This window comes from Podarcis melisellensis (assembly GCF_964234715.1).
Source record: "Podarcis melisellensis genome assembly, chromosome: 6".
NCBI lineage: Eukaryota > Metazoa > Chordata > Lepidosauria > Squamata > Lacertidae > Podarcis > Podarcis melisellensis.
In genome coordinates, this window is record NC_138538.1 from 87,868,650 (window position 1) to 88,157,007 (window position 288,358).

At 43.9% G+C, this 288,358-nt stretch overlaps 1 protein-coding gene across 3 annotated transcripts; it reads left to right on the forward strand.

Annotated features, from left to right (window-relative positions):
- The first annotated feature begins 9,141 nt into the window (after positions 1 to 9,141).
- Positions 9,142 to 233,207, forward strand: PBX1 (PBX homeobox 1). Of its 3 annotated transcripts, none has more exons than XM_081914923.1 (9): positions 9,142 to 9,781; positions 13,678 to 13,751; positions 187,287 to 187,531; positions 197,909 to 198,099; positions 199,307 to 199,442; positions 205,748 to 205,796; positions 213,839 to 213,951; positions 215,143 to 215,232; positions 229,014 to 233,207. In XM_081914923.1, the coding sequence occupies exons 1-9, from the start codon at positions 9,591 to 9,593 to the stop codon at positions 229,104 to 229,106; spliced, it is 1,182 nt and encodes a 393-aa protein (XP_081771049.1). In that variant the 5' UTR covers positions 9,142 to 9,590; the 3' UTR covers positions 229,107 to 233,207. The 3 variants fall into 3 exon arrangements, with proteins under 3 accessions (XP_081771049.1, XP_081771048.1, XP_081771050.1); XM_081914922.1 differs by having other exon boundaries at positions 9,145 to 9,781; positions 205,748 to 205,907; XM_081914924.1 differs by lacking the exon at positions 213,839 to 213,951 and having other exon boundaries at positions 9,146 to 9,781; positions 205,748 to 205,907.
- The last annotated feature ends 55,151 nt before the right edge of the window (positions 233,208 to 288,358 follow it).

Below are 288,358 nucleotides of genomic sequence, written 5' to 3' on the forward strand. Positions count from 1 at the left end.
AGGGAGAGAACATGCCAGTTGGACATATGTCTCTGCCAAGGTCCCACTTAAGTGTAGGACGAGCTCCTGACAGGGACAAGCAGAAGTGTGGGCGAGACCCTAGTTTGCCTTTCAGGATCCAATTTAGTTGCTGACAGTTGATATTTTATACTGTTTAGGGTTAGTTCCACACACACACACCCAGCTTGCTTTCTTCTTTGGCAAAGCAATCTGTTTTGTGAAAATAACAAGGATGTCATCTCCAGGAACCAGAAGAAACATCTAAGCCATCCCTTCTTTTATGAAGGGCGCTGAGCATCCATGGTGTGCATAAGAAGGAAGACCAGGCTTGCTCACAGAAAGGCCATGTTCCAGCCACTCTGGTGTTGCACATCTGCTGCTTTTACAACACAGAACGTTGACCGCATGCCCAATGGCATGTTGTGTGCCTCCCCTCAGAGAGCAAGTGGCAAGATGGTCGCCACTGATGGTGGCAAAAGGGCAAGCAGGAACAGACAGAGGATTTGTCTTGATAAAGGCCCTGAAAGAAGGGAGAGGAAGGGAAGCAGTAATGAGGAAAATGGTGGCAGGAGAGGAAGGACCTCCCTCCAGAAAAAAGACCCACAAGGCAACCAATCAGCCTCATTATTTCAAAATGTCCATATAATCAGATGAATTACACCAACCGCATTCTCAGTGCATTCCAAGTATAAGGTAACAAAGTCACAATACGCGCATCACTTTGTATAAAAACAAGGAATGTCCTGGTTGAGAGACTCACACATAAAAAATCAAGGATGTTATGTATGGAAGTTGATTTAACAAGTGGAAAGAAGCAATTCATGAAATGAAATGGTCCACATTGTTCAATAAATCGCGAATAGTTCCTGACATGCTGTTATGTCACTCAGCCTCTGCCAATGGAAGAACGGAGAGATTAATTATTTGGTTCCCCATTAATTGCTTGGGTCAATGGGATGTTGGTATATTTACCTATTTGAACTACACTGCCCTATTCATGAGTCTCTTCAGGAAAGTGCCACACCTTTTTAAAGGGTATAGCTTCACCATACTAGCATATTTACAGGATTAATTGTCTCCATTTGCTGCAGTCTCCTGCATATATAAGACCGAAATAGAAAGCAGTACTTTCTCCTTTGCAGAACCTGCAGGAGATATTTTCTACCCCTTCCAATGAGAATGTCATATGCGATTTAAATACTGTAGTAGTGCAGTGAGGGAGGAGGTGCTCTTTTGAATTTCAATGCTATGTGTGGCAGAGTGCTACAGATTTCTCCAAACGTAAGAAACAAGCTACCCTTTGTTGCAGGATTATCTCCCTGCCTTCATGAGGTTGGGATACTGCACTGCTATGCTGGGCTGGAGTTTGTGAGGAGGCACAATATATTGGAAAGGGAAAGAAAGGACCTTTGGATTCTCTCCCCTTGCCCCAATGAAAGGTGGGAGGTGAATCAAGGCTCGTTGGTTGGATGGTTGGTTTGTATTTTTTATTCACCGTTCACCCCAAGGTTACAATAAAATCTACAATGACAAAATAAATACAAGTTACAAGCGTAAAACAAGTGTAAAACATATATAAACAGCTAAAAAGTAGCACAAATACAGCTGCAGACTGGATTAAGTAATAATAATAATAATAATAATAATAATAATAATAATAATAATTTATACCCCGCACATCTTGCTGGGTTTGTCCAGACACTCTGGGCGGCTCCCTACAAAATATTAGTTTGCCTGTCTTCCCAGGTGATGTGTACAATTTTTTGGAGACACCGTTGAAGGAATCTTTTGAGGAGTTGGAGATGGCGTTTATAAGTGGTCCATGTTTCACAAGCATACAGTACTGTATTTCATGCCTACTCTGATCTTGACCCTTACTTTTGCAGCCTGCAGATGGGTCTGCAAAGGAGAGGGGAGATCAAAGCAACCCAACTTATTGTTCCTTTCATCATTATTTTTATTTTCCTTTCATTGTATAGAACATGAAAACAAAGGTGTTTGAATAAATCAGGGATGGGAACCTGTAGCGCTCTCAACCTTGCTGGGCTCCAGCTCCCATCAGCCTCAGCCAGCTTAACCAATGGTCATATGAGTTGGAGGCAAGAAGGCCACAGATTCTCCATCTCTGAAGTAAAGATACAGGAGACTTTTAGTCTCAATAGCATTTTGCCTATTGGTACTGCTGCAAGTAGGGACATAATAAAACATTAATATTTTAATGTTTCAATATTTTAATGTTGTATTTTAATTTTGTTTTTAAGTTGTAGTCATTCAACTTGTTTTTATTATTGCTTGTAAGCCGCTCTCAGCCCGGCCTTGGATGGCGAGGGGAGGGTATAAATAAAAATTATTATTATTATTATTACTTCTGGGTGGCGCTGTAGGTTAAACCACAGAGCCTAGGGCTTGCCAATCAGAAGGTCGGCGGTTTGAATCCCCGCAACGGGGTGAGCTCCTGTTGCTCGGTCCCTGCTCCTGCCAACCTAGCAGTTCGAAAGCACGTCAAGGTGCAAGTAGATAAATAGGTACCGCTCCGGCAGGAAGGTAAACGGCGTTTCCGTGCACTGTTCTGGTTCAACAGAAGTGGCTTAGTCATGCTGGCCACATGACCCAGAAGCTGTATGCCCGCTCCCTCGGCCAATAAAGCGAGATGAGTGCCGTAACCCCAGAGCCGGCCATGACTGGACCTAATGGTCAGGGGTCCCTTTACCTTTACTGCTGCAAGTGTGCTTTGCAACAAATACCACCACAGATCAGGTATGGAGAAACATGTGAAGGCAGCATCGAAAACACTGGAATGCAATAGGATAGCAAAGACCTCATCTGGATTCTCCGTGACAATTGAGTGAATAATGGAGGGCAATTGTAGAGAAGAGAGAGACACACATTCCTTATTGCGTGGAAAAAAAGTCAAAAATATGTTGAATGTTGTGAAAGCTGCAGCATTGAGAAGGAGGCATGAGAACTTTGACAGGGTCCTAGAGTCCTCCTAGGACTCTGCCAGAGCCCTCAAACTTCCTTTCCTAAGCCAGGGGAACCTGCCCTGTCACTTTGATTCCAGTTCTGTGTGCTTGGATCTTTCCCAGCAGGATTTCGGGGGATGGATTCACATACCTACTCACCCACTGCTGAACCCAGATTCTTCCATTCCCACCACCCTTCTGAGTAATACCCCTCCCCACCTTCTCACTATATAGAAGGGTCTGGTGACTTCTGTTTCAGTGTATCTGAAGAAGTGTGCATGCACACGAAAGCTCATACCAAGAACTAACTTAGTTGGTCTTTAAGGTGCTACTGGAAGGAATTTTGTTTTGTTTTGACTATGGCGGACCAACACGGCTACCTATCTGTAAATAGATTCTTCCACATTTCTGTGCTGTGCATCTATCTATCTGTAAGGGACTCACCCTGGGGTTGTGTATTAAATTTGTTTAATAAATAAATAACCTATTAAATCCATTAATTGTGTATTTAAAGTGTGTGTGTGTGTGTAGTGCATATTAAACGATAACAATATTAACTATGTTGTGAATACTTTGATTAATGATATGGAAATTTAAGTCCGTGTGTAGCCCGAAGGTTCTGTGTTGAAATACTTTTGCGGCCAACTTGGCCTTAAATTAGACCACCCTGATTTCTATCTACAGAGCAATGGAATCCAGAACAAGAAGGTTTGGTTTGAGCTCAATACATCTTTTGTGACTTTACACTTAAACATGGGTCTGCAAAAGATCACAGGAATTCTCTGTACCTAGCATTCTCTGGCATTATACTATAGCTAAGAAGTTCTGGTTGCTGGTAATTTGCATAAAGTAATATGTACTTGGCGGGGGACCACAGACCCTGCACATTTGTAACTTTTTTTAAAGCATTGTTTTTTAAAATAAACAGAATACTTCATTTTTAAAAAATAAGCCTTGGCTGGGAAAACCCAGCCAGATGAGCGGGGTATAAATAATAATAATAAATAATAATAATAATAATAGTAGTAGTAGTAGTAGTAGTAGTAGTAGTATTTACTTCTCCCTAGGATAGCAGTAAATCCCCCAAAGAGGTACAGTTGACAAGTTTATTTTAGCCTTCTGTTATCTAAAATGGAAAGAATACTTACTGACACATTTCCTAAGGCTGTGGTGACAAAGAGCTTAGTGATACTGGATTTGTAAAGCACCTTGCACAACTACTGAATAATCAATACAGTCGTGCCTTGGAAGTCAAACAGAAACGTTTGGAAACCAAAGCACGGCTTCTGATTGGATGCAGGAAGCTCCTGCAGCCAATTGGAAGCCGTGGAAGCCCTGTCGGACGTTCGGCTTCCAAAAATAGTTCGCAAAGCAGAACAGTCACTTGTGGGTTTGCGGCGTTCGGGAGCCAAAACGTCTGAGAACTAAGCTGTTCAAAAACCAAGGTACGGCTGTAATGTGAGAAGTTAATGGAATAAAAAGTACTGATGGAGACCCCCTTAGTAGTTGGTGGTAGTAGTTAGTAGTATTTGTTAGGATGATTTCTGGCTTGTTGCTATGCATAATCTGAATCTTTCATTATGTCTTCAGGGGGTGGGAGGTATCTTTGAAATGAAGTCAAGGGACAGACTGCAGTTTTCAAGTGGGATACAGGAGGAGAGAGAAAGAGCTGAGTTTGGGCAATGTCAGTATTTGGGGCTTCTGGCTGTGTCTCTCTTGAGATCTGATGCAAGGCAGTAAGATTAGGCTCTGCGAAGGGAATGTTTAAGCTGTGCCTGCATCTATGCTCAACCTTTACATTTTTGAATAAATGCAAATATTACAAAATGCAAATGAGCCTCCAGTGACGCCATTCAAAAATAAATCAAACCTGGAATTTTGCCATTCGCCGCAATAAATGTGCACAGCACTAAGAGGAGTAACCAATGGGAAGTCCTTCAGATGCTGTACCACCTGGGGCTGAAGGGCATTTTAATTCAGCAATAACTGGAGGATACCACGTTGGCTATCCCAGAAGTAAAGGTAAAGGGACCCCTGACCGTTAGGTCCAGTAGCAGACGACTCTGGGGTTGCGGTGCTCATCTCACTTTATTGGCCGAGGGAGCTGGCGTACAGCTTCCGGATCATGTGGCCAGCATGACTAAGCTGGTTCTGGCGAACCACAGCAGTGCAAGGAAACACATTTACCTTCCCGCCGGAGCGGTCCCTATTTATCTACTTGCACTTTGATGTGCTTTCGAACTGCTAGGTTGGCAGGAGCAGGGACTGAGCAACAGGAGCTCACCCCGTCGTGGGGATTTGAACCACCAACCTTCTGATCAGCAACTCCTAGGCTCTGTGGTTTAACCCACAGCGCCACCCAGAAGTAGAAGATGGCAAAGCATCACTCAACTGGTTCTTATATTTGTTTATTGCAAAGCAAGTTCCACTGTGCTGAGCGATACTTCCTGTTCAGTGAACATGCATTGGCATTGGACGGCAGCTATAAACGTTCCTCTATAAAGTATCAAACTCTTATTATAATGGCTAATATTAAGAGAAAATAAAACAATGCTAGTATTGAATCAATCATGCTTAAAATGCTGGAAGCAAATTTTCAAAAAAAATTCTGGGAGCAGTGGGGAAAGTTGCAGGTGTGCTAAGCTCGCATTCTTATTTATCCATATTTATCCATTTATTCATATTAGGTAAACAATGCATCCTAGAACCAGTGGCAGCGCTTCATGCTCTGGAACTAGGGGGCAGAGAACAGGCGGGGGCGGGGCTGGCATGTGTCCCGGGGGCGTGGTGCGCCACCCACAGGGGTGTGGCGGGCATCCTGGGTGCGTGGTGCACCACCTGGGGGCATAGTGCCCAGCATGGGTGGGGAACCAGCAGAGAAGGCACCCCACTGGGATCGCACTGCTGGGGGTGGTGTGCTCCCCCCGTACTCCTCTTCCTCTGCCACTGCCTAGAACTGGAGCACCTATTTTCTACCGCCACCCAGAAACTCTGGCCTGAGGAAAAGTACTGCATGCCATCTCTTTTCCAGCTTTTAAAATACTTCACAGTATTGTTGTATACCCCTATACAACAATAAAACCTCTCGCTGAATTCAGAGAGAGCCAGTGTGGTGTAGTGGTTAAGAGTGCTAGACTTGTAATCTGGTGAACTGGGTTCGCTTCCCTGCTCCTCCACATGCAGCTGCTGGGTCACCTTGGGCTAGTCACACTTCTCTGAAGTCTCTCAGCCCCACTCTCCTAGAATCATAGAATCATAGAGTTGGAAGAGACCACAAGGGCCATCGAGTCCAACCCCCTGCCCAGCAGGAAACACCGTCAGAGCACTCCTGACATATGGTTGTCAAGCCTCTGCTTAAAGACCTCCAAAGAAGGAGACTCCACCACACTCCTCACAGAGTGTTTGTTGTGGGGGAGGAAGGGAAAGGAGATTGTTAGCCGCTTTGAGACTCCTTCGGGTAGTGATAAAGTGAGATATCAAATCCAAACTCTTCTCTTTTTCAGTGAAATTTACTGTCATGTAAATGGACGCAGGATTGTAGTCACAGATGACATGGCAGGACCAGGTCCTAATCTTGCACAATCACTTGAGAATAAACCCTGTTACTATGTGCAGCACAATCCCCTGACTTTTTGCACAGAAGTAAGTTCCAGTGAGTTTAGCAGGCCTTATTTCCAACTAAGCATGCACAATATCACCGTCTAATTATTATTTTGAATAATTAACAATAGTTGTTATAGCTTTTTTAAGATAAACAACAACACCAGCAGGCGGTAATGGTTACAGATAGGTAGCCGTGTTGGTCTGCCATAGTCAAAACAAAACAAAAAAATCCTTCCAGTAGCACCTTAAAGACCAACTAAGTTAGTTCTTGGTATGAGCTTTCGTGTGCATGCACACTTCTTCAGATACACTGCGGTAATGGTGTTCTGCTCATTCCCCTCTCTTGCCAGATGCATATATTTTAGTACTTTAGTCCTTTAATTACTTAAGTCCTTTAACAAAACTTACCGTATTTTTCGCTCTATAAGACGCACCAGACCACAAGACGCACCTAGTTTTTGGAGGAGGAAAACAAGAAGAAAAAAATTTCTGAATCTCAGAAGCCAGAACAGCAAGAGAGATCACTGCACAGTGAAAGCAGCAATCCCTCTTGCTGTTCTGGCTTCTGGGATAGCTGCGCAGCCTGCATTCGCTCCATAAGATGCACACACATTTCCCCTTACTCTTTAGGAGGAAAAAGGTGAGTCTTATAGAGCAAAAAATACGGTATATACCGCTGGACCGAAACAACCCCCCCCCCTGGCAGTTTCACAAGCAGTAGTCGAATGATAATTCAGAATACTTCGAAACAAGCAGTTTTAAACACTAAAAAAGGAGCAAAATTCAGGAGTGAAGAAGTAACAAGGGATCGGTTTGCCCAAAGATGCTCATAGCAGATGGCCTGGCACCTGCCCGGAGTCCGTGGGCAGGGATGGAGATGGAGAAGAACCTGGCAGATTTCTCCCACCCTCTCTGTGCCACGTCCAGCTACCCGAAGGTGAGTAGGTGAACAGGAAGGTGTGGGTAAGGCAGCCCTATGATGGGCTGCACTGATGACGGCCAAGAGACCACCAGCAGCAGCTTTTCCCTTTGGTGATCACTCGCAGCCGAGTAAGATTGTCTTCCATGAACACGATTTAACAGTGAGTCTGTAAGTGACTGTGGAGGCCAATTCTGGATCCCCACGTCCTTCCACAGTGGGGACATTGGTTTCCTGGCGGGAGTTGATCATGGTGGGGGTTTGCCAGGCATGCCTTCCTCCTAGCAGCTTTCTCCCTTTCGTCCTGAGTTTGAGCATCTTCAAAGCCCATGACACCTTTGGTAAAGGCTGTTCTCCAACTGGAGCGCTTGCAGGCCAGTGTTTCCCAGCTGTCGGTGTTTATATTACTTTTCTTTAGATTTGCCTCAAGAGAGTCTTTCCATTTTTAAGTTGGGAATAGAGTGGTTGCTTTGGAAGATGATAATCAGGCATTCGAACAACATGACCAATCGAATGAAGTTGATGTTGAAGAATCATTGCTTTGACACTGGTGATCTTTGCTACACTGGCAGTAGTTCACCTGTCTTCCCTGGTGATGTTTCAAATTTTCCGGAGACACCATTGATGGAATCTTTTGAAGAGTTGGAGATGGCGTTTATAAGTGGTCCATGTTTCACAGGCATACAGTACAGTGGTACCTCGGGTTAAGTACTTAATTTGTTCCAGAGGTCTGTACTTAACCTGAAACTGTTCTTAACCCGTAGCACAATTTTAGTTAATGGGGTCTCCCACTACCACTGCACGGTTTCTGTTCTAATCCTGAAGCAAAGTTCTTAACCCGAGGTAATATTTCTGGGTTAGCGGAGTCTGTAACCTGAAGCGTATGTAAACTGAAGCATCTGTAACCTGAGGTACCACTGTACTGTATTTCACGCCTACTCTGATATTGACCCTTACTTTTGCAGCCTTTCATCCAGTGGCGTAGCGTGGGGGGTGCAGGGGGGGCCGGCCGCACCGGGCGCAATACCTGGGGGTTAGGGTTAGGGGGCGCAAATCCACGGGGTAGTGGGTGCAAATTACTTGCCTTGCCCCGGGTGCTGACAATCCACGCTACGCCACTGCTTACATCATCTTTCGAGGAGTTGGAGGTGGCGTTTATGATTGGTCCGTATTTCACAAGCATACAGTAAAGTTGGTAGTACAACAGCTTTGCAAACAATAATTTTGGTTTCTCTGCGAATGTCCCGGTCCTCAAACACTCTGCACTTCAATAGCAGCAGCAGCATCCCCTGGAAAGGGCTGCCCCTGCATCGCCCTCTGCGCTCTGCCCCTGTCCAGGGAAGCCCCGCGCGGCAGCAGTCCTCCTTGGCCCCGCCCACGCTCCCTCCCTCTCGCGGCGCCTTCCCCCGCTTACCTCTTTAAGGGCCGGCGTCTCTGAGCTCGCTGAGTGACAGGCAAGCGGGTGGTGGGCGGGGCCTGCGACGCCGAAGCGAGCGGTGGGAGGCGCCGCCGCTTTCGTCCGCCGGCCAATGAGGGCTCAGCGGGCGGGCCTTCCCCCCTGTGGCTCCTCCCGTGGCTCCTCCCCCTCCCGGCTCCCCCCCTCCCTCCTTCCCTCGCTCGCCTGGCGGCGCCTTCCCCGTGTCAGTTGGCGGAGTCCGGAGCCGGAGCCTGAAACAAAAGCGGGAGGCGGCGGCGGGGCTCCTGCGAGTTCGCCCGGCTGAGGCGCGGAGAAGGCGGGGAGGCGCGCGAGCGGCGTCGTCGTCGTCCGGGAGCGAGGAGCGTCCGTGAGGGAAACTTTCTCCGCGCTTCCTTTCTCCTCACGCGGAGGCTCCGTCGGCGGCAGGCGAGGCAGCCGGACCGGCCTCCGGCTCCAGGGCGCCCGGGAGGAGGGCTCGCCTCAGCCGCCTCAGCCGCTGCTTCCGGAAGGCGGCTCCGCGGGCGCCGCCGCCGGAGAACCGCGCTCTTTCTTTCCCCCGCCCGCAAAAGAAGCGGAGAAGCCGAGCGGTTGCTCGGGGGTCCCCTTCGCCGAGAAGGGCGCGAAGGCAAGCGGGCGGGCGGGCGGGCGGGCAGGGGCCGCCGGCCGCGCCTCTCGGGAGCGGGGCGCGATGGATGACCAGCCCCGTCTGATGCACTCGCACGCCGGCGTGGGCATGGCCGGCCACCCGGGCCTGTCCCAGCACATGCAGGACGGGGCCGGGGGCGCCGAAGGCGAGGGGGGCCGCAAGCAAGACATCGGGGACATTTTGCAGCAGATCATGACCATCACCGACCAGAGTTTGGACGAGGCGCAGGCCAGGTGAGCCCTCCCTCCCCCTCTCGTCGCCACCATTATCTTTATAATTGTCATTATTATTATTATTATTGCACTACATTTCTTTCCGCGGCAGGATCCTGGTCCTCTAAAAGCCTGACTCGCAGCCGACCTCTCTCTCTCATTGCAGCAAACAAAAAGTATAGCTCTCCAGGAAAAACAACATCCCATTATCATTATGATCATCATCATCATCATTATTAATATTATTATTATCGCACCACATTTCTTTTCGCGGCAGGATCCTGGTCCTCTAAAAGCCTGACTCGCAGCCGAGCTCTCTCAGTGCAGCAAACAAAAAGTATAGCTCTCCAGGAAAAACAACATCCCATTATCATTATGATCGTCATTATTATTCTTATTATTGCACTACATTTCTTTCCACGGCAGGATCCTGGTCCTCTAAAAGCCTGACTTGCAGCCGAGCTCTCGCTCTCAGTGCAGCAAACAAAAAGTATAGCTCTCCAGGAAAAACAACATCCCATTATCATTATGATCGTCATTATTATTATTATTATCATCGCACCACATTTCTTTCCGCGGCAGGATCCTGGTCCTCTAAAAGCCTGACTCGCAGCCGAGCTCTCTCTCTCTCAGTGCAGCAGACAAAAAGTATAGCTCTCCAGGAAAAACAACATCCCGACTGGGTGTCTTCTGTGGCGCAACATGCCAGAATGGACTATTTAAGTGTACGGTATATAGGTGTGATTTCTAGTGGCGTGCGGGTTCGTGCAAATGTTTAGAGAGAGAAGGCTGCTGCTCTTCTGACCTTTTTCTCTCTTTTTTTGCTAAGTTAGGTAGGGCTGAATTGGCTGCTTTGGTCGCCTTGTGCAGCTGCACCTTCCCATCTGTGTTTTGTGACACCTCAAGAGCTGAAAGGCTGTAGCAGCCACTTTCTTTGGCCAAAAGACTGAAATCTTGTCTTCCTTTTAACTGAGCTTTGGGATATTTAGGGTCTTACAAGCTGGGCTCCTCCATTCCTGTCTGCTGAGTGGGGCACTGAATGGAACATATCGGGTGAACGTCACACCAAAAATTATCTGGAAGACCTTTTAAACTTTTTAAACCTTAGTTTTATAGATCCGTTTTGAAGGGATCTGGTGACCTGAACTCTGTTTTTGAATTAGAGAAAAGGAGCAGCCATAAAAGGCCTTGTTTGCTGTACTGCAAACTTGGTTACTCCGAGTTCATTGCCACTACCGTTCTTTAACCGCAATCCAAGGAAGTTAAACTCACTTAATTCCATTTAAATGGGAAGGCTTATTCATAGACGATGCTTCTAGGATTGTGGCCCTTGTGTACGAAAAGGGCACATTTTCCTGCCCTCTTGTATTGGTGAATGTTGTGCTGTAACTGGAGCCTTGTGGCTGTTTGTTTGTGTGTAAAGGCACAAACAGGTTTTTTGTTGCTAAAATAATGAGTTGAACATATTAGCTGAGTACAGAGGCTTGTAGACTCTAGCCACTAAATGCCGCTTCACATACAAACATACAGATTTCATTCACAGATCGTGCTTTCCATGTTGGAAATGGCTTGAAATCCATGTATGTGTGTGACAATTGCACATGAATATTTATCATTAATCACACATATTGGAACATTTGGCACTTATATTTCATGTTACCCATAACAAGTATGTTTCAATTGTTGATTTTATCATAGAAGCCAACACGCCGTTTTGTGCCTCACACAGCTGAATTTTGGGGCAGGGTGTAGTATTTTAAAATAATAATTATTATTGTTACACAAATTTTGAAATATATAATATTTTTTATTTGGATGATTAAATGGTCTCATTGGTCAATATCGTGTGCACATTTTAAATTTTAAATACAATGCTTCTTAAAAAGAAACATGCCGGATAAATAGCCTGGAATGCTGCACAACACTCTAAATCTACAAAATCATTATTGAAGTTGGAAATGAATACATGGATTTACAGAAGAGAAGAATGGACAAGAAGGAAAAATAGCAAAACAAAAGAAGAAAAAGTTGCCCAGTGACCACTAGAATTTTATAACCTGAAGAAAAGCTTCTAGCACTTCACCTGCATTTTGTATCTTGCACTTACCACAGATATTTTCATTCTCAACTGGAGTAGACAGTGTCTGTGTGTCCCTCAAAAGCTACACACATTACTAAATAGCTTTGCAGCTGCTATCTTGGTACTTAATCCAAAAGGCCTTAAAAAACAAAAAAACACCTAGAATGAAAAATGCCAGTTGTATAAAACGCTTTTCGTAAAACACTTGGCCTTGATGAGGAATAGCTTCTGTTGAACGATGCTTCCCAGTATTGCTGTTAGACAAAGGGGAAAGAAGCTGCTTCTGAAAGTTTAAGTTTATGTTTGGTGAAATGTTTTTTGTGTGTAAAGATCTATATACTTCACTAATTAAATTGGAAATCAATACAAATGTAAGGATTCTTTTTATAGCCAGTTACTCTTTACACACTCCTTTAGCCGCTCTGCTAGCGGGTCCCTTTAGTAATGCAGCCGTAGAAAGCAGTTTGTGCATTTCAGTTTTTCCTATGATTTTTAATTATATATCTCTTTATAAGGAACTGTAGAGATGTTGCGGTGATGGCAAGGCTGTGAAAATGTGGCTGTGATCTTTTCAATGTCCTTTTACCCATGTTTGTGCTTGGCCAAAAAATATTTTGGAGGCAGAAAGAAGGTTTTGTGTACCAGATGCTCATACAGAGAGAGCCCAACTGTGAGAAGAAGAGAGGCAGGAACCTTAGGCAGTGATATGGGGTGCCATTTAAGGGGCAGGCCCCTTAAAATGACAGGAGCTGTCCAAAGTCTTCACAAGCCTTGTGAAGGAGACTTTCCTAGTGAGTTGTGTCCCATATTAATCAGTGGAAGGAGGGGGCTTCCTTAGATTTTTCTGCCTGAGGCACCAAAACACTCACAGACTTATGTAAGCTTCATTCAAAAACCCATTTTGCAACAGATGCTGGATGAAATTAGTCCTTTTGTACATGACAACAAATCTTTACAAAGTGATTGTTTCTAATATTTAAGAAATTCTATTTCTTAGACATAAACAATCTGAGCACCTGCTAGGACATGAAACTGATCAGCCTTATAAACAACAACTTGCTGAACCTCCATAAAAGAGGAGACTCAGAAAGATCCATTCGCATTCTGACCACTTGTGTAAATGCTAAATTAGCAAGGTTTTTTTGTCATTCTGATTCATGTATCAGAGTGTTTATGAGATTTCTTTTGGGAAGCTGACTGATTCTAACACCTTCAAATAAGCAAGTAGAGCATAAAGGTAATAAGAGCATGGAAGTGATTATTTTCCCTCCCTCCCCATTGCATGTGTGCTTTCTCCTGGCAGTGCATTACTGCATTTCTGTGCTCTTTTCAACTCCGTGGCTAAAATTTCTGTACATCGGCTTTCCGTGTTGAAGGACCTTGTTTATACTGTGGCATCTGCACAATGAATTGAACCACATGGGTGAATAAAATAACAACGTTCCCTACACTGCCACGAGATGGTGGTTCAGAAGGTGATTAATAAATTGAGTGTAATAATAATAACAGTACTATCTGAAAAAGATCTTCATTGGACTTATGAATGGCTTATACATACTCCTATCATTGACCTACTCATAGCTTGGCCAGTAAACATGGTTTATGAAAGCTGCTGAAATACTGCTATCAGACAGTTCCCTAAGCGGGTGGTATTTGTATTGCCATATGCGTTGGACAATCACCAAACTGGTGTCCCGTCAATATAAAACTGTAAGCTGTTTTTCACCCTTGCATAATTTTCAGTGATGACTTAACCTTCAATATTTCTGCCTAAAACATCTTTTTTTGAGGCCTCTGTGGCACACTCTAAATATAAACTATTTTGATCTTGTTGCAGAAAACATGCTTTAAACTGCCACAGAATGAAGCCAGCACTTTTTAATGTTTTGTGTGAAATCAAAGAAAAAACAGGTAAGGAGAAACGTATCGTCTTGCACCTTTTTCCTCTTTTGCTGCCTTTCACATTTCATGTATTTCTAAAAAAGCAAACAAAAGAAAACTTGTTTTGGTTTAAATATTATATTTAAAGTGGAAAGCAGCTATTGTTTTATTCTTTGGAGAATCCATTCTCCTATCATATAAATGTCTAAATAGCACAATGAAGTCATTTGTGTGCCTACAATTCAGGGAATATTTTTTTCCGGGCACTATATGCCGGGCACTTTTTTAAATATTACATTAGTTGAAAACAACCCATAACTGGATTAATTCAGCTGCAATACTTAAATCTTTTTTAAAAAGGGAATAGTTGTCTTAAGATTTTAAGTGCTACTGTCAAATACATGGCTCCTAATGTGGAAAACACACGGAAAAGCCTTCATTTGGCATACATTGAGTCCAGGTAATGCATACATAGACACTCAAAGAGGGCAGTGTGGGTGTGTACACACACACACACACACACACACACACCTATAGATATGAGATTGTTGGTTGTTTAAGGATCTTGTTACTTTTATATCAAACAGTGGTTTTTTTGGTTACAAAGGTGCTAATGGCATGAGGTTGTTGATTCGGTCTCTGTTTCCCACTTCGCAGGCCTCCTGCCGTGCACTAATACACTTATAAAATGTCTCAGGGGGGCATTTAAATTTTAAAAGCAACAATTAAAAATAGCTGTCATCAATCAAGGGTGATCTTAAACAGCAGATGCTCAGAGAAGAGTGTTCAGTGACATGCAACACTTATTTATTTCAATTTTCAAATGGTCTTCGGAAGGGGAAATCCTGACTTACACCTTAGCCCACAGGAAAAGGTAGCTGGGAAGGCCACTGCTGAGTTTCAGCTCTTGAGTCGGGCTGATGTGCTTTGCAAACTATCTACTACTCTGCACGCCCCCCCCCCCCAGCTTTTTTCCTAACAAGGATGTAACAGTCAGTAATTCAGATCTCAATCATATAAGTAAGGGGTATGACATGAATGAAAGTGACAACAAATATGATTGCAAACTCACTTGATATACATTGAAAAGTGATGCATAAAAGAGAAAGCAGCTTTCAGAAAATGTCTATGTGCCTTTAAACTATGGGTGACTATGTTTCATCGTGTGAACAGCTGAGTGAAATGGGATTATTTGACTCCAGCAATCTTTATAAGATGACTAAGGAGGCCCTTTGTTAAATCTTGTTTGTGCAGCTTGTAACCTAGACAAAGCACCTAGCATTGGCATTCAAGCCTCTAAAGCCCTTAAGGCTGCGAAGCCGAATGCTGACCTTCTTTAGAAGCCATTCATTATGTGGCTCTTATAATATAATGTAAAGGGGTCTCTGAGGTCTTTCTATAATGTGATGTAATGCTGCTTGAATATATAAGTTTAATAACAAGAACATCTGAATCTTCTAATCTTTTTCTGTTACTCTATGTGTGTTTTCTCTCTCTCTTAAAAAAATACTTTACATTGTCCCCTGTTTTCATATTCTCTTATTTGGGATTTTTTGTCTCTTGTGTGGCAATCTTCTTAATTGATTTCTGCCCTGATCTGAAATTGAAGTGCTTATGAAGTGGTGGCAGATGGTTAGTGAAAACTGAACCTCTTTAGAACCCCTCTTCCCAGTCTAATATTTGGAGAGGCTGGGATTTGGAGGAAGGTGAGAAAATCCGACTTTCACTACCAGTGGGCTAATTCTGGTTGTATTACTGGCACAACCAGTGAGCAGCAGCTTGTTCAGCACAGAGGGCCACATTAGAAATATTGTCAGCTGGAGGGGTGCAACTAATTTGCATACTATTTGCATGTCATTGTTATAATCTCTTACCATTTGAACCTTGCATAATCAGCACCTGCAGTTGAAATATCTCTTAGACTTATTCTTGCTAAGACATTTTTGCACGTATGGGGAACATTTGAATGGATCATTGCCAAATAGGGAGATGCCTGGAGTCTTTGGAATCGTAAATTTTGTGTTGAATTTCTCTCTCCGTTCGTACCTGATACTTTTGCATTTTTGCCAATTCGTTTTCAAAAATCATCTCTGCATACACGGGAACAGGAAGCGGGTGGGGTGGGGGGGGGCGAGACCCTATAATTCTCGGTTTTATAATAATGCTGGCTGTTCAGTAGTGTTTGGGGAGATAGGGACGGACTGCATGTTGATTGTAGATTGTAAATTGTCCACCTGACCTGCCACTCCGATGCACAGTGTGCGAGGTTGCATACAAAAAACAAGTCATATGTACGGTTGTTTTTTTCTTAATGCTTATTGTTGTGCTGTTAGAAGTGTTTGTGTGTTTTAACCAGGCTTACTTCTGCTGGGTATACCCAGACAACCATGCATTCACACACCTATATCCATAGCATTGAGAATCGAGGTGTGAGTGGTTGCGCTCTTTAGCACTTTCATCATAAAGCAATGCAGCCCAGGGGGTTGGGGTTGTGGGTTCTGGCCTCAGGAATATTCCAGGCTGACATTTGCATTCTGGATACATTCTATGCCGTTGCTTAATTCAAAGTAAACCTTCTCCTGGATTGTTTGACAGGCATCTGGGCACTTTTTAATATTTTAACAATATTTAGCTTATTGAGATTATTTTCTGTGTGAAAAGATAGTTCCCGCCTTGTGCATTCATAATGCTAGTGCCCCATGGCAAAATCTCTGGTTACGGGTTTACTTTACGTTTTGTAATTTAAAACCAAACTGTCATGCTAAATAAGTAGATGCAATTATTTTGGGGGAAGAAATTCCATAAGCTGCCGGTCAGAAAGGAAAGCAGCAGGGCAACAGAGGAGAGTAATACAACTGATTCTGTCAGAATCTTCTTCCAACAAAGATTGAAAGGGGAAATGTACTGATAGATCAAAATCTCACTCTGCTCAAATCATTTGCAGCTTCTACTTGGTGTCTCTGTGTTTTTTGTTCATCTCTTTTCACTCCTGGTGTTCCAGTGTTCTGAAATGGGCATTCACTTTTCTACTACTTGATTTAAGTGACTCCAGAGTCTGCTGGAGACTTTACCACCATCCCTCGCTACAGTGCGGCTAATATTTCACAGTGTTAACATTGCCGGAACAAACCTAAAGTGTCTATAAACTTGTTGTAAAAAGAGGTCATCTTTACTGGCCAAAGAGATCCCCCTTGTCTGCTGATGTTTCAATTTATTTTAAAGGAAAGGATTTATGGATGCTTTTTATGTAAGCTTGAAGTATAATACGTTGAGATGTATGAAATCTGAGCATGTTTATTTAAAAAGAAGATAGAAGGCAAGATTTAATTTTGAAGTAATGGGAGGGAAACAAATTTTGTTTACATGTTTCTCTGGATTGAATATGTACTTTTTTGGCAGGAAGAGAGTACTGTTGCGTAATGAAGAATTGAATTGTGAGGCCAGCTTATAGTGATTAATTGACTATTTAATATTTTATTTGCAAACTGTGACAGATTTCAGAGTTATTGTAATTTTAACTTGGGGATTGTTTTGTAGAGCATGGTGAGTGTGTAGTTTAAAAGTCAACTATCTGCATAATCAGAATTTCTGAGAAGGAATGAGAGCTGGTGTCCTTTAATTGCATAGTAGGTGTTAAAAATTAGACTTCAGTCTGTCATTTAGCATAGGTTTCTTTCTCTGATGTAGAAGGGCAACACAGGATCATTACCCAGTTTTGATGCCTCATTCATTCCTTCTTGTGAACTGTCTTTATTATTTAATTTTGCTTTCCAAGATCAGTTTTGGGATATAATGATCTTCCCTAGTGTTTTTTAAAGGAAAAATCTGTTAAACTTTCCAAAAGGAAAATGGAATTGTTGCACTACAAGACTATATTAATAAAATGGAAACAAATGTACAGTTTTTAGACATGAGGATCTGAGTTCAGAGTTTAGAATTTGAGGAAACCTGAAGATAATCTTGAGTTTTGAAATCCTGATTATGTGTATTTAATTTCATTTAATTGCTTACCCCATCCATGTTTAAGTGGTTAAAATGTGTACACTTTATTCATGTTTTCAGCATTAAGATACTATTTTTTCCTATACAGTAAAACATACTTAAAAATATTTATAGGCAGCCTTGACCAGTTCTTTAACTGTTAAGATATAGTTTATTGCTCTCTCACGCTCATCACCAATATACTGGTTCACACTACAAATATCTTCTGCTCTCATCCTGTACAATTATATCTGCTGCAAAGTTAACAGATATTTTGAGGAGGAACAGGTTTTTCCTTTCTTTTTCTTTATTTCTGTATCCCACCACAATACTACATTCTTTATTTTCTTTATAAATTCTTAGGTTGGATTTCACTTCTGACACCTTTGTTGTTGTTTCTGCCTGTCACTTAAAATACATAGTTATTTTTATTTATTTATTTATTTATTTTGTTACAGATTTAGCTATATACAGAAACCAAATGCTTCCTGGCTCTGCGCTCCTTTTTCCTCTAGTGTCCAACCTTTGTCTTATGTCCAGCCTTCTTGAGCTTTGCTGTTGAGCTTTCTGTTGATGTTCTCTTTAAAATGATATGATGATCTTGCTAAAATTAAGCATCTAAGTCTCATTATACTTTCATGGGAGCCATGGAACTAATTCTGTTAACAGCAGAGGCTTACACTGTGGTAGCCCAAGAAAGAAATGAAGACTTATTTGTGTCGGGAGCTGTACAAATGCATAGAAGGGAGAACCTTGCCTTTTATGCACCTGGTGTTTTGAACTGTACCTCTTACCTTTTTTTGCCTGGTGCCAAAAGATATGTAATGAAGGTGCCAGGGGAGCCTCCCTGGGGAGAGCATTCCACAAGTGGGGAGCCACTGCAGAAAAGGCCTATTTTCATGTTGCCGCCCTTTGGACCTCTCATGGAGGAGGCATACAAAGATGTGCCTCAGATGATGATTGCAGGCTTCAGATTGGTTCAAATGGGGAGAGTTGGTGCTTGAGGTCCTGAGTTGTTTAAGGCTTTACAGGTAAAAAACAGCACTTTGAATGGGGCCTGGAAACAAACTGGCAGCCAGGATCCATGTAATATGCTCAAACCATCTTTCCCCAGTGAGCAACCTAGCTGTCGAATTTTGCACAGGCAATGGCAGTGCCTTCCACAGCACATGAAGGCAACTTGTTAGCTTAGTGGGTGCAGGACAGGCTTTGTAGCATAGGTTGCTCTGACGGTTCCCTTCCCCTCAGTGTCTGCTGCCTGAGGCAACCTCCTTACTCAGCCTAATGGTAGAGCCAGTCATGTTGCCAGGTGGAACATGATTAAATTAGTTGGGACTTGGCATTTTTAATGAATTGAAAGAGCCATCTCAGGCAGCAAATACCAGATTTCCTGTCTCCATATCTGTGTGCAGCCGTTAGGTGCAGAAAATGTCCGGTACTGAAATTAACACAAAAACAGGGCTAAGGGGAGGGGAGAAGTCAAATAGAGCTCATATACTTTGTTTTTGATGTGCATTCATTGATGTGTATGGTGATATGACTGACACACACCACCAAATTTGTAGTGTGCAGGCGTAGCTTCAAAATATTCAGTTTGAATTTGGCAGGGGCTTACAACTTTTACCCACACCCACATTGCCACACCACAAAGTAGAACTGAAAGTATGTTAGTAAGTGGGGACCAGGGCTGTGCAATGTCTGATTTTCAACACTGTAATATATCAGCAGTTAAAACATCCCAATATTATGATATATTGCCATTGGAAATTGGGTGTTCGGATGAGGGAAGGAGCAGCCACAGAGATCACACAGGTGGGGGGCATGGAGGTTGGGCATGTGGGTGGGCGAAGGAGTGTGGAAATCAGGTTAGGGGGGCCACACAGGGGCCCACTCCTCTCCTCCTCTGTGCCTCTTCCCATATTGGGAAGGCGAAGTCCTTCCACTCCTCCCTAGACAGAAAAAGGGAGAAGGAAGAAGCAGCCCAACCGCAATTCCTCTTGGGGTGGAGAGTTGGAAAGTGGAGGAGTGAGCCGCTGAAGCAGCCCCCTCTGCTTTCCTTCCCACAGGATGAGAAGGGCGGCAGGCTGAGGGTGAGCTACAGTGAATTGGCCGGAGAGGAAAGTCAGGGAGCAGGACATTACAGTTATGGGGAGCCTGGGAGCTGGGATGGCTCTGCTATTGGAGGTGCAGTTGCGCGGTTGTGGGGAAAGGGGTGTACAGTTGCTTCACAAACCCAGGCCAAGATGTCCCACATCCCCAGTCCCATCCCTCCTGGTGGGTTGTGTTCAAAAGTGCTAATTTTGGACTGGGTGTCCATGTGCTCTCCCTCCCTCCCTTGTGGAGGGTGCTTAGGGTAAGTAAACCTAATTGTTTCATTTGGAACCAAACTCTTGCGAGGACTAAGCAAGGCAGGCTTCCTGCCTCTAGGGCAGTGTTTCCCAACCTTTTTTGGGCAAAGGCACACCTGTTTCATGAAAAAAATCTCGAGGCACACCACCATTAGCAAATGTTTAAAAAATTAACTCTTTGCCTATATTGACTATATATAAAGTAACTCTCTTTAATAGGATTCAAATAAATACAGGATTAAATAAATACAGGATTAAAATACAACATTTAAACATCAAAATGCGGTTGAGTTGCAGAATTCTGCAAGCAGAATAAATTCCACAGCCCCGATGCATTGGCACCTCGTGCCGTTTGAGTTGCAGAATTTATTCAGCACACAGAAAATGGCCTTTTGGGGGGTGAATGTGGATGAAGCAGGAAGAGAACTTAAAAAAAAAGGCATGCATGAAATCTAGCCCCAAACACACACACGCACACTTTCCCCAAAGTGGTTGATGACGCAGGATATTTCCACATGCTTCAAAAATGCACATTAAATAAAATGAGAGAGAGGAGTGCACGCACTCACCTGCCAGCCTCGGAGCTGTGGAATGCAGCGACATGAAGCAGTCTGTGTCCTTCCAGGCGCCAACTCAGACCTGCCGTGCTGTTTCGTTCCCCCGGCGTCGCTGCCTTCATCCAGCCGGATGCCTCTCCTGCCCAAGGGACGTGTCAGCAGCCACCCGGCGCAGGACGGCCCCACTTCCTGCTGCCCACAAGGCTTTGGGGTGAGAAACACGGAGGGGCAGGAGAGTGGAGGTTCCCTTAATTGGAAAAAGCAGGGAGGCAGGCTGCTTGATGCCTGCTGAAGGGAATCCCGAAGGCGCGATCGCGCAGGCCCAGTAGCGAGCGGCGATGGGATGTGGTAGCAGCGGCGGCACACGAAGTCCCCCAGGCAGCGGAGCAGCTCGCCCGTCGAAGCCTGCACGAAGCCTGCCGCGGGGAGCCGGGGGCGGCGGCGCGGTTGCCGGGCAGCGGCGGGGGTGGTGGTGGCGGTGGCTGCTTGCCGCCCTCCTGGGCGGAGGCGGGCACGGTGGGCACCAGCACGGCCAAGGGCCCCTGCTTGGTGCTGTCGGATGTGGGAGCTCGCTCGCTCGCCGCCCCGCGTGTGCTCGCCGGGCATGCGCAGGCCCAGTAGCGAGCGGCGATAGGATGTAGCGAGCGGCGATGGGGCTAGCCGGAGAGGGCGAGCCCCCTCCGCTCCGGCCCTAAAAAGGGCAAGCCACGCCCCCTCCAGCCAGCCGATTGCCTGGCCAGGAGGCGTGGCCGGATGGGATTCCCCTGCTCTCGCGGGGGCTGAGATGGGATTCCCCACTCACGTGGGGGCGGATGGGATTCCCCGCTCACGTGGGGAAGGGCGTGATGCCCGCAACCCCACCTCCTGGGGCAGGCCCAGTAGCGAGCGGATGCGCAGGCCCAGTAGCGAGCGGCAATGGGATGTGGGAGCTCGCTCGCTCGCCGCACCGCATGTGCTCGCCGCCGCCGCCCCGCCTCTCACTGCCCGACTCGCCCGCCTCCACGGAACACAAGGCAAAGTTCCACGGCACACTAGTGTGCCGCGGAACACCGGTTGGGAAACACTGCTCTAGGGTGTCCCAGGGAAGATACTGAACACGCTCTTCACTCTTCTTCCTTGTTCGAATGCGTTTGTTCTTCTTGTGCCATTGATTCTGCAATGACGACAAGAGCAGTTTGGGAAGGAAAGAGAGACTCTTTTAAAAAAAAAAAAAAAAAAAGAAACTGGGACTTTATCTAGTCCTGACGTTAAGTAAACTTGAAAGGAACAACGCTGGTTAAGGAATCCTTACCTTGGCTAACCCTCACGGCCTCCCACTTCTTTGTATCTCAAAGGAATTGAATCAATGAGATCCGACTGCTTGTCTGAATAGCAGCCACCTCAGTGTGATAAGAGCTTTCCATTTGAACAGTAACCCCCCACCCCTCACCGCTTTAGGCTTCGCTGGTTTAATACTTCAGGGGGTATTGGTGAATGAGGGAGAGCTTGGCATGTGTGACAATGTTTCTCAAGAGTGGAGCTGGACCACCAGTGGTCACTTTCAGGTGGGCCTCAGGGCTATACCCCACCCACCCCGGCTCTGCCTCCTGGCTTGCCAGCCCAACCCATCTACCAAGCTAGAGCCTTTTGGTTAGACCAGCTCCAGAAGGAAAGGAGGGCACCCTCTTCTAAGGGAAAAGGGCCTGGAAAGAGATAAAATGTTAGCATTTCCTGTCTTTATTACAGGGAATAGAAAGGAGAGGGATAAGAAAGGAAAGCTGTTAGAGGAAGAAGTAGTCAATGTAAAAGGACCAGGGAGGAAGGATGCATTTTTCTTAGGGTTGTGTCTGTGTTCAATCGGAGTGTGAAAAAACTGGTGAAGAAATCCATAGTTCTTACACCATTTGGTTAAAAACACTTTGAGATGGTTAAAACATTTTGAGAGGCATGCAGGAAGAATTTTTTTTTTTTAAAGAGCCTTCACGTAGGGCTTCTGGGCTAAACAATTTCTGAATAAAATGAGGGTGATTCAAAATACAGGGAACTCTCCATTTGTGCAGGGGTTGCGTTTTGACACAGCATATGTCTCGACGGGGTGAGCATTAGCCCGTCCCCTTCCAGGGCCGAAAACTGTGTTCGCGTTGATGGTCATGCGCATGCTGAACACACACAAAAGTTAGTATCCCCATAGCAAATGCCATCTTAAGGAAAGCTCAGCTATGGAACTCCTTGCCACAAGGAAAATGCTGTGGTTCATAATTTAGCAGTTTCAAAAAGTATATTATTTATCAGTAGAAATTGCTGTCAATAATAAAAATTGCCAGCAGATTGTGTCCAAAATTTGCCTGCATCCCTAGCATTTTATGACTTGATTTGGCCTCCTTAATTTTCAGCTGTCTCAAATGAGCTCTTTTAGTAAAAGGTTTGGTAGGCCCTGCTCTGTGATATTTTCTTTTTTCTTCCAATAAAATGGTAGAGTTGGAAGGGATCCCAAGGGTCATCTAGCCCAGTCCCCTACAACGCAGGAATCTCAACTAAAGCATCCATGACTGATGGCCATCCAACCTCTGCTTAAAACTGTCCAAGGACAGAGAGTCCCCCACCTCTCTTGGGAGTCAGTTCCACCAGAGGCATAGTGTGGTGTGTGCTGTAGGGGCTGTGTCTCCGGACACAGATTTTTGAGGGTGCATGAAATAGGTGCGCCAATGCAGGCGGCCCGGCCCTCCCTGGCATTGGAGGAACCATCACCCATGGAAAGGAGTGCTGGGCCACTCGAGCGGTGTGAGTGATGAGGACTGGAGTGCCATGACCAGTTCCTTCGGCCATGCACTGCCATCCCAGTGTGCATGACCCCCCCCCCCGTTGTGTGCATACACCCCCCCGTGCCTTCCCTCCCACACTGGGCACTGGAAATCCCATTCTGCTGCGGCATACCACTGTCAAACAGCTCTTGCCATCCTAAAGTTCTTCCTGATGTTTAGTCGGAATCTCCTTTCTTGTAACTTGAAGCTAGGAGAAAACAAATTTGCTTCCTCTTCTATGTGACAGCCATTTAGATAACTTGCAGGGAGGGTGCTTTTCATTGGTGAGGTTGGAGGCAGATTCATGGAGCTTTTTAAAAATCTTTTCAGGATTGCACTAAGAGTTGACTTTTCTTGCCTGCCCAATGAACATGTGTGGATTTTGTGCAAGGGAGAGGGGTTTCCTGCTAGCCAGTTTGGAAAATAAAAATCTGTATCTCACCCTTTTTAGTCCTGCATGTCAGGGTTTTGTTACGTGCATTTCCATGTGTAACATGTAGTTCCACTCCTGATCTAGCTTCTTTTGGACTAGTGTCTAGATAGCCTGACACTTCTTTCCACAAACTGGCATAGCTTTAGTTATAGACATCCTGGCTGGTAGTTGGCAGCCTTTGTGTCTGGCTTGCCAGAGCTCCTGCTTTCTGCCATTAGATCTATGTTGCCCTGCAACCTTTGCCTACGGATTGCACCCATCTCTGCTTGGGGTCCAGACAGCCCCCCCCCCAACTTCAATAGATGATTATTTTTAGGAAGGGAGGAGGATTTAGAGAGTCAACCAGAGCCAGGGCCAAATTGCACCAGCACCTTGAATTAATTATGATTTTAACTGACTTCACAAATTAATAAATTATCAACAAATAAACTCCAAAAATGCCCATCAGGGAAAAATGCCTCCATTGTCTCACTGCTTCCATGGCTCCTAATTCCTCTCCCCACCCATTACTGGTCTCACAACTGAAAGCTTTAATTTATTCAGCATACAATCTCTTTACTCCACTGCTTTCTGTAATTTATACCTTATACTGCCTGCTGTCTCGAATTATTTAACTCCGTAAGGCATTTAGTGAGAGACTGGGTACAAAATCGCTATGCAGAATAAGGCTTGGTTAGACAGTCTGCCTTTCACATTATTAGCTGGATTTTAAAATATGGCCCTAATCAGATACTCCCAAAGGAACAGACGACAAGAAGAATTACACACCAAGGGCCAGTTCGCACAGTTATTTGCTTCTCCACGCGAATAGCCTGTTCCCAGTCACGTGTGTGCAGAGGACCTCATGGAGAAACAGAAGCATAAACTTTGCTTTACATGGTTATAAGGCAGACCAGTTTCTGTGACCATGGCAGTTGCAAAGAATGCTGCTGTGATCATGGAAATTGTTGCAGGACACAAATAGTTTAGTTCACACTTATGTTTCTTCATATAATCATGGGCATGTTTATGTCCAAGCATGTTCCATGTTGTGATGCATCTGCTCACATTGACTAAGAATTGCTAATATAGACTGAATGTGCTGGCCTGGGCATACTGGTCTGTAATCCTTAGCAGTTGCCAGTCACCAATCTGCAACCATTACAAGAAGTTGGAGACATTCAAATGTAGCTCTGCTGTGAAGCAAGATTACATTGCCATCTCTAGTTGGTGGTGAGTGTTGGATGCTACGAATAGCGGCAGACATGTAGACCAGGGGTCAGCAAACTTTTTCAGCAGGGAGCCAGTCCACTGTCCCTCAGACCTTGGGGGGGGGGCGGGCGGACTATATTTTGAAAAATAGTAATAAATGAACGAATTCGTATGCCCCACAAAAAACCCAGAGATGCATTTTAAATAAAAGCACACATTCTACTCGTGTAAAAACACGCTGCTTCCCAGACCATCCGCGGGCTGGGTTCAAAAGGTGATTGGGCCGGATCTGGCCCCTGGGCCTTAGTTTGCCTACCCATGGTGTAGACTGAAGCTTTGACTCACAGAGCGCAATCCACTTGCACATTCTTGCACATTTTCCTGCACATTCCTCATTGAAATGAGTAGTAGCTGCAAGATAATAGGTTGTTGCAGGAAAGTTTTGGAAACAGAGTTTATTTCAGTATGATGGTTTGACCAATTAGAGATAGGTTTGCGGGGAAATCTTAATTATTGGGATGGAGTGGTGCAAATTTGCAGGACTGCAGCATGTTATGTGAAATTGATTTCATATTGACATCATTTGCACTGGTTTCATTGTGGCCACTATGTTGGCTTGATACATCTAAATGATTAAAAAAAGAGGATGAAGGTGGGGTGGGTGGGACACGGGGAAGGAGAGACAGAAGGGTGCTTGTGTATTTGTCTTATGCTTTTCATTCTTGCAGGATGGTTTGGGGATCCAGCCCTGGAGCTGACATTTGGCTTCTGCTAATTTCTTGCCCATACTCTTATTCTATGAATTCTTGATCAAATACCCCGCTTGAGGCATCCGGGGAGGATTAAGAATGGGTGTATCTACCAAAGCTTTCTCCTCTCCCTTCCCCAGCTGCTTCTTGCTATTTGCAGAGCCTGTTTTTCAATGTTGCTCAACATTTCCCGAGGTGTCTGGAATTTGCTTTCTGCCTATTTGGGCCTTCCTCTAACATTTGCACACCTTAAGCTTTGCACACAGGACAACATTGTGAAGCCCCACAGCTTTCCCCTACCTCCTCAGCTTAGTGTCATGATGCAAGGAGCAAGCTCAGTTCCTTGTTCAAGTAGAGGACCCTCTTCGTGACCTGAAAGATTTCACAGAATAGAATGGTAGAGTTGGAAGGGACCACAAGGTTCATCTAGTCCAGCCCCTTGCAATGCAGGAATCTTTCACCCAATGTGGGCTTGAACCCACAACCCTGAGATTAAGAGTCTCATTCTCTACCAACTGAGCTATCCCAGAAGGTTTCAAAAATGGCATGAACAGGCATCCACTGGGGATGGAATTGTATGAAGAATATTCTATTTGCAGGCAGGAGGTTGACTTGATAGATTCATGGCATCTTAAGTTTAGTCTCTTATTTTCCCTTTTTGGTTCTGTGGTACCTATCATAAGGTGTGTGTTATGTGGGGTGCACGTTAGAGTGGAGAGCAAAAAGATTTCGTTCTGAACTTAACATGAGATGACTTTGAACATTCAGTTGTTAACACGGTTTATTGGATTTTAATGCCTGATCTTAGAATATCACCTTACCTATTTTGTGTCTTAGGATCCATGGCCATGTAACAGTTTTCTGTGGTCTCTGTTTGGTACTATAGGGTACTGTATAGAGCTGGGAGCATGAATTAGTCCCTGGACTAAGCAGGTATCATTTTCCTGGAATCTTTCTAGTCAGACTGTCCAAACCACAAAGGGACTGGTCGGTCAAGCCGAAGCACATTTCCATGTTTGCAGCACAGATTTCATCTGTTGAAGCCACCCATGAATGTGATTTCTGCAAAACAGAGACACATATTTCCTGGGACCAACTAGGCAACCAGAGTTTTTCTTAAGCTGTCCTTGTAGGCAGATCTAAATGTGCTGCTGACTGCCTACTGAGGCTAATTTTTAAAACAGAAAATTTAAGCAAGTGTTAGCTGTAGCTCCCCATTGAGAGTACACATGGAAACACTGAGCCAAACAGCTTTTGAATCTGCCAAGATCTATTTGCAACTTTGTACACCCTTTGCTGTAGCCAAAAGCATTGCTCTATATACAGAATAGCGACTTCCTTCCAGCCCCTGGCCTATTCTAGGTTTCAGTAAGAAGATACATAAACATAAGACCTGTGGGTCCCAAATTCATAGTATGCCACAATAATGTAGGTAGTTCTAAGGTGCTCAGCTCAATATTTTATTTCTGAATTTGCATAATTAGTTACTTTTACATATCACTAGCATCTGAGTTTGAGAGTGCAGATATTTAGAGGTTCTAGCTCTGTACCTCCTTGATCAAGGTTTGTGGTGGTGGTGAGGCATTCCTGTGAAATGTTAGCAGAATGTACTGTCAATTCTAAGAGTATGCATTTTCCTTCTGGAAAGGAACCTGCTAGCATATTCAGAGCAAAGTTTGCTCTGGTGTATTCTGGGAAGGATATGTCATTTGCCATGTCTTGAACCCAGTGATCCAGACTTGCCAGACCATTCTGGAAGAAAGAACAAAAAAGACCCATATTACACAAAGAAAATTTTGACTGTAAGGGACAAATCTGGACTACTTTGTTTTAAAAAGCTAAACAATCTCATTGGAAGAAGATAATTTAGTGCATGCTTCTAGCTAATGACCTTAATTGGCCATTATCACAAATTTTGGCCTTCTCTCTTCCCTTCTCCCTTGTATTCCTGCTTCCTTTTCCTTTACTGTTTTCAAAACATCTCTGCATCCAACAGCAACAATCTACCCTCCCAGAAATGCCTGTCCTACACTTGTTCACTTTCTAAACCTCTTTTTCTGTTTCCTGCTTTCTTGCCATTCCTCTTCTTTCTCCTCACTCACCAAAGCTCTCTCCTTGTTCCTCGGTGTTGGTAGGAAAACAACAACAACATACTAGCTTTCCTCTCGTGTGTGTGTGTGTGTGTGTGTGTGTAGTTGAAGCAGGAGTTGTAGGGCAAGGTTAAGGCATGAGTCTGAACTGGCTAAGAGTTTTTTTTTTTAAAAAATGGGGATCAGGCATTGCTTCTTGGTCCCAGAATCCTAGGACTAGGCGAGTCTACAGTCCAAGGCTTCAACATCCAGCCTATGTTTTTTGCTATCCACGCTTATTGCATATCTCTTCTCACTGAAAGCTCATGTGCCGTTTTGCTGGTTTCTATTGTTTTCATGATTTATCCTGAAACAAGCAAAAAACAAAAACAAAACTTAACCTGCTTGTGTTATGTGGCTGGGGCTAAACAGTGTGTGAAATCTGTGAAACTGAGGAAAAGGCCAATCATTTTAGTTAGTCCTAGTCTGGCCAGTCCAACTGTGGATTTTGTCATTTTAAAAATAAAAAAGAATTCCTCTTTGGGTTTTGCAAAATGCAGTCCCTTCTGGCAGGCCCCTAGTTCTGCTGCTGATGGATTTGTTTGAGAAAAGAGCTGTGCTGGCATCCGCCTTTACTGACCGTGCCCCCCTGGGAAGGCAGCTCTTATTGGAGCATGGTACTTCGAGGGGCTGCTGTTGTGCTGAAGGGGATGGAGAAGGACCCCTCCCCTCCTGATCTCTCTCTCTCTCTCTCTCTCTCTCTCTCTCTCTCTCTCTCTCTGTTTCTGGAAAGCTGCGCCTGGTGTGTTCACCCTGTTCTCTTTCCTTCCCAACAGAGTTCATTGAAAGTTCGTCTCTAACCAGCGAACAAAGTGGCTCAGAACTTTTCCTGACTTCTTACCCTTTGTCCCCATCACTCCATTTAAGACAACACTACCAGGGGGTGGCAGACAGGGCATGGTTTTTGCATGAAATTATACCCCCTAAAAAGAATATAGCAGCATACTTTAAAAAAATTAAAATGCTGATCGGCACACATTACCCAACACCCTCATTCTGAAACCGTGGTGTGAGGGGTAGTATGGTTTTGCGAGTTTTCAAAATGTTAAGATGGAAGAGATTTTAAGGTTGGAGCAGGAACTGAATCCTACCTGGGAACTTCAGTTGGCAATGAAGTTTGTTTATATAATGATTTATCTTGAAGCAACCAAAGAAGCTTAACTTGTTTATGTGGATGGGGTTAAATAGAGGGTGAAGTCTGTTGAAACTGAGTAAGATTCCCTGGATAATTGAGAGGCTCGTGATTTTCATCTTTCGGCAAGTAGTTTGAAATTGTGTAAAGAAAATCAATCAAACACCAAATGTAACTACGATGTTGGCAGTTCATAGTAAATGCACACTTGTTAGGGGAATCTGTTGGGGTGGGTTCAGGGTTAATGGGGCAGGGGAGCAGATATTTGTTTTTATCTGTAAGCTCCCTTAATTCAAGTCGGGGGAAAGGTGGGACAGAAATAAAAATATAATAATATAAAACAAACAAATAGCTATCTAGCAGTCAAACTTCTTTTACCACAGTCTGTTCTAAGCACCTGACTGCTGGAAAAAGCAGAGAGTAATCATATGAAAGTCAAGCACTACTTTGAATTATTTGTCTTCTACTAGAGCCCAGGTGCAGTTTAACTAGCATGGCTGCCACATTCTCCAAATTTCCAAAGTACATCCAAAATACAGATGTAGCAATTAATGTCTGCTTATACTGTATAGCCAAGTAAAATCCTGCTCATATACAGCATCTGGTGCAAGGTTTCTATTGTTCACTTTTTGAAGGAAAATGGTGGTGATACCCTTATTGATACAGAGATCTCTTTCAAGACATCCAAGCAATGACATAAGCCTCCATTTGTTCATAAGTATGGATATGGACAACGCTAGTCTTCTGACTCCTAAATATGCCCTTGTATTGTATTGCTGTAACTATATCTGCAAGCCATTATTCACTTACCTAAATGTCCCTTCTCAGCCACCACTTTGCTCTTCACCAAAAGTTTAAAAACTTCCATAAATTAGTGTCTGCAATATTGCTTCAATGTGCTTTTAATAATGTGAAAAGACACACACTGATACCTTGATCCATAAGGGCTAGGGGCCACTCCTTACTGAAAAAGAGTCCCCATTTCCTTAAGTATCTTCTTACAGTTGCAGTCACCATGGCCTGGTTTACATGTGGTGGAAACCACTGAAGAGTACTTGCCTACATGGTCAGCACACTTTGAAAATATTACTTTCAATTTGAAATATTAGGATAAAGTGGGATGGGAAGAACCACAAGCAGTTGAGGTGTAGTGAATAAGTGGGGAGATACTTATACCAACCCCCTGGCCTTCGTGTTTTTCATCCTTGCTACAGTTGCCTGTTCATCTATGCTCTCCAACTAAGCAAACAGTGAAAGGAGCAAAGAGTCTTAGTCCACACACCCTCATTCATAGAATTGTAGAGGTGGAAGGGATCCCTAGGATCATCAACTCAGCCCCTTGCAATGCAGAAATCTCAACTAAAGCATCCATGACAGATGGGCTCTTCCTCAACCCCCCCAAATGCTGTGATAGGTTGCCTCTTCCTTAGGTGTTATATTTTGCCTTGCTTGTCTGACAGACTTGTCCATTTACATAACCCTTCTCCCTCATTTTAAATGAGGATCAAATAAGTGGTAATGTTTCTTGTTTTCCATCTGTAAATCTGCCCCTGCTTTCTTACTTTCTGCAGATTCCACACCCACCCACCCAGCACACACATGCTGCTTTCAAACGTGAGATGTACTTTCTGCCAACATTTCAGCTCTAGCGGATAACTTGCTGACTGGAATACTGAGTGCCTTGGAGCTAAATATCAAACATTTCCCACCTGCCACAATTGTGGGCAAGGGGATCGAGAGGTTTGGGACAGACTGATTTGATGGTTTTAAAATAACTCTCTGGGCATTTATATTCAGTGTGGCTCAAGACTTAAGCATTGCTTCCTGTCTCTTAATCTGTCTCTTGTAGTTCTCTTTGATATTTGAGGGAGTTTTGATGTCCCCACTGTGGAAGGACGTGTGGATCCAGAATTGGCCTCCACAGTCACTTACAGACTTACTGTTAAAACCGTGTTTATGGAAGACAATCTTAATCGGCTACGAATGATCGCCAAAGAAGAAGAAGAAGAAGAAGAAGAAGGGGATCTAAAACAATGTCCTTTCCAATGTCCTTTATAATGGCTGCATTTTTAAAAGCTGATTTTATTCTTGTTACTTTGTTGTTGGCTTTTATTTGTGAATGGCCTTGGTTTTTCTTCTCAAAATGGTGTATATAAATTCTGATGGTGATGAGATGATTTAGCAGAAGTGCTGTGATACTGCTGCTGCTTCCTTCTCCAGTAACTAATAGCTGGACGCTATTGTAACATATTTAACTTCATGTGGCTTGAAACCCATGTCAGGAATATATGGTTTCCACAAATAGGTTACGGTCCAGTTGGAGCACTGGCCAATCTTATTGAGCCACATTGTTGCTCTGAAGCAGAGGTTCTCAACCTGTGGGTCCCCAGATGTTGTTGGACTACAACTCCCATCATCCCTGAGCTCTGGCCTTGCTAGCTAGGGATGATGGGAGTTGTGGTCCAACAACCTCTGGGGACCCACAGGTTGAGAACTGCTGCAAGGAACTGAGAACATGCTCTCTTGCAGCTGCACATAGTGAAAGTCTCATAGTAGCGAGGAAGCTTCCTTTCAAGAAAGCATGTCTGCCTTTATTGATCTTCTCATTTAGAAACTCCTGACAAGCTTCCAAGGACGTTTGCTGACAAGTAATGGAACTGAAATTTGTATTTAATATGGATTGTTGTTGAACTTGTAATGCTTAACTGTATTATGAATTGAGCAGAATTTCCCCCCAAAGTTCTTCTCTAGCTCATAATGTTAGCTGAGAGTCTGCACATGTGCAGTGAAATTTCACCCTCATTTAAACCCCTCACATACTTCTGGATATAGCGTTTGGGAGGCCATTGGATTTAGCCAAGCTATAATTCTAAGGGAACAATATGATAACATGTGCACGGTGTCAAATTGCAAGCAGAAGAGAACTCTGAGAGAACAGATGTGCCCCCCACCCCAATTAATCTACCAAGAAAGCTAGTAAAAATTAAACCAATTGTGCATCAGGCCAATGGGAAGTTGGCCCATTACTATTGCAAACCTTGTGCCAAACACCCCAAATGAGAAAATGCCATATTGCAACTAGAAATATTAACTACTGCTGTTACTACTGCTGCTGCTGCTATGACAGCAGCTAACAAATTCCTGGTACGGATGTAAGGAAATTGGAATAGTGATGGTAGAATAGCTACAGTGTGAACAGGGCTGATCAAGTATTGTTCCATCGTTCCTTTAGGGAGGTTGTCAGGTGAGTCTTCTCCATTATCTATTTTTGTTGCTTCAGAGCTCCTGAATTATTTCTTTGTGCATTGCTCCCCGTTCAAGCCAGTTCATCTCCATTTTTCACTGCAACACTAGGTAAACCTTTGCCTGCTGTTTTTACAGCGTTCCCATCTACAGGCTTATGCACAAACTTTTAATTCTGACTCCTTCTTGGGGTGGGGTTAATAGTTCAAACTCATCATTTTTCTTTGGGGTTGAAGTTGTACAAAAGCAGCCCGCTGTGAGATTGTTCTGGCGTCTTGGCCCTTGGCAGTTTGGGGGAGTAGGGCAAACAGAAGAAACAGAATCTGAAACTCTCTAGGGAAACTTGGGAAGGGTCTTATAGGCAGTAGGCTGACCTGAGAAGTCAGAGGAAGCCTGGTTTTTCATCCAAATTGCATTCCAGCACAACCCAAATAGCTTACCTTTTTGGGACTTTGTGAGTGGGAATTGTCTGTTTCTTTAGAAAGGACAGCTAGAGCCTTTGTAAATTTTTTAGTCATATCTTAAAATATTATAAATAACATCAAATGGAAAGAATGGCCAGCTTAAACCACACAATGCTTTTTTATTGTAGAAATTACATAGCAAGGAACATCTTGGATGATTCCTGTAATTAGCCCACTCTCTGCATAAAAACTATCTGTAGTGAAGAGACACTCTAATGAGAAACATCCTTATACTTCTATATTAGTATTAATGGGACATATACTTGAGCACTGATGGAACCAATACAGAACTAGGAGGATTTTATTTTTCAGTTTTGGACACTTGCTGAATTGCACTTTAAATTTTTAATGTGAATTGTCAGGTTAATTAGAACTTTCTTAACAAGACTGATAAGAGTTGGTTTGAACAAGGAAGAAACACTGTATTACTAGATTACGGCAACTTACGCTGCAGTCCAATGTGAGTTTCTTCAGGGGAAGACAGACACTTTTTAAAAAAGCACAGTGGGGACTCTTGGAAACACCCTCATGGCTTTAAGCCAAACTATGCCTTTCAGCTCCAGCTCTGGGGGAAATGGTTTTGTAAATGTGAAGCACTAGCTGGATCAGTGCTGATATGCTGGGCCTATATGTTGTCATCCAAAATCAACTCCATCCCCCAATTTCTGTAGCATTTTTTATAAAGCTCCCCCCAAATTATTATTAAAATGAATAAATTATTATTTATTATTAAAATGAGAAACGGATAAACAAATGCATTAACATTATTTTGGAACTTAGCTTAATAAAAGCACAGCCTGAAGCATGGGGGGAGGCTATTGGCTGGGCCAAAATTTGATTTTTTGGTATGCATGTAATTTCATTTGTGAAACTGGGAAGAAGTTGGGCCAATCTTGCAGCCAAGGGGCTCGCTGTTAGCTTTCTTTTTATGTTACGCCTATCTTCACTCTTCAGTACTGAGCTGACATAGAGACTAAGGTTATGCTCATGGGTAAGTTGGTGCATCTTTATTTTTAAGTTTTGCATAGTGTATTTTTAGAAGGGCATCTCCTTTTAGAAAATCAATTCCTTAAGAATACTAGATGACTGCAGTCTTCCCAGTTTGTTTCACCATCTTGCTTGTTTGAACTTTAAACAGTGGATTGGAAAACATACTGCCTGCACATCCTTTGCCCTTCATTGTCAGCTGTTCCTCAGCCTCCACATCTGTTTGCTTCTCCTTCTGCTTTTAGGAGTGCTACCCAAAGGAGAGTGCACTCACTTGGGTCCTCAGGCCAGGACCCGGGCCTCCCACCAGCCTTGATCCTCCTTTGTACTCTCCTCCTTGCTCAGTGCTTGGGTAATTGTCGCCTCTTGTCGGCTAATGATTATAAATTAGTAGCTGAGTGTATAAAAAGTTAATGAAGTTCTTGTGAGTGGAACCATTATGAGTTCCCAGGACGGCACGTAAAGGTTGGCTGCTCCAGTAAAAGAAGCCAGTTGAAGTTTGGCCTTTCAAGGTATAGAGTTTCAGCTTCGCTTGTTCTGGATTTCCTGCAGGAAGCCAAGCCTGCAGAACTCCAGCGAGTTTGGAGCAATGTGATGCCTGCTAGTTTTGCTGCTGAAAGAGATGCCTGAAACGAGACCTGTGCCTTGCCCCTCCTCAGTGAAATTAAATTAAGTTAACAAAGCAATGAATAATAAGAAAATGGGCTTTGTTTCTAAAGTATTGAAATAACAAAATGAATGACAGTGGAAAACTATACACTTTGTTAAGTCAGTTACTACAGAGAAGGCATGGATATTGCAGCATTTTTCTTTTGCTTTCGTGAATTGCTTGTATGTTTTTACAGGGCTGACTCTGTCTCCTCCTCCCTCTCCCCCCTCCCCTACCCATGCATTTATGCACACCGATGGCTCATCAGGGTAAGGCCTGGAATGTTTCAGTACCAGGGTGCCATGTGAAGGTGCCGATCTGTGTAGAGTTTGCATTATCCCATGGACTTGGTACATGTTTCTGTAAAAAATAATAATACATACACAATATACTTGTACATGGTTTTTGGTCTCTGAATTCATAAAGGTATTAGAAAGAACACAGATTAAAACTATGAAATGGAAAAATGAAACCTCAGTTTCTTTAATTCCAATTTCCTTCTCCTTGCTGTACCCCAGCAAGGAGCCATTTCCTTTCCCTCAAGAAATTTTTGATGCATTACTTTCATGACTTCTTACCTCCCTGCTTTTGGTGCAGTGTTCTTCGTACCTCTTTCTCCTCCTGCAGCACCAGTGAGCATGTGTGAAGTATCTTTCTCTCGCCATTTTGTGGTGGTGACACCCATCCTCATGTGTGGATTTCTGCATGTTGAAATGGCTCTTCCAGGTGGCATCAAAAAGCTAAGCACTGCTCTCAACTGTTTCAGCCTCAAGGCTCCACTTTACTCTCTTTGTGATTCTGTAAAATGTGCACAGACACACTGTGGCCTGGTTCACACATCACAATAAAGTAAGCTATGGTTTTGATTTGAGCAAGCAAGCATGCTAGTGCAGTTTTGGGAACTTCTCCTCCCCTGCTTCTGCTGGGAAACCAGCTATGGTTTGGTTTAGACCTGAGATTCAGACCTGAGATTCATGATTTGCTTCTCCCCAAACAAACAGCGAGGGATAACTGAGGTTTGTTCTTGTCTTACTGTTCATGGTTTGTTTGGGGCAAACAAACCATGAGTCTGGCATCGGACGCAACACTAAGCCAAACCATGGTGTCTTTGCTGGCAGCATGGCAGTAACTGGAGCAGGATTGGGAGCAAAGTGCCAACTGTTTCAGCAGCATGCACTGACATGTTCACATCAAACTATTCTTTATTTTAACTATGTTTTAATATGATGGGCAAACTATCATAGTTGAGCTTCTTAAACCATTATGGATTGAAATAAAAGTCTTTTCTTTTACCAATATACCGTATTTTTTGCACCATAACACTCACTTTTTTCCTCCTGGAAAGTAAGGGGAAATGTCTGTGCGTGTTATGGAGGGAATGCCTACGGGTGGCATGCCTACGGATTTTCCTCCTCTAAAAACTATGTGCGTGTTATGGTCGGGTGTGTGTTATAGAGCGAAAAATACGGTAGTTTTTCCAGACCCTTACTTGAGAGATGATGCTTGCACCTTTAAATTACACGAACTGTTGAGCAAAACTGCAGCAGGTCACAGAGCCTTCCTTCACTTCTGCTCATCCTTCTACCTCACTTGCTGTGCTTAACAATATTCTAATTTTGCCCCACAGCAGCCGAGATGATGGGGGAAGCCATAGCAGTCTCCATCCTGCCTCAGTGTTTTGGAGTATTTTAAAGCATAGTGGGAACCGACTGCTAAGTGAAGTGACTGTAGAGGTTGCTTCCTTTCAATCTGTGTGTATTGTATAAACTTATATTTCTTATTTTTAAGCAAGGTACCAGTCCCTATGGATTCTTGTTAACATATGGAAAATACCATGGAGACTTGGGAAGGGCTTCTCTCGTTCAGGGGCCACAGTTTTTTACTTGGTCACTTCCTTGTTTACCTTGATATAGAAAAATAGCTAAAGAAGCTGAAAACCAAGACCAAATAAACCAAATGAAGACAGCCTAAGATATATATATATAAACCTTTTCCTCAATTTGCCTTTAGTCTGCTCTCTTTTTAATTCGCTTCTCCCATTATTCCCCTTCTTCAAATCCTTTCTTTCCTTTCTGTCAAATAAAGCATTTTTCACTGTCATTACCCTATTTCCTCAATTTATTTTTGTAATTGTAACCAAGTGTGGTTTCTTTATAATCATATCTAGGTAATTTTAAATTGTATCTAGTTTTGTTTTTGTTTTTTCTCTTGTAATTGTGTCTTTACTCCTTGTAAATGTGAATTCTTACTGTGACCCTGATGCAATTGCTACATTTGGCGCTTTTGCAAATGGCATTGACCCCTTTGTATCCTTGTGCCTTATCAGTGTTTGTTCAACTTCTCAATGATTGCAACTACTTTTAGGAAAATAAGAAATGGAACCCATGTATTCAGATTGCATCACTTTATTGTAACGATGAAAGTATAAATGTTATTTTTAGCCTCAGCCTAATCACTTTCACTCAGCTCCGCTTCCTCCTTTCGTAAAGTGCCAGACAACGAGATCCATCTCATTTGCCATCCCTTCCTGGATTTCTAGCCATGACCTTACTCATGTAGATAGGATTTGCACCCCACTTTGTATCTTGCACCTGAACCTCCCTTTTGCACCCTGCACCCATGTACCTCCCCCTTGTAAATTGACGAGCCTGTGACGAATAAGACCACCCACAATTGTGACTGTATAAAATGCTGGACTTATCTTTGGGCGGGGTTCCTCATACCTTTTGTCACCTTTGCGTTGGGAACCTGGTTGCAACCGAATAAAGGGTCTTTGCTCTTAAAAAGCCGCTTGCTTCTTTCTCTCCTTGGTTGGACATCGCCCGTCTTCTTCAACCGTAGAGGACCCTTTTGGGGCTCCGAACCCAAATTCTAAGGGTTTTGAATCAACCTCATGTTTATTCTTTTGTGCATGTGAGTGATTCTGCTAATATAGAATCCAGTCTATAAGAACCCTTCTGTTATTAGTCTATTTGGGAGAATCTGAAACTCAAAAACAAAATATTGCCTTTATTAATTTACACAGTTCTAGTATATATGTACTGTATATTCTCGACTATAAGCTGACCGAAATATAAGCCGAGGCACCTAATTTTACCACAAAAAACGGGGGAAACTTATTGACTCTAGTATAAGCCGGTTCACCACACCACAGACCTGGTGGTGGTGGCAGCAGCGGTGGAGGAAGAACAAGCAGCCCGAAAGGACCCTCACTCGAGGGGGGCTTTTTCAGCATAAAAAATGTGCTGAAAAAGTCGACTTATACTCAAGTATATACGGTAAGTTGCTAACCTGCTAAATCCCCAGTAGCAGATGGGGGTGTGGCATGGTGGGACTTACCTGACCTCCTGGCTGCTTACTGGGAGGGTGGTTGGTGCTGTGCTGGGTACACCTTATTGGCTCACCTTATTGGTGAGTATCATTGTCTACCGCACTGTCCACTGCTGCCTATCATAAGAGTTCAGTCTGGGCAGCTGCTTCTTCTTTTTAAATGAAATACCATATCACATTTTAAAAAAACTGCAGAATTTGGAAACCTTTTAATACTGATCACACATTGCTCTGGTCACCATCCACCTTTGACTTTTCTGAGACCCCCAAATATGCAAAGAAGAGAGAAAGGGGTTCTTTCACAGCCAAATCAAAAGAGGGGAGTTCGTGTGTGTGTGTGTGTGTGTGTGTGTGTGTGTGTGTGTGTAGTTAGATGAGAGAATGGAAGTGTCTTGGTCAGGCCACATTACGCTAGCCTGGTTGCTTCCTGTGTAGTTTAGGGAGCTTTTGTTGAAAGTGGGCTTGGCTATTTTTATTAAAACTCATATACCATGGGTAGGGAACTGCTGGCCTTTAGACTGGAATTGGCCTGCCCAGCCACCTACCAAATTTACCTGTGGTAGTGTTAATTGTGACACTATTAATGGCAGAGATGGCTTTTTGCTAAAGGAAAACACAAGACTGGGGCGCAGGGTTAGTACTGGGGTGGTTTTTTCTATATCGATGCTGGAGAAAAATAAACTAAGTCTAGTTGCACAGAGTCCAGCAGAGTACCGGTTTGGTTTTTTTTGCAGAGATATGTCCAACAACCCTTACAATTACCAATACTAAATACCATGCAAAATACTATACACACACACACACACACACACACTATACTAAATATTGGTGAGCAATTTCATTTGTGTTGGGGCAGGAATGATGAGAGTGTCTGAGGGCATAGTTATGAATTCATTTGATTTTACATTATTTTCTTGTCCAGTTAACATAAGTATATTTTGTTCATCAAAAAAGCAAGCTAAAGCTCATATTTAAGTTAATGGGTGTGATGTAAGTTTGTGTGTGGAGTGGATATTGGATCTCCTAATAATGAATATAATATTGAACTTGATTATGGATGTGATTTTTCAAAATTGCAAGCTGATGAGTTTTTAATGCAACTGCACTGGTTTCCGATAGGCATAGCTTGAAAAATGCAGCTGTTGGCTTTGGCCCCACCTACTTTTGGCATGTAACCACCAGAGGGTCTGCCAGAAAAGGCTTCCCTACCTCTGACATGAATTCCTCCATCAGTTAGCAGTGCCAACATTTTAATCTGGCCATTCCACACTGGGATGGTGTGAGTGTACAGCCTTGCCTCTGAGATATTAACCAGAGCAGTGGCACTTCTGCAAAACCAATACCTTGGCCAAATGCCAAACTTCATTCTCCCCAATTTACTCTGTCAGATTCCCACTGCTGCTTTCAGTGGTTCTCCTACAGTTGTTCTAGCAGCATTGCACATAGTTACACACAGCTGTCTTGCTTCTTCCCAGAGGTGGCTACAGTTGGACTCACTTTAGGTGGTTGTGTGGCTGAAGAGATGGTGATGTTTCTCCAGCCCATGGACTTAAGAATATGAGTTCAATTCCACAGTTACAAAGGACGTTCTCACAATGTTTGTTCTGTGCTCTAGTAAATACAATGCAAGGATGATGGATAGAGAATCTGCCTTATATGCAGATGGTTCTAGGTTCAGTTCCTGGCATCTCCAGGTAGCTTTGAGGAAAACTCCTGCCTGAAACCCTGGAGAGTCACTGCCAGCCAGTGTAGACAGTGCTGAGCTAGGTGGGCCAATAGTCTTACTTCCTTTGTTCCTATGGGGAGGACTTGCTCCCTGTTTCTCCATAGTTTCTGACAACAGTGGTATGTTTAGTTTGCAGGACTCATTTACTAGGGGAAGTGAAAGGGCAAATTAGAAGCAATATGACATGAACTTACCTGAGTTGTTCTGAACTCTGAAGACACACTCTCAGGACTACCCCAAGACATTTTGTCACCTGAGGCAAACCACAAAATGGTACCCCGCCCCCCACCGGGGAAGAAGGGATGAGTGAAGATCTACATCAGGAACAAGGGAGTGGAGTGAAGATCTACATGAAGAACAAGGGAGGGGGAAATCAAATCAGCTTTATCCAAAGGCTGTTGTGGAAATCAGAGGCCATCACAGTGGGGGTGGGGAGAGAAGGGGCCTCGTCTGAATCATAATTGGTGGATGCAGAGCCCAGGAGGCCACCATTTCCTTCCTAGGGGTGGGAGGAGACCAGGAGTGCCTCCTGTTCACCGAGAAGCCACTGTGGATGCAGCCTGGGAGGGCTTCTGAGGAGTCAACAGATCCGGCCTCCAAAGAGTGCACCACGGCTGTGGCTGCAGCAGGGGAAGCAGCAGCAGGTGCTGCATTCCTTGGAGGCTGGATCTGCTGCCCCTGTGGATCCTGCTGCTGAAGGAGGTTGCTTACCTTGCCTCATGGATGGGCTGGTCCTGAGCACTATTTTACAGTTCAGAAAGAGAGTGCAGGTGAACGCTTCCCCTGCACGTTGTTTCCTCTTCAACCCACTCGTTAAAGCTGTTTTTCTCCTAGCAGGAGTTGCTTTTGGTTGCAGAGCCCCATCAAGGGGGCGGGGGGAGAGATTAAAAAAGCATTTTCAGGGAGAAACGAATGTGTAAGCTTGGCAAGGGATGGCTTCAGTTCCTTGCAACCAACTCTGCTTTAAATTTCCACTCTGCCATGTTGGTGGCACCCTGCTCCTCATTCCAGGGTCTTTTATTTTGCATAGGACTTCATTGGAAAGGAGGTGTTTCCTGACCTCAGGTCTGCACCTTTGTAATAGGGGCTGTTCGTTTTATTGCACTGCAAGCCTACCAGTGTGTCTCTCATGTCTGTGGATAATCTTGTTTCATGCTATATGAAAGGATATCTCCAGTTACCCGTGGTAGGAAGTGAGGGAGTGCAGTTTAGGTACCATAGGCCCACTTAGCACAGTCCTGTAGCCACATGGTGTTACTTCCCTGTGATGCACAGCTGTGGTTTACTTGGAAATAATGCAACCAGGTGGGCAGAGCTGCTTGCAAAGACCTTCCCCACTCTTTTGTACTTGTCTCTTGCTAGGTAGCAAAAGCTCTTGCAATTGGTTCCACCCAAGAGTTTGCACAATGTCACTCTAGTTGGCTCTAAAAGTGCTAAATAGTCTTATCAAACTGCTGTAGAAGTAGCAAAAAATGAGAAATTGAAGGGTTACAGGTAGATCCTTGAAACCCACATTCTCTCCACTATCAATTCATTCCTTTTTCCCTGCGCCTAATTTTCTGTTAAGTGCAAGTATTTCAGGAATTTGTAAGGAATTATGATGGGGGTGGGGTGGAGGGAGTGATGTTGATGGAGAATGGGAGGTAGGGAAGACTCATCCAATACAAACCATCTGTTCTCCAGCTTCCAGAGCTGCAGCGTCTGGGATGAAGGCACTGATCTAAACCAGACGTTGTTTCAGACAATAAAACCATATTACATGTTAATGAGAGTGTACATCTCAGAAGAAAAGGTGTGAGTCTCACTGGGTGTTCTCACCCTCTTGGGCCAGGTGTGGCTCCAAAGCCAATGCATTGTCACTTGTTGTCATCAGAGGGCTTTTACGGCCAGTTAATGGGACCAACTGCTTTCTCTCTGGCCCTTATGTAGATAAGATGTCCACAAGTTTTGTTTTAGTCTTAAAAAATAAACCACAAATGACCACCGCTCAGCGGCTTTTAGCCTGATGCTTCCTTTCAACTTTATGTAAGAATCTCTTACTCCCCAATAATTCATGGATTTGAAGACTAGGTGAGGTCGCCTTGACTTTTAGCATGAGAAATATTTTACTCCTGCTCTCCCAACATGTCTTAGGTTTGATCCATGATTTCTAAATGAGCACGTTAAAAAATACAAAAGCTTGTTTGTTAGACCCATCGTTAGGAACAACCTGAGCTGAAAACAGACCACTTGCTAAGCAGTTTTGTGAACTCTCTTCTGCCATGAATTTTCTGCGTAACTTTAGTCAATGCTACATGTGGCCTGGTTCACGTCATGCTAAGCCAAATCATAGCTAAACATGAACAGCCAGCATGTGGAGACATGGAGCAAAAATCATGATTGCTCCGCTCCTCCCCCAGTCCTGCTGCTGTTTTGTTACCCAGAGCTAAGCCAGGATTTGGCTTAGCGTTATTTGACCATGACTTTTGCTCTGTGCTTGCTCATTCATGCTTAGCACTACATGTGAACTGAGTCATTATCGCTCAGTCACCATGCCATCTGCAATATGAAATGATACTACTAACTTATATGACAGGGTTCTTGTAAGGATTTCATCAGGACAATGTATGTGAAACACTTTGGACACTGTACAGTGCAATATGAATAATAAGTAGCAGCATTAGATATTAGGTTGGGATTTGCAAGGGCCATGTGTGCTTCCATGTGGGATACAAGAAACAGGTTTAATAGGGACCACATTGGGCCACTTAGCTATTCTCCCTCTCCTGTACTTTTCCATTTAGCATTTTGAACATAACTCTGCCCATTTTAGTACAAAGAAACAAATTGCTTGCCTTTATAGAAGTTTAAACCCCTCTGCTACTCCCAATTCTTGTCTTCTCTTTTAATGGCACTCTGGTAATTGCTGCTAAGCAGAGCTATCTATCTCCAAAGCCTTTGGCATGACCTTCCTCCTACTTCTTCCTCTGTGTTCTTCCTGAAGAAGAGGGGCTTATGCCCCAGACTTGCCACAACTGGCATGAATAAGATACTTTCCTTGGAGGGGAGGCTGCAAGAGATTGAGCTTGCTGATAAATTTGAAGTAGTGAGGCTTTGAGAGATGTGGGCTGAAGGCACAGTTCAGTGAAGGACCCATCTCTGGAGGCAAATGGCCTGCCCCCAGAACCACCTTTCTTTGCAAGAAGGTTTAAAAGGCTGCAACAGCAGACACAGGAATAACTCGCCAAATGCTCACTTTACTCTTGTGTGGATGTTTGCGGACTTGAGGTTTTGGCCAGTTCACATAATACGACTGTGTGATGTCTGGGCCGTACATTACTGGTAGAGCACATGCTTTGTATGCAGTAACCCCCAAGTTCATGTTTTGCATCTCCAGTTAGAAAAGATCTGGGATGCGGATCCTGCTTCTGAGACCTTAGAGAGCTGCTCCCAGTTGGAATGCTGAATACTAGGTAGACCCAGTAGTCTGACTTTGCATCATTTTCTCCATGGAAGAGGGCTATGTGCACAATTTAGAACTATACAGACGGCTGTTAAGAATTAGGGAGGTTTAAATGAAGAAGAGTCTAAAATTGTGGTTTGTGCTTAAATTAAATGATTCAGATACCCCCCTTTCAAGTATGGTGCAATTCATTGCGCTTCATTTGAATGAGGTGTGTGTGTGTGTGTGTGTGTGTGTGTGTGAGAACTTGTGGATTGTGCCCCATGACTCAGATCTCTCTCCCATTCTGTCTATAATTGCACCCATAATCTGCCTCACCTTGATTCATGGTAGGGCCACTTCTGGCTTTTCCTGGGATTCCTGGGTTCATGGTGGGTACCATCCAAGTAATTGGCACATGCCTGAATTGTTCTAGTGCCAGCAGTGCCCTGGCTTTCTTTGTTGTACTGTATTTAACTGGAGTTGCAGCCTGCCTGTCGCTGCTCAGTTGGGCTCTCATTTGTGTTTCATTTCTTCCCTGAATCTTCTCTGGCAATAAATTTGGAACCCTTTCCTCCTCCTCCTCCTTCTTGTCCTGCCAGCATTCTACTTCTTTGGTGATTTTGTGCTTTGTGTATTTCTGGAGCACTGCCTCCAAAATACAGGATTGCCTTTCTCCTATTGCCTTTCGAAACTCAAAAGTCTTATTTTAGTTTGTTTGGTTTCTTTTTGTTTGCCTTTCCATTGATTGTTGCCTTTGTTTAGGCTTTTTACCAGTTGCTGCCTTATATTCTCATTTTAATTTTCTTTCCGTCTAAGCCAGTCTCCACCATTCCTGAAGTCTATTTCTGATGCCGATTTTAAAACTGTTGTCCCATTGTGCCACAGAGAGCATCAGAATGTTTTATTCACAAAACATTTTTTCCTCTCAGGATCCTGAACTGATTAATATATAAATAATTGCAAGACTGATATATCTATAAGATTATTCTGTGGGGCATCAGAACATAAGTGGCTCTAACATATACTCCAGGAGGGTCTGCCTCTTAAAGTACATAAGACGCTTCCCCAAAACATCACCAGATCCCTATCAATTGCTTTGACGGTGTCATGTTTTTCTTAGACTGTTTTGGGTTTGCTGGAATTTTGCAGCTGAATAGCAGCAAAGGAGTGGAATTATTTTTCATTTCTTCTGTTTATTATGCATCGAGGGCCCTGCACTGGGTCTGGAAAGGAAAGAGGTGTGAATTAGTTTGGGGAAGCTTGAAAAGCCACACTGGGGGATCAGGCAGCATAGATCCAAGGCAAGTTTCTGTCTCCAGTCTTGCCTTCCCCTCTCTGCCCCGAAATCTCTCTACTTAAAACAAGCAAAGAGAGCTGACAACCCACAACAATGGCTCCCTTTCTTCTCTGTTGCTGGTGTTTTGATAGTTTTATGTTACACCCCCCCCACCCACCCACCCTCCGTTGTGGGTTGGAGCTATGGAGGGGGGCATGTAGAGAATCTGACATGAGCGACATGATGTAATGTTTTTTTTCCAGCCTAGAAACGAGGCAATTTTTCACCCAAGGTCAGCAAAATTTATGTCAAGCCCCCGAGACTCCTAGCTGGCTGGGCCTTGAGGTGGAGTGGGGGGAGAAGGAAAGAGCATTTGGAAAGGCAGGCACCTAGCCTGCCCTGGCTGCACTTTTGCAGTTGGAGGGGCCAGCCTCACTCCATAGCTTCAACTAAAAGCATTGCATCTGCAGCCTATGAGGGGGGAAGACCATTTTATACCCCGCGTTTTGTTGATCAGCCATCACATCTGTTTCCTATTGAAAGCCTATTTGGAGGAGACAGACAGAGAGAGCGCCTTTTTATAGTTTAATAATCTTGGAGGCAATACGCCAGTCCCTTGCGGATTGTCCACTAATCGCTCCCCTCCCCCATCCCTTGTGGTTTTCATTTTAACTTCCACTAAAACAAAATAATCATAATAAACCAACTTGAATGTTAGAGTTCCACCGAAATTATCCTTTTCAGCGCCACCTCTGCTCTTTCTTGGGGTTCTAGAATATACAACGCACTTCTAATCAATCCCTTCCCTTTACTCTTTCCATTTTGGAGGTTTGTTTTGTGTTGGCAATTAAAAGTTATATATGATAAGCTATGAGTTGTCAGCTCTTTTTGCTTGCTTGGGGTAGAGGAAAAATGAGGAAAAACACTAGAGGGAGAAAGGATCCACCCGCCTGATCTGCCCCTATACAGTGGTACCTCAGGTTAAGTACTTAATTCGTTCCGGAGGTCCATTCTTAACCTGAAACTGTTCTTAACCTGAAGCACCACTTTAGCTAATGGGGCCTCCTGCTGCCAAAGCGCCACCGGAGCACAATTTCTGTTCTCATCCTGAAGCAAAGTTCTTAACCTGAGGTACTATTTCTGGGTTAGCAGAGTCTGTAACCTGAGGCGTATGTAACCTGAAGCGTATGTAACCCAAGGTACCACTCTACCAGCTTTTCAAGCCTCTCTCAAACTAACTTACACCTCTCCTTCCTTCCTAGTCTAAGCACCACAACTGGATAAGATCCCCACCACCACTGAGGACAGACTAGTGTTTCTGAAAGATGACCTGGCTTTGCTGACTCTCCACAAAGGCGATGCTCAGGGGTGGGCATGTGCTTGGGGAGTGTTAATGCGGCTTGCAAAGGAGAAACCTGGGTGGATCTGAGGGGTGAAAATGGGGTGGAGGAAGTACGTTCACCCCAAACCACTTACGTCTTCCTGGATTAAACCTTGAATTGTGCTGGGGAGATTATCTAATTATGTGGGGACCAGAAGAGGCTTGGCCCGCTCTTTTGTGATGGCTTCCTTAGCTTCTGGTTTTAGAAGGCTCCAGAGGAGCTAATGTCAGAGGGGGGCTTCTGGCTGAGTTTCATTACACATGCTGAATTTCCTCCTATCAGCACTGCACTGGAACACGTTTCAGGTGTGTAACCTCCCAAAGTGGGATGCGGGTGGCGCTGTGGGTTAAACCACAGAGCCTAGGACTTGCAGATCAGAAGGTTGGCGGTTCGAATCTCCGTGACGGGGTGAGCTCCCGTTGCTCGGTCCCTGCTCCTGCCAAGCTAGCAGTTCGAAAGCACGATAAAGTCCAAGTAGATAAATAGGTACTTCTCCGGCGGGAAGGTAAATGGCGTTTCCGTGAGCTGCTCTGGTTCGCCAGAAGAGGCTTAGTCATGCTGGCCACATGACCCGGAAGCTGTACGCCAGCTCCCTCGGCCAATAAAGCGAGATGAGCGCTGCAACCCCAGAGTCAGCCACGACTGGACCTAATGGTCAGCGGTCCCTTTACCTTTACCTAATCTCCCAAAGTATTTTTTTAAGTGGGTTTCTGGAATGAGGTTGGCTGGGGGAGTGATACAGTTTTTAATAAACATGCATCCAATATGACAGAGTAGCACTAACACAAATGAAACCTCTTGAAAAGCCTCACCTCACTACAGATGGTGCAGGAATTCACAAAAGAGCATCCGGTGATCTTAATAGTCCAGGTCTGGGGGGTAGGCAAACTGACAAGGGAGAAGGTAAGTCTCTTCAGATTCCCCTTTCTGTTCTTGTCAGGGTTTCTTGCTTGGGCACAAGACAGATATATCCAAATCTCTGGTTTGGGGAGCCCTTTGCCTCTTGGGTCCCAATCAAACTCCCCTGTATTTTTTGCAAGCTGTTTTATTTTACTGATTCAAAGATGTCAGCTGCTCCTATAATGAGGATGCTAATACCTTGACTCTGCTGCAGACAAATAATTGAAATTCCTAACTATGCAAATTTATTGCAACCTTTTTATAGCCCCATGTAAACTTTGATTCTGTAAACGGCTGCATCAACAACTTCGTTTGTCAGAATATTCTTTCTTTACTGTTCCTGCTCTGCTCAAATCCATGAATGTTGGCATGAAGTGCAGGTCTTGCAATTAAAACTGCAGCCCTAATTTCCCAATTTCCCTGGAAGCATGCATGAGCAAGCCCCATGGAAGAGAATGGGAGCTGCAGAAGAGCTTTTAATGTTCAACTTTTGCTCATTTCAGTAGGACTTGTTCATGAGAAGTTCCTCCTGGTTTGTGCCTTAGACTTACAGGGCTGGAAGGTGTAATTGGTGGGATTTTTCTGGGGCAAATGGCCAGTAAAGGACAATATGATTCTTTTGTCACATATGTCTTTCCCCTCTGACTTCTGCTTCCCCAAACTGGATGCACCCCAATCCTTAAGCTGTTCACTGCTGCTTCACTTCTTTTTCCAAGTGTATTCTTTTATCTCTACCCCCCTTTCCATTTTTGTTTAGCTTCATTGCTTTTGATGTTCCGAACCTCCTATCAGCACAGCTCCCATAATGCCAGCCCTGTGCCTTTCATTATCACGTTAACAAACTTGAGTCGTGCCTAACGAGGACGCCTCATACGTTATGCTAATGATCAAGAGACATGTTAATGATATTTTAGAAGCCTAATTAGTGGAATATATAACTATATGCAATTTGGTAATGGACTGTGACAACAAGTTGTTAAGAGGGGGCTTGACAAATCCGGTTGGATGTGGCCTCAGATAAACATTTGCTGAAAATGGATGAACAGGAACTGGTTGTGGGTGAGGGAAGAGAGATTTGTTGTGCATGTGTACATGCATGCATGCATGCATGTTAACTGCATATGAATGCTATTCCAGCAAACCAGTTAGCTTTCCTTTTTCCCTTTTGACACTCAGATGCTGTTTTATGAGGAAGTAAGTCCCCAGTGATTTCAGTGGAATTTGCTTTGCCGCAACTGCATTATGATGCAATCTCTGATTGGGTTTTTGCACACATTCAACTAATTTTCAGCCTTTATTCCACAAGCTAGTGTAAATCTACATAGAGTTTGGACTTGATACCCCGCCCTTCACTCCCCTTAAGGCAGGCATGTCCAAAGTCCATTTCCGGGGCCTAATCTGGCCCGCCAGTTGATTTAATCCAGCCCCCGTGGCGTATATGTCCTGGGGTAAAATCCTAAAAAGCTCAACAACTTCAATCCTAAAAAAAGCTCAAAAACTTTGGTAGGCCCTCGCGCATTTTCACTTCATCAAATCTGGCCCTCTTTGAAAAAAGTTTGGGCAGCCCTGCCTTAAGAAGTCTCAAAGTGGCTAACAATCTCCTGTGGCCTTTCTTGGAGAAGGTATATCTGGCATAAGTTTTCCAGGCCTTGGCTGTTAGACTAGACTACTAGACTAGATTACTGCAGTGCTTGTTATCTAGACTTGCTTTTATAAAAGCAATCTGGAAACTTTGGTGAAAAATGCTTGTTTTCTGGCACTGGAGGGTCAGATCACATTCTGATCTTATACAAATATACAGTTGTTGTCCATTTGTATCTGGATTTAAAGTGCTGGTGATTCTCAGAAATTGTCTGTTCCCATATGAACTTGTCCAGCCTCTGCAATTGGCCTCAGAGACCAGCAATGCTACCCCCAACTGCTCCTGAGTGTTTTAATGCTTTAACTTACCCTAGGACCTTAGGGTAAAGGGTGGGTGATAAAGAAATAAACAAGTAAATAAATCATGTCATGTTAACTGGTCTTCTCCAATTATGGCTCTGTTTAGATTTAACACACAGGGCTGGTTTAGACATCTGTGTGCATCATTTGACTGGTAGATCAGTTGCTGACATGTAGACAGAACTTGCCTCACACCTCAAACACAGTGCTTTTCCTTGGAGTTGAGTTCATACGTTCAGCAGCTGCTAATCACCAAGTGTAAAATGAACAAGTTTAGAGAAATAAAGTGATGGGCATGCGTGTATGGGCCAATTCACGCTCTTCCAGAGGCCCTAATGGGATGGATACTCTCATCATGGGGCTTAGCCTTGCCTTGCTTACCAGGCTTTCACACCCCACTCCCCGGAGAGAGTTCACACTTTGTCTTGTATCACTGCCCTGGGAAGTACTATCACTGCTGTAGAGTGGCCTTGATAATGAATTATTAACTACATTTGGTTCTATTTGGTTAAAAAAACCCCAAATTTTTTTGCATTTCTCCGGTGGTGTCATTGACCCCAGCTTCTTGGCAAACTACAAAACTGGATGACTTCTCCTCATCTCATAGAGTGATTGGTGTTTTGACAGGAGCACACTAGCTATGCCAACTGGAAACTCAGTAAGGATTCTCACGAAGGACTGATTGACCCTACAGAGGGGTAGAGGTTACTGTGATCCTACATATTTTATTAGGGAAACTGAGGGTGAGGGACAAACTTGCTTAGGGACACCTAGTGGATTCATGGTTGAGATGGGATTTGGAACGCAGTTCAAAAATGAAGTGGCACTGAACTTTAGATGTGATGTTGATGTCAAGTGTAGAATTTGGTGGATGTTGGGTTGTGAGCAAGTGGGAGATGATCACTGTAAGAAAGTACATAGAGAATAAGGTACCTGCATTGGCAGGGGATTAGATTGGGTGATGTAGGAGGGATCTCAAACTTCAAGATTCCATGTGTGAACACCTCTTTTGTGATCCAAGATGGTATTGTGGCTTATATGTTCTGCAGTTTTGTGGCTATCTTAAAAACGGCTATGTTTGCTTTTGTTCAAGTATGAATTCTTTGGCTTCTGCAAAACATGTACATTGCAAGCTGTTAGTTGCTATAAATTGCAAATGTGTACAAAATGAAAACGGAAATTGGTCCTGTTGCTTTGTGTTGCTTGAAGTTACACCATACCCACTTGTCCCCTTTCCCTACGTTTGGCATGAGTGAGATGCACAAAATGAGTGGGGCTTGCACTATCATATTTGACATAAACCATGTCACGATGCGGCATGAGTGAAGTTTGAAGGAAAATGGGTCGGAGTTATAACCCGCTTGGTAAAGCAACAAATTAAAGAAATCTTTGGGACCTGACCATCTGTGTGCTTCTGATGCCTGTTGTGAAGGGGCCTCAGAAAAAAACATCTGGAAGCATTGCCCAGATGCTGTGCTCTCATTACCTGTAGCTGCTTGCAGCTTTTCAGCAGCAGCAGGTCCTAGGAGAACGTTGACCATGTCCCCCCTTCAACCTCAACATCTCTCCCCCCACTCCACCCCAGCATGTCTGTCCTCCCCATCATTAAACAAGAACAGTAAAGCAGAAGAATCTTTACACACTGTGATTTTATACCATGGATCAAAGATCAAAGCAGAGCACAGTGACCATAAAAATAACTGCTTTTTCAATTTTACAATGCTTTCAGTGGTAAAGAATCAAATAAATTTAATATTAATTAAACACTTAGCTTTTAACCTCCTTCTGCATCCACATTTGGCTGCCTGTTGGAGAAAAATTAATTGGGCATCTTAAATCTTGCGTTACTAAATGCTTTGACAGAGGTTTCAGAAGCACTTATAACTTAAAGCTAAAGGCAATGGGACCATTTGTCCTTGCACTCACTTAATTGAAAAGTCTGAGATTGGAAGGTGGGGGGAGGGAGGAAAGTGCCATTTTATGGTTGAGTTTCATTCTTTCTTTTTTCCTTAAAAAAAAGCATAACTTACAGTTCCAGTATTACAACCTCCGTTTTAATTCCATCTCTGTAAGTGACACCTTGCAGAATGGAAACGATTGATCTTCTGTTACATGCGCCCTATTGATCCTGCACCATGCTGGAATTTGGAAGAAATTTGATATTTGTAGTTTTATGAGATGATAACATTTAATACCTTTTTCTAGTATTCTTCTCTCTGCTTCACAGACTTGGATATGGAAAATAAAATCAGAACAAAAACATAAACAATTAAGTATTAAGAATTTGCATTACTTTGTGAAATATTGAGCATTCATTTGAAAATGTAGCTGTTTGGGGAGCAAGATGCACCATGCCTCTAGTTGCATCAGCACACACTGGATTAAGAATGCCAGTTGCTGGGGAGGCCAAGTGCTGAGAGCATTGTTGCGCTCATGTCCAGCTTTCGGACTTCCTGTTGGCATATGTTTAGCCACTGTGAGCACAGGATGCTAGACTAGATGGTTCATTGGCCTGATCTAGCATGACTCTCCTTATGTTTAAGGCAGAATGTTAAGAGGAATGGAGTGTTACACAACAGAATACGAGATAGTAACTTTTTAAAGTAGGAGAAAGCATGGGAAAGCAGAAGGAGCTACAAACCTATTTGTAGAAGTGACAGGAGCTGGAAATCAGTTGGAGTGCTGGCTTGGATTGGCTCCTTCAGTGACCTGCACCAACCTTCCTGTCACCATGCCTCTTCCCGTCTTCTTCTCAGTAAGTGACAGCAACACACCTACCAGGAACTGAATTTAACATGGGAAAATAGGAGAAACTGAGAGAAATGAAACTTGACACTTTTGTCCATCCTTACCATATGTTCACCAGCCTTTGTGAAGGAAATTGTTGGGAGAATCCTCATACCAGTTGCATCCTATATTCAGGTCGTCCAGCATGCTGTGGTTTTGTTTCCGTTTACCTGTATATTGATAGGTAGAAAAGTCACAGCGACAATTTTCTATGATTAACTTTTTTTAAAAAAATAATTAAATGTTTGTCCATGGTTTTTCTTGCAGCAAAAGCAGAAACGTGTGTGTGTGTGTGTGCGTGTGTGTGTGTGAGAGAGAGAGAGAGAGAGAGAGAGAGAGAGAGAGAAAGAGAAATCCTTACCGGACATCATAGAACATTGTAGGCACAGCTGACAGTTCAGGGGAGTCAGGGGAAGGGGAGACATCTCCAGAACCAGATATTCCCCTATCTTCACAGACACGACAGGCTCTGAGGTGTCATGAACAGCGGAAAGTGCACTTGGGGCATGCAAGAGAACACAATCCAGCTTAGTAGTTGATCAGGTGAAGACTGAGTGGAATAAAAAGAGAAGCAAGGAGTGTCTGTGTCTGTTCAACTTCCACCATTGATGGACCATGGCTTGACTGTTTCAGGAGCTCCACTGGACTGCAGTTTTGGAACTGACTCTAGGATTCCAAATGGATCTTCTTCAGAGATGGGAAAGTGGCCTTGTGGTTTGACTTGAAGCTATATTTGATCATTGGACTCTAGCATTGCCCTTGGGACTGTTGTCCCAATAGCACTTTCTTCTTAGACTACGCTGCTCGCTGTGTGCACTATTGGGACTTAACTCAGAGTATGCTGTGGTTCAGAACAGGTATGAGGAGCACCCTAAGCTGCAGAGGCCCTGCCTTTTCTCCCATAGCCTGGCCTTAATGGTTCCATTGCATGGACCACCATCTCCTCATCCCTAATCTACCTTCTCCAAGATGCTTATCATAAGTGGTTAAGGGCTTGAGTAGGTGAATAAACTTAGTCTTACTCCTCCTGTCTCTCTCTGCCCTTTTCCATGTCTTGATACTTTATATATCCTGGAAGCTCACAGGTACTCACATTAAGGTGGTGGTGGAATGTTAAAATATTTTTCTTTTAATTTACAAATGTATGTACTTCTGAGTGGAATCTCCCAAGTATGTAGAAATTACAACTTTATTAATATTATTTGCATGGACACTTTGCTTGAAACTAACAAGCACTCAAGCACCTGAGTTTGCGGTTGGAAAGAATGAGGATGATAACGCCTGCGATATCTTTTGTTCTGGCATTGTCAAACCGATCTTCCTCCTCTACCTCTACCCGCCCTCCCCTCCTATGTCTTGTCTTTTCAACTGTAAGCATGAGGGACGGTGTCTCATTTCCATTCATTCACTACACTCCCCAGCAGCACTTTTGTGCTGAATGTTAATTGCTGTAAGCCACTTTTTTTTTTCCTCACATGCTCTGGAACGTATTTCCACCAAATGTTTGTTCAGACCACTTTCTTTTTTTTTTTTTTTTTATAAAAATTTTTATTAAGATTTTTTACAGATACATATTTAACAAACAAAATAGGTTTCATAACATCTTTTCATTCTATTGCGGACTCCCTCACGTCTCCCGCTTCCACTCTCATCATTAAAAACGAATTTTTCCAAGCAAATTATCATCTTGTTTATACTCTTAAGTGCAATGTTTAGGTTAAACTCAAATAAAAAATTATAATTTAATGGTAGACAGTTATTTCTGCTCTGGCTTCCTTGTTAGGATTCAACCAAATTACAATGCTTTTGTAAATAAATCTTAAATTTCTTCCAGTCTTCTTCAACCCTCTCCTCTCCCAGGTCGCGGATTCTGCCAGTCATCTCAGCCAGTTGCATATAGTCCATCAGCTGCATCTGCCATTCTTCCAGTGTTGGTAGATCTTGTGTTTTCCAGCTCTTAGCAATAAGTATCCTTGCCGCCGTTGTAGCGTACATAAAAAATGTTCTATCCTTCTTTAACACGTTCTGGCCGACCATGCCCAGAAGGAAGGCCTCTGGTTTCTTGGTGAAGGTATACTTAAATACCTTTTTTAACTCATTATATATCATTTCCCAAAAGGCCTTCACTTTAGGGCAGGTCCACCAGAGGTGAAAGAATGTTCCTTCATTTTCCTTACATTTCCAACATTTGTTATCAGACGAATGGTATATTTTAGCCAATTTCACTGGGGTCATGTACCATCTATATATCATTTTCATTACATTTCCCTTCAGAGCATTACATGCTGTGAAGTTCAGCCCGGTAGTCCATAACCTTTCCCAGTCCTCAAACATAATGTTGTGCCCAATATCCTGGGCCCACTTTATCATAGCCGATTTAACCAATTCGTCTTGTGTGTTCCATTTCAGCAGCAAGTTATACATTTTTGAAAGTACCTTAGTCTTAGGTTCTAGCAGTTCTGTCTCCAGTTTCGATTTCTCCACCTGGAATCCTAACTTTTTATCAATCTTAAACACTTCCTTAATCTGAGCATAGTGTAACCAGTCTCGCACTTTATCTTTCATTTTCTCTAAACTCTGCAGTTTCCAATTGTCTCCATCCCTTTCTAGTATTTCCCAATATTTTGGCCAATTGGCCTCCATATTGGGTCTTTTTCGGGCCTTGGCCTCCAAAGGTGACAGCCACCTCGGTGTTTTGTTTTCTAATAAGTCTTTGTATCTTGTCCAGACATTAAATATTGCTTTTCTGACAATATGGTAAACAGACTCAAATTCTTTGCTGTTATGTTTACCCCTAGGTATTTAACTTTCTTAGCCACAGTTAACTCTGTCTCTCTCTGAAACCGTTCCGACTCAATATCTGTCAAGTTTTTTCCCAACACCTTGGTTTTTTGCTTATTTAGTTTAAATCCCGCCACCCGACCAAAATCCTGGATTAGTTGTAGTACTCTTTTCGTACTAGATTCTGGCTCCTGTAATGTCAGAACTAAGTCATCTGCAAACGCTTTAAGTTTGTATTGTTTCGCTCCGACCTGTATCCCTTCCACCAACCTGTCCCCTCTAATCGTGTTCAAGAGCACCTCCAGGACCGAGATAAATAGTAACGGGGAAATCGGACAGCCTTGTCGTGTTCCTTTTTCAATTTTAAACTCTTCTGTAACCACATTGTTAACTATCAGTTTAGCCTTTTGTTCTGAATATATTGCATCAATCCCATTCTCAAACCCCCGGCCCACTCCCATTTCTTTTAGATTCCCTTTCATAAACTTCCAGGATATGTTATCAAAGGCCTTCTCCGCGTCTATAAAAATTAAAACAGCTTTAGTATTTATGTCTGTTTGTAAAAGCTCCAATATATCTATAATGTTCCTTGTATTGGCAGACATATGTCTACCTGGGAGAAAGCCTGCCTGGTCTTTATGGATTACTTTGTTTAAAACCCTCTTGAATCTACTTGCCAAAACGTCTGCGAATATTTTATAATCCACATTTAAAAGGGAGATGGGACGGTAGTTCTTAAGCTGTGTCTTTTCAGTTTCCGATTTTGGTATCAATGTGATGAAGGCTTCTTTCCACGATTCTGGCGCCTTCTTCCCCTCTAAAATTTCATTGCTGACCTCCATCAGTGGTTGTATCAAATAGTCTTTCAATGTCTTATAATACTTGGAGGTCAGCCCATCTGGTCCTGGTGATTTGCCCTGTTTCATATTTTGGATGGCCTGCTCAATCTCTTGTCGTGTTATTTTGCCATTCAGAATTGATCTATTTTCTTCTGACAACTTTGCCAGTCCATTTGTCTTTAGAAATTGTTTAATCGCTGCTTCATCTTGTGGCCCTTGAGTGTATAATTTTTTGAAATATCTCTGGAAACACTTTCTAATCTCTCCGGGGTTCTGGATACATCTTCCTTCAATCTCTAAGTTTGTCACTGTGTTTAACTTTTGTCTCCTCTTCAACTGCCAAGCTAGCAGTTTTCCACATTTATTAGCCGACTCAAAAGTTTTTTGTTTCATTAGTTTGATTTTCCATTCTATTTCCTGATTTATCAGTTTACAATACTGTGCTTGGTAAAGTTTGATTTCTCTCAGAATCGGCTGGGACTTCGGATTAAGTCTTAACTTCTTCTCCAACTCCTTGATTTTTTCCAAAATTTTATCTTTCCTTTCGTTTTGTTTCCTTTTCTTTACTGTGTTCTGTTGTATCAGGAACCCCCTCATCACGGCCTTACTTGCGTCCCAGATAGTTCTTTTTTCCACTGTGGTGTTCATATTGATCTCAAAATAATCCTTTAGGGCTTTTTGGGCCTTCTTAGTGATCTCCTGATCTCTAAACAGGCCATCATTCATCTTCCATCTGAAGGAACCGGTTGGAATCAATGTCATGTCCATTCTCAGTGCGTTATGGTCGGAGCATGTCTTTGGGCAGATTTCCACCTTTCTGATCTTAGGTGCCAGACCTCTAGTTATCCATATCTGGTCGATTCTTGTCCAAGTCAGTTGGGCTTCAGAGAAAAATGTTCCTTCCCTTCCCAAGGGGTTTCTCACTCTCCAAATGTCAATCCAGTCCATATTGTCTGTCATTTCAAAGAAGGTCTTTGGTAGTCTCCCATCTTTAGAAATTTTTTGGCTCTGTGACTTATCCATATTGGTTGATACAACTCCATTCATATCTCCCATCATAATGATGTTGTTGTAGTCCAGATAGTCCAGCATGGTCTCATGCAACTTCTTATAGAATTCCGATTTTCCTTCATTTGGAGCATAAATTCCTAATATCAGTATTTTTTCCCCTTGATGTTGTATTTCTATCGCCAAAATTCTTCCATGCTCATCTTTAAACAGAAATTTAGGTGAAAGGCTCTCTTTTGCATAAATTACCACACCTCTCTTTTTAACTGTATCCGAAGATATAAATTCCTGACCAAGTCTTTTATTTATTAACACTTTTCTGTGGAGCCTGGTCACATGTGTTTCCTGTAAGCAAATAATGTCCAAATGTTCCTTTTTTAAAATGTGAAAGATTTTTCTCCTTTTTCCTGGAATGTTACAGCCATTTATGTTCCAGCTCAAAAGTTGCAGAGACATCCTGAATATATCTGGTTATTCTTGCTGTGGGGGTACCTTATTGTCAGATTTTTGGGGGTCCGAGGGTGCAGGAACCCCCGGAGGTTCAGGCCCTGGGGGTAATCCAAGTCCCTTATGAAGATCTTCTCCGTGTGCCACCAAAAACTTGTCTCTATCCTCCGGCGTTCTAATTTTAATCTTCCTCCCTCTGAAAGTAAACGACAAACCTTGGGGAAACTCCCACCTGAAGATGATTGAGTTGCTCCTTAGCAATTTTACTAATTCCGAGTAGTCTGCTCGAAGATCCAACAGCTGTTTAGGAATATCCTTATAAATTTCAATTCTTTTGTCCAAAATATCCAGTGACTTTCCGTAGTGCAGGCCTAGAATCTTGTCCCTTTCCTCCTTTGATCTCAATATTATCAAACAGTCTCTGGGCTTCTCCTTCTTTATAAGTCTTCCAAGCCTAAAAGCAGATAGTATTTTAAAGTCTTTTTCTTCTAAGTTCCAAAACTTGGAAAATTCCTTGGTAAGGAACTCAGTTAAGTTACCTTCTTCCACTTCTGGAATTGAGCGTATCCTTAAATTGGCCTCCCTGTTCCGAAGTTCTGTCATGGAAAAGTAGATCTGGTGTTTGTTCAGACCACTTTCCGCCATGCTTGTTACCTCTGCCTTCACCCCAAACTGGCAATTGTTTTAATTCAGCAGAGCTGCTTTCTTATAGAACTGTAAAGTGAGACCTTAGAGAGAGACCTGCTCTGATTGTAAGCTTGCAGCTTGCCACCTTTTTCCTGACAGAGGCTCTTTTAGCCGGTTTCCTTTTAACAGGCGCCTGCTTACAAGACATTAAACATATATGTCCTTTCTGATCATGGGCATGTGCTGTGGTGAGAAGATGGCACCCGTGGAATGTTTTGTTTGCAGGCAGCTGTTGTAGAGGGAAGAAGGGCTACTGTAGTTCAGATGGGTGAATCGAAGTGAAGTGAGATAAAATAACCTCTGGCAGGACTCTTTTGACCTGAAGGTTTTGCAGTCTGGATGGTGGTTCTTCAAACAATAGCAGGGCTGTTAGCTCAGGAGAGGAAGTGCTAGAGTTGTTAACCAGCATTGTTTGCTCAGATTATACATTGCCTAGACTTAAAAGAAATTCCTCATTGGTTAACCTATTTACTTCTGTGTCCAGTTTAAAATGCTGGTGCTTCCCTTTAAAGCCTTAGACAGCTTGAGAGACAAGTACCTTCTGTCATACCAAGTGGATGCTCTTCTCCAAACAGGAGTAGTGGAGGTATGCCTCCTGGTATCAGTATCCTTGCTGTTGTTTTTTTTGGCATCGTGCAAAAACTTTTCTTTATTCACCCAGGCAATTTTAAACATTTTTACTTTCTTTATTTGTGCTTTTTTCTGCTGGTTGTTTTGAGTGAATTTATTATTTTCTGTTTTTGTATATCTTCTTGAAATCTTTGATAAAAAGCAGAATACACATGGTTTAAATTATTAAATGGAGCTGCCAGCTTCTTAGACAACTGTCATGACTTGTGACTCTTGAATATAATCTTTCTTATCCGGCATAACACAATTGGATTAATTGTTCATGTATACAAAGGCTGTTATTTTCAACATTAACCCAAACTTTGCCTTAACCAGCAGCGAAAGTGAATTTTGATGTTGCGTATGGAGTACTACATCCTTTAGCAGTGACATAATATACTTCTTAACATAACCCTTTCTGACAATTTTTATGGACTGTGTTCAAAGAGTGGCTGGGTTTGCACATAATGAGAAGCCAGAGTTAAACCAAACTATGACTTAACAGGGAACAAACAAATGGGTCTGGTGCATGCTGCTCAAATCCTGCTTCTCCCCATCCCTGTCTTCACCATGCTGGGTGGAAACAAGCAAGAATAACCCAAAGATGAACCATGGTTTTTCTCCTGGAGTGGTACTAGGGGTGTAGAGGCATGATTACACCACGCAGCTTATACCAGCATATTTGTAAATTCCTGGTTAAGCCATTATTTAAGTCTGACATACATTTATGTGCGAGCCAGGACAACATGTCAAGGAAGAAAGTTCACTGCTGCATTGCTTATAGGACATGGGCCCGGTCCATCATTGTGTTAGGATATGCTGCAGTTGTTCAGTTTGGGGAGGAGGAGGGGAGAGTCAGAGACTCTCTGTACATGGGCAAAGATGCTTCTCTTTATTATGTGCTATTACTTGGGGGGGGGGGGATATAGCCTGGGGCAGACCTTGGTAATTTGCTACCCTGTGGAAAAGTGGCAGGAGGACTTCATGGCCACACCAGGGCCCTCAGACCCTCATTTCCCAAAGCAGGGCAAGTGCTTACGGGACTTTGAGAAGACTCCCTTCTTGGCTGCACACCCGGTATGACTGCACTGCTCACCCTGCCCCCAATAGAGCCAAAGATCAGCATGGTAAGGCTGTTTGCACCACAAGGGCTAAGACCCTGAGATATTCATGAAGGAGACCATTATGTTCAGAAGCAATTGCTTGTTCACCCTCTTGGTTTATCTGCTCATATTTTCAGATTTGTGGTAAAGGTAAAGGTACCCCTGCCCGTACGGGCCAGTCTTGACAGACTCTGGGGTTGTGCGCCCATCTCACTTAAGAGGCCAGGGGCCAGCGCTGTCCGGAGACACTTCCGGGTCACGTGGCCAGCGTGACATCGCTGCTCTGGCGAGCCAGAGCCGCACACGGAAACACCGTTTACCTTCCCGCTGGTAAGCGGTCCCTATTTATCTACTTGCACCCGGAGGTGCTTTCGAACTGCTAGGTTGGCAGGCGCTGGGACTGAGCAGCAGGAGCGCACCCCGCCGCAGGGATTCGAACTGCCAACCTTTCGATCGGCAAACCCACAGCGCCACCTGCGTCCCTGTGGTAGTTTCAGTTAAATGTACAGCTCAGATATGTTGTAATGTCTGGATGGAATCCTTTAGGAGGGAAATGCTCCTCCCCGCCCCTATCTCAGGTGGGGTTTTTTGGGGTTTTTTGGTAACATGTGAACTTGCAGGGGAATATAGTTTGATACATCCCAGCACATATGCCTCTTGGTACCCAGTCATGGACTACACCCATCAGCAAATCATTTGCTCAATGTGATTTTAAGCAGCTCCACCTCCTGCAAGGCCTCTCCATCACCCTGGCAGATAAGGCTAACTGCAGTCTTTCTGTGTACCCCTTTTCGCCCCAGTCCATTTTTTCCCAACCTTTGCAAGCATGCTTTCTTTTCCTGTTATCCAAGGGAGGGGAAGCAAAAAAGAGAGAAGAACAACTGTATAAAAATGTTAATTTATTAATCATTGCCTATATAGCAGTTCATCTGAAATGCTGTTGCTATGCCAACACCCTGGGAGTTTATTTTCTTAATCCAAGTGAGGAGCTCCCGGTCTCTTGGCCCCCTGCTGTGTCATTTGAATATGGTGCTTCTGCTGCTGCCGCCACCACTGCTGTAAGGGGGGGCGGGAAGAGAGGGAGAGGGAGGGAAAGAGATGGGGGGGGGGGAGAAGGAGGAAAAGGAGGCTAAACCACCAAAGCAGTCAAATGCAAAGCAGTAAGAGGCCTTTCTCAGTACGACTTAGTAAAAATGACACAAATTAATATACTCTACTTAAACCAGACCAAGATTAATGGTTCTCTATCAGAGCTGCTTAGTCCAACTGTCACTCGGCAAGCACGCGTCGGACAAAATCAACACTAATCAACATTTATTCCTCTCTTGCCCTTGGGTCCGAGGAGGGAGAGAGGGCTGCGGCGTTCTCCCGCTTGTCTCGCCACGCTTTTCACCCTCTATCCAGCTTTGCCATATATCACCCTTCCTCGCTGTGCCTCTCCTTGTACAGATCCACACACTCAGCTATCAGACAACATTAGAGGCATGATAGATTTTCTGTTTTAATTTACATCTATTATATTACAACATAACAGTTCTTGATTCAGGGGAGGCTAGTGTCTCCTATAGATGGCCTCAACGGGAGGATTTCTGCATTAACTTATTAGGGCTGGTTAGAATGGGCTTTCAGATAGACTCCCCACCCCCCACCCCCTGCCTCTCTCATGCTCTTCCTTGCATGGTGAGTGAAGACACTTTGCTGCTGCCGCCCGTCGAGGAGTACTTGGACTGGTGTGCAGTGCTTTTCTTCACAAAGCTGGATGTTGTGCTTCGGCTGCCTTCTTAAAAGAGCACAGTGCCGAAGTGGAATTTGACACACGCAAAAGCGCATATTAATATCAGGGGAAATGATTTCAGAGGGTTGTGTGCAGGTCCTGGGGAAGTTCCTGGTGCCGTGTGCCCAATGGCGCTTCCTGAGGCTTACTTTTTACTTCATCGCTGTGTTTATCTAGATTGATAGCCCACCCATTTTAGCGTTTTTAACCCCTCCCCCCGGATTATTCCAGCACTCCCCAGGGGGCGGTTATCACCCACTTCAGAAAACACTGATCTAAATCATATCTGTGGTTGTATTGATACTTTCATCCTTTTTACAGTGAATTTTTTGTTTTGTGTTGACTGTAAGTTACCTGAAATATATATATTGTAGAAACACAGTGTATAAATTTAAAAACTAAATACAATAACTAATAAACCAGCAACTAATAAATCAAGCACGGAACGCTCCCCAGCTGAGTAAGCAAGGCCCTGCTAGGAACAGACTATTTTTCTAAATGCCAAATGGGGTTTTTCTAGCTTTCTGAGATTTCATTGACGGCCTACTGGTATTTGCCTAAGGGGGAATACAAACCTAAAAGTACCTTAAGATAACCAGAATTTCGCACAACCGTAATAAGAATTCATGCTGTCAGCAAAGCATAATCACAAGCAGCAATGAAAAAAACAATTTAGAAGATTTGAGAAAAGATGTATTTTTATTTTGTTTATTTTTACTAGCTTGGCATACAGGGATTTGCCTTTCCCATTTTGCCCCCTCCCCTCTGGTTTGGGTAGGAGATTTTGGCTATTTTGCAGGTTCTGGGTGGAGGGGTGCTGGCCAATCACACTTGACTTTTTTTAAAAAAGAAGAGTTTGCCAATACCCATTTTTGCCAAGGGGTATTACATATACAAAAGACACAGGCTGGGTGCTTCTGTGTGTAGGGGTCTACAAAATGGGTAACACAACAGAGAAGACCATGCCTTACCTATTAGATGCTCTCAGCTCATGTGTGTTGGCGGCACACACAGCGGACTTTTCATGTGAAGGTTAAGTATGTTGAATTTAGGAAACAAACCTGTTCAAGACGTCTCCAGCACACATCACACTGAAATGAGTTATACCTGTGGAAGATTCCCAACAGTGATCTTGTGCAGCTCCCATTTGTTTCAACAAGACTCCCATTGAATCCTGCCTTTTATCTCTCTCCCCGCCACCCTCCCCTGACAGAGTGCAATGATAGAGCCACACTGTATGCCCAAGTGAACATGTTAGGTAATTTATAGCATGTTTGGAGGGAAGCTGGTAACTTGCATGTAAATTTTGTATTCAGCATTAAAGTAAGTGATGCCTACTCAAACTTTGAGCTTAATATAATCACACTTTAAAAAAAGAAGAAGGAAGGAAGGTACTTCCAGTAATAGGAGGTGCTTGTGTTAACCATGTCTCGAAAGCTGGCCTCACTAATTTTAATGATGGGGAAGAGACTCTCGACTATGGAGGTTGGAGGGAGAGAGACATGGAAAACACGGACATCCCTGCCCCTCTGATGAGCTGGCTGTGTTTATCCCTTTGTTGAAGCCATCACATCCCACTGGGTGCAGGAGAGATGTTCAGCATTGCTGCATTTGCAAACCACTCTTGTAACACTAATAAAATGGGAAACACTGCTTTATAAGGTGGTTACTTAGGAGAACTTCACTTCCATAAAATCTGGTAATCAGATCCAAAATATTCCTGATGGACTTTAAGATGGCTTCCATTTTTAAAAGAACACTTTTCTAGTGTCTTGAGACACCCAAAATGTTGGAACAATTGGATAATTCATTTGAAACTAAAAAGCCAGTGGTTACTTTTTATAGATATTTATTATCAACCAATAAGTTTGATATGCAGAGTTTAATAAATGATTGGAATGTTCACTCTTACCTATACAGTGGGGAAATGTCTTGGCGTTGGTATCAGACGTATTGATGGATCCTAAACTAAGGCTTCTACAACAGAAAATACTATTGAGAATCTATTGGACTCCCTTACGTTTGTATAGGAAAGGACTATGTAATGTAGCTCTTTGTTGGAGATGTAATATGGACAATGCTTCTTTGAAACACATGCTTCTACTGTGTCCCACGCTTTCTAAGTTTTGGGAGAAAGTGCTGGACTATATAAACAAGAAACTACAGAAAAATTTAAGATTTTCAGAGGTGAATATGCTCTTGAACTATATACCCATTGTATGGAAATTGACAGCAGGACAGCGGAAATGGATTCATTGCACCCTAATGATACAGATGAATTGGAAGAATTAGAGACAATATTCCCCTTAATCAATAACTTGACAACATTGGCAACATATGAATGGACAACTTATAGACACAGACTTTTTTGGATAAATACAATGATATTTGGAATGAGTTTAAACAGAATATATTTGATTTTTGATGATTATGTGTGTACTGTATTAGGATGATAAGAATATACATATATGCATGGTAATGTAGCAGTATTTTTTCTTTTTATTCTCTCACTTTTTTCTTGCTTCTTTCTCACTCTATCTTTTTATAAATGAAATTCTTCTAATAAAATAAAAAACCCACTCTTCTAGATCTCATGACTGGCTTTGCTGAATTTCAGTAGATCGGGAGTTTGTGCTAGAAAGGGTTAGATAACAGAACCATTGGCTTCACCTGAACAAGGTAGACTTGCAACTGCAAAAGTATTGGGTAGGATTCCACTAATCAGCCTCATCAGCAGAAGCCCTGCAGAAAGACTTTCTTTTTGCACAATGGAGCTTTCTGCACTCTCCTCCCCCCCATGTGCCCCCATGCCCACCCCAAAAAAAAACCTTCACAGCAGTGGTGTAGAAAAAGAAAGGGGTAATAATTTCACCTGGTAATGTTTGCACAGACAGAATGTTTGGAAGTTAGCAATGATGGGTTCTACTCTTTGGGATTAGTTAACAGGGTGTCTGCCCAGCCGCCTCTGCTCAGGTATCAAAAGAAACAACTGGAATAATCATAAAGATTTAGAGCTCTATGAGTTTATCAACTAAACATACCTTCTGGTTTATTAATGTGAGGCATTGGCTGCATTTAGACATAGCAGTAAACTATGGTTCTATCTATCTTGTCTGTTTATCCCCCTGACAGGACTCAAGACAGCTTCCTCATCTTTACTTGAATGGCTTATCTTTACTGGAAGGAGCCTAGGCAAATCTTAAGTTTGTGTGCTCCCACTTTCCACTGGCACAGCCATGAGGAGACTGGAAGCATTCATTTCAATTAACTACAGTTTACTGTTAAAGGTAAAGGGACCCCTGACCATTAGGTCCAGTCGTGGCCGACTCTGGGGTTGCGGCGCTTATCTCGCTTTATTGGCCGAGGGAGCCGGTGTACAGCTTCCGGCTCATGTGGCCAGCATGACTAAGCCGCTTTTGGCAAACCAGAGCAGCACACGGAAACGCCATTTACCTTCCCACAGGAGCGGTACCTATTTATCTACTTGCACTTTGACGTGCTTTCGAACTGCTAGGTTGGCAGGAGCAGGAGCTCACCCCGTCGCGGGGATTCGAACCGCTGATCTTCTGATCGGCAAGTCCTAGGCTCTGTGGTTTAACCTACAGCGCCACCCGCATCCCAGATACAGTTTACTGTTATGCAAGGCCAAACCCTTAACTGAATGTATGAATGAATAAATAAATGGAGTTACTTTTAACGATGGCTTACAATAGTTAACTACAGAGAAGGGAGTGTGCAAGCCCAAGGCTTGCTGTGGATCATTTGGTAACAATCAACCATAACTTATTGTTGTCTCCAATTTCAAGCACTGTTTGCAGTTCTCCATATGGAAATACTAAAGGAAATGAGTTTTGATTTAGAAGGGATGCCTCTATTGGTAGTACCCCTTGCATGCAGTACATGTCATAGTAGGCCACAAGCTGAACCTGAGTTGACAGTGATGCAGCAACAAAAATGGGATAATACTATTCTGGGCTGCATCAACAGAGTTCTAGTGACCAAATCAAGGGACGTAATAGCACCACTCTTGGTCAGACCACACATAGAGTACTGTGCACCGGTTCTGGGCACCACAGTTTAAGAAGGATATTGACAAGCTGGAACATGTGCAGAGGAGGGTGAGCAAGATGATCAAGCATCTGAAAACCAAGCCTTTTGAGGAACGGTTGAGGGAGTTGGGTATGTTTAGCCTGGGAAAGAAGAAACTGAGGAGATAGGATGTTCAAATATCTAAAGGGCTGTCACATGGCAAATGGACAGAAGCATATTAATGGCTCTTCTTAGTTGTGACCCCTGAATTCACCAGCAGAGGTGGGGGTCCGAGAGGCATAATTGGTGGGTTATGTGTGACAAACAGCAATTATTGGAAAGAAGAGAGGTTGTTCTGAGAGCACCTTTAGGTGTGCAGAAGTGCCTCTCTCTGGAAATCTGCCACTGGGTAGTGAATCTATTGCCTTGTAGGAACACATGCTGTTTACTTATGATCTGCCTGTATTTGTAAAGAAGGCAAATATTACAAAGATGTCCTAAGTATCATTTTCTCTATTCTCCAAAGAAACATAAACCTGGGAAGTGCTTTGCTGGTTTGCCCTTGGGCATGATCTAGAGAAAGGTGGAAGGCACTGCTAGGTTCAGCCCAGTTAAGAGAAGATTCAGGGGAGGGTTGAAAAATGTTTTTCAGATATTTAGAAGAGTCTTGTGAGGATGTTTACCACTAAAGATGGAATAAAAAGAGATGGATTTAAACTACAGGAAATCTGATTCAGGCAAAATGTCTGAACTTCCCAACTACATGGACAGTCTGGCAATGGGATAAGTTGCCCTGGGAAGCAGAGAAATGTGTTTTCTTGGAGGTTCTCAAGAGAGGCTGGGCCAGGAGGAGGGGGAGAGAGAATAGCTCTTGGCTGTGGGCCACCTGGAATTTGGCACCATGGCACCAGATTTAAAAACAGTTCCCCCTTCTCTTGGGTTATATGTGACACAGTCTAGAGTAAGTGTTAAGTGTAACACTTTTAAGTGTTTGTCTCATTTTAGTAAGGTAAAGGTAAAGGTACCCCTGCCCGTACGGGCCAGTCTTGACAGACTCTAGGGTTGTGCGCTCATCTCACTCTATAGGCCGGGAGCCAGCGCTGTCCGTAGACACCTCCGGGTCACGTGGCCAGCGTGACAAGCTGCATCTGGCGAGCCAGCGCAGCACACGGAACGCCGTTTACCTTCCCGCTGGTAAGCGGTCCCTATTTATCTACTTGCACCCGGGGGGGCTTTCGAACTGCTAGGTTGGCAGGCGCTGGGACCGAACGATGGGAGCACACCCCGTCACGGGGATTCGCACCGCCGACCATGCGATCGGCAAGTCCTAGGCGCTGAGGTTTTACCCACAGCGCCACCCGCGTCCCATTTTAGTACGCCTGCACAAAAAGCATTTTGGAGCATGCAGTGGCTTCAGTTTGGGAAGAGAAACACTCTCTGGGACATAGGAGCCAACTTCTAGGGGCTGAGGAGTCTTCGCCCCCCTGCCAATAAAATATTTGAGCGCTCCCCCCCCGCCCCAAGTTGATGGGCATTGCCATTCAAATGGTGTGCATGCACTGCATCATGTGATTGATTATGTGGGGTGGGGCTTACCTGGACCTCTCAATATTTTATTCAAGTTGGCATCCCTGCTCTGGCACAAGCTCCCATATTCACCTGAACTGCAGGGTTTTCCATCCCTCATCTGGAGACAGCTGATGGTGGCTGTTATCAGAGCTAGGCTATTGAACAGGATGTTCCCTTTGCCCCTAGGCTGATGTGGTCTGACAGTTTCTAAATGCTGCTATTAGAAATACAAACCAGAAATGATCAAAGAGGCCCAACAAATAAGGATAATTCTAACGCACTAGTCCCTTCCAACGCTCTTCGTGCCTTACGCTTGCCAGACTCGAAAAAAGTACCCCTCTCTCTTTTGATTTGGCTTTCTTCCCAGCTGAGGACTGGATGACATCATGAGCAGCACATATCACAACAGGATTCAATAAGCGACCTTCTCCCTGGGTCAATAGTTGCCAGGGTCAGTTGGCTGCTAAGCTGCATATCAGCGATGCTTTTCTGTGCTGGTAAAGAAGAAAAAAAAAAGAGCAAAAGGAAGAGACTGCAGGAAGAGTCCAAGAAGGGAGGAGGGGCAAAATTATGTGCAAGTGTTTCTCTGTGCAAGGGCTGCTTTGAATGTCAGGGATGTGGTGCTCCAGAGCGGTGTTTTAACCCTTTTTTCTCCATACTCTGCCTGCTGCAAATCTCCATTGCTCATCACAAAGCTATGCAGTAGTAGTGGGTAGGGGGTAATGAGTGTAGGCAGTGTTAGAAACTCAAATATATAAGCTAGGCTCCAAATGGCTACTTAAACCAGGGTTACAGTTGCCAAAACGGAATGCCTACTTGCCATTTTGTGGCCAGACGGCTCAAAGCTCGGATTTTTCAATAGGACTTTTGGGTTCCTGAAATTCATTCTGCTTGGGCAGATAAAATATAATGGATAGAATTCTACAGGTTGTGTTGCTAGTGTTAAACGGTCAAGATCCAAGGGTCTCCAGACGTGCACCTCCGGGTGGCGGAGACATCACTGGCGCTGGGCATCTTCACTTGGTCACAGGTGCCCAACAGTCAGATGCAAAATGTGCCTGGTGCCTAGTGAATTTCAGGCGCTGAATGTAGGGGAGAAAACAGAAACCCTCACTTTCCCTGTTGTTTCCTCTTGAGGGACTGAGAGCAACTTTTTGGAAGGAGGAGATTTACACTGGGAGGAGGGCATGGAAGGAAAAGATTAAGCACCACCTCCCAGAGCTTTACATTCCTGGTGTTCAGACCAACCCTATGGACAAAATCATGGGTGTTTGTTGTTATGTTTGTTGGCTTTCAGTCTAGGAACATATTTTTAAAAGCCACAAAGGACTCTTGTGCATGTACAGAATGCTTTCTATCACCACTTGTGTACATGCACTTTTGCTGCAATTAGACAGTTTACATTGGCTTCAAAGTCTAAGATCAGATGTGCTCTAACCAAAGTTTAGTGTACTTAAAAAGGCAAAGGACCCCTGACAGTTAAGTCCAGTTGTGAACAACTCTCGGGTTGCGGTGCTCACCTCGCTTTACTGGCCGAGGGAGCCAACGTTTGTCTGCAGACAGTTTTTCCGGGTCATATGGCCAGCATGACTAAGCCGCTTCTGGCAAAACCAGAGCAGTGCCGTTTACCTTACCGCCGGAGTGTTACCTATTTATCTACTTGCACTTTGACGTGCTTTCGAACTGCTAGGTTGGCAGGAGCTGGGACCGAGCAACGGGAGCTCACCCTGTCGTGGGGATTCAAACCACCGACCTTCCGATTGGCAAGCCCTAGGCCCTAGTGTACTTAAGACCTGTTAAATGAACAAATGCTTTAAGCTGTCCTTTTATGATTAACATTGGATGGTCATGCTCCTGATTTCTAAGAAAAGAATACCAAGACATTGCTGATATTGCTTCTCCTGTATTTTTCATGTCCACATTTTCTTTTCTGAGCTCATTATGTATTAATTAATGAACCTTAGGGAAGTTGCTTGGCTGGGATTTGGATTTTTTTCTTGCAGAGACTGTATGCTGAAGAGCCAAATATGGCAAGAAATCTTACATAGTACATAATCATAATAATAAATTAGAATTTATAAAATATGTAATAAAAAGCTAGTGTGTAATTACAGCATTTATATCTCACTAATCCTTGATGCAGCCTTGTGTGGTTTGCCAGTGTGCTTACTGCAAGCAATAAGAGGAATCTAAACAAATCTTACAAATGTACAGCAAAATGTGCCCCCAAAATATCTGCATAGGAAAAAAACTATTCTTCCACTAAATGACAATGTATTTACTTATAATTTAAAATAAGACGGTTGAATTAACTCGCTTCCATCCTGATGTACAAGAAATATTCCCCATAGATTTCTTTCTGAACTCATTACACTAGAGCTGTTCAAAACCACATCAAACATGATGACTAAAAGATGCCATTTTTTTTGTCTGAGGCAGAGCTGAGGACCCTCTGATCTTCTACACCTTGATGGACTCACAACTCCCACCAGACCCAGCCAGCATGGCCAATGGTTAGGGGTGATGGGAATTATAAATCCAGCAATAGCTGAAGGGCTGCAGGTTTCCCACCCTGGTCGAAGGAGAAATATTAGACACCCCCACAGTTCTGAAATGGTTCTCCAAGTGCACCCCACCCCTAGCAAACCACCTGTTTCTTCACACACACCCTTCAGCCTGGTTTAAGGTCTGGTGTGATGCGGTAGAGTGACTAAAAACAGACCAAATCTTGAATTGAGAAGTGAGTGATTGGAATCCAGCCTCTCCTTTGACAGCCTTATGGGGTTGTTTTTATGGTGCCCATTCTCCCCTGGACACGTGTGCACACCCCGAGCTTCCCTCCATCCCAGGCACCTCCCATGCATGCTGGCACCACTGCTCACTCTTGAAAGTAGTTGCTTGTGCATCCTTTTCTCACAGTGATGAAGTGAATCCAGGCAGAATCTGAAAGCATAATAGAACAATGAAGTTGGAAGAGACCTCAGAGATCATCACCCCTTGCTGATGCACTGGCTTCAGCCTCCTTGAGAAGGGACCATTTGACCTCGGCTAAAAAACCTCTAATGATTTGCATGTGTACATTCTGGCTCCAGCACTGCTATTTCCTAATGCCTAAATGGGTACCTCCTTCCTGCCTGCACCTTGCCCTACAGCTGATCAGTACAACAGGGCAATATAATCAATGGTCAGAGGTGCTACTTGCCACATATGACTCCTCACTTATCCAGCAAATAACTCTCTTTAAGCTGGACAAGCAGCAAATGCGCGCTAAGTCTATGGCCAGAAATGAACACATACAGGGAGATTGCATCCACGATGATGATTTAACCTTGATAAAACAGTGTTTTCACCAAGGATGATGTTCCCCCATCTATCTTCATCCATCATGTTGCGGTTGAAATATGCTAATAAGGCCCATGGCCAGGAGCGCAATGCAGTTAAATGGGCCGTTGCAGCCATTCTCTGTACCCCATGACAAGGTGATGCTAATTACTATCCCAGTTTGGTGTGGGAATCAGTGTATGCGTATGTGGAGGGGGGGCAGTTTCAGAATAGGTAGTGGGTCAGGGGAGTGGATCATCAGCGAAACAGTTTGTGTTGTAGTTGCTCAGAAAGAGTCTGAAATGTGGATTCAGTGATAATTTTCTGTGGTACTTAGTAGTCCTGACTCTTTGGAGTTTGTGCATGAGAAATTGCAGCATCTATAGAAAGCCATGCATGAATCTTGGACCCTCCCCCTTCCGGAGTCATTTGCTAGAAGTGATATACTAGCGTGATTCCAGTTCATTTCAGTGAACACTCTCCAGTGTCCAGGAGAATTTCTCTGTGGATTGTGTCTATTGGCTACCATAACAGATGTTTGTACATTATTCAATCCGTCACCCTTTCAAGTAAGGACAGAATAATCAACTAGGTAAGGGTTTCCATCAATATTTCACCAGATGTGAAACTAACAGTGAGTTCCTCAGGTGAAACTGTGGTGGAATCTGAAAGGAACAAGCAAGTTTCCATATACTTAGTGAAATTTAAGGGGTCAGGTTTCAACCTATTTTCTAGTCTACACATAGTTATCTGACTCTTGACAGCAAAGTATTAATGGAAGATTGGGAAGAGGTAGCAGGAGAGTTAGGTACTAAATTTTCTACTCCGCTCTGAACTTGCTGGGCACATTGGTAATCAACGAAGACCCACATTTTAATTCTCAGCCCATATTTTCGAGTCACTGGTGACAAAGTAAGGCTAGAACTTGATTGGGTCCGCAATATTTTAGTTTCTGCCAGAACTGAACTGTGTGTGTGTGTGTGTTGAAATTTGCCTCTTTGTTGCGAAAGAACTGTTAATTAAGCAACTGCTCCAATCACACTGCCCCTCCAACATCAGAAGTGTTTCTCTGCTTTATTGTGGAAGTCTTAAAAACTAATTATAGCTCAATAAAAGTGGTAAAAAGCTTCCATAGCTGGTTTTAAGGCTTCCGGGATCTGTACAGTCTCCTGAGTGCCGGGCTAAGCTGAAATAGTCCTCTTAACTTCACAGATTTGCTTGCAGACTGTAAGGAAACCTTTGCCCATTGTATATAGCAGGAGCTGCTGAGGTCAGCAAAGCTCAAACTATCCCCATCCCACTTGAAAATTGCTGGTAGACGACTAAATAATTTTTTATTGCTGTCAGATACTTTAATGACATCTGTCTTGCCAAGTACAGATATACTAAATACTATTTAAATAGTAATAATTCTTAAAAACCTATGACCCAATTGCTAGTAACATGTAGTTTCAGCTTCAGATCCAGCAGCACTGCATAATATCCTTCTTAACCCATAATGGATGCAGGGCAGCCTCATAGCAGACAGGCAGGATCTCTGTGCTGGGGAGGGGCACTCTGCATCAGCTATGTCACCTGCTGTGCTCAACTAGCTTTTTTATGTGGGGCCGGGAAGCATTGCTTTCCCAAGAACAATATAGTACAGTATAGTCTGAGCATTAGTAAAATGGGAAGCTGGGGAACTATGTTCAGATCCTGCACAGCAAATGAGCAGCAGCTCTGTGTTGGTTGCTTGATAAGCTTATTGTCTATGCTTGGTCTCTGCTGAAATAATATCACACATATTTTGATTATTAAACTTTGAGCATGATCTTGACAGTCTGGAAGGATTTCAGAGGAAAACCTCAAAGATGAAGTGCTTAGAACATCAGGCCAAAGAGAAAAGTTTTGAGAAAGGAGCTGGGGGTGTGTTCAGTTCTACAGAAGAGAAGAAGGCTGGAACAGAGGAAAGCAGATAGTGATCAGACTGTTTGAACATGTAAAATGCTGCCAGAATAGATGAAAGACGATTGTTCGGTGTGCAAGAGAAACTGGATTTGAACTGCAGAAAGGGAAGGATTTGGTTCATATCATAAATGGTTTTCTAGCCCCAAGAATGGAGACTGTAGATATCTTAGGAGGGAAGTTTTCAAACAGGTGAGATAAGCCTTTGTCACTTCAAGCAGAAGAACCTGATGGCTAGCTCCCCACTTTAATCTTTATCGCTCTGGCAAGCTCACTTGGTTGTCTTCCTGACTGGTCTCTTCTTGGGAAGAGAGCATGCTGATACCTCCCCCTAGTTTCTCAGTAATTCAATTTCAGCTACATAGCCATCCATCAGCACTTGAGTTTCGGGTTCTCCCCCCTCCCCCTAGACATACGTACATGGAATCTCCCAACAAAATGTTGCCGCGTGGAGTGATCCTGTTTCCAACCAGTCATTATACACGTACACACAGTTTTCGTTTTTCTCTATCAACACACCATATGTTTGCTGTGGCCTCTGATTAGTTCTCATTGGACTGTTTTTGTTCCTCCATTTGGATTCCCCCCCCCCCTTAAGGTTTTATTTATTCTTCTTTTGCAGACTTTTCTCAGACCTGCAGGTGCCTCTTTCTGGTGTATGAATTGTGCTGGTTTGGCTGCATAAGGATCAACTATCATACAATGAGTTTGATCCTCCTATATATAATATCTCCTGTAACAATTTTGCAAAGTTTGTTTGTTTTTTTGCTGATAAAATTGCTCACATTCAGAAAGAGGTAGACTCCACCTGGTAGCCGGGCCAGGGCGGGAGAGTGCCAGAGCTCTGTCTAGTCAAGTTGTATGGGATCAGTTTCAACCTGTTACAGTGGTACCTCTGTGTGTTCATTTGTGTGTGTGCAAGAGAGAGAGAGAAAGAGAGAGAGAGAGAGAGAGAGAGAGAGAGAGAGAGAGAGAGAGAGAGAGAGACTGTGGATAAAGGAGTCATAAAAACAAAACTTTGTTTCACTGACAGAAGCTGCTATGCTGACTTTGGTTTTACTACATGTGCAACCTCCCCTCCCCGCCATTTTATTTTGTGAACCTTTAAAATTGCACCCAGTCTGCATGCAAGTCAATGGAGCATGAGACTTATGCTAGCAATTGATGGATGGATTTGGCCTGAGAGGAGGTCCAAGGAGGTGATATAAGTAGATTGACCTTTGCAGCAACCTGAGAAGTGTGAGGAATTTTTCACTGAGAATCCAAACCAGCTTCCAAACCCACTTCTAACCTGCCATGTTAGCAGCGGACTGCAGTTTCAGGGCTGCCATGAACTGCTTTTGTAGCGCAGCCCTTCCAGTCTGTAATAGGGGCACAACAAGAAGGTTGTTGTATACTACTCTATCAACTCAACACGTAACATGAGGATTAAAGCAATGGTGAACTGTTCAGGGTTGTTGTATACTTCTTTCTCAGCTTCTGCTCAACCCCAACAAGCAGTTGAGGTTTCATACCTCCAGACAATACCTGCAGGGGTATTGTAAGCCATCTAGAGCCTATCCTATGGGACACAGGTGGTGCTGTGGTCTAAACCACTGAGCCTCTTGGGCTTGCCGATCAGAAAGTCAGAGGTTCGAATTCCTGCAACGGGGTGAGCTCCCATTGCTCTGTCCCAGCTCCTGCCAACCTAGCAGTTCAAAAGCACATCAAAGTGCAAGTAGATTAATAGGTACCGCTCTGGTGGGAAGGTAAACGGCGTTTCCATGTGCTGTTCTGGTTTCACTTAGTCAAGCTGGCCACATGACCTGGAAAAACTGTCTGTGGACAAATGTCGGCTCCCTTGGGAGTAAAGCAAGATGACCGCCGCAACCCCAGAGTCGTTTGGAACTGGACTTAACTGTCAGGGGTCCTTTACCTTTACCTTTTTTAGAGCCTATCCTGCAGTATGCAGAGTGAATGACACTGTAAGGCTAGATCTCAGCAAGAGCCTTTCCCAGCTGGCAGCAATAGGGGCTGTATTTGCTTTGGAATCTGAATTAGCGGGGCTAATTTTCAGTAAATAAGGTATCAGTTAAGAACAGCAAGATCACTCTGCTGCTATCTCTTGGGAGTTTGTTTGTTTTTGTTTTAGTAGTAGGATGGACAACACTGGGGATTCCCAATCCTGGCTACATCAACATTTGTTTCATTGATTTCTATGGTCATTTCTCCCTTTCATCTCTGGGGATATTTAAAAATAGTTTCTCAATGCAGTCCAGGAAATGATCTGTCCAGGCATTGATAAAGTTCGGTCTCTGCTCTGCTGCTAGTTTCTCTCAGTGAAGGAAAGAGAAAGAGAACAATGGCTTCTCAAAATTCTCCATGGGTTGCAAGAGGGGAGCATTTTGCAAAACATTTTTTGGAGGGTTGGGGAATGTAATTATTTGAAGAAAATTATTTCTTGAGAAATCTTGGCTCACTTAATGTTGAATAACACTCTGTTGCTAGTTGTAGTTGCTATTATAATTATTTATAGCCTGCCTTTTCCCCAGATCAGGACTCTAGGTGGTTCATATTGGTGGATGAAAAAAGTACAGTGGTACCTCGGGTTACATATACTTCAGGTTACATACGCTTCAGGTTACAGACTCTGCTAACCCAGAAATAGTGCTTCAGGTTAAGAACTTTGCTTCAGGATGAGAACAGAAATTGCGCGGCGGCGGAGCAGCAGCAGCGGGAGGCCCCATTAGCTAAAGTAGTGCTTCAGGTTAAGAACAGTGTCAGGTTAAGAATGGACCTCCGGAACGAATTAAGTACGTAACCAGAGGTACCACTGTAGTGGGTTAAGGGAGGAGAAATAGAATAGGTTGGGACCAAGCCCATGACTTCCTTAAAATATCATTAAACAATATTAAAACTGGAGCTACAGTTGCACCAAAAAATCATGGATGGTGAAACTAGAGAGGTTATATCACCAAATATTTTCGGGGGAGGGGGATTTTCCAACCAGCTCAAAAAAGAAAATGGTACCAAGTTCCCTATCCCTTCTTAAGGTCTCAAGGATCCTCAGGCCCCAGGGGATGTCTGCACTCCGTAGCATTTCCTCCTTCCATTCTCCTCTGTCCTCCACCCACCTCAGACTTTCCTTCCTTCTGTCTTTCCTCAATGCCACAATCCAGTTCCCCACTTGCCTTGCATGGGACCAGCCTCCAATGCATCAATGCATCAGCAACTGCCCTTGACTCTTTCTGGAGGCTCCTTCCCCACATGTTCCCCACAGCTCCGTTTCTAGCTGACCTGGCTCACCTACCAGTCAAGCTGGTAAATGATCATGCAGTCTCCCAACATGCCCCCCCCCCCAAAATGGCTAGAAAATTATTCTCTGAGAAATTTTTGTTTGGCCCAAGATTCTTGGCCTCATTTTTCCTAGAAAAGTCCTCGGACACTTGTGCAGGGGCATAGATCAGAGGGCTTTCTTGGTGGCTGCTCCCAATCTCTGGAACTCTTAAATAAAATAAAAGCACACATTCTACTCATGTAAAAACACCAGGCAGGCCCCACAAATAACACAGAGATGCATTTTAAATGAAACGACACATTCTACTCATGTAAAAACACACTGATCCCTGGACCATCCGCAGGCCGGATTTAGAAGGCGATTGGGCCGGATCTGGCCCCCGGGCCTTAGTTTGCCTACCCATGGTCTATGCAATGCCTTCCTCAGCAAGGCCCATCCTGGCACCAGGGCAGCCCAAGACATTTGGGCATCTGAGTCAAACTACAAAATGCCATCATCGGGGAAGAAGGGGTGAGTGAAGATCTACATCAGGAGCAAATGGGGAATAAAAATCTGCATTGGGAGCAAGGGTGGGAGGAGACAAGCAGCACTTCCTATTTGCCCAGAGGGGGCATTGTGGGGTGCCGGGGTGGGGGGCTGCTGAGGAAATCCAGCCTCCAATAAGTACATGGCGGCTGTTGCCACCGCTGTGGCAGCGGTGGCGGGGGATACATTCCTTGGAGGCTGGATCTGCTGTCTCTGCGGATCCTGCCACCCGAGGTGGTTAGCTCCCCTTGCCTCATGGGTGGGCAGCTGTGCCAGGCACAGACATTAACTTCCGACCAGGTTAAGGCATCCGTCTTCTCCCAGCCAGGGAAAATGATTATCATGCATATCTGTGCAAAGGGCCACTCCTTCCTCACTAACGCTTGCTCTGCTGTGAAGGAGAATGGAACAGGGCTTATGGAGTATCCCTTCACCTTTCCTGTCATAACCCTTCTCTCTCTCTCTCTCTCTCTCTCTCTCTCTCTCTCTCTCTCTCTGTGTGTGTGTGTGTGTGTGTGTCTGTCTTCTGCAGCAAATTCCTTGCTGTTGGCCTGGGTGAGGAAGGAGATGTTTTGTTTGTTTGCTGGCTCCTTCCTGAGATGCCTTTGCCATTCTGTTGGATTTTTAAAGCTAATCCCAAGAGAAGCTACACTGTTATTTGCAAAAGAACTCCTGTTTTCCTCTCAAATAATGTTTCCCTAAGGGAGGAGAATGGGCCTGGTTCCCGCTGACATTTAAACTGATAAATGTAATTTGTATGGTAAGATGCTGCTAATTTAATTGCATTTCCTTTCCTTCATCTCCTCTGCCCCGCACCCCCACCCCTTTCTCCCCAAGAAGAGAGGATCGCAGTGAAAGGCCTTGGCAAGGTGTCGCTTTGCATTGTGCAGAATGGGAAAGGTCTCTACCTGACTTATTTTGTCCCCTTTGCTTCAGCTGTCACTGCTGACAGCCCTCATGTTTATTTCATCTCGCGCGGTGGCTGTCTCGTTTCCCTATCCTCCGATGTCATTAACGCACAGAGAGTGGGGCCTGCAGTGCCGAGCCTAATGAAATCCACTGTGGCTCTTCATGCTCCCCACCTCGTTACCAAGGCTCAAGGTGTCAAATTAAATGCAGCCTGGAAAAGGAGAGAGAAAGTGAGGGGGAGCCTGGGGGTGGGGTGAGGGGGGAGAGAGAGAGAGAGAGAGAGAGAGAGAGAGAGTCATTAGAAGAGAAGAACTCATGAAATGCCTGCCCCTCATCTGGGATAGTGGGGTCTAACCCAATACCTGACCGTCTTTGCTTTGTGCTTCCCTTTCTGACGTTCACATTGGGAACATCTCTGCACTTACACTGAACAAGTGGAGCCTGCCTGCTCCCACACATTTACAGAACGATGGCACGGCTCCCCAGTAGATGCAACCCTCGTGTCATCTCGGTTTAGAAATTAATAGTGAGCTCCATTGCCAGCAGAGCACATTAGTAACTTTACTGCGACTATTTTCTGTTTCCCCCTGACGAGACTCAAGGCAGCTTAAATATAAAATTAAGAAACGCTAAAAGCATAGGGGGGGAAACACGATTAAAAATTGTTAAACTATACATACATACATACAATTTATTAAAATACATTCTGCTCCATGCAAATTTACAATTCATTTCTCATCTTTCTTTTCCCCTTTCTAACCACTCTTCTCAAAAAGGGCTTCTTTTTCACACACACACGCCCTTTCTTCCTGCAGACAATTTCATTTGTGTTCAGAACCCACTGAGAATATTCCTTTGCATTCAGTTCCTAGGTGGAATCCTGGAATATGGGAATAAAAATGCCTCTGAGCACACGCAAAGTGTATTTTAGCCGTCATTTAACAGCTGCCTTCTCATGCTAGAATTCAGGAGCATCATATGCTTACACAGGATTTTTGGTATAAGTGCTGAGTTGACAATCTCCCCCCCCCCCCCTCAAAAAAATCACATCTATTTTTCATCCCCCACTCCTGTCTTCCAGTGGTAAGTTCTTAAAAAAAACGCCCCCAAACACCCCCCCCCAACACTGGAAGAAGGCACTTTACATTTTTAGTAATATTCATGTTGATGTCCGACCAATAAGTTAAACAAGGAGGTAGAAGCCAAAAGTGTTTCCAAAGCTCAAATTCCCGTCCTCGGTCCTTGGTCCCCAGCATTGGAAACTTCCATTGGAGCTCCAGCAAATTCAGGGGGCTGATGAAAGCAGGAAGACAGCTCACCAGTAGCAATGGAAGCATCTAATGTTCATTTAACTCTGAAGGCTTGGAGGAGGAAAGTTCAGGGGCAGGAAAGCCAGGAAATGCAATGCAGCAGAGCCAATTTCATGTCCATTTCTTGGCTTGCCTCAGATAATAATAATAATAATAATAATAATAATAATAATAATAATAATAATAAAAAATTTTATTTATATCCCGCCCTCCCCAGCCGAAGCCGGGCTCAGAGTGGCTAACATCAAACGCATAACACATTAATGTAAAATAAGATATTGCAAGTTTAAATCTGGCATCATACATAAAGAGGTATCTATGCAGTTTGTTTGTGATACATATAGTGGGCTTCAGTTCCTATTGTCAGAACCATACAAATTGCCCAAAAGTTGTGGGTGGGGAATGGGAATGTACTTGATTCCTGAAATAGTAGATGATTTGAGAGGTCTTCAGGATAGAGCCCTGAAAAAACATGGCAGCCTCAGCTGATAAAGGATAATTGGAGAATATAATGTAATGGGGGGATGTAATGAAGGGGAGACAAATAAGAGAAGGAGTTTATTAAATAGTTTTTTAAAATCATAATGCAGATTTTGTTCTGTCATACTGTTTTTTTTTAACTCTTGTGATAAGTTATCAAATTCTGAGATTTCTATTTTTTTTATTGCAACAATTCCCTAAGCCATGGAATGGGTACTAATACCTAAGTGGTGGCACAAACCTGTTGCAAGATGTGTTGTTGAAATGTCTGGGAGCAATAGATATGTAAGTAGGTAGTTGCTAAGAAAGCGCAACACAGTCATATATAACTTTTGGAGTGTGTAAACCATTTAAGGTTTTACAATCAAGTGTATATAAATTTTATGAAATACCGTAATAAAAAAGAAAACTAACGAATGAGGGAACTGGAAAAAAGGAAGTTTAAAGGAAAGTAGAGAGGGTCAAATCTCTCCAGATAGGTTTGGCTTTTGTTTGTTTTAATCTCATTAATAGAAGCTCCATGATATACTGCAGAACAGGAAAGGAACCATCAGATCCAATAAGATGCCAGCAGGGTTAATGAATCAAGGAAGCTAATTAGAGGTTAGAAGACATCTAAAAGGGATGCAGGTGACATTGTGGTCTAAACCACTGAGCCTCTTGGGCTTGCCGATCACAAGGTGGGTAGTTCAAATCTGCATAACGGGGTGAGCTCCTGTTGCTCTGTCCTAGCTCCTGCCAACCTAGCAGTTAAAAAGCACACCAGTGCAAGTAGATATAAAGGTACCACTGCAGTGGGAAAGTGAACGGTGTTTCCGTGCACTCTGGCACTCGTCACGGTGTCCCATTGTGCCAGAAGCGGTTTAGTCCTGCTGGCCACATGACTTGGAAAGCTGTCTGTGTACAAACACCAGCTCCCTTGGCTTGAAAAACGAGATGAGCGCCACAACCCCATAGTCCCCTTTGACTGGACTTAACTATCCAGGGGTACTTTACCTTTTACATTAGAAGATGTATTTCAGGAAATGAAAGTCTTGTCCAAATGAGGAGTACAAAAAAGTACAAATTTTGGCAAAGAAGTACAAGTAGACAATAAGGAATGCGAAAGGGAAAAAATAATAATTTGCCATTAACATCATTAACAAAAATTCCACACCATGAGATGCAATAATGGGCTCTAACTTGGAGGCTGTCAAAAGCGGTTAGAGAAAACTAACAATGGCTATGTGCTTCCTCCACTGTCAGGGGCAGTATTCCAGATGGTTGTTATATTTAGTCTTCTAGTCAAACTCAGTGCTGAATTGCTGGCTAATAATGATCAGAAGCAATGCAAGGAGCAGGATTAGGGATAAAAACCTAAAGTAGGTTCTTAAAACTCCCCCCCCCCAATTGACAAATGCAGTCAGAAATATTGCCACACAATTTGTTATATTCATTTTATTTTTATATATTAGTAGATCAGCAGATTAAATTTGGATTGTGATTAACTATTATCACAATCCAATTATTAATGATTACCAATGCAGTGTCCGTAGTGCGCATTAGATTTTACAACAACAAAAATTGGTTCTCCCTCTGAGGAACTTGAAGAATAATACCCGTATGCAAGAGAAGAATGAGTGGAAGAATGATTGGCAGCAGGGCAGTGGGATGGAATGGTGAGTGAGTTGAGTGACTGACAGGTGGGGGGAGATGGTTGAGATGGCGAGTAAGAGGAGTTAGTGAGATTAGAGAGAGATGGGAGGCCAAGGAAATAGAATAGATGGAAAAGTCAGGTATGCTGTTTAGAACAGGGAAACTCCTTCTTTTATTACCGTATTGGCTTGAATATAAGCCTCACTTTCCCCCCAAATTCCAAATGTGAAAAGTTAAAAGTGCGGCTTATATTTTCGACCTTATGGCATGCAGCCAGGAGCGCGGAGAAGCGGTGCCTGCCTCGTGCGGCTTATATTTAGGCCAATACGGTATTATTAAACAACTATGAGTGCTATTTTCCATAAATATATATAGATACTGATTCTTAGGCTGAAGAATTCACAGTCTGGGTGAATTCTAGGAATAATATGCCTCACTCTACATGCCACCTTTGCTATTCTACATGATTAAAAGGAGAATCCTGTTGTTCTTCATAATACAGTGGATGATGGAAGCAGGTTCTTTGTGGGGAAGGCTGGACTTGGCTGGGTGACTGAACCTTGTGTCTTCCAGGGGCCACGGCCTTTTGGGGACCCCTGAAACAGCACACCATACATTAGCAATGACCTTGAATTGAATATGTAGCTGTAGGGACAGCTCAAAAGTTCACCTCCTCCTTTGCCGCTGTGTTTTTGAGATTGGTCAGTGAGTCAGTTTTTGATCTTGTGGTTTTAAGAAGTTTATTACACCTGAATTCCATGCAGTGCATGCTGCGAATCAAAAGTGGGAGATGATAAATCCAAGCCAAGGGAACCAGTGTCTTATTTCATTTCGTTTCACTTTTAATTTGTATACCACCTTTCCATATTGCTATCCACACGCTGGCTTACAAGCTGGAGAAACAGCAACAAGCACAAGAAAACTATAACCATCTTATAACAATCCAATCCACTTTACCACCTGCCATTTTATCTAACTTGATAGATTCCTTGAACAGGGTTTGTTTGTGTGGGTTGTTGTTTTATTAATATTGGCTGCAATAAATGATATTCTGGGCTCCTAAATCGTAGTTGCTAACGTATCTTTTTCCACCATTCTTTTATATTACTGATACATTTCTCTTTGCAGTTGCCTGAGATGCCACCTGTTCTGTGTCAAGTCACTCAGGAGTTTCTAGAGTTGCTAAAGATTTACATTTCTGAGAGTTCCTTAGCTGAGTTGTCTGGTTGTGAAATGTGGGTGCAATGGGTTGAGTCTTTGTTTTTGCTTTTTTCTGCGGGCTCTGCTGTACCATGCCTTAGCTGGGAGAGATGGGAGTGCTCTCTTTTTTCCATAAGGGGCATTCCTGTTGCTGCAATCTCTCCATTAATGTTGTAAAACAGATGTGTTGGAAGGTGCTTAAAAAATGACTTAACACTAAAGGTGACTTCCCTTCCTTTTCATTCCCTGACAGTTCCCAAGCCCCCCCCCCAAAAAAAAGTGTACTGGAGGGCTGGGGGACCCTCTGAAGCAGATTTTGAGGATGCATGCGGATACTATAGGGAAGAGGCGAGGAAGATGAAGTGCCATCAGAAATGTGGAAATGGGTTGTGCAGTCAGGTGGATGGAATTGGATATTGTCCTTAAGGTGAAGCCTTTGTTAGCAGATATTTTGAAATCCAACAGATTTTCCTGTTGCACCATTCCACTTTTGAATACGAATTTGCCCTTTGAATATATTTTAACCTCTCCATTTTATTGGCATTTCTTGGTATTGGTATTGATTTGGCAGATTCCATATATGAAACACCGTAATAAACTCTCAGCTGTCAAATACCAACCACCATTGCATGTTATCTCTCAGATGTTGTAAGTTTTTAAAATACCTTTACATTTCAACTGTCAAATATTGTTATTAAAAGCTATCATGCCAATCACCCAATACTATCAAATGTGATATGCCAGCAGTCTCGAAACTGTTCTCCAGGGAACTCTTGAGTTCTTTGGAAGCTTGTTGTAATTTACTCAATGGGAAGATCAGTGATCGTGGTCAGGTTTCTTTAAAAAAAAAAAAGTCCTCTGCAATGTGCAACCTCAGAAAGCTGGTTAGCTGTGGAGAAGGAACATGGGAGTGCAGGTCTCAAAGAAGGGGTGAAAATATCAACCACCAGGGAGCAGAGTGCCAGGAGGCATAATTAACAGACCCTCCTTGCCCTGGGGAGTGAATGAGATGATAACAAAGTCTTCAAGTTTTACTGTTGTTTGTGCTGACTTAGCATAGAGGAAGTCAGAGTCGGAAGAAAATAATCAAGCAAAGGATAGATTATACTTCTTTCCTTTATTCATGGTAGCAATTGCAGTTGTATTATTAATTAAAAGCTAAAGGTTGGATTTCAGCTGGCTGAAGATCTTTTCTTAAAGATCTTTTCCATGTGTTTTTATAAGTTAAACTTATGCGGCCCAAAGCAAGCACTGCTGTGTGTTCAATGGAACTTCATTCCAGGGAAGTATACATACAGGATTATTTCCCATGTACCGCTCTTCTGCGGGTGCTTTGTGTGTTTAATAATGCAGCAACACTGTCACCTGTATTTTTGGATTTTTCCATGGCCGTAGGAGCTCTCCTGAAAATATCGTCTGAACTTCAAATTTTAACCACACCACCACGGATGGTGAAGTCTAAAGTTGCTCACATTAGCCTAGAGAAGTGGTTCTCAGCTAAGAACTGTGCACCCCCAGTTTTTCAAAAGTCAAGCCATGAACCCCCAACTTTTGAAAATTTTAATATCTCTATGGCAGTTTTTGTTATGTGAATGGTGTCACGGACTCCCTGGATGGGTTTTGCAGACCCCTTATAGTCCATGAACCACCGATTGGGAACCATTGCCCTAGAGCATTGTGGGGTTTGCTTGTTTGCAAAAATAATGTGGACTGGAAACAGGCAGAGTCACTCATCCCCTTTGAACAGCTGTCTTTCTTACACACTCCTTTCATTACCTGGAGAAACCTTGGAATGTCTCCAGCATTGCCTGCCTAGTAACAGAAGCAGGAGGATAGTGGGAATAATAGTACTACCAGTCTCCTGTTTCAGACAATATGTTTAAAGAAGAGTAAATGTTAGAGCAGCAAACATTGTTTGATTAATCAGTGTCATTAATGGGGTAGAAAGAGAAAAGGTTTATTCATAGTTTATAATTTTGTTTCTCGTTTAAATAGGTAAGCAAAAAATCCTGAATTAAGGAGCTATAATAGGTTGCACAGGCGTGCCAGTTGCCTGCTCAAGGATCAAATTGGATGACCACTTCTCCAAACCCCACAGTTAAAATATATTTTTTCCTTCCTGTTTGTGTCCAAAGCTAGCCGACAGTTTGCCTTTCAGGGTAGAACTGCTGTGCCTTTTCCTTCAGCTATATAAGACCCACAGGCAACTGAAGCTGACAGTTCTCAAATGAAATCAGTGTCAATACATCTTTTAGAACTGGATCTTACACAACACTGATGGGCCTTTTACTGGAATGTTTTTTGAAGCCATTTAGGCTCTCCTGTGTTAACTGCTAATAGGAAAAGAAGAGAAGCTGACTACTTTTTCCCAAGACACCTCAAAACGTACATTCATTGTGGTATTGTGATATGTTCATTTTAATAAAAAGTGTAAATTTAAATTAATTCATCAAATTCAAATATTTTAATGTGTGTGTGTGTCTCAGCAGTGGCGTAGCGTGGGGGATGCAGGGGGGGGCCCCCGGCCGCACTGGGCACAACATCTGGGGGTTAGGGTTAGGGGGTGCAAATCCACGGGTTAGGGGGTGCAAATTACTTGCCTTGCCCCGGGTGCTGACAACCCACGCTACGCCACTGTGTCTCAGTGTGTGTGTATGTGTGTGTGTGTGGTTGACCAGTAAAGATTGGATAAGGGTTTAGGTCCCCTCACTCTAACAGGCAGGAATATGGGAGAGAAGGACAAGAGAGATGTTTTCAAATTATAAATGGTTGCAATAAGGGAAGACCCACAAGTAAGATAAGATAAGATAAGATAAATTTATTGTCATTGTCCGTATATACACAGTATACACAACAACGAAAATCAAACACCCAAAGACCGGGTTCACATACACATTTGCACGTAAGGACAAGAAACAACAGGGTTAAGTTTGCAGCAAAGAAAAGTAAGAGATTGGAAATGTTTCCTAAATGGGCAGTGGAACAACTTGCCTAGGGAAGATGTAAAATCTTCCTCTCTGGTGGTTGTAAAGAAGAAATTGTTTCAGCACTGAGCATTGATGGGAAATGCTTTGAGCTGCCTAGGAAATCCGGTTGTTTCAGGACTATGTGACACTAACTGGGACTATTCTGATTCTCTCTATTATTGGTAAGTTGTACGTCATTGATGACACTTCATATCTTTTATTTATTCATCTTTACTTGGTTTATTTTCAGTACAATTAGTGTTTCCTGATTAAATAACGAGTGGCCAGTGAGGAACAATTATGCATGTGGCCTTGCCTTGCTTTTGCATGCTTTGGACTTCCTGTATCCTGTACTGCCTCTACTCCTTTTTGCTCCTAGACTTGCTTTACGTTAGCATTTTGCTCGATGCTTTTCTTCTATAAAAAAAGGTGAAGTTGTTGCACTGGCAGTGCCTTGAAAGTATCAGCATGACTGAGAGACCATGAGTTGAACAATCCTCCAGTTGGGTTTTCAGTTGACACTTGTTTCTGCATAGAATCCTCAGACTTGTACACTTCCGGTGTTCCTTCTGCCCAGTTTCATGGCTGTTTTTCTCCTTGCTGGACTTCCCTCCATCACCTACTGCCCTTTCATGAGAAGGCGAGGAAAAGAGGTGATGGATGGCTTTGTCCTGTAGGTCATGCTCAGCCCTCGGGCGCCTGCCATTCCATGGCACCACTACCCTGTGATGAGTCCCTGTCTCTGTCCGGTGGCAGAAGGACACAGCTGTGAGGCTCTGTATGAGACGCTTCCCTGTACATTTTCTGCAGCACCGGTGTCTGGGCTGCCAAGGCATAATCCGTCAAAGCGCCCTCCATGAGGAGAAAGCAGAGCAGGGGGCCTCGTGTTAAAGTCAAAGGAAGAGCTGCCTGACTTTCGCCTCCAGCTGCGTATGGGGCTCTGCTCTGGGCTTGGCAGTAAATAAATAAAAGATGGGAATTGGGAGGGGTGAGGAGAGCTGCCATGTGTAACCCACCTTTCTTGCTTGTCAGACCTCTTTGCCCATTGTTTCTGACTGAGAAAACGGTCTTAGGATCAGGCAGAGAGGCAGTGATTTGTCCAAGGCCACCCAGGAAGGCTATGGTGATGGAGCTGGGCTTTGAATTAAGGTTCTCTCAAAGTCTAGATCTCAAGCCAATGCCACTGATTAGTGTTTATAGTTGTTTTTCATTACTCCATAATAGCTAAAATCTGCTTTTATGTCAGCATCACTGATTTTTTGGTCTGCCATCATAAACCTTTTTTTGAGATGCGTATCTGTATTCAAAAATTCTAATTGATGAAGACTATGCTAATAAAAATAAATAAATTTATATTTACAATTAGCTGAATCTGCAGTCCTAAACACTTGCCAGGGAGTAAGTCTCATTGAACTCAGTGAGGCTTACTTCTAAGTAAAGATTTAAAGATTAACACTATAGGGTGATAAATCCCAAAACAGACAGATGATTTTTTTTTTAAGACAGCTTTGAGCTGAGTTTATGCATAAGAAAGCTTAGCTTCTACCATAGAATCTTCCTTTCAAGTCTCGTTTTAAAGACCCTTACCAAAACACTAGTATTGCAATGAAAGTGTGCATGGCATCAGTAAATTTGTTTCATCTCTGCTACCAGTTATTTGTTTTAATGCAATTTCCAGCAGAGTTGGTTCCATGTTTCACCATTTTGAGGTGAGAAGTTTTGGTAGCTGGATGTTGGACCATTTCACACATTCTCTCCCCACACCAAGAGTTCCTCGCAATTGCTTGTAGCTACATTAGCAAAAATCAAACATGTTAACCAGATGGTCATAGATATCACTGGTAGCAATTCTCATGATTACAGCTGCTAGAAAAATGGTGCTGTGATCCTGGGAATTGTTACTGGCCATATTTGTTTGGATACACGCCCCTTATCAGAAGATATAAGATGGGTGTAACTAACTACTGAACAAATTCCCCTGATGAACATCAGCGAAATGAATCAGGAATTTTTGATTTTTCTATTTATATTTAAGGAAGCAAGAACATATAACTCAATAACATACAAGAATAAAGAATGACTATATGGCTCAATTAAAATTAAATGAACACACACAAACAGAAAATACAAATGAATGAATGAAAAATAAAAATCTCAGCCATTTACTTCATGTTCCAGGGTGCAGGGTGTGTGTGTGTGTGTGTGTTGTTATTGGTGTTGGGGAGGGGAAAACATTTTTAAAGAATAATTTTATATATAAACATCAGGATATTGTCTCCAGATTTACTTAATTACTTACTAGTGCACCTTACTGTATTGTATTTGCATGTTTCATACTTTCATATTTTGCAATTAGCAATCATTTTGCATTCGTAACCAGGATTGCTAGAAAATGTAGTGTGTGAGCTAGCTCAAGATATCTCACACAGCTGGCACCAGAAAGCGTTTTTTCTGCAGGTCAGATTGGTTCTCAAATATGCGTGTTCTCCTTCTCTTCTAGTATGTAGTTTGATTCACTTGCTTGAGCCATCTATTTTGCCTTTCTGTTCCATCACTCATACATTTATCCCCAGCAATGGAGCATATTGAGAAGGAGTGATCTCTATCATGACTGATATGTGATGCACTGTAGTGGGGTTTTCCCCACTAATGGGAAAGGCGTCACAGTTCCCATTAGTGGAGTAATTCGCTCGATGCTGTTAGATTGTTTAAACTGGTCAGGTTTCTGCACGGTTGGTTCCTGGATAGTCAACTGGCCGGAAGCCCCACAGGAGCTATTCTGCGATTTCCAAACAGGTGGGGGAGGGTATGATAGATTTATTGTGTGAGAATATTTTTGACAATCCATTGAATGATAAAATAGCACTTAGTAAAACTTCATATTTTGATAGCATAAGAGTTGCTAACCCTTTTTGGTCTTGATCAGCCTTGGAGGGTCACATGTCCCCAGACCTGTGCAGAGCTTGTCTGAGGCCTAGGGCGGGAGTCTTGTTAGAATAAAGTTATAAACGAAAAAACAGCTGGTCCCTGGCAGGGCCCCCAGCCAACTTAGCCCTCCAAGGCCCAGGGTAAGTATACCCTGCGGCAGCGTTCAAAACTCCCATTGTTCTAGGCGCATTTTGCGACAGGGAATTTCATTAGCGCAAGCAGTGTCTGAGCTCTGGGCGCAGTACTGCCCCATAGTTTTCAGATTAAAGCTACCACTGCTGGCACTGAGGGCATGGGAGGAGAAATTCCTACCCACTCGACTTTCAAGAGATTGCTGCAGCGCCAAGCAAGCTAATAGGTTTAGCTGCAGTTCACTCATTTTCAGCTTTGTATTATTGTTATTAAAAAAAGTGCGCCTTGACATTCCGTTGTCAAGGACCGCCCAAAGGTTTGGATGAGTCCAAAACCTGGGATGAAATTTGGCTTTGAATTTTTTGTTCTAAGCCCCCCCCCCCAATCGAATGATCATCAACCAACGACCTTACCTAAAACAGGGGAGTGCATCATCCAGAAATTGCATTGCAATCAGAGACATTTAGATATGCCCAGTTAGATATGTAATACTACATGTGCGTGGAAATATGCCCACATAGTGCATATGCCTGGCCTCACTTGCAAAAAGGACATTCATTCAGTTATTCTGGATGTGGGATTAGAAATGCACACTTGTTTCATGAATCTCTGGCATCCTGAACACTGTACATGAAGCAAGGTGTTGTTTAAGGCTGCACATGAATTGCTGCATAGATAAAGGGTGTGAGATGTTGTTGTTTTTGGTCCCATTTAAAATCAGGCCTGGGAATGGACAAAGCTCAAGACTCCAGAGAGGAGTGTCTGTGGTATTACTTGTTGATAGCAATAAGCTAATTACCTGATTAATTAGATAGTGAAAAATTCAGAAACCCCCATGGAAATCAATATCCCTTTCTTTTTCTTTAACCTTTTTACTCAATGTAGGTCACAAAACATGGAAACCCGCCAAGTCCCAAAGAGTAAAGCTGCAAAGGGTTATTTGGATTTATAGGCTGTCCTATAACCTTTTATTTTCCTCACATCCCTTTTTAAAATAACTTCCTCCCTACTCATTCTGTTTTAGAACTGAGACTGAACTAGGGTTGATTCTAGCTGTTTTTATTTCCTGTATAGCACAGTTCTGGTTGGCACTGATACTTTAAGAGTAGTGGGGCTCTGGTTTTAGAATTCAGCACCCTGTAATTTCTTTAGCAGGCTGCGGGTGGCGCTGTTGTCTAAACCACCGAACCTCTTCGGCTTGCCAATTGGAAGGTTGGTGGTTCAAATCCCCGCAATGGTGGTGAGCTCCTGTTGTTCTGTCCCAGCTTCTGCCAACCTAGCAGTTCAAAAGCAGGCCAGTGCAAGTAGATAAATAGGTACCACTGCAGTGGGAAGGTAAGCAGCATTTCCGTGTGCTCTGGTTTCCGTCACAGTGTTCTGTTGCACCAGAAGCGTTTTCCACATGACCCAGAAAGCTGTTTCTGGACAAACGCCGGCTCCCTCATCCTGAAGTGAAATGAGCGCTGCACCCCAAGGTTGCCTTGCCTGGACTTAACTATCCAGGCGTCCTTTACCTTTACCTATCTTTGGCATTGCTGCTTTTGAATCCTCTGTGGAAGATTGCTGCTCAGCTTTTCTGTTTTGGAAACTGAGGCAGAGAATGAGTGATATGCATAAGACCACACAACGAGGCAATGAGAGAAGTAGGCCTTGAACCCTTTGCTTCCAGTTTCCAAGCCAGATACCATTAGCCCTGTGTATGTGGTCTCTGCTTATGTTTCCAATTCTGGATGTAGACATGCAGCTAGCATCTGCATTTGCCCCTCCTGGTGTGCATGGCATGGATAAGAGCTATCCAGGGGAATTCAGTGCAGTGGCTTGTCAGTAATACTTTGCTGCGGGCAGCAGGAGCACATATGGTCCGAAAGAGACGATTAAAGGAAGCTCCAAGCCCTGTGTTGCTGACAAGTGATAACTGCCTTCTTTAGCTCAGATCTGGAGGGTGCTCATGATTAGACTGGACACTATCTAAGGGTCCTAGCTTCCCAAGTCATCCCCTTTGCATACAGTTGCCCTGCAGGGCTTCACTCTTGGGAATCACATTGGGTTCTTTTGTGTTTCCTTGTTCCCTGCTAGTTTGTATTGGCCTGACCCACTTCTCTGGAAGTGCATCTTTTATTTCCAGTTGGAGGCTGGGCCCCTGGGGCTAAAACTGTAATTGCTTGGATTTCAAGCTCCAGATTTTCCATATCCACCTTGATGAATGCCAGGAAAAGTTCTAGCAGTGCACGTCTGACAGATCTTGAACTCCAGAACCCACTAGAAAAATTTTGATCATGGAACCCATTTTTCAAGAGGTGAGAATTTTCTTTCAAAGTTGCATTTTCATAGTTTTTCAAAAACCAAGTATTAGAAAATTGCATTTGTCCTTCTAGCATCCAGGTGAGTGACATTACCCCTGCTATACTGGGGAAGGATTTTGGTATATAACAAGCCGCAGTATAGGCCTAGAAAAATCTTGGACATTTTGAGCAAGCATGCTGGGATCTAAAATACTTTTCCATTTATATCCAGAGCTGGCCTTAAAAAGGTCTGTTGCTGCATTTTAGGATCATGAAATATTTTTTTCGATTCCTATTACAGCAAGCCTGCCTGCCAGGAAGGGTCTTTCAACTAAGACTACTTTATCAGCTTGCAGGTTGTAAATGTCAAGCCATATTGCAGGGTACTTTCTGTTTTGCCTAGCTGACTAAGTTCAGTGGAGAAGGGTTGCCTCTGAAAACCAGTTCCTGGGAATTGCAGCCAGGCAGAGTGCTGCTGCGTTTATGTCCTGTTTTAGCTTCCAGGCTTCCCACAGACATCTGGTTGGCCATTGATAACAGCATGCTGGACTAGATCGGCCATGGGCCTGATCCTGCAAGCTCATCTTACATTCTTAAGGGTTGTAGCTTCCTGGAAAAGTACATTCTATGTTTGCAGATGGTTCCAGACTGAATCACCAACATCACCAGTAACTGAGAACGAGACAGACCTCAGATCTGATGTTTTAGCAAATTTCTCCTGCCAGTCACAATTAACAATATTGGGCTAGATGAACCTATGATCTGATCCAAGATGAGTGTCAGGAGCTGGAGTCTGGGGAAGATCAGCAATAAAACATCTGGTGTCAGTGAAGTTAAACCAAAACATTGCAGGCCTAGCAATCACAGCAGCTCTTCCCAGTAGTTCTTGCCCCAATGAGGAAGTTGCGAGAGCTGAAGGTCTCCACCTTCCACTGCTCTTTAAGTCTCCTTCCCCGGTCCCTGGTCATCTTGTCTCTCTTTGCTCTGACCTCTTCCTTTCTCTGCATGGAGAGAGAGCAGGGGGGAGGAGAGCTGGTCACAGCAGGAGGGGGAGGTTCCCTAGCTTCTTCAGCAGCCTGCATCATATCTGTCCCTTGACCCCCTTCTGCTTCTGCCTATGATTCTTGACTGCTCTCTGCCACAGCCTCTTGCTGCTCACTAAACCCTGTTGCCACTTTAGCTTTTGACACCTCCTACTCCCTCTTCTCCCTCTGGCCACTCATCGTTGTCCCACCACCAATCCCCTGGCTCTGAGCCTTCTTCCTTTGGGGGTTTCCTGGGGATTTCCCAGCTGGTGCCTCCCACCACTCTGCTGCATCCGGCCAGTCCGTGATAATAAGGCAATTTAGACTGTTCAGTGGGGCAAAATGTTCCCCATCAGGATTTTACCTGGACCTAAGTGTGCAATGCTTTTCCAAGTCTTGATGGTGATGGTACGGCGTAAGCTGAACCAAGACTCAGCTCCAGAATCCTTGAGCATGTCTCTGAGCATGAGCAGTTAATTTTTCTCACTAGTGACCAGACTAATGACAGGGAGCAGCCACCAGTACGTTTCTGAGCACAATTCAAAGTGTTGGTGCTGACTTTTAATGCCCTAAGCTGAGAAAAGTGAGGCTACAAGGAACCAGGCAGAGGGCCTTCTTGGTAGTTGTGCCTGCCCCATGGAACGCCCTCCCATCAGATGTCAGGAGATAAACAACTATTTGGTCAGGAAAGTTTTTTTAATGTTTGATGTCTTGTTGTGTTTTAATTTGTTAGAAACCACCCAGATTGGCTGGGGGAATCCAATCATATGGGTGGCATATAGTTGTTGTTGTTACACAGCGCTTTTTGACAACAGGCCAATGGCGGCCATGCATTTGACATACATGTGGCATTAGTGCAAGGGCGGGGAGCTTGTGGCCCTCCAGATGCTGCTGGACTCCATTCTTGTGTCTTAGCTCCCATCTACCACTCAGTGGTTAGGGCCTCTCCCCCACCCATGGAAAGTGGCCGAGTGTAATTATGCAGAAAGCTCCATTGGAGCTATATCAATAAGACAGACGTCTGTTGTATCATTCTCTCTCAGTAAGGCATTTCTTCTCCCCAATTGCTCATATAGAATCATAGCCTAATAGCATCCCATTAACATAATTGCCAACACAACTAGTGTTCCGTGTCTCAGAGCCATTTACTTACTTTACGATAAAAAAAAAAAAACCCACGTACCAAAACCAGCCTGGAAATCACACCAAGGAGGTGCACAGGGAGGATACTTTGGCTGCTTGCCCCCCTTTTGGTGCCATTTTGTTGTTTGAGACCCGGGTGTTGAAGGATAAACACGGGAGAGGTGGGCTCAGCTGCAGGACGTGGGATGCCGAGTAGTCGGACCAGACTCGTGAGCAGACGTGTGCTAAGATCTAAACGGATTCTGCCAGGCGAAATGAAATTCCCATTATTTTTAATTAATCCTTAATTAAAATATATTACTCCGCAGATTCCGCAAATCTCTCTTAATATGCAAATGCAGCCCATTCAAGGATATTTACATATCATTAATTAAAACGGCACATTCTTTCAGTCTAACAAGCTGAGGGCCTTGGCTGCTGCCATGCTGGCACACGGCAACTGGCCCTGGCAGTGCCAAGGCCAAACAGCAGAAAGATGTTCAGTGTCAGCCACTCCACAAGGGGTTACAGCACTGCCCGTTCACCTCTAGAACCCTGGTTGCATGCCCTGCCTTGGTTCAAGTGCTGTGTTCCCCCGTCATGAGGCCAAGTGTGCCCTCCACAACTTGCAGCAACTGCAGGGTGCCCAATTCATTATCTGTGGCAGCCTTCCTGTGACCTTGTACAAACAGCAGTTGCTATGTTTGTCCATGGTCTTTTTGGGGAGGAGATCTCCGTGAGCATAAATTATAGGCTGTTTTATGAAGTTACAGCTAACCCTGAACTGAGCACCCGAAAGTGACCCTACACATTATAGAAGTGACCCTGATTAAGGAAGTGGCTGACTTGGATTTCAAAAGATTAGAGTTCTTCACCTTTCCCTCAAGCAGTTTACCTGGGCCATTTTTTTCTTGAGCCAGAGACTCAGGAGGAACATCATTTTTTAGAGCTATCCTACAGGTGGAAAGTTGTGGCTGGTGGTTTCATTTCCTAGTTTCACCCACCTGCTGCAGCTTGTCTCTGTGTGATGATGTCCAAGCAGACTCCAGATAGATTGGGGAGCAGAAGAGCCTGAGGGAGAGAGACATGAAGGGGATGGAGGGGCACAGCCTGATGTACATCATTAACTTTGGCGAAGCGGAAAATGAGTGGATTTCCTCCCGTCCCCAAGCACCATATTTGAAAGTGTACAGAGGGGAAGGGAAGAGGCACTTGGTGTCTTCTTAGAAGTGACAAAATATAATCTGCACTTCCGACTTTCATAGTTTTGGGCAGCATGAAAAATGTGAATTTGAAAAATTCCTTGCTAGCTTTTCAGCGAGCAGGTTAATTTCAGAGAGCGTTTATTTGAAGTTGATGGAAATTTAAATCTGGATATTAATTCTTGACTCTCATTCTTGCCTTCGGTGATGTGGGTATGAAAAGACTTGCTTTTTTATACTTGCTTGCAGCTTACTATTATTCAGTTTTGCTTTTTGTGAATTGCTCAAAAGTGTTGCTATGGAACAGTATAAAACCTAATAACAGAACTGATAAATAACAACATTCCATAATGCATGACAAGCTGGATGAAGACTAGAGTGGCAGAAGCATTGCACCAAAACTGACCAAATGCTGGCCAGCGCTTATCATAGAGCCTTCTAGGTGGCAGTGTGGGCTGCAAAGAAAGCTCATTTTGCACTGCATCCTTGAGGAGCCGGTGGGCAGAACTATTTTGGATGGCCTGGAGGTTACTAACTCCCATTGTGGGGGAAGGATCTCTAGAACAAACTATATTGATTGTCCCATTGATTGGGTAAGTGGAAACAGGACCCCCTTTTAATGAAACAGGGGGGAAATGCTGGCAACACACACACACAAACACAGCAGTCTTTGGGTGAGCATGGCAGAAATGTATGGGTGAGCATGGCAGTAACTTAATGGGGGAAGTTCGCTCAGGGAGAACCTCAGTCTTCTCAGTTTTTGTTTAGCACAGATGCACATACTTTCCTGGAACGGACTGAGAATATATATATATATATATATATATGCTTTCGTAGATTTTCACGGGTACAGGAATGCAGGTTTTGGTGTCCTCGGGTGTCTTCCCGTGTAAAAGTTGGGGTGTCTAGGCGACGTTTCGACGAGGTCTCACTCGTCATCTTCAGGCTGGTGCTTTCGGCTTCTTGTTACTGGAACAGAGCAGGATCTCAGTGTTTGAGTTCCTATAAATACTGTTGAGGGGGTGTGGTGTATAGCCTCCAATGTTCTGGGCAGAGAGGAAGTTCCCAGGCTAGTGTGCCTTTTCTTCTTTTGTTCCTTAATTACTCTCTTTTCCAACACATGAAAGAAACAGGACACGAAATTAATTTTGCAGATTCCAAATTGCTCTTTAACATGGAACATCACCACAAGAGAATAATCATGGAAGCCATCGAGATAGAGAAACACCCTCACAACATGAACAAGCGTGACGACACATCCCGCTTGCCAGACATCTGGAAATTAGCCCTCCCCACAAAAACTGACACCAGATCCAGAGGCACACAGAACGCCATCACCAATCAACCACACCAGACCCAAACCCAGACCCTCTCCACAGATAAATTACAGACACCATCCAGTAGCCAAACCATGGAGGCACCTCCGGATGCTGCACCCCCCTGCAATCCCTACACAGATCTGGCTGACACAAGCCACAAAACCACAGCTCGCCCCTATACACGAAGCCAAGCCAGAGCACAACTAAGTGCAGTACAGCCATCTTCTCAGAAAAACTCTTCACAAAGTTCAAGAGGTCAAGACACAAAGACTTTAGCAACTAATCCACACCTAATGACCCACCTAAGTGGTACTCAGGATATCACTCAAGAAATCACTCAGGATATCCCTCAAGTAATTAAGGAACAAAAGAAGAAAAGGCACACTAGCCTGGGAACTTCCTCTCTGCCCAGAACATTGGAGGCTATACACCACACCCCCTCAACAGTATTTATAGGAACTCAAACACTGAGATCCTGCTCTGTTCCAGTAACAAGAAGCCGAAAGCACCAGCCTGAAGATGACGAGTGAGACCTCGTCGAAACGTCGCCTAGACACCCCAACTTTTACACGGGAAGACACCCGAGGACACCAAAACCTGCATATATATATATATATATATATATATATATATATATATATATATATGAATGAGAATGTGAGAGAAACAAAGAGAGGGGAATCATAGAATTGTAGAGTTGGAAGAGACCCAAAGGGTCATTTAGTTCAAACCCCTTGCAATGCAGGAATCTCAACTAAAGCACCCAGCACAGATGGCTACCCAACCTCTGCTTAAAAACCTCAAGGAAGGAGAGTCCAGCACCTTCCAAGGCAGTATGTTCCACTGTCAAACAGCTCCTATAATCAGAAAGCTATTCCTGATCTTTAATCAGAATCTCCTTTCTTGTAACTTGAAGCCATTAATTTGAGTCCTCCCCTCCAGAGCAGGAGAGAACAATCTTGTTCCATCTTCCATGTGACAGCCCTTTAGCTATTTGAAGATGGCTATCCTATCTCCCCTTGGTCTCCTCTTTTCCAGGCTAAACATCCCCAGCTCCCTCAACCATTCCTCATCAGGCTTGGCTACCAGATCCTTGATCATCTTGGTTGCCCTCCTGTACACACATTCAAGCTTGTCAATATCCTTTTTAAATGGTGGTGCCCAGAACTGGCCACAGTACTCCAAGTGTGGTTACGACCAAGGCAGAATAGAGTGGTACTATTTGAATCAAACAAAACACAATTTATTGTGTACCAGCAGCTTTGCTCCTGGCGTTGCTTGGGAATTCTAGCAAACCAAAAAATCTGTGGTTAAAATGAGTGCAGTTCGGTCTGCTATCTTTATTCTCAGTGGCATCCGAAGTTGAAAAACTGCTTCTCCATCTCAGGAACCATAATGCAAAATTTGGTTACGATATTTTAAGAGGTTTCCAAATCCAAAACAAACATACAAACAACTTTCCAAAATACATAGTAAGTTGAATGGATGCAGAGATACATTCATGTTAAAAAGTGTCTTTGAGCCAAGGAGTCCCTGGTTGAAATGTTGCCTCAGCCATGAACTCATTTAGATAAGGTTCAAGAGTTTAGTGACATAAGCAAATTGCAAAGGGGAACCTTCGCTCATCACTGGAATGTTTCACTCGCCTGTCTCAGTTATACACTGCAGTTGCCAGACACTCCCGCAACTCACATTGCCAGGCTCTCTCCCACCCCATCTGATCCCCTCCTGATCAATGAGGCACCACTCTTTAGCTCCCGGGCTCTGATGCTGTGTCTCAAGGTCTGAGCCTTAGGGGATCTAGCAAGCTCCCCTCCAATTCCTCCCTAGAAGTAGCATGGAGAGAGAGAGAGGTTGAAGTAAGCAAGCCTCCTGGTAAAATATGGTGATGGGACAGTATGAGAGAAGAGAGGATCATGCAAAAGTATGCAGGAAAGGATTTGAATTATTGCACAGGTATGAAGAACTCTATACATCTGATAAGCAAAGGATTCCCAACTTGCATCTGCCAAAATTCATTTGCTACTATTTAACATTTAATGTTAAATTGTACTATTCAATGGCCCCTTATCCTGGAAAGAAGTGAGGTGTCACAGGTTTCTGTCCTGGGCCCGTTGTTGTTCAACATGCTTATGATGACTTGAATGAAGGAATTGAGGGGATCCTCGTCAAATTTGCAGATGACACCAAACCAGGAGGTGTACCTAATGCCACAGAAGGCAGAATTGGGATTCAAGATGACCTTAGCAGATTGGAGAACTGAAGAAAATGAAGAAAATGAATTTTAATAGTGACAAATGTAAGGCTCTACACTTGGGCAGGAAGAACCAGCTACATAAATGTAAGGTGGGGGACACATGGCTTGGGTCACAGTAGACCACAAGCTTCAAACGAGTCAACAGTGTGATGCAGCATAAATAAATAAATAAATGAATGAATGAATGAATGAATGAAATAATGCTATTCTAGGCTGCATCAACAGAAGTATAGTATCCAGGTCAAGGGAAGTAATAGTGCTGTACTCTTCTGTTGTGGTCAGACCACACCTGGAATACTGTGTCCAGTTGTGGGCACCACATTTCTATTTTAAGAAACAATTCTATTTTATTTTTCATATTAATAAAGTTATAAAATGAAGAAAACACCCCTAGAGCAGTGTTGCACTTTAAGGAAGCATACCCAATCTCACTTTTGGTCTTACCATCTTTCTTTTTAATGCCATGTCAGTGCTACGATTTAATCCTAGATCAGTGTGCTAATCTGGTTGGCATTCCTGAGATCTGGAAGGATAAAGAGCAGTGGGGAGTAGGCATCTGTTTTCAACAGAATGAAGTAGGTAGGTACCTCTAGTCATGATGGAGGAAAACCTGTAATGGGCAGGACAAAACACAGCTAAGAGATGGTAGTTGTTCCTGGTCTGTGAAGGTGAAGGTGGTCACCATTGTCTCTACCTGAGTGAAGTTGTTCTAGGTTATGAAGGACCTGTTTCAAGTGCAATTTAAGAAAGAAATTGAGGAATGCTTAGAAGCCCTCTGTGACCAATTTCCTCAGCATTTTTCAGATAAAAGTATCTGGAATCCCTATGGACTTTCTCAGCAGTGATTTTGGAGGACTCTGAGGCTTCCAGTTGCCACGTTTTATGGGATAACTTCCAACTTGTTTGCCCTGAGTTTGTGGGCAGAATCCTTGGAGATGTTTGGCCAACTGCTTGTGTTGATGAACTCTTGATAGAGGCATCTTTGGACCCCTCAGTTTTGAACAATGAACTGACAAATGCCAGATGAGAGTGAAGAGAGTGTGGATCAGTGCAAAAGCTGAAAATAACTGGAGTTGCAAATGTGGTTGGCTAGAGCCATCTTTTAAAAAATAAACAAATCTTAATGATATGTAATCCAGAATGGGATGTTGAAAAATCACAAGAAGATAAAAACAATGCTGATGGATCAGATCAGAGACCCATCTAGTCTAGCATTCAGCTCTCACAGTGGCCTAACAGATGGCAATAATTCTGGTCATTTGGAAATTTTGGAAATTCTGGTTTTGTATTAGTGTGTTAAATGTTGCAAGTATGGTCGAGTGGATATGTGGAATGCAAAGTCTCCCAAAATGCCAAACTTGGCAGGAAGGGTCAGAGGAGCTACTGAATGAAAGGGTAATAGTGCCAAGGAAGGGTTTGTATTGTGGGGGTGGGGTTCAGGGCTGCAGTTTTACAAGCCGGACAGAGCTGAATTGCTGGAGTATTTCTGCCATTATGGTTTCACTAGGGCTAAGCAGGCAAGCAGAATAGCTAATGCAAACAGCAAAAATGCTATTTCTGGATGAAGTATCCTCTAATAAATAACCTCAGAGTATTCTCCCCTATCAGTTGGTGACATCCTGCATTCTTCTTCCCCGCTGCACCAGCCCAAGACATTTAATGATGTGGTGCATCTTATGAGATGTGATGTTCATGCTAAGTATTTCCAGCTTCACAAAATAAGAGAGGGGGATGGAAAGGCCTGTTTCATCTGTCCCCTCTCCCCCCCCTTTATTTTTTTCCTCTTCCAAAAAAAGGTAGTGCACTTAGCTATATTGCTAACATAATTATTGTCCACTACTGGTTTTCTTCACACCCTTACACAAATGCACCCACCGCTAATTTTCTGCTGCCTTAACTGACAAAATAATCCTATTTTTACTCTATGCCAGGGATGCTGTTGTTGTGCCGAGGAAATGGCTGACACATGCAAGGCATGCTCAGCCTGGGGAAAACACACAGGTAGAAAATGCAAGAATGGCACAAAAGTCACAAATACACCCATGGTTTGGGGAAGCAAAGGAACAGATTTTTAAATACCACCCAGGGGAAATAGGATACAGAGGGAGCTCCCAGAATGTAAAGCCTGTGGTCAGAGACCTCATGGGGCATTTTGCTCCCCCCACTCATACACCCAGCCTCAAGTGACTCAGTCATGGACACCATGAGCACAGCGGCTACAGAGGACCCCTATTGTATGTTTTCAGTGCTGGGGGCCCCCAGTTTGAATCCAGAGTACACCCCTAATCTGGGAAAGGGAAAAGGTCCTTCCATCCAAGGAAACCTGAGTCAATCAGGATAACTACTGCATGGATCAATGTTCTGTTTGTTCTGCTCCATAAACCTGGGCTGTGACCCCGCAAGGCTAAGTTGCTTAGCACTGGTTGGAATGAGGGCCCCACCTTTGCCAGCAGAGATCTTGCCTGCATGTGGGGCTGAGTGACCCCCTCGGCATGTGGGGAAAGCACCACAGAGTTCAGACTCAGGCCAATTGAGGATTTTTCCCCTCCTCACTTTCGCACAGGATCAGTCGTTCTTTACAAAAATGTGTGTGTGTGAATAAGAGAATATTAAGTGAATTTTAAGATGAGATCAGGGTTTCGTCCCCCTCTCCACCCCCCTTTTATTTACCTCTTCACTCCCCAAAAGCCTTGCTGTTCCCATTCAAGTAATGGCCTGGCCTATTATTATTATTATTATTATTATTATTATTATTATTATTATTATTATTATTATTATTATTCCTGGGGTCCCCTGGGAGCATGGCTATTGCGCCAGGAGTGTTCTGTCCCTGAAAAAGTGCCTGTGGCTGCTGAGAGCAGATCCAGCCCTTTTGCAGGTGGACCAGCTCTGCTGGTGGCGTGTCTCACTGGTGCACCCGAGGCCTTCTGCCGTGGGGATCTGTCATGGCAGCTGTGCGCCTGGCGATCCTACAGCATTTCAGGCCTTCTGCCAAATCCTATGTAGCCCCTCAGCCGGCAGCTCTTGCAATCTCGTAAGAAAAAAGAACAATCAATTTCTGATATTCCCAGAGTTTGTGTTAATGGTCTCTCTAACCACTCTGATTAGCTGAGTGAGATTGAATTTTTCTTTTAAATTGCAGTGTGTGTTGACATTCAATATATGGGGAAACTTTGATGGAAGGGAGGTAGAGGGGGTGGGTGGGTGGGCCCAAGTTTCGCATTTATCCAAATGTCTTATTCATGTCCTCTTCATCATTTGCTTCATCTTTCCTGCCCTCCCTCTCCTGCCCCATCTGGTGGGGGGGGGGCAGGCTGTATGTGTGTGTCTGTGTGACACTGGTTTCTGTGTTGGTACTGAGAAGTCTTTGCATTCCAAGCCTGCGTGTTTCTTCGAGGAGGACAGTTCTGTGAATTCACTAGGGAGAATCTGATCCTACCAATTGGCAAGTGGCGTGTGTGTATCTGTGTGTGTGTGCCTGCCTTTCTACGTTGTGCTAAGGTTTGTGAGGTCTGAATTCACAGTCGTGTGGGCAATTCAGTCCTTTTGCTTTTTCTCCCATCCCCCCCATCCGCGAGTTCCCTTGCATTTCTAAAGGATGAATAAATTAGACTCAAAGGAGTACATGATGGATTTTCCATTATTAATTTCCTTTTTATTTATTTTTAGTCCCTTTCCCTCGCATTCCCTCTCTCTCTTTGTCTCTTTCCCACTCTGTGCGACTATATTTAGGTGTGAATTCAGCAATAGCTTTCTGTCCGTTTGTACTTTTCGTTTTGATAAACTGACATCTCCACCCCACCCCCCCCGCCCCAGAGCCCTGTGCGGGGATTTGATCTGAGCAATCCCTCGACCCTGTTGGAACACATTAAACACTCGCCCAGACCCCTTACTCTGTCTCCATCTCTGAACCTTTCACTCTCCTTTAATGAGAATTTCTCCTAATTATTTCAGTGGCTGCAGCACAGGGACCGCAGTGTACTTAGATCTCGATTCCGGGGACGTGACTGTTATGCTGATCAAGGCAAGGGATCAATAATTTAGGCTCCAGCTTTAATGGCAGAGCCGAGAGCTTAAGTGTCTGCAGTCAGGCTCGCTTCTGGAGATTCCTGGAGTATTAATGCTTTCCACCAGATTTTTGCTTGCCTGCTGCAACTGCACCCTATATATTTAAACATGTAAGCTCTATGTGTATCATACTTTTCAATTCCTCTTTCTGTTGCACTGGCTAATTTCAAATTTTCGCGATTCACCCTTAAAACCTATATCTAGTTATTTTCAGGCACATCAAAAAGTGAGAAAAAAATCTCTCTCTCTTTCTCTCTCTTTTTCTGACACACACACACACACACACACACACACAGAGGGAGGGAGGGAGGGAAGGAGGCAGAGTCTGCATCTGCCTCAGCTGACCTGCTTTACTTGATAGGTACATATGAAAATGCATCTCTTCTTTACATTTATATGTCATGTAGAATGTGAAATATAAACAGGTGCTCTGCATTAAGGAAACCTGTCTTTGGCACTCAAGATAAATCATGCAGATATAAACCCACATCTATTTACTTTGCATAATTTCATCAGCTTTCAAGACTCCGGGGTTTTTTTTTAAAAGAAAAGAAAAGAAACTGATTTATTAATTTATTTGCATTGTCTAGGGACTGAAGATAGGAATAAAAGGAAAGGAATTTGCGGGAGGGAACGCCAGATGGAACTTGGGGGCATAAAAATAATAATGGGCACACATGAACACATATGCTTTGAATGTAATCCAAAGTAATTAGATTATTTTCCTGGCAGGGCAGCTATATGTCCAGGGTCCTAATCTGAAGGAGGTGAGGACTGTGCAGCAGCCTTCAGGGTGCAAATTAGGCTCCCCACTCCCCGACCTTGATGCTATTTCTGGAGGCATTAGGGGCTGGTAGGTTCATTGGCTGAAGGGCATTACAGGTTTTCAGGCCCCAGTGGCTCCCTTATATTCATATGCCCAGTTGGGAAAATTGGAATTGTAGTTCCCATGGTTCACAACTGCCCTGGACAGAGCATACTTGTGTGCAGGGCAGGGGTCTACGGTGCTGGTGAAGCCTGCAATCTCTAAATTATGCCATAATTTGAAATGAAGGAGTTTTGCATATATATGCAAGCAGAGTTCATTTCTACCACCACCCCCTTAATAGCCAATCTTAATAGCAATCTTTTTTATGATCTGGGCCTGAAGCTTGGTAGGATCTTGACACAATGCATAAAAAGGCCAGGATAGTTCACTTCTAAGTTCATGGTTACAACCTCCTTCCAGTTCCAGAGTTCAGTGCTATCAATCCCCAAGGATTCCACATTTTAAAATAAAATTGTGTGCTGGATAAAGGACTGCTTCTATTTCCTGTCATTCTTTCGTGGAAGCACTTAAACATGCTTTGGATGTTCTGTGAATGCATAATTTGCACATTGTGATCCACTTCTAGATTCTTCTTACCACTACTAAAACTTAGCTGGGGTATCATCACATCAAAATCTATGGATACCATTATGTCCCCAATCCCAGAGAGTCTATTAAATAGGGTGGTGGAGGTCTAGTTGTGATTCAAGAACTACCTCTCAAATAATTAGTGATGATCTTAATGTGGAATTTATGTTCCAGTGGGCTTTTTGTAGGTATACAGCAAGGCACTTTCAATATTTGCAGGCAAATCCTGTTGATTTCATGGGCCTTAGCTTGCCAGGCTTGCCTGCCTACTTATTTGTCCTGGCCTTTGGCTTAGAATTACAGATCCCCTCAGTATATTTTAATATTCCTTTCATATTGGAATATGGAAAACAACTGGTTCTTTTTTGTCTTCTTCGATTCTTCTTTCTCTTCGACCTAGGGACGACTTATCTCTTGTCCTCTGCTCACTCTGAATGGCAAAAGCCTTCCCAGGTTGGAATAATGTGATGTTGGCAGGGGGAGGGGGCAGCCCTGGAGTCTCCTGGGGGCTTTGGAGGGCTAAGCCAGGAATGAGTGATTGGCCTCGCCAAAGTGTTTAAACACCAGAATTGAAATTAATGTCCCCTCATTGCTGGCTGGGCTGATGATATGTTATAGCAAAGCACCTCACTAAAGTGAAATGAATGTTTGTTTATCCTCATGAAATATATATCAAAACATGTTGGTGGTGGAAGCCTTAATGAGTGGAAGCACTGGGTTGCGTTTGTTTCAGACCTGGGGGTGCTGTCCCACAACTTCATTTTGGAACTTTCCCCCACGCTAACCTGTCCGCAGCTGTGTTTCCTGCGCATTAATAGGACTTTAATGGAAATGCCGGCTCATCTGTCCAAAGAAATTGATGAGCATTTCACAATCATATTAATCATCTCATTGCAGAAAGAAATGAAGGGGAGGAGCCACTGGCTTAATGTCAGCTGCCACTCTTAAGTGCAGCACTGCCAAGTGGAACTGGCTGGATTGTATAAGGAAAAGGGTGAAACCTCCACTTCAGGATGACCCTATGGACTGACCGGATGAGGAAAATTCTGGGCTTCTATTTAACATGAAAATCATTAAGATCCTGCCAATAAATCCATTACTGTTAATTATATTGAGAGGGCTAACGATTTGTCAACAATATTCTCCCATTGATTTTCATTCATGCCAGATCAGGTCCTTGGCTTTAATCTCTGCTGGGTGTTTTTAGCTCTTTTCAGTGATGCGATTCTCCCTTTTCTGGTGATACAGTTTCCCCCTAAGTGCTGAATGTTTCTTGATAGGGAACAAGCTACATTTCTTTATGGCTTATGGCAAACTGCCTTGATTACTTCTACTGTTGTACCCATTATGTGAATTAAATATGTATTCAGTTGCACACTGCTTGCGATGTTATTGCAGGGTGACATATGGTACCAACTCAATTAGAATGAAGCTAGCATTAGATAACCCTTCTGACTGCTTGCCTCCCGACCCATTCTTTGGGCTGGCTGCTATGGTGTCAGCTGATTTCGCATTAATGGCAGGTCACAGTTCTTCTTCGGTGCTAGCATCCTGGCTGTGTTTGCAAGGGGCTGTGAGTGAGTGTGACAAGGGATAACCCCCCTGCTTGTGCAGCCTTCTTGTTCTGTCACTTGCTCCCTATTTTACACATGACATAACTATGACTCCAAGCTTTGCTATTTCCCCGCAAGATGCTCTTTACTAGTAGCAGGGGTGCCAGCATGCGAGGGCAATTTGGGGGCCAATGTTGTGATGTCACGAGGAGCCAGGGGTGGAGCCACATGCGGCGGCCATGCAGCTTCAATGGCCAGCAGCTCCTTCTCTGCCTCCTCCTGGCGCTGCCACCAGCAAGAAGCTGCTTTGACCACCCTTCCCCTCAGCGGCTGGAGGAAGAGGAGAAGGAGCTGGCCGCTGGAGCCATGTTGTTCTTGGCTCTGCGCTTCACGGACAGAGGAGAGGCCAGGCCCCAACCCCCCAAATATTGAAGGGGCCCTAAAGGGCTCAGACCCCAGGTGCTGGCGGCCCTGACTGGGAATAGCATTTCCAGAGGAAAATAGCAGCTGAGATATTTTGGGTGGGAAAATGGCATGGGACTGAAAGAGTTAAACCAAATATGCCGTGGTCCCAATCTGGTTTGGTACCAGATTGGGAGATGGTATTCATGATACCAAAAGGAAATATTTGGTATCATGAATATCAACCCATGGCAAGACCAGCTTTTATTTCCCAGCACACACACACACACACACACACACACACACACCTTTGTGTGTGTGTAAACTATAGAACAAGAGAATGAAAGTGTATTTTAACAATTTTTTGCACTGCATCTCCTCTTCCAAACATGAATTATGAAATGAATTACTTGGGGTGCAAATGTTTGAAAATGCACATTAATTCATACTGCGTGCACACACAAATACTCATAGCCATGGAAAATGAAAGCTGATTTTGTTAAATATTCATAATTCTTTTTCATCCTATTTCATCCTTTGAACATGTTGAAAATCAGAGGTTGAGGTGAGTTTAGAAGTTGTTTCTTTCAGATAGCAGACCCTGCAGGACGACTTGCTGCTGCTGCTGCTGCTGAATTAATATTGCCACCTATTGGCATGTGCTCTTCTGGTGGTTCACAGAAGGAAAAAAGAAAATATCATATTAAAAAAGATACAGTTATTAAAATACAAAAGAGGCAATAACCATACCAATGCATGGCTTTAAAAAAACAGCTTTGCGCTAAATCTTGTCTTTGGGCCTATGCAAAGCAGGCACTGCACAGGCAGTATGTAAGGAAGGAAGGCCTGCCTCCTACTGCCTGGGGCCAACTATGGAGCAGAAAGTTGCCTCCTTGACAACTCAGTGTCCTCTCACAGTCATTTCAACCCTTGGCAGATGGATGATTTAACAGTAGTACTGGTGATGGTCATGATGATGACAATACACTATTAGAAGAATCCACACAACCCAAAACAACAACAACCCCTAAGTGCTTTATTAAAAGTGTATCTGAAGGAAGTGTGCATGCACACAAAAGCTCATACCAATAAAAAACTTAGTTGGTCTCTAAGGTGCTACTGGAAGGATTTTTTTTTATTTTGATTTAGTAAAAGTAAAATGAAGCCCAGGCCCTGCCAGTAGGCACACCTTCTTCCAAAAGATACACGGTACTTAAGGGAGTGTGACACATCAAAGGGTAAGGAAATAAACCCAGAATAGCAGAAGCTGCCATTGTTGTTTGACTTGGTTCCTAGGAGGAAACGGCACCCTGAGTTGCCTGCAAGTCCACCATACTGGCTGCAAAAGCAAAGAGAGCAGGGCAGGGTGGGAAAGGGAGTATGTTGTGCAGGGAAAATGCTGTTCTTTTATCTCCCCTTGAAGTGCTTTCCAAATTCCTTTGCGTCTGTCAGGTGGTTAGGATCCTGCTCCTGCCATGCATGTAGCTTTCTCCCTTTCCTCCTTTGTGAAAAAATAAAATAAAAATATATTGAAAGCCCCAGCAGAAAGCAGGCTGTGATGCTGTCGTCCACAGCGTTGATGTTATTTATTTTCCTCAGTTGCTGCTCTGGAAGCCCGGAGTTGACAGAGCGGTTTTGTAGAATAGAAACATTATAGACTGTTACTGTCAGAGTGTTAAATGTGATGGATAGAGAAATAGAGAAGAGGGAGGGGACTTTATACTAGCCATGTCTGAGCGCCAGGGTGCTCATGGGAAAATAAACCATCCGCATATAAGAAATGAATGAGGTAATGTGGCGGGAGCTAATGGGCTCTTGCAACGCGCCAGAACAGAAATGCTTATTACAGGATGGGCTTAACCCTTGCCGTGCTCCTCGTTCCCTCGACACATTTTTATATTGCCACTAGCAAAATGCCCGTTGTCATGGGCAGTCCGTGTGTGCGTGTGTCCCTGGATATTTAAGGCAGTGGGGTGGGGGACAGGGACAGCGTGCATTTCTCACCCCTTGAATGTATGTTGTCAGCCACCTAATGTGCAACACACAGTTGTCCCAAAGTGCGGCATTGCATCTCAAGGGAGCAAATGGCAGCTGTCTACTTATAAGGAAGAAAACGAAGGGAATCAGTCAGGATCGCCAGTGGGTTCTAAGCATTCCCTTTGCTCCTGGTGACACGTCTTTGGAGCAAATAATAAATTGATCCTCCTCCCATTTATGGCCTGGTCAGATCCAGGTCAGCTACTATGGTATAGCCCAGGGGGTGCCCTCCATATATTTTGACCTGCAGTTTCCATAATCCCTGACCATGCACCATGCTGGCTGGGTCTGATAGGAGTTGTAACCCATAGGATCTGGACAACATTGGCTATCCCGGTGTGACTTATGCCTATGATCACATGAAGTTGTGTGCTCCCTCCCAATGGCATGGTTCCAGTCTAGATTCCCGCAAGGCTTCTATTCACACGTGTACTTGTTTACATTATTTGAACAAATTCACATTTTGGCCCTCAGATGGATTTTTCTGAGTTTCTTAATAATTGATCCAAAGTTTGAGGGTGCTTCCAGGTGTCAATGTGTCCGGAGGTTTTTAATGTTTGATGTTTTATTATGTTGTTATATGTGTTGGGAGCCGCCCAAAGTGGCTGGGGTATAAATAAGAAAAATATTATTCTTATTCTTATTAAGGTGCACATTCCAAAGCTGTGCATATTTTAAAGCACCTTCCTCTACCTGGTGCCATTTCAATGATTTGGAGCGTGACTCCCTTCTGCTCTAACCAGTAAGATCATAGGACTGTAGGGTTGGAAGAGACCCAAAAGGTAATCAGTCCAGCTCCCCTCAAGCAGGAATCTCCGCTAAAGCATCCATGACACATGACCATCTCAAAAAAGGTGAGTTCACTGCTGAACAGCGCTTATTACCAGAAAGTTCTTTCTTATGTTCAGCTGGAATTTATTTCTTCTTCTTTTTTTGTTACTTGAAGCCATTGGCTTGAGTCCTAGCCTCCAGAGCAGGAGAAAACAATCTTGCTCCATTTTCCATGTGACAGCTGAGAAACATTGAACTCTCAAATCAGCTATGATCTTACTAGGTAGACTTAGACAAGCAGCCGTATCTTGGTTTTTTGTGTTCTCTGCATGATTTACTTGATTCTCAACTATATGCATGGCCTAATGTCCTTGAGTGATCTACTTAAGCATTTTGAATCCTCTCCATGGCTTTACTGATCATCCTGCAAGTGTGTTCACTCACCTTTATTTTAGTTATGGACTTTCAATTCTTGCTTTCTATGCTTCTGTCACAATTGTGTTTGTCGATTTGTATTGTCCTGTTGCTGGAATGTATGTAAAGCTTTTTGATAGGAGATGGGTATTTTTTAAAATAATATCTTATTCAATAATATATATATATTAAAAAAACCAAAAACCCAAACACCCAGCAATGTGCAATGGTGTGTTTTGGTTTGGGGTAGATAGGAAGGAGAGCTGGACAGTGAAGTGAACCTTGGTTTTGGAACTGGGGAGTTATATATATGTCTCTAAGCATGTCTCTATGAAATGTTAGGAGAATACAGTTTAGTAATCCGGACAAGCGCAATAACAATGCTTACTTATTTATTGCATTTCTATCCCACTTTTTCCTCCAAGGAACTCAATGTGCCATATATGGTTCTCCCCCTCCTCATTTAACCCCCCCAACAATCCTGTGATGTAGGTTAGGCTGAGTGGCAGTGACTGGCCCAAGGTCACCCAGTGAGCTTCATGGCAGATTGGGGATTCGAACCCTTGTCTCCCAGGTCCTAGGCCAACACTCTACTCACCAAACCACACTCATTCAATGTTATCATCACCATCATTTTTCAACACTATTATTATTGCCTTTGAAGTTTTCTGGAGTTTAACAGCATTACAATCCGCTCTAACAATGTTACATTAACACACTACAGTAAAATTATTTTATTTATCATTCTGAAAAAGGGAGAAGAAAAGTGTGGCTTTTTTAGTCTCGCCTGCAAATTTGCAGTTGCTCTTCAGTCCCCCTGGTCTCTGCCCTTTTCCTGCAGGGCTCAACTCTGGAACCAGATTTTATTTTTATTTTTTAAAAAATTGTCTTGAAAGACAAGTTGGTAACCATGTGACACTGCCAGGCCCCACCAAATTTGGGATGTTGCTGATATTGCAAATTTGCCATCATACCAGTGTCAGTTCTCTGGGCAAGTTTAAAAGTGAACATATAATCTGAAATCTTTCATAGGCCCAGTGATTAGATGTTCTGAACTCCAGATCAACATTCTCCTGTGCAAACATTTTGTGCCTTTTCTCTATAGTCATAACGGCTAAAAGAAAGCTGCGATTTTTAGGCCAACAACAGGTACTTTGGATAGCACACAAGAAGCCCAACTTTATGAGCTACAGCCATGCTGTAAAGGAATGTATCCAATATAACAAGGTATCCTTGCATAATCCAGACTGGGACTTGCATTAAGAAGACTTGGGTTCAAGTGCCAGCCTAATCAAGAATTTAATAAGTGGGCCTGTTCATGTCACTGCCAATTATCCTCAGTTGCTGTCTGAAAAATGCGAATAACTATGATAAACCTCATAAAGCTGCTATGGGGACGTTTGCGCTAAAATCAGTTTCTTAGTCCTCCTGGCCCTTTGACACAGTCTTAGAAACCTGGGACCAAGGTAGAAAGCTGTTCAGTTTGCACAGCAGGAATCCAAAACCATGGCTTGTTAGCATCTATTTATTTTATTTTGTTGCTTTGAAAGGGTTCTTACACATCTCCAAAGATTCCAGTGTCAGCTCAACTCTGTTGTCTAATCAGATGCAACTTTAACGTTTCCTGTGGCATCTCGCAGTTATGCTTTTGTGTGCTCGAGAGAGGGCTAAGTTTCAGGGGGGTATGAAAGGAAGACCTGCCCCCACATTTGTGGCTGCTGCCCGAAAGAATTAACTTGTCTCCCCACCAACCCACTTGCAGCCTTGGGAAACATTCTTGCAAATTCGTTTTTATGACTGTCCCTGAATCACTTTTGGATCAAATGACGAGTAAATGTAATCATTTATTAATTTTTTCCCCCAAGAAAAGGCAGCTCAGACTTAGCGTTATTTGGTAAAACGTGCAATTGAAGCTTGTCACAAGTAATTTATTCTTGCTTGCTGTAATCTGAAGGAATACAGACACAAGACCTATAGGATAAAAAACAAAACAAAAAAGAGAGTAAAGTATTCTAGCTTTCGCTGACAGTACAAAGGTGTCATATACAAGAAGGATTGACACAGACCAAGGGGTCTTGTGGGAAATATGATAATAACTATAAAGAAGACAGATTATTCCCCAGTTGCCAACATTCAAACCTTTTTACAGTCAGTTCAAACATATAAAACTTTATTGCTCTAGCAGAAAGGGGAACAATTTCTAGTTGCACAGCTTTCCCTGGGCTGGCTTTATACCGTCTGTGTTATTGCTCTATAGTGGCATTTTAAAGTTTATTGAACAAGACTTTTACAATTGAAGGAAGTATATAAAACTGTAAATTTATTAGATTTTTCAGGATAAGTGCCCTTTCTAGTTGTGCTCAAGAATTCGGAGCTACGAGAAACCACTAGTTACAAGACTTATTAATATTAAAGACTGAAGGTGCGCACATTTTATACCTTAACTGATCTCAAAAATAATATTATTACATTACTGAAAGCCAGAGCTGTCACAGCACAGAGGTGTGAGGATAGTGAGTACAAGAATGCTGTGGATTTCTATGTGGCACTTGGCTTGAGCCACAAATCAGTTAAGCTAGATGACTTAAACCAGGTGGGCTTGAACGCCAGTGTAACCCAGTCTGCAGTCCAGTCAAAGTGGCATTCCTGCATTTAAGCTGATAGCAGTCAATGGGTTTAAATTTAGCTCTGATCCATGTTTTAGCTGATTTGTATATGGGAACTAAACATCCCATAAAACTCTTTAAGATGCTAATGTGCGGCAGACTCATCCATAATCTATGCATATGAATGGGGCTAGATAGACATAAATCCAAGCAATTTTGCTAAAGTGGATTGTGGATTGCAACCACAGTGTCTCTTATTGTATTAAAGTTGTTTTCTGAGCAGAGCACAACACAGTCAAAGTCAAAGGAACTTATCTGGCACTGATTTCAATGGCAGGGTTTGGCTGCATCATAAATACTCTTTTTGTAATGGTTTGTAAATTTCAATGGGAGGTGGCTGTTAATAATAATAATAATAATAATAATAATAATAATAATAATAATAATTTATTATTTATACCCCGCCCATCTGGCTGAGTTTCCCCAGCCACTCTGGGCGGCTCCCAATCAGTGTTAAAAACAATACAGCATTACATATTAAAAACTTCCCTGAACAGGGCTGCCTTAAGATGTTTTCTGAATGTCAGGTAATTCTTTATCTCTTTGACATCTGATGGGAGGGCGTTCCACAGGGCGGGCGCCACTACCGAGAAGGCCCTCTGTCTGGTTCCCTGTAGCCTCACTTCTCGCAATGACGGAACTGCCAGAAGGCCCTCGGCGCTGGATCTCAGTGTCCGGGTTGAATGATGGGGGTGGAGACGCTCCTTCAGGTATACAGGACCGAGGCCGTTTAGGGCTTTAAAGGTCAGCACCAACACTTTGAATCGTGCTCGGAAACGTACTGGGAGCCAGTGCAGATCTCTCAGAACCGGTGTTATGTGGTCCCGGCGGCCACTCCCAGTCACCAGTCTAGCTGCCGCATTCTGGATTAATTGCAGTTTCCGGGTCACCTTCAAAGGTAGCCCCACGTAGAGCGCGTTGCAGTAGTCCAAGCGTGAGATAACTAGAGCATGCACCACTCTGGCGAGACAGTCCGCGGGGAGGTAGGGTCTTAGCCTGCGTTAGGGATCTGTATCTGGGAGTAAATCTCATTAAACTAATCGGGGCTGATTTCCAAGTAGATATGCAGAGGATTGGGCTATTTGATCCCTGTGCCATTGCAGGAACTGTGAGATGATATCCTGGTTAGTTTGGGTTTGGGGGGCAGGGTTGGAAGCCCAGCACAACTGTGGAGGCACTCCAAAGCAGCTTTCTCATCAGATGCCAAAGGCAAACCCTGGTCTTGGTTGGAAACTTGGGTTGCATAATTGTCACATGACCGAGACAGACAAACTACAAAATGTGTGTCGGGGGGTTTGGGGGGTAAGCAGAAGGCAGCTATGAGGTGTTTGTCTCACTAGGGGTGAAAACCGGGCCAAGTGACAGCCAGTTTCCTACTACTGATGTGACAATCTCATAGAATCGTAGAATAGAATCATAGAATCATAGAGTTGGAAGAGACCACAAGGGCCATCGAGTCCAACCCCCTGCCAAGCAGGAAACACCATCAGAGCACTCCTGACATATGGTTGTCAAGCCTCTGCTTAAAGACCTCCAAAGAAGGAGACTCCACCACACTCCTTGGCAGCAAATTCCACTGTCGAACAGCTCTCATAAGGCATCGTTTCCAGGCCTTTGACCATTTTGGTTGCCCTCCTCTGGACACGTTCCAGTTTGTCAGTGTCCTTCTTGAACTGTGGTGCCCAGAACTGGACACAGTACTCCAGGTGAGGTCTAACCAGAGCAGAATACAGTGGCACTATTACTTCCCTTGATCTAGATGCTATACTCCTATTGATGCAGCCCAGAATTGCATTGGCTTTTTTAGCTGCCGTGTCACACTGTTGGCTCATGTCAAGTTTGTGAAATCTGCTCATTTCCTTTGAGGTGTGTGCGTATTTTTTGTTATAATCCAGAGTCTCTGTGAATTCTGTGCTGTTAAATGGTCTTTTCTCACTGTTGTATAAAATATTTTGGGGTCCCAGGGTATGGTCTGAAAGCACAAGGGGTCACTGTCTTGCTGCAGCTAAACAGGCCTATGGCTACTCAGTGCCTGGGAACCATGTACCTGCATTGGGTTCCCACAACAGAGGAAGAATTGAATATAAATGTAATGAATATTCATATGAGCTGCGTATAGAATATCAGAGATACATGCGGATGGCGCTGTGATCTAAACCACTGAGCCTCTTGGGCTTGCCGATCAGAAGGTCAGCAGTTTGAATCCTTCCGACGGGGTGAGCTCCCGTTGCTCTGTCCCAGCTTCTGCTAACCTAGCAGTTTGAAAGCACACCTGTCCAAGTAGATAAATAGGTACCGCTGCCGCAGGAAGGTAAATGGTGTTTCCATGCACTCTGGCACTCATCACAATGTCCTGTTGTGCCAGAAGCGGTTTAGTCATGCTGGCCACATGACCCGGAAAGCTGTCTGTGAACAAACACCGGCTCCCTTGGCCTGAAAAGTGAGATGAGAGCCGCACCCCATAGTCACCTTTGACTGAACTTAACCATCCAGGGGTCCTTTACCTTTAAATTTATCTTTTATCAGATAAAGAAGTGTCATATACTTCGTGAATATCTTCTGGATTTTCTGAGTAGGGTGTTTTTCAATGGGATTTATGGAGGAGAACTTCCAGGTGTGCTGTGACCTGGCTCATTCCTCTGTGTCATGGGCTTTTCTGGACACTGGTTCATCATTTGCCCAGGTTAAACCACCCCTCCCACTGCTTCAATTTCCAGCCAAGTGCTTTTTGCTTTGCCAAGCACAAACTGCCATACAGACATCTATCTACCCATATGACAAGAATGGTGATTGTGCTAGGAATTATTTATTTATTTATTCAATTTGGGTGTTTATTGGATAGCACCCATAGCACAATTGCAATTCAAGTTTCAAATTCAGAATGGCCAGAGGAGAAGAGTTATTGACCTTACACTCCCTATAATCGCTCAGATTTTGCTTGATGCATCCAGCAGCTCATCCATAAGAATAAAGCCAGCTAGCTATCCTACCTAAATGAAATCCACTCCAGCTGAGAAGAGGGTTAGCTGACCTTGCGTCCCTTCAGTCCCAATATGGCAGATGCAGAATGGGAAGGCAGGAATTCCTTCTGGGTAGCTACATTTCCTCAATGTGAAGCAAGCGTGGGTTCTTTTCTTTGAGGCTTTTGAGCAACATGAAACAGCAGCAAATGCAAGGGAGTCAATAAGGACTGAATTTTTGATGAGACCTTGGTTATTCTGATCACAGCTCTGGCGATGCTGAGATCAGAATACAGATTATGGAAAGAGAGCATTGGTGAATCAAAAACCCAGGCCTAAATCTACCCAAGGATTTTAACTCTGCTCACTGTATGAATATCGGTTGCTGTTTTATCTAGCACTTTCCCTGCAGGGTGGTGAGCCACTCGGGCTGGGTGCTCTCCAGGAGCTGGGTGCATTTGCAGACAGAAGTGGCAGGACCATTACTGCAGCTAATGGAGCTAAGAACATTATCTTGCTGTATTTTTAATAGCAAAACAAGGCAGAGCTGCTGAACACTGTGAGCGAAAGAAAAGGAAAGCTTCCCAATCCCTTGTAATCCTACGTGGCGCAGCGCTGCAGCATTGAAAGAGCAAACTGTTCTTGCTGAATTCATTTTGGGTCTCTTGAAGAAGGGAAAATAGACGAAAGGAGACCCTTGTGCTGAGATGAATTAATGCCAAAGTGCTTGTCTCAGGAATGCAAATGTGGTTAAGAATCTCTCAACTAAGCTCCCCTTTTGGGAAGGGGGGCGGGGAGAGGAGGAAGCTTGACATAAAAAGGGACACTGAGGGAATGTGAATGAAGGTTTACACCTCAATGAACCATCCTTCATTACAGCTGAACTGGTGCTCCTACAGAGATAACTAGCAGATCTGGGTAGTGCAGAGGGAGGGGGAGCTTCATGGATTGGGAGACAGACGGCAAATACCTTGCCATCAATAGACTTGAAAAGGAGACCCAGAGCCCTAGCCCTAGATTGTTGTGTGTGATATAGCTATTTGTTCAATTTGGGTGTTATTCTTGAGATAACAAGCAGCAGCCTCTCATCAGTTCATACAATTACTGGATTAATCAGGGTGAGCTGAAAGCTAGAGAAAGAGCCCCTTGATAGGTAGGTTCTCTCGCAGTGGTTTGATCAGTGGAATGCTGTCGGCACGAGCATGGCCATGCCATACTCAGTTTCACTTTTAAATAGGTTATTAAAATACACAGAGCTTGGTGATCACAACAACGACAACCACAAAAATCCAGATGCATGTTTGCAGAGATGAATCTACATTTGAGAAGGGAGAAGTGGTGATTTGTAGCTGTAAAACTATGAATGGAGAATAGCTACCGGTAAGTACCTTCTCCTACAGTTACTTGTGTCAGTTCAGAGCCATAGCTTCACAATCTTTTCTTCATAAGGCACCTGTTCCGTGCATTTGCATGGAACGTGTAGTTTCTTGCCCATGCCCCAAGAGGCAGAACAAAGGCTTGGGGGTTAAAAAATTTTGGGTTCCCACCACTACCTTTTCGTATCTCTATCTGCATGAAAAAAATAGTTCACAGAACAATGATCTTCTGCTAGTTCATTTGAGAATGTATATCGACATTAAATAAACAATATAGCACTTCACACACACGCAGTGCATTTCAGGAGTTCAAAATGCTTCACGTATATTATATCAGGGAGTCTTATAATATCTCTTTAAGGCTCTGATTAAATCAACAGTAGTTGCCATAATAGATTTGTTAATGCTTAAGGTACCACAAGACTCTTTTGTCCTTTTATTCCCCTGTAAGAAATTAGCACTGCTACCCCTCTGGAAACAATTTTTCTCATCTTGCAGATGGAAGGCTGAGGAGGATGTCTAAGCCCACCTAGTAGTGAATGATTTTGACTGGGGACTTCCTGACTCATCCTATTAGCCACTACATAATGCGAGCTCTCATACCCCTTCCTACATAAATCCATATTTTTAGAGGCTTACATGTGAAAATCATTCCCAGTAGGGATTTGAAAAAGAGGAGGCAGCTTGGATAACAGTAGTGGGGGTGGGGAGGTGCTATAAACCTCAATGACTGCAGTTGATGGGTTTTGGTGGGCAGACATGACCCTGATCCATTGAGTCTGGTGGAACTGTATTTTTATTAAAAATATATATTGTATTCTGTCCTTCACCTGAAAGCCATAGTGTGGAAATATGCACAGTTCAAACCAAATATTTAACAATGAGATAGGGTTGTCATGCACCTGGGATTTCCCAAATACGTGTGGTTTTGGGGGCCCAGCACCCCCATTCAGGCAGATTTTTTTACATTTTGGATTAAATATCTGGGTTTGGGGTTTTATTTTATGTTTTTGGGTTTTTTTTTAAAAAAGTGTGGGGCACGTGTATGCTCAGAAGGCGCTGTGTCCTGGAACAGGAAGCAGGTGGCCTGCAGCGGCCTGCTGGGGGTCATGCTAGGCCTGATGTTCCCAGCTGCCACCAGGTCTTCTGCAGCTTTCCTGGGGCCCCGCCAGGCTCCGCTGTGGTCCTGATGGCTGCCAGGCCTTGCGTGGCTTTCCCGGGGCTGCCCCACCTCTCATCGTGAGCAGGAGGCTGAAGACAGCAAAGATAAAAGAGTGGAGGGAAGAAGGGGGGAGCAGGCAGGCAAGGAAGGGGAGGAGGGAGGGGGTGAGCGAGGGAGATGCGGGATGGCAGTGCCCCAATGATGGGGGCATGTCTGGGTTTTTGAGCCCTGAAATATTGTAATCCTACTGCGGGAGGCAGTGGAGGACAGAGGTGCCTGGCGTTCTCTGGTCCATGGGGTCACGAAGAGTCGGACACGACTAAACGACTAAACAACAACAACAACAATAAGATCAAAACATCATAAAGCAAACAAATAAAAAAGAATTCAATTACTAAAATCCCCCAGCAGCAGCAACAACAACAAAAAACCAAATGTCCTAAGCGAATGGCTGTCCATTTATTTCTATGGGAGAAACAGAATGTAGCACTTAGGAATGTGAGCCCCTCCAGATACCTGAAATGTTTGAGCCCCTGTCTGCTCTAATGATAAACATTTCACTAATAGAACTTAAGCAGTTTTTGTTATTTTTGCGCATTATTTCGATATGATGGAACAGATGGTCGTTTTTAAAAGCTCATAATCAAAATGTTCTCTTATTCTGAAATGCTAATCTTCCCATTTTGCTTTTAACTTTAGATACTATAAACAGTTCTGCAGTGACCTCTGACTCTGCCTGGAAAGGCACAAATGTAGCGGAACACATCTTGCGTCTCCTACAGCTACCTTGACTTGGTTCTGAGTTGTTCCTGTGGCGCATTCTAGAACGCACCCAGAACGTACAGAACCAGGAGCAAAATGGGTCCCCTTCAGAACTGTGCCCCCTAACCTTAGGAGCCCACTGTGAAACTGATGAGACATATACTCACCCTGGAATGCAGAAAAGGGCTGCTTCTGATCATACTTGCCATCTTTGAAATGGTGTTGGCCAGTACAATTGCCCTGCTGTACATCAAGAGTAGATTGCTATGTATTTCTCACATATGTAAAATGCCACAAGAGAGAAATTTCCCAACCTTCCTTCCAGAAAGACACACGAGTTTCAAGGTATTATTAGTACCTGTGAATGGATTGTTACGGTTTTCTGGACATTGGCACAGTGACACTTGTTTGTAAAAATAACTGCTGGCTCTAAATACATTTTAATTATGATTACTACAATGTTGAATAATACAGTGGTGCCTCGCAAGACGAAAAGAATCCGTTCCGCAATTCTCTTCGTCTAGCGGTTTTTTCGTCTTGTGAAGCAAGCCCATTGACAGCTTAGCGGATTAGCGCTACAGCGGTCTAGCGGCTTCTAGCGATCAGCTGTTAAGCGGCTTAGCGGCTTAGCAAAAGGGCGAAAAAACCGGAAAAAACCGCGGGAACTCGCAAGATTTTTTTCGTCTTGCGAAGCAACCCCATAGGGAAATTCGTTTTGCGAAGCACCTCCAAAACGGAAAACCCTTTCGTTTAGCAGGTTTTCCGTCTTGCGAGGCGTTCGTCTTGCAGAGCACCACTGTAAAACAAATACAAGTTTAAAAATCATAAGCATTTCACAAATGCTTTTATTAGGTGTCTGTTAGTAAAAATAACTGTTATTATTATTATTTCCGAAAGGTCAGCAATCAGGTATATAAACACAATCTGTTTCCATAACATCAAAGCCCCTGTGCAAACCTTACTAAAATGTAGGATGGTGTCTCAGAATAACTTCCTGTAGGATTAGGCCCCTCCAAACAGGTCTGCCTACATCCCCCCCCCCCCGTCCTCATTCTGTCCACTCCCTTTAATAGTGGCTCAGATCCACCACCTACTTTTTGGGGGGGGGCGCGTCCCTCAGCTCACCTCATAGCAGGAGACTAGGTGACAAAGAGACTTTGCTTCACTGATGTTTCGTTGAGCCCCTTTGGCTTATGGCCTTATTATCTGGGTGTACATATGTGCCTCTTCCCTTGTAGAACGTGGTTTGGCTCATTTGCTTGTGTCATCAGAGGTCATTATATTTCATTCCACATATTTTGGGTCCACCTGCTTTCTCTAAAAGGGTATGAGAATGATGAATGGAGAATGCACTGGATTGTGTTAATTAATAGGGAGTGTACAGGTGTGGAGGGGTCGGTGCATGAAAGTATTCTGCCTTTTGGGGTGGAAGAGTCCATGTGACCATCGTGATTCCTTTGAAATTTGGGATTGGACTATTCATTGAGTAGGTGAATAAGGAAGAGGAAGAAGGATTAAGAGTACCTGTCTTTTGTCTGTGAATGTTTGGGAGTTGTGATAGATTTCTCAGTCTGCAATGTGGGAATGGGAACTTGCATTTTCCTGTTGGGAGAGAGGTATGTCTTGCTATTAGAGTTGTATTCGGTAGAGCCAATATGTGTATTTTAGCATCCAAACACAGAAAGAGAGAGAGAGAGAGAGAGAGAGAGAGAGAGAGAAGGAGAATAGCTGCCAACTGGGCAGTTGTGTCTGTTGTCTGCCGGCTGCTGCTACCCACTCGTTACAATTAAAATGAAGTGTCCGTCAGCGGCTATCTTCGCTGTGTGGCCCATATGTTTCTGAGCTGATACTGTCCGGATTATTCTGTTCGGGAAAACGATAACGGCTGTTTATAACCTTGGCAAAGACTGAGGCCTAATCAGGCTGGAGCACATTTTCGCAGACTGCCTGATAACAGGCTGTTAGCAGCCTTATCACTGGGGAGAGATAGGCCAAAATAAGCAGATCTGTGAGCACAGGAGCCCAACCTAGCCATGCATACTCTGGCCTGGCCTTTCTTTTGAGATGCCTTTTCCCTGGCTGATTTCAGAGAGAATTGAAGGCACACAGGGGAGGATTAATCAACAAAGGGGATGATGTATGTCTGGGTGTTTCATTCACATGTAGCTTAAATAGAAAAGAAGGGAGATGGAACGGTAGAACAGAATCAAAGGAAAGGAAGCCTTAGAGATTTCTGAAGCTGCCATCTTTCCAACATCGCTGCCAGACTAATTCCAGTACTATGCAGCCTGATGTTCCCTCTAGAAAGTCAGTTCTTGCCCTTCTCTGCTGCTGTCTCTCAGAGACCTACCCCCTTTATGGTCCTGCTTATACAAGTGGGTGCTAAAAGTATAACAGTCCATTTTTTAAAAAATGTGCCAGCTACCAAGCTGAAAATTATGTACTGTGTGCTAAATAAACAAGTTTCTGATTCACTCCTTTTGCAGATATTTGATTGTATGGACTTTCCCCCCTTAGCTCACCCAAAAAATGTAATTTATTTTAAACATTAACAAATCTTCCTCTTCTCTTGTTGTCCCTATTGACACCAGACATGCAGGTACCTGGAGAACATAGTCTGTGTGACCCACGCTGTCCACAGTTACACCTGTAGCTGCCTGGAAATAATTATTAGGACAATGGTGGCTAAACAAGGACAAAAATAGGGGAAATTATACTGGATAAGCACATATTCTGTTCAGTGGGTGCATCACATGGATAACAGCCTGTAGCCAAACACCATCTCAGTGAATTCCCAACTATCAGCCCTCTTGAAAGACAGCAGGACTACATGCCTTGGGCAATTTTTTCTGGATTTAAGCTTCACCAGGAGAACAGTGCTGGCAGTCTAGGAAAATAAACTACTTCTGGGTGGAGGAAGGCAAGCTGGAATCATCTCTTGCCTTCATGGCTGTCTCTTTGCTTCCTTTGCTACGTTGGGCAAATTGCAGGAACAAAAGGGCAGGTGCCTCATGTACCGTGCCTGGATTTGCACAATTGAATCCATGGAAAAGGTCCAGATTTCCCTACACAGGCCCTCCATGCTCTGTCTCTGAGTAGCAGGCAGGTGTTCAAATAAATAATGCAGCTAAAAATACCTTCTGGCAGCAACTGGGAGTTGTTCTCAGCAGCACTGGAGTGGCGAAAATGCCTCATCCGGTTTCTATGGGCAGGTGTGTGTGTGTATGTGTGAGAGAGAGTGTGTTTAGAAAGGTAGAACAAACACACTGCAGGCACAAGACCGGCACTGCCTTGCAGGCTTCTCTCTGAACAAGGAACAAATCAGTGTTTATTCCATCCGCTCGAGCTGGGAAAAGATGTGTCGCTTCTTTATATGCTCTTTGCTTTACAATCAACCCTGCGCATGCTCTCTCTCTCTCTCTCTTTCTCTCTCTCTCTTTCTCTGTGTGTGTGTTTAAAGGAAGTAACGTGGTGAAGCCTCTCTGCTTACTGGTCATCTGCAGACATCTTTTGATGAGACCTCCCTGTTTGCATCCAGAGTTACTCCAGTGGATGCATTCTTGACAGTGGGACTGTCCCTTGGGCATTTCCATACAGTCTGCACAACAAATGTATGTTTGCAGCCAATTTGGGCTCTAGCACATTGGGGAGTTCTCTTCTGCAAGCTCCATTGAAATTAATGGAATTAGCACAGAAAACTCCCAAATACTTCTACAGTTTCCAATCATTTCGATGAGGCTTGTACTACTTGAGCTGCTTGCCAACTTGTAAACAACCTTGTTACAAGTGTTAGAGACCTTTGCCATCAGGGAACTGTTACGGCTGCAGGATTGTTGAAGTTTGCCACCACCCAAGCCGGAATCTATCGCTGCTATGAAATTTGGATCGTTTTTCTCCCCTTCCCACCTCACCTCTGCCTCAGAATTAGCAAATTCATGTTGATCTCAGGTCAGTGTGGAATGTGACTGCAAGTGATGAGCAACGATTTGATCCTGGGATTTGTCACCGCTTCTCCCTATTCATGCTCCAGGGTGGTTATGAGACCCAACCACCAACAGGAAAGGTGCCAGGTTCCCTGAGAGAACCCGCCACTGCCACAGCCCCCTATACCTATTCCACTGTAATTTCTGGGCCCTGGCTGAGTGGAAGAAAATGGAGACACCAGATTCTTTGTGAATGCCCTTGGGCCTTGTGGGTCTATGCATCTAACACACACACAAATTTCTTGAGCTTTTGCAAGCATTCAGTTTGAAGGTCCACAGAGGCTTAGCCCCCTTTTGGACACCTGGCTTGAGAGCAGTACATGTGAAAAGGATCTGGGAGTCTTGGTTGACCACAAACTTGACATGGGCCAACAGTGTGACGCGGCAGCTAAAAAAGCCAATGCAATTCTGGGCTGCATCAATAGGAGTATAGCATCTAGATCAAGGGAAGTAATAGTGCCACTGTATTCTGCTCTGGTCAGACCTCACCTGGAGTACTGTGTCCAGTTCTGGGCACCACAGTTCAAGAAGGACACTGACAAACTGGAACGTGTCCAGAGGAGGGCAACCAAAATGGTCAAAGGCCTGGAAACGATGCCTTATGAGGAACGGCTAAGGGAGCTGGGCATGTTTAGCCTGGAGAAGAGGAGGTTAAGGGGTGATATGATAGCCATGTTCAAATATATAAAAGGATGTCACATAGAGGAGGGAGAAAGGTTGTTTTCTGCTGCTCCAGAGAAGCGGACACGGAGCAATGGATCCAAACTACAAGAAAGAAGATTCCACCTAAACATTAGGAAGAACTTCCTGAGAGTAAAAGCTGTTCGACAGTGGAATTTGCTGCCAAGGAGTGTGGTGGAGTCTCCTTCTTTGGAGGTCTTTAAGCAGAGGCTTGACACCCATATGTCAGGAGTGCTCTGATGGTGTTTCCTGCTTGGCAGGGGGTTGGACTCAATGGCCCTTGTGGTCTCTTCCAACTCTATGATTCTATGATTCTATGGAGTGAGCAGTGTGGTGTTCATGTATCCATAAGACTAGTGACACACCTACCTACCTACCTACCTACCTACCTACCTGTGTCCCTGCCTTTCTTGTGAGTGCAGCCCCGACAATTAGCTGGGAATTGGCTGCCCAAGTGGGCTGGATGAAGTGAGTTGGATTCAAAGTGCTTCCACCAGCACTTTGAATCCACATTCTTTCTCTGGAGAGAGGTGGGAGACGGGACAACAACCTCAATTTTAAAAAACAGAGAGAAATTCACATACCTTACTCAGTTTCCCCCAAGCTAGACTTTTGTGAACTTTTCTTTCTTTCTTTCTTTCTTTCTTTCTTTCTTTCTTTCTTTCTTTCTTTCTTTCTTTCTTTCTTTCTTTCTTTCTTTCTTATTAAATTTGTGTAACCCGCTTCATCCGATCTATCAGATGAAAACGTTTTCATCTTTTCAATCCAGATGTCCATTCCTGGACATCTTGACTGGCCTTAAAACATTTTTAGTGTATCTGCATTGTTTTAGTGGGTCTTTTATATATAATCTAGAATATGTATTTATATTCTGTTTTTGTGTGTGTTTTGTTTCCTTTGTAAATCACTCCAGAGCTCCTTTTGCTGTGTGGTGTGATGTATAAATTGTCTGAACTAAAGTGTATTGAACCAGAAATGGAATGCAGATTTATATTAAATGCACATACTGCATCTAAAATGGGTAAAATTATGGGTGGTTCTGCAGCTCACATGTTTGCTGGCTGGAAACCTACTCTGGGATACATGCATATAGGCATGCTTGGATATATACAGTCTGCTTGAGATTCTTCCACTGCAGAGGGTTGGACTAGATAACCGAGAGAGTCCCTTCGCAGTCTACAATTTTATGGTTATATGATATGATTCTATGATTCTGTTCTCTGTGTTACTTTAATGAACCTTGTGGCCCACTGTTGGCCCCAGAAGTGTGAGAGTAATTTGGGTGCTGCAAGCAGGGGGTAAACTGACTTTTTCTGTCTCGCCCAGCAAGAAGAATGAACATCCCCAAGGTAAGCTTGCAGTCTCTCAATGACCTTTTCGTAAAGCATTATAATCAAATCGAACATTTCCAGTTGCACCATTAATGTATGCCCCCTGGAGATATGCGCCCTGTTATTTATTATCATTACTACTATTATTATTACATATTTCTGAGACACCCTTTGAGCTGAATACAAAGTGACCACTCCAAGAACTAGCTCCAGGGTCTCTGTTGGCAAGGAGAAGAGAGGGTGGATGCCGTTCAGCTCTGTGCGATCTGTGCTGACCTCTCCCAGGACATGCTAAGTGGGGCATTTGGGTTTATCTTTTCTCCTCAGCTGCTATTCCTGTGGAAGCTTCTAGGCTAACAATGTCTTTTTTTTTAATCTTCCCACTATAATGACTCCCCCTGTAATTGCTTCCAGATTTGTACCAGATTTGTCCTTCTAGCAGTTTCTCTAGTGAAGTAACTATGGTCTAATTCTCCCTAAGATGGTAAACCTGTATCTTGGCTGTACCACTTTCACATTTGCAAGGTGGAATGGGGGCTCACATGGTTGAATAATCCTATCATCCTCCTCCTCCTCCTCCTCCTCATCATCATCTACACATTGAAAACTAGTAGGGCTGCAACATGTAATTGGTTAGACAATAAATTATAAACTTTAAATTGACTAAAAGAACATAGGAAGTGCTCTAGTAAAGGGTAAAGGGACCCCTGACCATTAGGTCCAGTTGTGGCCGACACTGGGGTTGCGGCGCTCATCTCGCTTTATTGGCCGAGGGAGCCGGTGCACAGCTTTCAGGTCATGTGGCCAGCATGACTAAGCCGCTTCTGGCGAACCAGAGCAGCACACGGAAACGCCGTTTACCTTCCCGCTGGAGCGGTACCTATTTATCTACTTGCACTTTGACGTGCTTTCGAACTGCTAGGTTGGCAGGAGCAGGGACCGAGCAACGGGAGCTCACCCCGTCGCAGGGATTCGAACCTCTGACCTTCTGATCAGCAAGTCCTAGGCTCTGTGGTTTAACCCACAGCGCCACCGCGTCCCAGGAAGTGCTCTTGTGCTGATCTAAATGATTCTCTGGAACCTTTGATACTGAAGTGGGGGTGCTGTGTGTGTGTGTGTGAGAGAGAGAGAGAGAAAGGAGAAAGCAGGTGTTGAACATAACTAGAGCCTGCTTCATCAGGCCAATGGGCCACTTAGTCCAGTATCCTGTTCTCACAGTGGTCACCCAAATGCCTGAAGGAAACCCACAAGCAGGATTTGAGCACAACATTCTCCAGCGACTGGTCTTTGGCAGCATTTCTGCCTCGGCTATTGATGGGTGGTAGCAAGGAGAAAATCATTAACTTTGGGGTGGGGTGGCTTATCCATGCACACAATTTCTCCGCCCCCCCCCCGGAAAGCCCATAATTTAAAGCTCTACGTCCGAGCATCCCCCCCCTTTTTTGGCTCTGGAGCTTTTGTCGCAAAACCCCTCTCTTTAAAGCTCAAGCCGAGCAAATGGCAATCTGCGGGAAACCCAAATTGACATTTGCTGTGATTCAGCTTTAAAGAGCAAGTTCTCGCAGGGAAAGCTCGGGGCCAAGAAATAAAAACAGGCTTGGACACGGAGCGTTAAAACACGGACCTCGGCCTAGAAAGAGTGAGGCGAAAGTTAAGTGCTGATAAGCCATTACTAGTAAAAGCAACAGTGGCTACCTCTCCCCTCCCTCAACTTAAAAATAAAGCTTTTTTTCACTGGTTCGTAGGGAAAATCCTCCAAGCTGTGGGCAGGGGGCCATCATGCCCCAATCGGAATGACACTGTGGCATGACATACTGTTCCAGAAACATTGTGGGGAGATATGGTTGCCTGTCTGGTTCCACTTGAAGTGGCCGGGGGAAGAAAAAGAAGGTGCTGCTACTTTCATTTTGCCAGCAAGTCTTTTTTTACCAGGCCTTAGCTGGATCTGGCTAAAGGTCCATGTGGTCGGCATCCTGTTTCCCACTGCGGTCAACCAGAAGCCTCTGGGGAGTCCAGAACAAGGCATGAGGGATGTTGTTACCCAGCAACTGGTGTTTGTGGCGTACCAACCCTAGCTCTAGATGTTTCATCTCCTGTCTTGTGAAGCTGCTAACCATGGTTTCCCAGTTCAGATGAAATGGCAAGGGGCTTATCCTGGTTTCTCAAGGCATCCTTCAAAAGGAGGAGTGTTGGTGCCACAGGCATTGGCAGAAGACTTGTTCATTATCCAACTGAAACAGTAATGAAATATGAAATGGAAACTAAAGACTATTACAGCTCAAATTATGGTGCACACAGAGTAGATCCCTGTACAGAAATATTATAATGTGTGAAGTAGCCCTCAGGCAGATGTGTTAACAACACACATGCCTGTCATTGGTTATGTGAAACTATGTGTCAGAAGAGGACACTTAAAAGGTGGATATTTAGTATTGGCTACATGTAATTGCTGTTGTTGTTTTTTGATAAGCATTTATACATGACTTTTAAAGGGTTTTATCTATAGCTTGTGTTTCTCAAGCTAAAGTTGTGATGTGAGTTTACAATCCTATTTTACAAATGAAAAGTGAATTGCACTATGTCAGCGACCCTTCGACTGTATTGTGTTGCAGATAACTTCTTTGCTTTTTGTTGCATTATGGCTGAAGGTTGTGCAGGCTAAGCACTTGAAACGCTCAACGTTTTGATTGAGTTGATTACTCAGTTTTCGTAGAATGCTGCCATTATTAAAATGAGTCCCTCATAACATTACTTATGGATTTATTAATCATATATGTATCCTATCCTTCCTCCCAAGAACTTGAGATGACATGAATGGGGTCAACCTGACTTATTCGCAACTGCAGCTCTGTTGAGTAAAAGAGATTTGCCCACAGCTGCCCTTTAAGCTTTATGTGTGAGCAGGTTTTGTCCCTACATCTCTGCACTGCCAAGTCTCAAATAAGATAGGCAAATTAAGGCATAGGGAGTTCATAAATCCCACAGACAATTCATTTTGGGGCCCAGTACTGGCTTCAACCTATAAACACTTAAATGGATCAGGACTGCAATACCTCAAGGACTGCCTCTCCTCACATAAACCATCCTGGACCTTGCCACTATCCGAGGCCATTCTTTGTGTGCCTTCTCTACAAGACGTCCAGAGGGCGGCAGCACGAGAGAGGGCCTCTTCTGCAGTGGCTCCCCATTTGTGAGATGCTCTCCCCAGGGAAGCTTCCCTGGCACTATCATTGTATATCTTTAGGCACCAAGCAAAAACATTCCTCGTTACCCAGACCTTTGGCTGATTAAACAATTGATGGCCTTTTAAATGTGTCCGAGGGGTATTGTTTTCCTCCTCCTCCTCCTCCTCCTCCTCCTCCTCCTCCTCCTCCTCCTCCTCCTCTGTTGTGTATTTTGTGTTTTTATACTGTAAACCACCTTGTGATCGTCAGATGAAGGACATTATAAAAAGACGCCTGCTTCTTGGGAGAAGGGCAATGGCAGGCCTAGACAGCATCTTGAGAAGTAGAGACATCACCTTGCCAACAAAGGTTCGTATAGTTAAAGCCATGGTTTTCCCAGTAGTGATGTATGGAAGTGAGAGCTGGACCATAAAGAAGGCTGATCGCCGAAGAATTGATGCTTTGGAATTATGGTGCTGGAGGAGACTCTTGAGAGTCCCATGGACTGCAAGAAGATCAAACCTCTCCATTCTGAAGGAAATCAGCCCTGAGTGCTCACTGGAAGGACAGATCGTGAAGCTGAGGCTCCAGTACTTTGGCCACCTCATGAGAAGAGAAGACTCCCTGGAAAAGACCCTGATGTTGGGAAAGATGGAGGGCACAAGGAGAAGGGGACGACAGAGGATGAGATGGTTGGACAGTGTTCTCGAAGCTACAAACATGAGTTTGACCAAACTGCGGGAGGCAGTGGAGGACAGGAGTGCCTGGCGTTCTCTGGTCCATGGGGTCACGAAGAGTCGGACACGACTAAACGACTAAACAACAACAAATATAAATTTAAGAAATAAATATGTAGAAAAATGGGCAGGTGAGTGGTTCTTGACTGACCTCAGGAGCCCAGGCTATCCATCCCTTGGTTATAGGCTGGTGGCTCTTCTTTCAAGATCTAGGAGTGCTATGTCATAATGAGTCACAAATCATGCAGCACCTTACAGGTTGGTCCCTGAGAATCCGGGCATCTGACTGAGTGGGACATAATCAGCAAAGGTTTTATAACTCTAGCTTCTTGAACTGCCCGACATGGTATCCCTCAGGGGAAAGGAAACTGTTTTTCCTTACAGCATTTCTGGGTGGTGGGGAAAGAGAGGATCTGCTTGTGAACAATGGTTGGTGTGGATACAGAAAGTATGGTTTGGAAAAGCCCTAAGGTGCATGTTTATGTAATTGCTTGCAGTATGGATTGCTAATGGGAAAATAAGGAAAGGGATGGGGTGGGTGAATGGGCAACATGTAGAATTCGCTATCTGCTAGCGCTAAAGTGCCTTTGTCATTTGAAGTGAAGTGAATGTCCACTCAAATCTACGTGGAGACATTATCTCTGGAGTGTGTGTCTGCTTAAAAGCCCTTCTGGCACAGCTGACATTTTGCTTGCAATGACTTGGAACGTTGCATATTTATGAAGAATTGGAGGCTCGCTGGGGATTCACTGGACTCGGACCTGTGACCTCCTGAGACACAGAACAGGGGATGCGGCTGGCTTATGAGGAACAGAGACTTCCTGCTGAAACACTCTAGCCATTGCAGTTTCATCCTGTCAGCAAGGAGAGGTGAAACAGCATGTTCCCAAGGCATTATGGGAAGGGCTTTTAAAAAAAAATTCAGCTAATATAGCTGACTCTGACTTGCAAAAAGCTGGGAGTACACCCACAGAATTGCCTGTGCAATTGATCCCCCGCTTCCCTCAGTTTAGGGGGAGGCTACATGATCACCCATCCCTCCCCAGTCTTCTTTTATTGCTGCAACGTGTTAAGACTGCTACATTTGACTGCAATTCTTGCAAATCTAGGTGTCAGTTTTAAATTGCCAGTATATTCGGTAAGCTTTTCTTTCTTCCTTTTTTTGCAAACAACTTGACAAACTACTCATTGTTTACAGAGAGAATAGCAGGAGGCTTTGACCACCTAGCTGGTTCTTACCTGGTATGACCAGGCCTTTTTTTGAATTGGCCTTTTCCTTCGAATATCTTATATTATTTGTTGTTTTTGGTTTTAAAAATGAAACCAAGGTGGTGGTACCCCTAAGCAGCAGGTCATCTGGTGATAGTGCAAAGCTCTGAGGGTTGAGAACAGTGGCCACATGTTTCCAGGTGCAGAAAACTTCACACTTGTTGATTGGTTTGTGCACATGCATTTTTGCTCTGAAGTGGTTAAAACAAGCTGAACAAACCCGAAGGGGACACTTTTGTGTGGTCCTGTTTATGTTGGAAATCGCCAGAGGCTTCTTATTTTGGAACTTTGTCCATTGTCTTGCAATGTAGTTAATATTTTTAATATACACAATTTACATATTTAATTCAATATATATAGAATTAAATAACAATAAATAGATTTAATATACTTATTTATTAAACAAATTCAATACAGTGGTACCTCGGGTTACATATGCTTCAGGTTACCTATGCTTCAGTTACAGACTCCGCTAACCCAGAAATATTACCTCGGGTTAAGAACTTTGCTTCAGGATGAGAACAGAAATCGTGCAGCAGCGGCACAGCGGGAGCAGGAGGCCCCATTAGCTAAAGTGGTGCTTCAGGTTAAGAACAGTTTCAGGTTAAGAACGGATCTCCGGAGTGAATTAACTTCTTAACCCGAGGTACCACTGTACACAAACAGATGAATGTACTTTCATTAACATTGCAGACATCAGTGGGGTGTCTGAGCCAGAAAATTCTTCACAGGTTGCTCTCAGCCTAACCTGCCTCACAGGATTGTTGAGGGGATTAAGTGAAGAAGAGAGAGAATCAGATATGCTACCTTGTGCTCCTTGTTTCAATGTGAAACCCTTTGGGTATGAGAAAGAAAGCCAAGAAAAAGGTAAAAGCCCTGGAAAGCACACATAAAAAGCATTGGGCTTTTGTGACCCAAAAGTTGCTTCAATCCACGTCCATCTTTAACTCTCAGTGGCTATGAAACAGCTGTTTCCTTCTGAAAATGGCGGAGAAGCCTATGCTTTTAAAGCTGTCCCTCCGATCGGCTGAAAAGCAATGACCTCTGTCCAATACACATCTGGGGTTAGGCTTAATGTTGGAGATATTTGGTTTTCTTGTTGTCCAGAGAGCTAGCAAGTCAATGTGCCATTTTGCAAAGAGGCGTTACCTCGCAGAGGCTGTTGAGGTGGTGATAATCCGATAGGCTTTCTGGCACATCATTCAGCGCTACCGTTGGTCTTGGGCGTTGGAACTCCTACCCACCCTGTGCTCAAGCATCCTTTGATTGGCTCATATCCATTTCGGTCATGCAAAGGGGTGGGCACATTGTATTGGGCCCAGCTCTTTGATAGGTGGTGAGAGGAGTCACAGCATGGAGCACCCTTTTGGGATGGGTGGTGGGTGATGGCAGGCAGGATGAAGAGGACCGTAGGGCCATTAAACAATGTGTGGCTCAGGTAAATGGGCAGGGATGAAGGAGGGGGTAAGCGGAGGGCCACCAAAAAGGGTCTCATGGTCCACATGGTGGATCACACTGTTTAAGTGGGCAAGGGAATACAGTGGTACCTTGGTTTATAAATTTAATCCGTTCCAGAAGTCTGTTCTTAAACCAAAGCATTCTTAAACCAAGGCGTGTTTTCCCATAGCAGCGGGAGACTCAATTTATAAATGGAACACACTCAAGAAGCAGAACATGATCTGCTCCCAAGGCAAAGTTCACAAACCAAAACACCTACCTCCTGGTTTGCAGCGTTCCTAATCCAAGTTGTTCATAAACTAAGCTGTTCTTAAACCAAGGTACCACTGTATAGGGAGAAGTACTCTGTCAGGTACTTGAGACCCAAGCCATTGAAGTTTTTATTGGTAAGCACCAGCATCTTGAATTTGTTTTATTAAATTTTATTTAGTTTTTTCAGATTTTGAAACTTATAAACAATTATCTAACAAGCAAAATAGAAATAGAATTCCAAAGAATCTTCTGGACTTCCTTCCTCCCCTTTGCGGGTCCATATATTAACCTTTTCCTCCTTCATCGTGTCTATTAATCCAAATCTATCAAATCTCAATTGTAACCAAATTTTAACATTAAACTACAAGTGTTGTTCAAACATACTAATAATTTTAATTATTTACAATGGTTTTTAATGTAAATTATATATTTTTCCCATTCCTTATAAAAATATTGGTCTTTCTGATTTCTGATTCTTCTGGTCATTTTTGCCATTTTGGCATAGTCCATCTCCGTGCTAGTAACATCCAAGCAGCAGTGGTCACGTACATAAATAGTCTTTTCTGATCTGATGGAATTTCGGCACCTAGACTTCCTAAAATAAAAGCTTCAGAGGTTTTTTTGTTTGTTTTTTAAAGAAAAAGTTATTTTAAACATTTTTTTCCAGTTCATTATATTTCATTATATTCATGATATGTAATGAAATAATGACCAGCATCTTGAATTTGACCTGGAAGCAAATATGAAGTCAATGTGACTCCTCCAGCATTAGCATCTATCTGGCCGTACTGGTCACATTCTGAAATAATTGACATTTCTGGATTGTCTTCAAGGGCAGCCCCATATGCAACACATTACAACAGTCCAAATGGGCAGTTACCAGAGCAGGGTCACCATGGCAAATCAGGTGTCTGTTGATGGCCTTCTCTCTCTACTGGAATTTACTTTATAATCACTTCTCTTGCACACAAAAAGGAAATTGTTTTTGAGTCATTCTGATTACATATTAGGCCGTGGATATTTTTATGCCAGCAGCAGGAGCCACTCGTGCGCTGGTTTGAGTAAGCAGGGGAAAGAACTGTGAGCATTTAAGTCTCAGGTTAAATGGGATCAGAAGAAGAAGAAGAAGAAGAAGAAGAAGAGGAGGAGGAGGAGGAGTTTGGATTTGATATCCCGCTTTATCACTACCCGAAGGAGTCTCAAAGCGGCTAACATTCTCCTTTCCCTTCCTCCCCCACAACAAACACTCTGTGAGGTGAGTGGGGCTGAGAGACTTCAAAGAAGTGTGACTGGCCCAAGGTCACCCAGCAGCTGCATGTGGGGGAGCGGGGAAGCGAACCCGGTTCCCCAGATTACAAGTCTATCGCTCTTAACCACTACACCACACAGTGTTAATTGCTTGCTTGCTTGCTTGAAGTATTTTTGCAACAGGCAGGGTGGTGGTGGTGTGCAAAAGGAAGAGAACAATTGAAATGTAAAACTGATTAAAAACTGGCCAGACAATCTTGACTGCTAGTTATAGGGGCTGATATCAATCATTCAAGCCAAGTATGGTTAGAGATAACTAGGATTTCCAAAACCCACCATTTGCAAATCCACTTCAACTCATAATTTCAGGGTAACCCTGGTTGGAATGAATGAATCAACCACAGTGGGGCTGTAGCAATAAACTAAATAAATTTTACTGTATTTTTGGTTTTTATGGAAGCCGCCCAGAGTGGCTGGGGAGGCCCAGCCAGATGGGTGGGGTATAAATAATAAATTATTATTATTATTATTATTATTATTATTATTATTATTATTATTATTATAAACAATGGTTACAGCAAACGATGACTACCTCACAAGAGAGAAACTTCATGGTGAGTACCGGCACCTATTTTTCTAGAGAGAGAAAAAGCACTGGCACAACATATTAAGAAGCGGGAGAGCATTTGGTTGGGCTGCTGGTGGGTCTGATGCAATGTCTTGCCTTCACAGGGAGGCTCCATGGAATTCTTCACAAGAGCACAGGCATGGGGAGTTGTTTTGTCAGGATGTCCATGTAGCTTTCTCAAAAGAAGATCTGGTGGGTGACACAGTCCGACAAAACATTTCTAGGTGCTTCTAACTGATGGGTGGGAATATTTCTTGTAGCCATTCCATGGAGGTAGAACTTTGTTTGGAGTTGGCTCTTGGCAGTATGGAATACATGCAGATCCCACCCAATAAAAATTCGTTATCCAAATACGAGGAATTAGTACCCAAACCTCGCTATACACCTTGCAGGTTCAGATATCGAAACAGCTAGACCTGTGTATAGTACTATAAACAAATAAGCAGGCATAAACAAACCTGACTTTTTGTGTTCCGGTGGTCCGCGGCAGCTGTTTATTCAGAAAACACAGTGGGAAGAAGGGGGAGAGATTGGACAATTAGGAGAGCATTTTTCCCCCTTTGTTTGCATTTTGGAAGATTTCAGAGGGTTTTCCCGGGTTTTCCTATTTTTTTTGTTTTTGTTTTGGTCATTTTGGGTTCAAAATTCTGTGTTTGGGAACTCATTAGGATTTCCCCCATAGAAATCAATGGGAATCATCAACTTGTTATTTGAATGCTCACCTAACAAATGATTTCCTGAGAATGTATTGTGTTCGGATAGCAGGACCTGTGCGTATATATAAGAGAATTTAGCTATACAATCTAGCCAGACCATAATGGCCTGTGTGTGTGCATGTGTGTGTGCGCGCGCACACACACTTTTCTCCAAGGTTCACTAGAGAGCTGTCCTCTGTCTCAGTCGTGCTTGGCTGTCAGAGGTTATATATCTCTGCTGTGCTCATGCTCATCCTCTGTAACCATTTTCTGCTACAGAATCTTCTGACTGCTCGGTGAAGCCTTAATCCCTAATGCAGCGATCAATGGATGTGCGCCTTTACCACTCGGATGCTCATTTTTTAATCCCCACTGCCTCCCTCAATGTCATCTCTTTCCATTTTTCTTTATAGAATTTCAGGTCTGCTGTACCTGCTGATTACTTAGTGGACATCTCCCTTAGTTAATTCCATCGATTTTCAAATCCCGCCAGGTTTGAGGTCCTTAGATTTTTGAAGCAGCTTAAATAGAATGTCTAAATTCCAGCATTTTCATTCTATAAATTATATGGCCAGCGAGATGCTTGGGCGGCAACACTTTACTGTTTTCTTTTTTTTCTTTTTTGGAGAGTGCATTATGGTGAAAAGGGCTGATTTTGTGTGATTACACAAATACATGCAGCATAAGTCTATCAGCGGTTATAATAATGGCTGTAATGTCTCCAGTGTGCTATGCTTCTGGATACCTGTTCCGTTCCTAGAGATCACAGCTCGGAGAGTGCTATTGCACCCATCTCATGATTCCTGGCTTCCCATATCCATCTGGTCAGCCACCGTTAGAACAGGAAGCAGGACTAGATGAGGCTTGGGCCTGATCCAGCACTGTCCTAACCAGGCAGAAGACTGGCTTATCTCTGGGGCAGGGCAAGCAGAAATAGTCTTTTGAATCTGTGTTAACAGCAAAGAGGTAAAATAAGGTCAGTGTTTATGTGGCCCTTCCCGATTTCCCCTTCGCCTCCTTCTTTGCTAACTTCTTTAGCAAACCCCCATCACTCCCCCTTTGTTGTGCCCACGTGACGTATTCTGTGCTCCTTGGTCTCTGAGGTGGATCTGATCCACATATCTTCTTCATCATCTGCACTGGGCGCAACTACAGTAAGCCTAGCCCCAGAGCTGCCACACTTAACAATGGTTAGTGTGGTTAGCAGCTGAAGGAGTGTTTAAATTGCACAGCCTCCCTTAACAGCATATAGGCAAATGCCTTCACACAGAGGTCCCTCCCTCGGGGATCAGCTGTTGTGGTTAAGGAGGCAGAAATCCAAATATTGTAAGTAATGCAAGCAAAAGCACACAAAACATAGGCAGGAGACTCCGCTATCTTCATGCTTAAGAATAAAACCTTACTAAGAGTGGTGGGGTTTTCTTTCAATAATACATGCAGATGATTGCATTTTTTGATTGCAAGGCTACTGAACAGGCACCCCATCACCAGCCCACAGCTTGCAGCAAACGATTAGCATTCAATATACCAGTCATCTCCAATCTTTCCACAATGTGTGGAGCACAATGTCTGGGCTTACCCTTCTGCGTGCTGGATTCTTTAGCGCTCCTGAGGCTGTGTATTTTGAGAATATCCCATGCAGGCTTTGAATGGGAGGATCAAGATCTTTGACAACGTGTGCTGGAATGTTTTATCTGATTGAACAGAGGCCAGGACTCTGAAAAAAGGGCAAAGCATCCCTTCCCAAGCAAGGCAACTGCCCTGAGAAAAACAAGGTGTTGGAAATGCGCTAATCTCCATCACCATCATCTGAATGGGCCTGATGAGAGACTGGAGTGCAACTGAGGAAGACTCTGTTGCTATGCACAGAGAGCTTAATTTTTTTATTACCCTCCCCTATTTAATGTCTGTCTCCCAGGCAGCTGGTGATGTTTTAATGAAGCTGGAATTGTATAGTCTGTAGCCCTGGATAATGCTAAGCTGCCGAGTCAGAATCAAATTAATAATTCATGAAATTAAAGTGTATAATTAATTCGAGCTGTGCAGATGAGGAGAGGGCTCGAGCCTTCAGCTCGAAAGAAGCTTATGTTATGGAGAGAGAGAGAGAGAGAGAATGTGAGTGTGGTTTAATATCAGGTGCCGCCGCAGAGTGGCTAGAAGTTTAAGCTGCCGTAAGCATTTCTTATCTCGCCCCCTAATTTTCAGTGGTGTATCTTTGAGCCTCAAAGGGTCCACATTTATGAGAAATGTTTGCAGGCAGCTGTTTTTAGAAGGCTTCAGGGAAGCCATGATTTCACTCAACGGGGGCGGTGGGGGGCGGTTCAGGAGATGGCGCTTCTGGATTTCATCAGCGTGCACACACACACAGCATTAATCAGACCGTTGGTCCATCTAGCCCTGCACTATGTGCTCGGACTGGCAGCAGCCTTCTAAGCTCTCAGGCTGCCAGCCCAGCTACCTGAGGTCTTTTTTCAGTTACGATGCCAGTGGTTGAAGCTTTAGAATGCAAAGAATCTATCAGTGGCGTAGCGTGGGGGGTGCAGGGGGGGCCGGCCGCACCGGGTGCAACATCTGGGGGTTAGGGTTAGGGGCGCAAATCCACAGGTTAGGGGGCACAAATTACTTGCCTTGCCCCGGGTGCTGACAACCCTCGCTACGCCACTGGAATCTATGCTGCCACCAGGCCTGCTGCTTTTTCTGTCTGATTCTTTGGCTGACACTTCCCATTCTGATACAGCTTTTAAAATATTAACTACAGCCTGTGTTTTCCTTTGCTGTGTTAAAAAAAATTGCTTGTTCTTACATTTAGATTTCACAAATCTGTTTTTCGAGTTTTTTTAATTTATTAGAGCACAGAAGTTGGCATTTTAAAGGGCAAACTGGCTGATTTGGAGGTTATCCTTTACTAGTAAAACAACAACAATTCAGTACATGCCAGGAAGTGGGACACTTAGGGAGAAATTGTGAACTTCCCACACATAGCCAGTATTTGGCTCTCGTAAGCATCGCCCGGGCTGAAATTGTTGAAATGTCCTGGAAAATCTGGATATATAGCAGCCCATGTAGGAAGTGTAGATTTTGGCAAATTTCATTTAAAATAGCTGAAAAACTCTTCTCTCTCTTTGAGATTTTGCCCCACCCCCCACCCCCCAACCACTTTTGTGTCGGGATTTTCACTTTTTGAAATATTTTTAAAATGTAAAGGTAAAGGTACCCCTGCCTGTACGGGCTAGTCTTGACAGACTCTGGGGTTGTGCGCCCATCTCACTTAAGAGGCCAGGGGCCAGTGCTGTCCGGAGACACTTCCGGGTCACGTGGCCAGCGTGACATTGCTGCTCTGGCGAGCCAGAGCCACACACGGAAAAGCCGTTTACCTTCCCGCTGGTAAGCGATCCCTATTTATCTACTTGCACCCGGAGGTGCTTTCGAACTGCTAGGTTGGCAGGCGCTGGGACCGAGCAGCGGGAGCGCACCCCGCCGCAGGGATTCGAACCGCCGACCTTTCGATCGGCAAGTCCTAGGCGCTGAGGCTTTAACCCACAGCGCCACCTGCGTCCCATATATTTTTTAAATATAGCAACCCTTTATTAAATATAGGCAATGTTGTGGGGAGGTGCAAGCTGGCTTCTTTCACCTGGCTCCCAATGATGGCTTTTCCTCCATTTCTGTACAAAGCTAGCAGATAGTTTGCCTTTTAGGATGACAACACCAAAGGCAATTCAAAGTGATGTTGCTCAGTGGAAAATCAGTGTAAACTGCACTTATTAAACCTGGATTGCATTCAGCACTTTGGGCTGTATCGTGTTACTATAATACTCTCTATTTCTGGATTTGGTGAGAGGGTAGAGCTATCCATTCCTTCTAGGACCTTCTTTAATAAACTAAAAAATTATTAAAATGAGTTTCAAAATCCTGGGTGGGGAGAGCATCTTCACAAGTTTGCAATATGTAGATTTATTTAATTGTCATTTACATACTTTTATTTAATCTGCTAATCTGTTGAAGATATGTTTGATCCAAAAAGAGTTGACTTTGGCTTTGCTTGCATGATACGTTTTTTGATTATATGAGATGCTTGTAATGAGCATCAACTCTGTGTTGTCTGCACTAAACTGATGATCTAAGCATCTGTGCAAGTGTATATGAGCAGGATGCCCCTCTGCTTGAATGGTAACATTTTTAACTTCAACTTTTATTTTTATTTCATGTTCCTTTTGACAATTTATATACTGCTTAATTACATTTGTCTCTAAGCAGTGTCCAAGTGACTCAGTACAAGAAAGATAAAACAGTTAAACTGTAATATAAGAATTCAGTTTAAATGCCTGCTGAAATAAAAAAAAGAAAAGTCTTCAGTAGGCACAGCAAGTTCAACAGTCAAGGGACCAGTTTGGCCTCAACTGGAAAACAATTCCATAAAATAGTAGACAGCATATCCTGCCTTTCTTCCATCAAGGAACTCATGGCAGCATGCATAAGGTTCTCAAGGTAAAGGTAAAGGGACCCCTGACCATTAGGTCCAGTTGTGGCCGACTCTGGGGTTGCGGTGCTCATCTCGCTTTTTATTGGCCGAGGAGCCGGTGTACAGCTTCCAGGTCATGTGGCTAGCATGAGTAAGCCACTTCTGGCGAGCCAGAGCAGTGCATGGAAACACTGTTTACCTTCCCGCTGGAGCGGTACCTATTTATCTACTTTCACTTTGACATGCTTTCTAACTGCTAGGTTGGCAGGAGCAGGGACTGAGCAACTTACTTGCCGACCTTCTGATCAGCAAGTCCTAGGCTCTGTGGTTTAACCCACAGTGCCACCCACGTCCCTGCAACAGGGGCTACTGTTTTGCAATTTACATACCACTTTTCACCTGAGGATCACAGGCCAGCTTACAGTATAAATACACAAAAATACATAATGTAGTAACAAACACAAGTAAGAAACCCTCCACACAAAGTTTAAAAGGCGGATTAATTGTTTAATTAGCCAAAGGCCTGAAAGAAGAAGAATATGTTTGCCTGACATCTAAAGATGTGTAACAGAGGCACTAGGCAAGTCTCCTTGCGGAGCACACCCCACAGAACAGGTCCATTCTTTCATTGCCACCCTCTGGACCTCTCATGGAGGAGGCACTCAAAGAAAGGCCTCAGATGATGATCACAGAGTCTGGGTCAGTTCACATGGGGAGAAGTGGTCCTTGAGGTTCTACGGCTCTGTCTAAGGCTTTATAGGTCAAAACCAGCACTTTGAATGGGGCCCAGAACCTAATTGGCAGCCAGTGCAGTCAGGCCAGGATCGGTGTAATATGTTCAAACCACTTTGCCCCAGTGAGCAACCTGGCTGCCAAATTCTGCACCAGCTGAAGTTTCTGGCCTTCTTTGAAGGCAGCCCCACATTTAACACATTGCAGAGGTTACCAGAGCGTAGACAACGGAAGTTAGGCTATCCTTGTCCAGATAGGGGTGCAGCTGGGTCACCAAGCTGATGGAAGGCACTAGTGGATTAGGGTGGGGTTGGGCTGAAATGAGCCCCACAGAATACATGCCCTTAGATCATCATTTTCTGCGTTCAGCTCTGTTCCCCTACAACAGGGATGTTCAGCAGGTCGATGGTAGATTCTACTGGTAGATTCCCGCAAGGTTTTGGTAGATCACGGTTTATCGCTGGCTCCCTCTCCTTAGTGTCGCTAAAACTGGCTCCTGTCTCGCCCACTCGCCCTGCCCTCCATTGTTGTTTTATCTCGGGAAGGGAAGATGGAGCTTTCTCTGTGGTGCTGTTTTCATCCATAGCGACCTTTTTGTGAGTGACTTTACCCCTTTGTCCTTTGCCTTTAATCCCCCCAAAATGGAAGTCCCCCCAAAAGTTTTTTTAAAACCCCTAAAAAGGGGGCTTTTCTCCTCCCTAAAAAAAGAAAAACCCAACAACTCTGAGCTGAATCCCCCCCCCCCAAAAAAAAACCGGGGGTAGATCACTGCCAGTTTTTAATTCTGAAAGTAGATTGCAGTCTCTTGAGAGTTGGCCACCCCTGCTCTGCAGCATTTAATCCAGTGTAAATGGCATGTGCCTCCAAATGCATGTCGAAGTACAAATGGTCTGTCTGCACTCAGCATTGAGTGCTGAGACAATCTGTACTGAAATTATTATGTGGCTGCCTCTTCAGATATGCAATGCGAAACCTGTCTGCATGCACTACATTCCTTTCAAGATCACAATTAATGGCTTAGCTACTCTTCCTCTTGTCCTGCTGCTTTGAACCGCGGAAAACCACTCTTTAGTGCTCAACTGGAGCAAATGGTAATTTGGGTTTCCCTTGGACTGCCATTTGTTCCAATCTATCGTTAAAAAGTGTGTTTCCCCTAGGAAAGCAGTGGGACAAGGGGGGAACTGCTTGGACCTGGGCCTAGATAGGTTCCATGCTTGGTTCCATGATTCTTAGGCTTGGCACAAGCAGAATTGTGGACAAGCTCTAAGGTGAGCTTTCATGGGATGCCAGTTGAGATTTGCATCCCCACATAAACTGTGAACCACGGCCTCAATACAGGTGCTTTTTTTGACACAATATAGAAAGAAGTGCAATATAATGTAAAAACTGAATAAACAAGCACTGCCGCTTATTGTTAGAAGAAACGGCAATCACTATTTTTTTCTCTTTTGGTTCCTATTAGAATAACCCAACAAGGACAAAAATGCTTTCAAAAATGAAAAAGGGTGCCCCTCACTCACCATTTAAAATTTGCTCCATCAATTGATAATCAATATATTGATTACATTTGCACGCTTACTTGGGAATAAGCTGCATTGAAGCCAGAGGGATTTGCAGAGTTTAGGATTGGGTGTGTTGTATAGATTATATTGTAAGCACACATTTTTGGAAGCAAGTCTCATGGAAACCAATGTGACTTTCTGTGTGTGGATGAATATACTTTGGACTGGATGTGAAGCTTGCAGTCCTAAATAAAAATGTAAGTTACCTATACCTTGAAACATCTATTAAAACTGCAAGCAATGGGCAATAATTTTTTGCAAGAGTTCCTGGTAATTGAAGTCCATTTCCATTCATTTTGATAGTTCTCAGTACGTGTGGTGAAGATTCTGATGCGGAGGCGCTTTGACATCTTCCCCATATGTAGTTGGAGAACTCTTACAAGAAAGGAGATTCCAACTAAACATCAATAAGAACTTTCTGACAGTAAGAGCTGTTTGACAATGGAATGTTCTCCCCTGGGAGGTTGTGGACTCACCTTCCTTGGAGATTTTTAAGCAGAGGTTGGATGGACATCTGTCATGGATGCTTTAGCTGAGATTCCTGCATTTCAGGGGGTTGGACTAGATGTTCCTTCCAACTCTACAATTCTATGATTCTAGGAATCTATGGTGCTGCAAAACCCCTTTTCTTGCCCAAATCTCCGCTCCCTTACCTTATCTAGTGACACTTGTGGCTCCTTTTGCTGGCATCCCAGGGCAATTTCGTTTTCTCTTTAAAGGCAAGGGAGAGGAGTCTGCAGTACAAATGCAGTTAAAAGGGTTACCAAGAAAAGCAAACAAAAACAACATGCAAATGAGGCTTCAGGCAACAGGTAGTCTTAATCAGACGCTGTCAGATGAATTCAGCATCTCCCCGATTGTCGCCTGCGTTAGGCTCCCTTTCGGAAGCCCTCATCTGCTCCAGATGTGGTTTAATTTACTGCGACTTGGCTAATTACTGTAATTAAGGATTAATTACTGTTAATTACTTTCACATAAACTCAACGCCAGTCAAAGAGCGGAGCCTTATGAAGCCTGCCACATAAGTGAACACAAGCACACCAGGCTGGGTGGGCCTGGCAGGTCGCTCTTTATTTGCCTGGATGGCTGCGGCGACGCAGCATACCACTGCCAGCCTGCCATCACCTGGCTTTTCAGGGAGAAGGAGCCCCTCAGTCCTGCGACCTCAGCATTTAAGCACAGCCCCCTCCCCTTCCCCAGCCCCACAAGCCGTGTGGCCGCAGGAGAAGAGCCATGGAAACAGTCCAAACAGCAGAAGAAGTGGCAGGCATTTAGAACCCAGTCCCAGATATACTCTCCCCCAAAAAACACACACGATGCAAGGCAAATAGAAACATGTCTTGGCCAACACGGCAGACTCTTAAACATGCTGCCAAGGAGCTGAGTAAGGGACACTTGGGCCTCGGGCTTTCTTCTTTTGCGTAGCAATGAACTTGGGGCTGTGCCTTTAACAGGGATCCAAAGCCAGCTCTTTGTAATAAGGGTAGCTGTAGGATACATTTGTTTTCAAGCATGTTTTTGTTATGTTTGCATATACACAAATGTATACCCAAAATGGCGTATAGAGACTTTAAGCAAAATTTTTTCCGTAGGAGGGCAGTAATTCAGGCATTATGGGGAAACAACACATGGGGGGGGGGCTAAAGGAATGGGCACACTGGTGCCACCCCCATCACCTCTCCGCAAGTTGGAGAATGACTTCCATAAGTGGGGAGCCTACTTCTACTCATGAAGGCTCCTAACTAAGTGACTAGACAGCTGCCCTTCATTTTGCAGAGGGTGATAGGGATGCAAGGTGGAGAGCTGGTGTGGTCAGATCTTCAGTGCCCCCGCCCCCAGCAATATACAGTGGTACCTCTGGTTACGAACTTAATTAGTTCTGGAGCTCCGTTCTTAACTCAAAACCATTCACGCTTTTGCTAATGGGGTCTCCCGCTGTGTGAGCATCTCCTGCCTGCGATTTCCATTCACATCCCGGAGCAAAGTTCGCTACCAGGAGACCTACTTCCGGGTTAGCGGAGTTCATTACCCGAAGTGCTTGTAACCAGAAGCGTTTGTAACCAGAGGTACCACTGCATGTCTTTTGTCTGATTTCCAGACTGCCTGCAAAAGGCAAACGTCTCTATCATCACAAGGATACATTTTAACATTCTAGCAAATGAACCAGTTCCGGCCTCTTGTTTATTTCTCCAGGCCTCTCTCTCTCTCTTGCTTCCACATTTGTTCTTCATTGCTGTGGATTTTTCTTCTTCTTGCAAATGATGCTCTGTAGCAAAGAGGAAGCAAGCTGCTGAGGAGTGAAATGTGTGAGATCGCCTGCAAATGCATTCTTTCCTTCCAAAGTGACACATCCACAGCCTGCTTTCCTCAGTAAGCAACAACACCAGAAAAAAACACACACACAAAAACAAGAAGGGCATATAAAGGGACAGTTAAATTGTGCATGCCAGAAAAAGCATGGAACAGACTCTTGTAGTAATTAATATATCTCATAATGTGCATCATCCCTATAGTTACATTCAGTAAAGGGAGTTCCAAATATGTCACTTGGGATATACCCTTTCAATGGGGCTAGGCCTATTTTCTACTTCCCTTAGCCCAGGGATGGGAAATCTTTTTCCAACTGAGACCAGCATTCTCGGGGCAGATATGCGTGTGTGATCTGTTGGAGGCTGCACGCTGACTGTGGGTAAGACCAGTGTGAGCAGGGACACACCTTTTGCCTCTTTCTTTCTGCCATCCCCTTCTCACGCTCTCACTCCTCCTTTGGCCAGAGGTCAAAACAAAGGGCTTTCTTTCAAAATTAGGCCAACGGCCACACATTCCCACCCCTGCTTTATTTTTTTGGGTGGTGTGTGTTTCCTATTTCAAATTGGCATGTTAGGTTTACACCCTGTATTCTTCCGTTCAGAATCAGCTAGACTTAACTCAGCCTAGGGTCATTTACTCCCCCTGAGGAAAACATGCAAATGCAGATTCCTTTTCTGGTACCTCAGGGTAATTGCCGCTTAGAAATAGACTGGAGAGCACCTGTAATAAATATGCATTAGTCAGAACATGAGCTGTGCTGTTTGAACTGTAGAGGCTACCCTAGGAGTCGGCTTGAGTAAGATCCAGTTGTTTCTGTCTGCGAAAGAGCGAGTCAGGACATGTGGTGTGTGCATCCTCTGTTTCCACTCCTTTCTTCCTTGTAGAATGATGACAATGGGAGGATGACAGCAGAGCAACCCAGGTGCTTTTTAATAACGAGAGAGAGAGAGAGAGAGAGAGAGAGAGAGAGAGAGAGAGAGAGAGAGAGAGAGAGAAGGATCTCTCTAGTTTCTGATGAGGCTCTTGCTCTTGGCAACAGCTTTCTGTTCTGCTGACACAACAACACCGGCATGAGGTTGCCTGTTGTCTGGGCATAATGCGTGAGATGGAATTGCTTCTTCTATAAATGCGTTAAAACAATTTGTATATGCAGTGTTTTCTGTGTAGACATGCATAGCTGTACAAGAGGCACAGATTCAATGTTGTCTCTTTCTGGTGGATGAGGGATATCTGTCTGCCTTAGCTGGGGGAGAATCAGGGTGTACAAAGAGGGTGGGGGAGGAAAAGACGTGATTAAATTAGGATTGTTCTATCTGGCCTCTGTTTTCCTTGCAAGTGTTCTCCAGCATTTGAAAATGAAACATATTCATTTAGCTTTCAGAATGAATGGCTTTAATAAGGGCAGTGAGCTGGGGAAGGGAAAGCAGGACGAAGGGGGGAGGGCAAGAAAGATGCTGATGGCTTGAGAGACCCATCAAGTCTTCCCCTAAGGCCATTTCCGCAGTGACATGGACCACACAACCATTAACACACTGAGAGCAGTGCATGTTTGCTACACTGCCTGTCTATCCCTCAGCCAGGTTTGGAACTGGAGAGATGTCTATCAGTAGTAATGAGATTGTTCCAAGGGACCCATGATGTAAGCAAGAAGACAAAGAGTGCTGTGCACTTTTGTGCCTGATTTATTGCACCATAAATTTCCACAAGGAAGCCTTCACAATATACATATGTGCCTTAGATATCAATACTTGGGTACGCGACTGGACTTAACGGTCAGGGGTCCCTTTACCTTTACCTTTAGGACTGTGAGAGCTCTGCATCAGCCTGGGGTTGGGGAGGGGCCAGTGGCAGTCAGGAAAACAAGTCAGAAAATGTGGTGATCTGCATGAAGAGAGACTGCCGCTCAGAAGAATATGTTTTGAAATTATTTTATTATTTTTGCTTGAGAGCTTGGAATGCTACTTGCCAGTCAGACAATACTGAAGCTAGATGGATTGACTCATTTTGGGGAAGATTCATATGTGCAGGACTATTTTGAATGCCCAAACCATTTAGGTTCTTTCCTCCCCTTTTTGAATGACAAAGACCATCCTGTTTGGTTCCACATATGCTCAGCGACTACATTTGAACTACATCAGAACTATATAAATCAGAGAGATAGATAGATATAGATAGATCTATGTTGTTGTTTTTTAGTATTTGTGCTTATTCTAAATAGCTCTGGACATTTGAAAATAAAAGGGAGATTAAAATTCGAAGGCAGATAAGTAGTTAGGGAGATACTGATTGAGAGAGAGGAGTGGTGGTCTAGTCATTCATGACGCTTGTCATATTCAACAGAACAGCAGCAGCACCCTGCCATTTCACACAAGCTGCTTCATGTACCTCTGGACTGATGTCCTGTTGGTTGTACCATAGTGCCCACTGGTGATCCACTTCCTTCAAAACGTAGCCCACTTTCTCATCTTCGTGGTCTCTTTGCTGGTCCCTTGGTGAGAGGCAGAGCAGGCTCCAGCTTCACGAGACACTCCCCACCCCCCACCCCGTATCCTGACTGCTTCATTACAATCTGCCTCCAGGCTCAATTTGGACTTCTTAAGCCTCAAATCATTATAATTACCATTATTAGACATAGCTGCAGGGGAACCACTGCAACACCAAATGAAACGTGCGAGGGTCCGCTCAAGCCATGGTCGCAGGTTTCCAGCTCAGGGGACCATGAGAGACGAAGGAGCCACCAAAGCTGACTGATGCAATGGCTGTCAGCTCAGCTCACCCCAACTGTCAGGCACCGAATGCAGTGGGCTTCATTTTTTTAATTGACACTTTCCTCTTGCGCTCTTGTGCTTATATACGCCTCAGCCCCCTTTGCTTTCAGCTGCTTTCTTTTCTTTGGTAGAAAATCCTTCTTCTCGCCCCTCAAATAAAGAAGCATTGAAGGGTGGGAGACTTAAAAGGAGAATCTGTGCCCCTGAAGGATCAGGAAGGGCACACACATTGTTTGCTGCAAAAATAAAGCACAGCACCAAAGGCGAGAACCAGGAAACGCACTCATTCCTTTATAAAAGGGCAGAGGAACCCAAGAAAGACTTTGGCCTCTGTATGCTTATGTCAGATTTGGGTCTGCAGTTCTTTCTGGGTTTCCCCTGAGGAGTGAATTGACTCAGATTCTTCAATTGGTCCAAAATGCGGCAGCCAGATTGCTGACTGGGGTTCTGTTTTGAACCCGCATAGCCCCTATTTTAAAACAGCTGCACTGGTTGGCAGTTCTTTTCTGGGTTCAATTCAAGTGTTAGTGTTTAAAGCCTTAAATGACATATGCCCCAAATACCCGAAGGACAGACTCTATCCCTACAGGCCTCTTTAAGTGTTAATATCAGCAGAGGGTCCCCTCTCGGTGGTTTTGCCACCCTCGGAAGCTCACACAGTGGGGACGGGGGCTAGGAGAAAGCCTTCTTTGCTGTAGTCCATGGGTAGGCAAACTGAGGCCCGGGGGCCGGATTCGGCCCAATCGCCTTCTAAATCTGGCCCGCAGATGGTCCAGGAATCAGCGTGTTTTTACATGAGTAGAATGTGTGCTTTTATTTAAAATGCATCTCTGGGTTATTTGTGGGGCATAGGAATTTGTTCATTTTTCTTTTAAAAATATAGTTCGCCCCCCCCCCCAAGGTGTGAGGGACAGTGGACCAGCCCCCTGCTGAATAAGTTTGCTGACCCCTACATGTAGCCCCTGAGTTATGGAATTCCCACAGAGATATCTGGAACCTTCATTGCACAACTTTTGACAGATGAAGAAGAAGAAGAGTTTGGATTTGATATCCTGCTTTATCACTACCCGAAGGAGTCTCAAAGTGGCTAACAATCTCCTTTCCCTTCTTCCCCCACAACAAACACTCTGTGAGGTGAGTGGGGCTGAGAGACTTCAAACAAGTGTGACTGGCCCAAGGTCACCCAGCAGCTGCATGTGGAGGAGTGGAGACTCAAACCCGGTTCCCCAGATTGTGAGTCTATCGCTCTTAACCACTACACCACACTGGCTCCCCAGATGCTAAAGATGCACCACTTTATCCCGATCCTTGACACCTGAGATACACACTCCAAGAGGCTAGAGGCCATCTTGGTTGTGAGTCCTGGAAAACCATCTCCCTGCTTTGCGGACCTTTTCCCAGCTGGCCTAGGAGGGCAGGACCCTGACTGACTCCAGCCACAGAAGCTGAGGCTGCTGTACAGACTCTTCGCCTGGGATATTGTAGGGTTTTGTTTTGTTTTCGCTGTTGCTGACCTTCTTTTTTTGTATAATTATTTTAGATCTCATTATGTTTTATGTGGAAATTGTTCAGTTTGATTGTGTGTGTTTTGATGATCCGAACCAATGGCTACAAATTACAACAAAGGAAATTCCGAGTAAGCTTCAGGAAAAGCTTTCTGACGGGGAAAAAGAGTGGAACAGTCTCCTTTGGAAGGTTGTGGACTCTCCTTCCTTGGAGGTTTTTAAGTAGAGGTTGGTTGGTCATCTGTCATGGATGCTTTAGCTGAGATTCCTATTGCATGTGGTTGGACTAGATGATCCTTGAAATATCTTCCAACTCTGTGTTTTTTATTTATTGTTGATGACAATTTTATAATTATGCCCATCCTTTCATGCTGTATTGAGCATGGTTTTAACTATGGAAAGACAGTTATACAAATAAAATGATGATTATTATATTTATAGGCCCCACCACCCTCCTTTGGAATTGAAATTTGTTTTAAACCATTTGTAATGTTTTATTTTAAATGTGTATCCCATCCAACTTTTCAGTTCCACAGCTTGCCAGTTCAGGCAGGCCTCTTGTTTGTTAAAAAACAAAATACTATATGTTAGTCACTATGGAATACCCAGGCACAATAAATAAATAACACACCAAAGTTGGAGTGCTTTTTAAATTGATAGACAATTGTTGATACGTTAGATCCAGAGAACAAAAGATACAGATAAATGAATGATTTATTTCTTGGATCAATTTCTGCCATTCTTGAAGAACGCAGTATATCAGGTTTCACAGAACACTAAATTTGGCAGAATGGAAATATGGCTTACCCTCATATTTCTTACCAGTATTAATATCTATTTTTACAATATGTTGACCAGGTGACCAGTGCATTGGATAATAAATGTCCGAACATAATGAAGCTCTTAACTGCTTTGTGAATGAGTTGATCATTATCTACCTGGAGTGTCTAACCTTTTACTCAGGCTATCTGGAACCCCATACTTGAAAATTGATCCCTGATTTTCAACCAAAATATCCAAATTCTCTGCAGTAAAAACATCTAAAAGATTACTAATAAATTATTTAATTTGTTTATTTTACACATTACAGAATTCACTTGTCTTTTTATCTAAATTTATATTACGTGGTGTGATTGTTTTATCCTGACCATGTATAATATCCATAAGGGCTAGAATCTTGCGGATTAAAAATGCTGAAATTCTTGCTCGGGTGGCAGGGTTCCATTTAAAAGGCCATAATACTTCATCATGCAAATATAATTGTGCTGCTTTCTGGAGTCCTTGATCATATGTCTAGAAGCAGTTATTGGTAGTATGAGGCCTTAGGTTTTTAAAACCGGAGAGTAAAACAGACAACTCAGTTTGGAGATTTTAAGCTAAGCAAGTGAACATTGCAAATCAAATCAAGCACATTTGTAATCATCTTGTGGTTGGTTTTTATTTCTGCTGATTTGGTAGCAAACAGGTAAATGCATGCCTTTTTGTAAATAAGCGTGTGGAATTGCTTGGTTTTTGTCTGTTTTCTTTTCTACCGAAGCTGAGATGTGTTACCTGGCAGGCCACATAGCTTGGTTCTCTCAGCACAGCTTGGGGTAAGTGCAATTACTCTGAGATTCAATGAATAGCCACTATTCCCTAACCACCAAAACTGGTCTTTTGTTAGTGGTTATTGAGAGAATAGTCACAGCCATTGACCTACTCAATTCTCCCTCAAAAGAAAGTAGTGTTCTCCCTTCCCCTCTCATTTCTATAAGCAGATACAGCAATTTGTTTCAATTGCTGCTGTTAATAGTTTCAATGAGCATTTAAAAAATAGAATGTTCTCTTCTCCCCAAGGTTAGTATGGTATTTGCAAATTGTAGGGAACTGTGGACTCTTAAAGATTTGGATTATAGAGCTGGCAAGGAGCATTAAATATTATGTATGGTCTCTCCAGGTGTCCTGAGCCCAGTAGCTGAAACCCAAGTCAAGCTGATCTGTGCTATGGCCCAACAGCAGGTGTCTGAAGAAGAAGGAAGGGCTGTCGTATAGATCAGCCCTAACATTTTTCTGTCCTGTTCTTTGCCTGCTGAACTTTGCCTCTTTAACAGAAGGCAACACAATTATAGTACACGAGCCAAGCCTAAGATTGACACCAAGTGTTCTGAATAAGGTTGAATGCAATTATTATTATTTTACAAGATCTGTATCTCAGTAGTTGGAAATTGAGTTATCCCTCATGTGTGTGTTTTTATGAGGCTGAAGTTGCTTCCCAGTTCCTTATTCAACAAAGAAACTGGGTGAATAGCCTGTACCACAAAATATGAATTATAATTCCTGATATCACACATCTCCATCACAAAGAAACACTCTCATTCAAGTCTTCTGCAAAATGCCCCACTTCCTTGAGCAGTTTATGAATATAAAATTATCTCATGGAATGGAGAGATGGCCTTTTAAGGGTCTGTGTCATAGGCATTCAATGCCAATTATGTTTATTTATTATATTTAATAGTTACTTTTATTCCAAAACTACTCTGTGTGATCTTCCAGAATAAGGGAATGTGGCACATTGTTGTGACCCTGGCTTGGCCATTTTGCTGCCAACTGCCAGATTTGCCTCTCTAAGAGATAAGGCCATGCTTCCTTCTGACCACATGGCTGGTGCCCTTTGCCTCACAGCATTGTGCAATTTTTAGTCCTTGGTAAATGGAGGCCATCAGTGCTGCTGCTAGCAAGTTTAGGCACCATTTGATGGACGTGAAAGTTATAAGGGATGTTGGACGCAGGAGAGCAGGAATCACTCCTGGTTCAGCACTAACTTCACATGGATCCTAGTGAATTGGCAAAGGTATGTCTTGTCTACATTCGTAAGTTTAGGAAACTGGAGGGGGGTAGTGGGTGGTGACTGAGATTAATGCTTTGTCAACATGCTACACATTTCTCCACTGACACCTACCTCTGCGTTCCTGGTGCTGTATTGAAAACCCATACCCTGCATTGTCAGCCCAAATTGTTTGTGCTTTCTTTGACCCATTGTCTTTTTCCTTGTATGGATTAGTTGTTGCCATATATTTTTAATAAAACTGACTCAGTTGTTCTCCAGATTAATTTTTTTTTAATCTCAGCAGTAGTAATTCAGAAACGGGCAGACTTGTCTTCTGAAAAGATCTTTGGCGTTCACCTTTTCCTGGCAGTTTGCAGTGGTTTTGCAGTCACTGTGTTGCTCTGCCTGCTTCTGCAGCAGCAGCAGCTCCTCCCCCTCCACCCTTTCAGTCCCTTCTAAATCATCCCGACCAATCACAATGTCATGCTGCTGGACAGGATGACGTAAACCACATCAAATAGCCAATCTGATCTAGCTGTGTGCAAATACCAAATTAACTGCAATTGAAACCCAATAGAATGAGGGCAGCACTTCCTGTACTGGTCCTAAAGACCAGGTGATTTGAGTCTTTTTGCCCAAGAATCTATTATCTCATTTTCTAAATGTCAAAAATCTTACAATGAATTTTAAAAGAGCAAATATTCTAAGAAACGTGTTGCTTAAAAAAACCTAAAAACTTTAGAGATGACGTTTGCTAAAGGATCAAAGGGCAATTTTGCCTAGGACTTGTCCACACTTCCACTTGTGCTGCACCTAGACAGCATGGGTCCAAGCAGTTTTCTGCTTGACCCACATTTTCTATGCAGTAGTCGAAGCAGATTTCCCCTGGGCCTGCTTCTTTCCAAGGGAAACCCCGCCGTTTAGCAATAGATCAGAACAAATGGCAATATGGGGAAACCCAAATTGCTGTTTGCTCTGACTGAGCGCTAAAAAACAGTTGCCCCCAGAGAAAAGCAGCAGGACAAGAAGGAAGATTGTGGATAAGCCCTGAGTTGGGAGATAGGGTTTCTTAAACTCTGTACACTTCTCTGCTCCACTTGATAGACTAATCCCGCTTCCTGATCCCTTACTAACAGCCCTTCAATTCCATGTCTTCTTCCTTTCCACTGTTCCAACTTATTCAACAGCATGACATGATTAGATGTCATAATATTCCATAGTAATCGTGTGGGGGCCACTCATGCCACCAAATAAGACCAATTGCAAGGCGATGCTGTTCAATCCTTTCCTAGCGATTGGCTCAGGGCCAGGTTGGGCAAAGCCAAGTCTCACCTTGAAGGGCTGTTTTCCAGCTCAGTATCCCTGCAGGTACTGTTTGAACTTGAAGCCGCTACCTGAATATCAGACAGGAGGCACTGCTCTGTTGGCCAGGCAAAGACAGAAGCTCGGGCTGTAAGCATTTATAGCAGACCTGGGCAGTCTAGAGGTTTTTCTCATATTCCTTGTCAGTGCCAGGGGCTGGGATGGATCTGTAGCCTTTTCAGTGCCTGAAGAAAACTCCTTAGGACTGGTCAGGCCCCTGCCTCAGATCCGGAAGTGCCTGGTTTAACTCCTCAATTTATACTGTAACTCAGAGCTTTCCAAACTTATGTGTCACGACACGTTAGTGTGTCGGCTGCATTGTGTAGGTGTGTCTTGTGAGCACTCCCTGCACTCTTCCTGGGGCTGGAAAGGGGTTAGTTTAACCCAGGGGTCAGCAAAACCTTTTCAGCAGGGGGGCGGTCCACTGTCCCTCAGACCTTGATGGGGACCGGACTATATTTTTTGGGGGGGGGATGAATGAATCCCTATGTCCCACAAATAACCCAGAGATGCATTTTAATTAAAAGAACACATTCTACTCATGTAAAAACACACTGATTCCCAGAACATCTGCAGGCCGGATTTAGAAGGCGATTGGTCCAAATCCGGCCCCCGGGCCTTAGTTTGCCTACCCATGGTTTAACCTCCGGTTTGCGAATAAAACTGAATTGCCATGTCACAAAATGATGCATGTCTCAAAAGTGTGTCACCAACATGAAAAGTTTGGAGAGCTCTGCTGTAACTTAAAACAGGAGGCTGTTCAAGGACGCATGGTGATGGAAAACAGGAGGAGAAATGGTACAGGAAAGGGGGGGGTGTCACCAGAGAACTTGCCAATAAAAACAACTGTTTCAGGTAGAAGCCTCTGTGGGTTTCCTGGGCCCCTGGAAGTACCACAGATCACCTCAGGGCAGTGCTGCTATCTGGGCTCTTGCTTCTTGCTTTGGTTGCTGGTTCCAGACTTCCTGCTTGACAGCACAATAGCATTTGAATAGCTTTTCAAATAGCATTATTCACAGTGATTTTTTTTTCCAGCTCCATTGTGTGAAAGGGCCTGCTTGCCATGCCAGGTTGGTTACAAGAGAATGTTGTTTGCATTTTCTGGATGGTGAGGAAATAAACAGAGGCCTGGATGTGCCAGAGACAGGTCATGGCTCATGGAGGGAAAGGAACCGGCACTCTTTGTATTAGTGTTCCTAAAGCAGGCATGGCTTTTCCACGCCGTTGCTCCAGAAGCTCGGTGCTTTGGAGAAGTGGAGGGGCCTGTCTCTGCTCACAGGGCACTTCCCAAGACTCCCGAGGTTTTCTGAATAAGTAGGTTCTACTCACACAGATCACATGCCTGTTTGCTTCCTTGGCTGCTTTGTGTGCATTTTGCTGTCATTGTTGCCATCTATACTGGAGCAAAACAGAAGTTCAGCCATCCTCGTCATAGTACTCCTCTAAGACATGTAAGCAAGTTGAGAGACATGAACTTTTGGGAGTAAGGAGATGGACTGTGTGCACCTTGTATAAACCTCTAGGATATGCAAACTGGATGAGACAGGGGGAAATCTCCTGTGTTTATTTTTTACAAGTCTGTCTTGCAGAACTGGGTCAGAGCTGTGACACTAATGAATAGTTTTTTTAACGCTTTGTGGCATTTTCCATGTTAAAATGCCCCACTGAAGCTGCTAATTACTGCATGAAGGGAAAATATAGAGGTACCACTTATGTACATAGCAGCCAGCTCCTAGGGGCCAATGGGTCTTCAGACCCCCCCCATAATATATTTGAGGCAGCCAGCCAGCCAGCCAGCGCCCCCCCCCCCGTTTATGGGCATTGCCATTCAAATGGTGTACATGCACCATGTCCTGTGATAGATTAGGCAGGGCGGGGCTTACCCCCAATATTTTATTCAAGATAGCACCCTTGCCTGTGTACCTGCATCACATGGCAAATAGCAGCAGTGGGAGAACTATTTGGGTCAGAAAAAGGCATGGGTGAAGGAGTTCATCACCACGACCTATGCACATCCAAGTGCCACAGCACCTTTCCAGCTGAGGCCCCACTGAGGCTTTCAACTTCTTTGGAAAATGTAGGCAGTTCAGGATCAGATCTCTCACCCACACCTCTAGCTCTGCTCTGAGATCCACAGCAGAAACAGAACACAAGCAGGAAGTTGTGGTTCCTTTGCATACTTGTGTTGAACTATTAAGCTTAATTTTGCATATCCTCACAGTTGACGGACTCCACTTATTTATACAAGTCTGATTTAAACTGCTCTGTTTGCATTCAGTGTTGAAATCAATATATCAAGAAGTTAATTTTGCTCTTAGTGGAATATGTGGGAATCCACAAGTCATAGCTGTGCATGAGCATATAGCGGAATAATTGCACAAGTTAACGTTAATTTCAATAGGATGTGCAGGAAAATGTCCTGGTTTGATTGTTCTCATAAATTCCCGCACTCACTTTTTTGCATTGTGTTTGAACATTTTGCATGTTTGCATTTTGCTGCAAAATGCATAACATGTAGAACAATCAGGCATGATGTTTATTAACACAAAATGTTTGCCAAAAAAGGTCACATTTTAAGTAGCCCTGAACTAGCTACTTTGATACAGGTTTGTTGTTTTCCTATCCTTGGGTTTTATACAGAACATATTTTACTACTGCCTGTGGTGCAAGAACCTCCGAAAGCGATGTAGCAGGAAAAAGACTGGAAATAGGAAGAGTGGGATGGTTATGAATGTATCCCTTTCTCTGATTTTTTTAACTGTCTTCCTCTATTAAAGGCAACCTGTGGATTTCAAATTCCTAAGAGATAATAGTTTCACTTTGTGTTCCTCTCTCTCTCTTTCGTTCTATTGCTTCTCTAGCTACCTTGTGTGTATATTTAAGGAGTGCACATTGTATAGCTGCTATGTGTATATATTTGTATATATGTCATAGGCATCGATATGGTATTTAAACCACATTAGCAAATGTTAAAAAAGGGAGATCCAGAAATACTGTATCATTTTATGATTATGTTACGGCTATTGTCAAAATAGCATGTTACTTTGACAGTCTCTTTGTCTTCCCGCTTGGAGCCTACAAAGAGAAACTAGTTTCTTAGCAACTAAAATGTATCCTCAAACAAGGCCATTGAAGAACAACCTTTTTATATAAAAAAGCATCAACAGCATGAAAAGCAGCTTGCGGTAACTGGCCAGCATACCCTCCTTGGAATAGATTGCAGGAAGAATGACTGGTAGCAGCATTAACCTCCTGGGCAAAGATGATTTAACTCTTGGTAAGCCTTACAAGTTTAGCGTGGAGCTTTGGAGGCTGGGTCTTTAAAGCATGCCCACTTCCCTTGGTGTTTTTATCTACATCAAGTATCATCTTAAATGCACACTGCTCATGTTCTCTCACTCTGCTCCACCCAGCCTGCCTGAAGGGGAAACAAACTATGAGGGAGGGCTTAGCGCCGTGTTTAACCAGTGTTTGTGATTTGTCTCTCTCCAAACCATGAGCAGCATCCAAGGTTTGTTGTTGGCTTACCACTTGAGATTTGTTTGGCAGACACGAGACACAAACCACAAACACTGGTTTGTGTATAACACAATCCCAAATCTTGTGCTTTGTTTCTCCCAGAGGCAGACAAGGTGGAGTGGAAGTGATTGAGCAGGGCGCACTGCTACCCTGCTCCTTCATAGCCCTGGTTTGCTTACAGTTACATGTGAACAAGGCCAGTGTCCGCCAGGCCATTGCTCTTCTAATTTAACTGAAGGTGGGCAAAAGTTAAACAGACCATGATTTGCCCAAGGCCATTTCTCAAGTTCATGGGAGAAATGTTTCCTAGATCCAACCCTGCCTCCATTCGATTAAAGGAAACTTGAATCTAGATGCACTTTTAAAACCTAGAAAGAATGAAGTGCACAGACTTCTGGTTTTAGACATTAGTGGTGCCAGCAGCAGCTGATGTGGGGCAGAATTGCAGAGCCTACCTCTTGACAAGAGCATTGCTAGAGCTTACCTGGTTCGGGCTGGCATGGGCCAAGGTGCTGTTGAACTTGAGGCTGTGATCAGCAGTGTAGCATGTGCTACCACTGCCCAGGGTGGGTGGGGCACATGGGGGCCTCTGCTATGGCCGTGCTTGCCCTTACCACCAATGCCGCTACTTCCCTGCTGGTTGCCCAGGAAAGTATAAAGACGAGAAGTTTCTTACCATCCTTTTTTATTTCAATATTTACAGAGAGAGGCTATAGAACCCAGCCTCTTGGATAATGGCGTTGTCCGGAGTGAATCTCTCCCACCCCCATCTCTCCCACTTCCTCATTTGTCATTCTCATCGTCTCCCCTACAGGTGCTGCTACATGCCCCCTGTCTTTGAGCTTTTTGCTCTCCTACTTTTAAGGCTCACTGGGTTCTAGGAGTTGGAGGGTCTGAAATACTTTCTAACGACAATGTGTCAGCCAGCTGCCACTCTGGTTCTATCAACACCTCCTCCTTCTCCTCCTATTATTTCCCAACTTTCCCCCTCATCTGCCTCTGAGCTGTGACCTCCCGCACACCACTGTTGTAAATTTATACTGTCTTTTTCTTCCTCCTCCCTGGAAGGGTCAGGATTAGGAGGCGGTCTCCTCCATTCCTCCTGTGCACAGACCCTGACACCAATGCTTCCACCCCGAGTCATGTCCTCTTCCTCCCTCCTTGTTGGGGGGGGGTGTCTGCCCTCCAGCTACCTCTCAGCCAGCCCAGGGAAAGGGCACACACAGGAATCCCTTCCTGCCCATAAGTAGAAGGAGGCGCCGCTGCTTCTCCAGCCCCAAAGGCCCAGTCCAGGTGCATCTTCCCTCCCCAAGGCTCCGGCCTCAACAAGGGAGCCGTCATGGGGATGCTTGATTGCACCCCCTCAAAAAACACCACCAGCTGGGGCCATGACTGCACCACTGACTGTGAGTATGTGCTGCCCAGCTCTCTTCTGGTAAGGTGTAGCATGCAAGTGTTGGGAGAGCAACATTGCAGGTCTGCTCTGCCACACCAGATGCTACTGAGCCCAGTATTGCCTTTCCTGCCTTACTGTGGTTGTAAGAGTTTCTCAATCATACAAGTTCAGTGGGATCTGCTTAATGTCTACTGCTATAAAATGCACAGGAGCAGGACATGAGGACAAGTTTTCCTTAGATGTGGGAAGTCTCGATAATTGGAGGGTGTGTCAAACGATCCTTGGAGTGTTGCGACAATATTTTGAAATTTTGTCCTGCCAAAGTGTTAGAGCCAATTGTTGGGAAAGTTGGAAATTGTGTGTGTTGAAAATAACTCTTATCTGGTTCTAATTTGTTTTTCTTCTTTCTGGTCACAGCAGTTTGGGCCATCTGAACTGTTGCTTGTAGGTTATTTGTTAAAAACACAACAGCAGGTGGTGCTGTAGTTATGCGAGAATAATTAAGGTTTCATTATTTTTATTACTTCAATCCATCTCAAAACATTTATTTTAAGATTTTGCATTGTATTTTAGTTTTGTTTCATTTTTTAAAGTGTATTGTGATTTACTACATATTATTTGTAGTTTGATTAGTTTGTCAAATTCTTCTATGCTTTTGTATGTAACTGTCTAGGGGTCCTTTACCTTCACTCTTTTTTTTTACCTTATGTTATATTGGCTTAATGCCACATCCGTTATTGTGTATGTCACTATGGAAATTTTGATTTAGGTGTTTTGCAGCCCTTATTTTGCAAATTTGGTGTTCATTCTTCTTATTGTTAAAAAAAGAGAGAAAACCTTCCTTGGAGGTTATTAAACATCATCTGCTGGCAAATAGAAGGGGAAGAAAGGGTGGCAGTGAGAGATTTTTCTTTCTTGGGTTCCATGATCACTGCAGATGGTGACAGCAGCCACAAGATTAAAAGATGCCTGCTTCTTGGGAGAAAAGCAATGACAAACCTAGACAGCATCTTAAAAAGCAGAGACATCACCTTGCCAACAAAGGTCCATATAGTTAAAGCTATGGTTTTCCCAGTAGTGATGTATGAAAGTGAGAGCTGGACCATAAAGAGGGCTGATCGCCAAAGAATTGATGCTTTTGAATTATGGTGCTGGAGGAGACTCTTGAGAGTCCCATGGACTGCAAGAAGATCAAACCTCTCCATTCTGAAGGAAATCAGCCCTGAGTGCTCACTGGAAGGACGGGTTGTGAAGCTGAGGCTCCAGTACTTTGGCCACCTCATGAGAAGAGAGGACTCCCTGGAAAAGACCCTGATGCTGGGAAAGATGGAGGGCACAAGGAGAAGGGGATGACAGAGGATGAGATGGTTGGACAGTGTTCTCGAAGCTACCAACATGAGACTGACCAAACTGTGGGAGGCAGTGGAAGACAGGAGTGCCTGGCGTGCTCTGGTCCATGAGGTCATGAAGAGTCGGACACGACTAAACAACGAAACAACAACAAAACAGATGTTGGATGCCCACCTGTCAGGGATACTTTAGCTGTGATTCCTGCACTACAGGGGATTGGATCAGGTGACCCTTCGAACACTACTGTTCTATCACTCTATGATTTTAATTATTCATTTTAAAAAGAATCAGGGCTGAGCAGCCCTGACGACAAGACCACCCTCCCTCTCTGCCTCGCTGATGTGGCCCAAAGGAAAGCAGAGCAATACGTTTGGCAGCAGCTTGGCTGCAGGAATTGTTGGAAGGAGGAATACAAGGCACTATCCAACTGTCTTAGGGACCAGTCCAGATTTGTGTAGGGTTTCTTCCTTAGCCTTCTCTTCTCCCGAAGATATCCTGCAAGGCAGCAGAGGTTTAGAATCAGAGTTTTCTTTCTCCTGGATGGGCTGCCTTCCCAGGTGAGATAGCCCCATCTGCCACTCACTTCCCTCTACAGCACATGCAGAAGCTACCTTCTTGACCAGGCTTCCTCAACCTTGGCCCTCCAGATGTTTTGAGACTACAATTCCCATCATCCCTGACCACTGGTCCTGCTAGCTAGGGATCATGGGAGTTGTAGGCCAAAACATCTGGTGGGCCAAGGTCGAGGCAGCCTGTTCTTGACCATAGGACCCCCTATGGGTCACATCTGCTCAGTCCACCAGAGCCTGTCTTCACATGCAAGAGAAGTCACCAACTCACTGAGGGTTTGAGACTCACTGGCTCCCCTGGTTTAGCCAGCCAGTCAATGCCATTTCCCAGGGTGTAGCTGCTGTCATATGCTGACAGCTTCGAGGAACCACAAGTGAGAGCTGAGTGCATGGTGAGGACCAAAGGTGAACAAAGTACCCCAGAAGCAGCACAAAGTGTCCCCCACCAGAGGTAGTACCCCTCCCCTAACACCCCATAAGCCCATACCTGTAAGCCGGCTCTGCAAAAAAAGACATTTATCCATGCCTGCCCTGAAATTATATGTACATTGCAGGTCAAGGCCCTAATTTTGAGATAATGGCCTGAAGAAATGTATGTGAGACAGTCCTGTGATATGTAATGCATCTTACATTTGTAGATAGGACAACCATCTTTTAAAAACCTCCAGAGGCCACAATTCATCACATAGTGTTTGTTTGTTTGTTTGTTTGTTTGTGCCCCGCCTTTCCCCCCCACGATGGGTCTCTATAAAAATGAAAAACACTAAAACAGAAAAAACAAAAACAAAAAAGAATTAAACATTGTTAGAGGTAAAGTACTCTAGGAAGTCAAGCTTCCTAGAGAACTTTTGCTATGGGGCAGCTATACAAATTAAGTAGGTAAATAAATATGGGGAAAGCAAAATGTCAGAGAAGGATCTGAAATATTTTCATTGAAGCATGAATAATGATGATGATGATAAACCCTAGTGGGGGCAAACATACTGTTGTGGCAATTGCAACCTAAGTTTAAGGTGCCATTTGGCAATTAGCTTAATATATCTAAGTTTCTAACACTGGGTTTAAATCCCCAGTCACTGGGGGACCATGGGCCAGTCGCAGCCTTTCAGCCTAACTTACCTCACAGGATTGTTGTGAGGATAAAATGGGGAGGAAGAGAATGGTGTGCACCATATTGAGCTCCTTGGAGGGAAGATGGGATATAAATGCAATCAATCAATCAATCAATCAATCAGGACTTAAAACCATGAATGCTGCCTAGGACTGTAATGGGTGAAGAAGTCCCTTCCCAGCAAGGGTATGACAACTGGCACAGGACTGATGCTCAGCAATCGTTTCTGATATTTTTGATCACTTTGAGTTTGTATTTATTGTTTGCTGGTTTTGTCGCTGTGATTGTCGTGAGCCAGTTTGAGCTCAACACTGCTGTTGGAAAAGTGGAATGCAAATATTAAATCGCATCATATTCATGGTTTCCTGAAATAGGCAGCTCAAGCCCCAATGTGCATGTGTGTCTGCTTGTCTATGCATGTATGTTTCAGCATTGACAAAATCAGTTACAAATGGATATTTCTCTTTAAATGAATTGCTTTGCATAGCTGCAAAGCTACCAATGTTTGTATATCAGTTCAAGGAAGGGAATCTCTGGATCAGATAGCTCATTTTCTTTTTCAAAAAAAAGTTTGTGTGATCAAAGGTTTATTTGCTTGCTTGTTTTTAAATTTTTGTATATGAGAGATTCCAGTCGGGTACTGTGGCATGTATTTGAAGTTGTAAGCAGTTGTAGGTTGTTTTGCTCTTTGATAATGAATCTCATCAACATGCCACAGTCAGGTTTAAAACAACAAGCAAACCTATAATTAAAGAATAAAAATGGAAAATGAGAGAGAGATTGGAGCTCAAGTCAACCAGGAAGCCCTTAGTTTCTCATTCTAGATTCGCATGTCTGGTTTATGATGACTCTGTGAGGAAAGAAAGGAGGCACATGCCCAGAGACAATAACTGCATTCAGGTGTCTTACAGTGCCCAAATTTGAGAAGAAGAAAATAGAAGCTTTTATTTCTGGTTTGTAGCAAACCATTGTTTGCTGTTGGGTCAGTTTGTTTACCCAAACCTGCCTAGGTTGCTGATGTCACTGGCTGCTGCCTCCTCATTATTGCTTTGCAGCTGAGCCTGACAGTCACGTCTGGCCCACCCACAAGACAAGGTGAGGCAACTGCCTCAGGAGCCACAAAGGCAACAAATCCTGCCTCCAAGGGATTAGCTGAGACCCTACCTGCCCACAGACTGTCTTGCCAGAGTGGTGCATGCTCTAGTTATCTCTCGCTTGGATTACTGCAATGCGCTCTATGTGGGGCTACCTTTGAAGATGACCCACAAACTACAACTAATCCAGAATGTGGCAGCTAGTCTGGTGACTGGGAGCGGCTGCCGAGACCACTAACACCGTTCTTGAAAGACCTACATTGGCTCCCAGTACATTTCCAAGCACAATTCAAAGTGTTGGTACTGACCTTGAAAGCCCTAAACGGCCTCAGCCCAGTATACCTGAAGGAGCGTCTCCACCCACATTGTTCTGCTCGGACACTGAGGTCTAGCACCGAGGGCCTTCTGGCGGTCCCCTCTCTGTAAGAGACCAAGTTACTGGGAACCGAAGACAGAGGGCCTTCTCAGTAGTGGCACCCACCCTGTGGAACACCCTACCACCAGATGTCAAAGAGATAAACAACTACCAGACTTTTAGAAGACATCTGAAGGCAGCCCTGTTTAGGGAAGCTTTTCATGTTTAATAGACTATAGTATTTTAATATTTTGTTGGAAGTCGCCCAGAGTGGCTGGGGAAACCCAGCCAGACGGGTGGGGTATAAATAATAAGTTGTTGTTGTTGTTGTTGCTGTTATGTGTTGCTTGTTGATGCTGCTGCCACCGCCACTGCTGCAGTGTCAATGATGGTTGTGGCATGTTCCTTGGAGGCTGGATCTGCTGCCTCCTTGGCATCCCCCCCTATGCAGTCTCTACAGCAGCCGCCTGGCAAATAGGAGACCCTGCTGGTCCCTGACACCCTTATTCATGATGTAGATATTTATTCCTCCCATATTCCTGGTGTAGATCTTCACTCACCTCTTCTCTCGTGGAGGGAGGCACCATGTTATGGTTCACTTCAGGCGCCAAAATGTATTGGGCCGGCCCTGGATATAAATTGCAAGGCCCATAATCAGCCCAATCAACAAAGATGTTGTCCTATGTGACCCCCCACTGAGATGGGACAGATGTGATACACAGGTTCATCATATCTGCTTCTGCACATCTCTAGAATTTGAATGAGGCTTGCGCAAGAGAACTTTCTGGTGGACTATACTTTTATACTTTGTGACTACAGAAGATTTTACTAGATTCCGGCGTATAAGACGACTTTTTAACCCCAGAAAAGAGGTTAAAAAGTCAGGGGGCGTCTTATACGCCGGGTACACCTTCCGAGGCAGCAGTGGGCACCTGGCGGCTTCCTCCCGGCACAGAGACCACCGCCCGCTGCTGCTTCGGAGGCTGCCGAAACTGCTGCTGCCACAGCAGTGGGCGGCGGGTTCAGCGCCGCACCGGGGCGGCTTCCTTCTGCTCAGCGTATAAGACTGGGCTTATAAGACGAAACCCCAAATTGGCGCTGCCAGTTTGGGGGGTCGTCTTATACGCCCAGTCGCCTAATACGCCGGAATCTACGGTACTCTTCCTGTTATTATTTTAATGGATCTTCTGAAACGAGCGAGCGTGATTGTGCTGGTACGTTGTAGGAATGCATCTGCTCATTTACCGTCTTGCGCAGGAGTGGCGTGTGCGCTTGCAAGTAGTCTGTGTACATTGAAATGGCTCCCAGAAGGTTGCTGGGAGGAGCTGCCTTCAAATTCCTTGGCAAAGGTTCCGCTGTTCTCTTTGGAGCCCTTCTTCTTTGAAGCCAGGCCTGGATCTTGTGTCTGCGCTGACGTTTGAGAACATGAAGAGGGAGCCGCAGCAGGAGCCAAGTATCTGCCAGGCTGTGTCGGGAGAACTTTTATCATTTCTGTCAGAGACATCACAACTCGCTTGTCTTACCATACATCTTCCTAAATGTGACAGAATATTCAGCTGTTATTAATTGAATACTCTCTAATTTAATGGCTTAGCAGGAGAAAGAGTGGCTGGTTTGTTTCAACATGTATTGCCATTACAATGGTGTATGTTGTGCTAGTGGAAGCCATTAGGAAGTGAAGTAACTCAATTAGGGTTAGTCATCTCAAATGGAGGAAACGCATGCACTGGCCCCAATCCTGCCTTCCTGTGTTCAGCTGTTTATGATAAGATCAAACCGGTTCTGCAGTTGCAGAAATCTCCGAAATAAATCCATCCAGCACAGAGGGGAGAGTTCAGTATTTCAAGAAACATTTAATTGAAGCCATGCTCTATGAGATAGTCTAACAGAAATATATATATATATATATATATATATATATATATATATATATATATTCTCTAATTTTCTGATCACACTACTGTTTTGGCTATAAGAAGTGGTAAGACCATAGTATCTTTATAACTGAACATGAAAACCTTGTTTTACCTTAAATACAGCATCATCATTTTTTTTATTATTATAAAAAACTGTTTCAAAGTTGATACTTCAGACAAGGAATTTCAGGGCCTTCCAATTCAGTGCTAATCCTATGCACTCTCTGCTATGAAATTAAAGATAAAGGAAATGTCTCTTCCATGGTCTGTTAAGGCAGGATCAAGTTCGTGGTGTGAAATTCAACAAAATCAGGCACATCCAAGACAGTATTGGAGAATTAGTCAAGAAGGGTCTGCTCTGAGGTGTAAGTCATAGGACACAGTATGTTAAAATATAACAGTGTTCCAAATGTCTGGAAGTGTGTGTGTCTGTGAGTCTGCTCACCTCTTACTGAAAAGCATGGGCAGGAGAGGTAGTATCTGAAAGGTGAGAGGGAAAAGAAGACTGTGTTAGGAGAATGACCATAGATCAATGACAGGCCATATGTTTTGCATGTACCAGAATCCAGGATCAGACCCTGGCTTCTCCAGATAAAGGATTTCAGGAAGGAGGATTGGGTAAGGCCTGAGACCTAGGAGAGGTGCTGTCTGTCAAAGTACTATCAGGGCAGTTAAATGTGATCCCAGTACTCAGTACTGTTTGCCCCTGCAAAAATTTCAGGGCAAGTATACTGCTTGATTTCCAGTCAGGGCATGTTACACAACTTTCTGTCAAAATCCTGCAACTTTTTCTACCGCAAATAGCCCAAGGTTTTTGTCTTGCTTTTGTCATGCTGTAGTGCAAGAGTAGCCTTCCAGATTGAAATGGCATACAGGCAGCGACTATATTACTGGTGATCATAGCTGCTGACCCCAAAGTGCCCCAGAATGGGGCGGGACAGGCTTATATGTGCTCTGCAAACACACACGGGGGTCAGGAATGGAACTCCCACACAAAATGATTGCGCCCTATAATAATAAAAATGGGAAAGAATCACAAAACAACTAATAAAGCAGAATGATGTGTGGACAGACCAGTATTAATCCACGCGGGTGGCGCTGTGGTCTAAACCACTGAGCCTCTTGGGCTTGCCAATCGGAAGGTCGGCGGTTCGAATCTCTGCAACGGAGTAAGCTTCCGTTGTTCTGTTCTAGCTCCTGCCAATCTAGCAGTTTGAAAGCACACCAGTGCAAGTGGATAAATAGGTACTGCTGTGGCAGGAAGGTAAACGGTGTTTCCGTGTACTCTGGTTTCCATCATGGTGTTCCGTTACTCCAGAAGTGGTTTAGTCATGCTGGCCACATGACCCTCCGCTGCACATTACCAAATGTGGCAAAACAAAAAAAATTCCTTCCAGTAGACCTTAAAGACCAACTAAGTCAGTTCTTGGTATGAGCTTTCGTGTGCATGCACACTTTTTCAGATACCTGATGGACTTCCATTTCATGCGGCTCAATGTGGTGCCTTCCATAGTTCCAGTTACAGATAGGTAGCCGTGTTGGTCTGCCATAGTCAAAACAAAAAAAATTCCTTCCAGTAGCACCTTAAAGACCAACTAAGTCAGTTCTTGGCATGAGCTTTCGTGTGCATGCACACTTCTTCAGATACCTGAAGAAGTGGCAATTCACTGATGTGGCAATTCACTGATAAATGTATGTGGCAATTCACTGATAAATGTATGTACTGGCTCAATGGGAAAACTTTTAGAAATTCATAAACAAAATAAATTGTTATAACAGTCTTCTCAGTTCCAATGGCATTTAGGACCCAGGGAAGTGAGGTATAAGGGGAGCAGTGAGTGAGCCCACCATAATCCCTGAGATGTACAGTCAGGTCTGCAGAACCTTCCCAAGGAGTCATGACGCGTGATATGCATTTGACTTGACTTGGGGACCAGGAAACCGTAAATGCTTTCCTTTGTACGGTGATGGAGTACATGTGAAAGACTGTATTTGAGTGACAGGCATGCCTGGATCATAGGTTCTACCTGAGGCCACACCTTTTCTGTGACATATCTATGATGTCTTGATGGTGCTTCTGGAAATGTATTATGGGAAACTTTGGGAAACTTTAAAATACTGATGTAACCATTGCTCGGGGTTTCTGGCTGCTTCGTCTTTGTGGTAGTGGGAAGTTTTGTTGCAACAATAAAGATCAGGCCTAAAGGCTGCTGTTTTGCCTCTATCTCCTCTCTTGCCTGTGACCTCCAACCTGAACCTATGGGGGCCAAGGTTAGGCAACTGTGGGGTGCTCCAATGGCTCACTTATACAGGGTCTACATTCTCTATTTACACATATATTTTACAGCACATACATGTGAAATAAGGTGTGAAAAAAGCAAGTTCTGTGCTAGGGATAGTTTGGAAACAACGAAAATAAACAATTGCATATCATAATGCATCTATATGGTATGTCCCACAGAGGAAGTTACGGTCTGCAAAGAAAAACATCCTGAAGATCCCAGGCCACAGAGAGGTTAGGCTGGCCTCAACTAGAGCCTGGGCTTTCTCGGCCACGGCTCCAATCTGGTGGAACGCTCTGTCACAAGAGACTAGGGCCCTGCGGGACTTGACATCTTTCCGCAGGGCCTGCAAGACAGAGCTGTTCCACCAGGCCTTTGGTCAGGGCGCAGCCTGACCCCCTTCTCTGGCAATCTGCACAGAATTTTGCTTAATGGTTGCCATCAATTTGATTTTAATTAATTTTTATAATGAAATGTTTTTAGAATGTTGGATTATTTTGATTGTTGTTAGCCGCCCTGAGCCCAGCTTCGGCTGGGGAGGGCAGGATATAAATAAATTTTATTATTATTATTATTATTATTATTATTATTATTATTATTATTGAAACAAAACTATGGGACTGCAACATTTAGAACATTGTGTATAATTTTTTCCTCACCTCACAATATTTAGGGGCTTTTTAGTTTAGAAAAAAGGCAAGTGAGTTGGGGGGGCGCAATAGAGTTAAGAACAGCATATGGAGTAAGTAGACAGGGAGCTTATCTCATAATTCTGGGACATGCAGTGAAGCTGATTTGGAAGATTCAGGATGGATAAAGGAGAGTACAGTGGTACCTTGGGTTAAGAACTTAATTCGCTCTGGAGATCCGTTCTTAACCTGAAACTGTTCTTAACCTGAAACACCACTTTAGCTAATGGGGCCTCCCACTGCTGCCGCTCATCCTGAAGCAAAGTTCTTAACCCGAGGTGCTATTTCTGGGTTAGCGGAGTCTGTAACCTGAAGCGTCTCTAACTTGAAATATGTAACCCGAGGTACCACTGTACTTATTCACACAGCAAATAATTAAACTATGGAATTTGCTTTCCGCCAGAGACAGCAATGGCCACCAACTTGGATAGCTTTAAAAAAGGATTTGAGACATTTATGGGGGATAAGACTATTGATGGCTACTAGCTGCAATGGTTGTGTTCTGTCTCCATAGTCGGAGGTTGCTTGCCTCTGAATGCTAGTTGCTGGGAATCACAATTGGGGAGAGCCCTCAGGTGATGCTTACAGGTTTCCTACAGGCATGTGGCTGATCACAGTGAGGTCAGAATACTGGACTAGATGGGCCATGGGTCTGGTGAAGCAAACTTTTCATGCATGTGGCAGCCTCACCCCCATCAAAAATATCCTAGGGCGATTTTTCCTTGAGTGACTTCTGTGTCCGGGGAGGGACTTTGGCTCTGAAGGGTAGGGTTTGCTGCTAGTGGTTGGGGGCTCTCTCCTTTTCCCCTCATCCCCATTCAGGCCTGCTTTACAAATAGATAGATCTTATGCACAATGCTTTTTTGAATGTATCTGCTTCATTGGTTTAGGTCTGAGAGAAAATAATTTGAGGAATACTGATGAAGAATCTAAACATACGATAAATGCCAAGTTAACATATATGACATGTGCCGAAGTAGCAGCCAGAATACAGACCTGTGGAGATGATTGTGATCTTTTTTCTGTGGTATGCGAATCACTCCATCGCTCTCTAGGATGCTTGTTAGCAAGCCACATGTTTTTGTTGTGTTGGTTGCCTTGGGCAATCCACTCTTTGTTTCACCCGTTTAAATTGGAGCCTGAGGCTGGAGCATGGAAGGGCAAGACCAGTGCCATTGAAAGCTGGGCAGAGGATTTCTCTTGGTTGTGTTTACCCCCGTTCTGCAGCAATACTTTAAACACAGACACTGCTGGCTTGCTGATCATTATTGCTTAAATATATCATTGCACTGTGTCATGGCTGAGGGCTAATGAAACTCCTGCACTGAGTGACTACAACCCGACTTGGTGAAAAGCAACATTGAAGACTGCAGGCGCTCCCTAAAGAGCCAGATTTTAGCTCTGTCAGATGCTGTGGATTGACCCGTATTCCACTGAGTGGAGGGTATTAGAGAGCATATGAAGTAGGGGTCATTGCCTAATGGTGTCTGCCAGAGACCAAGGGAAGGTGACTTTTTGGTGCTTGTGGCTCAGAGAACTGCTTCCTCCCTCTGTAACAGATACCATTAACACAGATTCCAACAGCCAGGCAGCAGACAACAAGTAATGAAAAACAGGCTTAGAAATTACACCATTCTGCAGGTCTCTCCCTCCTCTCCTCTCCTCTTTTTTCTTTTCTCAGAACATTGCCTTCCCCTGGTGAGCTGCACCATTTGCAAGTTTAAATCTCTCTCTCTCTTCTTTCATGCAACATGTTCTAAATCCTTATTTGTTCTTAGTTTGATCCTCTGTGGCCAAAGAAACTAGCAGCAGCAGTTCACCTGAGGCCTAAATCACGCTGAATAGAGTGCTAGCATTTCTAGCTTCTGTATGTTGAATACCATTTGCATTTGTTAATGTAAGAGTCTCAGAAGGAAAAGACCTCATTCCAATGTGGCACAGGTCAGAGTAAAGCAACCTTTTATGCACATGATTTTTGCATATCGCTCCTGTCTTGTTGAAATAATGCATATCTTGCGCTGGGTGGTTCAGACGCAAGCCAGCAATCGGCAACATGGGTGGATGGTGCCATGAATGTGACGATGCTGAACTGCACATTGGGTGGCAGCAGACATGGCAATCCTATTTAAATGAGAAAGGGGTGGCCTGAATAGTTTATATGCCTAAAATGGACATTTTAGAAATACCAAAAGTATTTGTAGTTTAGTAAATAAGAAGAAAGGTTGCATCTTCTGCCAAAAATACTCCTCAGCTCCTAGAGAAATTGCGATTGAATAACCCTGTAAATGTACAAGGTGCTGCCAACATAATAAAACAGTAATTTTTAAAAGACATTGAAGTAATACATCGTTCAGTTTTGGACCACAATAAAATAGGGGGCATTGGTCAGGGGGCAGCTCTCAGTCACTTCTCCTTTCTTTTTCTTTTTGTATATTGTTATTTATTTTCAAAAACAATATCCAGACACATAATAATAAAAATAATATCACTTCTCCTTTCTAATATGGGTCTTGCATTCACCTCCTGCATGTACGTCTCTAAACGTGTTCAAGCATTCATAATCCTGTTTTTTTCCACAGGATTCTCCATGAGATTTTATGCTTTAACAATTTGTTTAGACTGTTGCATCTTAAACCAAGTCTTCCCATTTGTCTTCGTTCAAGGTAATGTTCATTAGGGCTTAGAGTGTCATCCTATGTATGTTTACTCATAAGTAGGTCCCCCTGTGTTACCGTAGTTCTTATTGGACTGCAACTCTAAACACAGAAATAAAACACTCTGCCTTTGAGCATGGGCAAAGTGCTACCCTCACCACAAATAAACTTTAATCAGCCCTAGATATTTGGTCCTCTACAGCCTAAACAACCTTTTAGAAATAATTAACCTCTTTATCTTCCCTGCTACTGTAGCTGAAGCTTCTTGTAGTATTGATTATATCAGCTACTTTCTCACCTGTCTTGATATGATGGAGAAAGGCTGAGCACAGTGCCAAAAAGTCACATCTATCTTTACATAGTCAAGTAAGGTAAAACATTTAAGCGACAGTAGTATTGCCTCCATAAACAAAGTAAGGTATGGAATTGCCTCTTTTGGTTAAAACCTCTCCAAGGACTGCTGATCAATTAAAAGAGCTAAGTGGAGCAATTCTTTTGTCTTGTACACCATTCTGGATATGTTGCAAAACCACACATCCGTGCACTGAAAGTGCCTTTTTGTTTCGTTAATTCATGCACTAGAAAATCCAACTTTCTTTTCTTCCAGTGCAATCGTCACTTACAAGTCAGTTTTTTGTAACCCTGTCATTAAAATGCGAGGTAGCCTACAGTAATTTGAATATTTCATTCCGCCGGCTGCTAGTGCGCTCTGCCTTACAGATGGTGCTTGCTCCATCCTTCTGGACTGGGTTCAATTATAAATGAAAGTGGGGAGCTTAGATTTGTCTTTTTGTCTCTGCTTAGTTGGAATAACACAATAAAGCTTGATGGGTAGGATCTCCTCACACACCCCTCCCCTCTTGCCAAGATCTTTCCCCGCTTAACTCTCTACTTGCCAGGGCTAAACTCACTTATCTCCAAATACTGACAAATGAACCCTTTGGTACTTCTTTTTTATTTTGTTTGATTTGGTTTTCAGTGTGCATCGTATGCATGATCAGTGAAGTACGGAAGACACGCATACTCCCTTCCCCAGTTGGGGCTCAATATTTTCCAATTCTCCAGTCTAGAAAACATTGCTTTTCTCTTCTCTTGTTATTCTACAGGAGAATTTTGTGCTGAGTTCTGGAGGTCGAGTAGGGTGTTCCTTTAAATAAATGCATGAATAAATTTGTCCTACAGGCTACATCTAAGGAGCCCAATTCTGGCAAGTGGACTTCCTAGTGCATGTTAGGTTTACTTAATATGCTGCATTGGTTTGTTCCACAATTTGTTCAGTGTTTCTAAAAAAAATATATTAAAACAAATGGATCTCTCCCCTTAAGAGCTAAGTTGTGACAGGGAATTGTGCTGGGAATGGCAAATGGATAACATTTGGGTGTAATTTCAGAGCACAGCTCCATCTGTGGGATTGGGTTAAAGGCATGGTAAGGAAGAAGAAGGCAATAAGTACTTTTTTTTTTGCAGAGGAGGGAAAATACATATTTGAGGAGCTTTAGTTTTGGTTAGTTTGGAATAGGTAAGCTCATACACATATAAATTCGCTTATTTATTAACACACAGACAGGGCAACTCCTAATGCATCCCAGACACACAGAACATTTTGCCAGGAATACTAAGGGGAGGGCTGTTAGCAACAGATTCACACTGCAGCAGAAATGATACCAACTGGATATCAGGACACAAGCACCCATACACAACGAAATAATACCAATGTCATTTAACACTACAGGTGTTAACATTATTTGGCCATGCATGTACCCTGATCATAATTATTCTCATTGGTATACTGACAGTAATAACTATGATCTAATGAGAGGTGTTAATTATATTGTTGTACTTAACTCCTCCTTGGTGGTAGACATGTACAAATGGTTATTCACCTATTTTAAGAAAATGATGTGTCTATCAGTGGTCATTTTTGAAATGCAATAGCCCATCGTCGCTTATTTTGACTTCAGTAAGGCCCTGGTCCCTGCAAGTCCAGCATTGCTTTTTGAGCAACGCTGCTAGCAGGGAGGGCACCGGGAGCTGCTGTGTCTTTCTTGCATCCTTCTGGGTGCAGGCAGGGGGGTGCTCTGCTGCTGGTTGGACTGTAAAGACTGCACTTTTTGTGGAAAGACTGCAGTCTTCTGCATAGTTACCTTGGGGTAAGCTCCACTGAGCTCAGTGGTGCTCACTTCTGACTGCATCTGTTCATCTTGCAAAACACGTGGAGCTTTGAGCAGAAGATCTTCAGCAAGCTGAAATACAACAACTTTTTTTTTAAATGTTGCCATTTAAACTGCTCACAGGGAGTAGGAACACCATCCAACAAAATGAAAGCAGTACCCAGCCTTTGCTGGACCTCTTTCTTCTGAGTACCGGTTGCTTCTGAGAACCAGTTGCTGGAAACCACGGAAGGGGAGAAGGTTCAGGCATCTGGTTGGCCACTGTAAGAACAGGATGCTTCCATTCTTCCATAAAACAGTCATCGTTAAGTTCTCTTATTTTTGCTGTTTGTTTTGCTGATTCAGCATAGTCCATCACTTTGCTTATCCATTCTTCTTTGGTAGGAACTTCTTCGTCTTTCCACAGTGGAAATATTTTAATTCTGCTTTTGGTCTGCAATTGCCAAGTGGTCCTCTGTCCTTTCTGAGTCACTCACTGCCCAACCACCCTCTTGTTCCTCGCACAACATCCCTGCTCTGTGCAGAATCCTATGAATTAGACTGGCCCGTCCCTGGATGGGAGGTCCTTTGGGAATCCTGTTTTGTTTTGTTTTTAGCTCACTGAGCTCTCTGAAGGAAAGGTGGGAGAAAATTATAATTGTATATTATATCATTATTACCTGTAGCGCCATGATAATAATGATATATAAATTATGTTTTATAATGAGTGCCGAACAGAGAGTTATTGATAACACTACAGCTCAACTGTTGCAGACTCATGAAATGAAGGGAGAAGGAGGCTGTCTGCTGCAGGAGAGTGAACAAGGATCCCACGCAGTTCACAAAAAGCAAAGCGATTGCATGCGCTGCATTTCCTTTTCCCTCTGAGAAGCAAACATAATTTCACCTGAAGGAAGGACAAGGCTCTGGTGTACTTTTAATCTTATTTTACGTTTACAAGGACCAGATGGTTTGCTGGGGTATGATTTTGATCTGGTGCGCAGCAGGAGTTTTCTGCTCCCTTTTTTTCGGCCGCTGCCTGCTGATGTTGTAGGCTTTGCTCAACATAAGGCTGTCATCGTAAAAGAGGTAAAGCATATAAGAACGACCATCCGGCCAGGGACTGCCACATAGGGTCTCTGGTACCAGAGGCTGTTGGTTGTGACTACACTGCCAGGTAACAGCTCATAAGCTTGCCCCATGCGCTTTTAAAAAACACAACTCAGAGGTTACTCAAAGATGGGTGTCCGTTGAAAGAAAATATGGGGGGGGGGGACACACGACACACGCACACCAACCATTAGGATCTCCTCGCTTCATGCATTTCATCTTTGTTTAAATGACAAAACCAATCAAAGCAGATTTGCTCAGTACTTACAGATGTGGAAATCATCCTAACCTTAACCCTAACCCTAGGTATCCCTAGCTGTGTAAATGCCACAAGCCCTCAGAGAGCACCAGTTTAAGCCAGGTGACTGTTTTTGTTTCAGTTGGTTGGTTAAACCTTATTTTGCATGGGACTGCACACATCCAGCATTGTTTGTATACCATGTCATTGATACCTCAGGAGCAAGCTTAGCGTGCCAGCACAATGTAATCTACCCAGTGCAGAGATGCTAATAATGCAAGAGGAAGTACATGGTGGTGCACAGGAAACAAACACTTGCAAAGTGTTCCCTTCCCTCCAGCATTTAGAATTCAGATCTTTAGCGGCACAGATGAGACAGAGGTTGCATCTATAGATTATGTTAGCTAATAAACAATAATGGATTTATTCTCTATCAGTGTGCCTAAACATTTTTTAAACTCATTTACACAATTAGCCTTCGCCATCTGCAGCCAGTTCTTAAAGTGAATCAGTGCCTCTCTGAAAAGAAAATTTTTCTTTAGGCGAGTCTCCCTAGGGGGAGAATTCCACAAACAGCAGAAATCTCCCATGCCAGCTGAGGGCAAGCAGATGTGTATACACAACGAGGGCTATCTTTTCTAGTCTCAGATGGTGGAAAGGAAAGTTGGTAGAATGGCTAATCTTGACATATCCCTTCAAATCTGCATGTTGTTATAGCTTGCCACAAAAGTATGCAATTGGTGTTCAGATGGCAGATTTGGAGCTTTTGAGGACCCGCAGATGCCAGCACCTTGTTTAATAGTATTCCTCTTATTGAAGAAAAACATTGTGACTTTGGTTTACTCCTGCTCCCACTTCCACCTCCTTGAGGTACAGTTACAGTCACAAGCATTTAATGCTTATTCAGGTGCGGTGAACCAAGCCAGCAAGTAACGGTTCAGCTAAAATACACTCAACAGTCAGACTCTGATGCTCGGGGGTGGGGGGGGCTCCTTCATGGGGAAGCTACCAGTTCCTGTGAGGTTGTTCTTCCTTTTTTTCTGCCCACCTGAGGATGTGTGTGCTGGCCTGTTGAAGGCTTGCACATTAGTGGGATGAAGCAGCCTGCAAACGGAGATGCTTTCTAGCTCAGGGTGGCCTTAGGTACAGAGACAGGATGGATTGCATTTCACTGCTGCAGCTGCAGCCTGCTAATCCCTCTCTGGTTAGGAAAGGGGAACTGCTTCATTAGATAAAGCCTCTTGCAACCTGGTGTGGGCTCCATGCTGAGCAAGGGCTCTGTTTGCATTTGGAATTAGTCCGCTTGGACTCCATCCTCCCCTACCTTGAGCAAACTCGCCAAGAGGTCAGGGGTGTCAAAACAACCCAAAGGCTTCAAGCAAAGATATCTGAGGTCAGGTCAGGGACACCTAAAGGAGAACCTCCCCTGCAAGCACAGGAGGAGGCCCTTAAATATTTGTTTTAGTTTCTTCAAGGGGAAAATAAGTTGACAAGATAATAGGATCCTGACAGTTTCGACCTCCTGGCTCCCAGGAGTTTGGCAGCTGGGTCAGAGATCAGCAACAAAGTAATATTGTAGGGTAATTAAGTTTCCAAGGTTTACTTGCTTGTTTAATTATACTGAGAGTTGGAAGACAGCGAGGGAGGTCTCTCGCACCCGTGGTGGGATCTGCCGCTGTGCAATTTTCCTTTCCTACTTGGCTGTGGGTTTGGGTTTGTTTGTTTTTTCTAAAAGGTTGTGGAGTTCGGCATTTTAAAATCTGAATATCTAGGAATGAAATCTAGACTAATAAGTGGCTGCCATTTTTATTGTCCTCTTCCTCCCTAGATGTGGCAATCCTTCCTAGCCACAGTGAATTGGAAATATATTTTTTTCATATATAAGGTTTTTCATATGTAGTTTTGCAGTCATTTGCAGCTGCTTGACTCTGCACTCTCAGTTGCCTCCAGAACATTTTTTCCCAACCTGGTGCCCTGCAGATCTTGTCGGACCACAACTCTCATTATCCCTGACCACTGGCAATGCTATTAAGGGGGAAAGGCATCAAGTGGGCTTTCCTACATGTCGCTTGTGGTGATATCAGTGCAGCAGGGGAAGGAATTGTCCTAGGGAGGCAACAGTCTAAGGGTTTTCTGGCTGGAGTACTCTCTGCATATGGGGCATGGGGAGGACCTGAAATGAAGCAGTGGAATCTGTACTTACATATTCATAAGCAAATCAGCACCTTCATCTCATTCTCTCTGTTCCTCTGTAGTGAGTGATAGCAAGGAGACGACCAGAGGGACAGGGTGCTAGATGCAGCCTTGCTCCAAGTTTTCCAATACGCTGGCACTCTATCTGGGTTGCTGTTGGATGAAATGTCCAGGTTTTGTCTTATAATTCTGTAGTGGACAACAAACATATTTGCATTTGATGCAGCATAAGAACATCAGAAGAGCCCTGCTGGGTCAGGCTGAGGCACATTTGGTCCAGTATCCTGTTCCCACAGTGGCCCGCTGGATGCCTATGGGAACCACACAAGCAGAACCTAAGTACAACACCACTGTCCCAACTTGTACAGTCATACCTCATGTTACGTTTGCTTCAGGTTGCGTCCTGCGGCGACCCGGAAGTAACGGAACGGCTTACTTCCGGGTTTCGCTGCTCGCCCATGCACAGATGCACAAAATGACGTCACGCGCATGCTCAGAAGCAGGGAATCGCAACCCATGCATGCAGAGTCGCGGGTTGCGTTCTTTTCAGGTTTCAAACAGGCCTCTGGAACGGATCCAGTTCGCAACCAGAGGTAGCACTGTAATTCCCAACAACTGGTATTCAGAGGCACGCTGCCTCCAACAATGGAGTAGCTTGATAGAATCATAGAATTATAGAGATGGAAGGAACCCAAGGATCATCTAATCCAAACCCCTGCAACGCAGGAATCTCAACTAAAACATCCCTGACACATGACCACCCAACCTCTGCTTAAAACTCTCCAAGGAAGGAGAGGCCTCCATCTTCTAAGGGAGTTTGTTCCACTGTCAGAAAGTTCTTCCTGATGTTTAGTCAGAATCTCATTTCTTGTAATTTGAATCCATTGCTTCAGGTCCTATTCTCTAAGCTGGAGAAAATCTTCCATGTGACAGCCCTTCAAATATTTAAAGATGGCTGTCATATATCCTTCCTGTTTCCTCTTTTCCAGGCTAACCATAACCAACTTCTTAAATCTTGTTTTCCAGACCCTTGATCATCTTGGTTGCCTTCGTCTGCACACGTTCCATCTTCTCAATCTCCTTCTTAAATTGTAACGCCCAGAAATACTCCAGGAGTGGGCTGACCAAGGCAGGATAGAGAAGTACTATTCCTTCTCTTGATCAGGCACTATACTTCTCTTTTATTTTAGGCTGTTGATGCAGCCTAGAGCAACATTAGGTTGTTGGGGGTTTTTTTGCTGCTGTTGACTCATAAAATCATAGAATCTTACCCCAAGGATCATCTAGTCCAACCTCTTGTACTTCAGGGTCTTATTTGCAGGGTCTCATTTGCACTGCACTTTGCAGGGTGCCCAGCTGCACTGTAAGCAAAGTATTAAAGTATTAAAATAATGGGAAGAGATCTGGGACCCCACCAGGGTTCAGGGGCCCTAGGCCACCTCCTAGCTACACCCCTAATTCTGAGGCATTTGTCTTCACACTGCAATTGTGTGCAAACCACCTTCACCACACTTAAGACTGTGTCCGGGTCTCCCACAGGGGTGAAAATGCCCTGCGGCCATGATGATATTCTATTCCCTCCCAGCCCTAGGAGCGTCTCATGCAAACCACCCTTCTGAATGAGAAATCCCTGGTTCCTTTTGGACGGTGGTTGCAGGAAGCAGAGCAGTGCCACTATGGATGCAATGTTAGCGCCTCTTCCTCCTCTGGGGTGCCTTGATTTTCCCAGCACATTTTAAGCACAGTGGAGGCAGGAAAAAGCCCTTTTGAAAATCACAGACTAATCACTCCATCTGCTCCCGTGCTGCTTCTTGGAGCTGCCTGCCAGGATTCTCTCCTCAGAAACTAAGTAGCACATTATTTTCGATAAGTTGCAATCATTTACTTGAAAAACTCCTACCTGTTTAAATATCCCTCTTGGGGTGGGGGGGGGGGGGAGGAAAGCTATATGGCAAGTTGAGAAGAGAACCCTCTCAGCGTAGATTGCAATTAGAATTCCGGCGTCGTGTTTGTTCTGTGTGCAAATTCATTTCATTTGAGTGGAATGGTTGCCGGGGAGGGGAGGGGCAGCTTGAGCAAAGTTCCTGTTCAAGATTTCTGTGTTTCTCTCAACAAATATTTCCAGGAGCTGGAAATAGGAAAAAAAGAAATCCTGCCAAGTAACAGAATCCTCACTTGGAGACATCAATTAAATCTGCTGTGCTGAATTTCAAGATCAAAACCACACATTTAATTGAAACAACTTCCTCATTTTATTTCCTGTACTTCTGGATATACAAAGACATAGGGCATTGGAAGGGAAAGTGAGGGTCATCTAATCTAAAGCCTGGAATGCAGGAATCTCGACAAAAGTATCCATGACGCATGGCCATCTAACCCTCTGCTTGAGAGTCCACCACCTTTCAAATGAGTCTGTTACACTGTCAAACAGCTTACTATCAAAATGTTCTTCCTGATGTTCCTTGAATCTCCTTTCTTGTAACTTGAAGCCACTGGTTTGAGTCATACCCTCCAGAGCAGCACTTTAGATATTTGAAGATAGCTATTCTATCTCCTCTCAGTCTCCTCTTTTCCAGGCTAAAGATATCCTGCTCCTTCAGCCATTCCTCATAAGGCCTGGTTTCCAGACCCTTGACCATCTTGGTTGCCCTCCTCTGCACACATTCCAGCTTGTCAATCTCCTTCTTCAATTGTGGCACCCAGAACTGGTCACAGTTCCCCGGTGTAGCCTGGCCAAGGCACAATAGAGCAGTACTATGACTTCCTTTGATTGGGCGCTATATTTCTGTTGATGCAGCCCAGAATAACATTAGCTTTTTTTGCTGTTGCATCACACTATTGTCTCATTTGAAGCTTGTGGTCTACTGTGACCCAAGCCACGTGTCCCCCATCTTATATTTGTGCAACTGGTTCTTCCTGTCTAAGTATAGAACCTTACATTTGTCCCTATTGAAATTCATTAGTTTGGGTCCTGTTCTCCAATCTGCTAAGGTCATCTTGAATCCTGATTCTGTCTGCAGAATTGGCTACCCCTCCCAGTTTAGTGTCATCTGCAAATTTGATGAGCATCCCTTCAATTGTCGCTTATAAAGACATTGAACAACAACGGGCCCAGGACAGAACCCTTCTGCACCCTACTTGTCACTTTTTTCCGGGATGATGAGAAACCATTAATGAGCACTCTTTAGGTTTGGTCAGTCAACCAGCTACAAATCTACCTAGTAGTTACTCACATTTTATCACCTCTGCAGGAATATCATGAGGGATTTTGTCAAAACCCTTACTGAGATCAAGATACACAATGTCCACTACATTCCCCTGATCTACCCTATGTGTAACTCCATCAGAAAAGAAATGAGATTTGTCTGGCATGACTTGTTTTTGAGAAATCCATACTGGGTCTTGGTAATCACAGCATCCTTTTCTAAGTGCTCACAGGCTGCCTGTTTAATTATCTGTTCAAGGACCTTTCCTTGTATTGATGTAAAGCTCACTGGTCAGTTACCTGGATCTTCTTTTTCTCCCTTTTTGAAAATGGGGACAACATTTCCCCACCTCTGGTCCACAGGGATCTCTCCTGTTCTCCAAGAATTCTCAAAGATTCTCTGAGATTACATTCAAAAGATCCTTGAGTACCCTTGAGTGCAGCTCATCAGGCCCTGGAGATCAGAGTTCACTGAAGGTAGTTAAGTGTCCCCTTACCACCACTTTTCCTATTTGGGGCTGCCACTCCCTCCTTCCATCCTTATTTCTGTTATCACCAGGTTGGGCATTGCTTTCCTTTTGGGTAAAGACAGAGGCAAAGTAGGTGCTGAACAGTTCCACCGCCTCTCCTTCAACCAATATCATTTCTCCCTCTCCTCCACACAGAGGACCAATTACTTGCTCCCCCCCCCACACACACACACTTCAAACATAGCCAAAGAAAGCTTTTAAATTGTTTTGGACCTCTCTTGATGCACCTGACCTCCCTGCAACTGTTGGCTACTTTTCCTTCATGGTTTCTCCTTTCTTATATATACCCTTCTTAAATTTCAGCTTGTCTATAAACTCCTTATGCAGCCACACTGGTTTCTTTAAATGCCTCCCACTTTTCTTTCTTGTTGGAATTGTCTGCATTTGTGTCATCAATATCTCACCTTTAAGAAACTCCATCCATCTTGGACTCCTTCTCGTTGAGTATTTTTGACCATGGGATTTCACCCCATAGTTCCTTAAGCTTTTTGAAATTAGCCTTCTTATAGTCCAGTGTGCATGTCTGACTACACTCAGTTTTCCATTGCCTGTATCTAATGAAACCCAAGAAAACATGATAACTTTCTCCCAAGTTTCCCAGTACTTCCACTCACATAAATCAGTTCCTCCGTGTTGATGAGGACCAGGTACAAGAGAGATGATCCCACTGTTACTTTTTCCACGTTCTGGTAAATGAAATTGCCAAAGAGACAAGGGGCACAGCCTCCCTCTGGCCCATGGCCTCACTTGATCTCTGCAGTCTTGAATCAAATAGTAATGGTGGAAAAGAAATTGCATCATGGGATTTACAAAAGGAGGGCAAACCCAAATTCATGAAATATTCACACATTGCAGCTCGATTAGGACTTTTCCGAGAACCCTGGAAACTGTAGTCTTGTGAGGAGGGCAAATAATCTCTAAGTGAGACTACGCAACACTCTCACCAAACTTCAGGTCCCAGGATTCTTTGGAGTTAAACCAGGTTTAGGCCAATACAAACTTGTAGTCTCATATATTCAGAAATCTGAGCAAGAAGCCAGAAGTAAATGCATGTATAATGAAGGGGCAACTGAACAATCAACTGCACAGCTGTAGCAGAGCTTTACTGCACTTACAATGGATGCCTTGCTGCTCTGTCACCTTGATTTCATAGCACTTCTGTTCCCAAGCACCCAGGAACGGTCCCAACACATAACAAATTGTCTGTAGTTATTATTATTTTTATTATGGGGTTTGTTGGTTGTTAGGCAATTGGTTAGGTATGAGATGAAGATGTAATGGTTTCAAGCAAGGATGTCTAGAAGAGCAGTCATTTTCCATTGTGGTTTCTTGGAAGAAGGGGGATCTCTCCTGACTCAGAAGGGCAAATGAGGTCGAGAGGCCAGACATACAGACTATCAAGGGATGTGATATTACCCTAAACAATTATGTAGTCAGTTATCAGTTATCATTTCTGTAAATAACATCATCTCAGCAAATACCTACTTTCCCGTTCTCTTCTTTTGCTTTGGTTTTTCTTCAAGTGCTCAACTGCTCAAACCCAGCAGCCCTTTTTCTTTCTCTGACCTGTCTTGGGACAGGTAGATTATGTCCCGGTTGCTCATTCCGCAGATTGACAGAAAACAGCTCTTTGAGCCAGCTGGCAGGTGGGATGCTAATGCACTCAGCGGCTGACTCCATCAGCTCTGGAGACCTGCCCATGCCCTCCTATCACGGATTCTAGTTCACTGGGTCAGGGCTGGATTCTTTGCTAATGAATTCCAAATGATGTATTTCATTTCCTTGCTTTTGTCGGTAAGCAGGAAAACATCTAGATTCTTTTATTGGATTTTCATTCTTTTTTATCTGAGTGCTGTAGTGATCGTACAAGATTCAACATTGTCAAACCACTAAAATGCTGGAACCTTTTGAGAGGGAACTAGCTGTTCAGTTAAACTTTGTACTATTTGGAATTTCCACTCATAGAATCATAGAATTGTAGAGTTGGAAGGGAACCTGAGGGTCAGCTAGTCCAACTGCCTACAATGCAGAAATCTTAACTAAAGTATTCATGACAGATGGCCATCCAACCTCTGCCTAAAAACCTCCAAGGAAGCAGAGTCCACCACCTTCCAAGGAACCCGTTCCACTGTCAAACAGCTCTTACCATCAGAAAGTTATTCCTGATATTTAGTTATTTATTATTATTATTTTATTTATTTCTATACCTCCCATCATCTGAGGATCTCAGGATGGTTCACAAGATCCCTTTTCTTGTAACTTATCCTCGTGCTTCACATCCTACCCTGTGGAGCAGGAGAAAGCAAGCTTGCTCCATCTTCCATATGACAGCCCTTTAGATATCTGAATATGGCCATGATAGCTCTTCTTAGTCTCCTCTTTTCCAGGCTAAACATACCCAACACGCTCACCTTTCCAGACCCTTGATCATCTTGGTCGCTCCCCTCTGCACATGTTCTAGCTTCTCAGCCTTTTTAAATTGTGGCACCTATAACTGAAGACAGTTGTCCAAGGCAAAATTGTAGTCAGACCAAGGCAGAATAGAGCACTATGATTTCCCTTATCAGGCACTATATTTCTGTTCATGCAGTCTAGAGTAGCATTAGCTTTTTTTGCTGCTGCACCATACTGTTAACTCATGTGAAGCTTGTGGTCTACGAAGACTCCAGGATCCTTTCCACACGTACTACAGTGGTACCTTGGGTTACAGATGCTTCAGGTTACAGACTCCACTAACCCAGAAATAGTACCTTGGGTTAAGAACTTTGCTTCAGGGTGAGAACAGAAATTGTGCGGTGGCGGTGCAGCAGCAGTGGGAGGCCCCATTAGTTAAAGTGGTGCCTCAGGTTAAGAACAGTTTCAGGTTAAGAATGGACCTCCAGAATGAATTAAGTTCTTAACCCGAGGTACCACTGAACAGGCAAGCGCTGTGTTCCCTATCTTTTATTTGTGCAGCAGGTTCTTCCTGCCCGAGTGTCGAACTTTACATGTACCCCTATTGAAATTCATTTTGTTAGTTTTGGCCCTGTTCTCCAATCTGTCAGTCATACTGAAGCCTGATTTTGTTCTGCGGCATTAACTACCCTCCCAGTTTGATGTCATCTGCGAATCTGATGAGCATCCCCTCAATTGCTTCATCCAAGTTGTTTATAAAGACACTGAACAACAACAGGCCCAGGACAGAACCTTGCGGCACCCCACTTGTCACTTTTTTCCCAGGATGATGAGAAACCATTAGTGAGCACTTTTGGGGTTTGGTCAGTCAACCAGCTACAAATCCATTTAACAAGTAACCTAATCCAGCCCACATTTTACTAGCTTCTCTGCTGGAATATCCTGAGGGACTTTGTCAAAATCCTTACTGAGATCAAGATACACAATTTCCACTGCATTCCCCTGATCCACCAAGCTTGTAACACCATCCAAAAAAGAAATGGAATTTGTCTGGTATGACTTATTTTTGAGAAACCCTTGGTAATCACAGCATCCTATTCTAAGTGCTCGCAGACTGACTATTTGAGAACCTTTCCTGGTATTGATGTCAAGCTGACCAGTCGGTAGCCACCTGGATCCCCCCCCCTTTTTTTAAGATGGGGACAACATTTGCCTGCCTTCAGCCCATAGGGACCTCACCTGTTCACTCACATTATTCCTTGGAGGCAAAGGGATGAAACTTGCAAAATGCATATCATGAATATAAAGGCAGGAACACAGCCATGCAGGTCTCCTTTGCTATTCACTATAAGCAATGTCCTTCCTTAGCAGGCTTCCTAGGAGTAGGTCCCATCCATTGGACATGCTGAATACTACTCCAGCACTCGGGGCTTCTATGTGTCAGCGTCCAGTAATGGTGGGGAGAAGTCCCCCAGTGAGCTTGTTAAAGGCCATACTATTTTCCAGCGCGCAGAAAAAGCTTGATTATTTTTGTGCCCAATCTCAATAAGGTCATCAGGAGTAAATCGGGATCCATTCCCTCCCTCCCTTTTCAGTAGGAGAGTGTCAGATGTAGGAGAGGAGAAGACTGTAGGGAGATTGCCCTCTCTTCTTTTTTACCCTTGCTTCTGTTGTGGCAACAGCAGCCATGGAAAGTAGAGGGCGAGGGATGAAGACTTGGAGGGATAGTTTAAATTAATCAGTAGCTCAAATTTTAATCCAAGATGAAGTAAAACATCCATACAGAGTGTGTGTGTGTGGGGGGGGGGGGGGGAGAGAGAGAGAGAGAGAGAGAGAGAGAGAGAGAGAGAGAGAGAGAATGTGAACACAAAGACACACATATAAATACATGCAAACAGACACATATACCAGTGGGTTGTAGGAAGGAATCTTGGGCTTATGCATGCACGCTGTTTTATGCTTGTAAAAAGTCCTGGACGACCCAGGTGCTTGTCCCACCACTGCGCACCCCATTTTGCCTAGAGTGAGGGGCAATGTAAGCTTGAGAGTTGCTCCGGTACTTCACAATAGGTGAACCCTGTTCACTAAAGGACAGCATCTGCAGGCTAAAAATTGCACATGGATGCTGTCCCCTAACAGATAAGGGCTTGAGGTCAAGGCAAAATACAGACCTGGAGTGGAGAGACAGAGGAATTCATAGAGATCCACACTCCTACGTGGACCCATAGCTCTTTTGAATAGGGTTAAAAGAGGCAGCTCTTTGTCCCTGAATAGAACGAGTGAGCTAATTCTGACTTTGCCCAAGAAGACTGACTTCGGTTCCTCTATGTTTCCATGACACAGTTGGATAAGAAGCAGTTGGATATTGTGTCTGGGAACAAGGAGTGTGCTCTCTTCGTGTTGTTTTTTTATTATTACAATTATTTGTTCTTGAAGGTGTGCCGCTCCTTTGTGAAGAAAGAGTACCCTCTAGTGGATGTCTGAATGGCCAGCAGGTTTTCAGAGCTATCTATGCCTGTCTTCCTGATTCTTTAATTTGTGTCCTTTTCTCTCTCCCCCCCCCCCCCGCCCCACAGCCTTAAATATTGAGTAATAAACGGGCACTTTGTAGAGTTAGCTTTAGGCAAGAAGAGACAGTGTGAAATGTTTTAAGTATTTACAGCACCTCTCTTGCAATGCTGCATACAGACCGAAAATAACACGAAATTGTGCTATTATTTCTAATATCTTTTAAATTTTAACTCTTTCTGGAACTTGCCAAACAGACACTTTGGGGTTCTGTAAACCAGAAGAAGCAAGATAGGGGGAAGTCTGGCACCGGGCAGGTTGCTTGTGTGTTGCTTATGCAGTGCGTTGCTGTGCGGAAGAAAGGCGGGTTGTACTCTGATCAGGATGCTGAGCTCTGTGTGAAGAAATTACTCATAGGTCGCCATCAGCATAACAGCTTTCTGGACTGTCACATCAGTGCTGTGCCAACCCAGAAGCACAGGAAGAACCCCCCCACCACACCAGTAAACAAGAATATATTTCTTACATTGAGGTTTTTTGATTGTTACTATGTTATGTGGTTTTGCGTTTTCGTATCGTAAACCGCCCTGCGATCCTCGGATGAAAAGTGGTATAGAAATTGAATAAACAAACAACTAAGTTGGAAAGCTGACCTTTGGTGGATTCCCTTCTGTTAGGTGGACTGTCACATTCAGAAAGAAGATCTTGGGACTTGGAAGCCATGGACTTTGTCCTGCACACATCACTTATCTGCCTTTTCCAAGATTGCACCACAAGACAGAATCACTGTTGTATTTGCAAACTCTTCTTCTAGATGGCCAGATTGGTCCCTTTCTCTTAAGCAGGTGCCTATAAATGGGGAAAGCACTTAAAAAAAAAAAAGCTTTCAGCATTGTGGAGCTAAAAGGCATGCTTAGGTAAATTCAAATTAGTTCTGTGAACAAAAAAAGAAGCAACAACTCAAGTCAGAAGCACACACATGGTAGGAATCTGTTTTGCTAAATTTACACCACTTTGTGCTAGCTGCGGTTCCAGCTATGTAAATGAAACATCCTCCAAATTGTCAGTTCACCAGCACTGTGCTTTGCTAAATGGCTTCCTGTTTCTACAAAATGTGTGTTATTATGCCCTACTATTATATATGTATAAAACTATATATTAGCAAACCCAAACTAGATTATCATAATGCTGTTCCATCTGAATGCGTACCTAATAGCATGGCATAATAGCATTTTCTCTATGTGAGTGTGTAAAGATTCATGTTATTTTCACAACTGTCATTTCCATCATTCTACTCCTTCCTGAAGTTCCAGGCTGGAGTTTTGCTGTCTCTGGAGGCTGCCAGCTGTGCGTTCGTGCCTTACCCTTTTAACTAACATTGTACATTTCAGGCAGAGTGGGGAAAGGACTGGGCAAGGGAGGCAGATGTCAATGAAACAGGAGCCTGATGATACGCAGTTAATGTGGCTGTTGCATTAGGAAATGGATTGTCCAAGATGAGTGTTAGATCTGTGGTGTTATAGGTGGGGCTAATTATATTAAAGAGAGGTAAAGAACAGCTTTAAAATATTCCCCTTGTCCTCAGTTCCCATGTAGGACTTTCAGAAATAAATGCTTGGACACATTGGCCTTCCCAACACCTTTCCAACTGCATTATTACCCAAAGAATGTGTGTAATCATAATGAAAAGGATAATGTAGGATATGCAGGATTTACTTATCCAGAGAGTGGCTGGGGAAACCCAGTCGGATGGGAAAGGTATAAATAAATTATTATTATTATTATTATTATTATTATTATTATTATTATCATCATCATCATCATCATCATCATCATCATCATCTATAAAGAGCCATGTCATATGTGTCCAATAAGTGTTTGTTTTGCATGGGTTAAAGATATATTGCTCAGTAATAATACTTAGGTTGCCCCATCATGAACTGTTTTGCAAAGATAAATTCATTGTGTGTCTGTATAGACACATGGTAGTTCAGACACTGATTACTTAGATTTTTTTATACGGACAATATCTCCCTTCTGAAGCCTACTCCCACTTTAGTGTGATTTTTCGGCAAATGCTCTTTATGAGACAAGCAGGCATCCGATCTCTTTCACGTTTTAATCCTTAGTTTCTCTCCTGTTTTCTTTCCCCATTTCTTCAAAAGGTTTGTAACAGGGTTCACAGGGTGGGTGGTGGAACAGGGAAGAGTAATCTTCCCCATTGTTATTGCTCCTTAACATCCTATTTAGAGTATGCACAGGGTGAGCTTTCATTCTAGTACCCAGATCCCAAATATTGGCATCAGTATCATTTGCATCAGTATTTGCATGCCAGATCCACTCCAGACTAAGCCTGGGAGCAATAATGAGTGTGGGTTAAATATGGTTACCACCTTATTGGTAAATCCCTGTTTTGGTGTGGCCTTGGGCAAGTATCCATCTATCAAACAGCCTAGCTGGGGAAGTATCATGGATTGGCTGGGTGCAGAGAGTGTTGGGAGGCACCAGTTGGAGAAGGCCCAAGGGAGCACCCATGGGAAGACGGCTCAGAGCCAGGGAATGGGTGGTGGAAAGGTCATAGGCAGGGGAAGTTACAGGACTTAGTGAGCAGCACGAGTCAGGGGCAGAGAACAGTTCAGACTCGGCAGTCATTGTACCGGTATTATAAATAGGAGTCAAAATCCAAAGAAGTGCTTGAGACAGTTCACACCAAGGCCTTAGGCATTTCCCTCCCTTTGAACAGATGGAGTTCATGTCGAATTCAATATTGCTTTTGAAATCCCCCTGAGTTTCAATAGTAACTTTCTGTATGAAAAAGGGTAAGGGGAGGACAACTGTTCCAGTGAAACAAATATAAAGCCTCTTGTCCCCAATATATTATGAATTCATTAACATTATACATTTGACTAGGGTGCTCTTCTGTTTTTTTGCATTGTCATTCATGGATTTTGCTTTGTTTGCTGCCGTGCTTCACAAACTGCAGTGCACAATCACGCACACTAAAGTGGCATAAAGTTGAGGCATGGATCCTAGATTGCAGCAGATCAGATTTCTCACATTTATCTTTGAATCTCAACGTGGTCATCTAACTAATATCTTCTATATGCCTGGCAACATTGCTTTATTGCTGCTTTTTGATTTATTGTCATTGCTTTTTATTTTTATTTCACGTTACCTTTCCTGTGTCGGTTTTGAGTCGCCCTCGCATAAGTGAAATTTAATCGCACAAAAAATGCTCAAATCTTTGAAAGGATTTGTGGCTTGACCACTATCGCTTTGAAGCAATTTAAGGTATTTAATTTTTGAGTTCTGGAATGCTTCCCCCCACACACACACCTTTAAATGTGCTTTCTGCCAAAAGTAATTTAATTATTCAGATTTTCGCACAGGACTGGGGAAATACCATATTTTTTGCTCTATAAGACTCACTTTTTCCCTCCTAAAAAGTAAGGGAAATGTGTGTGCGTCTTATGGAGCGAGTGCAGGCTGCGCAGCTATCCCAGAAGCCAGAACAGCAAGAGGAATTGCTGCTTTCACTGCGTAGCGATCCCTCTTGCTGTTCTGGCTTCTGAGATTCAGAATATTTTTTTCTTGTTTTCCTCCTCCAAAAACTAGGTGCGTCTTGTGGTCTGGTGCGTCTTATAGAGCGAAAAATACGGCAGTTCTTTGAAGCGATCTCATGATTGTGAAAGTGCTGCATTGAAATAAGTTGTCTCCATTGCTTTCCTGAGAGTGATCGGTGAGCCAGGGGTATTGAGGTTTAAACCAGAGTGCTTAGCCTTGAAAGACTGGCATGTGGGCCGTTGCTGCCTCTGCTCTACCTTGGCGGCTGGCTTGGTCTTTGTGTCTCTGCTATGCATTGCTCTTTCCTTCCTATACACCAGCTCTTAGCTGTAACCAGCTCTTGTAACCCCTGTGAGACTGAAGTTGTACTGGACCAGCCTGAACTACTTTTGTGCTGAAAATTTCTGTCGTATCTTTTCAACAATTCTGCACCAGTTCAATGCCCCCTCCCCAAGGAGAGGATTAATCTTTGAGGAATTGGCAAACGCTGATAATTTTATTTTATTTTTTTATCAATAAGTGTTTGCTCTTACTTTAAGCAAATGAGCATCTGACTCGAAGCTGGAATCAGCTGTGCATTTTCATTTGGCTCATAGAACCTCTGTTGACGATAAAGAAGAGATCCGGCTGAGATGAAAATCTCCCCCCCCCCCCACAGAATTTTGCTGGACCATTCCCCATCCACCCCATCCCCTATAGGGTGGAGGGTATTCCACAGCACTCAAGAAATGGGCAAAGTCTAAGAATTTTCAGAGTGCTGGTGCTTACCTTTAAATGTGATGTGGCCAGAGATCTTTCTTTCCTTCACCTTCTTTCTTACATTGAAAAAAAGAAAAGCTTACCACAGCTTCAAGCAGTTTTATGAAACAGCATTGATGTAGTGGCCAATGGGGACAGCCATCTTTCCACTTGCCCAAGAATGTCCCTGGGAATTATTCTACGTCATGATGACATCGGGTCATTCTCAGGGGCATTCTGCTGAAAGCAGCCAAGCTGAAACATGGCTTATTTGGGGGGAAGAAAGAATGTGGGTGTCGTCACCAACAGTGTCTCTGATAGTTGGTCTTTGGCTGAAGGTATTGTATGTGTGTGTGTGTGTTTTCTGATGGTATAGCATACAAAGTTGGCATTCTGACAGCACAGCAACACACCACCACAAAGTATAAAATTGCTCTGATAAAACAGTGAAACTCGGTTACTGTTTATCCTGCTCTGCTGGGGAGGTGGTAGCAATTCCCAGAGCCTCTTTAGGCCAGACCCTGCACATCTCCCAGCTGGGGCTGCCAGCTGACCTTTGGAAGATGTTGTCTCAGCAAATGACCAGGGTCATTTGAAGGCTTAAGAAGACTGGTAAGGCCTTGTCTTCTGGTGGCTCCATCCTCTTGGGAGAGCTGCCCAGAACCCTTCAAGAGCTCATAACTTATTCTGCAGTCGCATGCTCCAGCACAGCCATGGAACAGGGGTAGCTACATGGGTGTCACCCCCAAAATCTGAGCATGACAAAAGAGCTGCATCTTCAGGATGAGATGGAAGTAGAATGGCGAGGGTGTCCCATCAGAGGGGTGACTACGAGTCATCTGATTCTGCATCCTCCTCAGAGATGCTGCTGCTGATGATGATGATAATTTTAATATTTGTACCCCGCCCATCCGGCTGTGTTTCCCCAGCCACTCTGGGCAGCTTACAGCGCAAAAAAATTAAAACATTAGACATTAAAAATTCCCTGATACAGGGCTGCCTTCAGATGTCTTCTAAAAGTCAGATAGTTGTTTATTTCCTTGACATGTGATGGGAGGGCGTTCCACAGGGCAGGCGCCACTACCAAGAAGGCCCGATTCCCTGTGACCTCACTTCTCGCAGGGAGGAAACCGCCAGAAGGCCCTCAGAGCTGGACCTCAGAGTGATACTAGGACTCGGCTGCAGGGGACTTGACACAACTTTAATTCAATTAATTTACCAGCTACAGTTCCTTTGTGTTTATCTTTTATGTCTCCTTGGAGAGGTATGAAAGAAAGGTGTTTGAAACAGAAACTGTAAAAAAAACAAAAAACCTACCCACAATCTCAATTGACTGTATTGATCAGAGGTCAAAATTCTGCTTAGTGCTAATTTTCTGTTTTTATGACAGTAGAATACAACCATTCAATGGTCAGATATGTTAGGGATGGGCAGAATGCATGACACTCTTCCAAAACTGAACAACCAACAAGAAGTAGATTACAAAAAATTGGGAATGGTTTTCATAATTCACTGCGCAGCACTTCGCTGCCTGCACCTCAGGCTGTTGTATCAGATGCAGAGAAGAGAGTGGTGGATTGCTGTTTTACAAAAACAAAGATGCCACTTCAAGGCAGAGTGTGTATCAAGCAATTGTCCTGATTTTTCACAAAAGTTGCGCGGAGGTTACATGACGTTGTTGTCAAGTAAGTACCGGTAGTTGCTGTTCTGCACCTTCTGCTGTAGATTTCCATCGCTTTTCGTACCTCAAAAAGTCTGCCTTAAAAAAAATAAAAATAAAAAGTGCATTAGCTATTACCATTTATCAGTGGGTTGTGAAAGTGCACTTTTATGGTCATGCAGTTCCAGCATCTAAACAAATGTGTGAGAGAGCAACAGTGTACAACAGTGTGACAGTCTGTACTTGTGGGCACTAGCAGAGAGAGAGAGGGAGAGAGAGAGAGAGAATGCAGAGCTGTGCTGATTCAGATCTAGTTACTGACTGTTCTCACCTTGATCACCATATGTTTGTGCAACTCTTGGAAATCTGAACATAAACTACTGCTCCATAATTATTTTATAACTGGGCTGCCTGCTTTGAAAATACAGCACTGAGCCTTCTTTGCCATAAATGCAGAGCATGTGTAAACAGTCTTCTTGTCTGGTCTTATCATGTGAAGAACATGATGCCCCCAATAACTAAGTGTCCCCTCGAATTGGCCTCACATCCACCTTCCCTGTCACAGCCTCATGTGGCTGACCTGCAAAAGCTGCATATGTGACCGGAATTGGCAACAGCCTACAGGGTCTGGCCAGCCGCACACACAAGGGCATGGCATTTTACTTATTTACTATTTGAATGCACTGGCTGTCGCTTAACTCTTGTTGTGCCAATTGTAGACGGTTTTGCTTGCGCCAAAGTGATGGTTGCTGACCGAATCTTGCCGTTTATCTGTAGTGCAGGCATGTCTACCTGTGGGTCACTGTGAGGGGAGCAGCCACCCTGTAAATTGCTTTACCCCTTTTAGGTCTCCATTTCTCGCACCCTGCCCAAAATAGCTTCTTTCTCCCAAAAACTATTCTGAAGTGAAGTAAAGAGTTTCATTTTAAAATAAAGTAAATACCTTTTAAAGACAATATTATGTTTGTTTGGTTGGTTGGTCGTTTGGTTTGCCTAGAGACTTCTAGTTGCTGACAGCTTTCAGATTGTTTCCCTGCAGCAAAGTAATATAATTTATCATGTTGTGCCTAAATATTAAGCCATATTCATAAAGGAAGATATTTTTATTAAAATTATTTGGTACCCTGATCTTCAGCCTTTTATAACAATTTATGAGAAACAACAGCAGAAAACAATAAAATACATAAATATTGTTAAGGCAGACAAAGCATTTTAAAAAGTATATAGTGCAATAAAAAACACCTTGATATATGAGAAAAACAACCACGAGAAGAAACACTTTAGAAACCATCAGTAATTTAAAAGTGGGCAGCAAATTGGAAGAGTAAAATAAATACTAAAAACAACCGGAAACAACAAAAAGTCTTCAGCAAGTGTCTGAAAGCAAAAGAGGTGGGGAGAAAATTTAACAAAAGTTCATTACTTGGTGCTGAATGACATCAGCTCAATGCCAGTTGAATCTCCCTGAGGAGAAAACTCCAAAGCTGGGGGTGCCACCATCGAAAAGCCCTTTGTACGGTCGCCACCCACCTTTCTGTCAAAAGTTGGGGATACACAGAGAAGGATCTCTGATGATGACGATACTCAGAAGGGTCCCCACGGGAAAGGGCAGACCTTTGTAGGACTGTAGAGGTTTATATCTTCATTGGAGCCTACTCCTAGATACTTAGGAAGCGGTTGCTATCATTCCGTGTTTTAATCTATGCATTTCACTTTTGTGCTTTCTCACAGTGTTGAGTATTCGAGGGGCTCAGGAGGAGGAACCAACAGACCCACAGCTAATGCGACTGGACAACATGCTTTTAGCAGAAGGGGTAGCAGGCCCTGAAAAAGGAGGGGGTTCAGCCGCTGCGGCTGCCGCTGCCGCAGCATCTGGGGGTGCCGGCTCGGACAATTCTGTGGAGCATTCGGACTACAGAGCAAAACTATCTCAAATTCGACAGATCTACCACACCGAGTTGGAGAAATACGAGCAGGTACTAATCTTGTGCGTGGCAGTTTCCCATACCACAGTAGAAGCCAACATATAATGTTGGGCTGCACACACACAAAAAACATGGTCCTATGGATAAGGTGCTGGATCTGGGTTCGAATTCCACCTTATCCTTGTTCTCAGAGTTTATGCACTCAGCAGAATAAAGCAGCAAAGCCACTTTTAGAACAGTACCACTTCATGATGCAGGTGGAAGAGTTTCATACATGGGTAGGCAAACTAAGACCTGGGGGGCCGGATCTGGCCCAATCGCCTTCTAAATCCAGCCCGCAGATGGTCCAGGAATAAGCGTGCTTTTACATGAGTAGAATGTGTCCTTTTATTTAAAATGAATCTCTGGGTTATTTGTGGGGCATAGGAATTCATTCATTACTATTTTTTTCAAAATATAGTACGGCCCCCCCAAAAGGTCTGAGGGACAGTGGACTGCTGAAAAAGTTTGCTGACCCCTGGTTTCATAGATCCAAATTGGGATGCTCTCTATAAACAAAGCTTAATATAGAAAAATAACATTTTGGGGAGGACTGGTTTGTTAATTTTTTTATTTATCAAATTTCTATCCTGCCCTTCCTCTCCAAGGACTTAGCTGAATCCTTTTTCCGGAAATGCTGGTTTTCAACATGCAGGGGGATTTGTTTGTGGAGAGCATTCCTACAGGCTGCCTCCTCAACTAGATCCTAAAATGATGCAGCCCAGGAAAAGCTTTGCGGCTAATCATGATAACACATCATCTCACAGGACTTCTCTGATGTTGGATTTGATGGTGAAGGATTCTTAAGACAAGCTGTATATGCAAATAATGTTTAGAGAGTTCACATCCCATTAACATTACTGAGTTCCTGCAATGCCGGAATCTCAACTAAAGCATCCATGACAGATGGGCGTCCAATCTCTGCTTAAAAACCTCTAAGGATGCTTCATATGAGATTCCGGCAATGCAGAGAATTGGACTAGATGACCCTTAGGTCCCTTCCAACTCTACGATTCTATAATTTCCTTTCAGTCTCCTTCCCAGGCTAAACATACCCAAGTCCCTCAACTGGTCTTCATAAGGTTTGGCTTACAGACCCTTGATCATCCTAGTTGCCCTCCTCCTCTGCACACATTCCAGCTTGTCGACATCCTTCTTAAATTGTGGCGCCCAGAATTGGACACAATATTCCAGGTGTGGTCTGACCAAGGCAGAATAGAGTGTGACTATGACTTCTGTTGATCAGGACACTAGACTTTTGCTGATGCAGCCTACTTAACATATGACAGAGGCCATATCCACTCAATACATTTAAAGCACATGACTTTCCCCAAAGAATGCTGGGAACTGTTGTTTGTAAAGCATGCTGAGAATTGTAGCTCTGTGAGTGGTAAACTACAGTTCCCATGATTCTTTGGGGGAAGCCATGAAAATGCTATGAATGTACTCTAAATGTATGGTATAGATGTGGTCTTTGGAGTAATATACATAATTCTTTTCTACAATGAACCTCTAGGAAATTTTTGTGGAACTTCTTACTCCAACATGTGAACTCCTTGCAGCCTTTTGTGAATTAATCTTAATACATTGTGATGTACAGAACTGTTAAATCTTGAACTGCAGCTGGGAGGGGCAGGATCAGCATGAGTTCTTCCCCGCTCCCTTAGCCTCCAGATCTCAGAGAAGCATGTTATCAAAATACTGTAATATCTGAATAGTACCTGAACATTCCCTCTGCAGTTTTGTCTAATATGTAATAGGTGATAAACTCATAGTTCCTGAAAGATTGATTTAAAGGTTTAAAGTACTAAATAATACATTTCTGTATTTAGAAGCTAGAAAAGTTGTGCGGTGATTCTAGTACAACACAACCTGATCTAGTGGGTTGGAGTTTTTTTTACAGACAAGGATATTCAATGCGCACACCTACTCTCCATATCACAGAATTCCATGTGTGCAAGGGATTTCCATAAATTCTTTTGTGCATAAGACACTGAACAGGGGCAACATTCCTGAATTTTCTCTTGCAAAGATCACCTTCAAGCTGGTTTCATCTTTTTCCATCTCAGCTGATTTTTTAAAGGATTCCCAAGATGAATTGTAGCATTTACAAGACCTATTCACTGCACCAAAGATATGCCCCAAAGCCACTGTTGTCACTTTATATTTTTAAAATGCTAATGAATTGACTAGACAGAAAAAACCCCTCCTCTATTGAGAGTGGGTTTCTTTTAGATTTCCCTCCTTTTTCTGGAAATTACAGGATATTCACTAAAAATGCCCTCTAAGGGTGGAATTCAGTGTTGTGCTATGATGAACATTCCATTTGCACAAGCATTTCATCTTGCCAGCTGGAGCGATCACCACTAGAGCAATCTTCCCCTAGCACTCTCCCAACACACCAGGGCCAGCTCACCCATGATGCAAGGAGAGGTGACCGCCTCAGGCAGCAGCGTTCACCAGGGCATCAGATCCAGACGTCACTATTTCTTCCACCCTTGTTCCTGATGTAGAGAGAGATCTTCCCTCACCCCTTCTTCCCTGGCAGGAAGAGGCTGTGCCCTTTTGGGTCCACTTCAGGTGCTTTAAAATCTTCCCAGGTTTGGCCTCTGGGCTTGGCAAATTTGGGAAAAGAACTTCATTTGGGAGCAATAGGGACAAGAAACGCTTGTCATTCCCCTAGCGATAGTGAGGAAGAAATAAATATATATTTGGAAACTAGCTTTCTCTGTAGATCAGCTCCATGGTTTGCCTCTTTCTCATAAGAAAGAGTGGTGAGTAAACTTCGGTCCTATTCCAACTATACCCAGGATGGCACCCAGTTTCCTTTCTAACAAAGGGCAGGAATGTAAATAAAAGAGATCAGCAGTAATCCTACCTTTGTCTCTCGACAGGACTTACCCTGACAGACACCCTCACCCAGCTGGGGGTTCTTGTTACCCCTACTATGCTGCTCCATAGAGCCCAGGGGTTGGCAAGGTTTTCCTTGCCTGGACCAGTTCACTCCAGCTGAGATCCCTCTGTGGGCCGGATCGCGCACACAGCTGCGATTTCCGGCATCTGAGCATGCGCAGACGTGATTTCCGGCACCACAGAAGCGAGTCCCTGCACCACGCTCCACCGGTTTAGTGCAGCACGCAGGGACTCGCCACACGGGCGGCTCAATTCGGGGGCAGCTCGTGGGCCAGTTAAATGACCCCCGTGAGACACTTCTGGCCCATGGGCCTTAGGTTGCCTACTCCTGATAGAGCCCTCATATTGTGTGAGCCTGGCTGCGGGGGTGTCCTTCAGTCTCACAGCCCTAGAAATGCAGGGGGAGAGCAGTTCAGATAGGTTGGCTTGTGCAAGGAGCCAATCTGCCTGGAGCCTTTGTAGGACTTGGGGAATAAGAATCTCTTTACTGCCCATCCGTTAGTCCTTACCTTAAGGCGATATATGTTTGCATCACTTGCCTTCTTGTAGCGTATCCCCGCCTGGCTGAGGGAAAGGAAGACTCCTTGATACGGCCGGCGAAGAAACTGACATTAAGAATCCTCTGTCAAATTAACATTGTGGTCAGTCATCAAGAAAAGGGCCCTCCAGAAACTGGGTGTAGGAGCTTCTGGCAGCAAGATGCCTTTGGCACGTCTAATTTCAGTTATTACCTGTTTGCCCTTTCATGTCAGGGATCCTGATGTGCTCTACAACCCTGCTGCTTTGGCTCTAATTATTATCCTTGTTAACACACAAGCGGGAAACTTGCTGAAAGTAAGTGTCATGTTTTGTATTTGCAATGAGTTGATTCGCGTCATCCCCAAACCTGTGATAACTCACCCGCTCTTATCACCGGCTGCCAAAGTTTGGGCTGGCGTTAGTAATTGTCAGAGATTCCTTTTCTAGCAGAGGTGACCAGCGGGAATGTCAAGCAATAAATAGACAAAGCTGCTCAGCAGCAAACCCATCCGTGCATGTTTGTCGGAGGCAACGGGGGTGCTAATGGGGGTTGGGGGCTCTCCTCCTCCCAGTTGCTGTCTCATAAGCCACCACTGTTTGCTGGGTGCCACCTTCCAGCTCCTGCCCTGGAAGGTGCATCCCTGAACCTGTTGGACTGCATCACCCCCAGTGCCCATGGCTACCAGGGTGGCAGAACAATTATTTTCTTTGGCCTGCTTCTTCAAGGATCCCTGATCTATGACTCACTACACATGAAACTGAGTACAGCGATAGGAATCATAGGTGATTCATAGGTAATAATCATTTAAATCATAGGTAATAATAATTTATTATTTATACCCTGCCCATCTGGCTGAGTTTCCCCAGCCACTCTAGGCGGCATCCAAGTGTTAAAAACAATACAGCATTAAATATTAAAAACTTCCCTAAACAGGGCTGCCTTCAGATGTCTTTTAAAGATAGGATAGCTGCTTATTTCCTTCACATCTGAAAGTTCCACAGGGCGGGTGCCACTACCGAGAAGGCCCTCTGTCTGGTTCCCTGCAACCTCACTTCTCGCAATGAGTCAACCACCAGAAGACCCTCGGCGCTGGATCTCAGTGTCCGGGCTGAACGATGGGAGTGGAGACGCTCCTTCAGTATACAGGACCGAGGCCGTTTAGGGCTCTAAAGGTCAGCACCAACACTTTGAATTGTGCTCAGAAACGTACTGGGAGATAAATAAATAAATACCCTATGCACATCACAAAGAAATGCTCTGGCCCAACCTATCTATTTTCCAGTTTTGACACAAATACGTTCACTGAGCTTACCCTGTAGCCAGAAGTTACAAATCACACTTTTTGCTCACTGACGGATATATTAAAACTTTTATTTACAGATTTGTTTGTTGATTGTGTAAGAATTGCATACTCGTCGAGGGGCCCTGGTCTGTGTTTCTGCATGAGTTGATGATATGGGAACATGTCCTGATCTGAAGGGGGTTTGTAGGTAGATTCAGTGGACAAGTGCCTGTTCCAGTCAGGAGGAATGCCCAAAATAAGTGACTCATGCAGAGATTCAACAGGCATTTTCCCAGGCAGAAGGCAGGTAATCCCACTGTATCTCTGCACTGGGAGTGACTGAGTGATACAATCACGCCCACTGCAGAAGCACAGCACGGTTACCAGAATCCTGCCTGGAAGATTGCCTGTTGCATCTCTGCATGAGTCAATGATTGAGAAGAGGCAAGCCCAGTGATCTGTGGAGAGACACAATAGGAAGTTTTCTCTGTATGTGAACTCATGAGATCCTTTCATTATATAATTAATCCATCTGGGATTATATATTAGCTGTTTTCTCACAACCCCGGCACATTCTGAGAACCTCATCACTATTGAGAGGGAAGGATGAATCTGCCAATTTCAGTTTCTCACAGTTTTTATTTTTTTCTCAATCTGAAGTTCAGTTCTCCACACCTGTTTTGATTTTTGTTAAGTCTTCATGAAAATTAATCAACATTTTAATGTGATTTTCTCCTGATATGCACCTGCCTGTATGCAATTTTGCCCAGTATGCCCTTTTTACAAATCGATTTCCCCTTAAATAATGCATTTTATGTGTTGTTTTCATTAATATGTTGTTGTTGTTATCACCATCATCATTTCATTTCTATACCACTTTATATTTTTAAGGGAAAAATCTGGAAGTGGTTTACCACCTACGTTAAAACATCAAATAAAACCGTCCGGAATTAAACAACTAAATTAAGTCACGTATAAAGTATACATTCAAAGCAACATAATGAGCAGGAAACGAAAATACTATCTTGAACATTTAAAAAGAAAACATTATTAAAGGAAGTCAAATATAAAGCACACATATAAAAGAGCAGAATTATCAAGATAAAAGAACATTGTCATTGGCATGGAACATGGCTGCTGTTGCTGCCATTCCTTCCAAGGTAGCTGTGGAAGTTGAGGCTCTTCTACAGTCTCAGCTTTTGTAGTTGGAGTCCGTCACGGCCCTGCCTTCCCAGTCCAGGTGGAAAAAGGCCCGTAAGGCACCGAGAAGATCTTCCAGGTTGAGTCACAGCCAAGATGAGTATATCCATAGTACTGCAGAATCGTAGAGTTGGAAGTTAGAAGGGACCCAGTGGTCATCTAGTCCAACCCCCTGCAATATAGGAATCTCAACTAAAGCATCCAAGGCAGATGGCTATCCATAGAGTAGGTATTCATATGGACACTTAACCTCAGTATTTGCATTTTTTTCACATGTTAACAACAGCAACAACAACATTAATCATACTATTGGTACTTAACCCATCTGACTGGCTTGCCCCATTTTTATATGTACAATTATTATTTTTGCATTTGTGTGTACATATGCATACACACTTTTGTGCTTATTATCTGGCTGGAGAACTGCATTGCAAAATTCAGTGTGGATTTTGAAGGATGGCTGTGTTTCAGGCTGAATATTGTTTCAGAATATACAAATTAGATAGGTAAAGGTAAAGGGACTCCTGACAGTTAAGTCCAGTCGTGAACGACTCTGGGGTTGTGGCGCTCATCTCGCTTTACTGGCCGAGAGAGCCAACAGTTTTTCCAGGTCATGTGGCCAGCATGACTAAGCCGCTTCTGGCGAAACCAGAGCAGCGCACGGAAATGTCGTTTACCTTCCCGCCGGAGCGGTACCTATTTATCTACTTGCACCTTGATGTGCTTTCGAACTGCTAGGTTGGCAGGAGCTGGGACCGAGCAATGGGAGCTCACCCCGTCACCGGGATTTGAACCGCCGACATTCCGATCGGCAAGCCCTAGGCTTAGTGGTTTAGACCACAGCGCCACCAGCATCCCTCCGCCATCCGCATCCCCAAATTAGATAGGCTTGCCTTTAAATGTGAACTGGGTTTTTTTCAATTGAACACCCACCCACTCTGTAACTTTTGTGCTGTTCATTTCCACCCTCAGTCTTTGGCCTAGTTCTCACTGAGGTTTTCAACCTGTTCCTGAGCTTGGACCTCTTTAGACTTCAGACAGAGATCCCACTCTTCTGCACAAAACAATTCCCTTCAAACTAGTGTGGTAGGGAGAAGGGTTCTAGCATAACTTGTTCTCCCTGATGCTCAGCTCACAGGAATCTTTCCCGCTGTCCCATGGGAGAGGATCCCACTGTGTGTGCCTCTTCCCCCACCCGGTCTTGATATAGGATTGTCACTTCCATAGGGCCACTGTATTCTGCTCTAGTCGGACCTCACCTGGAGTACTGTGTCCAGTTCTGGGCACCACAGTTCAAGAAGGACACTGACAAACTGGAACGTGTCCAGAGGAGGGCAACCAAAATGGTCAAAGGCCTGGAAACGATGCCTTATGAGGAATGGCTAAGGGAGCTGGGCATGTTTAGCCTGGAGAAGAGGAGGTTAAGGGGTGATATGATAGCCATGTTCAAATATATAAAAGGATGTCACATAGAGGAGGGAGAAAGGTTGTTTTCTGCTGCTCCAGAGAAGTGGACACGGAGCAATGGATCCAAACTACAAGAAAGAAGATTCCACCTAAACATTAGGAAGAGCTTCCTGACAGTAAGAGCTGTTCTTACTGTGGAATTTGCTGCCAAGGAGTGTGGTGGAGTCTCCTTCTTTGGAGGTCTTTAAGCAGAGGCTTGACACCCATATGTCAGGAGTGCTCTGATGGTGTTTCCTGCTTGGCAGGGGGTTGGACTCGATGGCCCTTGTGGTCTCTTCCAACTCTATGATTCTATGATAGGGTGTAATCTTCACAGCATTCACCATTGTTCTTCTGGAGGCCCTGCACCAACTCTCCATCAGCAAAATAAAGCCAGTTTCTTTCAAGCACTATCTGACCCTGTGCCAAACAAGTGTGGCCTATTAATGTTTCCATGATGTACGGTGTCCCATATATATTTCTGCTTCTGATATTTTATGTGTGGATTTCCCCCCCTGCAATGTTGATTCCCTGTGTTATTGAAGAATATTAGCTAGCCAGAGAGTTTGTTAGCCTGACTGAAACTGAACTCATATGAACTGGAGGTGGAATGTTAGTTTGGAACTGGATTGGTTTTACGCAGTGCAACAGACAGCAGAAAAATGTCTGATCATGTGTTCAAATAGTGTATTTTATGTCTTCTAATGGCAGGTCCATTCCAGAATCACATGGGCAGTACTTCTTATAGCTATATCAACAGAGCAAAGGCTCATCTCATCTCTGAGAGCATCTCATTAAGTAACAAAAACACTTTGCCTTCCCCAGACGATTTCTTTTCCTGTCTGCAAATAGACTCACACATCTGTGGCTCTGTAGTTGATACTTACACTGAGTTCTGGACGTATATTTCGATTGCGCATTTGGGGAAATGATCATTCATGCACAGGAAAAAAGCTGCCTGAGGCTTTTGGTTCATTTTTTTTTAAGGTAGGGGTGTACATTTTTAAATAAATGCAAACAAAATAAATAAGACCATTGGCTCAGCTCTGTCACAAATAAGAATAGATGAACCTGTCAAATTGAGTTTTTCATTTGTCCAATCTTAAATTCGGTTCTCCTCATTTCTGCATAAATTTGAGATTATTTTTTTAAAAAAGCATGAGAATCCATCAGCATTTTAGTTTGCATTTTTCCTAATATGGACATTTTCTATTTAATTTTACCTAATATACACATTGTTGCAAGCAGCTTTTAGTAATACAATGCATTTTCATATTATTTTCACTAATATATGCATTTATACACACTTTTCCCTAATATATATGTTTTGTATGCATTGTCTGGCTGGAGAACTGCACGGCCAAATTGGTAGAAGTGCAAATTTTGAAGGATAGCTCTGTATTGGTAAGTGCAAATTAGGTAGGTTCACAATAAAATGTGAACCAAAGTGAATTTCTCCCCCTAGTCGCAAATTTGCGCCTTCATCTGTCCATGTGTGCATGCGCATGCTCATGCTCTTTTGCATTTGCTCATGTCCTGTCATAAACTGGTGTTGGATCTTTTATTCCACAAGGGTATTATATAGAGGGGGACGCAGGTGGCGCTGTGGGTTAAAGCCTCAGTGCCTAGGACTTGCCGATCGAAAGGTTGGCGGTTCGAATCCCTGCGGCGGGGTGCGCTCCCGCTGCTCAGTCCCAGCGCCTGCCAACCTAGCAGTTCGAAAGCACCTCCGGGTGCAAGTAGATAAATAGGGACCGCTTACCAGCGGGAAGGTAAACGGCGTTTCCGTGTGCGGCTCTGGCTCGCCAGAGCAGCGATATCACGCTGGCCACGTGACCCGGAAGTGTCTCCGGACAGCGCTGGCCCCTGGCCTCTTAAGTGAGATGGGCGCACAACCCCAGAGTCTGTCAAGACTGGCCCGTACGGGCAGGGGTACCTTTACCTTTACCTTATTATATAGAGGTGTCACAGTAATCCGAAAGGTTCAATTTCTGACCTGCGTGAAATGGCTCCATAATCACCATATGCCTGCTTATAAAGAGGCGGATTTAGGGGAGTGTGACCGGTTCTCTTGCATTGGGCACCGAGCCAAGAGAGCACCTCAGGGGGCATCGCAACAGTGACAAACAGTGGAAGAAGGTGAGAGGCGGGGTGGCGAATTTTGGCCTTCCACAGGGTACCACTGAAATTTTAAAGCTCAAAGACTGCTACTGGGTTATATCCAATTACTTTCTACTAAGGGATTAAACCACAGAGCCTAGGACTTGCCGATCAGAAGGTCGGCGGTTCGAATCCCCCCAACGGGGTGAGCTCCTATTGCTTGGTCCCTGCTTCTGCCAACCTAGCAGTTCGAAAGCATGTCAAGATGCGAGTAGATAAATGGGTACCACTCCGGCAGGAAGGTAAATGGTGTTTCCATGCGCTGCTCTGGTTTGCCAGAAGCAGCTTAGTCATGCTGGCCACATGACCCAGAAGCTGTACGCTGGCTCCCTCTGCCAAGTAAAGCGAGATGAGCGCCGCAACCCCAGATTCGGACACAACTGGACTTAACTGTCAGGGGTCCCTTTACCTTTAAGGGAGAGATTATCAGTACACACAAATTCTTGTGGAAGTAATGGAGGCAAAAAAATGGTGGCTGGATACAGAAACTTCTACAGAAGCTCATTGGAGGTTGAAGAATCTTTATACACATCCAACTGTGCATCCACTTGAAAGCAAAGAAGTAGGAAACGATTGAATTTAGCTGCACACCTAAATAAGGATCTGAGTGCACATCTTATGAAAAGCAAGATGTGTATTTGGATACATATTCCTACCTGCATCTTATTTTCATTGGTGGTTTCTCTAAATGAGACATTGTGTAGCGTTGCTCAGCAGATGTTCAAGACCATGGGGCAGAAAACCAGACAACGTTTGAAGGAATAAAGGGGCAGGATTCCTACATCCCTGCTGCAGCCGCCTCTTGCACAGCGTGCAGTGACTCCTCCGGTCCTAAGGGATCTTCTCGCTCTTTCTCTTGTTGTCCCAGGCATGCAACGAGTTCACCACTCACGTGATGAATCTGCTGCGAGAGCAGAGCAGGACCCGGCCCATCTCACCCAAGGAGATAGAGCGGATGGTCAGCATCATCCATCGCAAGTTCAGTTCCATCCAGATGCAACTCAAACAGAGCACGTGTGAAGCTGTCATGATCCTGCGCTCCCGATTTCTCGATGCACGGTGAGTTTACCCCAGGCATATCAAGAAGCACTCACTGAATCACTTCTGTGTGACTAGGAAGGAAGACTTGTAAATTGGAAGAGAGACTGTTGTTCCTCTTCTCCTTTCTTCATCTTCTTCCAGTATGTTGGGGCCACAAATGACTGACATATGTGGGAGCATTGGGGGGGGGGTCAGTAACTTTTGTAGACTGTTCTACCTGTTCCTTCAAGGTAGATTTTTAAGGTTGTTCTACCTCCTCCCCCCCCAAAAAAAATAAACAAACGAAAGCTACTATTGAACCATTTAAAGGAAATAGTTGCAGGGTTATTTCTGTACAAACTGAGTTCAAACTAAATGTATAACAAATTCAATTGTCAAAGCTAGAATTGAAAAGCAAAATAAAAATAACATGGACTGTACAAGTTCAGACTACAGGGAGGAGATGCCCTCTTTGAATGCTCTCCCATGCAAAAGTTCTCTGCAGGTAGAAAATTAGCACAGCGGGGAGAAAAGTTATTGGCCAGGGCTCTCACTATTATGCTGATTTTTCTACTTGTTTGCCCCCCACCCCCTTACAGAGCAGAGCACAAGCTAGTTTCCCATAGTTTGCCCATCTTTCAAGTATGTGGCCAGTGCCACGTGAAATTCTTCCAACTTGCTTTACTGCCTGTTTTCCAATAAACTGGAATTATAAAGGCCACTTGGAAGTGGGTCGATGGAAGGTGCTCTGTGTAAAAGGCAGCGAGTGATGTTTGCAGTGTAACCGACAACGTGCTCCAAACTCCTGCAAAAGATCCAGAGATCTCCCCTAATATCTAATTTGGCACAGAGCTAAACGTTACACACAAATGCAAGTTTCTCACATTTTATTTTTTTATTAAAGAATCTTTGGAGGTGGTCATAGGGAGTGACAGCACAGCAGTTGGGGGGATGGCACTTAGCCCATCTCTTGGGTGGGTCAAAATCACCTTTCACGTTTGTGAAGAGCAGTCGATGGAAGGTAATTTTCATCAGAAAACTGTCAAATGAGGAAAGGGTTAAATGATTCGCTACTTTGCCAGTCAGATTTGCAGTCACTTTAAGAAGGGGGGAGAAATACACAAATCTGTATGGAACATCTAGTTTGACCATTTGAGACTGATGTGTTCCTGGTGACTGTGGGCTCCTCCTTAAATACATTGCTTTTAGGTCATTGAGTACTGAGCATCCGTTTCTTTTTGACCAGGCGGAAAAGAAGAAATTTCAACAAGCAGGCTACAGAAATCCTCAATGAGTATTTCTATTCCCACCTCAGCAACCCATACCCCAGTGAGGAAGCCAAAGAGGAGCTAGCCAAGAAATGTGGCATCACAGTCTCACAGGTAAGATGCCCAGGTGCCTGTTCTGTGCTGAGAGCACCCGTCTTGTCTGTCTAGTTATCCATCCATTTATGTAATCTGGGAGAGGTGGAAAAAGCCCGCACCAAAAGAAGTGTCTGCATAGAAAAAGAGTACCATTGGGAATGAAGAATAAACGAAGAGGGGGATGAGGGACTGGGGAGCAATAGAATTCTGAGGACATAAGAAAGGAGAAATCTGCTAAGCAAGAAATGTAGAAGTTGTCTAGGGAAGGGATTGTATTGGGGGGCGACTCTTAAAACGCATGGCTCAGAGGGTAGAGCATGGGACTCTTAATCTCAGGGTCTTGGGTTTGAGCCCCACCTTGGGCAAAAGATTCCTGCATTACAGGGGATTGTTCTATGATCCTGCTGAACTGTGGACAATGATTCTATACGGCAATTGGGTATTCAGGATCGTTTTTATGCCCTTGATTATTTTAATCCGAAGAAGAGCACAGCCTTTGTTGCTTGCACTAGAATCATGGGCAACCTCACGACGTTTAACTGGAGTTGCTCAGTGAGAAAATCGGGAAACGATCATGAAAGACAACTTGTTGGATGTCTGCTCAGATAGTACCCTCATCACCTGGGTCAACAATGAGGCTTCTTGGCCAGAGCTGCATGTGAACTAAGAGCTCATCCTAGAATGTGCCCAGGATTCATCTATAGTGCTGACTGTGGTTTCCAAGGCTGACAAAGCCATGTGGAAAGGATTCACTGAAAGCAGAACATTTGAAAACTACCACATTTAGGAAACTTTTGTGAAGACTATATTGCCATGGATGGACTGGGGTGGGGGAGGGGGGAGTTTCCAGGATAATTTCCATCTTGTCAAGCAGTGTACATAGTAATTACTCTCCCATTTGCTACTGAACATAACACCTCCTTAATGTTCTTCTTTGTGCTACTTTATGTGTTCCCACATGGTTTGAGATTTCTTATTAAGGTGACAGAGGAGCTGGGTGCTCCCAGAATGCAAAGCTCAGCTATTGGCCACCAGTTATTGGCTACCCCCAAGGATGGGACTATGAATGGTGGAATTATTGTTCCTTGTAACCTTCCCAAACTCTCAGTGAAGCCTTCCTTGATAAGGAAGTTGCTGAAACAGATTGAAGCTGAGCAGATTTGTGTCATCAAGAACACCATGAATTTATTACATAGGCTGAAGCATAGAATAATAGAATTGTACAGTTGGAACGTATCCTGAGGGTCATCTCGTCTGACCCCCTGCAATGCAGGAATGTCAGCTAAAGCATCCATGACAGATGACCACCCAATCTCTGCTTAAAAACCTCCAAGGAAGGAGAGAGAACCACCTCTCATGGGAGTCTATTCCACTGCCAAACACCTCTTACTGTCAGAGAGTTCTTCCTGATGTTTAGTCAGAATCTCATTTCTTGTAACTTGAAGCCATTAGTTCAGGTCCTACCTTCTGGAGGTACCCAGTTGATTACAAGACCACTCTGGCTGATTAGAAGAATCAAAACCAGCAGACCAGAGTCCCTCGGAAGGTAGTGGACTCCTTCATTTGAGGTTTTTAAGCAGAGTTTGGATGACCATCTGTTATGGGTGCTTTAGTTACGATTTCTGCATTGCAGGGGGATCGGACCAGATGACCCTTCGGGTCCCTTCCAACTCTACCATTCTAGGATTCTTTGATTCTGTAATTTTATGGATGACATAGAAATTTGATTTTGCCCCGTTATGCTATTGCCTCTCGAATTTTTATAATGCTGTGGCTTTTGTAAAGGCTTTTTGCCATTCAGCCAATGGGCATTCCATGATCCAGGGAGCCACCTAAAATTAAGAAGGTAGCAATGCCTAAGAGCTGTTTCCCAGTATATGCAGTTGGAGACAGCAGCAACCTTCTGAAGATTGCTTCCAACTGGGAAGTCAGGCCATACCAGTCTTTATTGAATTTCATGTTACTTTTTTGTTGACCATTTTTCCAGTTCACATATTTTTGATTCAAACTTTTTGTCATTGAAAGTGTTAACAATTCCTCCTTCTTGGTTTCACCTGCAGCTTCAAAAGTATGCTCTTCCATCACCCAAATCACTGATGAGATTATTGTGTTCCAGTAGACTCAGAGCAGAGATTATTGTGTTTCAATAGACTCAGCAGAAACTACTCTTGTTTTCTCTTGCTATTTGCATCTTGCAATGTGCATTTTTATCCAGATGTGTTCACCAGATAGAAGTTTTGTGTACTCAACCTTTTGTTTCTTTCTCATGTGGGCTAGCAAATGTTTAAGTAACGACAGCTGTCAGGGTTCTCTTGTACTAGCCCCTTTGAAATGAATGAGACTTGTGCAGGAGAACTTCCTGACAGGTTGTACATCTGCATGTTTTTTATCTGCTAAATATATATTTTTTTTAAGTAACGAAAGTTTACTTAGGTATGAGTTGCTCTTGACTAATTCATATAGACTATTACACAACATTCTGTCTCTGACATTTAGATTCATTTATGTTTTAGTAACTTAACCAGATACTAAATTGAATTAATTAGCATTTATGCCTCACTGCTCTTTCAAGTTATTTATTAACTAATTAATGACCTTTTGGACACACAAACACACACATGCTCCTATTGTGTTTCTCTGTGAGGATTGTTCACCCCCCCAAGTTTCGAGATGTTGCATGCAAGCTGATGCTAGATTCCACAACTAGAGGAGCTGCTGCTTTCTTTCGGCTTGTTAAGGTAGAAACTGCCACAGCATGCAGAAGCAACTCTGAACTTTTAGTAGAATTGTTGGGTGATCTTGAGAACTCTCTTTCATATTTCAAATCTGACTCTCCTGTTACTCTAAATTTGTATTCTCAGATTATGGCAACCTTGACTTTGCTAATTTCTTGAGCTGACAAATTGCATCACATTGTGAGCTTGTCCCTTGCTACCTGTCCAATATGGTTTGAGGTTTAGAGGTTCTGCATGCTGACATTTTCTATCATTGTTTAGTGGCAGATATGCTCCCAAATGCAAACTTAAAAAAATATTCCAGTGCTATTCAGCACCAAGGAACTGATATGTCATCCATACCGGTCAAAGGGCAGTAGTTGTCAATTACTATATTTATCAGATATTTATCATTTCTCACTTTCCCTGTATTGAGAATGCTTTGGTCAAACCTCAATTGTTGTCCAAGTATACAGTACTTCCTCCCATATGACTTCCACTGATGCATAAAATATAGGATTTCCCATTTATTTGTCTGTTTGCTTACTCATAAAACTTCTACAGCATCTTTTGTTCTGGAAAAGATATTGTGTTAATATCTACAGGACTATGTGGCAACCAGTTTTACAGTTTTACTTTCACAGTTCTAATAAGACTTTGAAGCCAGGGGAGTCATGCTGTCCATTGGAACCAGTCAGTAGTCCACCAGCTGTATTGTAAATTCCTGGTGAAAGATACTTTTTTTCAACCAGAACTTGCCAGAACTCAGTTCCGGCACCTCTCAGGTGGCCACCGTTGCCATTATAAGAGAACAAGGGAGGTGTTCATGGTGAGTTTCTCCACCTCTTTTCCTAGAAAAATAGCACTGGTCACTGGCCTCACTAAACTTTCACAACTGAAAGCCATATCAAATAGCTCATGTGAGATGGGGCTTCAGTTAAGGATGGCTAGATGGATCAGCCAATTCTCAGGTCTGTGTCACTTTTGAATGTGTTTAGTTATAAGCCAGCTGTGTCCCATTTCCACATTAAGCTGAGAATTACTTTTTTTAAAAAAAAAAGATCCTCATGAAAACGTGCACTTAAATTTGTATTTAAATACAAACTTGTCTTCTCAAGAACATGTTTTGTCTCCAAAAGAAATTATTTTGATACTTGTTTTGAGCCGATAACTGCATCACACAATTTTGAGAAGTGCAAAATCTAAAGGATAGCTACATCCTCATCTGCACATTGATCCTGGTGGTATGGGTCAGGTCAACTCATATCAGAATTCACAGGAATCATGTTCCTCAAGCATCTCACGCCGCAGCGTCCCAGAAGTTGGTGGAAGATTATGATCTTCCTTCTAAATCTCAGGGAAAGCATCCCACTGATGCAGCAATGTCACCTGTTTTATAGAAGTTCATTTCCACAGCAGGAAAGACGTTATCAGGCAGATTTTTGACTCTCCAAATAAACTGTATGCATGAAACATTTTATGCGTTGATTCTATTTCAAACTTTAAATTGATTTGCCACCCGCTTCATTTCAAAAGATCCAGTGTTAGCAATGCCCTTAAATATGTGCCAAAAAAGCTTCGCTGTTTCCAACTTTATTCATGAATGGAAGCTTTTATGTATCTTGCTTTCAGACAGAAGAGAATGGTGCTCAACTCAGAAAGCAAACATAGCATTACTGAAAAAAGTTCATGTCAGGGTCTTTCAGAAACTGCACTGAGAAGGTTAAGCTTATCCTTCTAGCATGGGGTGGGTGAAACATTTTTGGCCAGAAGGCCACAACACACACACACACAAACCAACCAACCAACCACAGGGAGCCCAGTGTTGTGTTGTGTTGTGTTGTGTTATGTTGTGTTGTGCAATGCAATGTAATGGAGCCAACCTGCCACTCTTGTTCTTACTCACTTGTGCAATGCCAAGCTGTAAAAAAAAGAGAAGCCGCTATGATGGACAGCGATGGAAGTTCTCATCTGTAAGCCATCAGTTCCAAGTGAGAAGCAAAAGCTGGCCAGCTATAGAAAGAATAAATGAGGCTGTCATCTGACTATATGTGGAATCCACACAGATATTTCAAAATCCAGAGCGTTATGCATTCATGTCTCACATTTCAGGGAAGCTGTCCGTGCAGACATACAAGGGTCAGACCAAGATGGATTTAGTTCCGCCTTCTGCTTCCAGCAGCAGCAAGTTCACATGGCTCTGGGTGCTCGCAAGCATGGCATGAAGGTTTTTGCCTCTATTATCTTGTATCCAAAGGCAGACAACCTCTGAATAAGGAGGTTTCCTTCGTAGCTAGACTGTTCTCCAGGAATTTGTCTGTTCCCTTTTAAAAGCTATCTAAGCCCTGTGCTGAGGGGGTTTTACCTGCTAGCCTGGTCCCAGATTCCACAGATACAGAGTCTCATTTGCAGGCATACAGACATATACACCAATAGGCTCCGATTATCCTTTTGCAGCTTATGGATTGTACAATAAGATCCTATGCAGGTTGCAGGATACACAGGATTGGCAGACAGGATCTCCAGCTCATGGAGGCTTGGGCAAAGGCCCTTGGGTGCAATTCCATCCCAAAATGTTCATCTGTATGTTTGACAAAAACCTGTCATGGGCTTTCTTGCATTGCCGCGTGTTGCAATGAATTACCCTGCCTCCTTAGAAAGTAAACGGCAACGATCATCTTCTATTCTTTGAGGGTCTTCACACTAAAAGATTTGTCCAAGTTAGCATTTCCGTGATTAGTTTGAAGTAATTTCATTCCAAAGTCCTGGCTACATTTTATCTACACAAATTTTAAGCACTGTATATGACAGGATAATAATATCAAATTTATAAAAGAATGAATGGGTTAGGACATTTTTCACATATATTTGTATACTGGGGGAGCTTTTTCTCTACAAATGTTTGTGCCTTTTTATTTTTATTTTCTTCTGTTTTGCTTTGTATCACTTTATTTCTTTATAACTGAAAACTTTTCAATAAAAAAGAGCTCTGTATATGACAGTTCCGTTTACGGTTGTTTATGCATTATAGCAACTGCAAGGGAGCTGCGCATGGAGAGGGATGCAAAGTTTTACAGCAGTTTCAGAGTCTTGACATACCTTGTTCGTTCTCCTCTGCCTGTAATAACAATTATATAAGTTAACTTCTTGAGGTGTGGGGCCGATTTGTGGAAGAAATGATCCCTTGGCACAGAAGATGCTCCTGATGGCTCTCTTTGTCTCTTCTATGATTCTGAGATTCCATAAATCACATCAGGAAAACGTGGATTTCTCTTTTAAATGGAAATGTATGGAAGCACAGTTTTAGCATGTGGCCCAAGGCCTAGCCTCTCACACCAGAAAACATAAACAAAAATCCACAGTGTGCGCTGTATATAAGCACAAATTCATATAGTTTTATGGGTCTGTCTTGTAAGTTCAGAGAGAGATTTATTCTGAACTATTAATCAGCATACTTAAACAGCATTCCCATTCTTTCTTCCCTTTCCCCTGGCTTCCCACCCTGGTCATATATTTGACTTCTTATTAACAGGCTTTTTCCCCCCCTCTCTCTCTCTCTCTCTCTCTCTCTCTCTCTCTCTCTCTCTCTCTCTTTCAAACTTGCTCTAGGTATCAAACTGGTTTGGAAATAAGCGAATCCGGTACAAGAAGAACATAGGTAAATTTCAAGAGGAAGCCAATATTTATGCTGCCAAAACGGCTGTCACTGCTACAAATGTGTCAGCCCATGGAAGCCAAGCTAACTCACCCTCAACTCCCAATTCAGCTGGTTAGTTTTTTTTTTCTTTTGGGTTGTTATTGTTCTTTTCTTTCCGTGGGGTTTTATTTTCTTTTAGTATCAATGTGTGTTTCTCGTTTGCTTTTTAATTTGGTTTCCTCTTTGGTTCGTTCACTTTTGGGGCAATGTATTCATTTAGGATATTTTGTTCCTGTCTGTTTTTTCTGTTTCTGAAGGCAATGTAGTCATGCTGTGTGATTAAAAGTAATGTGTTGGGAATTTTGGCACGGAGAACATTTTGCCTGAGTTGCTGGTTCTCCCAGGAGAAAGGTCGTCCGGGCACATTTGTATGTTTCAACAGGGGAGAGACGTTTATCACTGGGTGACCCTGATAAATAACCCAACACATTCAGGGGCCACAATCCACCAGGAAGTTCTCCTGTACAAGCCACATTGAAATGAATGGGAGCTGCACACAAGCACACAATGTTTCCATGGGACTTTTGCTCAGAGCATCACCCAGTCATGTTATTTGGTGTCTGTATTGCGTGAACGTTTCTCTCTGGATTATTGCTTACTTATTCCCATTACCTGTAGCTCACCTGTTTTGTGTAATTTTATTTTTCTTTGGTATCAGAATTGCTAGTGGGCTTTTTACTCCATGGAAATTCAAACATGGCTTGTCCGTCTACCTTTCCAGGATGTGAGCTTGTGTTTTTTGTATTAGTTATGCAAGCGACAAATTCATTTTAGGTTCCTTGAGTACTATTGCGGAGAAAGGCAGAGTGGAAACTTGGGAAATAAATTAGCCCAATAAATAGTTTATTTGATCTTGATATTTGAGATGCATGTGGTAAAGAGCTTGGATCAGGGTTGCTGTTTCATGTTTTCATCGTGTTAGACAATTGTTTATGACAAATTGTTCATTATAAAATGGATTGTAATTTCCTGGGCCATAGAAAACTTGGGACAATCTTTTTGGGAAAAGGTCAGCTTGAGGACCAGTTTGTGAACAGATGTGTACTGTATGGCTTTTTTGTTTTAAAAGAGGGAAATGCCAAATACATTGGGTTGATACACTTGTTCTACGTTATGAAATTATATGGGTACAGATAAATACGAAGCATTTACGTAAAGCTGCCAACAAGCTGTGCCGAAGACAGTGTAATTTGGATGTCTTCCAAGAGAGCCTAGATATTGTTAGGAAACATGCTATGTCTCCTGCTCTGAATTTTTTAAGCTCTGAAATAATAAAGCATTAAAGTAGAATATCTTTCTTTCAGAGGAGTGTGTGCCTAAGGTGAGCCCTTGTTCTGAGTCACTTAGGTCTTTATTCTAGTCCACAGTTCAGGTCAGTGTGACCAAGTGGCTAAAGCAAAGGGAATTAGAGCTCTGTGATCTGGAACCTCCTACCCAAGTTGCTTTGGCGATGGGAGAAACATCGTAGATAGTAACCCATAGCTGAGCAGCACCGGCAGGGCAGGCATCGTGCTTTGGTCTTCTTTTGGGGGCGGGTGGGCTGGCCCTCCTCAGAACCCTTAAGCAGAATGGACTTCATTTTCTGAGGAACTGATGGTGCCAGGGCTAGAACTCCTGGTAACACCATTCATCATGCCTGGAGATGGTTCTTCCCTCCATCTCTTCTGATTGAAGCTTGTTTAGTAGTGCTGGCTCTGCAGCTGACATGGGCCAGAGGCCTTGATCCACAGGTAGCCCCTCCTCACTCAAATGAGGGAGCGATTGACAACGTGACTGTGTGTGAAGCAGGTTGTGCTGGCAGCTGCAGCCCCAGGGCTGAAGCCATTGCTGTTGGTGATCTTGCCCCCATTAAGGCAAAAATGGAGGAGTACCAGAAATCAAATCTCACAAGTAACACTATGCAGGTCACACATCACAAATTACAATCTGTTTCTCACTACTTTTGAAAATTGAGATGGTGTGTTTTGCCTTATTGGTTTATCATTTACTGTCTTGCTCAAGGCCTGTGAGTTACAAGAAGCAGTTTGGTAATGTAGCTGTTATACAAGAGAATTGACCTTTTTATGAGCTCCGCTCCCTGGCCTGTGAACAGCAGCCATAACCCCGCCCCCCCCAAAAAATCTAGACTTGCCCTTTTGCAGTGGCAAGGAGCCAAATCCGTAGTAAACTTCTGCAAGACAACATTTTGTGTTGGTTTCCCCAAGACCTCCTTGTAATAGGAGGAATGGCTCTTTAAAGCAGTGGCTTGCTGGATAAGAGAAGTGATTTTGCCTGGCCGAATTTCATAATAGCCCAGAATGGCAAAAACATTTAGGACTGCTTCACATGTTACATTTTATATATATATGTACCTGACACATTTTAACTGTGCAAGGAAAAACAAAAGTACAGTATGGATGCAGAAAGCACACGTTTGCTGAGATATATATCTTGCAGGTTCTCTTGTCAGAGAGCCCAAAGTGGCTTTTTCTCCCTGTTTGAAGTGTACATTTGGAAGCAAAACTGGAGTTGTTGCTGTGTTGTGCGTGAAATGACACCCCACTGAGTGAAAGGAAGGCAGGGGACAATAAGGGATCTGTGGAAGTGTTTTAGGAAAAATAAGAAATGGACATTATGTTTGGAGGATGAGCCTAACAGAAGAGGCTTGTATTGGGGCCATGCAGATGGGCGTTCACCAACTCGCAGGTTCAGATCAGAAGAATCTTTATTTGATTCCGCCACTAGCCATAGCAATAAAATAAAATAAAATGTACTGAAGACAGAGGTAAAAACTTAACTATACAAAATACACTTTGGAGGTTTACATCAATAATCAAATAATAGATATTATTCTAATTACCCCTGCTAAAAAACTTTGCAGTTTTTGCTGTCACCGGATTATTATTGTTATTATTTATTGAATTTATATACCGCCCCATACCCAGAGGTCCTGATCGTCTTGATCTGCTAAAAGATAGGAAACAGTAACATCACTCCTCAAATCTTTAGAAAGATTGCACTCTAGAAGCACATGAGCCACTGACTCAGTACTGCCGTCTCCACAGGAACACAACCATTTTTCCAGTGCAATCTTTTGAAATTGACCCTCAAGTACAGCTGAAGGCAGTAGTATATTCAATCTTGTGAAAGTGAGAGCGCGTCTGTACCTTGGAATTGTTAAATTTTGCAAATAAGGTGTCAAAATGACTAGGTGGGAAATAATCATACCATGGACAAAATTTCCTTATTGTGGCCAAATTATTGGTTGGTGGTTTCTTAGTTTGAAAAGCAGCTGCTAATTATCCTGGAGTTTGACACCCTGTGTAACACCCTCTACTCCAGGGATCCGCAAACTTTTTCAGCAGGGGGCCGGTCCACTGTCCCTCAGACCTTGTGGGGAGCTGGATTATATCTGGGGGTGTGTGAACGAATTCCTATGCCCCACAAATAACCCAGAGATGCATTATAAATAAAATCACACATTCTACTCAGGTAAAAACACCAGGCAGGCCCCACAAATAACCCAAAGATGCATTTTAAATAAAAGGACATATTCTGCTCATGTAAAAAGACGCTGATTCCCGGACCGTCCGTGGACCAGATTTAGAAGGCGATTGGGCCAGATCTGGCCCCTGGGCCTTAGCTTGCCTCCCCATGCCCTACTTCCTCGGGAGTTATGCTGCTTCACAACATTGACTGAGCCTCTTAGCCAACTGCTCTCTCCCCTTACTCCTATCCACTTGCCTACCTGTTGGATCCATGTAAGTCAACCCTTGCTGATCTGGCCAGAGTCCCTTCCTTGCAACTGCTGTAATGCACCATTTTCTTTTCCCTCTGCACATTGCAGATTCTCCTTTCCTCATTTCCACAAAAAAAACACCTCTTTGTCTCTCCAGCTCCGACACCACCTCAGACTTTCATCCTGCTGCTGTGAGTCTCCTCTGATCTTCTCTTTCTCCCCTGTGGTGTAAATCAATCACTCTTGGCAAACCGCTGCTTTCTCTTCATGCAGGTGCAGTTAAGACAGCATCTTCCGTCTAGGCCTGAAAACAAATAATTGTTAATTTCTCAGTAATTTAAGCAAGAGTTAGCTAGACAGAACTAGGTCTCTCCCTTCAACTTGCTCTAAATTTAACTAGATTTGTATTAATCACATGAAACAGGAGGGGGTCCTCTTTTCTTCCTATAACAGTTTTTGGTTGTTGTTTTTAACTTCCACAACATTTCCTTTAAGGAGCTTACAGTTACCACCAATGTGAATTATTGTAAAAGAAGGCATCACACATGCAATGGGGATATAAATGTTTCCATATTGGTTAAAAAATCATCAAAACATTTCCTTTCTATTTGATCCCTTTGTTATAAAAGTCCACATTCTAAAACAGGATAAGAATTAAATATTGAACTTCGCTTTCAATAAAATCTAAAGATCAGTGTGATTCAGAAGACCAGAGGCTAAGGAAGTTTTGTAAATAAAGATGGAAGTCAGGCCTTCTGACCTGTAAATGCTGGTCCCTTTTCCTAGATAAATCAGGGGTTGGCTTTAGTGACTCATTGGATAAGAGAAAACCATTTTGCACGTGTTCAAAATGTTGTTAATTAATGCTTTATTGAGATCTCCCTCAAACGAGGCACTGGTATCAGGCGGGTATCATGGAAAAGTTCTCAAGCCAAGCAACTGAAAGTCAGGAGCACATTGTCACTCAGCAGGGTGGCAGTTGTGACCAGTAGCCATTGATAAGTTTACCTTCCATTTGGGGATATAATATTTTATAAAATTGCCAACAGAATACTTCTGGAGCAAATGAGGTGCTCTTGCTTCTGGCTCCAGAGATGGAAGCAGGGAGATTGTTCAGAGACAGCAGCTCACAAGCCAGTCAGGGAACCTTAGTTAGTATTTGACCATTTCAGCATGGCAAAACATCCTTTTTCTTCATTCCACTTCTCCTACACATTGCTCAAAAATGTAAGTAATGGGAAAAAATAATGTCAAACTCTGCTGAAGGGGAAATGGAGTATTGTTGGGAGGAATGTATTTCTGCTTTCAAAGCTCAGTTGAATGAACTATCATCCCGAAATTCTGGAGATTCTGTTCATTGAGGGTGGTGTGTGTCTTTGTTTTGATGTCATTCCTTTCCCCACACCATTGTATTATCCCTTGGAGATGCCTGGCCATAGTAACTCACCTTCCTGAAGATTTTGCATTGATGCCAAGAATGCTGAAGCAGCATCACGGATGACACTAAAGGTCATCTCTGCAATTACTGTTCTGACTCTATCTGTACGGTGTAAATTCCATTGGTGTGCACATTTGCCACTTACATATGTGCATTAATCTTTGGAAGACTTTGGACACAATCCACTGGGACATTTTCAAGCACAAACCTCATAGAAATGAATGAGAGCTGCGGAAGAATGGGGCCCACCCATTCATTTCCATAGGGCTTTCACAGGAGACCAACCTGATGAATTGTGCCATCTGCATCAATATCAACATATATTCAGTAAATGGCATCTATCAATACCATTGTTGCTTTGAATGTAATTTTGTGACTGTTCCCTCTGCCCTGCCGATTCACCATCTGTCAAGTAAAAGCCATTTCTACTTTTTGGGAGGGATATTTTAAAAAGATAGTGCGGGGTAAAATACCCACACCTTTCAAGCAAACTAACTTAAAAAGCAACCTGTGCTGTCTGCAGAAAAGAGATGGAGGCACACGGGCTTCCCAGGGCCTCTTTGCGGTGATATCATTGGCTTGCTGCACGACCTTGAAAATCCAGATCATTTATTGAGGCCATCTGTTAAGGAGAGAAAACCATACCTTTACCCAAATCCCATGGCATTCCTGTGAGACTTAAATAATTACAGTAGGCACATGTTGTATGCTCAAAAGGCAGGTGTCACAGAAAGGAAAATATTAGTATAATCATGGCATTTTTTGAATCCCAAAAAGTTGGTACTCTTAGTGCTGCACGGTAATGGGAGTTCTTGAAAAGTAATCGGAACCATTTCCAGTAGATTATCTATTGTCAAAGTGTGATTAGATAGATAGATAGATAGATAGATAGATAGATAGATAGATGATAGATTTATTCCCTGCCCTTTTAGTGACTATGCGCCATGCAGAGCAGCTTACAGCAATTTAGAATCACAATATCATAAAATACAAGAAAAACACAGCATTAAGAATTCATTGAAATACAACAGAGGTAAAGATCACAGCCAAAACATGACCTTTACAGCAGATACTTAGCAGGTAAAAGCATTCTGGAATTAAAATGTTTTCCCCACCAGTGGGAAACAGCCAGAGAGGGGGTCACCTACGCTTCATAGGACAAAGTGCTTCATGATATTGGTGCAGTCACTGAGAAGACCCTATTTCTTGCTCTCATCAAACACTTCTCCATCCTAAGTAGAACGCAAAAAAGTCCTTCTGATCTTACGGAGTTGGCAGGGTGGTATGTAAGGAGGCAATCCTTCAGTTACAGGGTTTTTTCCAAAGCCTGATGAAGTCAATTGGGATGTTTCCACCATACGCTAAAGGAGACTTTGAAGAACTTCTTAGCCCTTGCTAATTATTGTGACATTTTAGAATCTCTCCTTCAAGATGCGTTTACATTGGAGCAAAAAAAGACTTCATGGGCAGGGGAGATGTTTGCAGGGGAACTCACTGTTGGACTGTTTCTTGTCTTCTGATGGTTGTACTCTTCAGATAACTACACCCTCCCTCCATTTGTTAAGTGTTTAGCACAGATGTTGGAAACCTCTGGCCCTCCAGATGTTGGTGAACTGCAGTGCCCGTCATCCCTTGCCATTGGCCATGCTTGCTGGCACAGATAGGAGTTTTAGCAACACCTGGAGGACCTGGTTTAACCAAAATATTTGCAAAGAGAAAGTATAGTTCAAAGGTTCACAGAGCTTTTATCTGTATTTCACTGTTGGGCAGTTGCAAAAAACCAAGCAAACGAACCAACCCTAGACATAGTAGTTATATATTTTCCATGTGGGAAATATTGAACAGCTTAGCATTGCAAAAGTGCAATGGAATTGACCTGGGCCCCTGAAGTCTCTCCCTTCAAGCCTAATGTCATGCTTAAAACTAAACCTTGCACGTTCAGCTTTCTCATTCTTAACATCAGTTGCACGAGAGTTTCAAAATAATCCTTTCCTTCCAGTCTATCTCATGCAGTTAGGTTGCTGTGCGGGGGACATAGGGGGAAAACTGAAAGGGAGTTACGGCTGGAATTACACTTTTCAACCCTGTGTGTGGTTGAGATTATTGAGATAACGTGATCTAGCGAGTTCCAGATTTTGCCATGAGACAAAGACAACACGGAGGAGATCAAGAGAGCCTTACCACATTCTTGTGGCCCATTTTCCCTACACCCCAAAGTTGGCACATTATGTGCTCCTCTAGATGTGTGGGGCGTGAGGGACTAGTGGAAATCCCTGGCCTTCTACATTTTGCTATCCTGCCAAATTGGCCAAGATAGATTCATTGCGGGCTGTGACTGGAACCCCTCGCGAAACTGGCGTGTCTTAGCATGGCATGCTCCACAAACATGTTCTATTCATCTATATTTATGGGAGTCGTCTTCTAAAAACAAGATAAGACTGCTGTCCAGGCATCACAGCTGAAAATATCAAAGCTTGCTAAGACATCAGTATGCTGTCCACAGCAACAAAGCAACCTCCCACCCACAAAACAGGAGCTACCTGCCACACCCTCCATCAGGAAGCACTGAATTCTGAAGGACTCATTTCTGTTGAGAAGTTGGTTGGAGGGCGAGCTTTTTTGAGATGTGATATTTATAGCTCTTACAGTGCATCCTCTATCTCTCTCTCTTTTAATTTTTAATTTTTTATATTTTTATTTTTTGCTTGCTCTGTCCTTTGTGCTACTAACCTGTTTTGTCTCCTGTTTGGGGTTGCTTTGCATGTCATTTCCTTCTTCTTGGCTGACAGGCGTGTGGTTGGTCCTCTTCCTTTCTATGATTCAGGTGCCTCACTCTTTCCTTTCCAGGTTCTTCCAGTTCTTTTAACATGTCAAACTCTGGAGATTTATTCATGAGCGTGCAGTCACTCAATGGGGATTCTTACCAAGGGGCCCAGGTTGGAGCCAACGTGCAGTCACAGGTAGGGATCCATCGGATGTACTGCCAGTGAATGCATCAATATCAGAATGAAGAGCCTTTGATCCTATTGGCGTTCCCCATTCCTGTCCCAAGAGAGGAATCGAAACTCTGTAACCAACCTAAACCAGTCAAAACAAAAACCCCAAACCAAACAATTTTATTTATTTGTTACCAAACATTGTCTTTGGGGATGTTGCCCACGCTTTGTGAATGCATTTGGCTCTGGCTTCCTAGTTACAGTAAGAAGAAATCAGTATTTGAACGGAAAGAGTATTACGCAAGATGCAACTTGCTTAGTGGATTTTCTAGGAGAAATGACCAGATATTTGTACCTCGGGCTTATTTTTCAAGATGTCCATATTGTCATATTCTGCTTGGTTTAATGACAAGAGAGTGGTGCTGAACTACAGAAGTTTCCCTTTTCCCCCATTTCAGTGTCAAACTTCATTTAGCCATCCTATCCTAGAAGCCAGTTTGACAGGGAAGAGTGTAGGAAATAATCACCGGGGTGTAAGCCACTTCTTCCTGATGCAATGGTTGCAACAGCTTCTTAGGTCTTTGCTTACCCCTTCGGGAGTCTCCTTTTACCCTTAGATAATGGTGCCAACCACTCAAACATTTCCATCTCGTGTCAAGGTGCATTAAAAGCAAAGCTAGGTTGCATTGCTACCCTGAATGCAGAAGAGAAGGCATGCTAGATGGCAGGCAGTCTCGCGCGGTCAAGAAGGATGAATGGTCTCGAGAGGCAAGGCGTGAACCCTCATAACGCTCATTTGTATTAAGTCAACTCTCTTCAGTTGCAAGTGGCACTGAGGAACCTTGGGTTGAATAACTGGTGTGGATAGCAGGGTTGACAGATTTGGACGGAGTAGATTTCTTACCCCCATATAGGAATTGCTAACTCAACCAAGGACCTCCAACCAACTTGCCTCCTTGTATATTTTTCTCCCCACCATTTGCTGCACTACTCAGAATCCAGCATGGGCTGCTGCTGCTGCTGCCACTGTTACTATCAGGGATTATAGTGGGATGTTTGGAGGGAGGGAGGCATCTTCATTTATTGCTGCTTGGAGCGAACACTGGGAAATCTTGATTATAGTCATATCATCCTATTTTAGTCACCCCCAAAATTAGTCTTGCCTTTTAATATCTGTGTTCCTAATTCTCTCTTTGTTGTTGTTGGTCTGTTTAGGTGGATACCCTTCGCCATGTTATCAGCCAGACAGGAGGATACAGTGACGGACTCGCAGCGAGTCAGATGTATAGTCCGCAGGGCATCAGTGTAAGAAAAATAGGCTTCCTTTTTTCTTTTTTTCCCTTTCTTGTTGGTTCTCTCTTTCCCAATTATTTCAAAGCCATAGGGCTCAGAATGCCACTTAGTAGGACTTGTCTTAGCTTTACGGTCACCTAGTTTATTGCTTCTGTATCGGTCGTGCCAACGGCAGAGTTCTCTCTGCGAAAAAAGTGGCGATGGGGCAGGCCTTGTGCAGGCAGCTGGCGTCTAGGACTGTCAGACGCAATCAATATTCACATGGCACCTGCGGCCACTTGCGTTCTGCTGAGAGAGCTGCTAAACAGGTGACACCTAGTACAGTGGCAGGAGGGGACCCAGACATCTCCAACGAGAAGGCCAAGGGCTGGAGTCCATTGCAGCTGAACGTACCATCTAAAATAGTGGGTGGGCCCTCTCCCATTCCAAAAGCCAAAAATGGATTATTAACAGATTGATGATAATGACGACGACGACGATGATGCTAATACAGAAATTAGAGTAAGAAAAACCGAGGGGAGGGGTGGAGAGAGGGGGTGGAGAGGAGAGGAACATCTTCTACTTGTTCTGGGTTGCGCTGGCGGCTCCTCACTAGCATGAAAATTCATAGCGACAAGCTGTGTCGTACAGAGTGAAATCGATCAGACAGACACAAGGAGAACCGAGTGTAGATTCGGGACAGCAATCCAACTTCATTTCTCAGATCAATCATCCGCCATCTCAGTGGCGGTGACAGCAAGCTGGGAGAAGAGGGGAGCCTGGAAAAGGAGGCTGCCGTACACTGTGTCGGGGGCTTCTCTTTGCCCCTTTAGAGGTCAGGGGAAGAGTTGCGCTCGAGGATTAACCTGAAAATACTGGGAGGGTGAAGCATGGTCCTGATGTTTTGACTTTCCACTGCATGCGTGCCTCCGACGCGAGGAGCGCCCGTTGAGGTTGGTGGCAAAGGGCAGTACAAGGTTTAGAGGCTTCTCTCCCACCCTCTTTAGATAACCTTCAGGATTTCTACTGTCTGCATTGCTCACAACAGTGCTAGGCAAAGCAAGTCTTTTCTCAGTGGGGAATTGTACAGCATGCTGCCGTTGGACCTGCTAGGCATTCTCCATGAGCTCATGTCAAGTTGAAATGAAAGGAAGTGCCAAGGATAGGATGTGATGGAAAGGAAAGTCTTAAAACGACTTGCCAAGACCCTCCCTCTCCCTCTCTCTCTCTCTCTCGTCCTTTTTGTTCAAGTACAAAATTTGAGGCGTTAAAAGGCAAGTGCTTAGATACCCAAAGTAAGTCGAAGCTCACGGGTTGGCAGGTTGGGTCATATGGGAGTGCATGTTGTTTTTCTCTCTGGGGGTGTGTGTTAGAGGAATCACGTGCCAAACAGAGCAACTCCAAGCCAATGTACATTGTGCAGGATGGGGCAGTAGCCAAGTTAGCTGAGAACAGTCACGTGTGTTGTTCACATTTCTGTCTGATTCGTATATAAAGTGTCGGGGAGGTGGAAGAACTCATTTAATATAAAAAGCCACACAGTTGAGGGGGACTGTATTCTCTCCCACCTTTGTAAGATGTTCTTCTAACCTAATTAAAATATTAGGGGGAACCTGATGTGACAGATTGTAAGGAGAATGAGGGCTTATTGTTTTTTATTTGACATTAAAATTAAATGCCCCTTCGAGGACATCAAATATGGCTGTGCCTGCCATTTCCAGTTTGACCTAGGGTGGTAGAATTCTGATCTGTATCACTTCAGACACGTAAAAGGTCCCATTTTTAATACTCTCCTGTATACTTTCAAAGCCCTTCATGGAGTAAATCACAGAGAATAACTTTGCCTGGTATGTTAGTTTACTACGGGCATGGAAGCGTTCAAAAATATGTATTTTCCTGCATTCTAAAGTGATACAATCCATAATTCTGTTACCTTGTTCTGCCAAATGTATACATGCGCTCTTGAAACCCAAGGGGGTAATATAACAGAAGGGCTTAATCCTTACTACCCTCTGAGCTATATAGTCCAACGACTATATTGCTTCGGCATCTTTTCAATATTTATGTGTCCTTTTTCCAAAGCCGTAAGAAGAAACTTGGATTATTGGCAGGCTTCTCATCATTAGGAGGAAGGAGGATGTTCCCTTGAAGCCATTGGTGGGCATGGTGGAGGGGCAGAAATGTTATAAAGCATGGCGTGTGACTTTGTTGTTGGAATTCTGAGCTGACTTCTTCTGAATTTAGCACAGGCATCCAAGCGCCCACGTTTGCACCGAGCCCTGACGTCACCAGGCAAGGACAGTAAAGCATTCTGAAGTAAATGCAACTGAACATGTGCAGACAATTATGTCTGATTATATAAACCCATTGCAAAAACCGGGCTTGAAAATGCCACATGAAAGAGCCTATTGTTCCACATTAATCTCTGTTAGCCGAATTCATTTCTATTCTGGCTCTTTAATACTGAGGAATAAATGAATCGGAGACTGATCATGATAAGATATGATACTTCTGTACAAATTAACCCTGCCCCCACCCCCCAAGGAGAAGCCCAGCTCACTGCAACTGAATATATATCTGAACACAGTAGTTTTCTAGGCTAAACCAAATCACCAGGGGATGCTCTGCTGAAGAAAAGAGCTAGGGAAAGGGCATGCGAGAGGAGATGAAAGCCAGCATGGATTCAGGTGCAGAACTGAAGCTAATTTGGTAGTCATTAATAAAGGGAAGCTGCAGAATGGGAATCAGCACTAATACCAGAAGGGACATGGTGCAGTTGCCTTTATCTTCAGGCCAGTTATTTGGGAAGAGGGAAGAAAGGCCTCTCTTGAAAGGAATGGCTTGCAGAAGAGGGAGAACAATGTATTATCATGCCATTAGAAGCACTGAGTTTAAACTGCCTGAATATGCTTTTACGTTGAATAAATGTAACCTAACCTGAGCAGTGGGTAGCAGGAGGATGAGTTGCTAAGGTAAGCTGTGGAATCTTCTTGCTTCTGGGTTTCCAAGAGGACACAGAGAAGGCATCAATCATAGTAGATGCTCTCCTTGGTAACCTGAGAGCTTCCTTGCAATGATATGGCCCTTTCCTGCCCTGCCCTGTCCTTTTCTATATTTAAAAATAGAAGCTGAAATGGAATTGAATTGGGGGAGGAGTTAGCACCCAGTAGTTCTGTTAAGCTGTTTGCAGCCTCTGGGAGCTTGTGACCAGGACTTGTAAACAGGGACATTTGCCAAGTGAGGCCTGGAATGCTAGTTCACGGTGTCCATAGGACCAAGAGACATGGATGGCGAGGGAGCAGCTGCAGTGACCTGCAACACCATGTCTGTCTTTCTGCCTAAGAATGTGCAAAACTACACCTGCAGCAAGTGCAAGCTGGTTGCCTTTGTGGAACAGAAGCTACAGCAGCATGAGGCCCACCTCTTCCAACTTTGAGCTATCTGGGAAAGATGAGGACTTTCTCAATAGAGAAGAGTGGACCGTCTTGGAACAGCTACATGGGTGGGGTGCCCCTAAAGAGGAGAAAGATCCCATTGCAGGAGATTAACCCCTAGAATGAACATGACACACAGAAAGAAACAGGACTGTCAGGAGCCATGCTATATCAATGGAGCTGCAAATTTGATTCCAGGCCCACTATATCCCTATGTTTTTACAGGCCCACTGTATCCCTATGTTCTTCATTCTTGACTTGGAGTCTTCTGGCATCCACTTGCAAATACAAGTTATTATATCCCACCACCACCCCTCAAATGCATTTTGCATGTGCATTTTCTCCATCAGATCTTTGTTCTCTTGAAATAACGGTCTGTTCTTCTATATGCTTGCTGTCACATTCTGTCCTATCCCATATTTAAATGACTTGGCACATTTACACTGGAAATGGCGCACATACTCAAATCAGGGAGATTAGATATGCGAACCCTGTGTGTGCGCGCCCTTCAATGGGCTAACCCAAACCCATGTCTAGATCAATCCTCAGAATTGGTCACAAGCCTCTCAACTGCTTGTTTCCATCCCCATCTTTAGTGAGGAAACATGGGTCAAGCTCTAGGTGCCACACAGATACAGTAAGCATGCTGGCTCCCCTTAAGCATTTTGTTAGTGCTCAGAATGAATGATTGCAAAGTCCAGATTTCTTTCCTTTTGAGACAAACAGGAATGTTTGCCTTCATCATCCCTGGAGCCCCTTCATTCCCCCATCATCCCATGCAGATGAGCCATTTTTAATAAGAGCCAGCTCTCACTGGCTTCCCAGCAACCTCTCTTGTACAGAATCAGCTTTTCCCAATTGTCCCCTAGTGCCTAGCCAAAACTGAACCCTTCCTCCCAACAGCACCTTCCTCATGCCTTCATTGAGACCTCTCAGCTCCGCCTGTCAGTCTTGTGCATGCAAAAAGTAGCATTTCTGACCATACTACCCTAATGGTAATGGACATAATATTCTGCCCAACAAACGAAATTTGGCCTCCAGGAACTTGCAACATTGGTGCTGATGTGTGCTGGTCACTGAACTCTCCTCGGTGCAGCCTATCAGCCTATCTGTGCAACGCATCATGTGCTCCATGTTCCCATGAGGCATGCAAGTCACATGTGTGTGGCTGGGGCAACCCATTCAGATGGGGGTATAAGAAATAAATTGCTGCTGCTGTTGCTGTTTGATGGGCAGGGTATAAGAAATAGATGGTTGTTGTTACACAGCTCAACCCATCTCTCAATGTTTCTAACGATCATGTCACACGCCCCTTCCAGGAAGTCTCAAACATGGACCTCTAGAGGCATATTGATGCAAGAAGACTATTGTTCCTTACCATGAATCATTTACCTCTTCCTCAGTGTGACACCCTCCTATCTTAACCCTCATCCTCTGTGGTTGCAGACAAACTGGATGCTTCTACCATGTCCCTGAAACTAGTATGCAGGAATGAGTGAAATAAATGAAACAGTGTGCTATGTTTTTACATAAGCCTTCCTTCCTTCCCCTTTTTTTTTGGGGGGGGGGTTAAACAATTCTAAAGCCAGATCAAGCTGAGGAAATTGCAGCAGCAGGTAATTTACCTGCTTCCACATTCATAACATTACCCCCTACTTTAAATAAATAAAGTCTGGAGAAATAAGATCTCTGAATAAATAAGGTACACCTGCCAAAAGGACCCCTTCGAGTATATTTCGTCAGTCTATGTACTTACAAGGACCACTTTTTGCACTGATCTGATTTTTAGGAACAAAATTTAAAAAGTCCTTCCAGTAGCACCTTAGAGACCAACTAAGTTTGTTATTGGGATGAGTTTTCATGTGCATGCACACTTCTTCAAATATCTGAAGAAATGTGCATGCAAACAAAAGCTCATACCAATAACAAACTTAGTTGGTCTCTAAGGTGCTACTGGAAAAAAAAAAATTATTTTGTTTCAACTACGGCAGACCAACACGGCTACCTACCTATATCTGATTATTAGGGTCAAGGCTCTGGAGAGTAGAGTCTGAAGCAATGGATTCAAGTGACAATAAAGGAGATTCTGATGAAACATCACAAAGAAGACAATGGAACAGGCTCTATCAGAAGGTGTGGATTCTGCAGGTTTTTAAGCAGAGATTGGATGACCACCTGTCAGGGATGATTGAGATCCCTTCATTGTAGGGGGTTGGATTAGATGACCCTCAGGCTCCCTTCCAACTCGACAATCCTATGACTCTATGAATCCGGTATTGAGGATATAAGATGCAGAACAAACAGAAAAATAGGTATAAAAAAATATTACAAGTTACGGAGGAACACCAGTTTCTCCCTTTATTCTCTATTGCAGTGATATTGTAAAGAAAAACAAGTTTCTTGTGGGGGGACCTTTAAATTTATTTGATTTTTCAAATTAACGTTTTATACTCACATATACAACATAAGTCATAAAACCGAGATTCCAAAGAATCTCCTGGACTTCCCTCCTCCCCTTTGTGGGTCCTACTGTTAGTCGTTTACTCTCTCGCCTTTTATAATAATCCAAATCTTTTACATCTCCATTATATCCAGAATTCACCATTAAACCACAAGTGCTTCATTAGTTTGGTGAGACATAAATTTCATGCTCTGTGGTTTCTAGAAAAAAAGAAAGATTTCACCTCTGCATTTTAATTCATCACGTTTGTGAAGTACTTCCACGTGATTTCTTGTGATTGTCCATGATTGACATTAATTGTGAGGAAATTCAGATATCATAAAATCTAATGAAATCACCTATAAAATATCATGAACCAGATGCATAGTGGGTAGAGCTACAATTATATGACCTGTTTTTAACCATCCGAGGACCAGGGCGGGTGTGAAGTTGCCCCAACACTTCTCAAGCTGTTCCTGTTTCATAAAAGAGCAGGTGGTTCTGTGCTCCTTAACCTGGACTCTCTGACTTCCATATCTCTTCTCCAGTTACAGAGGCAGAGCTAGGAAGTGGGAGAAGCAGAAACGCCTCTCCCGCCAGCCTTCCCTTCCACTCTAGAAATTGGCAGCTCTGTTGCTATTGTTTACCTTTGCAGAGCCAAGCAGCAGTAACCTCTTGGTTGCTCCAAGCAGAGAGCAAGGAGAGGTTTGTGGGGCATTGGCGCCAACCATAGAGAGCCCTGGGTGCCCAGGCACCCACAAAAATCTCGACACAACCTCCAAGGCCCTGCAAAGCCTCCGACACAACTTCTGCAAGGCTCCTCTGCTGCATCAACAGCTGCCTTTTGAGCGCAGGTGTGCCCCCTTCTCCCTTCAGGTCTTTTGGATGAACTTGTGGCTCCCTCCCAGCCATTGTCCACCTGTTGGTTGCTGCCTGTGGCCACTGCTTTTGGCACCATGTTCAGTCACGGGGCCCTCCCAAGAGAAGCATCCCAGAGCAGTTGCCCTAGTTAAGGGTAGCTTTGAGCAGAAGCCACATGCAACAGAACAACAACAACAATAATAATTTTATTTATATCCCACCCTCCCCAGCCGAGGGGACGCGGGTGGCGCTGTGGGTAAAACCTCAGTGCCTAGTACTTGCCGATCGCATGGTAGGCGGTTCGAATCCCTGCGGCGGGGTGAGTTCCTGTTGTTTGGTCCCAGCTCCTGCCCACCTAGCAGTTCGAAAGCACCCATAAGTGCAAGTAGATAAATAGGTACCGCTTTATAGCGGGAAGGTAAATGGCGTTCCGTGCGCTGCGCTGGTGCAGGCTCGCCAGAGCAGCGATGTCACACTGGCCATGTGACCCGGAAGTGTCTGTGGACAGCGCCGGCTCCTGGCCTCTAGAGTGAGATGAGCGCACAACCCTAGAGTCTGTCAAGACTGGCCTGTACGGGCAGGGGTACCTTTACCTTTACCTCCCCAGCCGAAGCCGGGCTCAGAGTGGCTAACAACAGTAAAAATAACACAGTTTACATAAAATCACAATCAATTAATTTTAAAATCAATTCATTCTAATATCAATTCAGAGTCAAATTAATGGCAACCGTTGGGCTAGAGTTCTATGAGGATTACAGAAGGAAGGGGTCAGGATGTGCCTTGGCTAAACAGAGACAGCAGTCATATGCAGATGTGGGCACAAGCACAATGTGGACCCTGTATGGTGCAGGTATGAGTGAGAGAGAGAGCATTTGCCCCACACACTGCCAGCTTTGGGCATGCCCTCTTTGGCCACACAACCTTTTGTTTTGACTGCATCTGCCACTGGCTTGCAGCCCCCCAGAAGATTGACCATGAGGGAATGAGGCCCTTAAACTGACAAAACATCCTCCCTCCTTGGACCAGGATAACTAGGGAAGTACAAGGGCAGGAGCCAAGACAAAGGAAATTAGCACCCGGCTGTTGGGATCACGGTCTTTTAGCAGGTTGTTGAGCAGGAACCTGCCCAAGCACTTCTAATTTGGGGGCTGCTTTGGTATTGTTACGTCCATTCCTTTGTATTTTCAAGTGCTCCAAATCAGGTACTATACTGTAACATGGGGAATTATTGCAACAGTGTGGTTTGGGCTTTTTGCGTTCCATCATAGATCTCCCATCTGCTTTTCAGCATATGCATGCACACACAAGCTGTATTCCACAGCCATTCCCACATTACAAAGTTGCCACACTTGTGGGCCTGCCTTTCCAAAAATGCAACGTAAGAATCAAGCCCTGGATTTTTGGAATTGCTCTTGAGTCGAGGACTCAAGCTCTGGGATCCATATTTCATGATGTGCAGCTACAACCATAAGAAATCCTAGAACCTCTCAGTGTTAGTCTAGCTCTCCTTTTAAGGCTTCAGGGCTATTCTGTACAGTGGTACCTCGGGTTAAGAACTTAATTCGTTCCACAGGTCCATTCTCAATCTGAAACAGTGCTTTCAGTGCTTTTAACAGTGCTTTTAACCTGAGGCCTGCTTTCAAGAATGGGGCCTCCTGCTACCACTGCGCCGCTAGCGCGCGATTTCCGTTCTTATCCTGGGGCAAAGTTCTTAACCTGGAGCAACCACTTCCTGGTTAGCGGAGTCTGTAACCCGAAGCGCCTGTAACCTGAGGTACCACTGTATTAGGAAGGAAGCCTTTGGGTGGACTCCTGGAGACACTGATACAATTTGCAGAGGATGGGGTCCTTTTCTTGTTTTGGAAATAAATCATATTCTCAAGTATGAGTGAAGTGGGGGGGTGTACTGGGTTCCAGAGTATTTCTGGGCTGAGAATGGGAGAGAAAGATTCAAACAGTAAGGATCTCTGTGTTGTATAAAGATTATCTCTTTCTCTATCTCGTTTAATTGGGTGTCTGCAATAAAGCCCCTTCTAAAAATAAGTTGAGTACACAATAGGAGCCCTCCCCCCTCCCCCCCTTACATTTCCCGTTCCCTATAATGACCCGGCAAACACTAAATGTCATTTGAGTGCATTAAGCAGCAAACTCTCCAGTGACATAGCAATTACAGTTCTGAAATAGATTTGGTGTGTCACCGAAGATAAGGGTTTTGAAAGTTTCTGTTGTGATTATAGCTTGTAACTCCCACAAATAACAGGCTTCAAAATAAGAGGCTGCCAACAGGGCCATTGTGGCTTTCCCTTAGTGATGGCACGTAAATTGCTATTAATGTCCTGAGTGTACTTGAATATGCCAGTCTCCGGGCGGCAGAGTTGGCTCAGTGTCTCTCTTTACCCGGCTTGTCACTGTCGGGCTGATAATCTGTGGTAATTGCTGCCTCTTGCAGTGGTCAGGACGTGGAAGTGTATGAGCTGGCTACATCTTCTACAGTAAACAATAAGCCTGTCTGTAGCAAAGTAGGAGGATATGCAATACAACCTCTTTAGGATGTATGAGTAGATTAAAACCTAATGCGAAAAGACTGGATCTCCCAGGAATCTTTGCTTAGTTGTGTGTCTGTGTGTGTGTGTAACTTAGAAAGGTGAAGTAAGCCCAGCCATGCATGCAAATAGGTTGACTATGAACTGAGATTTACAATTTCTAACTGCCTAACTTTAAATTGAAAGTTAAAATGTGTGCTAAATGTAGCTGGCAGCAAACCAGGGCTCCGGATTTTTGCAGACATTCCGGCCACCTAGTTGATTTAATGTGATTTTTTAAAAGAAAGATTTTAAACTGGTGTTTATTTCCAGTTTGCATCCAGAGCTAGCTGAAAATGGCTTTTTAGCATCAAATGATTATGGGCTTCCTTTCAGCAAGTGATTCCCAAACCTTTATTGCCACGGACTACTTGAAAATTGCTGAGGGTCTTAGCTGACCACATTTAATGCAAAGGATGTGCTGTTTCCAGTCTTCAATCACAAATCCACAGACCACCTGGATGAAAATAATGGACCACTGGTGGTCAGTAGACTACAGTTGGAAACCATTGCTTTAAGCAGTAAGAACTCAGTTGTATGTTTAACTGCCGTGTGGTTGGGAAATGGTCACTGTCAAACCTTGGAATAACTTCCGGAACCTTAGCATGTTTTTGTCTTGATACTGGTCATTGACTGTAATAAAATGATTACTGCTGCTACAATGGTATGCTATCATGGGACGCGGGTGGCGCTGTGATCTAAACCACTGAGCCTCTTGGGTTTGCCGATCAGAAGGTTGGCGGTTTGAATCCCTGCAACAGTTTGAGCTCCCGTTGTTCTCTCCCAGCTCCTGCCAATCTAGCACTTTGAAAGCACGCCAGTGCAAGTAGATAAATAGCTACCACTGTGGCGGGAAGTTAAACAGTGTTTCAATGTGCTCTGGCACTCGTTGCGGTGTCCCATTGCACCAGAAGTGGTTTAGTCATGCTGGCCGCATGACCCAGAAAACTGCAGACAAACGCAGGCTCCCTTGGTCTGAAAGCGAGATGAGCGCCGCAACCCCATAGTCGCCTTTGACTTGACTTAACCGTCCAGGGGTCCTTTACCTGTTTACCTATATTATCACTGTGAGCCCTCTTGCACCTTCAGTTGCTCACATAACTCATGTTCACATGAGTAGCATTAGACCAGAGGAAAGAACTCACAGAAAATCACAGTTAGCTTCTCACTTTCATGAGCTACCATCTTCTCCAGCTATCTTGTGCATTTAATATGTGAACAGGTCTAAGTCTTGTAAGCTGAGATCCATACACAACACTTTTTCTTGCTGTAGTTGGACGTTTGGATGAATGAGGACTTGAGAATAAGAGCAGTTTATATGTGACTTCTCTGCATGCCAACCTTGGTTTGCCACCAGTCCCCTACAATTCAGCTCATTAGGAACATGTGGTTCACATTTTTGTGTTTCTAGCTGTGGGTTAAAGCCTCAGCGCCTAGGACTTGCCGATCGAAAGGTCGGCGGTTCGAATCCCTGCGGTGGGGTGCGCTCCCGCTGCTCGGTCCCAGCGCCTGCCAACCTAGCAGTTCGAAAGCACCTCCGGGTGCAAGTAGATAAATAGGGACCGCTTACCAGCGGGAAGGTAAACGGCGTTTCCGTGTGCGGCTCTGGCTCGCCAGAGCAGCGATGTCACACTGGCCACGTGACCCGGAAGTGTCTTCGGACAGCGCTGGCCCCTGGCCTCTTAAGTGAGATGGGCGCACAACCCCAGAGTCTGTCAAGACTGGCCCGTACGGGCAGGGGTACCTTTACCTTTACCTTTAATATGGTATGCGTTATGGTACTGCACAAAAATTCTGGAAATGCAGTTTCCTTACTTTTTTAACAGGAACTTGAGTCAATGTATCTTATTCTATATTTATACCTCATCTCTTCCTACCTTTAAGCACGTAAATGTTCTTCCTGGAAATTTGCATTTAAGGGCAGGCAGGATATTCTAGTTCCAAAAATGTCCGGGGGAGGGGAGGCTGAATTGTCAAATGACAGCATAGGAGCTAATTCCTGGGGGCCAAGGGGTCTCTCCCCCCATAAAATATTTGAGGGGGCCGCCCCCCAAAAATGTTGATGGCCATTGCCATTCCAATGGTGTGTGTGCACAGCATCATGTGATCAATTATGTGGGCGGGGCTTACCTGCAAGGCCCGCCCCATGTTTTATTCAAGTTGACCCCCCTGACACACCTGCCTGATATGTATCTCCAAAATGGAAGATATATTTGGAATCTGCAACTTGCATTTGAAATCTTAAAATTGTATATTTTTAAGACAAAAATGGAAAGCATGAATTTCAATATATGAAAGCCCCTGTGTATATGTGTGTGAGAGAGAGAGGGAGAGAGAAATGAATGGCTATTTTAGTGAGTTTTTCAAGGTGGAAAATGAATTTGCGCCCTAGCTTATAGTGCAGGCTGCTTAACCATTTGTAAATTCTCGTGTTACAGATTTAGCATCCTTGGTTGGTTAGATATGGCTGTCATAATCCTTTGGACCACTTTTTGACACACTGAAATAATATACTTGTATACTACAATGGGGAATGAAGATGAGGCACAGATTTTGAGATCGCAAAGTCCAGAGCTTTAGCATATAACACCTCTCGCCTCCCCCATGATTTCTAATTCTTACAAAGCCCTAAACCACTAGGGCCACATGTACCTTAAGGATCATCTGATACTTCACACCCCTGAGATTTGGTTGGACTTCTGTAGTCGCTAGAGAGATGCTGGGCTCTTCCCCATGCCTTCTCTTGGGGATACTCTCGCTCTGGATTTCCGGGGGCGGGGGCTGCATTTCAATAATTTATGAACTAGCATTCATGGAACAGTTATATAAGATCTGAGTCGAGGAGCACCAGGCTCCTAGCCACAATGGGTCAAGCTATGGGGCAGGGCCAAGACATACCATATTTTCGCTCTATAGGACGCACCTTGTTTTAGAGGGGAAGAACAAGAAAAAAAATCTCCCCCTCTCTGCTCAGCGCCCCTTCAGCGAAGCAGCAGGAGAAACAGAGCCCCTTCCATTTCTCCTCCCGCTTCGCTGAAGGGGTGCTGCGCAGCTCTCCCTCTCTGCTGAAGCCAGGAGAGTCTTGCTCCCCTGGCTTCAGCAAAAGGAACCCAAAGCCTCCGGAGCGCAGCAGGAGCTCCCGCTGCGCTCTGGAGGCTTCAGGTTCCTTTCGCTGAAGCCAGGAGAGTCTATCCCTGAAGTCTGGAGAGCGAGAGAGGTCGGTGCGCAACGACCCCTCTCGCTCTCCAGGCTTCAGCGAAAGGAGTGCAGAGGGAGCGCTCCCACTGCGCTTTGGAGGCTTTGCGTTGCTTTCGTTGAAGCCAAGGGGCCTGCATTCGCTCCATAGGACGCACACACATTTCCCCTTAATTTTTGGAGGGGAAAAAGTGCATCCTATAGAGCGAAAAATATGTTATTTCCTTTTTTTCAATTCATCTCCCATATAGCAGCAGCAGGCTTTAAGCTTTTCAGCCAGGCCTCTATCGTTGCACACATTGCTGCAAGGGCCCTTCTGAACTGCCCTAGCCACCCATTGGAATCTAAGAGAATGAGGGAGGCTGCTGCGCATTTATTTGACCTGCACCAAAACATGGGAGACACCCAAACCAGCTAGGGAGACAGCTTTCTGTAGATTTTGGCACCTCCATGGGCAGTCAGCACAGCTGTTATCAAACCGGCATCTGTTCAGGGCTTCCCTGAGTCGCCCGGTGACTTACTGTAACCATGGTGAGTTCCAACACCTATTTTTCTCGGAAAAAATCACTGCTTATTATGTATCTTACGCTATCACGTGCAATATGTGCTACACTCCCTCCAAAAATAAGTGAGCATTACTGAGAACCAACATTTTGCTAATGGGCTTATATTGCTTTGCAGTTCCACTTCTGATAAAGTAGACTAACAACGGAAGCTTATGCTCCATGAAAATGAGTTATTTTTACTTGGATCAACCTTTAAATACCGTATTTTTCACTCTATTAGATGCACCGGACCATAAGATGCACCTCCTGCAAAAGCCAGGGATAGCCGCGTGAAGCCTCCGCAGGGCAGCGGGATGAAGGCTCCCCGCTGCCCTGTGGAGGCTTCGCGCCACTAAGGCAGAAGCTAGAACAGCTAGAAGAAGTGTTGCACAGCTTGTAGGGGCTGGCGGGGGAAGCCTGGGTTTCCCCCGCCAGCCCCAAAGAGCAGCTCAGGAGCGTGCCACACTCGGCAATTTATCTCCAGGGACCACACATTCGCTCCATAAGATGCACAGACATTTCCCCTTGGTTTTTAAGAGGAAAAAAGTGCATCTTATGGAGCAAAAAATACAGTAACTGTCATCCTTTATGCAACTGTCACCCATGACTAATGCGGCCGATCCCAGGGTAGGCATTGTGGACCTTAACAACAGCCGCCCTCCCCTTAGTGAGAGGGGAGCTCCTGCTGGGAAAGCTTTGGGGGGCTTGAGCCCCTTGTTGTGAAAGTGACTGACGGCTCTCTCTCTGTTCCTTCTAGGCTAATGGAGGCTGGCAGGATGCTACAACTCCTTCGTCAGTGACCTCCCCCACAGAAGGCCCTGGCAGCGTTCACTCTGATACCTCCAACTGATCTCCCAGCAATCCGGCATCCCTGGCTGCCCCCACCCCCCTGCACCTGGCAGAAGTGGGGGCCGAGAAGGGAGGGGTTTTCTCTCCTAATGTTGACGCCATCAGGCTGGATCCAGAGCTGATCGGCAGACACAGCAAGAGTCTCCTTCTCTTCTCTTGGTTGGGATGCTTTTTTTCAGCCAATCTGGACACTACTTTATACTCTCTCCCCTTTCTTTTCTGGGTAGAAGCCACCTCTCCTTTTACTCCTTTTTACATCGCCCATTCTCTCACACCAGAATATTTTTTCAATCTGAAGGAAACAAACAGCCTCTAGAAGTATTTGTGCATTTTCATGATATTTTCTTTTTTTTTTCTTTTGAGGAGTCAGCCTTTACCTCCCTCCAGCCTATCTGGCATCCACCTCCTTCTGTTTCTCTGATGTTCTCACTACCTCTTTGCAGGAGCCACCTAAGCCCTTCCCCCTGGCCTTTTGGGCGCCATTCCTCCTCCTCTTCCATGTAAGGACAATTGTCTGTTCTTCTTAAGACCCTGAACCCTTGGTGAAATTGCCTTCCAGGATATTCCCCGTTACAGGTTGGATAAATGCAATTCGGGTACTGCAAAGGTATGTCCACAACATGCTACAAGGTAACCAAGATGACCAGGAGAATGTGGGCAGATCTACTTCTTACCATCCCGTTGTGCCTTGAATCAAGCCCCAGTCACGTCTCCTGCCATTGGTCACTGCCGCTGTTTCCCATTCTGCACCCCCACCCCAGAACTGTAAAATTAGGGCCGCGCATGCTTTCGCACCAAGGAAATTCACGTTTGGGTGCTTGGAATAAAGCAATGCAAATGAAGTCAATTTGCATAATTTATTCCAGTTCCAATATTTGTGTTTCAAAGATTTGCAGGGGAAATGCTTAGGCGTTTTGTAGGAAAGCTTACAATAATTAGGGGAAAGTAGGGGAAACTGGATAAGGGCAGAGGGATGGGAGCCATGCACAGCACTGAGGCATTCAGCATTTTACCCTCATATTTCTGAGCCTTATCCAGCTATTGCCTACATCCTTCCTAGTGTCTGTGCACAGCCATGCTGTTTAGAATCTTGCTTTTTAAAAAACGACATCTGAACTTCTCGAGATGCCACATTCTAAGCAAGGTACCCAACTCTGGACTTGCACAGTGAAGCTGCAGAAATCGCAACATACTCACAGCCCTGAATACACTCTTACCATTTAACTGCTTAGAGGCCATTTTGGCATCTAAGCAGTATTCAAATTATATATTTTTAAAAATCTGTTAATAGGGAAAGTGAGAGCCCAGCTCCTGATGTTAAGGTCCTATGATGCACATTGTATTTTACCGGTGCACATATAAACAGGGATTGGGTTTGTGTAGCTTCACACCTTACTTACAGGTTTATGAATGGATCCTTGCTAAAATGGTTACGGATGTCTTGATCTTGAAAAAGAGAATTATAGTTTGACTCGCCATTTTCCTAGTGGAAAAAGAAATAATAATAAGGAACTAGGCAGACTAGTTTGGCCTGCATATTGGACCCACAAAAACCCTTAAAACAGATACCTCTTTGACTAGCAAATTTTGAAAAAGATATTTGCATGCCAGATTTAAATTATTACCTGTTCTCAGACAAAGCCCTCCTCCCACAAAGCAAAAAGAGGTAGTTGGCCCAGATGGCAGAGAGGGAGACAGACAGACAGACATTTCAATGAGGCTTGCTCCCAGGCATTTCCCAGTGGATTGCATGCCAGTCAGCAAAAGAGGACACCACTGGCATCTACTGCCTGAAGTATGCAAGGGTTTTGGGGCTGTCCTACCTTTGATGGTACGGTGGCTGTGAAAATATGTCTCAAGTGCTCTTTCACACCTCTGGAGGGATGAAGAGATACAAAACAATCTCTGCTAAGGGCCATGGCATGCTAGTGGCAAGTCAAAGAAGTAAGAAGCAACCGAGAGCCTCAAGAATTGCATCCTCTGGCCCAACATCTATTGGCTTATGATGGCACTTCTTCTCAAGAGGGTGGGTTGAAGCTGTGGTTTTGATGTTTTCTAGAGCGGCACACTCACAAACACTCCATGAAGATCAAAGCTCCTTAGCACTCCCAAGTCTCCTTGCCCCTTGTAATTGGGATGGTTAATGTGCATGTGAAGTTAGGGGGCTTCTGTCTATGTTGTGATCATCCGAGAAAAGAAGACTGAGGTGGCAAATAGCCAAGATTGATCAATGCAAATTGAAAAAAGCCAAGTCTGAGATGCTCCAAAGAGCTCTGGTCCACCCACCTCAGTGCTTTGTAGCTGCTAAGGAGGGGCGAGGCTGATTTTGCTGGTGCATCTTTCCGTGCAATCCTGTGCATACATCCTCAGGTGCAAGTCCCACTGAATTCCATAGGACTTACTCCCATGTAAGTGTGTATAGGATTGCAGGCTGTGTCAGCATTAGAACCCTACCCTTCCCTTTCTTGTGAACATTCTATGAAGCTTCCTTATATCGAGTCAGAACATTATTCCATCGAGCCCTTATTTCCCTGACCCGCTGGGCGCACTTGAGATTAAAGCCAATTGAGCACTGCAATTTGTTCACCCGAGGTGGTTGGTACCTCTTAGGAGGTGCGAATGCCTGTATTCAGTTTCCTGATGTAATTAGCATAGTTTTGATTAACTGCGTTTCTTGTATGCTCTTTACTCCGTATCTCTCCTTGCAATGTTCACATGGACCATTGTATCATCGGCTGTAATATGTGAACAAGAGGCATAATTCACTGGAAAGCAAATCTTATTCAAGCCCCATTTAAATGTATAGGTGTATAGTCTTGTGCAGTAACATTCACTACTTTAACCTCGTACTGGACAAGGATCTGAATTTTATCATTTCACTTGCGTGGCAGTAGAGACAGGGGAGATAAATGGATCTGCGTTTATCTGCCTGTAACAACATATCTTCCTCCTTCTGGTCTGTCATGGTATACGGTACTAACTCCTTAATGGTACATACACTGGTAGTGGTTCTCTGCATATCCAGATTTACTATTTTTATTTTTATTATTCTATTGATTATTATTAATATTGGTTATTTTGATTACCTGTGAGCTGCCTTTTTCTCATACACTTTTGCTTCATTATTTTCTGCCCAGAAAACCCCGACTTCGATACCAAAAACAAAAAAAATTAAAAACTGCAGAAACTAAAAAAAAACTTAAAAATTTTAAAAAAATTAAAAAATTCAAATCTTTCAGCTTTATTAACATTTTCCATTGTTTCTTGCGATTTGTGTCTCGTTCTTTGTAGTATTGATGATAATGAACATTTGATAATGAATGTTCTTGTATATTCAGATAAAGGGAAAAAACCAAAAAAGCAGTCTGGATTTAATAGTGTTTATAATAAAAATAAAATAAAAAGTTACCCTCATAGCACGCATCAAAGGACAGGCCCCCCCCCATCCTGTCTTTACTGTGGCAACAAGCTCTTCATACCTGTATAGTTTTTAACACCAAACTACCTACATTCACCCTTCCTTTGTTTCCATTTTTTATTATTATTATTTCCATGCATTTGTGAATTAGTTCAAGAATGCTAGAAAAGTGTAGAGTTGTGCACATTCATTTCCTGTTACACAATGTTTTTAAAAAAAGTGACAGTAATTCATTTTGTAAAACTTTTAAAAATGGTTGGAATAGTGAGCATAATAGGTACACCTAATACTTTATGTTTACTAACTTTGAAAGCCAGAATTTATTTTTCTTTTCCATTCTCTGTTTTGCATTATTTGAAGGAGCTTTTATTTTAGGGCCCAATCCTCTGGGAAGTTCTTCAGGGCAAGCCCCACGGACATGAAGGGGAGCTGCACCACAGAATCTCCTGCGCAGCTCCAGTTCATTTCAACAGGGCATGACCCTCGGTTCAATTTTGTTTTTTGTCAGACTACGGCCTTGAAAAAGAACATCTTCCCTGCTTCCTCACTCCTTAAACCTTTTTACTATATTCAAAGTGATGTGAAAAGCTTCATTAGCAAAACGCAAAACAAAAAAAACATCTAATTATTTTCCCCCTGTATTTGCATGATTTGTTCTTTTAATAAAAATATTATTATTATACATCAGTTCGTTGCTTAAGCTGAAGGTGGAAGTACAAAAATGAGCATGGAATTTGAAAGGTGGGGCACTAGCAAAACATTTGAGTACACGCCTGAAATTCACTTAAACCTCAGTCTGTGATTGCTGAAATGATTTGTTTAATATGATTATGAAGCAAGTTCCTTGAGGACTGCTGCATGGAACTCCCTAATGAGGATGAAATTCAGCAGTCCTGGGAAATCTAAACCCCTACCCAACAACTGGCTTTCTTTGACAGCCTTTTTGAAAAGCAAAGGTGGGCCAGTGTCTCAATCCACTTCCTGCTGGGTGAAAATGCAAATCCTTTCCTATCCATACCAGTGTTCAAAACTCCCATTGTTCTAGGCGCATTTTGCGACAGGGAATTTCATTAGCCCAAGTAATTTCTGAGCTCTGGGTGCAGTACTGCACCTAAGATTTCAGATTAAAACTGCAGAGTGGAAGGAAAGGAGGACCTTTTTCTGCCTCCCCACTTCTAGCTACTCTCTGAAGCTGGAGAAGAGACCCTCTCAAGAATATTAGGGGGGTGGGCAGGGGAAGGACTAGACCATGTGAAAAAAGAACATAATATTTTAGCTGCGGTTCATTCATTTCCAGCTTTCTATTCTTGTTTTAAAAAAAGAAAGCGCCTAGACATTCCGTTGTTGTGCCCATAATAACCAAGGTTTAAGGTGCCATTTAGCTCCTAGATTTCATATCTCAGTTTCTAACACAGATCCATACCTGACAATTTTGAACATTCCATGGACTTAAGATCCTTCTATTGCCATGTTCCATCTTCTTGGCCACCGTGAGCCTAGGTCATCTCAAGTGAACTCTTGAAAACCTGTTTAATCCAGGGACATTGTTATGGAATAAACAAGTAATAATAACACAGATTACAATGTGCCTTGCCCTCACCTCTAAGTAACCTCATCTGGGATTAGTGAGAAGCACATTCAATTGAGAACCGGGCTACCCAGGCTCCTCCTCAGGCTGTCATGTCCCTGTGACAATCCATGCGGTTGGGAGGAAGTCTGTATCGGGGCAGGTTGCTGAGCGCTCAGGGTTCCAGCTCATAGGGCCAACCAATGCATTTTGGTAGGCTGCCCTCTTCTAGACATCCTCCCAAACCTACAGATAGCGTTGGGGTGAGGACTTGATCGTGGAGGGCATGGCAAATGTGTGCAGCCCCCATTCTGCATCACAGAATCATAAAATTGCAGAGTTGGAAGTGACCATTAGATTCATCTCGTCCAACCCCCTGCAATGCTGAATTTTTTTAGCCCAACATGGGGCTCAAACCCCCAGCCTTGAGATTAAGAATCCCGTGCTCTACCGACTGAGCTATCATGAGCCGTTAATTGCATGTAACTGCATACCTGAACAGGGTTTCAAGGTCAGAGGTTTCTGAGATACGTGAAGCCCAGTATCTCCTTTTAGGCATGACTTAGCCATATTAATTATATTAACTCCTTGAGGGTCAGGAGTGATAGGCAAGCAATTATAGAAATTTCTTTACTACTACTACTAATAATAATAAGCCACCCAAAGTTCCTCACTTTGATCTACTAGGGTTCACTTGAGCCTTCAAAATCCTGACTCCAGGCCACACCAACTACCCAAGGCTGAAACGCTCATGAAACAAGATAATAGATTTTAAAATACAATCTAGCAGAAATCCAGTTTTCAAATGCTCAAAGGAGCACCGAGGCTCGACATTTCTCAAGTGTTTAGGATTAAACAGCAGATTTTACATTTAGTTTCATCCTGCCTTTCTTGTAAGAACTGATCTTAATGGCTTGGCTGCAGGTCCTAGTCAGTCTTAATTCACAGGCAAGCTTTTTCCAGCAGCAGAAATAAGTAAATGTGGTCTTCGGTGTGACCCGGCAGTAAAACACTTGCAAGTTTATCTTGCTTAGCTTAATTGCCAGGAACATAGTTTTGGGATCACAGATGAAGAAATAAACACTTTGCCAAACACGCATGACAGCCGCCATTATAATTACAATTCAGCATATAAGGTTAAAAGCAATGTTTTATTCAGGGGGTGCTCAAGGACACGCAGTACCAGCACCATTTTTTCTAGAAGAAAAGCACTGATTAAAACTAAGTAGAGCTGAGCTGGGAAGAGTGGGGGCCTTTTGTGCCTCTCAAAAAGCGGAGCCCCTCCTTCAGCGCTTTTACATAAATATATCACCAGATATGTCCCATTGCTAAAGACAACCAGGTTGATGCTCCCTGTTATGCCATTTAAGTCCCCGCAGTACAAAACACAAACAAGAAACAGAAAGTATTGGCCCAAGTGCCTTAGCAACAAGAGCATACACAAACACACACAGACACCATTCAGAATTAAAACAAAGCAGTGGCCTTTATTTGTGCTGATTGGCATTGCAATGTAGCCAACTCTTCTGTCGATGTAGCACCATGACATTACACTATATTTCTCGTGATGAGTTGAGATCAAAGGCGGGTCTACCTCCCCTTGGGCATAGAATTGTAGAGTTTGAAGGGGGCTCAAGTTCCATCTAGTCCAACTCCTCAATGCAGGAATCTCAACTCAAGCATCCATGCCAACCCTCTGCATAAACTAATAAGGAAGGAGAGTCTGCCGCCTTCCGAGGGAGTCTCTTCCACTGTCAAATAGCTCTTGCCATCATAAAGTTCTTCCTGATGTTTAGTTGGAATCTCCTGTCTTGCAGTTTGAAGCTGTTGGTTTAGGTCCTACCCTCCAGAGCAGGAGAAAACAAGCTTGCTTTATCCTCCATGTGACAGCCCTCGAGGTACTTTTAGATGGCTATCATATCTCCTCCCAGTCACCTCTTTTCCAGCCTAAACATACCTGACTTCCTCAGTGGTTCCTCAAAAGGCTTGGTTTCCAGACCCTTGATCATCTTGGTCGCCCTCCTCTGAACATGTTTCAGCTTGTCAATATCCTTAAATTGTGGTGCCCAGAACTGGACACAGGACTCCAGATGGGTCTGATCAAGGCAGAATTGAGTCATAATATGATCAGATCCCTGTTCTTCTGTTGATGTAGCCAAGAACAGCATTGGGGGGTTTTTTTGCTGCTGCATCACACTGTTGACTCATGTGAAGTGTGTGGTCTACTAAGACCCCTAGATCCTTTTTGCATGTCTTAAGTGTATGATCTTAACATTTGTCCCGGTTGAAATTCATTGTTCATGATCCCATTCTCATTCTGGAAAACAGAGAGAGGGGATTTCAGCCATTTTCTCATGGGGCAGGAGAAATTCTAGGGATCTTCAGGTGATGGAAGAAGTATTTTCCATTAAAAATGTAATCTGAAACAATTTGCAGTCGGGGCTGCCATTTTCTCTCACAGTCTCTCATTGGAGTGACGCTACGTCATACCATTGTGGGTGGGGAGAAATGGTGCCCTGTTGGAGGTGAATAGTTGCAGAGCTGAGCAAGTATATGTAAGAGAAAACTTTTTTCTGCTTTCTTTGTAAGCCCTTGCCCCTCAAAAGTTTGGATTTTCTTCTTAACTTTCTCATCACCCAATTCTTTTTTGGAGCAAACCCTCAGCCTTCACAGGATCCCATTGTTAAATGGATCCAAAATCAGTCCAGTTCAGGCACAGTATTTGCCCTGTATCTGCCTGTGTGTAGACGCAAGTAATTCATTCTGCTTCACTGTCATCTCCTTATCTTCCTCCAGCTCACCTTTGATGCCCTTGCCATTCAAAGGTGCAACAGCCTCCTTAGCCAGTCACTTGCTACTAATGATTTACCTTTTTTGTTGGTCTTAGTGTTTTAGCAATGTGCTCCTCAGATTGTTATTTTTAGCATTCCTTTTTGTCTGCTTGCATTTCTTTTGCCACAGTTTTTGCTCCTTCTTATTCTCCTCACTTGGAGAAGACTTCCGTATTCTAAAGAAAGCTGTTTTGTCTCTAATTACTAGAGTTTAATAGCTTGTTTGACTCTGTTCACTAACCATACATTAACCACACCGATATTATCTTTGCTCTGGTGGTACCTTTCTTAATCTGTGGTGTACAGTAAAGCTGAGCTTCTAATACTGTGGTTTTAAACAACTCCCAAGCATTTTGGAGCGATTTGACCCTCTTGGCAGCCAAGTTCCTTCATCCAAATTTTTGCGAAGCTTCCTATGTTGAAGTCAAATGTGACTGTGTTAGATTTTCTTGGCAATCGCACCTTTGTATTGAATTCAGGGCATGGTGTGGGGGCTGTGACCCTGGGCGCAGAATCTGGGAGGGGGGCACAAGTCCCTGGGTGAGTGCAGAGGGTTTTCTTCACCCTCCATGTCCCCCTGCTCCCACCCATCAGCTGACAGGCAAATGCCATGCGCTAGGTGGGGGTGGGGCATGGAGGGTTAATAGCACTCTCTGCACCCCTCCCTCATCCCATGTGACACCACTGCATGAAGGACCAGTAGCATTTCAGAGAAATCTACCTTGAAGGTCCTGGCTATCAACATTGTCACCACAACCTAAATTTCACTTCCAGGTCCTCATGACAACATTTCTCCATTTCATTCATGCCAGTCTGAATCATGAGCATTCACATTCATCAATCTGTGTTCCTAATGGTTGAATCGCCCACTGACAAGATCCCTTCACCCCACCCAGAGGAATATCCTCAGCCTGAGGGGATAACTGCTCATCTTCCAAGGAAATGGTCCCTTCTAAGGGATCATTTCTGTCTTCCTCAGAGTGGTGGCCTTCTTTCCAGAGATGCTCATTCTTCATGACAGCAGGGATGCCATCATCCTGGGAGAGCGGCACAGGTATCATGTCCCTCTCTCTGCTCCTCCAGCTCAGCCATCTTGGCGTCAAGGGAACAAATCTAAAGTCTAGGGTTTACTTCACCCACAACCTTTGTCCAGCAGGCAGACAGCCGTACATATGACAGACAGTGCAATCCGCTGGCAGGAAAACCACAGCACAGCTTCTGGGTTTCTAACTGCATATCTGTTCATGTTGTTTACCAATGAGTTTAGTTGGGAGTTTGAGATTGGTTGGATCAAAGGGCAGTCTGCCCTGGTCTCCTTGCCCTGCTACCAAACTCGCTTAGCTGCTTAACTCACCTGTTAGCTTGACAGTTTGTCGCTGGGGAAAAGAACGAGGTGAACTTTACAAATCCCAACATTTTTCTCCAGCTCAGATTAAAACAGTCATCCCCAACTTGCAGCCCTCCAGATGTTTTGGCCTACAACTCCCATGATCCCTAGCTAACAGGACCAGTGGTCAGGGATGATGGGAATTACAGTCCAAAACATCTGGAGGGCTGATGGTTGGGGGATGCCTGGATTAAAATCTACGCCAATTCTGGCTTCCCCAGCCCTATAACATCCTCTCTCAACTTTCCCTTTAGACTTATGGGCCACTGATGGTGGCTTCAGCACCAAGGAGAGCGAAAGCAGAGCATCTGTCCCCCTCTCCCAATCTAGTCACTTGGTGTTCTTTTGGTGTGCTTGCTGTGCAGAAGAGGGCAACCAAGATGATCTAGTGTCTGGAAACAAAAACTATATGAGGAGCACTTGGTGGTGCTGGGTATGTTTAGCCTGAAAAAGAGGAGACTGAGGGGAGATACGATAGCCATCTTCAAATATCTTAAGGGCTCTCACATGGAAAGGGAACATGCTTGTTTTCTCCTCTAGAGGGTAGGACTCGAACCGATGGCTTCACCTTACAAGAAAGGAGATTCCAACTAAACATCAGGAATAACTTTCTGACAGTAAGGGCTGTTCAGTAGTGGAACAGTCTCCCTCAGGAGGTTATGGACTCTCCTTCCTTGGAGGTTTTTAAGCTTAGCCATCTGTCATGGATGCTTTAGCTAAGATTCCTTCATTGCAGGGGTTTGGACTAGATGACCCTTGACCCCCTTCCAACTCTGATTCTATGATTCTATTCAGTGGGTCACAGAACCAATGGCCCTCCGTAGCCTCTGTGAGAATTGCATTTTCCATGGACCACTGTGCTGTTCATCCTGATGCAGCAACACCAAAGTATTGGGGGGTAGGAAACAGACTTCCTTGCCTACTCTCCCCTCCCACTTGCACTGCCACAGCTCCTGTTGCCCACTGCTGGTAATTCTTCCAAGAGTGGGGAGGATATTTGGGAGAACAAAGGGACTAGCAAAAAATTGAAGTTTTTCCTTTTCTTTGAAATAACTTCCACGGTATTTGACTTTGTAACTAAAAGCAAGCATAGCTAGGCATGCACCCACTCTGTTAGGTGAGCAAATACTGCACCCCTTATAACTAGCCCTAACGGTGCTGATCCAGCAGATTTGCAGAATCTGGACCCACATTTAGAAGGCAAATTCATTGAATGTATGGTAGCCTAAGCCTCACTTATCTCCAGATTTAAGGCAACCCCAAATCACTGTTACTCTACATGTGGGATGACTCTGTATATACCGTATTTTTCGCTCTATAAGACACACCAGACGACAAGACGGACCTAGTTTTTGGAGGAGGAAAACAAGAAAAAAAATATTCTGAATCTCAGAAGCCAGAACAGCAAGAGGGATCGCTGTGCAGCGAAAGCAGCAATACCTCTTGCTGTTCTGGCTTCTGGGATAGCTGCGCAGCCTGCGTTCGCTCCATAAGATGCACACACATTTCCCCTTACTTTTTAGGAGGGAAAAAGTGAGTCTTATAGAGCAAAAAATACGGTAGTCTGTCAGGATGAAATCTCAATCTGGCAAGAGTCTATGTCATCTCTCTCACATGGCACAGAGAAAGTGGTGCTCAACCCATCTAAACTTTATTTGGTCAATTATGGTATCTCTCTCAAATTAGCACTGAAGCTGCTATTTATTCTTGGGGTGGGATCATGGAGTTACAGAGTCAAATGTGTTTTAGGCAGGATCAGACATTACTTTTTCTTCCAGTAAGGAAGAGCCCATAACTTGTCCTTGATGATACTGTGTTTTAAAGGATTTGCAGAACTAAGCTAATTTTGCAAAGGCAGTTTGAGCTACAATTTAGCACCTCAAAAATTGGCACTGTAAAATTGGCCTCCTTATTTGCCATTTATTGTGAACTTTTCACATCACACTTTGTATCAGTCCCTTATTTTCCCCATGCAACTTTACCTAAAGCTTCTTGAAAATATTATTACCCTTGCTATTATCAAAAATGTATTATAGCATACATTGTTTTTGCTTATCACGAGCCCTTTTGTTGAGTGTAAAGACACCCTGCTTTGTTCTGTTATTGCTTTGTCCTCATTCTTTTGTTTCCAGTAGGTTCCCCCTAGAAACCCTAGGAAGCATTTCCTTTGATTTACATCAAGCTTTTCTGCTCCTTTAAAAACAAAGGCCTCTGTCTTTTTAATTCCCACTGAAACTCTTCTGTTCTATAATAATACTAACAAGGTGTAGGTTTTACAGTCTCCTGATTTGTACTGGTAATGCATATTCCAAATAAATAGTTTCTTTTGTTGCAAAAGTGGTGTATTTCTTGCACACAAAATCATTTTTTCACCCTAAATTCTTAACACAATTTAATAATTGGATATTAGACAGGGACCGTATGGTTCTCCATTCCACCCAGCACTGCAGAATAAGGGTCCGAACCAAATCGGGGGCAGCCCATCTTACCCCCAAGAGGATGGCAGCTGTTTCTAGCAATGTAGAAGTTGGCTTAGTATGAGCATTAAATTAGAAAAGGAAAACATCTAAGCAAACATTAATTATAAAGCACATGATTATCACAGGGTCTAGTTTAATTTTCAGTTACCACCTGGAGAACTCCACTTCTACGTGCAAAGCACAGCCATTTGGTATTTTACAGGAAACCACAATCAATTCTTACAGGAGGACCCAGAAGCCATTTTAAAACAGGCACAATTTAAAATTTGATTACAGTTGTTGAAATGCTCTGAACCTACAGGAAAGGGTGAGCTAAAAATAAAAATAAATAATCTATTTCATCACCCGAGCAAGCCAGTGTTCCAGTTTCTTTTCCAATAGTGACAATTTCTGGGAACCTTTTCAGGAGCTATTTCCATTGAAATGAAAAGACATTGCACAGAGTCATAAGACTTTCAGAACGCTTTAACATCACCACTCTTGCAGAGCTAAGTCGCAGAACACCCAGGAAATAATGCAGTCGCAGAATTAGGGAGTGGCTAAACTTTGGGTCCTCAGCTTCAAAAGACCGGATGTTTTATGGAGGCTTGCATAGCCAGAATAAATGAATGAACCCAAGAAGAAATATGACAACATGACAACTGTTCCATACTTCTGGTCTCACAAACTAACAAAAAAAAACCCACCAGCCTTCAGAATTGAGGAAAGTGTGGAGTCCTGGTCTCTGGAGAATAGATTGCTACAAAGGCACAAAGGTTTTCAATTCAACTTATGTCTCCCATTACCCTAAGAAGCATTTTTGCAAATCAATCAATCAATCAATCAATCACAAAGGTTCCAGAAATATGTGTTTTGAATCTAGGATTCCCAAGCCAGTATTTCTCCCCTGATTACTTTAATGCCAACTTCTTTTTCTGTCAAAGAAAGTGCCTAGAGCCATTTCATGATAGCCAGGGATTTAAGAGGTGTGGTTCCTCCAAGATCTGGAGATGCAAAATAAGCAATACCTGTTGAATGGCTGTCTTTTAGGCTACAATTAAGGGTACAGAGCCTGAGGGGAAACGGCTCAGCTTTAGCAACCCTGCACCAAGCTCATTATGGCAGCAGATTTGCTCTCCAATTCTTCCCTGTTTGCAAAGCCAGTTTCCATATGCTTAGGTAAAAGTAAAGGGACCCCTGCCCATTAGGTCCAGTCGTGGCCGACTCTGGGGTTGCGGCACTCATCTCGCTTTATTGGCCAAGGGAGCCGGCGTACAGCTTCCAGGTCATGTGAACCAGCGCACGGAAATGCTGTTTATCTTCCCGCTGGAGTGGTACCTATTTATCTACTTGCACTTTGATGTGCTTTCAAACTGCTAGGTGGGCAGGAGTAGGGACTGAGCAACGGCAGCTCACCCCGTGGCGGGGATTCGAACCGCCGACCTTCTGATCGGCAAGTCCATTTGTTTAGCAATGCCTTGTTTCATTCTGCACACAATAAACATGCACCTGGGTAGTATTCCTGTCCCCAGCCCTTCCAGTGTCTCTCTCTCGACACCCCTCCCACTAGCTGTTCCTGATACGCAGCCTGCCCTTCTTTAAGCAGCAAACACAGGGTTAACTCGAGGACAAATTACTGGAAGTACCAGCAAATAAATGGTTGGTCTCGCTTTCATTGTCAGACTGAAATGCCTGATTATGGACCCTAAGAGCAAAGTGCCATTGCTGGCAGTGGAAAAGGTCAGGGCTGCTGCAAATACTTTCAGAATGCACAAGAATGTATGCATCTTAAAAGAAAGGCTTTACAATGCAAAAGGGGGAGATGGGGTCTTCTCAATCTCCGATCACTTTGGGTTTCTAAGAAGTAATCATCAGGTGCTAGAAGGATTAAAGCCTACAGGTAACATACCGTATTTTTTGCTCCATAAGATGCACCTGACCATAAGACGCACCTAGTTTTTAGAGGAGGAAAACAAGAAAAAAGATATTCTGAACGAAACAGTGGATGTATGATTTTTGTGGTTCATGCTGTGGCCACAGACATGTGATCTGATGGTGAATTTGAGGTGACCCAATGCAAAATCCTGAGGATCCATGTGGATCCGTGCTTTGTAACCACGTTTTTGCACCATTGCAGCCCCATGTAACAGTGGGTGTGTGATTTTTTTGGTGCACGCTGTAGCCATGGACATGCTATGTGACCTGATGGTGAATTTGGTGTGACCCAATGTAAAAATCCTGAGGATCCATGGGCTTTTACCTCCCCCCTCTCAGGCAGCGTCCACTAGCGTCCCTTATCTCTCTTCCGATCCCACCAATCAGCTGTTTCCTTTCAACACTCCCTTCCCTCTTGTTTGCCTTAGTGTAGTGTCTTTTCCTTAGCTGGAGCAGAATTTTTGCTCCTCCTTTTCTTCTAATTTCTCTCCTTGTTGCTTTAGTCTTCCTTTCCTTCCCTTTGCAAGTTTGCTGTCTTTACCTCTCCCCTCCCAGGCAGTCTCCTTTATCTCTAGCGTCCCTTATCTCTCTCCCCAATCGGCAAACGATCAGCGGCTTTGTTTCAACACCCACTTCCCTCTTTCAAAAAAAACCAAGCACGATCTGCTTTTTGCCCCTGGGCAATTCGGCTGCAGGGACCACACATTCGCTCCATAAGACGCACAGACATTTCCCCTTACTTTTTAGGAAGAAAAAAGTGTGTCTTATGGAGTGAGAAATACGGTAATTAATTTCTTACTTTGCAGTAGTATGCATTTTCCTGATAATCTGTTACATTTGTTATATCATTTGTTTATTAATTTATTTATCTATGTATTACATTATATATATATATATATATATATATATATATATATATATATATATATATGCTTTCGTAGATTTTCACGGGTACAGGAATGCAGGTTTTGGTGTCCTCGGGTGTCTTCCCGTGTATATATATATACCACATTTATCTTCCAAGGATCTCAATGTGGTAGGTTAAGCTAAGAGGCAGTGAATGGCCTACGGTCATCCCATGAGCTTCGTGGCTTATTGGGGATTCGAACCCTGCTCTCCCAGATCCTAGTCCAACACTTGATAACCATTATGCCCCACCAGCTCTCTTGTATAATTCATTTGACTTGCCCACTCATGTCACCAGCTGAAAATTCAGGAATGCCCCTGCAACTTTCAATTCACAGCTGAACTAGAAGATGAGTAAACAAACAAACCCCTGTGTTGCAAAATATGACTCAGCAATATCGAAAGTTCTTCATCAGCCAATTAGCTCAACAAACACTCGTAAGTAGAAAGATGTGCAATTTCTCCATTAACCAATCTTTTTACGAATTAGATATAATATACACGAGAATGAAAAATACTCTGGAACTGAAGAACTGAACGAAACAGTGGTTGCAATCTGGAAACACTGTTCAGCAGAGTTCAGAGTTGGGCATCAGAATTGGATATTTGCCAATTATACAAAGCTTTACAAGTAAAGTCTAGCACCGTGACTTATTCAAGGACTTTCAGAGACTTCAGTTTGATAGTTTTGATGCTTCACAATATTACATAAAGTTTTCTATAAGGCAATTGTTTCTGGCCATTGTGTTGCTTTCGATATTGCTGAGAACGAGAAGATGAGACAACCACAATGAGCCGGTTTGCTCCTAACGATAAGAGCAAAGCATGACTCAGAATGAATGCCGGAGCATGAGTTTTCCTGGAGAGGAAAACTCCTGGAGAGAGTTTTCCTCTCTGGTTCTGCTGCTGCTGTGCAGCTAAGGCCCAGCTTGACTTGGTGTGTTGTCTGAAACGGAGCTTCTGGTTTGTCTCCTCCTGGTGGCGGACCTTGGGGTCTCAAATTTCGGGGTCTGCCCCACCTCTCGCCTTCCATTCTTCGTCATAGTTGTGACCGTGCCTCCGAGGCTCCGTGTGACCGAACTGGTCAATCTCCATTAAATCAGCCCCTGCTCCTCCATATGTCCCACAAACTGCAAACCTTGGTTACCATTCGTGGTTTGTCTGCAGTTATAAATTGTGGGTTGCCATCTGATTTATTCTGATTTTAATCTGATTTTAAGCTGTATTTCAGTCAATTGCTGGATTTTAGGTAAAGGTAAAGCGACGCCTGACCATTAGGTCCAGTTGTGACCAATGCTGGGATTGCGGCGCTCATCTTGCTTTATTGGCCGAGGGAGCCAGCGTACAGCTTCCAGGTCATGTTGCCAGCATAACTAAACCGCTTCTGGCAAACCAGAGCAGCGCACGGAAACAGGGTTTACCTTCCCGCCAGAGTGGTACCTCTTTATCTACTTGCACTTTGGCATGCTTTCGAACTGCTAGGTTGGCAGGAGCAGGAACCGAGCAACAGGAGCTCACCCCGTCGTGGGGATTCAAACCGCCGGCCTTCTGATCAGCAAGTCCTAGGCTCTGTGGATTAGCCCACAGCACCACCCACGTCCCTGCTGGATTTTATGCTTTAATTAATGTATTATATACTTCGATGTTAGCCGCCCTGAGCCTGGTTTGGCCGGGGAGGGCAGGATATAAATAACTAAATTTTTTATTATTATTATTATTATTATTATTATTATTATTATTATTATTATTATAAACCATGATCCTGGGCTTGGACAACACATCAAACCATGCCTCTCCCTGCAGCAGTGTAGCTGCAACAAGGTGACTGGAAGAGGAGCCAAGCAGCCACCATCTCCTTTCCTGGCATCAACAAACTCACACATTGAGGCTAACTAAGCCATAGACCTGCTGTTAGGTGCAAAACCACCAGGGCTGGTGCAAGACATTTTGGCACCTGAGGCAAACCACGAAATAGTGCTCCCCCTCCCCACCAGGGAAGAAGAAGTGACTGAAGATCTACATCAGGAACAGGGGTTGGGAATAAAGATCTACAGCGGGATCATCTGCCCCCGTGGATCCTGCTGCTCAAGACAGTCCCTTCTCCTTGACTCATGCATGGGCTGGCTCTGCAAACCACTTCATGCTCTTGCCCTGCCCATTTTTATTTTTATTTTTTGCCTTGTCCTTTCCCTGACCTCATCCTGTATTTGAGTGTGCAGGATACCAGGTGTGTTGCTCAGCAGAAGAGAAACAACAGTTGGATGGAAAGAACAGGGACAAACTGGCAGGAAAACACTATGGCTGTCTCATCTCTTGATTCAGTTTCAAAATACAGCAGGAATATTAAGCTTGCTAGCCTAGAGCTCTAGATTAAAATGCTAATAATTGAGATTTTTCAACTGGAAAGTCTTTCTTTGGGCAGGATCTCGGTAATTTTATTTACTTAAAAACCTTTATCTATAGACCACTTATAATTCAAGAATATTCAAGAAGTTCACACCAACTAAAATACAAATTAATTAAAAGCATCAGTAACTGATTAATTTCAATCTACCTTTCATTTATCCCTTTCAGATCATTATCACTTCCCTTAATGCCTGGATTGAACAAAGAAAGAGTCTTATTCTTGCCATGCTACTTGCTTCCTGATCTCTTGACATTTTCTTGGCAAACAGTCTTCCACATCTCGTTTGCCCAGGGCAATTTCAGGTTAAAAGTTCAGCTCCTATTCTCCCCTATCTTTCCATCTCACATAGCTTCCTTCCCAGTCAAGATGAAGCAAAGGAGGGGATTATCTGGAGAACTTCGTGTCAGGAAATCTCTAGCTATGCAAGTTTTCAGGTGGCATCTCAAAAACTTGTAAGAACTCATGTCTAAGGCATGTCTAAGGTATTTCTAAGAACCAGTTTGGTTTGAAAACTCTTTGTTTTTCATTGCAACCTGAGATAAGTCTAGTCTTCAACTGCCTGATCCTTTGCCCATCCATAAGGCATGTAAAGAATCCCTTCTTGTCCCCTCAAAGGTGGTTAGTTTTCCTCAGCAGAAAAGGACAGAGCTTCTCGGCTTCAGAGTGGATGCCAGCCATTAACCCAGAGATCCTGGCACCTCAGTCTTGGCATGAAAATGAACCCAGTGCGAAACCATGGTCAATGGCCCAGTGCTGTAGGCAAGAACAAATACTTAGCTTTGGCTCCAGTTTAAATGGTATGATACTGAAACGAACTCATGACCTTTGGCAAAAGCCATGCAGCAAGGCAAGCGGTCATCATTTTAACTGGATCTTGAATAGCAGCTTTTCAGCATGGCGTGTTTTAAGCAACTTGTCCAAACACATGCAAAACCTACTGGGCCTGCAATGAGTAGCTTCCAAAGTCAGTACGGAGAAAACAAGAAACAGCTCAGGACCTCAAGGACTGCCTCTTTCCATATGAACCTACCAGGACCCTGAGATCATCTTCTGAGGTCCTCCTTAGTGTGCCTCCTCTTCGAGAGGTTCGGAGGGTGGCAACACAAGAACGAGGTCTTCTCTGCAGTGGCTCCCTGTCTGTGAAATGCTCTCCCCAGGGAAGTTCACCTGATGCCTTCATTATACACCTTTAGGCACCAGGCACAAACATTCCTTTTTAACCAGGTCTTTGGTCAACCTGATTGACATCCTATACCCTTTTGAAATGTGGCTCTTTTCGGGGTGGGGTTGTTATTGGGTTATTGTTCTGATTTTGATTTTATATATTGTGATCTTTTCTGTGAATCACCCGGAGACCTCTGGGTATAGGGTGGTATATAAATTCAATAAATAAATATTTGAAAAAAGACTATCATCATCATCAAACCTTTTATTGGCATCACATACAAACATCCAAAACAAATCAACACAGAATTACCACTTCCCCAGTGGCACAAAACATTTGCTAAAAGAACGGAGGCAGAGCAGTCTATCGTCACATCTCTAGGTCTCCAGGGAGATCAGACGTCTGTGTGTATTTTGACGACAAAAAACCAAATAGAGATATTTAGCCACTAACTTAGTGAGCTCCCCAGTAATAGAAAATGTATGATCTCCAACTCTGGTTTTCAATTAGGGATACAGAGTTGATCTAGAAATTGCTGATGGAGATCAGCATATAGTTTACAATTAAGAACCATATGTGTGAGGGTTTCCACCAGGTGGTCTTCACATGGGCAAGTTCTTTCTCCTTCCACCCTGCCTGAGAACCTTCCCCAGAGGAGGTTGGAAGGATTTGAATTAAACCTGGCCAGCGAAAATGCCCTTCTTTCTTGAGGGTTAAGCAGAAATTCAAGGTAATTGTGGTTAGTTTCATGTGCCCAAGAAAGTTGAAAATGAAGAGAGGAACATGTTTTCTCTGCTGCTACTATTAGTTCTTGGCTTTCAATATCCCTTCGGTCAAGGGAAAAGACTATTAGGAGTGCAGGTTTGCAATCCAGAGAAGATGCTTCGAATAGTGCTCACACCTACCTTCTCCCAAGCTTTCTTGTTGTTGTTGTTGTTTAGTCATTTAGTTGTGTCCAACTCTTTGTGACCCCATGGATCAGAGCACGCCAGGCACTTCTGTCTTCCACTGCCTCCCGCAGTTTGGTCAAACTCATGTTTGTAGCTTCGAGAACACTGTCCAACCATCTCGCCCTCTGTCGTCCCCTTCTCCTTGTGCCCTCCATCTTTCCCAACATCAGGGTATTTTCCAGGGAGTCTTCTCTTCTCATGAAGTGGCCAAAGTATTGGAGCCTCAGCTTCAGGATCTGTCCTTCCAGTGAGCACTCAGGGCTGATTTCCTTACGAATGGATCGGTTCGATCTTCTTGCAGTCCATGGGACTCTCCAGAGTCTCCTCCAGCACCAGAATTCAAAAGCATCAATTCTTCGGTGATCAGCCTTCTTTATGGTCCAGCCATCATTTCCACAATGAAGGTGGGAAGAGGGTACACGAAAGAGCATCCACCACAAGCATTCTCTGCTGCCGCCGCCATCTTGCAAAAACACCAGCAGCAACTCCAGGCTCAGGCTGCCATCTAAAAAGTATTCTTGGTGCCGGCAGAATTAAATTCCCCATTTTGTTCCGAAACAGAATTATGCTCCAGGCTTCTTGCTGCTTCTCTCTCTCAAGAAGATGACAAGAGTCTCCATAAGGCTTTGAGATACTGTAACTAGAAGATCTTTTAAATCCACTACAGGTCCTTTGCTTTTGGTTGGAGAGAGCAGTCCCACGTCCCCCTCACTTTAATCTGTATAGCCTTGCCTCAAAGTCTGGAAAATGCAAGAGAAAACAAGGACACATCCCTGAAGCTGAAACCTGCAATATTTTCCAGGCGAAGGCAGTTTTGTGTTTCAAGTTTCTTGTTGTCTCCTAATATAAGAGAAACATGTGGAGGAGCAAGTTATTTGTTCTCCGCTTCAAGCGCTGCAGTTTTAAGAGTCCCCTGAGTTTTGTGGACTAGACTGACTGCCAAGAGTGTATCAAACCCCACTGCCTAAAGCTTGAAATCGTATTACTTTAATGGTTATTTAAAATTGATTCTCTGCTTGTTAATATGAAATTTATTTTGCAAGGCGATTTGGATGTCTGAATGCTATTTCGAGGGAACGCAAGGGGCTTTGGGACTTTGACTTCTGTCAAAATGATCCTCATTTGAAATTAAAGCTCCCCTTAATTCTCTTTGCCTTGTTAGGCCTTTGCAGGATTGTCTCTCCCCATCCCAGGCAGAAATCCCAAAAGGTCGCCTGCCAGAGAAAGTGGTCTCTTCCTCTGCAGGTCCACTTAACTCAACCCAAAAAAGCTCCTACAGATTCATGTTTTTCGAACACGGATTTGCATGTTTATAGGGGTAGACTGGGTAGTTTTTAATGGAATGTGAAATGTAGATGATTTTCAAAATTCGATACTGGACACAATCCAACACAGAATTAAGCATATTTAGGCTCACTTAGTTAAAGCAGTTTTAAATGCACAACTCTGTATTAGATTACGTCTGTGGATTCTGGGATGCATAGAAAACAGAGATTTAAGGACGTTTAAAGGTAAAGGTAAAGGGACCCCTGACCATTAGGTCCAGTCGTGGCCAACTCTGGGGTTGCACGCTCATCCTGCTTTATTGGCCGGCGTACAGCTTCCGGGTCATGTGGCCAGCATGACTAAGCCACTTCTGGCGAACCAGAGCAGCACACGAAAACACCATTTAGCTTCCCGCTGGAGTGGTACCTATTTATCTACTTGCACTTTGACGTACTTTCGAACTGCTAGGTTGGCAGGAGCAGGGACCGAGCAACAGGAGCTCACCCCGTCGCAGGGATTCGAACCACCAGCCTTCTGATCGGCAATTCGGCAAATGGTTTAACCCACAGCGCCACCTGCGTCCCTTTAAGGACGTTTACATATTACTTAATCACACACACACACAAACACACTTGCAAATCACTTCCGGATTGGTAAACATCTCCTGGCCCCATGAACAAGAAAGACTCTGAATCCCACACTTTCAGAGAACTAGTAAATAAATGTGGTACTTTTTTCAAAAGATAAAGCTACAATGCATTCATGTTAGGGCATTAGAAAATCTGATATCACCAGCAAAAGTTACTGCTGTTAGAACTGATGGGATTTTCTGACTATGGAACTGGTGGTTATTAAATCCCCTCTCTTCTCCTCCTCAACCAGCACTCCCTAAATCTGTTCTGGGGTTTCCTCCAGCTCTGCGGAACAGATTTGGAGTGGGACTCCTGTTTCACAGTCAGAAATTATTATGCTTATGGGATGAACTATTAGATTTAAAGCATTGGTCAGATCTGCCCTGTTTCTGCTTAAAAGCAATCTTCTAAACAGGGGTAGCCAATGTAGAGCCTTCCAGACTTTGAGACTACAACTCCCATCATCCCTAACTATTGCATATGCTGGTTGGGGCTGATGTAGTTCATAACAGCTGACAGTCACCATGTTGGTTTTCGGTGCTCTACAATGAAAGAAGATGAAGAGTTTGGATTTGATATCCTGCTTTATCACTACCCGAAGGAGTCTCAAAGCGGCTCACAATCTCCTTTCCCTTCCTCCCCCACAACAAACACTCTGTGAGGTAAGTAAAGCTGAGAGACTTCAGAGAAGTGTGACTAGCTCAAGGTCACCCAACAGCTGCATGTGGAGGAGCGGAGACGCGAACCCGGTTCCCCAGATTACGAGTCCATTGCTCTTAACCACTACACCACACTGGCAATAAACAGATATACTACAATAACTGCAAGATGTGAAGAATGATCTGAGAGACAGAGAATGTGTTGCAAAACACATAATATGTTCATACGGAGAATTGTCAGGAAAAGTTTATTATTGTTTCATTCTATAATGTATATAAAGCAGAGAGAACAATGATAATAGGCAAAAATTCAGACAAGAGAAACATAAACTGCAAAATAGGTACATAGAATGTGTAGTTGCACATGAGTTAAAATAACCAAGTCCAAGTAAAGACTATCAACTTTTATCAGATCATCAAGCAGAGTTCTAGGTTTGCCAGGCTTGTGACAATGGCTTTCTTGAAAGTGATAGTTTTGCTACATATTTCATAAAGGAATGCTAAATCATAAAGAAAGTGTCTGGAGGTTCTAGACCTTGTCAAAATATCAAATTATCTGTAATTTTCTCCGTTATAGCTATATTTCAGTAAATATCCAGTGTACGAATTTGAGCTGTTTTCCATTGTGTTGCAATTACAGTGGAACCTTGGAAGCCAAACACCTTTGAACTTGAACTTTTCAGCTCCAGAACGATTGAAACCAGGAAGTGATTGCTCTGGTTTTCAAATGATTTTTGGAAGCTGAACGTCCAGCACGGCTTCTGTGGCTTCTGATTGGCAGCAGGAAGCTCCTGCAGCCAATCAGAAGCCATGCTTTGGAAGTCAAACGGACTTCTGGAATGGATTCCGTTTGACTTTCAATGTATGACTGTACTGTTTGTGCTGACAAAATCATATATAAGACCAATTCTTTTGATAATATTTTTACATTGGTATCATGAAAAATATTCAGTAACATAAATTTAGTACTATTTATCATTTCTGTAAAAAATAAATTAACCAAACCTTGCACCAACCAACATTTCCACCATAAATGATAACATGTACCAAGTTTATTGCAATCTCTCCAACAATTAGGTGATGTAGAAGAAAACATTTCGATATTTGCAAAAGAGTGTGATGCCGTCTGTGTAATAATTTTTCCCTACAAAAACTAGAAAGAGGTTTTAAAAAATCAATTCTTATTAAACGTTTTCTGCATAAAGTACAATAAAGGCCAAACTAATCTAGAGAAGTGAAATAAGGAAAAAGCAAGAATAAGAAAGAATAAGAAAAGGAAGAAGATAAAGGTGAAAGAAAAGAAGAGAAGAGAAAGTGAATAATCACAATTCTTCTTCTTTGGCGATCACTCATAGCCGAGTAAGATTGTCTTCCATGAACACGGTTTTAACAGTGACTGTGGAGGCCAATTCCTGATCTACATGTCCTTCCACAATGGGGACATAGGTTTCCGGGTGGGAGTTGCTCATGGTGAGCGTTTGCCAAGTATGCCTTCCTCTTAGCACATTTCTCCATTTTGTCCTGAGTTTGAGCGTCTTCAAAGCTCATGACACCTTTGGCAAAGGCTGTTCTCCAACTGGAGCGCTCGCAGGCCAGTGTTTCCCAGTTGTCGGTGTTTATATTTCATTTTTTAAGATTTGCCTTGGGAGAGTCTTTCAACCTCTTTTGTTGACCACCAGCATTACACTTTCCATTTTTAAGTCTGGAATAGAGCAGTTGCCTTGGAAGACGGTAATCAGGCATGCGCACAACATGACCAGTCCAACGAAGTGGATGTTGAAGAATCATTGCTTCGACAGTGGGGATCTTTGCTTCTTCCAGTACACTGACATTAGTGCTGCCTATACAATGCCCCCTGCTCTTGCGCTCTCTCTCTCTCTCTCTCTCTCTCTCTCTCTCTCTCTCTCTGTGTGTGTGTGTTTGTGTGCCTGCGGAAACTTGACGCTTTGGCCAACTGGTGTAATGCAGCCAATGGCTGCCTGAGCCTCAATATTCTTCAGCCAGGCTCCTCCATCAGCCTTTGACACGGTCTGAGCTGCTGCTCGCTGTGCTCTTAGCATCCCTGATGGATTCCTTGTCAATGATTATTCAATTTCCAGCTTGACCTTTCGATTCTAAATAACATGGCAATATCAGTGTGGGCCAGCCTGCAGCTCCAGCGCGAAATTAACTGTATCAGCCGCACACAGGAGACCTGTGAAATCCCGGCGGAAACTGAGCTCAGCCAGCTTTTCTAAGCTGCTCCAGGAATTATCTCCTCCTCCTGCAGCCCCTCTAATGTTCGTCTAAATATCACTGCGCTCCCAGCTGTTTAATTCTAATAAATACTCATCTATTCTCCAAACAGACAAATGTTAGGTCTCAGGTGGGGCTTGAGCTAGTCTGTAGGCAGAAGGGGGAAATAAAATGAAAGGCAGCAGCTGCTGCCAGGAAACACCAGGGAAACTCTGTGTGTGTGTGTGTGTGTGTGAGAAAGAGAGAGAGAGAGAGAGAGAGAGAGAGAGAGAACGCACAATGATGCAAGGAACTAGATATAGCAAAGAGGTTGTTCCTTTATTTGGAATTTTCAAGGTTCAACACAGATATGTTGAGCATGGTGGCAATGATCATGGCCTCCAGGCACCAGCAATTGCAGAATATGGCCTCCACTGCAAAATTCGTGTTTCCTCCCTATATGGAATACCCATCTATTCCCACCATGTAGTGAAAATCCCATTTCAAAACAACTTAGGGACAAAAAGAGACACCTTGGTAATACCAGATGTCGTACAATAAGGCCAATCCTCTATGTGATGCACGGAGGTATACAGAATTGTTCGTGTTGTGACTCAAAAAGTATTACATATCTGCTTTTTGTTGACAAGTCCCAAACCTGCAGCACCAGAGTTCACGAAGATAAAAACAAAACAAACCAACCACAAAAACAAGAACCTTTCACACGCTTCTGTCTACATGATTTTGGAGAAAGGCGAAAACACACGTGATGCCACTTGGAACTTAGATTTTTATCTGAGCGGGAGGAGAATTTGCAACTCCTCCCCCTGACAGCTGCTTGTCTCCAGTCCCTGCCACACACATACACCTTCCCTCACAATGGCTGTGCAGGCCCAGTGGCAGCAAAGGGACAAGCCAAAGGGCCCTTCCCCCCACCCCTTTGGCTTCCAAATTTATTTGCTGACTACAAAACCTCCAGAGAGTTTTGCAGTTCATGTTCTACCAAATTGTGATGAACATGAAGTAAGGTAAAAAAAGGTAAAGGACCCCTGGACGGGTAAGTCCAGTCCAAGACTATGGGGTTGCAGTGCTCATCTCACTTTCAGGGAGAGGGAGCTGACGTTCGTCCACAGACAGCTTTCTGGGTCATGTGGCCAGCAGGCCTAAATTGCTTCTGGCGCAATGGGACACTGTGAACGATGGGGGGGGGTGGAGATGCTCCTTCAGGTATCCTGGGCCGAGGCTGTTTAGGGCTTTAAAGGTCAGCACCAACACTTTGAATTGTGCTAAGAAACATACTGGGAGTCAATGTAGGTCTTTCAGGACCAGTGTTATATGGTCTCGGTGGCCACTCATGGTCACCAGTCTAGCTGCCGCATTCTGGATTAGTTGTAGTTTTTGGGTCGCCTTCAAAGGGAGCCCCACGTAGAGCGCATTGCAGTAGTCCAGGCGAGAGATAACTAGAGCATGCACCACTCTGGCAAGACAGTCTGCGGGCAGGTAGGGTCTCAGCCTGCGTACCAGACGGAGCTGGTAGACAGCTGCCCTGGACACAGAATAATAACCATGTTTATTGTTTTAACCATTGTTCCTTCTGAGCATAACCCACCAGGAGGCTCTCTTGTGAGTTGTGCTCAGTGTGAAAGCCCCATTCAAATGAACAAGAACCAGTGCAGTTCCCACTTGTAGAGGAGAACGTTGTGGTGGGTCGCACCCTCTGCGTCTGGGGGTGTGAGATTCAAGGCTTCAGAAGTTTTGCTGAGCCATACTGGCAGTCAGGCTTCCTTGGCTGTCACCCTGATGAGTGTCCCTGTTTTCATGCGGTGTGCGTAGGTTCCTTCACGCATCGTGACCTTTCAAACCTGTTCCGTTTTGGAATCACTGAGTGATTATTTGCATTTCGGATGATCAGCATTCAGGTGGTGACATCTTCCCTTCCCTTTCCATGAGCCAATTGCCACAGAAGTTGTCAAAGAAGGGGATGCTAAGATCAGGGGACTCCAGCTGGCCTGCTGCCTCTTCTCTTGCCATCCTAGCTATCAGGTCCTATGTCAACAAGACCCTGCCTTTCGGAGCCAGGGATGCGTCAGGAGCAAAACCCTGCCTAATGATCTGGTGTCAGACTTGGACCTGGAGCTGATCTGCATCAACGCAATGCAACTAAAGTCCAATGACATCGTTTCCCTGGCAAGAAATTATCTGACAGGACCTGCTTTCCTCTCTCTCAGACAGCTGGCTGGAGTGACAGCTCCAGTTCCTGATGCAGGTGGCTTCCATCGCTAATGAAAAATGCCTTGCTTTTCTTTACATTTTTGTCTTCTTTCGTGTGATGCAAGGCAGAGAGCAGAACACAACTGCCGATTGTGAAATGTAATAATAAAAGTAATGTTATTATTGGTACCCTGCCCGTCTGACGGTGTTGCCCCCATCACTCTGGACAGCTTCCAGCATGAATAAAAACACAACCAAACATTAAACATTTGAAAACTTCCCTGTACAGGGCTGCCTTCAGATGTCTTCTAAAGGTGCTTTAGTTACTCATCAGCAATGAGAGCTAGTGCAGCGTTCTAGTGCCTGAGACGATGAGCTGGAATCGAGGAAGCTCCCTGCTCCCAGTTTAGCCATGAGTTCAGTAAGGCTATAGAGGCAAACCAGTGATTCTCAGCCTTCCCAGCTGTAAAATGAAATTAAAAGCAGGAGTCTACCTTGCAGGAGTGTCTATACGGTTACTGAGATAATTATATCAAATGCTCTGGTCATACAGAAAAAATGCCAATCCCACACACATTTTGGGTTGTTTTTGTATTTCTTTTATTTAAATTGCTATTATTTTTTTACCTATGTCGTTTTAAACTGTGATAAAGATAAAGGGACTCCTGACCATTAGGTCCAGTCGTGACCAACTCTGGGGTTGCGGTGCTCATCTCACTTTATTGGCCGAGGGAGCCGGCATACAGCTTCCAGGTCAGGTGGCCAGCATGACTAAGCCACTTCTGGTGAACCAGAGCAGCGCACGGAAATGCCGTTTACCTTCCCGCCGTATCGGTACCTATTTATCTACTTGCACTTTGACGTGCTTTTGAACTGCTAGGTTGACAGGAGCAGGGACCGAGCAACAGGAGCTCACCCCATCGCGGGGATTCGAACCGCTGACCTTCTGATCGGCAAGTCCTAGGCTCTGTGGTTTAACCCACAACGCCACCCGCATCCCTCTTAAACTGTGATATTAATGCTGTATTCTTAGTTTTAGATTTTGATTTATGTGGAAATTGTTTTCCATTTGGTTGTGTAATTTTTTATGTGGTTTATTTATTGTTTATGACTTTTGTAACTATGTAAATCTTTTCATATTGTAAGCCGCCTTGAGCATAGCTTTTAACTGTGGAAAGGCGGCATACAAATAAAATGGTGATGATGACGTGGGAGTTTGATACCTGAGAATTTCCCTCTGAATTATCCCGAGCAAAAGGAACTCTCGTTTTTTTGGAAAGGTACTTTTAGACATTTTTTTCAATTCATTATACAGTGGTACCTCAGGTTAAGTACTTAATTTGTTCTGGAGGTCCGTTCTTAACCTGAAACTGTTCTTAACCTGAAGCACCACTTTAGCTAATGGGGCCTCCTGCTGCCGCCACACCACCGGAGCACGATTTCTGTTCTCATCCTGAAGCAAAGTTCTTAACCTGAAGCACTATTTCTGGGTTAGCGGAGTCTATAACCTGAAGCGTATGTAACCCGAGGTACCACTGTATATAATTTCCCAATACTCTTTTCCCCCTTTTACAAGTCCACCACATATGATAAAATGTACGCTCAACCTCGTTAGATCTCCAGCAGTCTTATTGCTTCTTCAGGAACGCTTTCCCAACTCTACCAATTCTCACTCGGAGATATGCCATGTGTTGGATGTGCAATGATGTTACAGCCACACAATGCGGCAAGCCAGATTTAACTCTGTGCTGGTGGACCAAGAGACTGAGGACTACGGAGACTGCAAAGCAAGATGCTTCCTCTGTTGATTTTTGTAAAAATAATAATAATAATTGTGGGAGTTCTATCCTGTAAGCAATATATGGTTCAGGCAGTTTTTTATGGTTGAGAGTTGCTTTAGCAAAAAGTTGCTCTTTTTCACTGCTTTCTGTAGAATATGTTAGGAAAGAACACGTAAACTGTATGGAGAGGACTGCAGTTGCATGAAATCTAAGTCACTGTTGAGGCAGCAAAGATGCGCCTCTTGACACTGCGATCTTGTCTCATTCTTGGGGCATTCACATTGGAGAGGGCATCACGCACTGGAGCCGAGGGGTTTGTCATCTCCATCAGCTGGCTGCGGACTTTTCCTCCCCGAAGGGCCCTTGCTGCTGTCAGCTGCATCCACTCACATCCAGGTGTTGGCAGCTTCCATTGTGTCAGGACGGAGAAGAGAGCGATGTAATTGTTCATGAGTTGCCAATATGCGGTTCAGAGCTGCTTAGTGCCACGAGTGAAGGACCCGGAAGAAAGCGCCAGCCAGAACTTCAAATAGAGCCCCTGCCTCTCTTTTTTTCATGGAAGTTCACACTGTTGGGCAACTTCAAACAGGAAATAAAAACACACCAAGCATCAGCTCCACAAACAACATTCATCCGGCATTTGGGTTCCTTTTCCCAGCCAGCTGCAAAGCTCAGATCTGTTGTGAATGCTGTAGGTGAGATTCCTGGGGGATGGGCTAGATCATATATAGGCAAACTAATAAGGCCCGGGGGCCGGATCCAGCCCAATCGCCTTCTCAATCCAGCCCGCAGACAGTCAGCATGTTTTTTACATGAGTAGAATGTGTGCTTTTATTTAAAATGCATCTCTGGGTTATTTGTGGGGCATAGGAATTCGTTCATTCACCCCCCCCCAAAAAAAAATAGTCTAGCCCCTGAGGAACAGTGGACCGGCCCCCTGCTGAAAAAGTTTGCTGACCCCTGGGCTAGATGATGTCAGGGCTAGATGATGTCTGGACTGAAGAGGAATGGTGGGGACCGTCTCCCCTTCTCTTGAACCTTCCTGAGAACAGGAGGACAGTATAGATTGAGAACAGTGGTTTGCAGAAGGGCATAATTCAGAGGCTGCAGAGGAGAGAAGTTGGAAAATATTGGGAAAGGAGCAGCAGGAAGAAGATGCACCGGGTGAGAGATGGCTGACAGTCTCAATGTCTTCAGAAAGCATTCCTGATCCCCAACCCCTCTCCCAGGACCAGGTGGACATTGAGAGTAGGAGAACAGAAAGATCAGAAGCAGAAAGCATAGGTCAGCCGCCACATGGATGACGTATAACAGGAGAGACGGTGGGGGGTGGGACTTTATTCGGAGCAACACCATTATCGGAGAGTCTGCATCATCCGTCTCTGTCTGTGAAGAGTAAATAAAATACCATGGTAAGAACTTCTTGTTTTCCCTTTTATGGGTGCCAGCCATGAGGGAGGGGGATTGGATTCCCCTGACAGATGACCCTGGTGGTCCCTCCCAACTCTACAATTCTGCATTTCTACGATTCTGTGATTCCCCCAATCAAATATGTGAGAATTACCCACTCCATGCTATTCCCTACACTGCAAAAGTGTACAAGCAGTTTTTGCAAGGTGGAATTGTAGCAATGTTGTTCTTTATGTCATTTAGGCTTGCCTTAGTTTAATTGTGCAACATGCTGTTCATTCAGAAGCTTCAAACTCTCAACGGAGAATGACTGTGGCATGCTTTCTGCTTGGTTGACCCCCGCAAGTCTTCTTGCGCACTCACTCTTATGTGCATGTAGATCCACGGATCATCTTAAAGGTGTTTCTTTAGCTGTGATTCCCACATTGCGCACAGTTGAACTAGATAACTCTTGGTGCCCCTTCCAAACCTATGATTCCATGATTGAACACTGCATCCCTTTTGGGCAGGGGTCAGCAAACGTTTCCAGCAGGGGCCGGTCCACTGTCCCTCAGACCTTGTAGGGGGCTGGACTATATTTTGGAGGGGGGAAATGAACGAATTCCTGTGCCCCACAAATAACTCAGAGATGCATTTTAAATAAAAACACACATTCTACTCATGTAAAAACACAGATTCCAAGACCGTCCGTGGGCCAGATTTAGAAGGCGATTGGGCCGGATCCAGCCCATAGGCCTTAGTTTGCCTACACATGCCTTTTGGGTTACTCTCAATCTCCTTTCCTTTGGATTGCTAAACGCAAAGAAGAGCATAGGGTCTACCTCTAGCTCATCGCAGTGTTTCATTCCGGCAGAAGCCAATCTTCCTCCTAAATTCCTTCAATCTTCCAAATTGCCAATCTCATGGCCGTTTCTCTGTTTTTAAATCCCCACCTCACCCCTGCTAAACTTATACAGTGGTACCTCTGGTTACAAACTTAATTCGTTCTGGAGGTCCGTCCTTAACCTGAAACCATTCTTAGCCTGAAGCACCACTTTAGCTAATGGGGCCTCCCGCTGCCACTGCACAATTTCTTTTCTCATCCTGCGGTAAGGTTCTTAACCCGAGGTACTACTTCTGGGTTAGCAGAGTTTGTAACCCGAAGCGTCTGTAACCCAAGGTGTTTGTAACCCGAGGTACCACTGTACTGTCTTCTGGGACCTCATGGCTGCATACCAACTACCTTTTTGATGGTTGTATGTTGGGAGAATTATTGCTGTGCATTCTGCCATTGCATGGGGAGGGGGCAGAGAAATCCATGGATCAGGCTGAATGTCCAGACATTACACATTCTTTTAGGGCAAGTTTCACACACCCCTTTCCCCCTCCCTCCCACCTCCCCAGTCTCTTGCCCGGCAACAAGCCTTACTTGGCTATGCTGGGAATTGGGCACCATTGTAGCTATTTTCCCTCCAGTTCCTGCCTGCAAAATTCTTAGGCCCTGAGCATCTAAGGGAGGAAAATAGAGGGACACCCCCCCCAACCCCAGGTGCATGTCTTCACTCTCCCAGTAGCTCTGGATAATCTCAGCTCCCTCCCCTGTATCTCCCCATAAGGTCATGATCCAGACTCTGAGAGCATCAAGACAAACGGCTAACACGCTTAAGCAGAAGCGGCAGACAGAATATTTCATTGGAACTGGCACAAGGAAGTATTTGAAACCCAACCCTGTTACTCATAATCCTCCTGAAAATAATGCAGTGGTTTAGAAGTGTTAAAGTTATAGTTTGCTGTAAACCCTCGTCTGTTCCCAGGTGAGTTTAATATATTGCATGAAGTTTTACCCATAAAAGGCAATTGTTATGTTTCCTCTAGTTCACCGGGAGTGTATAACTTACGACCTCCATAAATGCAAGTGGGTCTCGCGAGTGAATCCATCAGTCTTCAGAGTAATTCTGCTTTGTAGTAAAATATTTTATGCTGTCCTCCACCTCAGACAGGACTCCCACCCACCCCTTTCCTGGAAGATGCTTTTCGGTATCTGAATCGGTGGGAAGAATGGTGCAAAAGAGAAACACAACAACTTTTCCTTCTGCCTCTTTAGAAAATGAAACTGTTAGCCCTTTGCCAGAAGCTTACAAATTATTTACAGAACAATAGGGAGGTGTGTCGCTCCATAGGCAGCAGGGCTGCTGCAATATCAAGGGCATGCTCAGAGAATGCCAAAATGGAATTTAAAAAAAGGCATCTTTGGAAACTGCCCACCATTCAGGGACTATGCCAGCAATGACTCTCCTGTGCCACTCACACATGGAGCAAGCCAAGGGGCTCACATCAGGGACACGTTCTCCATCACAGAGGCCTCCATCAGTGACTTCCTATCTTCTCCTTCCATGGTTCATTTTGCATGTCATAAATCCCTGCATATTTTACATAAACTAAACCATCAGTGAAGGGACACGGGTGGCGCTGTGGTCTAAATCACAGAGCCTAGGGCTTGCTGATCAGAAGGTCGGCGGTTCAAATCCCCACAACGGGGTGAGCTCCCGTTGCTCGGTCCCTGCTCCTGCCAACCTAGCAGTTCAAAAGCACCTCAAAGTGCAAGTAGATAAATAGGTACTGCTCTGGCGGGAAGGTAAACAGCGTTTCCATGCGCTGCTCTAATTCGCCAGAAGCGGCTTAGTCATGCTGGCCACATGACCCGGAAGCTGTACGCCGGCTCCCTCGGCCAATAAAGTGAGATGAGCGCCGCAACCCCAGAGTCGGCCACGACTGGACCTAATGGTCAGGGATCCCTTTACCTTTACCTTTAGTTCAGAGTTCAGAGTGGGGAAAGGTGATTGGTTCAGAGTGGGGAAAGGTGATTGGTTGCTGCCGCGAGTATGAGATTGTCAGCAGCGTTTTTTCTGGTGATTGGCGCAACGAGGGCTGCTGTCGATTGGCTGTTGTTGCGGCAACTGGGCGGGCGATTGTCAGGTGCTGGAGGCGAGCAGGCAGCCAATTTTTTGCTTCTGTGATGTGTGCTATTGACAGTGTTGGCCAGGCGGGTAAGCGAGTCCCCCCCCCAAAAAAAAAACCCTCAACAAGTCAGGGCAATCCTCCCCCAAAAGCGCAACAACTCTGGACAATCCTCCCTAAATTTTGAGTCCCCAAATATAGGGGGCGTGTTATACACGGGGGCGTGTTATACACAGAAATGTACAGTGACTATTAGAAGTGATGGTGTCACACTGTGCAGGAGAACCACCCCAAATCCGGCACTACGGAATGTGACTAGAATGTATTGAGTTCCAGAGCAGTGATTTGGGGTTTTCTGCACCACTGCCCCAACTGCCCATTTCCCTCCTCCAGCAGGCAGAATTCAGGCTGCACCACATTGGAGCTGGGGAGCGAGTGGGTTGATTGAACATGGCATTGCCCTACATTCCAGTGAAGTGTGCATAATGCTCTGCTCAACAGCATGGGGTCACCTGTATTTTAAAGATAAGGCCCTCTATACTCCATATCCAATATATATGTATACTATTTTTACTATGTCCTGATCTTTTTTCTACATAAAGATACTTACAGGGATGGTAAATAGCAATAGTAATTCAAGAATTTGTAACTGAATGTATTTGTTTTATATATATATATATATATATATATATATATATATATATGCAGGTTTTGGTGTCCTCGGGTGTCTTCCCGTGTAAAAGTTGGGGTGTCTAGGCGACGTTTCAACGAGGTCTCACTCGTCATCTTCAGGCTGGTGCTTTCGGCTTCTTGTTACTGGAACAGAGCAAGATCTCAGTGTTTGAGTTCCTATAAATACTGTTGAGGGGGTGTGGTGTATAGCCTCCAATGTTCTGGGCAGAGAGGAAGTTCCCAGGCTAGTGTGCCTTTTCTTCTTTTGTTCCTTAATTACTTGAGGGATATCTTGAGTGATTTCTTGAGTGATATCCTGAGTACCACTTAGGTGGGTCATTAGGTGTGGATTAGTTGCTAAAGTCTTTGTGTCTTGACCTCTTGAACTTTGTGAAGAGTTTTTCTGAGAAGATGGCTGTACTGCACTTAGTTGTGCTCTGGCTTGGCTTCGTGTATAGGGGCGAGCTGTGGTTTTGTGGCCTGTGTCAGCCAGATCTGTGTAGGGATTGCAGGGGGGTGCAGCATCCGGAGGTTGCTAATTTTATCTGTAGTGCCCTTGATATAACGCCTGGCTGACAAAGACCACTTGACAACTGAGTTACAGAATCTCTCAAATGTGTTAATTGCCAATGGATACCAGCAAAACAGGGTTACGAAGCTAATCCAAAAAGAAACACCCCCCAAAAACCAAGACACAGAAGAAAACAATGGCATGGCCCTCCTTCCTTATATCAAGGGCACTACAGATAAAATTAGCAAAATCCTCCATAAACACAATATCAAAACAGCCTTTTGCACCAACCAAAAAATAGCCAATATCCTCAGAAACCCCAAGGATAAAATCCAGTTGGAAAACCAAGGGGTCTATGAAATACCCTGCAAAGTCTGCCCAGCCACGTACATTGGACAAACAAACAGACGAATAAATGCACGTATCGCAGAACACAAGAATGCCGTCAAAAAAGAAGAAAAAACTTCCTCTCTTTTCCAACACATGAAAGAAACAGGACACGAAATTAATTTTGCAGATTCCAAATTGCTCTTTAACATGGAACATCACCACAAGAGAATAATCATGGAAGCCATCGAGATAGAGAAACACCCTCACAACATGAACAAGCGTGACGACACATCCCGCTTGCCAGACATCTGGAAATTAGCCCTCCCCACAAAAACTGACACCAGATCCAGAGGCACACAGAACGCTATCACCAATCAACCACACCAGACCCAAACCCAGACCCTCTCCACAGATAAATTACAGACACCATCCAGTAGCCAAACCATGGTGGCACCTCCGGATGCTGCACCCCCCTGCAATCCCTACACAGATCTGGCTGACACAGGCCACAAAACCACAGCTCGCCCCTATACACGAAGCCAAGCCAGAGCACAACTAAGTGCAGTACAGCCATCTTCTCAGAAAAACTCTTCACAAAGTTCAAGAGGTCAAGACACAAAGACTTTAGCAACTAATCCACACCTAATGACCCACCTAAGTGGTACTCAGGATATCACTCAAGAAATCACTCAAGATATCCCTCAAGTAATTAAGGAACAAAAGAAGAAAAGGCACACTAGCCTGGGAACTTCCTCTCTGCCCAGAACATTGGAGGCTATACACCACACCCCCTCAACAGTATTTATAGGAACTCAAACACTGAGATCTTGCTCTGTTCCAGTAACAAGAAGCCGAAAGCACCAGCCTGAAGATGACGAGTGAGACCTCGTCGAAACGTCGCCTAGACACCCCAACTTTTACACGGGAAGACACCCGAGGACACCAAAACCTGCATATATATATATATATATATATTTTGTGGGGAGGGGGGTGTCTCCCCCTCCCCTTCGTGCAATAGGTAGTTCTCAAATCTATTCGGCACCTTCAATGGCAAAACTTACCAGAAGAGTAAGAAATCAAGATAACAAGCTTTTTTATAAAAGAACGGGAATGGTTTATTGAATATTTATGGATAAATTGTAAACAGATAAAAACATTGGCAAGGTTATTGTAATAACCTGCAGTTTCATAAGAGTATATATTTAAAGAAGATGAATTAATGAGCAAATTAAGTTAATTAGGATATGCAGAAGATATTAAAGATAAATTTAAGGAACCGCAGAAAGAGGGGGAAGGAAGTCAAGTTTTGAAATGTCAAAATGATTGTGAAATCAGTGAAATGTATAAATCTGAACAACAACAACCTATTTGGTACCTCTGATGTTTGGCGGTCTAGCATCTGGATTTTAAAATTTGATCTTACTATTTTTGCAAGCCTGAAAAAATGGTTTCCTGTATGGAGAAAGGAAGCCTTTTTCCTTTTGCTTGTGGACGTTGAAAGTATCGTGAACCTTCCACCTGTCTTACCAGTTTGCTTTGCACATAATCTAAAGTGCCAAGCAGGATATATCTTTTCGGCGACCCTACCTTGCAGTGTGATCTATGGAGAGTACAGGCTGCACCTTTTAATTATGGCTAATGAGAAAGAACTTTAATGGCTTTCTATGAAAATTGATGGGCCCTTCTGCGCCTTTGCTGCCTCTGAGAGAGCAAGACATCTTGTTAAAATAATAATCTGAATAATGAGGCAATGGATTCTCAGGTCCTAGACACCGCGTGGAATAAAGAGAAAGCAGGGGCACTGGGCCTCCCAAAGGAGGGGAAATAAGGGTTTTGCAAAGGCCCCTCCTGGTGAAGGGGGAAAGGAGAAGGAATCTTGGATATCTGCAGCCTGTTTAGGATGTATTGCCTATCCTGAGCTCATTTGCAGCGTGAAAATGTAAAGGTATAATATATTATATATCTCAGGTGGTTCACAACATAAAACCACAATATAAAAGCACAAAATGCATAATAAAAATAAAATAAAGAACAATTCAATAATCCCCCAACACATTTTAAAAGGGCATCGGATGTCAATCAGACAAAGGCCTGGTTAAAGAGGAGTATCTTCACCCATCCAAACCACCATAGCCAAAACCAAGACCATCAGGGTTCCATGCAGATGGAATACATACTGACCTTGCAGGATGACATTGAAAGGGGTGATCAGCTCTTTGCTTTTCATATCTCCACGTTGAGAAGATTGTTTGCTAATCTACCCTTCAAACCGGAGACCCTGTTGGGGGCAGCGGTTTGCCCTTTGCCAGGTCTCCGAGGGCTCAGGCTACAGGTGGGAAAGAAATCCGATTCAGTTTGCATTTAAAGGCAAAACCTCCCTAAATTGCCTTTTCCAAAACAGTAAGTGAATTGAAACACAGACATCCTTTCATAGTCACAGTTCTCTGAATTATGCAGCGCAGTTCAGCAGCTAAGTATTTTGTATCGATACGCATGTACCAGGATAACGTGTGCATAAAGATGCACATATTAGCAAAAAAAACCCAACATACAGTGGTACCTCAGGTTAAGTATTTAATTCGTTCCGGAGGTCCATTCTTAACCTGAAACTGTTCTCAACCTGAAGCACCACTTTAGCTAATGGGGCCTCCCGCTGCTGCTGCGCTGCAGCTGCATGATTTCTGTTCTCATCCTGAAGCAAAGTTCTTAACCCGAGGTACTAGTTCTGGGTTAGTGAAGTCTGTAACCTGAAGCGTCTGTAACTGAAGCGTCTGTAACCCTAGGTACCACTGTACGTATATACATACATATTAGGGAAATTACACACAAAAATGTGTAGATTGGGCAAACCTGCCTACAAAAAAGTGTAGATTAGAGATACTAAAATGCTGGTGGATTTTTGTGAGGATTTTTTCAAAACATCGCAAATGGATGTGGAAATGCTGAACTTAAGAAGGTAAAATGAGAAATGGTGAGAACTGAGATGGATGGGTTAACTCATCCCTAGTCTAGACCATAAAGCAGGCATAGGCAAATTCGGCCCGCCAGATGTTTTGGGACTACAACTCCCATCATCCCTAGCTAACAGGACCAGTGGTCTGGGATGATGGGAGTTGTAGTCCCAAAACATCTGGAGGGCTGGTTTTCCTATGCCTACCATAAAGCTAGGAGCAAAGGGGTAGTGTATGGCAGATCACAAAGCAGAGTTGAGGAGGAGGAGAAGGAACCCAATGGAAGTCCATCATAAATCACCTGGTAAAGGCAGAGGACCAGTCAGGAGAAGAGTTTGGAGGACCTGGGGCCTCGGGATTTATCCCGAGGTGAATGAATGGGCAGAGCTAATATCAGAACTTCTCAGAGGAAATAGAAAATAGAAGCCTGCTCTTTCATGTTTTCAGGATGAGATCTGGGCTGGATCTATACACATTTAAAAAGCGATTCAGTTAAACATGTTGTAAAATTTCATAAAGAGAAATCCCGTTGGCGAAAGACGGGACTCCACGGCACCATCTGGTGCCATCGTGTTATAACTCATATAAAGCGTTTTTTCTTTACTAGTGTAGCCAAGTCCCTGGGCAAGAAGCAAAAGCACAGAAGAAGGGCAATTAAGTGAGGAGGACCAAAAATTCAGGGCAAGCTTGTAGACAAGCACCTGAAAGAGCATCTCCACCCCCATCATTCTGCCCGGACGCTGAGGTCCAGCACCGAGGGCCTTCTGGCAGTTCCCTCACTGCAAGAAGTGAAGTTACAGGGAACCAGGCAGAGGGCCTTCTCGGTAGTGGCACCCACCCTGTGGAACGCCCTACCTTCAGATGTCACAGACATAACCAACGTTTATGACGTTTAGAAGATATCTGAAGGCAGCCCTGTTTAGGGAAGTTGATAATGTTTGATGTTTTATCATGTTTTCAATTTTCTGTTGGAAGCTGCCCTGACTGGGTGAGGAAACCCAGATGAGCGGGGTAGAAATATTATTATTATTATTATTATTATTATTATTATTATTATTAGGAGCAAGGCTGGGCCCTCAGGGCAGGCAGAATAGCCAGCCAGCATGTAGAAGAAGCAAGACCAATACCACAGGACAGGCTCAAGTCTAAAGGCACAAATATCAAGATCAGGACCAGAAAGGGCTTGCAAAGCATCATACAACCTGGCTTTGACAATAGAGAGAATATAAAGATTTGGGAGTAAAAACAGAATGAAGCAGACAATTGCAGATGAGAAACAAAAGGGTCCTCCTCTCATCACCTACCATTGTCAGACAACAGAGAGGAAACATTCTGGCATGGCTTCAAATGTACCGTATCTCCTGTATGCCAAGTTCTAGGCTCAGGAGCTCCCTCCTGAGAGATGATAGTCTTACACCCTCATTAATAAATAGCTTTTTTTCAGCCGGAACTCACCGGCACCTTTCATTATAAGAGAACAAGGGAGGCTTTCATGGTGAATTCTGGCACCTCTTTTTCTAGAAAAATAGCACCAGCCTCTCAGATGGGTCAGCAAACTTTTTCAACAGGGGGCCGTTCCACTGTCCCTCAGACCTTGTGGGGGTCGGATTATATTTTTTTTTGGGGGGGGGGAATGAACGAATTACTATGCCCACAAATAACCCAGAGATGCATTTTAAATAAAAGCACACATTCTACTCATGCAAAAACACGCTGATTCCCAGACCGTCCGTGGGCTGGATTTAGATGGCGATTGGGGCAGATCCAGCCCCCAGGCCTTAGTTTGCCTACTCATGCCTTAAAGCATATGAGTGGTTTTCAGGTACTGCATTGCTTTGTGTTTTAACCTGCTTAATTTAACTGCTTTTATTGTTGGAGAATAGCAAGATGCTTTGATGATTATCTCTTATCTTTTGTATTCCGCTGCTTTAGGTACTTTTGGTTCCACCTGTTTCTCACTTGTCATTAGCCACCTTGAGACCTTAAAGGTAGGGCAGAGCAGCAATGTTTTCAAATAAACCAAGAAGTTTGGAACCAGTGATGATAATTCTCCCTAGTAAGGCTGCTATCCTAATCCCGCTTAATAGGGCATGCAATAGGACTTACTCCTCCGTAGACATGGTGATTGTTGCACTGTGTGTGAGCAGTTAAGGAAGGAAGCAAGCCAGAATTTCCATCCCAAAGCAGTGCAAATCCAGGGGACTTGGGACCAGGATCCGCACACAGGCTTAATGCAACTCTTGTGTGTTCATCCGCTCAATTCTACGCTTACCTGTTTGCTTTTTCAATGCAGATCTGGCAAGTTTAATGCTTTTATGCAAACAAGCTATTTATTTCCAAAATGTATGCACTGCTTTTTCTATAAATTTCAAAGCCACTAACGACCAAGTAATAAACAAAACCTACAAAAAAAATTTCAATCAAAATGAAAACGCAAAGCCACAGGAGAAACCAATATATTAAGAGCAAAACCCAGCAGCAGAAATACAACCCTGTCAGCTAAGTCTCCCTAAACAGCCATGGTTTAACCTGATGGTAGAATTGAGTTTAAGTGGGACCAGGCAAGGATCTCCAAGGAGGACATTCAGCAAGTAAACTGGTTCTGTCCTTTGAATCCCTTGTTCCTGATACACTTTTAAGACTTGGATATGAAGCTAGTTATGGCTCTGAAATTAAGAACCATGGATTGGGACTGAAGGATTACTCCAGTTCTAGTCAATGTATTCACTCGCTACATCACTGAGAAGCCCACATCTAATTTGAATTTTTAATAATAATTTATTTTTTATATCCTGCCCATCTGGCTGAGCTTCCCCAGCCACTCTGGGCGGCTTCCAACAATTAAAGAATTACAGAGGAAGATCTGGGGAATCTGGTGGCGCCAGGGGCGGAGAAGGGGGTTGCGGTAGGGGCGGGTTGCCCCGGTGGTCACCACTGAGGGGGGTGACAAAATGTCAGGTGGCACTCACTGTGAGGCCTGCAGCGCGCCTGCGCTGCCCCAAATGGTCCGCCTTCCGCCTCCCCCTCAGCTGTAGGGAGGCTGAGTGGGAGAAGGCAGGCAGGCTCCTTGGAACGTCTTGCGGAGTGTCCTGCCCTGCCTCTCCCCGCCCCATGGGTGGCTGGCCCCGTCCCTGGGCACAGGGCACGTGCGCCGCCCCAGGCGCCCAATTGGCTTGCTCCACCGCTGGGTGGTGCTAACTACAGGCTTGAGCCACAACACCCACGGGGGAACTTTTGAAGTTCTTTGCATAGGACTAACTTTCCCCACTGGTCTCTGTGCTGTGAGGCCTGCTGTTCCCTTGCTATCCAAAACCAGCGAAAGATGGTAACTTCAAGTTCCACTGTGGTCAGGCATCCCAGGAGGAGATTTGGGAAGGAGGATGGAAAAGAAGGTGGCATTCTGGTAAACTCATCCATGTCCTTTAAACTTTGCTGTTGTTTAGTTGTTTAGTCGTGTCCGACTCTTCGTGACCCCATGGACCAGAGCACACCAGGCACTCCTGTCTTCCACTGCCTCCCGCAGTTTGGTCAAACTCATGCTGGTAGCTTCGAGAACACTGTCCCACCATCTCGTCCTCTGTCGTCCCCTTCTCCTTGTGCCCTCCATCTTTCCCAACATCAGGGTCTTTTCCAGGGAGTCTTCTCTTCTCATGAGGTGGCCAAAGTATTGGAGCCTCAGCTTCAGGATCTGTCCTTCCAGTGAGCACTCAGGGCTGATTTCCTTCAGAATAGATAGGTTTGATCTTCTTGCAGTCCATGGGACTCTCAAGAGTCTCCTCCAGCACCATAATTCAAAAGCATCAATTCTTCAGCGATCAGCCTTCTTTATGGTCCAGCTCTCACTTCCATACATCACTACTGGGAAAACCATAGCTTTAACTATACGGACCTTTGTTGGCAAGGTGATGTCTCTACTTTTTAAGATGCTGTCTAGGTTTGTCATTGCTTTTCTCCCAAGGAGCAGGCGTCTTTTAATTTTGTGGCTGCTGTCACCATCTGCAGTGATCATGGAGCCCAAGAAAGTAAAATCTCTCACTGCCTCCATTTCTTCCCCTTCTATTTCCCAGTGGCCATGATCTTCGTTTTTTAAAAGTCCTTTAAACTAGCGCATTTTAATTCCTCTCCCTTTTTTATCACCTGTGTCTCATCTCAACTGAAAGCATATGGCTAGGCATTCGGATCTGTTGGCGTTAAGAAGCAAGTGGTTAGCGATTGGGACTGTAGGTTTTGCTGAATGGAGGGCAGAATGATTAACATTTCCCAGCCCACAATAAGGAACGATCGGTGTAAAGATTGTAATGAATGAGTACAGGGTGCTCAATTAATAAAGGCCTTTGATGCTGCCAAAGGCCAATTAGCCAGTTAGTTTGCTGACGAGGCTAAATCAAACTGTCCCTGCCTCCCCTTCTTTTCTAATTAAGCTTCAGCCTCTCACCTTGTTAATGAGCTTCCTATGTATTTGCATAAAGAGAGAGTGAGAGTGAGAGAGGAGCTCATATCCGTATCACTATGTGGCTAATCCATATTAAAATATTTAGCCTTTGGTTATTGTTTAGACACATCTGTTTGGAACAGGCAGATGTGATGCGTTTTGCTGCTAACAGGATGAGAACCAAGAAGTGTGTCATGTGACCAGCTCCATTGGCATGCATAGAAAACGGAACAAGACCACAGTTCTTGCACCTAGAATCATAGCCAATAAGCACATGAGACATAACCGGCTGTGTTTTTGGATAAATGTTGTTGTTGTTTAGTCGTTCAGTCATTCAGTCGTGTCCAACTCTTTGTGACCCCATGGACCAGAGCATACCAGGCACTTCTGTCTTCTACTGCCTCCCACAGTTTGGTCAAACTCAGGCTGGTAGCTTCGAGAACACTATCCAACCATCTCGTCCTCTGTCATCCCCTTCTCCTTGTGACCTCCATCTTTCCCAAGATCAGGGTCTTTTCCAGGGAGTCTTCTCTTCTCATGAGGTGGCCAAAGTAATAAGATAAATAAGATATACTATTTGTAGTATCAAATTGTAAATTTCAAGAGAAGTAACTCATAAAGTTCAACAAAGGAACAAAGCAGAAGACCCAGTGGATCAGATCATTCTATAGTCAGTTCATGCGTAAGGTCCATCCATGTAATGGTGTCCATTCCACCTGTCTGTTCATAACGTCCAACCCATCCACATGGAAGGTTGTTACAGTTCCACAAAATCCTTTCACAAAGTCTAAGACAAGAATTTCCGGAATATTGGCCTTGTTTCGCCGTCCCGGGCTTCATCAGTAGTTAAAGCTCATATGTGATATTACAGGACAGTGGATCTGATGGCCTAGTAGTAATAGCAGCAGCTGTAATATGTCCTGTAGACAAAGTCTGTCAGGAGTGCATGCAGGAGCCAGGCCCTGTGACCAAACAGATTGACAGCCATGTTTAGCAATACAATGCAAAATCTTTTTTTCCGCATGCCAAATCCCATGACTTCATGGTTCCACTGATACGTCTTGAGGAGTTCAATGCGAGTCTGTAATTACGGTGTTTTATTAATATTAATACTCAGAATGCTACCTAATTGTTAGCTGCCAAATCTGAGCTCTCTCCTGAGATCCTCGATCTTCTGCTGAGGTTGGCTAAATACAAAGGAGAAGAGGGCTTTTCTGGCACCTTGAAGAGTTGTGCAGAAGAGGGAACGCTTGGTTAGTAAGAAAAATTGCAATTTGTTTTTTAGTGCAAAAAAAAAAGTGTGCATATTTTCCACGTGTTGTTCTCACAGTATTTCAATTTCAATGTGCAAAGTAGACTGACTCAAAATAGACTTTGATGTGTCAATAAGGTAAGATCTAAAAAGTGAGATAAAATTGGACTCTGTGGAGGTCAAGGGCAGGTGAGCGAGCGAATTAATGTGGCAGCTGCTCGTTGCCACTGTTGCTCATTCTGCAGTAGTCTGCAAGATTTTTGGGCATTTTGAAGCCATGGGAAAATATCTCTCTTCCACCATAACACTCCTTCCTTCCTTCCTTCCTTCCTTCCTTCCTTCCTTCCTTCCTTCCTTCCTTCCTTCCTTCCTTCCTTCCTTCCTTCTTAGATTTAAATTCCTTTACTAATTTCGTATTATAATATAGAAATAAAATTGTACTGTTTTGTATCACTATGTAAGTTAATTCCTTAATTTTGGTGCAACAATAATTACCAATGCACTCGGTATAAAAAACAAAATAGTGAGTCTGAAGACTGTGAAGGATAGACCTTCCCTGAATGTTTTCTTTTTCTCCCCAATTTTTTTTATTGGTTTTCACATTTATCACATAAAAAAGAAACAAGAAAAGAGAAGAACATTACAATACACAAAAAGAAAAACACAAAAAAATTTTTACTTTCAAATCCTAATTTCAGTACATTGATAACTGATTTCCTCGAATCCCCTCTAACTGAATTTCATTATATCACCTGTTTAGCAGTTCTCCAAATTCATATTTCTAATATTAACTTCTTTCATTTACTAACTTCTCCTTTATTACTATTCTAATCTTTAATATTTATTAATATATTCTTATTCTACCCCTAAGCCTAATTATTTCTTCCAAGAAAATTCTCATTATCTTATGTTACAATATTTAGCCAAATATTCTTTAAACCCTGAATGTTTTCTTAAAAATAATAATAAAAAGTCTTAGGAGAAAAATGATAATTCAAGGAGGAAGGTAAAGGTAAAGGGACCCCTGACCATTGGGTCCAGTCATGGCTGACTCTGGGGTTGCGGTGCTCATCTCGCTTTATTGGCCAAGGGAGCCGGTGTACAGCTTCCGGGTCATGTGGCCAGCATGACTAAGCCGCTTCTGGCGGACCAGAGCAGTGCACGGAAACGCCGTTTACCTTCCCACCGCAGTGGTACCTATTTATCTACTTGCACTTTGACGTGCTTTTGAACTGCTAGGTTGGCAGGAGCAGGGACCAAGGAACGGGAGCTCACCCCGTCGCGGGGATTCAAACCGCCAACCTTCTAATCTGCAAGTCCTAGGCTCTGTGGTTTAACCCACAGCGCCACCCACATCCCGCTAGGGTGAAAGTAGATTTTGGCAAATCCCCTTCAAAACAGCTCAAGAACTTCTAGCTCAAGAACCCCCTCACCATCTCATCTCGCAAAGCCAAAGGAGGGGGAAATGGGGGGGGGAGAGAAAGTTAATTAGACTCTTTTTGGCATATTAGTGTAGACAGGCTTATTAGAGGCATTTACAAGCTAATGATATGCATATACTCAGCCATCAAAGGGGGGGAAATGCATTTAAATAAGTTGATTTACAGTTCAGCTGTTAACATGCCCTTAACCAGCACTCTCCCTCTCCTATTATACCAACTTAATTGGCTTCGAAGCTGAGCTTTTATTTATTTATTTATTTGTATTCCCCACCCACCTCCGTTCAGATGACAACCCGCCACTAATTTAGCCTTGTCCATGAGCCCAAGATCTTCTGCTGTCTGAGACAACTCATCCAAGAGCCCTCAATTCCTACCCCAGCTAATCTAAATACAATCCACTAAAATATTCCTCTGTACAAGGTTCACAGAAAAGGATTGGAGAGATCTCTGCCGCAATTAATGGCAACGGAAGCAGCCTTTTAAAGCATACCGTACTTTTCCGTGTATAAGACGAGGACTTTTTTTCTTTAGAAATCATGCTAAAAAGTGGGAGTCATCTTATAGCTGGATAGTGCATAGGGTGGACGTTTGATTGGTTGCTGCCGTGGCTGTCAGCGGCTATTGTGCATGTTATTGGTTGCTGCGTCAATGGGTGGTGTTGATTGGCCGACACTGCGGCAATTGCACGGGTGATTGGCAGCCACTGCCGGCGAGGGGACAGATGGGAGGCGGATTTTGTGACGTGTGCAGGTGGGCCAGCAGGGGGATACTGTAGATAGTTATGCAAATGAAGGATCGAAAGTGACGTTCAGTGATTGGATAGTTTGTATGCAAATGAAGGATCGAAAGTGACATTCAGTGATTGGATAGTTTTAGAAAGTTGCTACAGTTAGGTTGTTCTGGAGCTCTATATAAGCAGGCTGACTGAGCTCCTCAGTTCAGTTCTGATCTGGCCTCTGAATAAAGAAGAGCTGTTTGAAGAATCACTGTGTCGTCTGATATGTTCACCAACAACTTAACACTGGCAATCCTCCCCTTAAAAAGTGCAACAAATTTGTGCCATCTCCTCCCATTTTCTTAAATTTGAATAGGTGGTATCTTATACATGGGGGCGTCTTATACACATTAAAATACGGTAAGCACATTCAGTTCAGCCTGGCTTCCCCGTTCTTCTGTCAAGAGTGAAATATTTAGGTGTGGTGCGTATTTTTCTTGGAGTATCGGTGGGATGGTGAAGCCTACGATATTCTCAAATGCCTGTATGTCACAACATACAATTTGAGGACTGGATAAGACTTTAGAAGAGGGCCCCAGTCCTGCGAAGCCCTATTGGTCACAGGGCCCGGCTCCTGCATGCACTCCTGATGGAACGAGCTCTGCACCTTCTCCTGCTGGCTGCTTCTCTGACCCCATCCCAAACATCGGGGGCATGTAGTTCTGCCCGGGGTGGTTACTGGGAGATGAATCCTTGGAAATGGGTGCTCCGGACAGAATTGAACACAGCGAGGACAATATATGGAGCCTCTGTTCATCACGTCAGCTGCTGCATTGCATTTGCATTACGATGTTCACAGGCACTCGCTAAAAGGACACATTGATGTTTTGGTGCCCTTGTCCACTCTACTATAGAAAGCTCTGAGGCACTGCCCTTTGCCCCCTTTGCCATCCTCCATTTACAGCCTGCCTTGGGATGTTTTGATGTTCAGCCTTGGTCGCCACATCGTCGCTGATGACTCCAACGCCTTTGCTTTTATATTTATACTTCCATAAGTGTCTTGCCAGACCATCCCCCAAAGCATTAAATGCTCTCTTTGTCCTAGCTGTGTCTATTCTCCCTCAAAGAATTCCCAAAGTTTTCTGTATGCAGGAAAAAGCACGCTTCAGAGCTGGAATTCGTAATGGAAATAAAGAATATAATTATTTTGCCAGGAGTCAGGCATCCATTTTGGGGTGATGGGAATCATATGGATCTAGGATGGAGAGGTCAACCTAGAACCCTCCCAACTCCCACCATCCCCAACCGCTGGCCATGCTGTCTGGGGCCAATGGGAGTTGGGACTCCAATAACATCTATGAAGCACCACAAAGGGTGGATTTTGGTAATATGGTGCCCTGAGCAAGGACAAAATCCCCAGCCCCACCCACCACAATATTTCTGATTTGCACAATAATTCATTCTGGTACAGTACAGTTGCTTTTTTAAATGGATCTTTTCAGTAGGCACCTGTATAAATATAGGACATTATTATTATGATTGCTATTGTTATTATTATTATTATTTTGCATTCCGCCGGCATGGTGTCCTGCACGGGGGAACCATCCACACCACCCTAAATAATCCAGCGCTGGCATCACAATGGCTCCCCCGATCCTGGCAAACCCAATGAGGTTCGTTTGTGTCTTCCTCCGAGAGGTTCATCAGGTGTGGAGAGCCCCCAGCCCCCAGATGTTCCTGGACTACTGAAGGAATGGGTTTCCCAAATCTAAAATCTGACTGTGCAGTCAGTCTGAAACAGGCCCCAAAATCCCATTTTTCCTTCTCCATTAGCTAAAATGCATTAGCTTGAGCACTTGAGCCAAGAACCCAGCTGTATAAACAAAGCTCTCTCCTTTATCAGTCCGTGACGCCTAATGAATGGCCTTGTCCATTCCAAAGTGGAGCAGGGATGACACATCTGGGTCTTATCTTACTTCCTGACCACAATGACGCACAGACCTTGTCCGGGAACGGTGCCAGGAGTGTTCTTAGAGTTGGTGACCTCCTGCCCCAAGATAAGAGTATAGGAACAGGAACAAGCTTTTATGGTAAGGAATACCAGAACAGGAATATCTGTTTATGGTCATGGATGTCAACTTACGTGTATAAGCTGATGTGGTTGGATTCCTGGGGAAGGGGGGAGAGGGTGCCTGGAGGATATATATACACTGCATGATTTTTTTTCATTTTTTTGGATTTGCTGTGAACTGACCGCGGAAGTGCCCTCTGCTATCCGGAGAGCAGAATAAATTCTTTCTCTGAATCAACCTCGGTGTCATTTGACTCCTTCCTCCCTGTTCTGGGAGCAACACTCACCCTACCATCGGTAAAGTCTAATAAGGCTACACTACAACTCCCAGAATTCCTTGCAGAATTGCCAGCACACAGCCCCAGGGCTCAAAGGCTTCAGCTGGCTGTCCTCATGCTCCCAGGCCAAGTTCAAGGTTCTTGTATTAATTTGCAAGGTCCTTAACAACTTGGGACCAGTGTACCTAATCCCTGATGTCTCTGCCTCATCACTGAGGTCTTTTTTGGGGGGGAGGTCACTACTAATCTGCTGAATGGAGACAAAGAAATGAGCTTGGAAAATCCAGCTCATCAGAGATGTAAACAATTGGAGACCATCGACATAATTTCTGTAGCTTGCCATTTTGTTGATTTGTTTGATTATCTTGACTTTTCAGAATTCTTGGAAAGTCTTACTTGGCCTTTTGCTTGTGAAAACTTACCTCTTGCTTTGGAAAAGGGGAGATGGTGACATTTCCCAGAGCCTGGGATGGCTATTTCATGTCTTCACACACCTTGATACTCCACTCTCGAGTCCCAGCATCTCAGATTTGCTGAAACCAAGAGAAGGCAGATGATAGATGATTCGTGTTAAGTTGTTTAGTTGTGTCCGACTCTTCGTGACCCCATGGACCAGAGCACGCCAGGCACTCCTGTCTTCCACTGCCTCCTGCAGTTTGGTCAAACTCATGCTGGTAGCTTCAAGAACACTGTCCCACCATCTCGTCCTCTGTCGTCCCCTTCTCCTTGTGCCCTCCATCTTTCCCAACATCAGGGTCTTTTCCAGGGAGTTTTCTCTTCCCATGAGGTGGCCAAAGTATTGGAGCCTCAGCTTCACGATCTGTCCTTCCAGTGAGCACTCAGGGCTGATTTCCTTCAGAATGGAAAGGTTTGATCTTCTTTCCCAGTAGTGATGTATGGAAGTGAGAGCTGGACCATAAAGAAGGCTGATGGCGGAAGAATTGATGCTTTTGAATTATGGTTTTGGAGGAGACTCTTGAGAGTCCCATGGACTGCACGAAGACGCAAGATGATTCATAAATGCCCAATTTAAACTTAATCTTTGTTGCCCTCCTATAAGCAGCTCCCCCAACAAATAAATCGTTTATTATTGTAATACTAGATATGTGGGGTTTGTGCAGTGCCGGACAGACAGACGACAACAACAGATATGCGGGGCTGCCTGTGGTTACTTGATGATGAGGGGAAGTCACTCTGGACATGCTCAGGGGTACTCTTTTCAGTATTGCCATTTTGCATGTTCAAGGGATGTTTGTGAAAACTGGGAGCCGATTTATCCTAAGAACTGTCTGAAATTAGAGCCTTTGCAAGGGGAGGTGGGGTTAAGAAGTTAAATCATGGCCCTGAATCTGTGAGGTGGGGACTCTTGGCTCCTGCCAGAGCAGACTGAGGGCTCCCCTCTCTGTCACCGTACAGCTTCCTCGCAGGCTATCAGCCTTTATCCGACGTCGCCCCACTCCGTGCTCACGTCCAGTCATTATTTCAAGGGCTGGGATGAGAATGCAATGGATTTTATGCGATTAGCTGCAGAGATAAACCTTAATTAGTTTTCCATTTCCATAAAGTACCCACTGACAGAAAGATTTGTGAAATCTGCTAGCGGCTGGCTGGGATGGTTCTGAGGCTGGGGAAAATGTGTAGCAAGGATCAGAGAGAAGATTCTGTCACAGGGAGGCTCAAACTACACGCTAAATGGAGTTCTGTGATTTTCCCCCCTTTTCCTCCACGAGTTTTATTTTTAAACCCAAAGTAGGCTGTGCAGGTTGAAGCTGAGCTGAGGGAAGACTGCTTGCAAAAAGGTCCCAGGTTCAGTGTCTGCCAGCATCTCCAGGGGTGCCTGCGAAAGACACCCCTCCCCCCCAAAAAACCCCCAACTCTGGGGAGCTGCTGGCAGCCGCTTAGGAGTGAATGGGCCAGTGATCTGACTTGGTATTTGGCAGCTTCCAGTGTCCCTAAAAAAGGCAAGCAGGGAGATGCTGCTTCTGGTTTTGATGCTTAGAGCCACTTCCGATGTAGAAAGGGTTGTGGGCTTCACCCTCCCACCATGCGCGGCGGGGACTGGCTCTCAGCCTCTGCGGGATTGAGGGAATCCCCGATCGCGTCATCCTCTGGCCAGCCAATCGGCTGGCCTGTGGGGCATGGCCTGTTCCATTTAACGCAGGGGCGACCTGGCTGCACTGGGTGGAATTTGTGCCTGCAGCGAAAGCCAGAGCCACTTTGGGAGGTCCCCTCATGCTCTGGTTATTCAGCTGAGGGGAAATGACTTGGCCTATCAGAAAGGCACGGACTTGATGTGGGACATTTACAATGACTTCAATGAACTGATTGCCTCGTTGCCAGATCCAACCCTAATTTGGTCACCACTGTTGGAGAGGCGTGTATGGAGGACTGTCGGTGCCCTATTGCAATAAACAAAGCCAGGAAGATTTTGGAACATTTGGTGGCACGTAGAGTGGCAGCTCTGGGGGGTTGGGTCATTGACCACCCCAACATCCAGTTCAGCTAAGTGGCCCTCTGCTGAGAGGATGGTGTCCATATTTCCAATGTAGGAAAGGATGTGTGGTTGGCTGATATGATGGCTGGGATTAGGGATTGGTTGCAGGTTTGAGGTATTGGGGGCGAGCTTTTGCTTGAGTGGTGGTTAGGCATTGGTATTGTTATGTAGATGGAGGGGGGAGGGGGCGCCATCACCTCCCCCGCATATTGAAGGGTAGTCCGATAAAGGATTCCGTGGGGTGTGGCCCTGTCTGAAGCCTATGGAGGTGAGGGCCTAAGGCACGCCCCCAAGCGGTGACCCCGGTGGAGTTCCTAGTTGATGTGCATCAGCAGGACTCCACCTACTGGTGGTTAACCTTTCCCGGACTTCAAGCGAACAGGCTGAAGCCAGATATGGTTGGTTACGACCAATGCCTAAGCCAATACCGCTCATCACCTGTAACCAATAAAGTTGTGGCCATATTTAGCCTATTAACCTTAAATACCTGTGCCATGTGTCTTTATTTCCACTGGGGGGAGGCGGGAACTCGCCATGCAACTCAGAATCACTTTCCCACAACTGCTTTTTCATTGGTAGGTGGAGAGGCATACACACAAAAGCTTATACCAAGAACAAACTTAGTTGGTTTTGAAGATGCTACGGGACAATTTTTTAAATGTTTTATATATTTCAACTGCGTCAGACCAACACAGCTACCTACCTGAATCTAGAACTTTTCCCTGACCTGCCTTCTGCTTTTAAGAACAGCTTCAGTTTAAGATGGGATGGAATTAGTTCGTAAACCGAGGTACCACTGTAGAATAAATCATTAAGGGAGGGATTTCTTCAGGAATTGTGGGCAGAACAATTTCCTACATGTGATAGGAAAACACAATGCTCCCAATCCCATTATTTTCTTTGGAAACGCAAGGGGCGGGGCTGGCAGGGAAGCCTTGGTGGGGCAGGAGTTTTTCAGCCTTCTCCCACCTGATAAATGCAGATGACCCCAGACCACCTAAAATATTTTTATCCCCAGAGAGGCTCTGAAACTAAGCCAAGTTTTACTGCCTCTGCAGCTTTTTCTGAATAATGTATGGACAAGCACATGAATCTGCCCTTTGCAGAGTTTGTAAGTAAATTATTTTTTAACTTACCTAATGTGTGTGTTCTTTTTCTATGCTGGGGGAAGTGGGAAACTTTGGAAGAAACCTGGAGGGGCATATTTCAAAGGTTTATCCACCAACATTTCCATGCTTTACTTTGCTGCATGTTTTGTGATTTTAACTCTGCTGGGATTCTCTCACCAAAGAGTACTTGCCCCAAACTTAGATTTTGGCACCCAGGAATTCTCCATTTATAGCTACCGCATTTTTCGCTCCATAGTTTTTAGAGGAGGAAAACAAGAAAAAAAATATTCTGAATTAAACAGTGGGTGTATGATTTTTGTGGTTCATGCTGTGGCCACAGACATGCTATGTGATCTGATGGTGAATTTGGCGTGACCCAATGCAAAAATCCTGAAGATCCATGGGCTTTTACCTCCCCCCTCCCAGACAGCCTCCTTTATCGTTAGCCTCCCTTATCTCCCTCCCGGTCGCTTGCCGATCAGCTGCTTCCTTTCAACACCCCCTTCCCTCTTGTTTGTCTTTGTGTCTTTTCTTAGCTGGAGCAGTTTTTTGCTCCTCCTTTTTTACTAATTTCTCTCCTCATCGCTTTAGTCTTCCTGTCTCCTCTCCTTGCAAGTTTGCTGTCTTTACCTCCCCCCTCCCAGGCAGCCTCCTTTACCAGCAGCCTTATCTCCCTCCTGATCACTTGCCAATCAGCGACTTTGTATCAACACCCCCTTCCCTTTTTCTAAAAAAAGAAGCAGCATGATCAGCTTTTTGCCCCTCGGCACTTCGGCTCCAGGGACCACACATTCCCTCCATAAGATGCACAGACATTTCCCCTTACTTTTTAGGAGGAAAAAAGTGCGTCTTATGGAGCTGAAAATACAGCATATCTTTCCCTGAACCAACAATCAAAGTATCTTAAGTATTTTAGGCAGGTCTAACAATATGTAGCCTTGTCATATATATTTATAAAAAATGCCTCATACTGAATCAGACCAATGATCCATCTTCATTTATTTAAAATATTTCTCTCTTGCAGTGCAATCTTTGGACCACTTTCTCTAATGAAAGCAAACATGTTTATTTGTAAGTATTTGTTAAAATATTGCATGGTGTCCTCCACTTTCAAAACTTTCAGGGTACTCGCAGCATCATAAGCAAAATCTAAATAACAAAAAAAATCAAAGAGTAATAAAATGTCACAGCAAAGAATTAAAATAATCCAGTGCGATAAAAAGCCAGCAGAGGACACTAAAAATTTCCAGATAAATTCCAGCTACAGCCACTTTTGCACAGAGGAGATTCTGTATTTCTGTGCTGCTTTTGTATATTAGATACACTGCTGTTGATTTTCTCCTCCCTTCTTATATTTTTGCTGTTATGTGAATCTGCATCCTTTGAGAATCTGCATTTTATTATGTATTTCTTCTTCTTATGATTGCGTTCATATAACTGTTTTGCTTTTTATATTGTATAGATATTATGTTACGTACTGATACCTATTTAAATTATAATAATGTATGCGGTATGTCTTCCAATGTGCATAAAAATGTAAGGCTGTTGTCGCGTTGCAGTTTGCTGGGCTGCCATTAGGCATGACACCAACTCCAGGGTGCCAAGAGGGAATTTCCGGAAGGCAGCAGTTTGTCCTGGATCTTTGGCAAGTAAACAAACAAAAAAACCACACATTGTTTTGGTGTTTTCATTTCAGAAAAGCTCATCAACTTTGGGGTGCCCTGGTTTTTACTTTTTGAGATATGGTAACCCTGAAACCTTTTCAGTGGCTCAAACTATCTGGAAATATCAGAAAGTCAGCCCACCCAAATCGTTGGCCACCTTCATTAGACACTGGCTCACCAATATCATCTTCCCAATGTTTCTCAGCCCATCGTTGGTAAGGTAAGGTATGCTGAAGAATCTCATTTAGCTTAGAGATAAGGCCGAGTTCTAGGACCTCCTGGTTTTGAATTACCGTATTTTTCGCTCCATAAGACGCATTTTTCCCTCCTAAATAGTAAGGCGAAAGGTGACTGGCTGATTAGATTATCTGTCTGGAAACTGTAGAAACAGCTCCCTTTCCTTTCCGAAAGAAGCTGCAGAACTGTGAGTTGAACCCCATAAAAACAGGATTTTTCCCCTTTGCAAAATAATATTAACAACTTGGAGCTGATCCTCAAAAAAGGAGCTTTTCCCCTTTGCAAAAGAAGCTGCACAACTAGTTTTCCCCCTTTCCTCCTTTAAAAACTAGGTGCATCTTATGGTGCAAAAAATACGATAGTTATTGAGAAGAGGATAAAACTCTAGTAGCTTGTTTCTTTACCTCGTTAGGGTTATTAGCTGGAGGAATTGATGGCTATGTATCCAGTTATACAGAATATCTGTTAATTTAGCTGAAAATGCTTCACCTGTCAAAGGCACCATTCCTTTATATAAGTAAAGTAATGATGCCTATTTGGGTCTTGAAGAAAAAGGGTGCTCAGTGATAGGAGTCCAAGGGGAGAGATATGGGCTTAGGAATACCTTTCTCCAGATTTGGAGACAGTGGGGTAGGAACAGGTTGGTTGCACTGGAGAAGAGCCTTTTGACCACATTTTAAAGGGGTAAAGCTCCCAGTACCTCCAGGCTCCACGATCAGCCATGACGTTTAACGGGTTCCATGAATCATGAGCAAAATATGCTTAAGGTGTGAAGCACTGTGATATGTTGTGAAGTGCCACTGGATGGGGCAAATAGCTTAGTGCCCTTTAGAAGTGTCCATTTACCTTGGCGAATTCATTTTAATATAATAATAATAATAATAATAATAATAATAATAATAATAATAATAATAATAATAATATAATAATAATAATAATAATAATAATAATAATAATAATAATAATAATAATAATAATAATTTATTTGTACCCCGCCCTCCCCAGTCGAAGCCAGGCTCAGAACAGTTAACATCTTACAAATAACACAATATACATAAAAACAGGCACCAATTACCGTATTTTTCGCTCTATAAGATGTACCAGACCACAAGACGCACCTAGTTTTTGGAGGAGGAAAACAAGGGGGGGGGGAATTCTGAATCTCAGAAGCCAGAACAACAAGAGGGATCACTGCGCAGTGAAAGCAGCAATCCCTCTTGCTGTTCTGGCTTCTGGGATAGCTGCGCAGCCTGCATTTGCTCTATAAGACACACACACACATTTCCCCTTACTTTTTAGGAGGGGAAAAGTGAGTCTTATAGAGCAAAAAATACAGCAATTAAAATACATCTTAAATTTAATTCGGACAAATTACAGTAAAATCTGGACAAATGGCAGTTTTTGGTTAAGATTGAAAGTGGTTAATACTTGCCAGGATCAACTGTTAGAAGGACCTGTGAACAGGCTGGGAGGCCTTCTTCATGCTTGTTCTTATACAAAGGAAAATAGGTCAGACTGCCCCCTGGCCATCTTGCAGGCCTTGGGGGGAAATGTCAAATCCCACAGGGCCCTAGTCTCTTGTGGGAGAGCGTTCCACCAGGCCGGGGCCACGGCTGAAAAGACCCTGGCTCTGGTCGAGGCCAGTCTAATTTCCGTTCAGAGTGTTGTTGTTTGCAGACCGTAAGGTCCTCCATGGGGCATACCAGAGGAGGCGGCCCCATAGGTACAAGGGTCCTAGGTCATATAGGGCTTTGAAGGTTAAAACCAGCACCTTAAACCTGACCCTGTACTCCACCGGGAGCCAGGGCAGCTGGTATAGCACTGGCTGAATGTGATCCCACGGCAAGGACCCCGTAAGGAGTCTCGGCGCGGCATTCTGCACCCGCTGGAGATTCTGGGTCAGTTTGAAGGGCAGCCCCACGTAGAGTGAGTTACAATAGTCAAGCTGGGAGGTGACCGTCATGTGGATCACAGTGGTGAGGTCAGGGCGAGAGAGGTAATGAACCAGCTGCTTAGCTCAGCGGAGATGGAAAAATGCCATGTTTGTTGTAGCTGTAACCTGTGCCTCCATGGAAAGGGAAGCTTCGAAGATTACACCCAAACTCTTGACGGAAGGTGCTGGCACTAATTGCGCCCCCGCAAGGGATGGGAGCTGGCCCCCCCAAGCCCATATCGTCCCAACCCAGCCAAAGGACCTGTATCTTCCAAGGACTTAGCTTCAACCCTTCTGCTGAGGTCCAGCGCTGAGGGCCTTCTGGCGGTTCCCTCGCTGAAAGAAGCCAAATTACAGAGAACCAGGCAGAGGGTCTTCTTGGTAGTGGCACCCACCCTGTGGAACGCCCTCCCACCAGATGTCAAAGAGAAAAATAACTACCAAACTTTTGGAAGACATCTAAAGGCAGCCCTGTTTAGGGAAGCTTTTAATGTTTAATAGGTTATTGTATTTTAGTGTTTTGTTGGAAGCCGCCCAGAGTGGCTGGGGGGACCCAGCCAGATGGGCAGGGTATAAATAAATGAATTCTTCTTCTTCTTCTTCTTCTTCTTCTTCTTCTTCTTCTTCTTCTTCTTCTTCTTCTTCTTCTTCTTCTTATTATTATTATTATTATTATTATTATCAACCGGCTCCCACGTAACCATCCAGCCACAGCTTCCAAACATCTGATCAGTGTATCTGGGGCCGAGTCAGGGTGGCCATCCATCAACAGATAAAGTCACACGAAACGTTCCCGTTCTTCTCATATTCAGCCACCCCTACACACAAAAAAGCATGTTGAGTAGCTGCAAAGGCCCAGGCTGCTGAGGCTCTTCGGCTTGTGCTGAGGCTATTCAGAAGGACACGGCAGGGAAGGCGGTGTGGGAAGGAAAGGTTTGCAATTTCTGGCCGGCTGTCAGACTGAACTTTCCCGTCCCCCTTAATGACTTTGATGTTATGAGGCTGGACATCCTCACGTCTGTGTGAATCATTTTCAATGCTATTACATATTCATAATGGCCTAAATATAGTCAGAGGAATGGTGCTGGCGGGCAGAATTCTCTGGATGGTCATAGCGGCTGACTTCTCCACCGAGATGAAATGGCACAGCTCACCCCCCCCTCATGCTTCCCGCAGGGTGAATGAAACCATACCCTTCTCCCCCAGAAAAAAGCATGAAACTCAGCCGTTGTAGTAGTTGTTAGGTTTTTAGCCCTTTCTCCCGGTGGCTATATTCAAATGACATTCCATGAAGCCCAGGCAGTTTTGCTCTGACTTGTAGGAATTTACTGTATCTGCAGCTCCAGGACCCGGCAGCCTTTGTCAACCTGCCCCTTTCTCTCCAATGCCCTTGTGGCTGCTCTACAGTGCCAAAGCCCTGAAGTCATGTTTTTCATTAAATGAGAAGGTTAATGATTTCAATTATGTAAAAGGAAGCAACTAAATGATTATAAATAAACCCCTTTTCTCTCAGCTCACGAGGGGTTGGGGGGAAGAAGGGAGGGAAGCCGAGGAGAACTAAAAAATAATAAAAATAATAATCCTTAATATTTTTTGAATCTGGAATAGCTGGTTGGGGATCAAAATGGGGGCACGGCCAGTACTGGAGCGAGCTTTCTGGTAGACGGCAAACCTGCCTCTCTACACATGCAAATAATTATAATGAATCTTGCAAGAAAGATTCAGCCAAGGCATAGCTGGGAGCGTGTATGAAATCTGAGAACGGTGAACTAGTGAAAGCATTTAACTTCCGTCTGCAGTTATAGTCTCCATTGTCCAGTCAAACTCGTGCCGCACACTGTGAACATCCCAGTAGCTTCTGCCTGCTTCTTCGCTCCCCAGCAGATTCCAAGAGGGACGTTTAATGGAGCCGGGCCTGTCATGCTGTCCCTGCCAGCACCATATGCTCTGCTGAGAACTCGTTCCCTCATGCAGGGCTGGAGGGGCTGGCGCAAGGAGAGATTAACAAGACTAGCAGAGCTAAACGTCGTCCGGGGATGCTTGGTAAGAACAATGCGTCACAAAGCTTACAGCTGGCCGCAACCCAAAGGGCAGAGGGACTGCGCCACTCGCCCCATCGGTCAAAGGTTGCCCATCTCCCCGCCCACCTCTGACAAGCCATTTTTTTCAAAGGTTCGTCCTGCAGGAGTTAAACTCAGCTCCACCCCTAGAATATATCGTCAGTGAAGGTCATTTGCATTCTTTTTCTTTTTTAAATTTATGATTTCCAATTTTATACATTTCAATCATTTTGCAGTCATTTTTACATTTCAAAACTGGACTTCCTTCCCCCTCTTTCTGCAGTTCCTTAAATTTTTATATTTTCTGCGTATAGTGATACTTAATTTGTTCCGGAGATCCGTTCTTAACCTCAAACTGTTCTTAACCTGAAGCCCTACTTTAGCAAATGGGGCTTCCTGCTGCCGCCGGAGCACGATTTCTGTTCTTATCCTGAAGCAAAGTTCTTAACCCGAGGTACTATTTCTAGGTTAGCGGAGTGTGTAACCTGAAGCATATGTAACTTGAAGCGTATGTAACCCAAGGTACCAATGTATTCCAAATTAACTTAATTAGCTCATTTATACATCGACTTTAAATATATACAGTGGACTCTCTAGTTACGTACTGCTCTGGATATGTAACTTTCAGGTTACAAATGTGGCAAACCTGGAAGTGTATATTTCCTGTTTCCGCCGTGCGTGCACGCACAGAAGCGGCGCCTCTGCCTATGGACTTTTCGGGTTGTAGATGCACCCCTGGAACGAATTAAATTCATATCCGGAGGGTCCACTGTACTCTTATAAAACTGCATGTTGTTACAACAATCCTGCCAATGTCCTTATCTGTTTACAGTTTGTTTGTAAATATTCCATAAACCTTTTCCATTCTTTTATAAAAAGTTTCTTATCTTGATTTCTTATTTTTCTGGTACGTTTTTCCATTTCTGCATATTCCATAAGTTTTTGTATCCATTCTTCCTTTGCTGGGACGTTTTCTTCTTTCCATTTTTGGGCATGCAACATTCTTCCCACTAGGTCTTTTGCATTTTGTGTTTGCACTGTCTGTCGCATCTCTATAGTTTTTCAGCAGATTTGGGGTTCTGCAGGAATCTAGGCCCCCAGTATGCCCTCATACCATCTTCCCCACACTGGGATTCCCAAAGCCCTGTCTGTCTTGAAAGCTGCACCAGGTTTCCCCCCTGGGAGACTTTAAACATAATATCAAAACATTAAAAGTAGACCCATAGTTGCATGCAAATTCCTCAAACTGTGTGTGTGTGTGTGTGTGTGTGAGAGAGAGAGAGAGAGAGAGAGAGAGAGAGAGAGAGAGAGAGAGAGAGAGAGAGATGGAAAATAGGGACGTTAGAATAATGTTAATAATGTTGTTGTTGATGATGATAGTAGTAGTAGTAGTAGTACAGTAGTACCTCGGGTTACATACGCTTCAGGTTACAGACTCCGCTAACCCAGAAATAGTACCTCGGGTTAAGAACTTTACCTCAGGATGAGAACAGAAATCGCACGGTGGCAGAGGGAGGCCCCATTAGCTAAAGTGGTGCTTCAGGTTAAGAACAGTTTCAGGTTAAGAACAGACCTCCAAAACGAATTAAGTACTTAACCCGAGGTACCACTGTAGTAGTAATGTTATACCCCGCCCATCTGACTGGATTGCCCCAGCCACTCTGGGTGGCTTCCAACATGTATATGTAAAAACATTAAACATTTAAAAAAAACACCCTTCCCCATACAGTGTGGTGTAGTGATTAAGAGCAGTTGGCTTGTAATCTGGTGAACCGGGTTTGCTTCCCCGCTCCTCCACATGCAGCTGCTGGGTGACCTTGGGCCAGTCACACTTCTCTGAAGTCTCTCAGCCCCACTCACCTCACAGAGTGTTTGTTGTGGGGGAGGAAGGGAAAGGAGAATGTTAGCCGCTTTGAGATTCCTTAGGTAGTGATGAAGCAGGATATCAAATCCAAACTACTACTACTACTACTACTCTTCTTCTTCTTCTTCTTCTTCTTCTTCTTCTTCTTCTTCTTCTTCTTCTTCTTCTTCTTCTTCTTCTTCTTCAGGTCTGCCTTCAGATGTTTTCTAAAGGTTGTATAATTACTTATCTACTTGGCTCCCCATCCTGACCCTCCCAGGAAGGTGGAAGAGGAAGACAGTATAGATTTACAACAGTGGTTTGCAGGAGGTCACAGTTCAGAGGCAGATGAGGGGGAAAGTTGGCTGACACATTATTAGAAACATCCCTTACCCTCCATCTCCCAGAACCCGGCGAGCCTTAAAAGTAGGAGAGCAAAGAGCTCAAAGACAGAGGTCACATAGCAGCACCCGTAGAAATGACGAATGAGGAAGTGGGAGAGACAGGTGGAGATTCACTCGGGACAACACCATTATCCAAGAGGCTGGGTTCTATAGCCTCTGTGTGTGAAGACTGAAATAAAAAGGACAGTAAGAAACAGCCTGGTTCTATCTCTGAACTTATGGGAGGAAGGGTAGAGTTAATATATAAGAAATAAATAGCCACCCTCTCGTGCTGGAGGTACATCCCATGGCATGAATGTGGGGGTACAACAGTTACCCACAGGAGGGCTTGTGGGGCAGCATGGTTGTCAGGGACCCTCTCATACTTTGGTGTCCCAGTTTGCCACTCCCAAAGGTCCACGTGAGGACTCTGACTTTGGAAATAGATTGGTAATCTGAGGACCCCCTTTTCCAGTACAGTGGTACCTCGGGTTAAGAACTTAATTCGTTCTGGAGGTCCATTCTTAACCTGAAACTATTCTTAACCTGACAGTGACAGCAGTCACGAAATTAAAAGACGATTGCTCCTTGGGAGAAAGGCGATGGCAAACCTAGACAGCATCTTAAAAAGCAGAGACATCACCTTGCCAACAAAGGTCCGTATAGTTAAAGCCATGGTTCTCCCAGTAGTGATGTATGGAAGTGAGAGCTGGACCATAAAGAAGGCTGATCGCCGAAGAA

Coding starts and splice junctions, on each gene's coding strand:
- PBX1 (XM_081914922.1), top strand. CDS start 9,591: ATGGATGACCAGCCCCGTCTGATGCACTCGCACGCCGGCGTGGGCATG. Junction 199,443..205,747: donor GTGGCATCACAGTCTCACAG/GTAAGATGCCCA, acceptor AACTTGCTCTAG/GTATCAAACTGGTTTGGAAA. Junction 215,233..229,013: donor ATAGTCCGCAGGGCATCAGT/GTAAGAAAAATA, acceptor TGTTCCTTCTAG/GCTAATGGAGGCTGGCAGGA.